A 230,285-nucleotide genomic window follows, 5' to 3' on the forward strand; every position below is an offset into this window, starting at 1 on the left:
CGAAAAATATCATGAAATAAATCAAAATAATTTCCCCGTCATAATTTCTATACCTTGAAAAATAAGTATTCATTTACGAGAAACTTGATATTGTTCCACTATATAGAAAACAAGATCCCGGCCTTGAACCGTGCGCGAGACGATCAGTTTGCTTTCATGTTTCATGTGCATGAATCATTAATTTACATGTATTTAAAAAAAGTCTCTTTGTAGTTTTTTTGATAACCGTCACCTAATTTAAACAATGCATGTCAAATCGAGGCAGCTTTTGTAACGTAACTATTTCTGGTTTTTCTAATACCCTCTACCGGTGAGATGCAATCTCGTCCTTGGGTAACAGTCATTCACAAGGGAGATAACGCATCATTAGCGTGGGTTTGATTTCTAATCGTTCTCATCACTTCCAACATCTTACGCTTAATTTTCGCTAATCTACATACCTTACAGACTATTGTTTTTCATTATAATTCACCAGACTTCGACAACATCAAAACAACATAATCTTGAATATTAAGTCCTGTTATAAATAAACTTTGTACCTGGGTAAAGGCCTTTCTTCACTTGGGCTTCAAAGAGAGGGCAGAAAATTGAGAAAGTAATTCAAGAAGCGAGGGGATCTCTAAGAACTTTCAAGATGATTTTCATGATGGAATGGAAAAACATGACTATATTTGTTTTGACCATTTTCACATTAATGATAGGGAATCTTCTTGGATTAGAGAATAACATTGACGATGTATCGGGAAAGAAAGAAACCAAACAGATGAAAAGATCTCTGAATGTAAGTATTCTTTTACAACTTAGGAGACAATGGGATTTCACATCAACAACTCAATGAAGTCCAGGGCATTCAGTCTAGATTTCAGCGCAATTTAAAAAAAAACAACCTTAAAATGTCGGAGAAAATTTTTAAAATCTGAAAATTTCTGGGTAAAATTAAAACAAAATCTTAAAATATATTTTGCTTGAGGATATGTAGATACATATGATCTACATTTATTATTATGAATTAAAAATACTTTTCATTGTTTATATTTTTTATTGCAACTTTTACTTAGATTAAACTTAAATATTTTCTAGAACTTAATATTTCTCAAACTGTTTCAATTGATTCTTCACAAGAAAAACCTAGTGAATTTAACTAGTGTGTTTCGCGTTGGTCGTGATTAGTAAACTTTCAGTTTACTGGTTAAGATAGTGAGTTGTGGAGCGGGGGTCGTATAGATACTTAGATACCTAGTGAAAGTTACTCATCAACTCTAAATTTACTAATCTTATCTAGTAAATATACCAATATCTGGTAAAACTACTATTAAGGTAGTGATTGTATGGACAGTGAATCTACTAGTTTTCTTCGTGACATTAAATAGTTATTTTTTTTTTACAGTGTTTGTTTTATTTTAGATGTCGTTTATAAAGTTCCACTATAAAGATATTAATATTAAAAAACTTTCTTGCCTAGAAAAAATATTTACTCTTTAAATTTACATTTAGTCTAAGATATTGAATATAAAATCAAATCGTTTATAATTTTCAATTATTGAGTTTCAAATTGATTAATATTTTTAAGCATTGTTTAGAAATTCAACTCAGTGGGAAAAGCATCAGATTGCAAGAATTCACAAAAACTCAACTTAATAATAGAAACATTTAGAGTATTTTCAAAGTACTGTATGCTTTGAGTGACCATAAATTTTATTTCAGAAAATAAGATTTAAATAGATGAAAAAATGTATCATTTAAAAAATTAGTAATGAAAAACATTAGCGTAACAAAAATGGTTAACCAAGAGATCTGTCAAGTACATGTACATGTATAGTTCATTAAGGAAAAATAATTCAAAAAAATATTTAGAAATCAGGAATATACGAGTATATCTAAAAGATTTATATTCACGTATATAAAACATATTATAATATTCAACCACCATGCAAAGAATTGCCAAGTTTCTTTATGTTTTAGGAATCTATTTTTATATCATTTCTTCTTAAACTTTAAACGGTGCACACATTGCTGTAAAAAATCTTCCATAATTCCGACTGGACCTTATTTCTATCCAACCTCTTTAAAGTCACTGGAAAATAAAATAGACATGCCCAATCACAATTCATCAGGTATGTATTATCAGGGGAACAGCATCCCTAACTGTTTTCCAAACAAAAGACAATTTTTTTACTATAATGTAGTATAAAATATATGGATAGGCATTATTTTCTTGTGAAAAAATTGAAAACTTAACCCCCCTCCTTTCGCTTGTCAAAGATTTTTCAGGCAAAGTCAATAATTAGAGTGTTTCCCAGGGTCTCCTCTCCCCATCCTCTTTCAAAATTAATATGCAACATACCCGAACCATAGAAAAGCCTTTATGTATTCATCCTTTTTTAAAAAAAATGTTTTCTTTTTCATATACAGGACTTGGCGGGATTTGATATGAATGCTTTTGCCCGGTACTTTCCTCGGGCGTATATTCCAAGCACACCGGCTCCCGAGGACGTTAATTGTTACATGGAGGTGGAAACAGTATGTATTCTTACATCAAACTTCCTCATAAAAACTTTTTTTTCTTAGTATCAGCATCTTCAAATAATGTATGATAAGTTGTCAAACCCATGTTAAAATTTGTTCATTTGCTTGAAAACTAGAAAAAAAGTTGCAGGTGGAGAAAGAAAAAGGTCAAGAGGCCTTTACTATTTTAAAGAAATTCAAGACTACAAGCTTTATTGCAAAACTTAGAGAAAAACTAAAAAAAAATTCAGGAATATACATAAGCAATTTATACTTTTGACCTTGACCTTTGAGTGTTTAATGCTAGGGGGAGTTTGAAATATCGCACGAAAACGAAAGTGTTACGCATAGGCAGACTTTTTGACTTTAACCCTCAAATCATTAACCTTTGCACCTCAAAATCAACAGTAGCTATTTGGAGTGGTGCTTAAACATTTCATTGAAAAAAAGTTCTATGGCTTCGTGAAATCACCCAGAGACGAAAGTTTTTCACGCACAGACAATGAGACTTTAGAGATAATGAATTTATGACCTTGACCTTTGACCTCAACAATTAGGCAATACCATTGCAAAAGCTCAAAGGCTTCTCGAGACATCACCCCGAAAACAAAACTTCCACACAGACAGTTATACAGACTGACGAACTGATGGACCCAAATTAATTAATATCCCCATCTTTTAGTGACAGCAGAGGACACAAAAGTCTTGCTTTGTATTTTGTTTTACTAACAAAGAAGGACTAACATATGATGTGATTTTATTTTCAGACAAAAGTTGTCGGTGGAAGATGTGTTAATATGGGACGATCCCCTATCAGAGCCTGCCAATCAGGGATTCACTCAGAAATTTACCACCCAGATTGTATGGGAACCACTACACAGGAGTCTAGGAGCTCGAGCCCGACACAAAGCACATAAGGGCTCACACGAAAAAAATGAATGATATTTTTAAAACAATTTTCCTTTACCATTGAATTCAAGCACAGTGTATAGTATTTCTTTGTACTTCGTTGTATCTCTTTTCTTAGCGCATTGTATATCAATTTGTATGTAAAAAAAACAAAAAAACCATTTACTAAGATACAAATTCCAATATCACCTGAAAACATATTTTACGTACCATAAGACATTCTGCTGGTATCGAATTATGTTGCATTATAAATGGTACTTGCACTTACAATTTAAGTCAGCAGGAAATTCTAAAGATGTTATTTAGAGTACATGTAATAAAAAGAAAAACACCAAAAAGATAAGAGAGAAGATTTTTTATTTCGTGAGTTTGAACTTGAAATCAGCAAGTTCCTGTTAGACCCAGAGCCACCGGTTTGTGACTGGTTAATGTCTTTCCATATGCACAGAACGTGTACCTGAAAGGATTTTTATGATGCTCTCCATTAAAAACACATCAAATATTAATGGCTTCACCATAGATTCAATGATGAAATGAATGCGCATGAAATACTATATTTACAAGTCTTTGAAAATAGAGACTGTGCATTCATGCTACTTACACTTTCTGTTCTTCTGCACTTAAAATTGACATGCCCATCAACTGCCAGTCGTTAGGATATGCCCAGCCCGTGAGTAAATTGGAGGTTTTGTCGTACTCAAGGGCAATGTTTGTCAAGGAGCCGATATCCTTGGGAACTTTTATAAACTTTGAGATGATATGTCCCTTTGTGTGTACCTCATTGTCCCTGAATTTTTGATTTTGGAACGGTAACATTTAAGATCATACAGTAACAATATAAAATTTGTTTTCAGTGTAACATTCTTAGTCCATTTAGTACATTGTACTTCATTGGAAGATTCTATATGCTTACGTCATCAGCGGGATGTTTGCACTTCTGCCTTTGGTTCCTTGCAATACAATGGTTATTACACCATCCATGTTGTTTCGTCCAGTAATGTTAATTTGATAATGGAACTCTAAAAACAATACTTTTTGCAATACATTTGTACTACCTTATTCATTATAAATTTTCATGCTAATTTTCTTCCCTTCTCAAAAGTTACTAGTAATCTACCTACCGCAGAATGGGCTTGCAGCTGTGGTATCCAGATAAAAAGATCCCCTAGCGGAGAAGTTCTTTGAGTTATATCCCATCTCAGAACATCCGGTTCCGGTACAAGTTAAGCAGTGGCCAGCTGCGTACTCAGAGCCGCTGGTACACGGGTATGCGGTGTAGGGACACTGACTGGTGACCGAGTCTGTATACAGGACGTATGATCTCTCGTGGCTACAGGCAACAGCTCCTTCTGCCGCTAAAACAGTTTTTAACGGTTTTTCATTTTTTAACGAAATAATGGAATTTGACCAGTTTACCTCTTTTAAGACAAAAACAAATCAAAGAGATTTGCTTGGTGCCTAACTTATTTTGTTCCAGGCAAATAAAAGAATAGTTAGGAATGATTATAGATTTAAAAAAGAAGATAATGTTAAAGAGGCATTCTTTTTATTCCTTCTTATCCATTTTTCAGACTCTCTTACTGCTTTCGCCATCTTCTTCAAAGGGAAGATTTGTCATTCATGATCAATACAAATTAGATATTTTCTTGATACCTAAAGTATCTAACTGCGTGACTGCCGTCCATACAGTGTGTGATAGTTTTCCTATGAAATCTGAATCACACCCGGGCTGGTTAGAGCCTCCGTTTGGATAGAAATCTACGTGACCCATTTGTTGCATAACGCCGAATCCTAATTGCAAAATACTGGAGCCATCGGTATGAATGACGTCAACAAATGCCGCGTCACTCGGGTCAAGTCTCACTCGTACATCGGTACCTTGGAAGTATGGGTCGGCTGGGTCTAAACCTGTATATAAATAATGCTAAAAATGATGACAAATTAAAAATGCATTAAATGTATATGTTAACTTAATTCAAATGTCCCATTTTGTGCTGATGAGCAAACATGACGTTACCAAATATACAAGTACCAAGTATTCTATGATCAAAAGTGACAAAACAAAATCGCATTCGATCAGCATGTATTGTGTTGATAAAATTGACGGAGTTGCGATAAGATTGAAGTTTGAACGCCGTACAAACGAAAATCAAAATTGAAACAAGCATCATGGAATACACTTAAAACGATATTTTATAATTTTACCTTGAAAACAATAAATGTGACTATAATTCACTTATTAATTTTGGACTTTCATAGTGTACTAACACGGAAGGTTGTACAAACACGCGTTGTACAATTTTTCAGCACAACCGTCCGTGTTATAACACGATGAACGACCAAAGTTTACAGTTCAAATGCTTAATGGAAATGTTTTCCTTCATGTTGTAAAAGGTACCATTCCATAATCGTTATTTTAAAAACTTTTTTTTTCGCAATTTTAATAGCTAAAGGATGCACTGAATTGTCCCTTGAACAAGCTCATTTTCCGAATTTTAGGTCAAATGAAAGTGACAGAAATTGAGGTTTTCCTTTCTTTTTTGAAAATAATCGTGGTTCTTACATATACGATTTCTTAAAGATAAAAAATATTGATCCATTTGGACCATGAACAAACATAATAATCGAGTTATCCACCTTAACATATAATGAAAAAAAAATGCACAACTATAAAACATAAAAGTAAGCATTTATTAGTATTTGCTTTAAAATGCAGTACAATCAATGCAAAATATAATTTTATATGCATTACTCTGCCCTCTTTGGAGTATACGGATCTCTCTGCCTAGAGATCTCGTAGCTCCCCAAAACGTCCGCTTTGTGGATAGAATTTTTAACTCTTCCTGTGACAAGTCTTCGTTCTGGCCTCTAAACAGTGGATTGAGACAATTCAATAATGTGTAAGGTATCTTTTAGGGTCAGAATTTGTTCAAATTCTCACCGGATTTTAAGTAAAAAATCACTCAATCTGGTGATTGCAAAAAAAAAAATTCAATTTATTTATTACAATTTCAGCTACGCTGCTTTGCTCAAGCGCCCTCTTTGCTCAATGGCCCTTACGTCCCCTTCGAGAATTTTTTCACTCATATAGAGACGTCACCAAAAACTAGTGAAGGGCTTCAATTTGAAATTAGACTTTTCCACGGCACCCAAGGCCATTGAATATCGAGGGTCTTTATTGTTACAACACCAACCGTGTAAAGGGGCCTCAGATTTAAAGGACCCGCAACTGTCACTTCACAAGTGTCGAGCGCTTGGCGGACATCTTTCCAAGCCAAGGGGTTTCGGTCCGCTTCACATTCCTCTTTGTGGAGAGCAAAGCGGACCGAAACATGGCTTGCGAAGATGTTGACGAAAGAACACTTGCTAATGCTACCTATTTTTATCGACTTATATGGAGGTCAGTGCTTCGAACACACGACCTTCCAATCAGAGATTCGAACACACGACCTTCCAATCACATAATATTTTAGCTTTTACTAAATTTTCTTGTCCGCAAAATTATAAAAATAATCGCCTAATATTCTTATCTGAAAAAAAAAATAAATGCATATGTATTTACACTGTGAGTTGTAAACATTTGCATAATGTTTCATAACCAAATTAGGGCCCGTGAAATCAATTGGAAGAGCACAGAAATCTTCATTAAAATTCAAACGGATATCAATGTAATCACTATTTAAATTCAATGTTAAAACGCAAAACGTAAAATACGCGAATAAAACATTTTGCGTTGTTTCGTTTTGCGTTACATAACAATTTGCGTTATCAATTTAAAAGAGCGCGAACATAAAATTTTCAGCAGTTTTAATATTTTGTATTGTAAATCTTTTACACCTCTCTTTTGAGACCAAATAATTTTTAATCAAATTAAAAATATATTAGAAATTCTAATTTACATGTTTATAAAATGATGCCATTGGCCTTGAACTGACCATGTTCACAATCCAGTCACGTGTTTAACATTGTTTAATGTCTCGATAAATAATTGATATTTTTGATATGGATATAAGCTAAACATAGAATAAACATGTTTGTTTTCGTTACTTGAAGAGAAATAGATTTTAATTGGTATTCTAGACCCTGCCAATTAATTTCAATACAGACAGTACTCAACCGTAAATATAGGAATGCGGCTACGAAATGATTAACTTCAGATTAAGTAAATAGAGGGTATAGGCTTCTGAGAAGGGTGGTTTGTTTATTTCTAAGTGACCGTGGGTACACCTTATCCCGAGTCTCAAATATTGACATGAACTCGGAAAGACCTATGCTTGTTTAGCAGTTGCTCCATCTTTTACTTCGTGGGCGCATTGTATTATGCTAGGAGAATGGAATCTCCAGGGACGCTTGGTGTCACGAGCTGTCATTTCAAATAGCGGATTCTTACAAAGTTTGTTTATTTTACATGAACGTGAGATTTCTTCAGGAAAAAACCCCCGGTAATTTCACGTTTCTCAAATTTCTTGGCCATTACCCTGAAAATGACAATAACATGCATTGATCTAAAAATATACTTGGCAAAATTTTAATGTTTGCTAAAACTTTTTTAACTATAACGTCCCGAATATTATTATCCGTATATTTTAAAATACTAAATTGCTGTAATGTGGTACTTATGATTATAAACGCAATTGTTACTATGTCTTGCTAAAAAAAAAAGAGGCTCGTCAACTAAGTTCTTCTCTTGACAAATTTGCTTTTACAAATCAAAAGCACCGTGCCAGTTTGCACTATGTCTGTATCTTAATCTATAAAATAGAGTAAAACATAAAAGAACACTATCCTCTAAAGAAAATGAGACCTTGATACAGATTAATATAAGTTGGTGATTTTCAGCTGGATTAAACAGACGACACTGTCACGATTCTGATCTCATTTATTTCTCCCTCTGAGTTCATTTTCTTTCGTTTTAATCGAAGTTTTGTGTATTTCATCAAAGGGTTAAAAGAGACTTCAAACGCATTATACAACATGACGTGTAGACCCGATTCCACAGAAATCATGATTAATGCTCTTCATTTCCTGCTACCCCACTTCCTTTTTCAAAAATGTTCTTTATATACGGCAAATGTACCGAAAAGTACAGCGTTTTTGAAATATTTTTGAGCAATTTGCGTTTGTTTTATGTCTTTGGTTTCTGTCTCATGTTATTGAGAATTTCCTACAAAAAATTCAATTCTTTCCCGGGGTATGTTCTGAAAATCGGCCCTAGGACACGTTTCTTTTGTTTTAATGATGTCTCTAAATGCCTTTATTACGGAGGAATCTTTTGTTGCAGCAATTGTTATTGATGTTTGATGATTTACGTTGGTCGACAACAAATAACGACCAAGTGTGTAGAAGCCACTGCAAATTAAAGAGGGCGAGCAGATAAGCTTTTATTTCAATTAAAGGCACTTCAAACTAGGTACCTGTGAATTTAAAATTTCTAATTTTGTTACAAAATTTAGAAAGCTAGCTGACAATGTAATTGTCAAGGTTGTATGTACAAGATTCATGTAACTTGTTTGTGTGAACAAATTTCATGTATATAAAGGTTGACAGTGTGTCTCTTTGTCTGTGTGACACAAAATTGGAGCAACCTAAGGTTGTCTGTATGTTTCTTCATTTTATAGAGTTAAGTAGAAAGAATCCAGTGTTTGAATAAGATGGACTGTGGATTAAGGTAATTCAAAATGTTTAGGTTATATCTCGAGAATTTCATTATTTTGATGTTATATTTTAAGGATGACATTTACTGAGCAATGAAAAATTGAAATGACTTCTTGGTCTAAATGTCGTGAATATATATTTAATGTCTAGCTGAGGAGCACAATACGTATTTTCTTCTCATATTTTTATATACATATATTCATATTACATAAGTTCTGCTTCATAAGAATGGAAAACGGGTCTGCTAATTCAGGAGCACAATTACTGCCCATCCACATTCCAACTTTTTTTTGGAAAGAAAACATAAAGTTGTCATTACGAACTCTATACATGTAGCATCCCGTCAGAGAACTTGTGTGTAGAACCATGATAGGGATTTTTAAAGTAATTTTGTTGATGATTAAATTTGATATAGAATCAAGGTCATATCTCAAAATTAAGTAGAAGTCAAATTGCAAGTTGCAAATTACAAAATGCCCAAATGTAAAATTAAAATCTTAAATAGATGGGAGATAAATCTTTATCATTATGGTACATTAAAAAAATGAAACTATGGTTTTTGAATCTTTGGCTAGAAACAATTTCTGCTCGAATGGTATACACGAAACTTTCAGTATTACTCTATGTTAGAGAAAAATAGCTCGGAAGAAAATGTGGCATTGCGATATCAAGGAATGCCTGATTTTTTTAAATTTGTAATGGACATCTAATTTAATACATTATCATTCATATTTGTTTCAAAGTTTGAGTAAAACCAAACGCAATGATAATTCCCTCTCTTTTGGTCTGTCACTTGAAAAAAGATTCTATAAGTAGGCAGAGCAATTTTTTTTAATTAAAATGTAGAGTAGCAAACCGATGGTGTAATTCGTGCTTAGAATTATTTTCTGCCAGACAAATATTTTATACCATATATTTTTTCCAACCCACTACATGTACTTTACTGCTGGATTCGAAAACCTAAAAAGGAGGCGCATTAGATAAGCTTTTCTTTGACGATAATAAATAAGCAGAGGTAAGCAATATAGATGTGTACTTCAAATCCAAGATTATTCTAATTTAGGAACGGTATAACGCTGCAATTGTCATTATTACAATGTATTATACGTCTAATTTATACTAGTAATTTACCACTGACACTCTTGATTACCGTCTCTTGTCTCTATGTTTAGGTGGATACTAATAATTCTCTACAAATTATTAAGATTGACTTATCTTCGTCACTTTAGAAAGTGAGCTTTTCCCTGATTCGAAATTGGCATCGGTAAATTAAAACAGTTAAAAAGTTTATATTCAGGGTTTAAGAATGATTCCTGTTTTCCTCTATCAGGACTTTTTTCCCCAGCCTTCGCCTTGTGAAAAAGTCCTAGGGAACTGAAATCCTGCAAAAACAGTCAATGGTTTACTTTAACTGTATACATGTATTATTATCCTGAAGTAGTGCAACATTCAGCAGTTAATGTACTTTAACCCAACAAAAATTTAAGATTCGGAATGAAGTGGTCGACTTCTTAGAATGAACACAATGCAATTAAGAAACTGTTAACATCAGTTCTCTGTTTCTCGCCAATTCCCCGTCGTTTGTTATGTTTGAACATATGCTTGAATGTACTGTTACATTCATGTATAGGGAATCCATACTATTGCCCGGAACAGGAAATGTCTAGCCTGTCATCTTCACTGTATATAATAATGTAAATTAGGATAATTAATAATATTTCATGGACGAAACTGTTGCAAATGCCACGTCAAAGGCATCATTAAGCAATATACGTTTCCCAATTACTTTAACATCAATGAATTCAAGTCAATTACAATTTATATTTTTCGTAATCGTTTATGAGGGAAAACATAATTTTATTAATTTAGTCATCTTTTATTTTTTTATGTCACAACGGAATAGAAATGTGTCAGATCACCCTATTTCATGAATTTTTTCAATCTTAAGGACATACACAAGGTACCTTACCTACTGATATTTTTTTTCAAGATATTCTAAGTTTAAACTTACAATATCATTAGATGTTCTTAGACAAAAAATCAGCATGTGTTACCAGGTGTCTTGAAAAGATATCAAATCATGAAATTTTTTTGCATTATTTAAAGAACAAGAGGCCCATGGGCCTTATAGGTCAACAAAAACTTTAGTGATTGAATTTCCATGTTTTAAGCCAGATGCTATAGCATTTACAATTTTGATCATTTATACACTTAGCAGTTGCTTAGTTTGGTTACTTAAACACAGAGTAGGGGAACAAAAAAAGCATTTCAACAAATCAGTAATATTCAGCAATAATCAGTAGTGCCGCTACCACACATGAACCCTTGACGCTTAGGCCTAGATCCACACTTTGCACAATTTTTGAAAAGGCATCCTTGTTTTTCAAAAATATTTGATTAATACCAAGGAGCAGATTTCAAACAATTCATTCATTTTCAGAATGTACAACTACCCTGGGGCCTTGAAATTCACAATTCTTGAAGATTAGGGCCCTTGTTCATAACCATATAGGTAGTTCATCTGCTTAATACCCAGAAGCAGAGAAGAAAATATTCAAAGATTTAATGTTTTTTCACTATACATGTATAATCAAAAGAGCGCCGCCCTAACACAAGAACCCCTGACCCTGGGCCCATAAAATTCACAATTTTGGTAGAGGCACTCTTGCTCATCATAACTATGTACTTAGTTAGTTTATATAAAACCTATGAGCAGAGAAGAAGATTTTCAAAGAATTCATGTATTTTCAGTATATAATCAATAGAGCCCTGTCCTAACACCAGAACCCCTGACCCTGGGGCCATAAAATTCACAATTTTGGTAGAGGCACTCTTGCTCATTATAACTGTATACTTAGTTAGTTTATTTAATACCTAGAAGCAGAGAAGAAGATTGTCAAAGAATCTTTGTATATATATAAGCCCCGCCCTAACACCAGTTTCCCATAAAATTCACAATTTTTAACATCAATGAATTCAAGTTTATTCAATTACAATTTATATTTTTCAGTATATAATCGTTTATGACCCTGGGGCCATAAAAACAATAATTTTATTAATTTAGTTTATTTAATACCTAGAAGCAGAGAAGAAGATCTTTTATTTTTATTTATGTCACAACTGGGGCCATAAAATTCACAATTTTGGTAGAGGCATGTGCTCATCATAACTATGTACTTAGTTAGTTTATTTAATCATCAAAGAATTCATGTATTTTCACTATATAATCTAGAGCCCCGCCCTAACAAGGACATACACAAGGTACCATCATAACTATGTACTTAGTTAGTTTTTTTACCCAGGAGCAGAGAAGAAGATTTTTAAAGAAATAATGCATTTTCACTATATACTTATTTAGCCCCGCCCTAACACCAAATGACCCCAGGGCCATGAATTTCACAATTTTGGTAGAGGACTCTATGCTGATTACAATCATACCAATAGTTTGATGCTTGATGTCCAGGAGTAAAAAAAGATTTTTAAAGAGCACATGTGTTACCAGGTGTCAATTTTTGTTCCCCTTTACCTATAAATGCTATATGCCAAATTTGGTTGATATCAAATTATGAAAATTTTTTGCATTATTTAAAGAAAAATGTACAAATATTACAAAACATAAATTCCAGATATTTTTTTATCAAAATTTGTTTCAGAAGAGGTGTACAAATCCATATATAGACATTAAAAGTATTGCACACAGGTCCTTCTTTTAGTGGAACTCTTCAACTCCAGGGAAGAGCCCAATAAAGTTCAAACTACGTTGCGTATGACCTTAAGTGAGTTGATGAATTGTTTGATTGTGTTCGAAGACGTATGCTTGAAGGTGTAAGATAATTATGTACAGCTAAAAAATAATGGTGTTAAAGCCCCTTGATTTCCAACCGAAAAGACAAATTTTGAAGTACCTGTAATTTGTCCCAGTGTTTTTAAACGTTCCCCTGTGTATCCTGCGATATGGGCACCCAAACTATGTCCTATGATGTGAAAGTCAGCGAGCGACGGACCCACGGCCGACAACTCCTGAATCAGTTTAGCTGTGTAGGCACCAACCACTCGGGTGTTAGCTGTGGCTTGTGCGTATGGGATGCCTGCGCCATGGCCCCAGTCCACGATAATAACATTCAGATCTTCCTGAAAATAAATATTTTTGTACTTTATAATTGCTTGGAAATAAATTCAGATGAGCCAGATTTATCTATTTAAAATAAAAAGTAATGCAAAAACGATGTAATCATACTCAGTTAACAAAGAAAATCATGTGCAATTTCATGTGCCAAGGAATTCATTTGCTGTTGCTGTGAACATTACTCTGTAATTATTTTCTTAAAGGTTCGTCATGATGACTTAGTGCAGATTAATGCCGATGACTCAGCGTATTTCCATACATGTATACTGAAATACACGCACAGGTATTGCGTTAAGCACAAGCATTGTGTTTAATGAAACTCTACATGAGTAATCATTTTGCAGCTTTAATTATGACACCATCCACAATAATGTTTTTAAAAAAATGGCATCACTGCATATTTTGGTGTTTCAAGGTAGAGTTCTAAATAGTGCTCTTAAAGCAATATAAGTGCATTTGAAACTGTTCAGCTCAAAAGTTAAGTAAAGAACAACAATATCAACCTTCTTTAATAAAGCTGTTGCCAAATTGAGGAGCCATTGTCGATGGCCATGGTGAGTGAATCCGTGGATGAGGATTTTAGTTTTCCGGGATCCGGAATAATGAGTGCTTTCCAGACCACCTCCTACTTGTAGTTGTTCCTCGTTGGAAGTGGAGGGATTTTCTCTGAAAATTGTTAATATCCGCACATTTGCATATTTGCAAATTTTATCAAGTATATTGAATCATCAATGGTATTCGAGAGATATGTACATGAATTACTACAAATGATACAATACATAAAAAAATTTCAAACGTTGAAAGAAAATGAACATAAAGAAGGGGGACGAGATTAATTCTTTACGACTTTTTACCTTGTATGAAGGTAAAACTTAATCTGTTGTTCCGTTGGACTTTTAGGTAGTAAATCAACTGGTCGCTCTACACTTCTGAATGGGGGCGCGGTGCTAAAACACCCCAAATCTCCAAAGCATACCTGTTTGTCCAAACTGTTCAGACTGTCTAATATGAAACCTAAAGAAAAAAAAGATTGATGTATATTGAAATTGCTTTATTTATTCAATACATTGAAATTAAAGAGAGGGTCGATGAAAATGGTTTCCTTTTTTTCCACAGTGACCATTGATATGTTTTGTTTTACTGATTTTCTACAAGTACATGTAGTATGTTTTAGAGGTTGTAACATTGAGTTTTCTAAATGATACATCAGACTAGTTTTTCTGGATTAATTTAAATGTGGGTTTTCTAAATCATACATCAGGGTGGTTTTCTGGATGATATGTAACAGTGGGTTTTCTGAATGATACATCAGAGTAGGTTTTCTGAATGATACATCAGAGTAGGTTTTCTAAATTATACATCAGAGCGAGTTTTCTGGATGTTACTCAGTATGTAACAGTGGGTTTTCTAGAAGAAAAATATGAGTGGATTTTCTGGAGTGGGTTTTCTGAATGATACATCAGAGTGGGTTTTCTGAATGATACATCAGAGTGGGTTTTCTGGAGTGGGTTTTCTGAATGATACATCAGAGTGGGTTTTCTAATTAACATGACAGAATGGGTTTTCTGGGTGATATACACTGTATGAGTGGATTTTCTAAATAATACACCAAAGTGCGTTTTCTGAATGATACGTCAGAATTAGGATTTTTTTATGGATGATATATGAGTGGGTTTTCAGAATGATGCATCAAAGATTAGATTTTTAGATTACATAAAAGAATGGGTTTTCTGAATTTCTGAATGCTTTCTGGATTATCCTAAGAGTGGTTTTTCTCAGTGATACATTAGAATGGGTTTTCTGAATGACACGTCAATGTAAATTTTCTGGATGATACAGCGCAGTGTGTTTTTTTTTTTGAATGATACATCATAGTGGATTTACTGAATGATATAGACATAGGCGTCGGAAGCAAATTAAAAGTGGTCTGGCTAATTGAAAGTGAGTGTGGGGCTAAACTAACGAAAAAAAGTGAGCCCCATTCTTCAATGCTTATATTATGTCTATTTTTTTTTTAAAGTGGGGGAGGCTAAGCCCCCCCCCCACCCCCCCACCCCCGATTCCGATACCTATGACAGAGTTGATTTTCTGAGTCATACGTATATTTTTCAGTAATGTCAGAGCATTTGCTTCATCAACAACAACCTTGTTTCTTACTTAAAGTTTTTTTTAATTGTTCGTATCAATAATTTATTGAATATAAACATTGCATAGTGTTATTTCTCATGTAATTTTCTCAAAGCAATCAATAACACAGTGATCTGAAATATTAACTCATTCATTAATACTCCTCCATGATAGCCTGTTATTAGGCAAATCACGATTTTAACAGCTATTGGACGATTAAGTCTTCTCTGCTTGATGATGAACGGAAAATAATATTTACATAAGATACAACTGAACAGATGTTAAAAGCCTTTTTGTCAGGATTTTTATCAGAATAACGTAATATCTACGACGTTTTTGTATTATTATTAAAACCGCATCAAATTCACAACACAGCGCATTGATAATTGAAAATTCCTAAGACTTGCTAATGCATTGTGTTCAGTAGAAAATCGAAGCAGGATAATTGTTTTTAATTAAGCCAATCCATAGAATACATTATGATCTAATAGACCAGATTTTCCCTTTTTGTCAATGAAATTTTTTTTATCATTTTGAATTTGAAACAGAAGAAAATTTTATGTAAAATGTCAAAATAATGTATGCAAAAACAGCTGTGTACAAAATGCATACGTACATGTACCAACTGTGCATTTTGGGGGGATGGGTGGGTGGGGGTGGTGAGTGAAAGGATGGGGTTAGGGATGTCATAAGTTCAAATGATGGACGTGGTTGCCGAGGAAAAGGCATGCAATATTTTTTTTTTCTATGGAGACATAGTTTTATTTTGTTAAAGGGTTTTTGCTGTTACTGTTAATTTTCTGCTTCAATAAAAAAACGACAGTGGTACATGTACCATATTTTACATTACTTTCTAATTTGGTTTTATTAACCATTGATTAAAATTACAAAACCAAGATATAAATCGATGCATTTTATCACCAGCGTGCCAATAAATTTCACTCATAAAGATGATCGAAAAAATCATTTTGGCTAACTGAGCTGTTTCCAAAGAGGATAACAAACATATGTATGAAACAATGGTCAGCGCATTAACAGTGCATATACAATCTATCAAATGTTAGAGACAGAAACGTGATAGGTTTTTATTGATCCTTTTATTTAATCACGTATACACGTAGGTATAGGCGAAGGTCGCACAGTATTCAATTTCATACATTTGTTACATATATATCATAGGCGCTCCCCATGTAATTCTGTAAATGACGTATGATAAGTATATATAGGTCTACCCCTCTATACTATAAAATATTGCAAATTGTATTTGTAGCATTGAAATAAAATACAAACTTTTATCCAGCACCAGTTGCTTTCTCTTGCATTACATCACATTTTTCGAGGGTCGGAAATATTTAGTGGGGAAAGTACATAGGCGCTTGGTTTCAGGATGGTGTATGTTGTGTATTATGTGTTTTTTGGTTCGTCTGAATACCCTCATTAAATAAAAATGAAAACTCGCTGAAATTAGCACGTTTTAAAAATGTCATATTCCTCGGAGTTTTTTTTTTCTCTCTGGGGTACATTTTTTTGTTTCTGTACACAAGCCCCTGTGATACTCTTTGAGAAAATAAAAAAATATTAAAAGATACTGATTTTTCTAACTGATTTATTTTCTCTACACAAGTCCGTATGAGCTAGACAGGCACGTAGCAACAAGGGGGGGGGGGTTGCCCGCCCCAACATTTTTACCCACCGTACCTTTACTGTTGAAAATGTGCATTGAAAGGTAGGTTGCCCCCCCACACACACACACACTTATTACCATAGTATTGCGATATGAAGGAAAATGTACTATTTTATGGGAAAAAAATGAAAGTGAAAGGAAGTTGGCTTTGAAAAAAATTGGCCACTACCCCCCCCCCCCCCCCCCCCCCCCCCCCCCCCGAAATAGGATTTTCGTGTTTGAGCGTTTTTTTTTTCGGCTCGTCAACTTTTACAGGTAAGTGAAAAAAAAATGTAGCAGCCCCCCCCCCCCTCACTTTCAAAAACGATGCTACATGTACGTGCCTATGAGAGTATATATACTGTACAACATTTTTAAAACGTGCTAATTTCAGCGAGTTTTCAGGGTATTCAGACAAACCAAAAAACACATAATACACAACATACACCATCCTGAAACCAAGCGCCTATGTACTTTCCCCACTAAATATTGTCAAACTTCCGAAAGTTATTTTCGTACGAGTTGTTGAAAATGAAAATTCCGGCCGAGATCAGCTAAGTGTGACGGTGTAATAGAGAAATGTTTGAAAACAAGAGAAAGCAACGGAATGGTGCTGGATAAAAGTTTGCAAATATTTTATTTCAATAAATTACAGTACCCGATGCTGATAACCAAGTATACCCCAGAAACCCTTAAAGTCAGTCAGAGGTCCCAGGCGAAATCCACAATGGCGCCCAGTTGCAGGCCTTGGATATTTTATAGTTATAGAGGGGTAGACCTATATATACTTATCATACGTCATTTACAGAATTACATGGGGAGCGCCTATGATATATATCAGGTGCTTGCAAAGTATGTGTAATTGAATACAAATTGCAGGCGCATTAATGAATTTTTGAGGGTAATTTTTTATAATGCTTTATTTTTGTGACTTATGACCACGCAAAAAATGTATTCAATTAGTTTGACTATCATCGCCACAAACTACATATTAAATTTTGTTTGTCGTCATTTGATGATAAGTAATGAGTTATTTACGTGAAAATAATTAAAATAAAACTTTTTATTACATTTCTTTCTACGTCTTTTTAAGGTAGTAATTTGAATTTCCAAATTTTAAAGATTAATTTGCTTCCTAATTCCATTGCATTCAGCTTCCTTAAATTAGGTAAAATATTTGTATTATAGACTCGTAAAATTTTATTTATTTTGGGGAGGTCGACAAAGCAATCCGTGCATTCTTGGATTATTTTTTGATGATATAATGTAGGGACTTGATAACATGCACTCTGATATTGTTTTTTTTTTCATTCAAAATCACGTTAGAAATTAGTAACAACCACTTACATTCCTAGCAAATCCGATTTCAGCACACGTGCAAAATTTCAAAGTTTTTAAAGAAAAGAAGTTAAATTGAAATTTCTGTTTCAACCAATCAAAGCGAAGAACACGAACATGGAGATATGTTTTTGCTATTTTTACCAGCCATTTTGACTAGTCTATTTCCATATCTTTATACTCTAAATCCAATGTATTTCATCAAAAAATTAAAAGTTACGGCTATATCAAGTATATCAGTCATTTCACTCGTTGCACAAGCAAACACGTGCACGTTTGTACTCGCAAAATGATCTACATAGCATCCATATTAACCTTTAAAAGGGTTTACATGTATAACACCCTGTTCAGTACTAGTAGTTTTCGTGAATACTCGCGGGCAAAAAGGTATCGAAGTAGAAATGAATAAAACAAAGTAAAATCAGCGTTCCTAAACACCGTTTGGAGAACATTTAAAAAAAAAATCAGATGGACGCACTGAACCGCAATTCGCTAATTGGTAAATGCGGTACAGAAAATATTTTCATTCTTTACTAAAAATCGATGCACCCGTAGAGATTTACATTTATCTACCAAAAATATAAATGTAAATGTTGCCCAACATTTACCAGATAATCAAACAATAAAAAAGATGTACACGACTTTTTGCTAAATATTAATGACCACTAACTCTCGATCAAAATATTTGCAAAAGATCATCGAGTTCAATTCATGCATAATTGACAACCACTTTCATCAACTTCGAATAAAAAATGCAGATATCTTCTGAGAGGAAATGAAATAACCATTGTCATCTTTGTCCACGAAAACAGAGGAGAAATTAATTAGTATAAAACAAAAGGGTGAGATGTTGTATGCACCACTAAAGAAAAAAAGATTAATTAAATCTGACAACCAAAAAAATCTAAAAATCAGAGAAAAAAAACGAAGAAAGAATATAAAGTTGTTTAAAGAGTGACGTCATTGCAAAAAATGCACATCTTGATGTTCATTTCAGTCTTCGGAGGTGAAGATTTGATAAATCATCCCGTCTGGCTTGTGCAGTTCCTGTCAATTGTCACACAACTCTAGTGACGTCAGCCATGTCAACAATTTCCACAGTATTAGTACATTTAATGGCTCCGAATCGTGCCTCATTCGATAAACCATTGTTACATCGTAATTTACTGCATCTTGCAAAGGAAGTTGTCTAAACACAAACAGCTTTGCTATGGATTTGATAGTGTCCGCAATTATCTCGACGCCTTTTCATGCCACTTGAAGTTTTAACCTGAAAAATGGTTAACCCAGCTTTCTTTCGGCTAAAAATTGAATAAAACTGCCTCGTAATGTGTTTTTTTTTTAATTTTCATCATCAAGACTGAAATTTTTGAGCATTCCCATAAGACTTACATCTTGGCTTAAAGAAACATTTTTTTATAAAATTATACAAACTTTTAAAATGCATGATTAATTTAGAAACATAAACCAATCCCATGATCAGTAAATAAATATATGCCATAGAATAAGAAGTGAATTTGCTTGAGCACATAATATACATAGTACGATTTAGATTTTTAAAAACAACTTTTAAAAAATTGAATGTATAATGAAGGGCACAGCCTTATCCAACCCTATCCCACTCAAAAGTGATAAGTATATACACGTAATGAATAGTTTCCAAGCTCATAATATAATATAAGTCCATTCAGACAATGCATTTCCGGAACAGGGCACATATGACCCATAAAACATCAGAGTTTGGATCAGGTGCTTTGAAGGAGTAAGCCTCCCTGCCGACCGGTCACACCCACTGTGTGCTTCTTGTGAAGACATTCAGTGTGTAAATACTGGCCTAGCAATTAGTATGAAAAAAACATGTTGTCACTATGTAGATTATTTGCAGATGACAATTCCCTACAGAATTCTTCGTCAAATGTTGCCAGTATAGAATATAACATTAACCACGATCTAAATATTTTAGACGAATGGTCCACTCTTAAAAAAGTTTTACTTAGTAGTCATTTTTTACTTGAAATAACAAAGGTAAGTAATAGATAATTACTAAGCATTTACTTAAAATTTTAAATCAATTACTGAAATATATGTCAATTACTAAATTCAAATGTTTTACTTGATTTTTGTATTTTAAAGAATTGTTTTACTTACACACTAAAAAGTTTTACTTAGTAATTTATATTTACTTAAATTTGTGTATGTAAGTAATAACATTACTTGGTCTTTACTTACATTTTACCACTATTTACTATATAGCTTATATTTTTTTGCCCCCGTAAACGAAGTTTCGGGGGTATATAGTTTTTGTAGTGTCCGTCTGTCTGTCTCTCTGTTTGTCCGCACAAACTTTAACCTTGCCCATATCTTTTGATTTAGCGGAGCTATGACTTGCATATTTCACATGTCTATTCCTTTTGACAAGACCTTTCTTTGAGTATCACCAATTTGACCTTTTGACCTTGACGTTGGAGTTTGACCCACTTTTACAAATTCCAAACTTTATCTTTAACAGTAAATACCAGGACATTAATACGTCACATATATATTCTTTGTTGAAAGACCTTTCATGGGATACCAACAACCATGACCATTTGACATTGACTTTGGAGATTTCAATCTATGTGAAAAAACTTTAACCTTAGCCATTACTTTTGAACGATAAGGGATAGGGCTTTCACACTTACAAATATGTAATTCCTGTGAGAAGACCATTAATTGGATACCAAGAACTTTGACCCTTTGACATCGACCTTGGAGTTTGACCCACTTTTAAAAAGCAAACCTTGACTTTAACTTTAAAAGGGTTAGGGTTAGTGCATTCATACTTTACATATTTCATTCTTGTGACAAGACCTTTCTTTGGGTACCACCAAATCTGACCCTTTGTGAATTGTCCTTGACCTTGGAGTTTGATCTACATTTCAAAATTGGTAACCTTGACATAACTTCTGAAGGGTTGGGGCTAGTGCTTTCATATTTCAGATATGTATTTTTTTTTGTGGCAGGACCTTTCATTAGATACCACTAACATTGACCATTTGACCTTGACCTTTGAGATATCAAGAAATACCAATATATTGAATTTGCATATAAGAAAAGTTTAACCTTTGCTATGTTGCCATAAGGGGGGGGGGATCAGTGTTTCACAAACACATCTTGTTTAAATTGTATTTAATTGATTTACTTAAAACAATAATTTATTTACTGAATCAAGGAGAATTTAAAGCAGTTGTAATACAAATAATTACTTAAAAATGGTAGTCTAATAACTATCAGGATTGAATTCTTGAAATGTAATATATAATTTTGGCTTCCATTTTAATTGTCTGTGAGAAGGAGTTATCTTTCTTCTAAATATTCCTTCATATGAAAAAAAAGTCATACTAATTAAAGTGTTGTATTAAGTATTTGAAACTTTGAACCATTTCTAAAATGGTCCTTAAAAAGATACAACTTTTTCAATTTATAAGGCTTTTAATACTGGGATTAAATGTTTTATTGTTAAATATAATAAAACAATTACAAAGAAATTGGCAAAACAAATAGAAAGTATTGTTACCATTCCATGTAGATCTCATCTAATTGATTACTCAGAAAGCTCAGTTAGGAAACTGTGATTAGTCTTACATTTTATACTTTCATAGTTACATGTATCTCCTTCATCAGAGGGTTGATACCTTGCAGTTTTTCTAGTAAATAATGCCGATTTTAGTAAATATGATAAGTATTTCATTTACTTAGTATTCTCTTAAGTAATAATATTCTAGATTTTAATTAATTTCAGAATTACATTTACTTAGTAATAATTCATAAAATCTAGTAAATAGAAAGCATATTATCTCTAAATTAAGTAATAATAATTTACTAAAAATGAGTAGTTCATTTACTAAGTAATATAATTCCTATTACGTATTGATACTTAGTAAATCGTTTTATAAGTAAATGAATTCATCCTTATTACTAATTATGTTTACAATTACTAACCATGATAGTCATTTACTTGCTATTCTGACTAAATGGATTACTAATAATTACTAGTTTTTCTTAATCTAATATCTTATTTTAAAAACAACAAGTAAAACTTTTTTTAGAGTGTCTAAAAAATGGTTACTCAAATTCAACCCTTTAAAAACTAAAGCTGTTTTCTTTACACTAAAAAAGATTTTGACCTTCCTAAAATTTAATTTCAACAATGTCAGAATTTGAATATTCACATAAGTATCTTGGTTTACTTTTTTCTTTAAGATTTAAGCTGGTCTGTATACATAGATAACGTTGAAAGTACTGTCTATAAAAAGCTTGGTCTTTTGAAAAAGCTCAAATTCACTCTTGGACGAAACACTCTTTTAAAAATTTATACAACTTTTGTCAGGCCCCATCTCGAATATGCCTATGTTGTCTGGGACGGCTGTACAGTTTACGATATAGAAAAACTAGAGAAAGTCCAGCTAGCTGCAGCAAGAACCATCACTGGTCTCCCGATTTTTATTTCTAGAGAAATTCTCTATTCAGAGACAGGATTGGAACCCCTAATTACAAGAAGAAGAACAGCTAAATTAACCACTATGTTTAAAGTACACAACAATGTTGTACCCGATTATCTTAAACAAATATTTCCAAAAACTCGCGGAATTGAATCTACATATAATACAAGAAACACAGAAGATTACTCTATTCCCAAATGTAGACTTGAAACTTTTAAAAAATCTTTTGTACCCTCTGCAATTAATTCCTGGAATTCCCTTTCTAAAGACGTGAGAGACACAACCTCTATTAGTAAATTTAAAACAAGAATATGTTCACATCCCTCAAAGCCACCTTCGTATTTTTCATATGGGAAACGCTATTTAAATATAATTCACACAAAATTAAGGCACAGTAGTGTACTTAATAATGATCTTTATCGAAGAAATATAATTGACTCTCCTAACTGTTCATGTGGACAAATTGAAGATGTATACCATTTCTTTTTTGTATGTAAAAAATATGAGCGGCCAAGAAATTGCCTCTTAAACAATATTTTACAATATAATCACTTGGCAATAGTCAACTCCCATCTCTTATTATTTGGTAATGATTCATTGTCAGTTGATGTGAATAACAAAATATTTCACTGTGTCCAAAGGTTCATTCGTGATTCAGGTAGATTTTGATCCGTTTTTCTTCTTCTGTTTCTTTGTCATTTAATCATATCTATACAACTTTCTTTGTTTATGATGCGATAATTTTACTTGTGACCATGTTTATTATTTATTATCATTATTGTCATATATATATTTTTTTTCCCAAATAACTGTTATAATTGTAATCATTTACATGTATCATTATAGATCTACTTATTGTAAGAACTCTGAATCTTTAGTAAGTGTCTTAACTTGAAATATTTTGTATTAACTTGAAATATTTTGTATTTATCTTGTATATGTATAACTTTACACCTTAAATTGTTATTTTGGCAATCACTAATTTAATTATTGTATATATTACAGGGAGAGGTTTTTTAAGTTGCAAGAACTTGTTACCAATCCCATTGTATAAATTATACAATAAAATATGTTCAAAACAATGAAAAAAAAACGTTCACCAGCATTTGACTTAATGATATTGTATTTGCTGATAAGGTCATCGACCATACAACTTGCAAAATGATTACTTTAAACCGCACTGTTCATACTCGTGTTTCATCAATTTGTTCGTCAAAAATGTTGTCTTTTTATGTTCCAGGTTAGAAATCCCATGTCAGACCTCAGGGTTCTCAAGTTATTTAGATGTAAAAGATTGACATTGACAGGTTCTGCAAATCTGGTGGCATGCACCCAACCTCTTCACAATCTCTCCATGATCAAAATTTATGTCAAAAGGTTCTCAAGTTCTGGTCTAGGCGTGTTTTTCATTATTTGAGCTTGAACAAAGAAATAGGTTGTCAAATATTCTCATGGATCTTGTATTCATGACATCCTTCTATGTTTCAAGTTTTAATGTCAAAGGGTCCGCAGATTATGGACTAGAGTCTACTTTAGATCTCAAAATTTGATCTTCAAATTATCAGTAGGTTAAGATCAAACCTTATGAAGGCAAGCACCTCTCCATCATACCACATCTCTATTTTTCATTTTTTTGGTCTTTTTGGTCAAGGGATTCTTGTTCTTTGTTTGTCTTGGTCTATTTTTCCTAACTTGGAATTAAACCAAGAAAAAAGTTTTTAAAAGGTGTTCTGCGTCTTGTCTAAATGCACATCAAAATTATGATTTATGATATACTCTCTCTAATTTCTAAGATTCAAATAATATTATCAAAAGATTCTCAGGCTATAACATGAACTAATTGCTGTTAATGATTGACCATGACTTTATAAGTCAAGATTTAAAAAAAAAAAATGAAGGGTGTAGAAAAATGACTCAAAAATATGTCTTTCATTTGAAGGGGAAAAAATGTTAATCAACAAATCGAATGCCGAACTGAAGGTTTTTGTATTAGAAAGTAAATCCCTCTTCATAAGAAAAATAACAGCTCAGCCAACAAGGGTAACACGGATCTTTCCCATTGGAATTTCAACAGTTTTTGAAGACCTGGTCTCTAAAGAATGCATAGATATGTTTAAAGCCATATATGGCGTAACTGGTCAAAAAATATATTTTTGAAAAATACAAAATATAGAAATATAGTTGATACATTTAAATTAAAGCTTTTCATACAATTGTGAACACGGAGAACACCTCGTTTTATCTAATAATACGATTTTATCTTCTCTGTAATGTGTTATTTAAATCTTTTGTTCCAAATTAAATTGCGATATCTTTATAACGCAATTGATTTAGATTTTGTAATTTACGGAAAAGTTCTATCTTTATATAAAGTAATGATACAAATAATAAGTTCTTATAATTTTAGTCCAATAATTTTCATTGTAAATACGCCATATATGGCTTTAATGAGGAACTCAAGCATTGTTTTAATATAAATATCAGAGTACCTGTCTTCAGTATCAGTATTGTTATTAAAAGCAACTTTGTAAAACACCAAGCAGAAGGTGTTTCTAAAAAAAAGTTCCATTACCCGGTATCTTTGAAAAAAAAAGAGTTACAAAACCTAAGCATCCAATATAGGGAAATACCCTTTTTACCTATTAAGGTCATTGTTTATCAAGGTTGTCGAGTAAAATGATCAGACAATGTGACAAATAATCACCTTGTGCAAAAAGAATTAATAATAACATCAAAGTAGGTTTATTGCTTCTCTGAGAGATACTATATGTATCAGGATGTAACAGACAGAAACAGTGGGAATAAAGCATGAACGGTCTAGTGAAGTACGATTATAACTGATCAGCACCAGACGAATAAAAGTGCAACCATCGGAAATCAATTTGTTACAATAATGTTCATGTCAACAATAAAATGTATCCCGTTGATGTTGTGCAGTCTCTCCTGTGACATTTTAACCAGGAAGCGGATAGAGAATCATTAGTATTCATGTCACCAGATTTCCGGAATTTTTAATTATCTAGGTTTCCCTCAGTAGTTTGTGATGCAAGAAGATTCCCACAAAAATTAAGGAAAGAGATTTTATGAAATTTAGTAATTGCATGTATGAAGAGGCTCAAGAGACGATCATTCAACGATTTATTGCAGTATCTGCTTATTTCAATTGAGAATAATCACGGAAGTAATTGTCGGTATGCGTGCATGTATGGTTGATAGATTCAACTTAAAATACCAAGACAATTCCTCAAGAACATGGTTCATTAGGGCAAAGTGATGATCAAATTAATTTATGTTACTGTTATTGTCTTTATTGTCACGATAAAATTCGTTATTAACTATTCGAGTGATGGGAAATCTTGCTTAAAAGTATAAGGCACTCTTTAGTTGACCATACAGGTAAGAGACCTTAAAAGGTTGTTCAACCTTACATGTTGTTCAAGGAGAAACTTTCACGGAATCACTTTTATTAATTTGTTGAAGAGTCACAAGATATGTATTAATATGAAAAATCAATGAAAGGTTATGAAAAAATAAGCAACCAACCTGTTGCCAAATGAACGAGAAGGAGAAAAAGCAATGTCCTCATAATGCACGGATCTTCCCTACACAACGACGTGATCTGTAAAGACTTATAAGATAAGAAGTTCTCTGTAAGTAACCAAGTTAAGGTGAAAGATCTTCTTATCATTTTTGTTGGAAAATACCAGAAAATTCATCGAGTGCATGCAAGAAAATTTTACATGAGACTTGTCTCTGAAAATTTGATTTTTCTTTTCGGTTAAATTTGTAAAATATATGATTTTCGCTACCGCTTGCATAGAACTAACCCAACCAATAGGTTTTCCTGGAAAGCGAAGACCAACTTTTCTGATTAAAAGAGAAAAAGTTCTCCCTTTTTTCTCTGGTTATTTTACGACAGTTTTCTCAAGTGACAGTTAAAGAATATCTATTTGGTAAATACTAATTTATCGAATGGCATTTGCAATTTTTAACTTCTGTCAATGTTCCCATTCAAGACCTTGTACGTCTGTCATTTCTTATCCGCAATCTTCTAAAAAAGGAAATCGATATCCATATTTGATAACTCTTTTGTCAGATTCTTAAAGTGTGGAAGCCAGGTTTTTGACAAATAGCAAAACGGTAATTACCTTCTTCGCGGAGATTAGTAGAACTTCAGCCGATCTGAATCGTGTCTTGAAGAAATCAATGGATTAATATAGAGTAAAGTAAGCTTTTGTTTAAAAAAAATGTTCTTTTATGAGGATAAATTTGCTGAGTTCAGACTTTTTGATTTCATTTTCTTGTACGAAGACAAGCATCCAAAATATCAGGATTTATAACTACTTGACACTAAACATTTAGTTTCTGGTGTTTTTTTTTCATAATAAAAAGGCAGTTGTTGAATAAAATCGCTTACATAACTTTGATTGCGTCAGACAAATTAACGATTTTATAAGTAGCCCAGACCGCTCCTCTCTTTTCATTGTTGTAGCTGTAAGTCACATAGGACATTCCTATCTAAATCATTTGAATATCCCAGTTACAAAATACATTATTAGTCTCTGTTTGCAGAGCAAACATTGATAATGATCTGCAGTCCTTGAACATCTTCAATAATCTAAATATTCTGTCTCATTGTCACAGGAAACATGCCGGAAATATATTTTTTTTAGAAATCTTTCATCAGAAACAAATCTTACATTGAATCGATTCAGTAAATACATGTACTTCTCAGTTGGCCTAGGAGTTCTTCGATATAATATTGACTTCTCTGCCATCGACTGAAGCTGGAATAGAAGGACTTGGAAAAACAAATATGTAACAGATGTTTTATCCACAACACGTGAAGTAATTAACAGGAATATAACTTAATAAGTACCATCCAAACTGCTGAGTCCTTGGGCAGATAACATTTTGGAGAGGGGATTTTCGCAAAAATACACTCAAACATGAAAAATGTAAACGAACTCAAAATCAGGCATTTAACAGTTTATTATAACGATCATGACTAGTTGTAGTGATTTTAATGTCTTCATGACTTCTTGCTAAACTTTCTACTATTGGCAGCCAAACGCAACATATAAAACAGCGTGTAGTGACATGACAAGGCTATCACTTAATCATGCTGATTCATATTTTGCAGATAATTGGAGAATTCAAAATTATTCACATTCATAGGAATAATGCTTTATTATCTCTCCAAGCATTTATACGAAAGGACGGCACAGATAAAAGGTCTACTTGTCATTTCGTATTTCTATTCTTTGAGTCCTTATGGGCATCCATTGTATTTTTCCACCTATGCTCTAAGTTACAATTATGATACAAAAACTCATGTATTCATAGGCTTTCCAGGCGTTTAATAGTCAATATCTTACAAAAAGGTTACAGTTTTGTTACAAAAATGTCTGTTTTTAATGAAAAAAATGACTTCTTAATACCAAGAGTTGAACTTCAAGAATAGGTGTTAATCTTGGCATCTTGGCATAATTTACTGGCATTTGTACATTTGATTCCATTTCGTACTGGTCTTTGGCAAAACAATTGTAATTTACAAAAGAAAAAAAAGCGAAATCCAGCAAAATAGATATTCAACCCAACGTGACTGTATGAGACGGATTTTTCTTGCTGACTGGAGAACTTTTTTGATGGGAACAATATTGAAAAAAAAATCTATTCCAATGATCCCACTCTACTAAGGTTAAGTACTTTTATAGTCATCACAAAGTAAACGTATGACCATGCTTATGAATTTTATGTCTATGTACTGATTGTACTGATACCTGATGCGTGGTGGTTATGCAGACTCTTCAATTATTGGTAAATGAAAGAAACCTTTGATGATATGTTGTCAATTAGTTTTTACCAAACATAGAATACCAAGATATTTTTATTAGGTAGAAAATAGGAAAAACTGATGTTCACCGGAATGCTCACGTAGTTAATAATGTGATTTAATATAGTTTGTGTAGAATAGTACACGTTGGCTGATACGTGTAAGTCTAGTTTTTTCTTGGTTTCTTATACAATTCCTGTTTGAGAGAATTGGGTGCATTTCTTGTCTTCGCCACTACAAATTGATTTTTACCACAATCATTACTATGAGTAACTCATGAAGAACATTTTGAAAACGATAATATCCTTACAGAAAAAAATCTTGTTTGTCAATGAATATACAAGACAGGTTAACCAAGTCGAGTTCACCAAAATATTATTGGTGAAAAATATTCATTTGAAAAACACTTCCATGTTACCAAAAATAAAGAAATATTTTGATATAAGCTAAATGTACTATAGAAGACCAAATGCTGTAATGTTCTATGAACTTGAATCAAATTCAAATGTACAATCTTTTCATTCATCTGTAAAATATCTCCTGGAGGGCCAAAAAGAATAAAATTTAAAAAGAGTTTAATTTAAATTACATAATTGTGACGCATACAAACAATTTTCTTCTGGAAAGAAACTTTTTTTTATATTTTATTTTGCAACTTAAAAAAATCTTTACAAAATATTTTGATATTTAAATTAAGGAATCATTGGATGAACTTTGCTTGATTGCCATATTCTTATTGCAAAGACAAACTGGTTCTATCGAAAGGTGTTTCTGAGAAAGTGAAAATGACAATGCAACTTTCTCATCGAAACCTTTAAAAAAACTGAAAGTGAGACTATTGCTAGTCTGTATTAAGGTCTGATAGCACATTTCTTAAATATCTAGTATGTATCTCTTCGTATGATATATTTTTTAAAAATCATAATTGTCATTCTCTTGTGAATTCTAAACTGGTTTTTCAAAGTCTTTAAAAATAAGTACACCAAAAACTGTGGTATTGGCAATTCTCGTGATTTTTGATAAGTTTATACAGGAAACTCTAACCGCTGATGTACAAGAAACTTGTGAAAAAATTGAAATCAAAACTTTAAAAAACACAGCAACAACAAAACTTACGACTTTTCAACTCTATTTACATCAATTAAAGTCCAAGGTTTTTGAAATCATTGACAGCTACTTTTTCAATAAAAATGGAACTCGTAATTTTACTTAATTGTCATGGGTCAAAATTATTTTTTTAAAAACTGTCTGATTGTACTCACAAATACTCTGAAGTTGATATAAAAAAGACTCGTAAATTTACTTACTTTGTTAGTGCTCATTTGCTAAAGTATTTTATTAAAAAGCATATTCTACAGAGAAGTGCTCTGAAGTTGATATTAAAATGATGCTCTAGTTTCTTATTGACAATAACAATGTGTTTATGGTCTTTCAACAATCTGTTGCATCGGTACCAATTGCGCCTCGTTATTCATAGACCTATTTTAATTTGCATTCATATGAAGTAGAATTTATTCAAAATTTTATACACGAGAAGAAAACACTTAATGCAGCCTTCAACTCTACATTTAGATATATCAACGACGTATTATCAATAATAATTACTTAGGGTAGTTACTTCCATTCGCATGTCGGTTCGATATATCCAAGTGAGCTTGAAATAAATGATACAACGGAATATAAAACAATTTTTTTTCCATATTTGAATAATTTAACAGAAAAAGAAGTCAACGGTACCCACACAACTAAAATTTAATATAAACGTGATGACTTCAACTTTTCAGTCATCAACTTTCCTTATAAAGCAGCATACTGTTATCACCTGCATATGGGGTTATGTCTCTCAGTTGATTCGATGTGCAGGAGAATGCTCTACGAACGAACAATTTCTAAAAGGAAATTTGTTATTTAAAAAAGCAAGTTTTTGAAACAAGAATATAAACAGACTTGTTTAAAGTCATCATTTCGCAAGTTCTATGGTAGATACAATGACCTTACCAGAAAATACAGTTGCATGTATAATCATAAAGTCAAATTCTGATAGACGTTTTTCGTACTTATTGCTGTTAATACAAGGAACACATAACGGATGTTGACAGTTGGTAAGGGATGCTCATATTCCATGACACTTAATCTCAGTTTTGGTGCTCCTAATTTGTATAGTTTGAATGGACAGTTTTAACTTAACTACTGTTCGTCATCTCCATATTTAATACCGTATAAGCAGAATTTTTAGCGAGGATTTAATTTTGGCATTATTAGCGAGGGTGCCAAGATCGCTAAAATTGAATATCGCTTAAAATTAATTGCGCTTTATTTGTAATAGCTTTTAAAATCGCTAAAATTAGATCTCGCTAAAAATAAAATACCAATATTTAAGGGCAAATCGCTAAATTTGCGTCTCGCTAAAATTTCCACTAAACGGTATTTCACAAATGGCTAGTAAGGTACCTCAATTTTTTGCAAAGAAAAATAATTAAAAGTAGTTCAGTGACAAATAATAGGTGAAAAATGGATATTATTTAAAAAAACACACTTTACTTGATTGCTATATCACATGCCATATTGCCATATTCTTTTTGCAAAGAAAAACTGGTTCTGTCTAAAAGTTTTTCTGATACATTAAAAGAAACAATACAACTTCCCATTCAAAACCTTCCAAAACAAATTAGTGATACGATTGCTAGTCTTTTTTAAAATCTGATGACACATTTCTAAAATGTTTGGTTTATATCTCTTCGTAGAAGTTATTTTGAAAATAATAATTGTCATTCTCTTGTGAATTCTACACTGTTTTTAAAATGTCTTGAAAAATGAATTCTCCAAAAAACTGTGATACTGGCAATTCTCGAGATTTCTAACAAGTTTAAATAGGAAACACTAACTGATGTCCATGGAACTTTACGGAAAATTTGCAATTATAATTTTAACCAAAATCAGTAATATCAGAACTTACGACTTTTCAGCTCTATTTACAACGGTCAAAGTCCAGGCTTATTGAAATCATTGACAGCTATACTTTTTCAATAAAAATGGAACCTGTAGTTTTACTTCTCTTATATGTCTCTGCCTTGTCATGGGTCATTTGCAAAATTATTTTGTTAAAATTCCTGATTGTACTCTCAAATACTCTGAAGTTTATATTTAAAAAAAACCTCATAAATTTACTAACCTTGTCATTGTCTATTTGCTAAATTATTTTGATAAAAAGCATACTCTACAGAGAAGTGTTCTGAAGTTGATATTAAAATGATGTTCGGGTTTCCTATTGACAATAACAATGTGTTTATGGTTTTTCAACAATCTGTGGTATCGGTATCAAATGCGCCTCGTTATTCGCAGAAATATTTTTGTATTCACACAAATTAGAATTTATTCAAAATTTTATACATGAGAAGAAAACACTTACTGCAACCTTACTCGACATTCAGATATATCAACGACGTACATTGTATTATCAATAATAATTATTTACGATAGTTACTTCCATTCGCATGTCGGCTCGATATCTCCTAAATGAGCTTGAAATAAAAGATACAACGGAATATGTTACATTTTTTCATATTTGAATATTTTAACAGAAAAAGAAGTCAATGGTACCCTAACAACTAAAGTTTAACATGATGACTTCAACTTTTCAAACGTCATTTTTCCTTACTAATGTAACAGCATACCTTTCTCACCTGCATATGGGGGTAATGTCTCTCAGCTGATTCGAGACGCACAAACATGCTCTACGAACGAACAACTTTTAAAAAGAAAACAAGTTGATGAAACAAGAATATCGATAGACTCGTTTATAGTCATCATTTCGCAAGTTCTATGTCTATATAATGGCCTTATCAGAAAATAATTAATCGAATTCTGATAGACATTGATCATACTTATTGCTGTCATGACAAGGAGCACATAAGGAATGTGGACAGTTGGTAAGGGGTACTCATATTCCATGACACTTAATCTCAGTTTTGGTGCTCCTAATTTGTATAGTTTGAATAGGCATTTTTAACTTAACTACTGTTCGTCATATCCATATTTAATATTGTACAAATGGCTAGTAAGGTACTTCAATTTTTTGTGAGGAAACGTGAAGTACATGTAGTTCAGTGACAAATTATCGGGGAAAATTGGACATTATTAAAAACATCTTGTCTGACCTTGATTATTTTTATCTTTTGCAACGACCTTTAACCACAGCAATGATAAAAGCTGCACATTGAATTTGCTTTCTAATGCCATTTTTAACATCCTGTTGGCTTAAGGAAGAAAACCGCAGATGGCTTTGATTTATCACATCCTGTTACACAAGAATTGTTTGCAGACGATCAAGGTATCATCGAATGAAACTGGAAAGTTATTGTTTGAACAAAGATGACGAGGGTATTATTCACTGAAGCAGTATGTTAACATATCATAAAAGTTATTGTCATTCACTGTAGAAAAAATACAACAGAGGGACCAATCACTGTAAATGCAATATATACACGTATTCTTAGGAAAAGAAAGTAAAAATACGTTAAATGTATCAGAAATATAATGTGGAGGAGTCTGATATTGACAAACAAATTGATAAAACAAGAATATAAGCCGTCTGTTTAAACTCATCATTTCGTAAGTTCTTTGGTCGATGCATTGACATTGTCAGCAAATACAATCTATCATTAAGTCAAATGCTGAATGACGTTTTCATACTCATTTTAGGCCATTATTCACACACTGAATTTTCGACGGATTTTCTGTTTTTCCCAATCATGACAAGGAGCACACGGCGGGTGTGACCGGTCGACAGGGGATTCTCATTCTTCCATGGCACCTTATCCCACCTCTGATGTTTTATAGGTCTGTGATTGCTCTGAACCAAAATTTGGATTATTTAATGGACTTGGGATTGAATACTGTTTCTTATCTCCATAAATTTCATTCCGTCTAAATCAATGTTATTATATAAAACGTTTATAACTGTTCTTTTTTTCTCGCTAAAGTTCAATTACAGTTCTGCATTGAACCATCGAGTACAGGTAAATGTCAAACTCTTTAGATATCATATCCATTTCTTATTAATTATAAAGCATATGGGAAAGTCAGAGAAATTCATTTAGAATCAAATAACAGGTGCATTGGATAATCTACCGCTGGTAAATGCCAAAAGCTCTAAATAATAACTAAAACTAATTATTTATAAAGCATAATTACGAAAATCCAAGAAATGCAATCAGAAACTAACAAGTTGCTCATCGGGAATTGAACCCAGATATCGATGATGACGTCATTACTTGTTTCGTCTGTAGATATAATCACCAAAGCTAATCTATTTCTTGTTCGGTGAGCATTTTACTCTCAGTAAATTGTTTACATTGGTTAAATTTTCATAAAATTTTGAGATTGTCCCTGTGCCATTATTTGGACTCATTGTATAAATTGTACATTTTATATTCTTAAAAGCTTCAAATTCCTCTAGGGGCTGGACCATACTAGTCTATTGTACATGTAGAGAGAATTCAAATTTCTCTACGAAACATTTTACAAGCAGCTCAATATTGAGGAAAACATCAACCAAACGCTTTGATTGTAAAAAAAAAACTGTTATCTGCCACCTGAGAGGTTTGATATCAAAATGGTTTTTAGATTAACAGATAAAAAAAACCAGTGGTTTCTGGTGTAAACTTTTAACACCCAGATTTTGGCTTTAGGAAAAACCCGTTCTTTGATTTATTTAAAAAACAATTTTGTAGACGATCAAGGTATCATGAGACCGGAAATACAATGTTTGTTCAGTTGACGAGGATGAGCACCTTAAGCAAAGATACTGTGACATTAATTCACGGTTTGTAAACACAACAAAACCAACGCGAAATCGGGTTTGGAAGATCCGGTAATGATTTTTTTCTCTGCTTACTGCATATATTAATTCCAACAATTATTTTATTTGAGTAACGTCAATGTTACAAAAAAATGAATTAATAACCAAATTTTACAAATGGGGCTAATTAAGGTCTGTCAATACTTCAAAACACGTCACGGGGAAGCAATGAACCTTCTCCCACACAGAGTTTGGATTTTCTCATATGTGTATTTTTCTTCACTAGATATTGTATGTCATTGATCTTAACTTAATGTCAACACTGATGAAACAATGAGGCATTAATTACTTCAATTGTATAATCCTGGACTCGGATTATCGAGTGAATTAGTGCGCATGTGTAGCCCACGGCTTTCTTTTGTGCGAACACGATCACACTGTGTGCACTTTCATTTTGCCTTGATTTTCAGTACTAAACCTTTTTAAAGAGTAAATTCTATATCACAAAAATATCTTCAAGCATTTTAATAATGAGTATTCTGAATATCGATACATTGATACATTGTTGTAAACTTGTTTTGGTTTAGGACGGACAGGGAAAAAGCAGCATCTATTGCAGAGTAGAAAATAAGAATATGGTAAAGAGACTATAGAGTTAAAGATCACTTTCTAGCAATAAATAGAAATTGGTAACTCTTATTCTATTTGATCAATTTAAAAAATCAACTATAGAGATAAAAATAAATCATATTCATAAATCACATTGATTATTTTTAGCTTTGTATATAAAAAATAATGGATTGAGTTCACAGGAATGGATCGGTTGCCTCTTTTGCTAATTAATAGACTTTTAGCGGGGGAGTAGTTCAATGGACGCTAAAACCGCAATTGATTCATTCATCCTAATTGGCTATACTTTTTAACTTCGTTTTGTTATTTGAATGTTGCTTCTGTTCATCAAATATATTTTTTTAGAAATAATTTTCGCGGCATTTACTGAAGTTTCACGATGTGGGAGGATGCTGATAAAAGGAATTACAGGGCATATACCCCGGGTACATGATACCATAAAACATTTATACATAATTATACGTAAAAACAAAATTCCAATAGTCAATTGCAAGACCTCGATATTCGCTCTTTTCCATTTGTCTTGTATAATTTTCCTTTTTTTTTTTTTAATTGTATAAATTTTATTCATATTCTATAATTTTCCATTTGTAATTTAAAATTTTTCATTTGTGTTGGTATATTTTTCTATTTAGATGTGTATTTTTCTATTTGTATTCTATACTGTATTTTTCCATTTGTATTGAATACATTTATTTGCATTCTATATTTTCAATTTGGATTGTAAAAATAGTCATTTGTATTGTATAATTTCTGATTAGTATTCTATAATTTCTTATTTGTTTTCTATAATTTCTTATATGTTTTCTATAATTCTTATTTATATTCAATAATTTTGCATTTGTATTGTATCCCTGGGATTGTTTTTTTTCCGTTACGAACATTATTTTGGAACAAATCGTTTCAAATTACACTAGTAATCTGTGATATGGAAAGAAAAACCATAAACCATTTCTATAATGTCCATAACTTGAATAAAAACATTTCATATGAATCTTACTGAACAGGTTGTATGAATCTGTCCACAAAAAATATTGTATAATTATGTATGGTATATGTATGTACAGAATCTCTTCCCATTATGCACAACTTGCCAACCTTTGGCTGCAACTGTTTCAGGTTTAACGACAAACCAAATAAACAACCAACCAAATTAAATAGTTTTCCCAATGTTAGCTCTGGGATTATGTAACGACAACCAAAAATCCAGCCAACAAAAATACAACTGAACATTAAATAAATATTTTGTCCTTAAAATTCATGTGAACAATTCTAAAGTCTACCATTCAGTTGAATATACATGTAGGTATATCCACTTCTGTATATACTCAAGGCGAAAGTAAACTTTCATTTATATTGTTTTGTTTCTAGTTCGGTACTCACGAACTAGAATATATTTTAAAATAGACCCACCATGTTTACTTTCTTTCTGTAATAAAAGTTTGTTTATTTTAACAAAGTTCGACCCGATATGCGTTTGGAGCAACATTGCAAATTGACTGTAACGTTTCAAAGAAGTGAGGAACATAGAAATTTGACAGACAGACGAACAGACAGATACCACCTGACAATAGACATGCTAATGATGAAGTAAAACGAATTGAATTCAGCTAAAAATCATATAAACAATAATTCCTTTATTGACAGGTCAATAAACTTCCATTGTGTAATTAATGATTAGTGGTTCTTTAAAGGGAAAAATATGTACTGGTGTGTCTTCATCCACTGTAAACATATTGAAAAAGAATTCTGAATCAATAGTATTAAGTACGGCATGTTTTACAGATTTCATTTCAGACCATAGAGTGTATTTGAATTTTCAAGGCAGGTTTTTTCCTTGCAACGTGTTGGCCATCGTTTAATGCCTTAGGAAAGTGTGAACTCATATCCATGGAAATCCGCCTGAAAAGTGAATCTGTTTAGTGATATTTTCAATAAGCTTTGAATATTAGCGTCGATTTGATACTAGCAATGTAACAGAGATATAAAATCATCTCATGAATTGCAAATCCCGCAGCTATTTCTCTCGCATTACAGTCGTGGTCTACTGTATAATGTTGAATTTGAATGTTTTACGCCGTAAGATGAAAAAGGTTTTTCAGAAATATTACTGGCTTGGATGTTGTCATGTTGAGTTTTATTGCAATTTTATTTTTCATTCTTTTGTACATTTAGTCAAAGATGTAGCTATTTCGCAGTCTCCGTGTAAGATTATTTTGATAAAATAAATACCGATTCTTCAAACTTTTAAAGTTTTTGTTGTATTTCAAAATTGGTACATTTATACATAATTGTATGCAAAAGCAAAATTTTCTAATGGTCAATTGCAAGACCTTAAGACCTCAATACATGTAACAGAAATTATCACTGCCGTGTAATAATGTGATAATGGAGTCTCAGATTGGTAGAAAATAAAACAATTTGCAAAAAGAAAAGGGATGCTTTAAAGAGTCTGTGCGTTCAGCTTTCTCTAAAAATAAAATGATTTGAGGCTCATGTGCATGTTAATGGTCTAGACATTTTACAAAGTGTTACCAACAATTAAACAATTAGTTATCATCTTTATAACTTTTATTTCTATGAAGTGTCTTTTCCTTTTATAAAAAATATAAAAAGTCAAGAAAACATGTAAACTATAAACCTTAAAATAAATTCAGAGGAAAAATACTGAATGAAATTATACTAAATTGGGAAGAAATGCAAAACCCAACTGGATGGAAACAGTTGTAATGTAAATAAATTGTGAAGATAAAGGAGCAGTGAACATGCATGTAAACAATGCAAAATATGACCAGTCCCAATATAGACCTCCAAAATACAGAGGTTAGAACAGGTGCCATAGAGGAGTAAGCTTCCCTGTTGACCTGTCACACCAACGTTATACTCCTTGTCATAATAAGGTAAACGGAAAAATCCATTTCAGTTATGAAAAACTCAAATCTTTTATAAGAATGGTAAAATATTGTGTAATGCGTGAAATTCTGCATCAAAAGGAATGCAAGATGACGTATTTGTTGACATTTAAGTACTTTATTATTTGTAGTATTTATATAATATAGGTATATAATCGTTTTTAATAACAACCACTGACTGTTATACATAATGTGAAATAATTCAGTTTTTGGAATCAAAATGACATCAATTGCAAGCAGCTACTAGTATGTTAGTTTTGTTCAGAAGACTTTGCTGCAATAAGTTTACGTTAGCTGTTACAATTGTCGCATTAAACAAGCTAATATATGTTTCAAATGGCAGTCGTGGAATTCATTTAAGTAGGAGCCAATCATAGTTCAAGGGAATGGCAAAAGAACTGAGGATTGGTTAGTAGTACATATCCTGCGAGGTGGCAGCTAATTTGAGAATAACTCACAGCAGCCGACGTGCATAAAACTATATGAATACGAGAAATTCAGCTGTAAGACCATGTATGGTTAAACAATATACAGTTTTCATAAAAATGAATACTTGATTTGATATGGATTTATCAAATGCCTATAATAGCCATTTTTAAAATAACTGACATTTTCTTCGTTGAAAAAGGATGTAACAATATGTTTACCAGGCAATGATTTTAAAAGTTGCTGAGGTAAATACTCGTACATTTATTCTTTCAATACAAAGGAGAAACAAATATCTTTTTTGTCTTTTATTTTGTAGAAATATAATCAAAACATCACAACAGTATCTTAAAACAATATAAAATACAAAATACTGAACAGTTTTCGTCGTCCTGAAAAAATAAACACATCAAAATTTATCCAAAAATCCGATACATTCACTCTAACATTTTGGTACACAGATACGACATGAGATTCATGTACCACATGTTTACCGTAACAAAAAAGTTATGTCTATGAATGGACTCAGTTGAGCACAATGAGTGAACTCGTTCCAACAGACGAGTACATAGCACCTCCTGTTTATGAACGGGGTGATTGTAAGATATGAGCTTACCCCTCTTTTTTCACAGCCGTCCCAAAGGCACTGTCATAAGACTTGCTTTTTTTAGTCTTTATCTGAATCTTGTATCTGTTTCCTTTGAATTCAATTTTGTCTAAACTTCTTGCCACTTTTATAGTTTTCTTGTTATCGTTTGTAGAAGGGACGCACCTGCAATCACTACGATCTGGAATGCACTCATCGTCAGAAAGGGTGTAACATTTGGCTCTTCCTGAAGGAATCTCGGCTTTAGTTGAAACCTCTTGCTTGCAGTCAAAAGAATCATAGTCACACATGTGATTGTTCGGTATAAAATCATCATCGTGGGGAACATTTGTCGTTAAAAAGGTGGACATTTCGTCACCATGAATCCCCCTGGCTGCCATTTTAACACAAGAAGCTGGATCATCATCCTCAAAAGAATGTCCACGAATGTTGAACACACTTCGAAACATTGCTTCAGTGTTACTTAGTTTTTCACTCAGTGAACTACTGATTTGTTCAGTATTTATTCCAGTTTCATTGTTCTCGACCCAGGATACTCTGTTAGACTGAAAGGAGCTGATGGATATCTGGGTATATATATACTACATGTCCACATCAATATTAAATGGAGAGCGGCAAAGCTGCTTTACAGGTAGAAATATCGTCTGCTGCTGAAAGCAGTGGGGCTTAAACTACTCAAGCATTGATTTCTGTTCTCGTATCACTGCAATAACTAATTGTCATTGGCCTTGTTTCCTTCAGACAAGGTTTCATTTAATACCATCTGAAATCCGTGATTTGTTGTAAAATTTTCTGTTTGGAAATGGTTAAATTTAGATATTCTTGAAAGCTTTCAAGTCGATAAATTGGAAGAAGTAGCAGTCAGGCGCATTGATACCCAATCTTAACACCTAGCCTGAACTAACAATGGCATCCGAAATTGTCAGACTTCTGAAGAAAAGTGGTTGACTAATAATAACATGGGCTAATCATCGCAAAATTCAAGAGGTTCTTTTTTTAGTTTCCTCATCTTGACATAGTTTTTAAGACAGTATTGATCTGTCTCAAAAAGTCTACAAACAATACAGGTCTGTGACCAGGGATAAATCACGAACTCCAAAAACACCAGGGGTGGGATTAGATGCCTACGAGGAGTAAGCGTAAATAATTAAATATTGATAAGTTGGACTGATTTTTCGTTTTCAAATTCAGTATAAAAACAAATTTTAACATTTGGTATGAAAAAAATCAATCAAAATACGATCCAGTTTTATGTTTTATGTGCTAAACCTTTTTAGTTCAGTAACAGTTCGTTAATGTTTAATACAGTACTAATTCAAATATACTGCAGGTTAAGGATACTTAACACAAACAAAAATTTGATGCACGGATTCATGAATATGTATATTTTTGGAATGATTTTGATTATATAAAACAAATTTTTTTTTTAAATCCTTAATTTTGGAGTTGAGGACATTTAAAAATCATTGTTTCTTTGAACCAATAAACGTCACAATTTGGCAAGATTACATTTATTTAGCTGTCAAAAATTAACTTATTTTAATCTTTTAAAAATCATGAATAAGTTTTAAGTACCCCGTTAATTCTCCTAAGAATGCTGAACACTTATTTACACATACTAAACTTTTTTTATTTTTAACCAGTAAAAAGACAACTATCTTCTTACTGATTTTATTGCATCTTCGCTAGCCAAGGGGTTCTGATACCCTACTCTCCAAGGGCGTATAAGGAGAGTAGCGTATCAGAAACCCTTGTCTAGCGAAGATGATTTTTGAATATGATATGTTATGAGTTTTTTTAAATGTATACATTATAAAGCAATTAACTTACTCGATTACAAGCCTACATTTTAATAACATTTCTTTACATTTAAGTCAGAACCATTATTGCCGCCTTGTATTTTTATCCTGATGCTGATTAAACAGCCGCCAACTTAAGTTCACATGTGAACAAATAGTGCGTGTTAACGAGCACTACTGAGACAACTCAAACGTTAAATCAAACATAAGAAAGTAATTTAAATCTTCCGGTGTCAAAGTCGAAGTCACGTTATTCGGAAAATTATGTTTTATATAAAATGTTAAATTTTAATATTTCTTTGATTAAAAAAAAACATGTCTATGTCTTAATTAAAATCAGTAATTTAATTTTTTTTCTCCGAACCAGGCTAAAAGAACTATGAATTTGTAGTTTGATTAATCTTCATTTTATGACATGGGTCTAATGATAACATTCATTATCAGCCATTTTTGAATGAAAGATCAATTTTCAATGCACCAACCATTCTAAATGATGGTTTTAATACATTTCTGTGGACCATAAAACTGAAGTTAGATCTAATCTTACGACATGGCTTGATCCAATCGTCCAACATCCTGCAAAAAAATCATTGACTGTCAGCCCGCACGAGACAATCTTTCACACACCATGGTTACAGGGGAGATAAGCGACCGAAAGGAAGTTCCCACCCGTAATCTACCATTAACGGAAGTGTCGTGATGGTAAAATACGAGCAATACGAGAAAGACGATAAAATCCGGGATAAAAGAAACTAATTTGAATCTATAACCATTTCATTTCGAGGATTTGATATCAACAGATGATATTGTTTTGCAAATATTTTTTTACGATTAATTGACTGTTTTATCTCAAACAAGATGAAATCGATAAAATTAAAAAAAGATAAGAAAAAGAATACGCAATTTTGAACGCATATTTATGATTCATAAAAAAACTAAGAATTTTCTGATGCCTCACCATTCACTAAGTAATAACAATCTCTCTGTGAGATGATTTTGTATTTTGTATGTACTAATTAAAACACTGAAGAAAATGATTAGTCATTTTAATAAGTTTTAAATAGTAATTACTTCTTCCAATAAGTAGACAACAAATTGGTTTTGGTATTTACATGAAAGAAGATGTAAACAAGAGATAATGTAATCCTGATAAACAAATTTTGCAGCCAACTTAAGTTAAATCACAGCTCATAAACAGAGAAGATTCATCCGAGAAAATCAATACAGATTGTCTATGCATGTCAGTGTCTTCATTATTCAAGGACCGTTGTACTAAGCCTTGTTGTTAAGGGGGCGCCACCTATCATCCGTGTGTGCTCTGGGTATCTGGTAACCTTGCAAGGGCAACGATGATGGTGTGCCAAGCTGTAACATGAAACCCAATGTTAATTATAAAATTGCAATTCAAGAACAGCATTTACCCCGCAAGGTTTCATTGTATAAAACTTATTTTGGTCTCGTATTTGTTAATATCTATTTTAAAAATTGCTGTAACATCCTTACTCTAAAAAATAATCCAATGTGTAGTAAGGTCCTAAGGTCATATATTTTAAGAACTGCATGAAATTTGAAGTTATTATTCAGTCATTACATATCTCTCATTCTACAGCAATGAATTTGGTTGATATAAATTTAAATAGAATTCTAAAATACTCCTGAGTTCGTGTAAAATAACGTAAAGAAAAAATCAAATCATTTCCTTGACTGCATCAGCATTTCATAAAAATATTCACAACATTTTTAATGAAGATGATAATTCTACATCAGTCTTTGTAAAATAATAACGACTTCCGTTACCTCTCTAATTAGTTGTTCTAAAAAGCGTTGTTCTTGTAGAATTAGGTCTAACTGAGACATTACCCTTTTCTCTTCCACATGTTCATTGAATCCTCTTAGTACATAACGACCCTGGAAATAAATATTTAGTTTATTATATAAATATTTACGAATAAAGTTAAATATTCAGAATAAATAATCTTTGTATATTTTAGAATTCCTTGAAATGTGGCAATTGTTCTGCAATCATGTATTGCTAAAACGGTTTATGTAGATTTTTTTTTATACAAAATGTCTTAAAATGGACAACAACAAAATCAATTATACCTTGAATATTATTGAAAGTTTCACCAAGATCGAAGTAATTCTACATTTAGTTGCCCTATTACTAAGCAAACTTGACTGTTTTGTTGCGTTTTCATTGAACTATTATGAAGGAAAGGTATTATAACCAACTCTATTTTTACTATAAGGCAAAAGGACTACGTGGTCTTTAATAAAGCTTTTAATCTTGAAGCCAATAGATGTTTTTTTTTCTTCAGACAGGTATCTTATTCTAGATGTATCTAGATCATTAAAACACTTTTTCCCCTTCCGGAAATATCCATCAAGGTTTCTTTCAAGTATAGCAGTTCCATTAAGACATCTACCTTGAATGGTTTTCTAATCACGGCTTGTGCTAAGGAACCGCGTATCCGGTTATTGCAAGAATAATAAAGAATAAGAACCCTCTCTGGAATATCTAGATATTAAACCAAAATACCAGTAGAAAATTTTTTTACAAACTAGCACTAATTACTGATTACAACAGCTCTGGTTTAAACCAGATGATGTAGGCCAATACGGACTATAATGAAACATGCAAAGAACATGGTAATCGTATCAGCTCTGGTTCTAGCTGAAACCGCCCATAATCTATTTTAAATATAAAATCTTTATTCAGATCATTAATGATCTTGTCGGTCTGCCTGTGTCTGTTAATTGTTATTATTATTAATTAATATTTTTCTTAAAATACTGATAAATATTGAACAATATTCAAGTTAGAATAAATCTTTTTGTAAGTCAAATCTGGGTGTTTCATTACGTGGATTCTATTATCAAAACTTTGATTTATATTTCTAAAAAAAAATCTTTGTAAAGAATTCTTTTCATTTTAAGGACAATCCAAAGATTGCATCTTCTGGAAATACCCAGTGACATTAAGAAAACCTTATCCTATGATAAGGTATACCCCTGACATAAACATAACAAAAATACTCTAGTGAGCTTAAGTTTCTGCACATGATAAGGATATATTGCTGCATAAGTAAGAGAAGTAGACGATTGAAAAGTTGAAGTCATCACGTTTATCATAAATCTTTATTGTTAGGTTACCATTAACATCTTTTTCTAATAACAGATCCAAATATAAAACATATGTGTCAGATGATGTCTATGGTTCACTCAGGTACTTTTCTACTATAATTCAAGGTAATTTAGTGAAAGCAGATTATAAGTATTCTAAATCTAAAATCTGCTGATTCAGAATCTACAACAGTTATCAAGTTGAACACGTTGAAGGCACTTCATTCCGAATTATGATAATTCTCCATGATAAAGGGGAACTTTACAGTAATTTATGCGGTGATTGACTTCCTATGCATGGAGCATTGATTGCTTCCATATTTGTAAGCTACTTAAATTTCCCTGGGGAAAATTTAACTTTATTGTAAACTTAATGGAGGAAAATCTGCGTTGCCGAAGGTTAAGTATAGGACACTGATATATACCAATATCAGAGGATATAAAACGAGTCCAAATTTACTGAAGTTTACTGTATTTAACTTTAGAATAAAAAAAAACTTTCATTTTTCAATTTACTATAAAACTTTACTTTCGAAAATTTTTGAAATACATGTATTAAATTAAAGTATAAAATCTTTGAAAATTCTATACCAATAATTCTTATTATTGAATAATATGTAAATATTCAACATAAAACATATACATCTCCGTAGTAAAAATAATGTAATTCAAAGTGAAAACCTTGATTCTGTAACGTGAAACCTTTAATACTATAGTTAACTATAGTACATTTGTGTTTTTCATAGTTCCTAAAAATTAAGATGTGAAAATAATGAAAAAGTGATCACCATTTATTAACCAAAACAAAAAAAAGCAAAAAACAGAGGGAGATCAGATACCTTAGAGCAGTAAACAACCTCTCTCGAGGGGTCCCACCCACTGTGTATTTGTCTTGATCGGGTTAATAGAAAATCCATAAAGAGAATTCAGTGTGAAAAAATGGCCAAACAATTTGGATGAAATATGTCAGTCATCATTTGAATCAACGTCAGATTTCATTAACAAACAAGGTCAATGTTTCGCTCGAACTGCTGACTTCAAATTGATATCCTCGTAACATTTAATTATTTGTTAAAAGCCTTTTTTTCAAAATTGTTCTTACATAGAACATGCTCTTGCAGGTGATAATAGTAATTTATAAATTAGCCAAATCATATTTTGAAATATGGATATTAATTTTCAAATTTGTTCTTACGTAGAACATGCTCTTGCAGATGATAATAGTATTTTATAAATCAGCCAAATTATTATTTGAAATAAAGATATTAATTTTCAAAATTGTTCTTACGTAGAACATGCTCTTGCAGGTGATAATAGTATTTTATAAATTAGCCAAATTATATTTTGAAATATGGATGTAAATGTTCTTTAAATGTTCAATATTATGGTTTTCGAATTTTCAGTTCACCTTGGGTGTTGATTGAGGCTCGAAAAACGTTTTCTCTAAAAATGAATCTATGTTCCAAGAACTCCATTACATTGTATGCAGACGCCAATCAACTCTTAGAACATGTTTGATGTTGTCCTGCAGACATGCAATAGTGTTACAAAATTTTCCTTTATTTCCAGGAGGAGGAAAGGGGTCGAATATTAATTTTTTTTCAGCAGAAAACTTTCTTCCAAAATATCTTTTTAATATAATGCTAGAATATATATATCATTTATACAAATTCTTTAATTTAAGAGAGGTTATGAATTAATTTTTTGACATACATAATACAAAACAGAGACCACTTGCTCACCTGAATATTTTGTATTCCATTTAAAACATAAACATTTATGTTTGTTCTGGAATAACAATTACTGCTTCTTCAATAGTTACTCAAGGACAGAGGTGAATAGTTTTATAAACAAACAGCTTCATGTGTGTTTAACTGTCTATGACTAACATCATCTTGTTTTATCAGCTTGAGGGACATTTATGATTATTTTACAAATATAAACACAAATACAAATAAATGGCAATGGTTTTATCACCAAGAAAAAAATGAAACAATACATTTAATGTCCTTATGGAACAGAGCTGTAAAACTCTGTTATTGAAACCTTTTTTATCTTAAATGTGTTTCTTTTATCTTGCAAAATTTAAACAAAACCAGTTTAGAACTGGATTGGAATACACGTCCTCTTGTGAACAAGCTTTGTGGCAACGCACTTTGAGAAAATTACGCACTTTTTAAAAAAAATTGTTCAAAGTGTGTTAAAATTGGTTAAAATTGCTGAGTATTAGTGGTCTATTTCTCTTAAAAAAAATGTTGGAATAATAACTATAGTGTGTATTTCATGTTTTGTTAAAAGGCATCTCTTAAAACCACAAACACACACTCCTCCCAGGTCACCTCTGAAGTTTTCGGGAGAGATGGGGGGGGGGGGGGGTCCGCGATTGCTGTTTTCAATTATTTTCGATTATTTGCTCTTTAGGTAGTACTTCGTCATTTTCATATTTCACAAACAAAAAAGTTAAGTTTATGTCGGAAAGATATTAGAAATTGATATGAATTAAAAGAAATTCTCAGAGTTCAAATTTTAAAAAAATATTTCTGAGGCAAATCTTTCAAAGCAAGGATAGTTGCAACTCGTTTCATTGAAGGAAAATTGCAGTATGAGAAGAGGCTTCATTATGACTTCAAGCTATGTGTATATGTCATATAGCCCATTGCAAAAATTAGTTTTCCAAACTTAATAATGAAGAATTGGTAGGATGCAATAGACAGTATAGAATGGTATCTCCCAGTCCTTAGCAAAAAGGGGGGATTTAGAAGGGGAATTTATTTATTTAAATATTTATTATTTTTGATATTCAATATTAGAGTAGTCTTGTATTTTATTTTTCGTTTGAAATCATTCTACTCCGTAAGGACATTTTTAAAAATCCAGTACTTCGAATTTATACTTTTCAGGCATTTATGAATATAGTTTTGAAGTCATTCAGTATTATGCATCCTGCCACAGAAATTCTATAACAGAGGTTACATGTAATCACACTAATTTTATTTTATTCTTACAGAAATTATGTTTTCAATATTAAATTGTTGAAAGTAAAATGAAGATCCTTTTTAATGTATTATAGTTACCAAATAAACTGCCATGAATGACCCACTGGCGAATCCTGCAGCCACGTCTGTCCAATGGCTGGAACCGATTCCTAACTTCACCAGACCACACAGCAAAGAAAGCATGCAGAACATCACCGTGAGAAATGGTCGGAGAACTCGAACTGATCGACTCCGTAAAGCACCATGAACGTACGTCTATCAAAATATGAATAAGAGAATATATTATTTGAGATTACAATTATTATTAATTTTAAATATCAAAAATTATTCATATTTGACATTCTCTTCTGATATCTACATTGTTTTCAAAATGTTTTTAAATATAAGTAAACCAAAAATTTTAAAAGCCATTCAGAATATTTTTAAGAAATATGATGTGGTATCTTGTCCAAATGCCTGGTAAGGTACCTTAATTTTTTGTAAGGAAACTTCTTTTAATACCTATTCTTCAATGACGAATTCTTAGAAAAAATTATATATATTTGAGGAACGTGTCGTCTGACCTTAATTTTAAATATCAGTAGAATAACCTCTTATAAGAAATTTTAAAAGTGCAAATATTTTTAAGTAATTTATGTCTAGCTGAATTATTTAAGGTGTGTATAATTCCTTTGTGGACAAGTTATTAGCAATTTGACAATAACTTGAAAAAAAAAAGTAAATGTAAAGGACTACACATGCAAATATTTTGCTATGATCATTGCCGTTTTAACATTGTGGGACTGAACAATATTTAATTTTACTGTAAACCATAACTTTCTTAACATCTTTTACGTTGAAACTATATATTCATTTAACTTAAATGAAAGATGCAGACATATATTTTTATCACTTACATTTGGCGTTCATGCCTCCAAGTTGGTTACATACGTAAAGGTGAATCTAAATTTGGGTAGGCAATGAAAAAAGTTGCTGATACAAGAATATCAACAATCTCGTTTAAAAATCAATACTTAGCAAAGGACAAGATAGGGTAACGACCAAATCTGGCCCCTTATTCGATATAAAAATCAAAACACTCGTAAAATTGTGATAGTTTGTAGTTAAGAACTTAAAATGATGCTTGCTTTAAAACCAACACTAATTTGGTTTCAATGTTTACATTCAAGTTACTACAGGGTGCAGAAGTAGGACATTTTCCCGAATGTTCTCAATTCTGCTGGAATTTCATCATATTTGAAATACTTTTCTCTTCGGAAAACATATATAGAGCATACGCTTGCCTATCTAAGATTTTTACACATAACTTCATTTGATACTAGTGTAAAAGAAGTGTAATAGGCAAGTTTGTGCTCTATGTTTTCCAAAACAAATGTGGTGTAAAATCGGTGAAAAATTGCATAAAAATGAGAAAAATCGAAAATTGACCTATTTTCTGACCTCTTTGTGATCTCTCTGTATTTCAAAACTTAGAACCAAAGCTCATTCTGTGGCAGGGGTGACAACAGCTTTTTATGGATAAACTGCTGCATCATTCTGAAAGACACCCAAAATCAGGGACCAAAAAGGGGGCTTGTCCTTTATGGCGATACAATAACCGTGTTTGCAATTGCAATGTGTCGTGAAGTCAAATTTCGACTGAAGTCTTTGTTAGGTCATTATATTCACGCAGAATTTTCTACATAAATTGGCGTTCAACCAAACCTGATGTGAAGCATACGAAGGATGTGACCGGGGGATGTTTACTTCTCAATTTAACCTGGACCCCCCCCCCCCCCCCCCATGTCTCCAGTAGTTCGTTTTGATTTTTTATTATTTGTATCATGTAAAATAATAATAAACTTAGAAGAAAAAAAACAGTAATCAAACTCAAAAGTCCATTCAAACAATAAAAATCAGGAGCAGAGCAAACAAAAAGATGTCTAAACAATAGGGAATGAATCTAGTACCATCTCCTGCCGATCTGTCACATCTGCCGTGTGCTTCTTGTCATAATCAGAAATAACGGCACAATTCGTCGACAATTCAGTGTGTAAATAATGGTCTAATAAATACATGTACTAATGAAAAACCTCAGCCAGCATGTCACTTAATGAAAGATTGTATTTGCAGACAAGGTCATTGTATTGACCAAAGAAACTAATGACTTTTCTTAAATCCTTTACAAATACAGGTACATCGCAAAATTCATAGCTATGTCTGAAGGTCATACGCAACGCAGTTTGAACTTTATTGGGTTCTTCCATGGAGTTGAAGAGTTCCACTAAAAGAAGGACCTATGTGCAATACTTTTAATGTCTATATATGGATTTGTACACCTCTTATAAATCAATTTTTGCTGAAAAAAATCAGGAATTTATTTTTGTAATTTTTGTACAGCTTTCTTTGAATAATGCAAATTTTTTCACAATTTGATATCTTTTCAAAATCCCTGGTAACGCATGCAGATTTTTTGTCAAAGAACATGTAATGGTATTATAAGTTTAAATTCAGAATATCTTGAAAAATTATCAGTAGGTAAGGTATCTTGCGTAAGTCCTTAAATTACTTTATTCTCTCTGGTCTTTATTGAGTTTCATCAATGGTAACGAAGTAAAAAAAAACTTTCAATTATTATAAATATTTTTATGTATGTTATATATTGAAAGTTTCTTTATTTAAATACAATAACAAAGGAGAAACTTGAAATATCAACAGATATCTCAAAGATAACATTTAATCATTGACTTCTTTATTTGGCTAGATTGCTTTTAGTAATTATTAATGTTTAGTTTTGAAAAATTACAATAACAAATCAATATATCGTTCAATTTAAATTAGTTCAACTCAGATCCATATACAAAAGAAATAAAATCCAATACGCTTGCACTTTCATATTATATGCGAATCCTGGCAATTTTTGTCTCTGGTTTCATGTAATTTTTTTAAAAGGCACTGATGTTTATAATATGACCAATAATTGTAATATAAGTTCAGTGATTTTGATATTTTTGTGAAAAAAAATCTGTTAACTATTCAACTCCTACTCACAAACTATCGTGACAGGATGATTTTTACCCCTTTGTTGCTTACCGAAATAAACATAGCAGCATAAGACGATAACGCAGCATCCATGGAGGGAAACGAAGACCTAAAAAGGCAACAGAGTATTACGAGATAACTCCTATATGCCAACATTAGCTACAATTAATCAGTTTCTCTCTGCGGACAAAACTATGACAAGACAATAAAACGGCAGGGAATCGATTAGGCTTTCAATGCATTAAAAATGAGTTTGCCTTTTCATTGATAGCATACAATGGAATTAATGAATGCCATCAACAAATGGGACTCTTTCTGATTATGAAATGTTATTTAAAGGAAAACAAAGTGGATAAAAATAACAAAAAATAAAATCAGATGGTTTAAATTCATCAATATTTGGTTAATGTGTGACAAATCCTAAGGGCTTTAATTGCTCAGATCTTTTCCACTCAAAAATCAAACCTAAATACATGTAACTAAATAGCAAAACAATATTCGTTTTTGATAGACTTGTCTTTGGCTTAGGAGACCAACACTTCAAACTCGGTGTTATAGACAGAAAAGTTTGTGAACTGAATTTAAGTTTAGCTAGTGAGTTAACAGGAGGTTACTGGACATGAAGCTTAAGGGACAATGACCATTTCTTGCCTTAGATCTTATACAATCTTAAGTCATATGCACGATTTTGCTATTAACTTTTATTGAATAATTTATTTCTGCAATTCATTCCAAAAGGTCCTTTTACATATGAGAAAACGTTGATAAAGGAAGATCAGTCAAGATGAAAATATTCCTATTAACATGTCTTGATAATTTTATTTTTGGGAGGAAACGTAAGAATAATGTTTTTCTAAAGAATAAAGATATACAAGTATATATATATATATATATATATATATATATATATATATATATATATATATATATATATATATATATATATATATATATATATATATATATATTTTCTGTTTTTGCACAAGCATATGCAACCTTTTACAGAAATAAGTAAAAAAAAAAATATTAATAAAAACGGCATTATTTACATTTTTCAACTTTTAATCGATGATTTGCTTACGAAACACAATAATATTATTCCCTTTCTATATAAAAAGTCATTTGGCAAGCGAATATGAGTGTGTAACAAAAGCAGATAATGAACGGAATCTGATGCACGTATCCAGACTTCCGATTGACGTCAATATCTTGGGGATACATGTTGTTTAATATACACAAAGAAGACACTGTAAATACACCAATTATCACAATATAAAACATAAAAGAGTTTTTAAAAGTCCATCTCACAAGATGAACAAACTTTTTAAAGTGCATCAAGAAAAATCTATTTCGCCCTTATTGGGAAAATGTTAGAATATAGTATCATTATCTGTGATAATTTCTCGCAAGAACATTCTAATCTTTCAGAAAACATTCAAGTAGAAGCAGCTACAATAATTGTAGCATCCAAAAAATTCAGTCAGAAATGTTTTGTATTTATGCTTAGGTTGAAATCTGTTAAATAAATAAAGGAAAGGGCAAAAACATTTTTTTTTATTCTACAAGATAGTGTAGCTCCTCTTTATTTGAAGAAATTCTCCTACCTTTTGAGAATCAAAAGAACTCTAGAATTCTCATTTGAGAGGGGAAAAGGGAGAGAGAGAAAAAGAAAGAAAACTTTATTCTAAATCCAAAGAAAATTCATAAGAAACTGGTTTTACCGAACTTTGTCAAAACCATTATAGCTTCTTGCATATGATGTCTAAATATAGAATATTCAATAAAATTCATTCATTTCATGGAAAAATATATTATTTCAGATTATATATATAGTTTAAAGCATCAAATCATACCAATTTCTCTATGTACTATAAACTTTAATACTAGTATAGACCGTGTCGCAGGTGGATATAACTTTAATATATACCGTGTCGTAGGTGGATATACCTCGCATGTTTCAACGCCATCTCATCTTTTTCAAGACACATACTTTCATCTCCATGATTTTCGTTAAGTTTACATGCCGTCTGGTTTATTCTACAAACTTCTAAGAAGTTTGGTCGTAAACGCCCGGTCATAAGCTTTGTGACGTCAACAAAAACCATAAGAGTGAATGCTCCAAATATAAAAACACCTGTAAATACAAAGAAAGGTATTTTAAAATAATTATATAATGTTTATTAAGTGCAGGTAAATTATAATTAAGAATTTATTATTGATACAGATAGTTACTATAACTAATAGTGATTAAATCATAAATATTAGAAATGTTTGATCATGAGCCAGCTGTAAGCTGAAGGTTATAGGAAAGGGTACAGAAAGACGAACAAAAACAATACTCCCCTGATATTTCATCTCGGGTTCGTAAATATATACAAGTACACTGTATGCACTTTAGTTAATAGTTAATATCCTAGTCCCCCAGACATAGGATGATTTTAATAGGTTAATCTTCACAGGATAGTCGACTAAACAATAAATAATTAAAGGGATGAATTCTGTTGATAATGCGATAATCCTTTGATCTGTTCCAAGCATAATCATGTTAACTAGAGATGATGACAGATAAGAAAGCCTTAGAATTTAACCTTCAACATCCGAAACAAAATGAATCTGCATGAGAACAGTCACGAAGAAACATTGTCGTGAATGATGAAGGGGATTTTTATGATTTTCCAATAAACAAGAAATCGTGTTTGCTTAGTTTTTAACCTTTTTTAACCAAATTAGAGTCGATTCAAAATTATTTTACAATTAAGGGTAGAAATGTTGTGGGTTCCCGTTCAGTGCTCAAAGTATATTTACAGGAAGGGAAGTTTGATGTTATGCTGATCAGCACTATATGAGTTGGCGTTATCGTTTTAAGCATAAGCCACTGAAATCATCGTGATAGAAACACATTTTACAACACTTCCCCCTTTTAGAGCAATTCCATTCACTTAACATTTTGTTAACGGGCCATAAAACAGAAGCTCGAGAGATTCTGTTTTGGTATTTGTTATTAAGAAAGTGTGTCACGAAACAAGATGTCGATTATGTCTAAATCCGATCGTTGTAACGACCATCGATTGTCACGTAATTATGTCGCCAACCCATTGACAGTTCATTAAACATGCAAAGTGTTCAGTGGGTGAAGATTGGATTCAAATCATACAGGACGGGTAGTTCTAAATACCTATATTAATTTTTAAAGGGTGGCATATATGATATATTTGATCATGCAGGGGAAGCGAGTTTCATCAGAGGTAGATTGGAAATGCTTTCGCTAGAGGGGAGCAAAATGATGTTTAAATGACATACAGCATATCTTCATCTCTTTTAATTGACCTAACCAAAAAGTAACCCAAATTCAAGTCTTACAGCCAGTAATTGTTGGATATTCTAAAAGATGTTTATGTTAACAAAACTTTACATGATAAACGTGATGACTTTAACTTTTCTATCGTTGACTTCCCCTATCTTTAAATTAGCAATATACCCTCATCACCTGTTCACCTGCCCATAGGGTTTATGTTTCTCAGTTGATTAAATATTGAGAGCATATGCTCTACCTACGAACAATTTCTAAAGCGAAGCAAGCCATTGACAAACAAAAAAAATATCAACAGTCTCCTTTAAAATCCTCATTTCTCAAGTTCCATTGTCAATGCAATGACATTGACAGCAAAGACAATCTCTGATTTAAAAGTAGCGAATGTTGACTGACGATTTGAATTAAAACTAATTGTTGGGGCATTATTCACACAATGAACTGTCGTTTTATATTTTTTCATTTCCCTCATCAAGACAAGGATCACACGGCGGATGTGACCGGTAGACAGGGGATGCTTACCCCTCCATAGCACCTGATCCTACCCCTAATGTTTTTAGAAGTCGGCGTTTTGCTCTGTTCCTGATTTGTATTGCTTCAATGGACTTTTGAACATGATTACCGTTCGTTGTGTTCATATTTCATTCTACTGTTTGTCGTGAATCATTTATGTACTTCCACTTTTTCAAGGATCAGGGACAAGTAAGGATAAATAATTCAACAATCATTATACATGTAAACCGCGCTGTTAAAGTGTCAGAGACTTTCATCCATCATAACAATGAAGAACCTTCTATGGGTTGATATAAGAAAGATAACTCAGAACTCGAGTTTTGAGATACCGAGTACATAGGAATACTGCATGAATACAGTTGGTGCTATTTTGAGACTTTTATAGGATTTGGAAAAGGTATGGTAAACTTTTACTGCTGTGAGTCGAAAACCTTCATTAATTTTTCAAAAGCATTTATTTTCAAACAATTTGTTCCCTACTTCTGACTTACCTACAAACCTAACGAGTCTGCGTGTGACTTGTGGTACCCTGCAGTTGCGACAAAGAACTCGGATTGTTCTCTGGCGATCTTCAGCAAAAGCCCATAGTCCTACTTCTCCCACTAAAATCTGAAAATACATAACACATCTCTGAAATATGATGTCAACATATTATTTATGGAGATGATGAACTGATTTAATATATGTAAATTATTATCAGATGTATAAATTTCAAAAAATTATCAGTGAGTCTCAACCTTGATGAACATGTATTGACACTTTAAATGGCTGCATCATTTGATGTTTTTAAGTTGTTTGTTTACAGTTAAATTTTATGTTATTAATGTATTTTGGCTTATTTAATTTTTTATCCCTTCTCTTGTTTCTACACGACAAAGTATTTTTATGTTTCATAATCGAACGAGACAGAAATAAAGAAGAAAGTTTCAATGAAAGTTATGCAAGAAAATGGCAATTGTATGACGCATCGAAAGTAGAGAGGATGCAATAAAAGTACCTAGTACATCTTCTTTTATAAAAATCAAAAGTTCTGTAATAAAAAAAAAAAGGAAAAAATTTGCTTGTTTCAATAAAAGTTCTGCTTAGGAATAAAAAATACATGCAAATCCAATGCTAAAGTAAGTGCAAAATGTATATACATGCATGTGAAAAGTTTTTCACCAACAGTAATACTCAACTATAAATAGGGGAAGGCAAAAACTGAGAGAATACACGATGGAATCTGGCAGGTCCGAGTTGAAGGCGAAACCAATGAATTGTGAGCGTTTTGTCTGTCGACTGATGGACTCGTCCACACAGGAAAATGGCTGACGTCGGAGAGGAAATATTGTTGTAAATCTAGAAATGAAAACATTCACAAAAAATAACAGAGATTACATTCAATAGAACTCTTTACATGCTAATCAGATCAATCTAAAAAAAATTATATCATGTCGGAAGGGGATACTTATTCCTCCATGGCACCTAATTCCATCTCTGATGTTTTAGAGGCCAATGTTTGCTTTGTTTCAAGATGTGTATTGTTTAACGGACTTTTGAGCTTGAATGCTGTTCGCAATCTCCGTATATTTCATTCAACACAGAAAATTTAGGATTTGAAATGAACTTTTCTGAACGATATTGTTTTCGTTATTGGGTTTATTCACTAATCAAGCAAATTCTACTTCTAAACTTATTCTAAGTATTTCCTCACAACTCAGCCTAACCTTAAAGTTAATCCTAAAAATTAATTTCCTAAATTACTCATCATTAAAAACCCCTAAAATATGCAAAACATGCTTTTTTTTTAATTTTCCCCTTTTCAAATCTGTTCATTTTGATAAATTTTAACTGAAATCATCTTTACCTAAGTAAGAGTTCGACCAATACAATGAAGGCTAGGACTATAAGTTCCAGGAATGTGGTTATACAGACTAGAGAATGGGGCTCCTTCTGCTTGTTTGCAACACTTTCTTCTGCGCTACGTCTCTCTGTCCCGGACATGTTGGGTGGATTTCTTCTGTAGGAAAAAATAATATTTATTATAACATTTGTTGAAATAGGAATATTCTTTGGTTAAAGTCCCATTTTCTCAACATTGTTCGGAAATATTGTTTTCTTGGCCTGTCAGTCAATTAAATTATATTCTTCTTTATATTCCCCGTACATTTCAAGCACTGCTGGAATAATTTTTATAAAAGATATGTGCTATCTTGTAGATAGTGAATAAGGTTTCGGGCTCTAATCTTCACCCATTAAGTAAAATGGAGTCGGAATTTTACTTTCTACAAACACCTGTGCCACAGAACTTCTCTGAAATTTTGTAGAAGCTAATTCCTAATCTATACTAATAGGAATTTGATTTGTGATATGCTGTTATTGTTTAAACGGTCTAGGATTTCTGAATTTTGCATTTTCAGACAGGTGGGCAATTTTGTTCTATAAAGATGTTTTTCTATCAAAGTCAATTTTGGGGATTGAACAGCTTTTCCTTCTATTTTTTAAGAAAAAAAAAGTGTTTCAAGGCAGAAGGCAGAGAATGTTGAACATCCACCCACGTATCGAATGAACTGGTAGACATAAACTCTATATGCAGGTGATAATTGTATATTGATACATATATTGTTACAGCTGAAATAGAAAAGTTGAAATCACGATTCTCGTGGTTTGTTATTGATTTGAAATTAATATTGTTTTGTAGTAAAATATCCAGATATGGAATTACTAGTATACTTATGAAACAGGTGTGTCAGACTCCTGTGGCGTCTTTATTTATAGTTCAGAGGGATGTATTGAAACAAAGTAGAAAAAAAAATGAATATTCATTTGTTAATTGTTAAAACATCGTCAATTTATCTAAATGTTGAGTTGAAGACCAAAAAGAATTTTTTTTTCAAGTTTTTGAATAAGTGAGTCTGCTTCTAATGAATGCAAAAATAGGTCTGCGTTGTTACAACGCACTTTGAAAAAAATTTTCAAAGTGCGTTAAATTTGGGACCAAATTAACGCACTTTGAAAAAATAAAAAAAAGTGCGTTGATATCGACCATATTAACGCACTTTGAAAAAAAATGTGTATGGCTTGGTCAATATTCTTGAAAATTTAGGTATGATACAGTGTGAATAATTGAACCTTTTGGATAACTTTTCGGTGATAAGGTCATTTCAGGATGTGAAAGTGAGCGATTTGGATTTTTCCATACTTAGAAAATTCTTTCTCTCTTAATTGTTTACTGTACTTATTTTTTTCGAGTTTGCTTTCATTTAATGCAAACTGAAATTTATTGAAAGTTTTCAACGTCACACAAGTTATGCAAATACAGTTACTATAGTATGCAAATACATATATTTTGGTGTAGCACGGGCCTCAGTACCGGGGGGGATAGCCACAATTGTTTCGCAAAGATATACATAATATAGAAATTAAAATTTGGGGCTTACCTTAGGGTGGGGTGGGTGGGTGGGTAATTTTTTCAAAGTGCGTTGCCACACTGCGCGTATACCCGTAAAAATTCCAACAGATTGTAGGAAGACTTGTTCTCCAAGAACTAACTTGATATTGTCAATCAGAAACTAATGCATCTTCTTCAAAATCAAGTTAAGAATACTTGTATGTTCAACCAAAATGTTTTTTCAACAAAATAATTTTGCAGATGAATTAAAAAGTAGTTCCATTTTTTTTAAAGAAGTTGTCATTGATGCATAAAAAACTGGATTTTAATTTAACTTGGTGAATTGTTGCAAAAATTGTTGAAATTTCGTATGCTTTCATAATTTTTTTTGTAAAATTTAGTGATTTCAAATTCTGATGCTTATCCTTGGGCCAATTTTTGGACGAAAAACGACACTTTCTACAATTGCCTGGGTCCTTAACTCCTCTTTAAGTGGTTGCCAAATTATCGATATCTTCTGTAATATGAATAATGAGTCCTGTTGATGTGCTATAAGGTTTCAAAATTTTCATTTTTTTTTCAGAAAAATCTAATTTGGGATTGAAAACAACGTTTCCTAGCATACTCTTTTTAAATAGTTCATTCAAGAAATGAGTATAAGAACAACTACTAGTACATACTGCCTTTAGTTAGAAATACACGTGTTTGCCTCTAAATGACCTTTTCTTCGTTCTTTACTATATGAAAGAGCTGTAAAATTGTTCTGGAATTTATATTAATATGAATGCATCATACATAAAATAAATAAATCTACATGTATCATGATCATGTAAATTGCTCAGGTGAAATTGAGGCGCATGGGCTTCTCATTTCAGTATTTAATGAAAAGATTCATTACCATTCAAAAATTAAGGAAATGGAGCACAGATTCTGCTTATTTTTGTACACGATATTGATTATCAAACATATCCTAAAATACAATTTTGCTACGACATAAAATATGAAAGTAGTTTTGGAAATATTGTTTTGTGCAAAAATGAGTTCTGTGAATAAGGTGTTGAGCAGAGATTTTATTTTCTTCCCTGAAAAAATGAATTCTGTTCAAAGCCTTATTTATACATCTGCAGGATACAACCAACTGTAATCCAAAAGGTGATCTAACTACTAAAAAACTTTTGAAAAAATGTCGGACACGATCGGCATTTAGGAATAGAAAGAAAATTCCATCTAATGGAATTGCAATTCCTCAGAAAACCAATTTTACTTTTTTTTTTTAATCAAAGTTTTAAAGTTTTTTTTTTTGATTGTTTAGCAATTATGTATGTTTATTTGTATTATTTTGTATTATTATTATTATTATCATTTAACTGTTTAAGGTGGTTATATGGGTTGGTTGGGGCTGGGTTTTCTGTACATTTTGATTTAAATATACAAAGTACATTAATTAATTCAAGCAATATTTACAACAACAAAAAATTATGAACATGTTGACTGAAGTTGATGAAGCAAATATTTTGATTCCAAATGACACAAATTTTATTTTATAGTATTTTTTTCTCCATAAATAAACTTACATTACATTTGCATGAAAATAAGATTAAATAGATTTAAATAAATATTGATTATTTATCGAAGCAAGAGACAAACTTTACATTAAAATTCATTTCTCGTATATCATTCTTTTGGGGGACGGGTGGGTTTTTAAAAAATTCTCTAAAGCTTTAATTAATCTTAAGCTTGAAAACATAATTTCAAAGGTTTTATAGTACTTAATCAAAGTTCAAGAGTGTTCACTATAGTAAATCAAAGTTCCAAGTTCAGAATATACATGTAGTTTATGAAAGTTCCCAAGTTTTCACTAATAGTAAATCAAAGTTCCAAAGTTTTTACTACAGTTAATCAAAGTTCCAAAGTTTTCAAGATATTAAATCCAAAAGTTCCAAAGTTTTCACGATAGTAAATCAAAGTTCCAAAGTTTTCACTATAATAGTAAATCAAAGTTCCAAGTTCAGAACTCAATGAGACAATTAAGGAATGAAATGTGAAAGTTTTCAAGATATTACATCCAAAAGTTCCAAAGTTTTCACGATAGTAAATCAAAGTTCCAAAGTTTTCACTATAATAGTAAATCAAAGTTCCAAGTTCAGAACTCAATGAGACAATTAAGGAATGAAATGTGTACATGGAGGTTGAACAAATTTCCAAAGTTTTTTTACAATTAATCAAAGTTCCAAAGTTTTCAAGATATTAAATCCAAAAGTTCCAAAGTTTTCACGATAGTAAATCAAAGTTCCAAAGTTCTCACTATAATAGTAAATCAAAGTTCCAAGTTCAGAACTCAATGAGACAATTAAGGAATAAAATGTGAAAAATATATTACATCCAAAAGTTCCAAAGTTTTCACGATAGTAAATCAAAGTTCCAAAGTTTTCACTATAATAGTAAATCAAAGTTCCAAGTTCAGAACTCAATGAGACAATTAAGGAATGAAATGTGTACATGGAGGTAACGAACAAATTTCCAAAGTTTTTACTACAATTAATCAAAGTTCCAAAGTTTTCAAGATATTACATCCAAAAGTTCCAAAGTTTTCACGATAGTAAATCAAAGTTCCAAAGTTTTCACTATAATAGTAAATCAAAGTTCCAAGTTCAGAACTCAATGAGACAATTAAGGAATGAAATGTGTAAGTTTTCAAGATATTACATCCAAAAGTTCCAAAGTTTTCACGATAGTAAATCAAAGTTCCAAAGTTTTCACTATAATAGTAAATCAAAGTTCCAAGTTCAGAACTCAATGAGACAATTAAGGAATGAAATGTGTACATGGAGGTAACGAACAAATTTTGAGCTCAAAAGTCCATTAAACATTACAAAATAGGAGCGGAGCAAACACGGACCTATAAAACTGAGAGATATAAACTCTGTTTGCAGATGACAAAGATATATTGCTGCATAAGTAAGGGAAGTTTATCATAAAGCTTTGTTTTAGGTAACCATTAAAGTCTTTTTTCTAATAAAAGATCCACATGAGACAAATTAATTCAGTCAAAATTTGATCAACTATATACAGCAAAGTTAATTCAATTAAAGCAGCCATAGTGACTGTAACAAAAATAATAATAACTAACTAAAAAATCTTATCAATGAGTAATATTACTAAATCTTTGTTTTTTAACGTTTCATATAAAATTGTTTGATACTAATAAAAATACTATTACATGGTCCACATTGCCATAAAACAGCTAGGTGTTCAGCTATTGCAAATTCAAACAATAGTTTACGCATGTAACAAAAAAAGATTGTGCTGATATAAGTATTTTACTTGTGTCTTGAAAAACAACTTTAAAGGCTGGCATGGAAAATTCTTTAGATATTTTAACGATCGAAAGCATTCCATAATTTAAATCATTTTTACGTTTATAATTTGATTGTTCCGTGTGATATCTTACAAAAGCAATTTTGTACCACTAAAAATTAAAGTGTATCAAAGTATGGATCGATTTAAGGAACAACTTAAATTGTAGATCAAGCACAAAACAATAAAATATTTTTACCAGTGAAAAAAAAAATATCCGTCAACGTATACTTAGTCTTAGATTTTGACTATATATTGGTTACAACAACAGCTTTTTTAATTAAAGAGTTTAAATTTTGGGTCTTACATAATAACAAAAACATAGACTACTTTTAAAAAACTCTAAATGCAATACACTTCGACAAGATTGTTTTCTGAGTTATCAAATGTATGAGCTAACGAGTAGAAATTGTTTGCAGAATTCAAATACATTTAAATTCAATCAAAGTGTTATTAGAACTGAACATTTATTTAAACAAAAGAGGAGAGAGAAGGGAGAGGCCAGTCTGACATTCTTTTTTTTTTTTTTTTTTTTGAATATTCATAAGTCTTGTGCCAACTTCATTTCTACCTGAATAAAATTGTATTCACTAATTGACAATGACTATATTGTTTTTTTTTTAACATTACCAGTCTATGTGTATGTTGAGTAGTTATTACACCAATCCTTTGTCAAAATTGAATAAATGTTTAATTTGCTTAAAATTTCAATCACTGTGGATTCAATTATTTTTTTTCTTTGTATCACGTAAAGATCAAGGAGAAACTTCTAAGTTGAACTTTATTTTCCCTTGTGCATATAAACTGTGTATTGATTCAAGATATTAATTGCAAATAACTGTGAAAACGTCAATAATGGCGATGTAAATAATGACGAACCACTATCAAATGAGATTAGAAATACATATACTAATGAAGAACTAGACTCAGTGATAACTGAAGATGAGATAAAACACGCAATTGAAAATATTAAAAATAACAAAAGTTCTGGAAGTGATGAAATTTATAATGAATATATAAAATCCTCTGCTAGTATTATGTTACCGGTATATGTTATGTTATTTAATATTGTTTTTAACTCAGCAATTTTACCTGAAGCTTGGATTGTAGGTGATATATTGCCTATTTATAAAAATAAGGGGAACGACAATGACCCTGAAAACTATAGACCTATAACTTTATTAAGTTGCATGGGTAAATTATTCACATCCATCTTAGCTAAACGATTAAATAATTATGCTGAGCAATATGATATACTAAATGAAAATCAAGGGGGTTTCAGATCAAATTATTCTACAATAGATAACATTTTTACTTTACAATCGCTAATCGAATTATCCTTTTTATTGAAAAAGAAACTATATTGTGCATTTATAGATTTTAAGGCTGCTTTTGACAATGTATGGAGAATAGGACTATGGCAAAAACTCATTCAAAATAATATTACCGGAAAATGTTTTGAAGTTTTAGTGAAAATGTACTCTGAAAGTAAATCCAGAATAGCTGTTAATGATATGGTTACTGAATATTTTCCATGCAAAATAGGGGTACGACAAGGGGAAAACTTATCGCCCTTTTATTTGCTTTATTCCTGAATGATGTAGAATCTTTTTTAACTGCACATAACAATATTGGTGTCTCAACAATATCAAATGAGATTGAAAAAGAACTTGGTGTCTTGTTAAAAATGCTGATTATTTTGTATGCAGATGATACAGTTTTACTATCGGAATCACCCGAAGATTTACAGAATCAGTTGCACAATTTTTTATTGTATTGTGAAAAATGGAAGCTAGAAGTTAATATAGAAAAAACAAAAATAATGATTTTTTCAAAGGGACGTATACCGCATAAAGTTTTTTATTACAATAACAAAGAAATTGAAATTGTTAAACATTTCAAATATCTAGGAATTATATTCTCAACAACAGGCTCATTTATTAAGACAAAACAATATTCTACTGAAAGAGCAACGAAAGCTATGTATGGTATTTTGAAAAAGGGTACCCAATTACATCTTTTTCTTTATGACCAATTGTATCTGTTCGACAAGATTGTAATTCCAATTTTATTGTATGGTTGTGAAGTGTGGGGTTATGGTAATGTTGAAATGATAGAAAGAGTACATTTAAAATTTTGTAAAATGCTTTTTCATTTAAAACCAAGTACTCCAAATTTTATGATCTATGGTGAATTAGGTAGAGTACCTTTAAGTATACATATCAAAACAAGAATTATTGCATATTGGTCAAAAATTTTATATGGAAAACAATCAAAATATTGTTTTTTAATGTATAAATTACTTCGTGCAAAATTTGATAATGGACATGAATCTAAATGGTTAAAGAATTTGAAATCAATTTTAGACAATTGTGGATATAGTAATATTTGGAACCAGAATCAATTATTTAATAGAAATTGGCTTATTAAAAGTTTGAAACAAAAATTACTAGATCAGTTTAAACAAAATTGGAATTCAACCTGTAAAGATTCTTCAAAAGGTGTGACATATAATCTATTTACAAATTTACACTTTGGATGTCAATTTTATGTAGATAGCAGGTTAAATAATTATAAGAAACAAATTTTAGCTAGATTTAGAACAGCAAACCATAAATTACCCATTGAAACAGGAAGATGGGAAGGTATTGAAAGAATTAATAGAATATGTCTTTTATGTAAAAATGATCTTGGTGATGAATTCCACTATATTTTATGTTGTGAAAAATTAAAAGATGAAAGAAAATTGTACATTCCGAAATATTATTTTACAAGACCAAACATTATCAAATTTAATGAATTGTTTTCTTCAAAAAATGTTGGACTATTGAGTAAACTCTGTTCTTTTATTAAAATTTTAAACGAGAGAGTCAAACCTCCAGGTTAACATCAATGTAAACATATATGGAAATACTTGATTATAAGCACACTTTGTATATATGTTACATGTTATGCTCACGCATGTATGTATATATGTTATGATAATATGTATTGATCTCTGTGTTGTTAAATAACAACCAAAGAGATGTTAATAAACTGGTGGAATAAGAATTTAATTACGCTTAATTGTCAAGAAAATTTTAGCAAATTAATTTTAAAAGAATGTGATAAAGTAATATACATGTAATGGGAATATTGACATGAAATATAATGTCAATGAACGGTAGAGCTAAATGTTTCAAGGAATTTGCATTTTTTTTTTATGAGTAGATGTTCGCATTATGTTCAACATTCTCATTTAAAGTTTACTTTCTTGCAAATTCTATGGTCGATATAAAGAACTTATTAGCAAATACGATCTATCAATAATCTTGACTAACGATTTTTTATATCAATTTGTTAGACCATTTTTGTAACATTCAATTTTCTCGTTTGACCAATCAGGACGAGAACACGGTTGGTGTAACCAGAGGACAGGGGATGCTTATTCCTCCATGGTATCTAATCCCATCTCTGATATTTTAAAGGTCCATGTTTACTCTAAACCTGTATTTTTTCAGTGGAGTTTTGAACATAATAACTGTTCGTTATCTTCATATTTCATTCTGGTGGTATGATTTTGGGAAAACAGATTTTCACCCAGAATTGGCCTGTAAGATAAATAAGAACAAGCTTTTTTAAGTCTCACTAATCTATACAGGACTCAAGAGTAGTGTATTTGCAAAGTTTTTATGCTATCAAATCCACAATTCTTGGTTGTTATGAAACTCTGTTATCCCTTGTTCAGGTATTCAATATTTTCTATTCATTTTACTATATGTACATATATTTGCTTCACTGTTTTGTCAGTAACTGTTATTATGAGAATAAAGTTCATTCAGATTTTCATACAAAAAGTAGAACTCAATGAGACAATTAAGGAATGAAATGTGTGGAGGTAAAGAAAGTATTTGAGCTCAAGTCCATTAAACAATACAAAATAGGAGCGGAGCAAACAATGACCTCCAAAACATCAGAGATGGGACCAGGTGCCATGGAGGAATGAGCATCCCCTGCCGACCGGTCACACCCGCTCTGTGCTCATTGTTATGGTCGGAAAATAACGAGAAAAAATCCGTGGATAACTCAGTGTATAAATAATGGCCTTACAATCAGTATGAAAAAAGTCTGTTAGCATTTGACTCATCGCCGTGTGCTCCTTGTCATGATCGGGAAATAACGGAAAAATCCGTCAATTCAGTGTAAAAATAATGAAATAACAATTTGTATGAAAAACGTCAGTCAGCATTTGACTCAATGATAAACTGTATTTGCTGCTAAGGTTATTGTATCGATCGACCATAGAACTTACGAAATGATGACTTTAAACGAGACTGCTGATATTCTTGTTTCATCATCTTGTTTGTCATTAACTTACCTCGTTTTAGAAATTGTTCATACGTAGAGAATGTTCTTCAGTATCGATTCTACTGAGAGATATAAACTCCGTATGCAGATGACAAAGGTATAATGCTGCATAAGTAAGGGAAATTTATCATAAAACTTTGTTGTAAGTTAAACATTAAAGTATTTTTCTAAATAAATGATCCAAATGAGACAAATTAATTAAGTCAAAATTTTATCAACTATATACTGCAAAGTAAATTTTATTAAAGCAGCCATGGTGATTGCAACACGAGTAAATAATATCTAACTGAAAAATCTTATCAATAAGCAACTTTAGCAAATTTTTTTTTCCCGACGTTCCACATATAATCAACAACTTTAAAAAAGAAGAAATAATGTTGATACTAATAAAAAATACTTTATGCCTACTTTGTCATGAAAAAGGCGCTCAGTTGTTGCAAATATTCAAACAATAGTTTATGCATGTAATAGAAAAAGATAATGCTGATATACTAGTACCTACTTTACTTGTGCCACTAAACAACTTTAAAGGAAAGCATGGAAAATTCTTTAGATATTTTAACGATTGAAAAGCATTTCATAATGTATAAACTATTTTTACGTTGATAAAAATTGATTGATCCGTGTGATGTCTTACAGAAGCAATTTTGTAACACTAAAAAATAAAGTGTATCGAAGTATGGATCGATTGATGAAACAACACCTTTTAAAAATTGTTAGATCAAGCAAACAGCAAATTATTTCTTCTAGTGAGGAAAAATCCGTCTTACATATACTTAGTCCTAATTTTTGATCATATGTTGGTTACATCAACAGCTTTTCGGTGAGAATTAAAGTTTATTTAACTTAATTTTCCCTTTTGGATGTTACCTGTGTATTGATTCGAGGTAGAAATTGCAAATAGCTGTGGAATAAGAATATCATAACTACGCTTAATTGTCAAGAAAATTTAGCAAATTAATAAAAACAAATAATGTAATAAAGTAATATACATGTAATGGGGACATTAACATGAAATATAATGTCAATGAACGGTAATGCTAAAATATTTCAAGGATTTTGTATTTTTTTAATGAGTAAATGATCACATTATGATTTAAGAAGAAAATCTAACGTTATTAGCACTACATATACTACAGAATGAAAAATTCTGGAAATTAAGGACAGTTCTACAAATTATGAGCTGATCTAAAGGTAGAATTCTTCTCTGGTTTCTGACTCTAGATGAAATATTCAAAGTACATTTGCTTATATGTCTTATATACTTAGGTGTAAGAGATTTAAAAGATCATTTTTTTAATTTCCTCATCACAAATGTACAACTTTAAATAGAAATGGTAAACCGTGTTTGAAAACTAGCAGGGACTATATTTTTGGCGGAAAGGTGGCGTATGAAAATATCTTCTTTTTTTGCCTCTCAAAATTATTATAGAACAATGAATTTAGTTATAATTTTTACACAATCAAAGACTTTAAGAACTTTTCAAATGTAAGTTTAATTAATAATAATTAAGGGACTAAAGTTCTATATTCAAATAAATATGATTTTTCAAGCAAAATAGAACTATGTTAACATTATAACTTCCAATATAAGTACAAATTTGAGCCAAAAATCTGTCAAAAGTAGTTTTTTCTCTCTTAGTATACGGTCAAAACTTTGTTTTTGTATCAATTTACAAATATCTTTATGTGACAACTTTACCATTTATGAAAATGAGAAAAATTTAAATATATGAAGCATATAAAAAGAACTAATTTATCCTAAAAATTTAAGAAAAGTAGAGAAAATTCAGATTAGCCAATATCCATTTTAGTCAAATTATTTATGTCAATTTGGTAATATCATCTTATAAGGCCTTTATGGTAGAATCTTTTTACGCAAAAGAAAAATATTCAATCTTTTGAAATACAAGCAGGGATCGCATAACTGGTAACAGTAACTTTTTATTATTAATGTCCAGGAAAAGGGTAATGACCTTGACCTGATCTTGTCTCTAATACAAAATGGTCAAATTTAATTTCACTGATACTATCATTTTGTGATATTGTCTTCTTGATTCTGTGAAAATTTCATTACTTTTTAAATACATGAAATATGAGAAGAATCCTACCTTAAGGACAGATCTACAAATTATGAGCAGTTATAAAAATGATTATAGGCTTGTTCTACAAATTAAGGTCAGACGAGACGTTCCTCAAAATCTGTTTTTTATATCTTCGTAATGTATGAAAAATATTCAAAATTTAAATAACATTTTGATTTCTAAACCAGGTTCTAAACGTTTTTAAAAAATCCAAACTCTCAAACATTCGAAACTGGAAAATTATTTTTCTTCCCCAAAGGATTATATAAGAAAAACTACCCCTGGTATCTTTCAGAAATGCCTGGTAAGGTACCTCAATTTTTTGTGAGTAAACATGTTTAAGTATCAATACTTCAATGACTCCTAGAAAAATTTATCTATTATTAAGGAACGTCTCATCTGTCCTTAAGGGTAGTTCTACAAATTAAGAGCAGATCTACAAAATTAAGGTCAGTTCTGAAAAATAAGGGCAGATCTGCAAATTAATGTCAGTTCTGAAAAAAAGGGCAGATCTGCAAATTAAGGGCAATATGTATTAAATGTGATAGATTTTATATATATCCAATCCCTTTCTTATTAGAAATTACAATAAAATTCATGTATGTTCAAACTATCCGATACTACTACTTACAAGTATCACTGAAAGAGTTTTTTTAAGAATTATATCATGACCCAACAATTTACTTTTTGCTAACAACAAGATAAATCTTATTGATTTTTTATTATATGCTTTGTATATATTTCTTTAAATTTCTGTGGCAAATAAAGAACAAGTCACCATTTTCTTCACGATAACAACAACAAATTTTAGACGGAAGTTACGGTTTAACTCTGTAAACTTTAAAGCGAACCAGTATGGTGATATAATTTTTTAGGACTTGTTTATTTCAAGAATAATTACACAATAAAAGAATATTTCACGTTTTATCTGATAAAATATATCAAATATTTCTCTATTCATTTTTGTGGGAAAGTTTCAAAAACCGAGATTCTGAAAAAACTAAATTTCCTGGCATATTCTCGCTTGATTGCATTTATTTAGCAGGTCAGCACAAATGCTTTCAACTTACTTTAATCTTTTTTTTGTGACGATATTCCTTCCTAGAAACAGATGCTTTACGAAATGGAGCCTTTAATATCCTGCATTGGTCCCAAACTGAAAAGTCCCTTCTTTCCTATAAAATCAGTATTGAACTCCTTTCACAAACAAATACTAGTACCTTCGTGTGAGATCAAAATATAAATCAAGACAATAAAGCAAATGATGACGATCACTGTGAACAAAAATTTACATAAATATGAATTAATTAACCTCACCTTACGAATTCTTTGTTCTTTAGACAGCTTTTTGGGGTTTACAGAGGCATATTTTACTAGTTTAACCCTTATAATACCTTTAAGTGTAATGAAACACGGAGACCGACTTGTAATATGACAGATGAGAAATGAAAGGATGAAAAATGTTGTGTTTGGACATTAAAACAAAAATTGCATGAAATGTCTAAATGAGACAACATGAACAGCCATAAAGTGAACACATTTCAGCTCAAATCCATTTATTTAAGTACATGTGTACAAATATGAGCTTCAACTATAATGCTACATTTTTCGGCCTTCGAATTGCCTGACATTGGTCATTTCCAATAGATATTCCATAAAGATGTGCTGTCCACATGCGCCTTGTCAATTGGATGCTCGGGAATAATGTATTACCCCTCAAAAGATCTAGAAAACCTTTAAGAAGTTTCTTTTAATAGATATAATCTTTGAGGATATTGGTACATGATACATTAAACAATGTATGGCTTCAGACAGAGTAAAAGAAGAGAAGACGTAGTATTATATATTTATTGACTGAGTTCGAGGGCAACATGCATTTTGTCGGACCCAAGAACCAAACTGTTTGCATGAGGCTGTCGAAGGCAGACAGTTTGGTTCGGGGGTCGACAAAACGCATTTTGCCCGAGAACACAGTCAATAAATGTTTTGTTTTGTTATACCTTTCATTTTCATAACTTTTCTTTTTTTTTTAGCATGTATCTTGTTCTTCTTTTCGTATTGTGACCTCAGGTTTGTCACTCTTGAACACCAACGAATGCAAATGAAATTAAGCTCCGCCCACTGTGTGATGTAAGCCGTCCAACATCTCATCGACAGGCCCAACATCTCACTCAGCGGTCAAACGTCGAATCGACGATTTTTTTTTTTATGCTCGCTCAGTCAAACATTAGAAATGTTAGACTTTTTCCGTATAGATTTTTATGGGAAAAATTGTTTAAAGGTATAACAATCTACTTTATTAACAGTATGCAGTATATCTGCAAGGCCACATATATACACAGCGTGTACAAGTATATGACCTATGCATAGTTTCATACACCAGGGACTGCCTAATTTGCTGGATAGCTTACAATTAATTCAGATACTATGTCTAAATGTATATCTTCGACATTCCTAAAAATTTTGATACTTTTACATACGAGTAAATTCTGTAGTATCCTATATATTGAATTATATTCTGTCTAAAACAAACCATGCTGCAAATTTATGTACAAAAAAAACATTGAATAACTTCACATTTGTCAGTTATGATACACAGTCCAAAGAATGGCGGTCAAGAGGGTGCAGATTAATAGATTGTTTGGATGAAGAATTCTCCCTGTGCTTCCCTGAGGGGATGGTCGCGAGGTTGCTGAGGTGCGGTACTTGCTGCGCATGGGACACTGAGGATGCCCGGGGGTGACGGGTTTGTCCTTGTGTCGGATGGTATGACTCACAATGCCTGTCCAGAACTCATTTTTCCCTGAGACAATTGTTGCTCTGTCAATGGAATGCAAAATAGCTTACTAGAAAATGAGGCAATCTCCTATTTTAAGACTTGAGTATTACATTTTGAAGCATTACAAATTTTAATGCTAATTTCTTAGGAGAATATAATCAGTTACTAAAAAAATTAATTCTAAAAAATTGCATATTTTACAGTATTTTTTTTTAATAACGAGTATGTGGATAGACAAAAATCGTGCAAAAAGGTTAGATTTTACTTGCATCTTTGCGATATACATATAGATAACTTGTAAAGATTCGCTTACACAAAATACACCTCTGCTTTGAAATTTTCAGGTGGAAACCAGTTGATGACAATGGAATCTGTATTAATTGGATATTTTTTATGAGTAACAGTTTTCTGCAAAAGAAAGAAAAAAGAAAAGTGGCAATCTCACGATCTCTGCGTGAGTCTATTTTCTTAAAATTCAAAATACACTTTAAACATAATATTTTGGTATTGAATGTTTGCATTGTCCATTTGCGAGAATGGGAAACAACGCTATCCTGGAGAGATGTTCTGCTTTTAAAGACTAAAAATAAAATGTGTACGTCTTTAGACGGTGATTTTTTTTTAATCTTCTAGAGGCCTTGAAACTACCCTCCCCATAAAGTCAAATTCCCTCTTTTATTTGTAATTTTTTCTTATCGCGAATTTCAACACATTACTTAATTAAGTATTTAGCAGTATTTTTTCATCAGTCATTAAATGCAAGATTTATGAATACATGGTACAAACTGCAAAAATAGTCGCCATTTTTCCTTTTTTTTTAACATTTACAGTACATATAAATAGTTTGTTCTTCCCATATACTTCTATGCTTTTTAAAATAATACCCTGGACTTGTTATCCCCTCCCAACGGAGTTGTTCAAAGAGATCATAAAACGCACTTGTGTGTGTTAGTGTGTGTCAAATTGTCCTTGTGAATAACGGAAATGACGTAATTTGCATCGGGATTGATGTCGAATGCTATCTTGATCTATTGATACCCCCCCCCACCCCTCTTGTTTTCTCAGTGATTTTTTTTTTTTGCAATGGAGAAGCTGTTTTGGCAATGATAAATGTATAATAATTTTTATACAGGAAATGTCCTTCTATCTGGGATCCCTCATTCTTTATTTCTTTCAATGTCCGTTGGTACGTTGGGCTTGTAATAGGTAGCCTCGCTACTCACAACATTCATATAATTGTTTTCCTTTTACCTTCCAAGGCCCGAAATTAATTATGGTGGACAGGCAAGGATAAACTATGCCATTCATTTCAAAAGACAAACATTCCATTTGTTCACATTTAAATTGCTAATAGACAGAAACAGTCACCTGCTTCAGAGATCACAACGAAGTTAATGTTAATTCCTATAAAATGTTGTTTAACATTATAAGAAGTTGTAGTGTTTGTGCCTGGGTCCCTTGGGGTGTTTAATCTACTTTGACAAAGCACCTTGTTATAATTAGTATCTCAATGTTCCGCTTATCATAATGTGGTGACATACAAATGACTCGCCTGTCTCGGGGGGCGCGCGTTTTCATCTTGCCATATATATACTTACAAATTGATCGCCTGAGCAGTTCGCTGCCCGCAGGAATTGGTGGTTTTCAGGGACCTCAAAATGTCCAACCGGATGTTTCTGCTGCGGGTCTTTGCAGTTTCCGATAACCCTTGCCTGCATTATGATTCCTTGGATTCGCCATTTACTGTTGGCCTTTATTAAAACTGAAAATAAAACGCTCATGGTGATCATGAATGTAAAATTAAAATGCTGTGCAATATTTCAGATGACAATTTACAACATTAAAAACTATATCTTGCATTTCAAATCTTTTCTTTCTGTATTTAATTCCACAAAGGATCGATTCTTCTTTCATATTTTGGTAAAAATAGACTTTTTCATATATATTTATCATCTGGTTTCAACGTGCAATGGAGTTCGACAAAATGAAATAAAATAAAACTATTTTTAAAAATAAAAAGTAGAACTTTTAAGTCGGTGATCAATTAATTCTATCGGAGAGAAATTATCAGACCTTGAGTGCTTCCGAAGTTAAATCCATGTATGGTTTCAGATGGTTCAATCGTAAAAATCTCTTCACTGTGAGCGTTTCCAACATTTAATGAATCTTTTCCGATCCTTTCCGGGAACAGATCTCTGCATTCCCGCTCTGAAAAGTCGAAAGGATAAGCTGACCAAACGGACCCTTGAATGGACAAAAGAACAGTGACCGCTAAACTCCACATTATAAATATAAAGATAATATCAGTGTTTCCGCTGTGTCTGAAATGCTGCAGTTTAACATCTCACTTTTTTTCTCCCTGTTCGCTGCCTCCTTTACCCCCGGGCATCGCGGTGTAATAAATTACTTGACTTCTTCTCGTGAACTTTGAACTTGTCCCCGAAATATAAATGTAACAACTCACAGAAAGTGAAATAAAACACATCTAGAGTCTCTCATTCATAAACAAAAACACTCTTGTATGTTTTCTAAGCCGAAAGAGTTGTAAACAATATTTTAAACTTTTTTCATATCTAATCTTTCTCGAGGAATGGGGAAGGGGTGGGGTGTCTATGCTTGAAGAATTTTTAGTGGAAGCTGTAGTTATGTGCAAATATTAAAAAAAACACACTGTATCCCGTGAAATCGTTAAAATGCATACACTTATATTTGAAAATATCAAAGAAAATCATGCATTCCATTCAGGTTGTCTCAAACAAATCTTCCATCTTATGACTAAGTTTATCGAATAATGTATGATATCTCTAAATGTGCAATTATAAGATATATGTCCTATGCAATAAAATGACAAAGTCGTGGAACAAGAATCGAACTAGATCAATCTATTGATTTTCTTTTCAGGATAGTTTTATGCATATATACATACGCATACATGTATATGCACCATACAAAGGTATGGTAGAAAGATAGAGCCTTTTTACTTATCTTTTTATGTTCTTGAGGATTCGGGGGTATATAGTTTTTGCCCTTTCCACTCCGTCTGTCTGTCTGTCCGCAAAAACTTTAACCTAGTCCATGACTTTTGAGTGAGTACGGCTATGATTTTCATATTCCACACAAATGCATTCCTTTTGACAAGACTTTTCTTTGTGTACCACCAAATTTGACCTAGCTCTTGGCCTTGGAATTTGACCCATTTTTACAAAAAATTACCATACTCAAACTTTGGCTATAACTTTTGATAAGTTTGTGCTAGGGCTTCCATACTTCACATGTGTATTTATTGGGAAAAGACCTTTCAATGGGTATAAATAATTTTGACCTTGATCTTAGAGTTTGGTCCACTTTTTAAAAAAACTTTAACCTTTAGTCCTAAATAAACATTGAATTCCGGAGTACAATGGCTTTCATATATTTATTCCTTTTGACAATACTTTTCTTTGGATATCAATAATTTTGAACTTTCGACCTTGGGGTTTGACTTATATGTGAGAAACTTCAACCGTTCAGGCTTGCCATATATAAAGCTGCCACACCAGGGTATCATCTTTTCACTAACACTTCTGTTTTTTGTTTTATGGATAACAGACAAACTTTCAAGTCTTCTCTTTCAAAGTTTATTGTATCATTAGATTTTGAATTGTTCATTTTGCCAAACTAGGCCTAGATACATGAACGTGAAAGAAAGTACACTTTAAAGCTTTATACTAAATTACTTTGACGAATTTTTTTTCCTAGACCCCCCCCCCATGTTCTTCATTCAGTGTTTATTGTTAGGAAGAGGGTCTAAATCGTAAAAATATCAATGTTACTCAATTAGATTATGATAATTAATTATGGATCCACCTTATATATTGAATCCGCCACACTCAACTATGACGTCAGATTTCAAAACCACCCACTTCCGGTACTTGAGTTATTTCCCTTTGCAAGTTTTTTCTCAAGAAATTATTATCAAATGGCTAAACAGAGAAAGATATAGAGTTGTTAGACAGAAAATGACGTATTAATACTTATCTACATATGTGCTTTTAAGAACTTTTTTCAATCTATTAAAAGATTTTTTTCCGGTTAAAAAATGAATTATGAGTTATCTTCCTTTGTTGACTTCCTGTTTGTTGTCATCAATATTTTTTGAGTGAAAAATAGTTTTGTGTGGTGGAGAATGTCGACTCGGTTAGAGAAAGAGAAAGCCAAGGCCCAACAAGAAAAGTTTCAGGCTGTGTTATCAAATCTTTTAAAAGACGAAGATAACAAATACTGTGTGGATTGTGACGCTAAAGGTTGTTTTTATACCATTCGGCTTACCATTATTGAGTCATCTTGCCCTTGTGTTGTGGTCTTTGTGTGGTGTTCTACACAATATTAGTGGAATATTATTTTAAACCTTAATATTTCAATGACTTGGTTTTTAAAATACCATTTTAACTGTTTAACATCTTGAATTTTTAGTGAATATTTGAAAGAAAGAAACGAAAGTTGGTCTAGATTACAGGGGTTAAATTATAAATATCTGGGTGCGTCGATTTACCCAATTGGACCCAAATGTAACCCAAATGGACCCAAATGGAAACTCAAATGGACCCAAATGGAAATCAAATGGAATATAAAATATATATATTATAAAAGTTTTTACTTATTTAAAAGATAGAAAATAATGAAATTAAAACAAAAAGAGAATATTTTAATATCATTAATTTCTTTAATTGTATTTTTAAAAATGCAATTTAATTCTATTTGTAATAACTATTGAACATAATCGAATACAAAAATGAAGTATTTGATAGTTTCTATGGCAGTAGGAACGGATGGAGGGGGGTGGAGGAGGGGATGTCCCCCCGCCCCTACCCCCAGATAATTTTGCCGGTATATAGGATACTATGAAAATTTAATGTTTCAAAATACAATATTAGAGATTAATAATAAAAAAATTCATTTGTAACTGTAAGTTCATTTATTTTCATCATTTTGAATAAGTATTAAAATACGATAATACATATTTAATATTCTATTTGGGTCCACGTGGGTCCATTTGTGTTTCCATTTGGGTTCCATTTGGGTCCATTTGGGTAAATCGACGCGCCGTAAATATCTTTCTGTCATCATTGTCCCATTGTATATGATATTTTACATAGATATTTGATCAAAGTTTTTTTTATTATTTTTTTTTTCTATTATTGATAATTTTTTACATTGAATTGGGTCTGGTTATATTTTTGGAATGTAGAAACCATTAATATATTTAAATATTTATATTCCCTGTGTTTTTCTACTAAGCCAACTGTGAAATTGCTTTGAATACCATTTTCGTGTATACTCACACCTAGAAATGTACACGGAGAAACATGCGTTAACGTAACATCACAATGAGGCTGCAGCTATGTAGTAAAAATGCGATGATAGAGGGCAGCGAGAAAATCAAATATTGAGTATATTTTAGTTGCTTCCACACATGTAAAATGTAAATATAAGGAATGTTTTTCAGTTTTGTGTGAATTATTGGTGTGTTCACACAAATCATATTTTTCATGAAGCACTAGCGCGCTTCATGAAATTGTTGTGTGTTAACTCACACAAAATAAAAATTTATAACAGAAAGATTTGTTTGTTTTTGGGAAAATTTCTAAATTGGCAAAGATTTTAGTTAAAAGAAATTTTTTATCACTTCATTTCGACAACAGAGATTCATAACACCACATAATGATGTTTATTTACTAAACATGAAGACCCCCATATTATCATAAAAATTACTCGGTATTTGTTGTGTGTGTCAATAAAAATTGATTTTTAAAATTTTAAATTTCATTTTATGTACATATAGATGTCAACATCGTTTTTTTTTTTTTTATTTTATTATAAAGAATCTTTAGCACTGAGAATCAATATTTTATTGACAACTGTCACCAAATGATAGACTACATACAATATACTTGATAGATGTGTATTAACTGGCACTGAAGAATATGACTCTTGATTTCTTTTTTCAGGACCAAGATGGGCTTCATGGAATTTAGGAATTTTCTTATGTATACGATGTGCTGGAATACACAGAAATCTGGGAGTTCATGTTTCAAAAGTAAAATCGGTGAATCTAGACACATGGACTGCAGAACAAGTGTCTGTAAGTTACAATGCACAAATTAATACTGAGGAAGATATATAAATTCATATGGTAAACTCACTATTAAATTTGTAAGCATTGAATTTAAAAAATGGAGTTTGCTTATTTTTAATCCAAAAAATTATCATACTTCTATAATCAAAAATAATTTAAATTCAATAAAAATTTTTAGCAAGGATTTAAATTATGATTAAAATTGAATATCACTAAAAATTTATTGCGCTTTAAAAAGTTAATTAGCTTTTTAAATATATATTTTTGTGAAAAAAATTCAAACCATCATATTTTTGTGTCTTATCAGATGATGATGGAAATAGGTAACAGCAGAGGAAGAGCCGTCTATGAAGCTAATATTCCGGACGGTTTCCGTCGTCCTCAGACAGACTCGTATCCTTTTTGTACTTTGATTTCAAGAAGATTCCTTTGACGAATTTAAATCCACAAAATTAATTTTTGGTGAAAATAGTTAAAATCATCAAAATTGTTATGTTAATTTTCTGCATGAGAGTTGCTCTCATTTGAAAAATTAGTTCTTTGAGTTCAATGATTATTTAAACAAATTAGCATCATAGTTTTTAAGAAAAAAAAATCATTAAAAAACATTATTGTTATGCCATAACTAAAGCAAAAGCTCTCTGGAAGCCTTTATTAGATCAAAATATGAACAGAAGAAGTACATCGCGAGGGAATGGGTTCCACCTAAATTTTCTGTTCCCAAACAGGTATGTCTCCATGTTGTACTTTCTTCAAAATGCAGTGCATTCAGTTTTCTTGCAAAAATTTTAAATCACATAGGTGTTTAGAATGATCATTATTGTTGTGTGTGTGTTGTTTGCATTTATCCTGATTTTACTGTAGTTAAAAGCAGATGGGGTAAGTCTTAGTGTAGATTGGCTTGATTCTCTCTAGCTCAGACCTTGGTTGTGGAACTAACAATTTCAGTTTATTCTGGTGGTGGTTCATAAAATTTGTCATCTGTTTTAATCTAATTTAAAAAAAATGGAAGGTAAATATATGGGATTTGAATTTTTTTAATTTAGTTAATGAGCAGAAATAGATATTTATTGGAAATTTTTATATACTTAGCTAGCAGTAAAAAGGTTTATAAATTAACAAACAAAAATCTTTTTACATTTGAACTTCTCTATAAAAGCAATTACATGAAGCCAATATTTTAATGCATCTTTGCTAGCCAATGGTTTTTGATTTGTTTTGCTCCACATAGCTAAGGTGGGGTTAATACGAGGGTCACAGTTTTACATAGTAACAGTTCTAGCAATTTTAAAGTCTGATAAAGAACAGAAGGGTGACAATGTAGATGCTTTGATATTCAGCAATCCTCATATACATCTAGAATGTATTCAAACTTGTTAAAGTCTATTTAATTTTTGATTTAAGATGTGTTTTTAAAGGTTTGTATTTCTAGTCTAACTTGGTAGCAAGGGTAGACAAAAAAGGGGAACAATTAAAGTTTAACTTGGGAAGTTAAAAGTAAAAATCTTCATATACCTCTTGAGCTCAATATGACCAAGTTGTGACACAAGCGAGCTTTATATCCCTTTGCTCTCTAACTTAATAATGTTCACATTTAGAATAGTATTGTAATGTTACTAAAAAATTCACATGTAGAAATTTTATATTTACTAGTCACAGATCTAGAATTTGCTTTTAATCATAATCTATATTACTACAAGTTCATACTCAAAATTTACAATTTTGGTATATGTATGTTTGTATTTTAAGATAATGAAGAAATTATTGAATTTCAGCTTTTAGAGGATGATAAGGTGGAGAAGAAGAAAAAGAAACAGTCAGTGGTTCAGCTCTCCTCGGTAATATATCCTCCTATATACTACACTGAGAATATTTTTGGTTTAACATTTTATCTTTAATACATGTACATGAAGAATAAAAAATTATACATGAAATTCACTGAACCAGTACACATTGATTTCTTCTGAGCAGGTTCCAAAAGCAAAACCCTCAGAAAGTTCAGCCACTTCTTCACCTAAAAAGGAACCAGCACCAGTCACCAGTCAAGTAACATCCAGCAACTCAGCCGACCTCCTGGGGTTAGGTCAGTCTGATCTCTTGAATACACGAATCTTTAATTGTACAGCCAATGCACTCTGTAACTACAGCTTAGGTTTGCATAGCTTGTATATTTAATTCTTTTGATTTTACAGACATGCCTGTTGTATGTAGTACTCAACAGAATACCTCCAGTGGTTCTGGGGATTTACTAGGGGAGTTAGGAGATTTTATGGGGGCACCTGTCTCCTCACAGAACAATGTACCTACACAGTCTAGTCAGCCTCTACAATCAACACAGCAGGTACGTAGTACAGTGAATTTGGTCCAAAAATATTTTCATATTGCTTACTTATTTCAGCATTTGAATATGAAAATTTGAAGAAAAAAATCAAGAATTTAAAATCTCATACATTCAGATCTCATTATCATGAACTCATGAAATCATAACATGAATGTAGCCAAGTAAAATCTTCTTCGAGATATCCAAGCATTTGAGGTATTGAAGGTTTAAATACTTTAAAGGTACTTGGACACTAGATTTGAAGTCAACATTTTCTCTATAATATTACGACTTATATATTTTAATAGCATTTCACACAAAAATTAATTAAAAATCTTATTTCGTTTAAAAGTTATTAAAACTTCAAATTTTTTGGTGGGTTTGATTGACACATGTTTGCACTTTCACAAATTTTAACCTTATTCTTAATCCTTAGGAAAAGTGGCAATCTTGTTGTGTATTAATGAGAAAAAGTTTTATATTAAAACTTTTATCCAGAAAAATAATTTTATTCAGGGTAGAAATGTTATAAAGCAAAACTCCTTCATATCGTCATTCTGAACTAAGAGTTGCGTACAGGGTTAAGCAAATCGAGCACACTTGTGTTATGTACACAGTTTTTGTAAACAGGACACGAGTTCTGTTTTTGTTGATGTTTACAATTCACCGGGTGCATTCAATCTGCTTACCACAACTGCACGGACTGACATTATATTGTGTGTTTGTTTTGCTTTCGAACATGTCTAATCTGAATTTTCTGAATTATAGTATTAATATTTTTCATTTATACACAATGAGATTGCCATTTTTTCCAAGGATTAAGAATAAAATTAATTTGTAAAAGTGCAAGGATGTGTCAATCAAACCCGCCAAAAAATTTGAAATTTTAATATCTTTTATTTGGAATAAGATTTTTAATTAAGGCCAAGCTAAAAAATTTCTTTGTTTGCAGTTGCCGAACTATAATTTTTAGACTGGGTAGGCATTCTTTTTTTTTTTTTTTTTTTTTTTTTGGAAAAAAATTGTTTTCAGATTTTTGTCAGATAACATAAAATAAAGTTTTTCATAGGCCTACTGTACATGAATAAGCTCCACTCTTGGTATAAACTACTGATTGATAAAGACAAAAATTGACAATGAAACACTTTCAATATCATGTAAAAATTTGTAAAAAATAATATTACAAAATGGCTAAAAATAGGTTTGGGTCGGGTGCATTTTTATATCTTTAGGCAACTGCAAACAAATAATATTTTAATTTAGGCCTAATTTTTGTGTGAAATGCTATTAAAATATATAAGTCATAATATAAAAGAGAATATAATAACTTCAAATCTGTGTCCAAGTACCTTTAAGAGTAATTGAACAGGACTCCAAATTCAATTTGACATATCAATACAATTCAAGGTATCAGTGTTCCAGATATCTAGGTTAAACTGTACATGTAGACAATATAGTTGCATAAGTTTATAGAAAACTTAAGCCTGAATATAATTTTTGACCACTAAATCTTTTAAAGAATGGAGAGACAGATGTGAATCTGTTCCAAGACTCGACAACAGAGAAACCTCAGGACAAATCTACAAAAGACTCCATCATGGCTCTGTTTGGTAGTTCCTCATCTCAGCAGCCTCAGCAACAACAGTTTGGAGTGCCAGGTACATACACACATTATAAGGAAGCTAACCTACAAAGAATCTTCACAGCATTGATATAAACTTAAAATTTATATGTTTATATGTGCAGTTGGACATTTGCACCAGTTGTATTCAGTATAATTAAGAAAATAGACTAAACTTTATCTGCACTCTAACATGTGTGATTGTCTACTTATATGAATAACACTTGATTATTGCAGTAAGGGGTGAGTGTTGTTTATTAAAATATCAGCTTAATGCAAGGGAAATTAAACAATTAATTATATTGCTAATTTCACAGATAGAAAGCCAGCAATCATAATTAACACAGCATGTTGTATGGCTGATAATATTGCTAGGAATTAAGGTTATTTCATGGTCAAAGTTCTGGTATACTAAAATAAAATATCAAATGTCTAGATTTGTAATATCATTCATTTGAGACTTTGTTTGAACTGCTTTTCTCCTCAAAACTAAAAACTAAATATTTTTGCTTCTAAATGCCCCATGGCATTGGATACCAGTGATTGGGAAGGCCAAAATGCCAATGGGACTATGGCGCAACTGTCAACATTTTTGATGGGCCATTTCGAAAATAAATGGGCCATCAATATAATCTGAAGGGCCATTTTAAAAAATAACAAAGTGACAAACAAATATAAAATACGAGAGAAAACACGTTTTTAATTAACCAAATCTGATTTTTAACATGCAATGCATCAAATTTAAAGGAACTTGCTTAGAATATAACTAACCCGTATTTTGTGTTAAAATTACGACAGTTTTGGAAAGGGAACAGCCCTACAATACTAATAAATGAAGTATTGTACATAATGTAAGTGCTTCGTTTAAGCGGAAGTACTTTTTGACGAGGTTCAACCAATGAGATTTGTTGTTTTAAATTGACTGCATTTAAAACGAAAGTAAAACAAGAAAGAAAGTCGTACGCAAAATATTTCCAAATAACATCGCTAAGAAATGAATGCGCACCTTGGCGCCATGATTGATTGATTTAATGCGCCATTTTTCACTTCAATGCGACTATGGCGCGTGGCGCAAGCCCTTCCCAATCACTGGGATACATTAAATTAACTGTCTTTTTACTTTTTGGAAATAGCTCAATGAAATGAAAATAAATTTTTGTAATGAAAAATCACTATACAAAAATGTATTACATGCTGTATAATACACATGTTCAAATGTAAGAGGATGAGGTGCTATTTTTGCTGTTAAACCAACATTACTGTACATATATGTCATTTCCACACACACTGAATTTCACGTACCAGGGGGTCTGTGTGCCCAGTCTATGTCTAAAATCATTTCCTTGACTGTGTATCTCAGATAATCAGGTACATAAGCAATTTCAGTTTGAAAAGGGTGTGGGAGCCTGGCATACCAAACATTTTCAATTTGAATGGGCATTACCAAATAAAAATCATTTGATAGGCAAATAAGAAAAAAAAAATTGGATGGCATTAAATGTAATTATTGAGGGGATATGTCCATAAAGCAGCCTTGTTTTCTATAGTATACTAAAAATAGCAGCAAAATTATGGAAGCCCCCCCCCCCCCACCACCACCACAATTCGTAGAGCCATGTGTATAGTGCTTTTTGTGTCCATCAAAAGTGTATTTAGCACTGAGTACTTGTATAGATATAACCATTGTGTGCCACTTACAGGTAGCTATGCCCCTCCCTATGATGTGTACCAGTATGAAGCAGGTACAGGAAAACAAGCATGCTTATGGCTTCTCTTTTATCTCAAGTAGTTGAACTTTCATGGCTTTTTGTGCATTTATTATTACACAGATATGATACATTTGCTTTGTTTTCTTTTCTTTTTTTTTTTTTTTATTTCTTACTCAGTGGATGTAGGATATGAATGCATGTTAAATTTTGGTATGATAATTATTTGGCTTTTGAAGTATCAATTTTGGACTCTGTAAATACTTTTTAAATTTATATTTTGATGCCCCCCTTTGATTTTGATTATAAATTGTATAAAAGAGCAGGTGTGTTTGATCTGAAAAAGTATTCAAAAGTTGAAAGTTGGCTGTTAAATATTAGAAGAAAAAAATCCCCACACGTGCACTTTATTTTAAATCATGAACATTCATATAAGAGGTATTAAGTACATGTGTTTTAGAAAGTGATGTATTTTTCAAGAATGTAGAAAGGTTTGTAAACTAAATTAAAAGAAATGACTGATTTTAAGCCTCTTACACCTTCATTCTATGTAAAGCATTTGAGAAAAGTATTATTAGGGCCCCGCAAGGATTTGCGGGTGCCCTATAGTAATCACTCTGTCTGTCCGTCTGTCCGTCTGTCCTTCTTCCGTCCACAAATTTTCTGTTTTTTCCTAATAACTTTTTTTATGGTTGCCCAATTAAGTTCAAATTTGGTATGGTAGTTCAGTAGGCAAAAAGACATATTTTGATGCGAAGTTTGTTTCTCTATGTCCTCTGGTTTGGAGCTGGGGTGGTGGGGTAGATTCCATAACTTTATATAAGAATGAATTGGCAAAGAGAGATAACTTCTGAAAATGTTCCCATTGTAAACTGAATACTGCAATGAATGAGTCTCTTAGGATTAATTAGCTTTCCTCCTGAAGAAAATCCAAAGCATTATCTTTATCTGTCGCATTGAGATTAATTACCACCTCTGTCTGCAAATGAAGTTTGTTTTGAAGTTAAGTCCATTTGGAATGCTATGGACACTCTGAAATGTGGATTGAAGTATAAATGTTTTTACTTTATTTTTGTTGAAATCAAAAATGAGTTCTGATTTCATTGAATTCTAAAAACAAGAAATAGATTATAGAAGATATGTATATTTTTTATTTTTATTTATTTTTTTTTTGGCTTCATGAAAATTCAAGAATATTATTATTAATTTTTAAGGTAGTAGGATAAAAACCTCATTCTATCGTTACTGAAAAAGTTCTTATTATAAATTAAGAAGAAAATGATGAGAGAGAAGTACAATTAATCGCTTGGGATTAATTATCTAGTCTGCTGCAGAAAATTTAGAAGGCTTATCTTTATCTGTCACTTTAAGATTAATGAAAACCTTTGTTTGCAACTGCTGTTTGTTTTGAAGTTAAGGTCAAGCCTTCATGAATATATGTATTTGCATTCATTGAAGGCTGGCATTTTATATAACACAAGCTTCATTATTGTTTAGATATACATTCAGTGTTGAGTTGTTCTTTACTGCATTATGTAAATACAAGGATATTATTTACAGGTTTTTAGATATTCAGGAATTATCTTGAAATTTTAAGAATACAGTTGCTGTTTCTTATTCGTCATATATTTTTGAATCATTCCATAAGCTGCACCCTTATAATTCTACCCCATGGCGGGGCCCTTGCTGACTGGTCAGTTTTCTAGTTTTCTCTCATTATTTTTAGACTATTATACTCAACAATATTTTTTGGCTATATCAAACATAATCCAACATAACAGTTCATAAACACATAAACAGGAAATAACCTCTTTAAGTTGCCTTGTTTTGCTTATGTCATTCTTAATTGTTATTCAACATACCATTTTTAGCTGAAAATCTTATTCATTATGTTTTCATAAAAAGTATACACAAATATTCATTTTTGCTAATCATTCATTTCAATCCATTTAATTAATATGCTTTTAAAGACCTCTTCAATAAGTTACTTAATTGCTTTTTATTTGTTGTTTCAGGAGGTGTGTACATGCCACAGCAGAACATGGGGATGTATGGGATGCCACCAAACAGTATGATGGCACCAAACATGCAGTACCAACAACAACAGATGGGCATGATGAATATGCCACAACAGGTATGTCTAATGGTCATATCACTGTAAAGAGTTAGATTCTTTACGTACCTGTATCATTCATTTAGAAAATGTTGCCACAATAACATATATAATTTAGATGATAGACATGTAGCGATGTACAAGAATTGTGTAATAGATATCAGATTTTTTATGTATTTTAAGTGGAAATAGAGGTAATTCTTTTAATATATTTGCAGCAACAAGGAATGTATAACATGATGGGCATGCCACCAGTTAGCCAGGCAGGGTATGGGAACCAGCAACAGATGCAGCAAATGCAATATCAACAGGTAAAGGATATTCTTTGTATTTTTTCTAATAATTTGACATAATTGCCATAATTTTAGGACATTGATTAAGTGAAGATGTCACGTGCAATCTGTTAGGCTTTAGTCATCCCTTACCATTTGAACTTTTTCAGGTTTTTCTCTTAATCCCTTGACCAATTTCAACAAATTTTGGTATACTAGTATAGTATCTATGGGCTGAAGGGAACAAGAAGTGTTAATTTTATGTTTCAGCATTCCTTTTGATCTAAGGAATTGGGCATAATCCATCAAAACTAAGACAATCATCAAAGATCTTCTTTACTCCAAACATCAAGCAGTTGAACTGTTTTTAGCATGATTATAATGAGCATAGAACCCTCGTACAAAATTTTGGAATTCATGACCCCTGAGTCAGGCTGTTGTGACACAATATATATTGCAATGAGAAGATGAAAAAAATTAACTTGATGATTATCAATGAGTTAGATCATTCAACAAAAAATTTTATAATAATAAAAACCTACCAACTTACTCATCTTGAAATGGGTGAACTGGAGTACATCAAACATTTTTTAAAACCTAAAATATGCATGTATTTGAATACTTTCAGTAATTAGTTTAATAGTACTTTTTTTTCTACTATGTTTTTTAATGATGAAATGTTGTGTATTTTCAGATGCAGCAACAAATGGCACAGATGCGTTTGGGAAGTGGAAACACAGGAATGATGGGGGTCCCAATGGGGAACCAGGGGGCTATGAATTGGGGTGCACCTGCCAACAGTGGACAGACTCTCTCTACAAACTTATGGAAATGATGATACTGAAATATTAGTGTGATAAATTAACATTCCATGCATAAAGCTGGATAATGTGTAGGCATTTTCGTCTCAATTTAATCTCGTTAGTTAACTAACGAGGGAGTAGGGAACAGACAGGGTCTTGTTCTACTTTTAATAAAACAAAGTTAAAAACAATTTTTAATTAATTTTAACTAGCTCAAATATTTTAATAATTAGCTATGAAAGGAATATTTAAGAAATATTTCAAAATAAAATCACTTTATTTAAATTCGAGACAACTAAGACTACTAAACAGAATTTATTTTTGAAAAAAGATTATCATTTTTTTAAATGCCTTTTTTTTTTTATATCATTATAATATCTTTTGATCATTGTTATGTTTTAACACTTGTGCAATCGACAAAACTATCATCTGACATGTGTATCAATTTTATATTTGAAAGTTCAGGGATATTTGCACACAACATTTAAAGACGGCCATTTAAACTTTATAACATCTAACCTTTTGATTTAGCATACATATGTTTACTAGCCTCATATGTTGTGGACTCCTAGAAGTATTGTTGATGCAGTAAAAATGTAGCCTCCTTAGAAAATATTAAAATCATTATTACATACATGTACCAGTACTCATGACATAGGTGAAGAGTAGGTTGGGAAAAGCTTAGATGGGGATATACTGAAAATTAAGCTTAAAATTGGAGCAAAACTAAGTAGTGAAGTGTGAATCTATCTTTTAACAAATTGCTTTAAATTTGAGGAGTATTTAAATCGCACAAGCTTTTGTACAAATGTGAGTGAATGTAAAGGTGTGACATTATTCATTTTCTGTGTAGACAATTAAACAATTGACTTGAATGTTGTGGTTATAAGAATATACCTTATTGGTCCTGTATCATAATTAACAGTATTTCATATAAAATGAAATTGTATTACAGTGTAAGATTTTTTTTTTTGGTTTTGGCATATGATGTCAGTATTACATTCTTTGAAAAAGGATAAATTTGTGGGATTTAAAAAAAAAAATGTTAATTTTCTGCTCTTTTTCAACAAGGTACTCTCTGAAAGAAGGGGTTTAGTCTATAGGGGAGGGGTTCAATCTGTTATTGGACATTTTTCATTGCCAAATTGTTGATGTAGATATAATTATTATTTTATTTGTTTTTATTTTTTGTGCATCAATAAATTTCATTATAATAATTCTTCAGCGTTGATTTTTTTATTACATATCTTACATACAGTCCAACCTTAGTCATTATCTCATCAGTTGGACTGAGAAATAATTTTGAAATATCCAAGGATTTCAGATATTGAGGGTAAAATACTTAAAGAATAAGTTGTTCGGACCTTCAAATCATTTTTCCATACAAATGGTTTATAACATTTCAGTGTTGGAGATATTACCATCATAAAAATCAAGTACCGGTATAACATTACTGAAAAGCTTTCTATGACAGATCATTCTGCTAAAAAATGCTGTTTAAGGATAACATCCATGTCAATATAATGCCAACAAGCACCTACAGTCACTTTTGCTATTTACTACAAATTGGTATACATGTATATGAACTATTTAACAGAAAAGAATAGGGAATCTAGCTTGTATGTAGTTCAAAGATTTATGTGAGAATAGTAATAAAAAAAATCAAAATCAAATAATTAAGGAAAGGAAGGTGAAAATAAACTTCACTAATATGCTGGCATTCTTAGGTTTGTGAACATTTGCATTTGGGTATACGACGTGTTGAGCTAAAATCCTGAATCACATTTCATTTTAATTTACAAGCGTGTACGTGTTATTGTAAAAGGGAACAAATTATATAATCAAGTTTTCTTAGTCATGTCACCTTACTGTTAAGGCTGAGTAGTAGAACGGCACAATATTTTTTAAGTAGATGGGGTACGTAACAATCCAGTGAAAATCTTCATTTCTGAAGAAGGTGTAGTGTGACTCAGGTGATTGCTGTTGCCCATGGGCCACATGTTTTAAAAATAATATGTAATTTATTTACCACATTTTTAAACTTTGATATCACTAATAAAAATTCGTGAATCATTTGCATACAAATAACAGGTGAGCATGACAGTCCTTTATTCACAATAATCGACTAAAATAAGAACGACTTAATGATGATATTACGAATATGTCTTAATCTTTTCTACGCTTTAATTGAAGAATGAAATCACTTCAATGTAGAAAATGGATATGAAGTCGATTTATTCTAGCACATGTGAATAATCAAAATACTGAAGTTTTATTTAAGAAAATTGCTCTTGACAGTCATTTGACGGTACGTGTTATCTCTTTCTTCAGATCGTATCTATTTTTCAAAAGCTTCCAAATCTTGAAATCCAATGTATATTTCGATTTTAACAAGTGTTTACTCTAACTTGAAATATTGTTTTTCACTTGACAATATGATAAAGCAATTTAAGCTAATTAATCGCCTTGTATGCAAACTTTTTGAGAATTACATCGAAGAATTCTCTGGCGGATAAACAGTCTGTTTAACTATTTGGTGTACAGTAAATGGGACACTGAGAAATGAAGAAGGGAAAGGTAATGAACAGCGAATATGTGAACAGGGCCTGTGGAAATTCAGGGGGCATATTAATTTGATGTGTAGTGGGTAGGTCACATGGAGGAGTCCAGGAGGTGCATTTACAATGTTATGTAGCTGCAGATCTGTAGCGTTATGGTTTTATATATTTGTCTTTGACCATAACGCTACAGATTCCGTAGTGCAAAAAAGATGCAATTTACGGCGCAATATTTTCTGCGCTCTTTTGGGGAGAATTTCTCCACTTTCCAGCATCGGTCAATTAACTACCTTTCATTCCCTAATTCTAGACACATTCTGTACCCAATATGTACAGTTTATCCACCTCCCAACCATTTATAGTTGTCTCTACAGGCAATAAACTTGCTTGAAGTGAATTTTCAGTAATATAACAAATAATTTTAATCAAGCAAGTTTATCACTTGTAGAGACGACCATAAAGGGTTGGGAGATCGATAAAATATACAGATTAGTTAAATAATGTGTCAAGAATTAGGGGTTGAAAGGTAGTTGATTGACCACTGCTAGAAAGTGGAGAAATTCTCCCCAAAAGAGCGCAAAAAATATTGTGCCGTAAATTGCACCTTTTTTGCACTATGGGATCTGTAGCGTTATGATCAAAGACAAATATATAAAACCATAACGCTACAGATCTGCAGCTAAATGTTATGTAGGTAGGCAGCATTAGATGATTTTAATACAGTATCCATCTTGACCATGTTGACCATTGAAATTTCCATATGTTTACTAAAGGCAGGATAAGCACCTTTAGTGGCCCTTCACACATGTAGCAAGCCCTACGTTCTGATCAGATAGACGAAATAAGTCTAAAACCTGAGTATTTTTACCCAATATAGTCAGGTGATCAAAATATTGATGTAGATTAGCTGTGTAACAGGAAAAGAGAAAATGTATGAATGGACTTGAAATCGAACCCGGGACCCCTGCATCTCTAGCCAGGTGCTCTACCAACTATTTAAAGCTTTCAAGGCTGATATCTGTGGCCCAAACTGTTACAGCTGTAACAACATAATCAACTGAAATTGTGTAGTGTAGATTAGTCATTTTAATCGCCAGCAACTTTTGAACATCAATAGCTTTATAAGTTTAAAGATTTATATGTCTGTAAATAGATAGTTTTCTAAAGGCCTGAATTAGCGAAAGTTACCTCCCGTTGGTCGCCATATTGGAGGTTGACTCATTGATTTTCCCTTGTTGTCTTACCAAGTTTAAGAAAATATAGCAGAAATATTTGGTGGAAAATTTTTATCAAATAATTTTTTTTTAAATAAAGGGGGCTTCCTAAGATTTATATACTTCAGAAAAATAATGATTTCTAATTCAAAATAGCAAATTTAAAAATTTTAAATTGGTTGAACAATGAAGGAATATGAGCATTTGGACCTCCAGTATGGCGGCCAAGGGGAAATAACTCTTGCTGAAATCTGGCCTATCGAAAACTATCTATAGTTGGCTGGTCATTTTGAATTGAGCTAAAGTTTATTTTTTTACTGTCAGACGCTATTAAGGAAAACTCAGATGTGTGACTTAACAAATGGTCAGACTAAAATTTAGGGTTGTTTGACTGCTTCAATAGAAGAAGTCAGCCATCACATTAGGAGCAGAGTTGTGGCTGCCTGGTTGAAAATAATCAGACAGACAAACCAGAGAGCTACAGATCCAAGCATTGTAAAAACCTTTGATTTACAGCCACACTTGTACTTATAGTATTCTGCTCACTTTGGATGTCATTTTTTGCATGATATGCATTCCCTTGTTTAATTATATGGTATCTGTTTATTAGATATTAACTCCATATAATCATTATTGATGATGAAGATATTTGTATCAATAAAAAGCAATTTTGGTATAAATCTGATATACTGATCAAGCTTTGTCCCACCTGAACATGATCAGATAAAGAAAACCAAATGTACTTATAAGTAGTACATTCCATTGTAGATGTAGTAGAAATGGAAGCAAATGTACCAAGGCATGTCTTGAAAGGTGTTAGCTTTAATTCCTACAACTCAAGTGATATTTTGGAACTGAGTGTTAAGGAAATCACTAATCCTCAGACATTTGACAGCCTTCTTCATCCAACTTCTGGAGGCTTGTATGATCCAAAGCTAGGTAAGTTCTTGATTAGAGAAATGTTAATTTATATATTCCTAAGCAATTATAGCTTTTTTTTTCCTAAGTTGCATATTCAGTTTGGATCCTTTTTTTGTTTAAAACAACTGCCATTCATAATAATTTCTGACTTTGTGATTTAAATATCCAATATACAAACATTTTTTTAAAATAATATAATTTTATTAATAATAAAGAAGTGCTTCTTGTACTTGTTGTATTTTGATGAGGTATATATGGGAGATACTTGATTATACAGGTCCTACTGATCGAGATGAACGATGTCAGACATGTGGTCTGGGACAGGCCAAATGTCCGGGACACATGGGTCACATCACTCTACCTCTACCCATGTACAATCCAGTCTTCTTCAATGTCTTGTATCAGGTAAGGGGGGATACTGTAAAGGTGGGATTTTTTTTACATCAAGTGGAAACATTGACGAATCAACTTTTCCAGAATTTCCACTTTTTAACTTTCACAGTCTTGTTATAAAAGTCACTGTTCATTGCTACACTATACAGTAAAACTTCTCTAAACCGGCCAGCTGCCGGACTGAATAAAATGGCCGGACTGGAGGGGTGGCCGGTTTCCCGAGAATCTAACATACTGAAGAAATGCAGAACTATGACAGATGCTAGGAAAAATGGTGTCTGTTATAATTATCTGTCAACATATTATTAATTATCGGCAGACACGTAATATATATTAAGGTCTAAAAAAAGGAAATTATTATTAGTGATGATAAATTCGACATACATGTTGATTTTCATGAAAAGAAATAAGAAAAAAAAAGAACAGAAAAAAACATGGAAAGTTACTTTATTAATCATATGCGAAGAAATAAACCAGACTCTTTACCTTAACTGAAGTCTATTCAGAATACTGCATGTGTATCTGTGTATCGCTTACGTCATTAAACAAATGTTTGTACTTCAGTTACAAGTAATAATTAAAGCCTTTCTGAGCAAAACTTCTCTTATTTTAATCATGAAATGTATATTTTGGTAAACATTTTAATTAATTTTTTTTTCTTAACATTATTTAACAGTACCCAATTTTAAGGCCGCTTATGTGTATTTAAAAGGATGATGCAATATGGCGTGCGATAATTTGTTGATTCTTTTTGTGATTTAATTTCATTAGTTGCTTGATATCTAATTAATTCAAGTTTAATTAATGTTAATCATATGTGCACAGCTTGGACTGGCCATTTACGTAGTCTGGCACGATGACTACCCCATCAAGACGGCTAAACAATAGAAAACCTTATGAGGCCATATTCAATTTTTCACACCTCTGACTTCTCGTGGGTAGGCTATTTTCACACCTCCGGTCGGTCATTATTACCCCTCTGGCCAATGACAATTAAATTTCTTGCAATAAAAAAGTGGCCGGTATGATGAGGGGAAATTTCCTATGTTTTTTAACTTTTGTTCTTGGAAAAGTGGCCGGTGTCCGGTTTTCAGGGGTGGCCGGTTTTATGAGAGTTTGTGTGTAAAGAAATGTTAAGAATTTTGCCGGGACTTATAAATTTGGCCGATGTTCAGGGAGAACCGGTTTCCAGGGGGGCCGGTTTGGAGAAGTTTCACTGTAGTAGGTTGTCAAATTTTCCATTTTTATGATATACTGAAGTTGCCAAACTTTCAATCCTTCTATGTGACTTATTTACATTGAATAAAATTTTTTAACATGTATAATATTTTTTATTTCATCCTGTACATTTGACTATTATTGATCGACATACATTGAATTTCCTCAGGTTTTGAAAGGAACATGCTTTGAGTGCCACCGACTAGCAGTCCATTCCTTGAAGTCCTCTGTGCTGGTTCAGAAGTTTCGTCTTTTGGAGCATGGACTTCTGTCGGAAGTGGCAGACGTTGATGAATACTTAACACATCTGATCTCAGAATACGACGTTTCTGCCGAGGAGAAGATACTGGAGCTACTGAATGAAATGGTGCTAAACAAACTCAACAGTAAGTTTTCTTCAAGGGATGTAGGAAAATTTTATACAGTCAAATTTTGTTATCTCAAACTCGGAAAAGAAAAAACTTCGAGATAGCCAAAGGTTTGAGATATCTGGGTAAAATGCCTAAAGAATTAGGGATTGGAACTTCCGAATCACTTCCAGATATCCATTGTATTTGAGATATTGGTGTTCAAGATACCAAAATTCAACAGTGGATACAGCAGTGATTTTTTCATACATCATCCACATAGAATACTTCACTCTATAGTGTATTTGAACAGGTACAGCAAAGCAAGACAACAATGTGAAGAATGTAGAGGCTTGTAAGAATGCTGCAAGAAAGGATTTTCTCAGTGAACATTTTACAGTGAAAGGTAAATGTGTTCACTGTAAAGCCAAAAGACTGCCGCTGAGGAAAACACAGAATGCCAAGATAATGCTGTCTACTATCATCCCAAATAAGACAAAGTGAGTGTTGTTCATGGACATATTATATAATAACCATAACAATTTATGGCTGTCAGTTTTATGTTCTTTAATTGGAACATTTTTGTATGCCCCAAGATCAATGATCAGGGAGCATGTTGTTTTGGTCTTGTTTAAAAATCTGGAATTCTGTAATTTTTTGAAAACTTTTGTCTTTCCTCATAACTTCTGAATCAGGAAACATTACAATGAGCTAGGTACATTCATATACACTGTATTAAATGTAAGGCACATTGGCATGTTTCTCCCTTAATATAATGGAAACTGTCCAACCACATATGCAGTAGGCCTATCCATTTATGATGTTTGCGAACCTGAAAGTACATATCATCACTGTTACCTTTCAGAACACCTTCAGGGCCCAAAAAAGTCACCCAGACAGAGGAAGATGACTATGGGGAGGAGGAGGGTGATGAGGAGGATCAGGTGACAGGTAAACAGGTGTATGTGACCTCAGCTGATGTCAGGGATCACCTCAGACAGGTGTGGCAGAAGGACGGCCAGGTCCTAAAGTGTCTATTTCACTTCCTGTCCAATTTAGGGGCAGATTATCCAACAGATGCTTTCTTCATTGAAATTATACCAGTGCCACCTTCCAGATTTAGACCAGTAAGAACTTTTGTTTTGTGGGTGTAATATGTGTATATTTTTTAAATCTTTGTTCGTGAATCAGGGAAAACTTTTCAATTTTAATTGCATATAAATACAATTTTGAAAAAAATTCCTTTCCTCCAGGTATCTTCACTGAGAGACAAGAAATTTGAGAATCCCCAGACCATGAACTTGTGCAATGTTTTGAAAGGTTCAGCTTTGATTCGTAAAATTTTGTCCTTGAAATCAGTTGAAGAGGATGGAAAGGAAATGACAGAAATTGAACCAGTAAGTTTAGAGATAGTACAGTACTTGCACAAAAATAATTTGGGCTTATATACATATGAATGAAACTGTTTCTTTTTCATTCTTTATTTGTTCTTAAAATCGAGATCTGTATTGGACAAAGGCGAGTTGTTGTATGTGTGGTTACCTGGTAATTTTTTTTTCATGGTTTTATTTGTATTTATCCATGCAAGATCCATATACAAAAAAGAAGAGTAGTTTTACATGGAGAATTCACTTCAACAACATATCTTTAAGAAATACTTTTAGCTGCAAAAAAGAATTGGTGAACTAGTGGGAGAAACTGTGCTTAGTTATTGAGAAAAATATCTTTATCATTACAACTGTGTTCTAATTGACTGGGTGAGCACAATTCAATAAGATTTTATTTTTGACAGACACTTGTAACAGAGATTCCAGGAGCCACTTTGAATGAGAAGCTACAGAATGCCTGGGTAAAACTACAGACAGTGGTCAATTGTATTCTAGATGGAGACGCAGACAAATTGGCTCAGGACAAACTTATAGGAGTCAAACAGGTCAGTATTGAATAATGCTAGCATGTTGCAGAATTTTCAACTGGAAAGATCATTGAAAGCTGCATTGCTTCCAAGATGAACTTAAAACTACAGTTGTGAACCAATAAAAATTTGGCATTTGGTTATAAGCATTGATGTAAAATATATGTGAGTTGGTTTGATAACTGTAATTTCCCATTTCACAGATACTAGAGAAGAAAGAAGGGTTGTTTAGGAAGAACATGATGGGGAAGAGAGTGAACTTTGCCGCCCGTTCCGTTATATCACCAGATCCCTGTATCAGTACAAATGAAATCGGAGTCCCTGAAGTGTTTGCCAAGAAGCTGACATTTCCACAACCAGTCACACCATGGAACGTCCACGAGTTACGACAAGCTGTCATTAATGGCCCCAACAGCTATCCAGGGTATGAAGTTTAGATACTGTTTCACATACTGTGGATCCTTATAGAAATCATGATAGTTTGAATTCAGGCAAAGGTTAAGGATGTCTTGAAGGACCTTAAGATATAAATTATTCATTGTTTCTAAAATTCATAGCTATTTATGTAGAAAATGAAAATAAAGGGATTTGAATTTCCACAAGTTACGAGGGCTGTTCAAAAATTATTGAAACATTGGGTTATTTTGCTTTCTAATGAACATCTCTCCGTGAAAATTTACATATACCTTTGACATACTCTAAGAATTAATAAAAGCAAGAAATATTTTACAAATATAAAATACTTTCTCTACAATGGTATATAAATGCGTCAATAGAATGAATACCCGGAGCAGTCACGAAATCAGATATTGAAAATATTTAACACCAGCGTTCTACTCTTCGTGTACCCATAATAAGAGAGAAAATAATTCAGTTTAAGTGTATAATTTTTTACCTTTCTTTCAAATTCATGTTCTGAAACTTTGATAGAATTTTGATCAGAAATACGGAAATCATAAAAGAATAAGTGCGGTAGAGAAATCTGCTAACAATGACAAAATGGATTTGGACATCAAGGGTGGAGCAGCCAGCATACCTAAAATTTTGTGTAGCGCAATGTAGAACTCTTTTTCAGACTGAAAAACCTGCTTAAACAATAACAATGAGAGAAAAAATAATGTGTTAGGGTTTGTTATTTCATTGGTATACATTTTTTTTACAATTAATTTAACCAGAGTAAAATTAAAAGCTCTGGACGACCATGATATATAACGTACAGAATTGATATCGTTACGGTATTAAACCCGCGTTGCATAAAATTGGCACTGCGTGATTCTAAGTCATCCTTTCCCATAATTGAACATTTTCACTGGGTAGCAACAGCATACATTTTAAAAGAATATTTTAAGAAAAGAGACTGTTTGATTTTTGTAATGTTATATGTAATAACAAACACGAAGGAAGAGTATTAAACGCTTCCCGATCGTTTCACATTCGAAACCATCTGCGGCTAACGTAACGTTAAATGACGTAGCGATGCTGCTTCAGGTCGATTGACATATGCATGTTTATTATTTCACCGAAACTAATCTAATTATCATAGGAATTTAAAAATTTTGCCTAAGTGCTTTATTCTTTCTTTATAAAATGTTGATGAAATTTCATGAAATTATCTTCGTCCTGTATGGAGTAAACGTAATTGTCTCAATGATTTCCGAACAGCCCTCGTATTTCCCCTCTGAACAGTATCATTCCTATTAGATGCAGAAAAAATACCTCACAATTCCATTTTTAGCTATTCTACATTTTGTGTAACAGGGCCTCATTGATAGAAATGCCTGATGGAAGCAAAATGATTTTAAATCATAAAGAGAAAGTTCAAAGAGAGGCTATTGCTAAGCAACTGTTGACCCCATTAACTGATCCTCAGCAGCAAAATGGCTGCAAAGTGGTAAGTAAAAAAACTGAATAATTCTTGCAATTCTTGGTGTGTTAAACTTGCAGTTAAATACTAGCTTTTATTTTTAAGGTTCACCGCCATTTAAAGAATGGAGATGTATTGCTGATAAACAGACAACCTACTCTTCATAGACCCAGTATACAGGCCCATAAAGTAAGAGACTGCCTAGAGACCATTAAATGCTACTTATAATGATTATAATGTGCAAAACAGAGAAGCAACGTAACAGTGAATTTCTTTAAAAATGAACCCTTCTACTCTCTTATTATAGGCAAGAGTTCTACCAGGGGAGAAAACTCTGCGTTTACACTATGCCAACTGTAAGGCTTACAATGCAGACTTTGATGGAGATGAGATGAATGCCCACTTTCCACAAACTCAACTGGGCAGGGCAGAGGCTTATACCATTGGTAAATAATTTCCACATTTGCAGAGCTGCTGTGGTAATTGTCCAAGTACATATAGATTTTTGAAAAAAAAAGGTCAGATTTTTCTGTAGGTCATGTATGGGAAAATAAAATTATTATTAAGACAAACAGGGGAAGTGGAGTTCCTAGACATGCTAAGGATGATGTGTTTATATAAAACATCTGGTTTCTAATTGAAATTTGATTTTTTTTTTTCAGCCTGCACAGACTATCAGTATCTGGTCCCTAAGGATGGCACTCCTCTGGCTGGATTAATCCAGGATCACATGGTCTCAGGTGTGTCTCTGACCATTAGGGGGAGGTTCTTCAACAGGTGAGTTAAAATATTCTACATAATATATTTACCTGTAAATTGTACCGGGTATATTAAGTTTATTACTGTATGTCAGGAAATTTATTGTGCTTTTCCAGACTCAAAATAAATTGGGGAAATCTTTTTCATTATGTACGCTGTAAATCGCTTTTTATTCATGAGAACTTTATTTTCACTTAATTACACGAGACGGTGTGCTCACAAAAATATCATTCTTGCGTATGTAAGTATTCCTTTAGAATATATAGAACAATTACCATAATTCGTGAAAATTTTGTCTCACTTATAAAGAGGCAATGAATATCTCGCTAAAATAAGGTGTCATGAAAATTAAGTGATCTACAGTATTCATAAATTTAAAAAAAGTACTCTAAATTTAGAAATGAATACTGTCAGCTTGTGTATATGGCACTGGTAGACAAGCGAGGGTCGATCAAATTGTTGCCCCCAGCCATGATCAAACCATGTCCTCTCTGGTCAGGAAAACAGGTTAGTGGTCAGGGAAATTCTTCTAAGTTCTCAAGATGAATTGGTGTTATGAATAAATTGTGATCAGAAAGAAACTCCTGTATCAGTATTGAGAGTTGTATGTAGAAATGGACAAGTATTATTTTCTCTTATATGATAGGTTTTATCCACTCTGCTTCACAACATTATCCCCAAACAGAGAGAAAAGCTTAATCTGACTGGGAAATCTAAAATTCCTGAAAAGGTAACTTTTTTTTACCTCACCTTTTCTTAGGTAGAATGCTCTTTTATACAAAATAAATGCTGTAAAACGAAAAAAATTGGTGCATACGTATTTTAGCGCAAACGCAAGTGGGAATGCATTTGCGCAAATAAATTTTAGCACTTGTACTTGTCAGTAAAATATATAAATGTGATATTTTGTTGTTTTTTTTATCCACACATGTATTTTACTTTTTGGTTAGTCAAGCACGGAAACACATTAGTACTCCCGTATATCAGTAAACATTCGTTAAGTTTACTGTGGTACGTGTTGCTATCACGTGTGGCACAATGTTAAAATTTATTTTATTTCTATTTTCAATTAAAAGAAATGGAGTATTTACTCATTTAAATCATATTAAATCAATGCATGCATCAACAGAAAATTACTTAGATAAAACGGTAATCCTAATCACAGGTATTGTCTGCAAGCTCAATCACCATGCTTGATTGCATTGTTTACCTCGAGGCGATAGATGATTGACACGCCGAGAGGCCAAACTTTGAAGGTGTTAATGTCTTCCGAACATGTGTAGTACTAGTGTGTATATAAAATCTAATGACCCTTCGACATTACGTAATCGCGCGTTCCGGTTTACATGTACTTATGTAAAAGCTTTGAACACACACAAAAAATAATATTTAGAAATCCTATAGCGCACAATAAATTTTAGCACTCAGGGGCTCTTGCGCCAAAAGCGCTAAAATTAGTAGTGCGCCAAATACTCTCGTTTTACAGTATGAATTTAAAACTGTTGTCTTTAATCGTTTTGGAAACAGTCATTTAACTTAATTGCCAGTTTACAAATGCAAATTTTACAATACTCAGTGTTAGCAATGGCAAATATGATTGTTTTAAATTTCTAAGGAAAATAATTTTCAAAAGATATTTAGTCAGTTTGACAATAAACTGTTATATGTAAGTTTTGTATTTTGTAACATTACTTTTTTTTTGTAGAGTTGGATACACCATCGACAGCGACACGAGAGTATAGACAAAATGGGAGAGAGTCATGTGATCATCAGGGGCTCGGAGCTTCTCTGTGGTGTCCTAGACAAGGGTCACTATGGCAACACTCCTTATGGACTGGTCCATTGTTGTTATGAGGTCTGTATTTTACTGTAATAAAAGACTCAGAAAAATTCCAGCATGAAATTTCTCTTATACATGTAGTCATTTTGTTCAGTTTTGATCTTTTTATCTGTTGATTGTAGCTTTATGGAGGAGAGGTGGCCGGGAGCCTGCTTTCCTGTCTGGGAAGACTCTTCATGAACTTCTTGCAGCAACACAGGAGTTTTTCATTGGGAGTAGAAGATATCCTGGTCACACATAAAGTGAGTTCTATTTACTTTCTACAATTAATATTGAAATTAAATGGTGAAGTAGAAGAACAAGACTAACAGCTTATTTTTTTTTAAAAGGAGGGAGTGGATGTCAAATTTTGCATTGCAGCTAAAAAAACACAGCATAAAAATTAACTCATGAATTTCATGTATACAGGCAGACCAAAAAAGAAGGAAAGCAATACAGAAGTCTGGGAAATGTGGGCCAGAAGTCGCAACCCAGGCCCTGGGACTGGATGATTGGCAGGAGGAGGAGACGATCAGGGAGGCCATGATGGACGCTCAGTTTGACAAGAACGACAGGAGACTGAGGGAGCTGGACCTCTGTATGAAAGGCAAAACAGACAACACACAGAACGCTATAGTGGGGTAAGTTAACACACAGAACGCTATAGTGGGGAAAGTTACTGACAACACACAGAATGCTATAGTGGGGTAAGTTAACACACAGAACACTATAGTGGGGAAAGTTACTGACAACACACAGAACGCTATAGTGGGGTAAGTGTACAGACCACATACAGAATGCTGTTGTGAGATAAGGCTTTTCTCAGATTCTTAACATAATATTTGTTACCTAGCTGTGTTGAAGTGCAATGTTTTCATCAAAGTTAGTTTTAGATGCTGTCATATTAGATTGTTTTTTACTTATATTGTACCATGTTAAAAATGATTATGTAATAATTTTGTTTTGATTACTTAACAGTGCCTGCATGCCAAAAGGCCTAGAGAAGCTTTTCCCTGCAAACAATCTTCAGTTGATGGTACAGTCTGGTGCTAAAGGGTCATCCGTAAGTATAACAAACATTTGTTCATTTCATTCTAATTTAAGAGATCTTGCTTTTACGATGAACCCATATATTATAACCATTGATTTGTGGATTTATTTTGCAACAAAATTTTGCAACTCATTCAAATTTAGGGGGTATTAAAGAATACAATGAACAGTTTTCTTAAAGTTTCAAAAACAAATGGCTAAGCAGTCACTGAGATAAATGAATCTTAGAAAAAAAGCATGTTTCTTTAATTTCCATCAAAACATTTATTATTTCGAAAATTTCTTATGTAAATGACTTATTTGGAATCGGCGACTATGATTTCTATTAAGTTTCAAGATCAAATTTGAGGTCAAGCAATTATGATATGTACCCCAACTTTGATCAGGGCAAATTAAATTAGGCAAATAATTAATTACTATTTGCCACCAAAGTTCTTGTCAAGATGTAGCTCTGAAAAAGGCTACCAGTTTTCCAAAGTCTTCCAGTTTATTGTTCATGCAGTATGATATTTAGCAGTCATATTAATAGCTCACCTGAGCCGAAGGCTCAAATGAGCTTTTCTGATCACATTTTGTCCGTCGTCCGTCCGTCTGTTAACTTTTCACATTTTTGACTTCTTTTCAAGAACCAGTGGGCCAATTTTAACCAAACTTGGTACAAAGCATCCTTGGGTGAAGGGGAGTGTAAATTGATAAAACGAAGGACCAAGACCCCTCACAAGGGGAGATAATCAAGAAAAGACAAAAATAGGTTGGGGTCATTAAAAAATCTTCTTCTCAAGAACCATTGGGCCAGAAAAGCTGAAACTTTTGTGGAAGCATCTTTGGGTATGTAGATTCTAAATTATTAAAATCATGATCCCCGGGGGTCGGGCGGGGCCACAATAGGGAATCAAAGTTTTACATAGAAATATATGGGAAAAAAATTTAAAAATCTTCTTCTCAAGAACCACTGGGCCAGAAAAGCTGAAACCTATGTGGTAGCATCCTTGGATAGTGTAGATTCTAAATTGTTAAAATCATGATCCCTGGGGGTCGGGCGGGGCCACAAAAGGGGATCAAAGTTTTACATAGAATTATATAGGAGAAAACTTTAAAAATCTTCTTCTCAAGAACCACTGGGCCAGGAAAGCTGAAACTTTTGTGGAAACATCTTTGGGTACGTAGATTCTAAATTGTTCAAGTCATGACCCTCGGGGATTGGGCAGGGCCACAACAGGGAATCAAAGTTTTACATAGAAATATATAGGAAAAAACTTTAAAAATCTTCTTCTCAAGAACCACTGGGCCAGAAAAGCTGAAACCTATGTGGAAGCATCCTTGGGTAGTGTAGATTCTAAATTGTTAAAATCATGATCCCCAGGGGGTCGGGCGGGGCCACAATAGGGAATCAAAGTTTTACATAGAAATATATGGGAAAAAACTTTAAAAATCTTCTTCTCAAGAACCACTGGGCCAGAAAAGCTGATACTTATGTGGAAGCATCCTTGGGTAGTGTAGATTCTAAATTGTTAAAATCATGATCCCCAAAGTTTTACATAGGGAAAAAACTTTAAAAATCTTCTTCTCAAGAACCACTGGGCCAGAAAAGCTGAAACCTATGGGGCATCCTTGGATAGTGTAGATTCTAAATTGTTAAAATCATGATCCCCAGGGGGTCGGGCGGGGCCACAAAAGGGGATCAAAGTTTTACATAGAATTATATAGGAGAAAACTTTAAAAATCTTCTTCTCAAGAACCACTGGGCCAGGAAAGCTGAAACTTTTGTGGAAACATCTTTGGGTACGTAGATTCTAAATTGTTCAAGTCATGACCCTCGGGGATTGGGCAGGGCCACAACAGGGAATCAAAGTTTTACATAGAAATATATGGGAAAAAACTTTAAAAATCTTCTTCTCAAGAACCACTGGGCCAGAAAAGCTGAAACCTATGTGGAAGCATCCTTGGGTAGTGTAGATTCTAAATTGTTCAAATCATGACCCCCAGGGGTTCGGCGGGGCCACAATAGGGAATCAAAGTTTTACATAGAAATATATAGGAAAAAAATTTAAAAATCTTCTTCTCAAGAACCACTGGGCCAGAAAAGCTGAAACTTATGTGGATACATCCTAGGGTAGTGTAGATTCTAAATTGTTAAAAAATTAGGGAATCAAAGTTTTACATAGGGGAAAAAACTTTAAAAATCTTCTTCTCAAGAACCACTGGGCCAGAAAAGCTGATACTTATGTGGAAGCACCCTTGGGTAGTGTAGATTCTAAATTGTTAAAATTGTGACATGGGGGAGGGGGGTTTGGTACGACTAGGCCACAATAGGAATTACGAAGGAGGAAATCGGTTTAAAGAACGGCAACACCAAAGTTACTCAGGTGAGCGATGTGGCCCATGGGCCTCTTGTTTTAAGAATAGTAAGATCACATCTACAACATATTTTACTTATTTACACAATATTTAAAAATAGAATTTCCAGTTATGCTTAAGATTTTATCCAGCATTGTTTTAAAATTTTCAGTTGCCTTCATAAATGTAGTGTCAAAAGCACTGAAAAAACATGACCTCATTTTCATTTATTAATTGTCCCTTTCTGTCTGAATCACATCTTACAATTTTGCCTTATGAAATGAAAAAGCATTACATTATATACATTTGATTTAATGAGTGACTGGATATATAGAACAAACTTTAGAAGAGATAAGATCTTAGATATACAAGATTTTGATCTGACTGTCAAATTATCAGTTTCTGGTACATGTATTTTCAATACATTAAAAGGCATTACGTAACACAAGGTATTCCAAACTTCTCGAGTATACAAAAGTTCTTTTGTCCACTTTGTGGTATATTATGAAACAGAGATATAAATATAGAAAAGTGTTGTAATATGATCACAAAAACATTGTAATATGATCACAAAAACAATCTTCCTGGTTCACAAATCAGGTCAGGTCTGTTACTGAATATACTTTGTGTATTGAATGACTTTAATGTCACCATTGTTCTGAGAACCCACCCAGAGGCGCCCTCTAGTGTCCAGACTGAGTCCAGTAGGTTTGGTCAGACCGGGAATCGTAAGGCACTTCAGGAATTGACCGTTCTGGTTGATGATGTGAAGGCAGTCATTGCCTTCGTCTGCCAGAATGATGTGACCCATGGAGTCGGTGACTATGTCGTTGGTGTTGAGAGGCTTTGGAAGCTTTGCCGCTTTCCCGTCGTACCTGAATCGGAGTTTGCCTTTTTGGCTCACTGCCGTAACTGTATAGCTGTTGTGGTCAACGACACAGACATCTCCGTTGATGTTCTCCCTCGGAAAAAGCATGTACTCTCCATTTTGGTAGAGTTTCTTGCCATTTTCATCAAACTGGAACTCCTTGCTCATCGTTTTGTCCTTGTACACTACGACCTTGTGTTCTTTTTGTTCATTTCTCAGACAGACAAATAGATTCCCTGTTTTGGAACAAAACACACCCATGCCCTCCCATCCTTCAGGCATTTCAAGTAAAGTATTGACCTCCCCATTTTGAAAGACCATTACATTGTTGAACTCGGAGTAGAGTAATCTTCCATGGGGGTCCATGGTAAGACCATTACAAAATGAACCAACAGTCACAGACTCAAGCTTATCACCACAAATGTCCAACAGTGATACTTCTGTATCTTCATAGTCGCCCATGGGGTTCACCCATACTTTGTTGAACCCTGCACAGGCTAAATCTCTGATAGTGTGGTAAGGGGTTTTCACAGTGGCAATCACGACAACTTGGTCAACCAATACTTTATTAGATATTGGGGAAAGTTGGAGGGAGGTGAGATATGTAGGTGGTACAAGGAATGAATGAAGGTCATCCAGCTGAACTTGCCAGACATTTTCTTTTGCAGAACTGGAAAGGAATGTTGGGAGACTGGGCTCTAAATCCAGATGAGGCAGCTCTTTGAATTTGTCTATATTCGATGTGTAGCCCATTATCTTGGACACTTTACCCATCTTCAGAATTCCTCGGTTCTTTTCCAGGTCCTTGCGCATTTCTTGGATCCCTGTTTTGATTTTGTCTTCATGGCAGTACAGGGGTGCCATGTCTTCCTCTTTAAAACTGTGCATTTCTTTGGCAAGTCTGGTGAAGACTCTGGTGGCTTCCTCCACCCATTTCCTCTTGAAAATTTCTACTTGTTTTTCAATAGCTGTGTAGCTGTAGGTAAGATTGGCTGTTTTAGATTTTGTGATTATTTCTTCTTGATTGTATTGTGGAAGAAGAGATTCCTCAAGAGCATGGGTATCTTCCAGAATTTGTGTTTTCTTGGAATGAAAGGACTCTGGGAGCTCCTCTGTTGCATGCTTTTCATGAACCCCGGTTTGACATTCGGAGCAGATGGGGATATCACAGTCTTTGCAGAAAACATCACAGTGGCTCTTGGAGTGGGCCAAACAGAATGGATGAGGAGTGTGTGCATGTCTTTCAGCATATTTCACGATTTTATGGGCATGCGGTGATTCAATCATAGAATGGCTTCCCACACACTCTTTGCATAATTTATGTTCACAGCTTATGCAGTGGAGCTGTACCTCCTTCTTTGTGCAGTGGTCACAAACTTTTGACGCCATCGGATAATCTGTCATTCAACCTGAAAAATATAATTGTCACCTGATGAAGATATTGAATAATTTGTAAATTTACCTGAAAAAAAAATAAACATCTGTTTTCACTCCAAAAGAACTGGTAAAATTATAAACTACACCGTCTGTTGTTGTTGTTTTTTAAAAAAATACCTGTCAGTGCAGCAAGCTCTCAAAGCAGGTAATGAAGTAATTCAGTCGGCCCCCTTTTATCTATTTCATTTTTTGTGTGAGAACTTATCACCACTCTGATTTAAATGGTCTGAATGATTTATTATCAAGACATGCTTGAGTGTCCCTTTGGAATCTGATAGCTTTACCTATATTTTTTCATTGACTATCACTGTCAGTAAACAGACAAGCAGAAACCTGTTGTTAAGTGCTCAGTGAGACAGTTTACTTCTTTATCTGTAATCACTAACTAGGTCATACAGAATCTTTCAGGTGTCCTTAAAATTGGGGTCAATACAAATACTTGTAAATAACTTCCTTTATTTGTGCTTCTGTGCCTCAAATTGCAGCCTGATATGAGCCATACATTGTTTGTACTTTGTCAATAACTATTCAAATCTCATGTAATTTGAAAATTGAAATATAAAAAAAAAATGTTAAAATAAATTAGTTTTTTCATGTTAAGTGAAGTTTTTTTTTAATGCCAGATATTTAAGACAGGAGGGATGGATTTTTTTGCCTATCTTTATTGTTATAACCATGGTCATTATTTTAAAACTGTTGCAGACTATGACCCATTTTTAATCGGGATAAAGACCGAGACCTCATTGTATATCAAGGTACAGTGGACCCTCATTTATCCGGACGCTTTGGTTCCCAATCCATTTGTCCGGATAAGTGAAGCATCCGGATATCTGAATCACCAGTTAAACAAGACAAAATAGCATTTAAAAATATCAAGGTACATACCCTGTATACAAGATTAAAGGTCATTGACCAACTAAAGTATGCCCCTGTATGAAAGTTCAGATGAAAGAGGGAGTACAGATATAAAGAATCACAGACACATCATTCAAATTTTTACAGCTTGTCAAGAAAACTAGCAACAGTTACCTAAATAACATATAATAATGAACACTTTTACAAATGAGTTTATAAAAACTCATTACAAATATGTTTGAAGTGGTTAGCATACCTGCTTTTGATAAATCGCAAATGTTTACTATCTGTCAATTCTGTTTTCTTCACATCTGAGGTGTTAAATAACAATTACCTGACTTTATATGACAAAAATTAGTATCATACCTTGTTCCTTTGAGAAATGGGAGAATCCCTGTCTCTGATGATGTATATACATGTATTTAGTTACAGGTAATGCACAATAGATAAAACATTTCACATTGGACAGATCCTTATACCCAGTGGACCTCCAAATTGTCTCTCTTTTTTATTTACTCCTTTTAAAGCCTTTCATTGCTTTAAATGTTCAGTTGCAATTCATGAGTAGTCAGGAGTTGTGAAATCAATAATTGTATGCATTAATATTAGAACAGTTTGGAAAAACATTTTCATTTTGTACACTTGCACTTAGAGTTAATTTATTTCTGCATGTTCATATGACTTGTTGATTCCATTGATTTTTGTAAAATGAATATTTCCTCTATATAGAATCAGGTTGTTTTAGTGTAAAGGATGTCTAAATGAGACTATTTCATTACTGGGTAATTGATTATTTGATGGTATTAAACAGCTAATCAATGATTTTTTTGTGGTCTATTTATGCAATTATATTAGATGTTTTCAAGGTAAACTTCAAATACAGCAGCTAGCTAGTCTAAGTAATATTCAAGATGTAAACTACAGGTGAATGAATGGATGGATAACTGTAAGTTCTTTAGAAATGAAACTATAGGGGACTATAGATTTTCTCTCCTTCTATTTTTCCATCCATGTGTTGGCTAGTTTCAGTGTCTGTCCCACTTTGAATAGTTCTATGAACTTTCATGTTTACTTCAAGCTTGCAGAAACTGAGCTCAGTTTTAGTATGAGAATATACTAGTACCTTGGCCAGTTGCAGATCTAGTTTGCAAGGTATGGAGGGACCCACAAATTAATGTCCACCAGGAATTGTAAATTTTCTAATTGATTACTACTCATTCTCCAACAAACCAATATTTTTTCCTCAAACTTCTTAAATTTGACCCCAAGAAAATATGTGGTTTTACAGTAAAAATACTGTAAAATCAGTATCAAAGATTTTTAAGGAATTATTTCCTTGTTCTTTTTTAGTGATTTAGACTATACATCTTGGTAAGGGACTAGAATAACTTATGCAACACTCTCAGAATGCTTAATTGTTACAAACACTTGTACATTAAGTGAAGAGTTGACTTTAGCAAAATAGGATATTCAAGTTTCAGTGTTAAGTTGTCCCAACAGACAATCACCTATTTACAGAGTATCAGATTCTGTTTATGTAACCGGTTTTATTGAAGATTTTTAATAGATTACATAAGAATGCATATTCTTAAGCATTTTTTGCAGCAAGTTTGCCTCTCTCATTTATGTACATTGATAATAGATTTAGCCTTGTCAAGGTTTAAACTTTGAATTGGCTGTCACGCTCATACCCGAGTTGGATTGTTGAAATACAAGAACCTTTAAACAAAAGTTATTCTATATTGGAAGTCTGTGTTAAATAAACTTGTCATGTCTTTTAGAAATTGTAAGCTGCAGTGAAAACTTTATTGACCCCAATTTACAAGAAGTTTGGGGGGAAAAATATTCAAAAACTTTGGCTTAAAACAATTAAAAAAAACTATAGTCAGAGTAAAAATATTGCACAGGTTTTATAAAATGACTTTTTGGACTTTAAGCCAGCTAGGCCCTAGGATCATGAATCAAGAATTATATTAAAGTTTAAACCACTTGTAAGATGTTTATTCATTTTCAACTTAATCTCTAAATTTGCAGGTAACAGCATTTTGGGATACAATATTAATAAATATATTTTTCTCTACCATTTGACTTGTACAAAATTTCAGCACAACATTAAGATTTTTATTTTAAAAGCTTTAAAAAGTTTCATAATCCCAGGGCTGGTTTCAGAAATAGACATTAAATGTTAAGTCAACGTACAACATACTTTCATATCTATGTAAGTAAAAATCAAGTCAGTAATAAAATACATACCAAAGAATTTTATGACATCAGGTATGAAAAATTTCTATCTGTTTCTCTCAGTGTCGAACTGCTATTTCTGAAATGTCGATAACTGCATGGTGTTTTAAAGTAAACAATGCACAAGTAGCTAGTTGTATGTCCCTTTTTAAATGATATAACAGGTAGAGATTTAAAGAATTCCTTCTTGAATACAATTAAGCATTTGTTTCGGTAAATATGAAGTTAGATTTGCAATTTTAATTTCTTACGTTTTTGAGGCAGACACATTTTACCTTAAAATGGTTTTTGGAAACGAGTGAGAATCTCTACACAATTTTACATGGATTCAGAGAAGCAAATATATCACTGAATAGAAATTTCAAATGTTTTTTTTTTCTAGGCCCAAAGATATCTTAAGACTTGAGAAGTGTTATTACATTGAACAAAAAATCATGTCATTGGGATTGAAAGTTATAAAAGTTTTGTCATGTTCATATCTTACAGCTAAGAAATATCAGATAAAAAGCATATTATTTTTTATTAGAAGATATGCCATGACTCGGTCCTCAGTTAATTTTTTGAAAATGTCAAGGTGAAATTTAACTTATTTTTGATCCATTGTATATGATTTACTGAAACACATATTTCAGTCTAAACCTTAATTATATCTTTGATTCATTTGATGAAAGATAGTTAGAGAAAAGCTCCCTAAACTTAAAAGTCAATTGATCAAAGGTCAAGGTCAGAGATAATTTTCTTAAAATTATCCCATAGCATGCTCTAACTTAAATTACAGATGTAATAAGTTTAAATCATGTATAACTTTGTCATTACAGGTCAACTGCATGCAGATCTCAGGTTTACTGGGGCAGATTGAGTTGGAAGGGAGACGACCCCCTCTGATGCTTAGTGGAAAGACTCTCCCCTCTTTCTTGTCCTATGATACTTCTCCTAGGGCTGGGGGGTTTGTGGCTGGTAGATTTCTGACTGGAATCAGGCCTCAGGAATACTTTTTCCATTGTATGGCAGGGAGAGAGGTAAAAAAAAATTTGTTTGCTTTTAATCTACATCAAATTGGTATTAGTAATTCCTCATTGTTAGTAATGATTTTTTGATATTATAAAAAATAATTAATTTCAAAACAATTTTTTGGTAACGATAAATTTTTAAGAACTGTTTTGTTTTTGTAGACAAATTAGATTTCTTCTTGGCATTTTTGCTTCCTTCTTAGGGATTGATAGACACTGCTGTAAAGACCAGTAGAAGTGGTTATCTTCAGAGATGCCTCATTAAACACTTGGAGGGGGTAATGGTGAACTACGACATGACAGTGAGGGACAGTGATGGGAGTGTTATACAGGTAGGGAGAGGGGGAGAATAGTAAGATAGGGAAGGGAAAGAGGTACAGGCAAGAAGGTGGAGAGGTGCAGGAAGATAGGGGGAGAGAGAAATAGATAGGAAATGGAGAAAGATAAGGGTAGAGAGTTGGGAGAGAAACAGGTAGTGAGGGGGAGAGGTATTTGTAGGGAGGGGAGAGGAACATGTAGGGAGGGGAGAGTTATACATTGTACATATAGACTTCATGGTGGGAGAGAAGTATAGTTAGAGAAGGGGAGAGAGGAACAGGTAGGAGGGGAGAGACAGTATATATTTGTACTAACAAGTCTTTAAAAGGAAATTCTAGTATCATCTTAACACAGATTTGATATTTTACTTACCTGTTGATATTCTTTAGTTTTACTATGGTGAGGATGGGTTGGATGTGTCCAAGTGTGGATTTTTGTCTCCAAAACAGTTTCCTTTCCTTCTCGACAACAGTAAAGTCGGCAGCAGTGATCAGGCATGTGATAAGAAGATCACCAAGAGGATGAAAAAGGTAACTTTCTCCCAGAAGGATTAAAAGAGAGTGGAACAATTTTTTGGTTGTCTGGAATTTTGAGTGCTACATCTCAATGGATAAAATTGTAAATGTTACAAAACATACACATTTGTTTTTTCTGCAAGTTTACTCTTTGTTTCTGTATTTGTTTCAAAAACTGGAAATTTTAGGCAAAATGAGTCATGTTTTTGACCATTGTTTGTCCCCCATAAAAGTTTGAATATTCTCTACCTCTCTCAACAGTTGCTGATCATTTTCAAATTCATTTGCCAAGAGCTTGTGTCATTTTTATTTGTAAATGACATGCAAAGAGAAAAAAATAGAAATACAGAGAGGTGATGTTTAAAATGTTCTCTAGAACCATTTACCAAGCCATAAATTACAAATTTACTTTAACAGTGTTTCTTTATATAGTAAAATTCAAGCTTGTGCAAACAATGACCTCCCTAAATCACTGAAAAAAAGGTTGAAAACTGAGTTTAAAATGTTCTGGAAATTTCTTTTTTTAATTTCTTCTGTGTGAGCTAGATATCTAGGCTGCAGATTAGTCCCAGAAATAGGGTAATAATAAACTTGTCAAAGGGTTCAAGGCTTTAGAGAGCTACTGATTTATTACACTGAGTGTAGTAGGATGTTTATTACATAAAAAACATTTTTTCAATATACCCAAGTAATCATAAAGATTCTTGGCCAGTTTCACCCCATGTTTATGTCAAAGTTCGAAGCTAGATCAAAGGCACAGTACAAGATTTGATGTTTTTTTAGTATCAATATTTCAGATACAGAAATTAATTGTTTTTGTTGATGCAAACCAGATAAAGAAGTGGAAGAAATCAAACAGTAAGAGAAGCAGAAGACATTCAGCCTTTCTGGAATTTTCTAAAGACATTGTTGCTGAAGAGGACCTGGATCACATGACTCTGGACAAGAATGGGAGGAGTATAGGGGCCTTGGAGGTCATCACCAGATGGCGCTCTCTGGAGGAGGCAGAGAAAGAGAGGTAACGGAGGGAAGATCTGTTCCCCTCCTGCAAAGGGTAGAAAAATGGCACTGTTCTCTCAATTTATCAAATACCCAAGCCAAAGTTTCAAGTGAACTATCTGATATCATCTTTTGTAAACTCTCTATTTTATCTCTATCTACAGAATCAAGCATGTCATTGTAGGTGCTTTCATATATGGCACAAAGTAATGTGTAATTTGTCAAGACTCTTGGTTCCTTTTGAGTGGACATGATTAAGAAAAATTGAAAGCCAAGATTGTCATTATAGATCTTCTTTGAAAAAAAACTGCATGCAGTAAGAGTATACAAATTGATAAACACTATGAATTGCCTCCCCTAGTACATTCAGTGAGATGAAGTTAAAGTATTACACATGTTGCAGATACATGAAATATGATGAGAAAGCCCCTGAACCAGTCACAAGTATGTACAGACCTTTCCAGTATAATGGTGTTCTTCCAGAGAGCTTCCTTCAGAAAATTCAGGACTACGGCAAAAATGAACTCCCAAATGTAAGAATGAGTTAATGCATCTATATATTAAATCTATGTATTATTTAATTGGTATTTAATGAAACAGAAAAGATTCTCTGTTGAACTTGCTTGGAAAATTGCTTATATGCACTGTAATGATATAAAAGATTTCCCCTTATTCTGCAGCTAACCAGTACAGTAACAGAGAAGAACTTTATGAGGTTGTTGTGTGATAAAGCTAAGAAATCTTTCTGTCAGCCTGGGGAAGCAGTTGGACTTCTGTGTGCTCAGGTAAAGGGTAATGTACACGGAGATGTACATTAACAGGTTCATAGGTTGTGTCTGATTTGTTAAACACCAGATGTCCTTAAACAGATTTTATATCTGATAAGTGTAAATCTTTTTGCCATTGATGTGCCATAGGCTTTCTGAATCTATCCATCTGCTTGTCTGTTTAGAAATGTACTTTTAAACAAAACAATGTTCTTATTTACCTTCTGTTTTTATAACTTAGATTTTCTTCTCTTGACCTTAACTTAAGAAATATGCAATATGAACATTTATATCAATTTGAGCTACTGCATGTTTTACAGTCTATTGGAGAGCCCTCCACTCAGATGACCTTGAACACGTTTCACTTTGCGGGTCGAGGTGAAATGAACGTAACCCTGGGTATTCCCCGGTTAGTGGAGATATTAATGGTGGCTTCAGAGAAAATCAAAACCCCCTCCATGGAGGTGCCAATCCTTGCCCAGTGTCAGGATAAAGCCAAAAGTCTGCAGACAAAGTTCAATAAGGTCGTCTTGTCAGAGGTAAGGAGGGGGGGACTCATAGCTTCAAGTATCATTCAGAATAGTTTGGATTAGTTGTAAAAGTCAAGAAAGAAAAATTAATATAAAATACTTTTCTGCAAACTAGGAGCAATCAAGGCTAGAAATACCAGAGTTACTTCCCTGTAAACACATTTTGAAGTATTTTGACACAAAGGTTGAGAAATGATGGTGTATTTAATGAAGATGAGACAAATTTAAAATTTTACATGTTATTGATATATTTAAAGAGACCAAGAGAAGACAAAAAACAGCAAAATCTGAATTCATGAAATACAAGATTTCGATACACTTGAACTATGATATCCCAAAACTGACAATTATTGATTCTATTTCTCAAGGTTTTGGAAAAAGTAACAGTGAATGAGTACCTTGCTATCTGTGAATTAAATAAAAGGTAATATATCGATGTACCATTATTGAAGAAATTGATTCACAAAACATATATCTATTCAAATAGAAAATTTATCAATAAAATCTTTAAACTATTTTTAAATTTATATGAAAGGAGCAGAATAAAAGTTGAGCAATTGCTGACTGTTTAGTTTTCATTTTCCGAAGATTTACACAGTTATATCTTCTTGTTAATATCTTTTTTTGTATTTCAGTCAGAGATCTAGAGTTTTCAAGGTCCGATTTAATTTCCTTCAGCCCGAGTTTTATAAACAGAGACTTCATGTTACCCCTTCATCCATTCTACATTTTATGGAGAATACCTATATTAGGAACTTGCTGAACAAAATAAAAAAGAAAATAAGTGATTTACAGAAAGCAAGGCAAGTGAAAGAAGCAATGTGATAACTCAGCTTGTTATGATAATCCATGCTAGAACAATCTTGTATTTACAGTATTTCACAAAAAAGAAGTTGTAAACTATGTGATATAAATGCAGGTGTTACTACAATTTAGTGTTGCACACAATTCTTACTGTTTGTTTGTAAAATACATTGAAAAATTATGTGATTATTTGGAAAACGAAGCTCTCTAGATTACCGCGTATCTCTTTTCTAGTTTCTTATTACAGCCTCAGCAAATTTTTCAATAGAGTTGTATTTCTGTCTTATTATTCATATACATGTAAAACCCTTCTTTCTCAGGATGGTGAGTAGTGGGCACATCAGAACTCATCACCATCCTCATACTCGACCTCCGGCCTCGGATGATGAGGATGTGTCAGATGTGGAGGAGAACGACAACACGGCCTCTGACGTCAAAGAAAGGCAGAAAAAACAGGAGGAACAGGAATACGAGGAGGAGGAAAAGGAGGCGGAGGAAAATGAGGAAGGTAAATCAAATTTTATGTTGAGTTTGTTTTGCAAAGAGTACTCAGAGAATACAGCTCGTTTGCGGGCAGCTGCTGTATGACTCCATGTGGGCTGTTCCCAGTCACCGGTTGTCACTGCTGCGGTCTAGCTTGTCCGACGTGCACTTTTTGCGGGCGGAGAACCACGACCAGTTTCCATAGGGTTAGGGTTAGGCTTCAAGGGGGTAAGGGCCAGAGTAAGGGTTGGGCTGCTCGTGTTAGGGTAAGCATTAGGGTTAAAGTTAGAGTTAGGGTTAAAATGGAAGGATGAGGGTTATGTTAGGCTGCAAGGGTTAGGATTAGTATTACATGGGCGAATTGCAAGGGTTAGGGTTAGAATAAGAGTTAGGAATAATTTGTAAGGAATAGGGTTAGAGCTATTGTTAGGGCTGGGATAAGAGCTAGAGCAAGGGTTAGCATTATCATTAGGGTTAGCTTAGGTTTAGAGTAAGAATAAGAGTTAGGGATAAGCTGCAAGGGTAAATGTAAGGCTTAGGCTTAGGCTTAGGGTTAGAGCTAGGATTAGCATTATTAGGCTTAGCATAGGGTAAGACTAGAATAAGAGTTGGGGATAAGCTGCAAGGGTTTGGGTTAAAGTTAAGGTTAGGTGTTAGAGTTTCTGCAAGGATTAGTGTTGTAGCTAGGGTTATTATTACAGCTAGGTTAGAGTTATAGCTAGGGTTAGAGTTATAGCTAGGGTTAGAGTTGTAACTAGGGTTAGTGTTGTAGCTAGTATTAGTGTTGTAGCTAGGGTTAGAGTTATAATTAGGGCAAGATTTATAGATAGGGTTAGAGATATAGCTAGGGATAGAATTATAGCTAGAGTTAGTGTTATAGCTAAGGTAAGAGTTATAGCTAGGGTAAGAGTTATAGCTAGGGTTAGTGTTATAGCTAGGGTTAGTTATAGCTAAAGTTAGAGTCATAGCTAGGGTTTGTGTTATAGCTTTGGTTAGAGTTATTGCTAGGGCAAAAGTTATAGCTAGGGTTAGAGTTATCACTTGGTTTAGAGTTATAGCTAGGGTTAGTGTTAGAGTTAGGGTTAGAGTTATAGCTAGGGTTGGAGGTATAGCATTAGAGTTATAGCTAGTGTTAGGGTTATAAATAGGCATAGAGATATAGCTAGTCATACAGTTATAGCTAGGGATAGAGTTATACCTAGGGTAAGAGTTATACCTAGGGTTAGAGTCATAGCAAAGGTTAGAGTTATACCTAGGGTTAGAGTTATAGCTAGGGTAAGTGAAATAGCCAGGGTTAGTGTTAAAGCTAGGGTTAGAGTTATAGCTAGGCTTTGTATTGTAGCTAGGGATAGTGTTATAGTTAGGGTTAGAGTTATAACTAGGGATAGTGTTTTAGCTGTGGTTAGAGTTATAGCTAGGGTTAGTGTTATAGCTAGGGTTAGAGTTATAGGTAGGGTAAGAAGTAAACCATTAGAGTTATAGCTAAGGTTAGTGTTATAGCTAGGGTTAGAGTTATAGCTAGGGTAAGATTTATTGCTAGGTTTTGTATTATAGCTAGGGTTAATGATATAGCTAGGGTTAGAGTTATAACTAGGGATATTGATATAGGTAGGGTTAGAGTTATAGCTAGGATTAGTGTTATAGCTAGGGTTAGAGTTACAGCTAGGGTAAGAAGTATACCACTAGAGTTATAGCTAGGGTTAGAGTTATAACTAGGGTTAGTGTTATAGCAAGTGGTAGTATTATAGCTAGGATTAGTTGTAGCTAGGGTTAGAGTTATAGCTAAGGTTAGAGGTACAGTGCTACAGCTATAGCTAGGTTTAGAATTATAGCTAGGGTTAGTTTATAGCAAGGGTTAGTGTTAAAGCTAGGGTTAGTGTTATAGCTAAGGTTAGAGTTATAACTAAGGATAGTGTTTTAGTATGATTAGAGTTATAGTTAGGTTTAGTGTTATAGCTAGGGCTAGAGTTATAGGTAGGGTAAGAAATAAACCATTAGAATTATAGCTAGGGTTAGTGTTATATCTAGGGTTAGAGTCATAACTAGGGATAGTGTTATAGGTAGGGTTTGAGTTATAGCTAGGATAAGTGTTATAGCAGTATCTAGGGTTAGAGTTATAGCTAGGGTAAGAAGTATACCATTAGAGTTATAGCTAGGGTTAGTGTTATAGCTAGGGTAAGTATTGTAGCTAGGGTTAGAGTTATAGCTAGGGTTAGAGTTATAACTAGGGTTAGTGTTATAGCTAGGGTTAGAATTAAAGTGAGGCCTAGAGTTATAGCTAGCGTTAGTGTTATAGGTAGGGGTAGTATTATAGCTAGGGTTAGTTGTTAGATTTATATCTAGGGTTAGTGATATAGCTAGGGTTAGAGTTATAGCTTTGGTTAGTGTTATAGCTAGGTTTAGAGTTATAGCTAGAATTCAAGTTAATACTAGGGTTAGAATTATGGCTAGGGTTAATGTTATGGCTGGGGTTAGTGTTGTAGCTAGGGTCAGTGTTATAGCTAGGTAAGTGTTATAGCTAGGGTTAGAGATATAGCTAGTTTAGTGTTATAGCTAAGGTTGCAGTTGTAGCTAGGGTTAGAGTAATAGCTAGGGTTAGAGTTATTGCTAGGGTTAGAGTTATAATTAAGGTTATAGTAATAGCTAGGGTTAGAGTTATAGCTAGGGTTAGTGTTATAGTGAGAGTTAGTGTTATAGCTAGGGTTAGAGTTATAGCTAGGGCTAGAGCTAGGGAGAGAATTATAGCTAGGGTTAATGTTATAGCTAGGGTAAGTGTTATAGCTAGGGTTAGTATTAAAGTTAGGGTTAGAGTTATAGCTAGTGATAGAGTTATAGCTAGGGTTAGTGTTATAACTAGGAGAAGAGTTATAGCTAGGGTAAGTGTTATAGCTAGGGTTGGTGTTATAGTTAGGGTTAGAGTTATAGCTAGGGTTAGTGTTATAGCTAGGGTTAGTGTTAAAGCTGTTGTTACAGTTAGAGCTAGGGCAACAGTTATAGCTAGGGTTAGTATTGTAGCTAGGGATAGTGTTATAGCTAGGGTTAGTACCATACCTAGGGTTTGAGTTATAGCTTGGCTGAGTGTTATATAGCTAGAGTTAGATTTATAGGAAGGGTTTGTGTTATAGTTAGGGTTATAGTTATAGCTATGGATAAAGTTATAACTAGGGTTAGTATTATAGCTAGGGTTAGAGTTATAGCTAGTGATAGAGTTATAGCTAGGGTTAGTGTTATAACTAGGAGAAGAGTTATGGCTTGGGTTAGAATTATAGCAAGGGTTCGAGTTATAGTTAGGGTCAGGGTTATAGCTAGGGTAAGTGTTATAGCTAGGGTTAGTGCTAAAGCTAGGGCTAGAGGTATAGCTAGGGAAAGAGTTATAGCTAAGTTTTTTATTGTAGCTAGGGTTAGTGTTATAGCTAGGGTTATAGTTAAAACTAGGGTTAGTGTCTTAGCTAGGGTTAGAGTTATAGCTAGGGTTAGTGTTATAGCTAGGGTTAGAGTTATAAATAGGGTTAGTGTTATAGCTAGGGTAAGAAATATACCATTTGAGTTATAGCTAGGGTTAGTGTTGTAGCTAGGGTTAGAGTTATAGGTAGGTTTATTGTTAAAGCTAGGACAAGAGTAATAGCTAGGGTTAGAGTTCTAGCTAGGACAAGAGTAATAGCTAGGGTTAGAGTTATATCTTTGGTTAGAGTTATAGCTAGGGTTTGAGTTATAGTTAGGGTTAGAGTTATAGCTAGGGTAAGAGTAATAGCTAAGGTTAGAGTTATTGCTAGGGTTAGAGTTATAGCTAGGGTTAGAGTAATAGCTAGGGTAAGAGTTATAGTTAGGGTGAGGCTTAGGCTTAGGGTAAGGCTGCGAGGGTGAGGGTTTGGGTTAGGCTGCTAGGTTTAAGGTTAGCATTTGGGTTAGGGTTAGAATAAGAGTAAGAGTTAGGCTTCTAGGATTAGGTTAGAATTAGGGTTAGGAACTGGGTTAGGGTTAAGGTTAAGCTGATAGGGTTAGAGTTAGGGTTAGGAACTGCTAATTAGAGGCAAACATAAAAAGTTCCCAACACCGGCGGACAGGTAACAGAGGCATCAAGTTGTACAAATAAAATTATAAGAAAAAAGCCTTATTCGAGGAACAACTTCAGCATAATTTATTTGATTATTATACCCCCACAAACAAAGTTTGGGGGGGTATATAGGAATCACCTTGTCCGTCTGTCTGTCCGTCTGTCTGTCTGTGCAAACGTGTCCGGTCCATATCTTTCTTACGGAGGGACATTACAATTTACTACTCCACACAAAGATTGCCCATAACCTAAGGGTGTGTCGTGACCTTGACCCAAGGTCATTTGGGGAACTTCAAGGCCACAGGAAGAAAAATTTCATAATTCGTGTCAGGTCCATATCTTTCTTATGTATAAACTTGGTAGGTTCTCATTTCACATAAAGATTGCCCATGACCTAAGGGTGTGTCGTGATCTTGACCCAAGGTCATTTGGGGAAATTCAAGGTCACTGGAAGAAAAATCTCATAATTCATGTTTGATACATATCTTTATTATGGAAAGACTTACTTTTGAAAAACCCAGCGGGGGGTATTTTGTCCCGTTTGGACAGTTCTAGTAACTTCATAAACTCGTGAGAAACAACAGAAAGATGGGAAATTTTCTGATATATTTGAATAAAGTCCATTTTAAGTCTTTGAAAAATCTATCTAAATTTTTAGATTAAAATCCATGCATAACATGAAGGAAAATTCATAACTTCGGAAAATTATAAATGATCCATTATAAGAAAAAATATTTTTGATGATTATTTGCAGAAGAGGAGGATGTAGAGATGGATGATAGTAAAAATGATGAAGAGGAAGAAGATGTGGGAGAGGATGACAGTTTTATGTCGTCTGTAAAGAAAGAGTCCAAAGAAAATAGGATACAAGTACGTTATCTATCGTGTGTAGGCCTAAATGTAAATCTGTATATAATGTAATAATGTGTAAATCAGTATAACATGCTTTTAATGAACTGATGCATAGAACAAGAAGATTTCCATTTCCTATGGTTTTAAAATATATTGTGAACTTAAAGGTAAAATGAAATACATTTGTAATGGGAGAAGAGAAAAAAATGCAGACCCGAATTCGAACTCAGGCCCCCTGAATTCCTGGTTGTGTGCTCTACCAACTTAGCTATCCGGCCAGTGGCGATCAAACCTGGCTGACCCCCACACATTTATAATAAAACAAAATTTTCTGCCCCTTGCACTTTATTGAAAGCATATGCATGATTTCTTTAAAGCTGTAATATAATTTTTTGTAGTGAATATAACACACATATTAAATGAAATCTTTACACTGGATCTGTTTTTCACTTTAGTTTGTGCTACAATCCAGCTCCAACATATCTGATTACAAATATGATGTGAAGAAAGAGCTTTGGTGTGAATTTACTCTTGAGGTTGGGACAATCTTCAATTCATTCTAGCACATTGTAGAAATAATCTCATGAAATAAATACAGTTTTTGAGATTCTTTCTAATTTTACAGTTTGGCTTGCTGAACAGTAAGATAGATCTCACATCCTTAATTGAAGAACATGCAAAGGAAACAGTTATCCACTGTGTCCCAGGAATAAACAGGTGTCTGCTGAAAGAGGTTAAAGGTCAAGATCATCCAGAACTCCACATCTGTACAGAGGGAATTAACATCCGGGTAAATTCTGAAAAATCTTGTTCTCTAGAGTATAGCAAAGCCATGATTGGTCATACTTACTGGTACCGAGATGTACCGAAGCAACTCAAGTGGTGTAGACTCAATTTTTTTCAAACCATGACCCCACCCCTTTCCACGGACCATTTTAACTTATACTTTAACTTTTGCAAAATGATTTTTGCTTTTTCCTCGTCAAAGTGCTTAGGGCAGCAAGACTCATGTTTTGTTTTTTATGAAAAATCTGATCAAGTTGTATGCTACCAGAATTTGTTGTCAATTATTTAAAAAATGATAATATTCATGTACAAGTTTATTTTTTTTCTGTAAAAGTTCCTGAAAACTTTCATTTTATTTGCAGGAAATGTATACGTATACAAACATCCTGGATTTAAATCACTTGTACTCCAATGACATCCATGCTATAGCAGGGACATACGGAATAGAGGCTGCAAATAAAGTTATTATAAAGGTGAGTGTTTCAAGAACAGAGTCTCTAGAATTATTAGAAATATTGAAGTAGAACTGTTCTTTAAAGTAGAAAGTATGAGAAAACTATGGTAAACATAGTTATTTTAGCATCATCATATTTTATTCAATAGATGTCACAGATTTGATTGAATAATATGCATAGAATGGGTCATTTAAAAATTTCATCTATCTTATCTTTTACAGGAAATTAAGAATGTGTTTGCAGCTTATGGTATTGAAGTGGATTACCGACACCTCTCACTGCTAGCTGATTACATGACATTTGAGGGGACATATAAGGCTTTTAATAGAAGAGCTTTAGAGACTTGTGCTTCATGCTTACAGCAAATGAGTTTTGAGACTACCTTGAGTTTCTTGGTGAAAGCGAGTATGCAGGGTGCTAATGACAGTTTAAAGTCACCGTCTGCTCAGATTGTGACTGGTAAACCTGTGTCCTGCGGTTCTGGTACTTTTGATCTTCTCTACAGACTTATGTAGCCAGGGAAAAATTTCACAGAGTAAAATTTATGTAAAAAGTCATTATTGGCTTTACTTTTTATTGAGCGTTTTCTTAAATGTGAACTGAGAGGGCTGATGGATTTAGCTTTGAATGATACAAAGGAATTTTGAAAGGGGGCAATAATTAAAAATGCAAGAAAGAATGACTAAACATGCAATGGATCAGGCATGTTATGTTTAGAAAGCAAAACGTACTAATTTTGCATTCTTGCCTCAGAAATCATGCACTCACCATTGCAATCTTGCTCCCTTACATTTATGATTTATATGACACCCTCCTTCCCGTGTTTTTACTCTTGAGACTGCATCTCCATTTGTTGAATTGTTGTTGGGAAAATGTTCAAAGTGAACATGCTTATAGTAAATTCATGTTTGCAGTGAAATTACTTTCAATCTCTGAAGTTTTGAAACATATATAAATGAACTTTTTAAAAAATGAATCAAAATTGCTCATCCCATACACTTCATTATTGAAAGTGTGTTTTACTGTACAATTTGATACTTTCCACATTCGCATGTGTTATAATGGAAAAGGGGAGGGGTGTTGCACAACTTATGGTAATATAGAATCTACAGTAAAAGACCAATGTACAGTTACAGTCAGATTCCACATCATCCTATCCCCAAAAACTAAAAGCCTCATGAAATTGGCGAATTCTCACTTCATTTTCTAACATGAGGTAATTAATTATAATTATGGATTAATAATAACCTGAATGTAAGGCCATGCAAAGTTAATTCCTTGGTTCTCGGACCTTTTTTTAGGTCACCTGAGTAACTCAGGTGACCTATTGCTATCCGTTTTCGTCCGTCGTCATGTGTCATGCGTTGTGTGATAACATTTGAACATTTTCAGCTTCTTCTCTGAAACCACCTAACCAATTTCAACCAAATTTGGTATACAGCATCTATGGGTTAAGGGGAACAAAATTTATGAATTTTATGGTCCCCGCCCCCCTGGGGCCTGAGGGGTGGGGCCAAAACCACTAAAATTATTGCAATCTTTAAAAATCTTCTTCTTTACTCCTGGACATCAAGCAGGCAAACTGTTGGCATGAATGTAATGAGCATTGAGTCCTCTACCAAAATTGTGAAATTCATGGCCCCAGGGTCAGGGGTTCTAGTGCTATGGCGGGGCTATATAGATTATATAGTGAAAATGCATAATTTATTTGAAAATCTTCTTCTTTACTCCTGGACATCAAGCAGGCAAACTGTTGGCATGAATGTAATGAGCATTGAGTCCTCTACCAAAATTGTGAAATTCATGGCCCCAGGGTCAGGGGTTCTAGTGCAAGGGCGGGGCTATATAGATTATATAGTGAAAATGCATAATTTCTTTGAAAATCTTCTTCTCTCCTCCTGGGTATTAAATAAACTAACCAAGCACATAGTTATGATGAGCAAGAGTGCCTCTTCCAAAATTGTGAATTTTATGACCCCAGGGTCAGGGGTTCTAGTGTTAGGGTGGGGCTCTGTTGGTTATATAGTGAAAATGCATTTATTCTTTGAAAATCTTCTCTACTTATGGGTATTAAATAAACTAACTAAGTACATAGTTATGAAGAGCAAGAGTGCCTCTTCCAAAATTGTGAATTTCATGGCCCTAGGGTCAGGGGTTCTGGTGTTAGGTTGGGGCCCTATTGATTATATAGTGAAAATGCATTAATTCTTTGAAAATCTACTTCTCTGTTCCTGGGTATTAAATAAACTAACAAAGCACATAGTTATGATGAGCAAGAGTGCCTCTTCCAAAATTATGAATTTTATGACCCCAGGGTCAGGGGTTCTGGTGCTAGGGCGGGGCTCTATTGATCATATAGTGAAAATGCATTAATTCATTGAAAATCTTTTTCTTTGCTTCTGGGTATTAAATAAACTATGTAAGTAAATAGTTATGTTGATCAAGAGTGCCTCTTCCAAAATTGTGAATTTTATGGCCCTAGGGTCATGGGTTCTGGACGGGGCTCTATTGATTATATAGTGAAAATACATTAATTCTTTGAAAATCTATTAAGTAAATAGAGTAAGTGAAAATACATTAATTCTTTGAAAATCTATTAAGTAAAAGAGTAAGCATGCTAAGTCTATAATTATGATAAGCAATGGTGCCTCTTTCAAAATTGTGAACTGCGAATTTCATGGCCTCTGGTTTTAAAACACAAACCAAATTTAATTGTTTGAAAGTTGTTGCACAATATTCAGGTGACCATGGGCCTCTTGTCAAGAAATATGATGAGAGACGGAGGCATTTATTTTTCTTTTTTATTGCCCCCAAAACATGATGAGGCAGCTTTTTACATCATATAAAACCTCAAAAAATGATGAGGAAGGTGATTTGTTGATTTTATTCTATTGATTTAGCAATAAAAAAGGGTCAATTGAGGCACCCTTGGAAGACATGAGGGAGGGCCTGAGAACAAAGAAAATTAAAATTTTATGGTCTCAAGTTTTTTTCGGGAGAGGATAAACTGGCCAGGTCTATCAATAGACCAAGAGCTATCTTGGTCAATATGCAGGATTATAAGGAACATCAGCAATAAAGCTTTGATGCAAGGACATATCTTATTTTGTTTTACAGACTCAAGGTCTACATAGAAGCAGCTTAATCCAAGGATTTATGATATTGAACAAGAGATGAAACATTTTAATTAATGAGAAAGTGCATGGGATTTTGTGCAGCAATTTTCAGACTAAGTAATTTTTATAATATCCTTCTAAATATTACACAGTAATTATTTAAAATTAAATAGGATATGCCCTTGTGCCAATCGAGGCTTTTTTATTGCATTTTTTTAACCTTGAGTGGTAAAGCACAGTGAAGTCATTATATGCACTGGCTTGTAATATGTTGTGGGTACTAAGTATGTAAAATATCAAGTATGTAATAAAATGTAGCAATCTCTGTATAAAAGATATATATCTGATGCATTTTTATCAGCTCATTTGCATAGAAACACCTATACCTAGCCTCAAGTCAATTGCATTTAATTATGTGTAGACTCAAAGATGATTTTTTTTATAGATGAAATCACAAAATCATGTTATATCTAATTTTTCTAGAATAGATGTTTGTATACCTTAATTTATAAATATAATTCAGTCTCACCCTAATATAACAATAATTACAGTTTGTGAGGTCTGGTTACTGCAGTGGAAATGAATCGAAAACATTTGGAATAGGACCAACTTTTCAATTTGATTATCAAGCAAACATTTTGCCTGTTACATGTACTAGATGACCCTAAGTTAATTAGAGATTGCATTGAATCATGAGTTTTCAACTCTCTCCATTCAATGTCATTTTGACAAAGATGACACATATCTAAATTGGCTCAACCATTTCAGAGAAATTCATGGCTTCTATGAATCAAAAGATAAAAATGCAATAACAAAGTGTGTTTTCAAAATTTTATTTCTCATATTTGATTTAGTCAAAACTTAACCGAAACCAACACGTCAAGAAAACAAAAACTTTTATAAACTATAAAGACATCATATAAATCTACACACATGTACACATACATCTTAAGTCAATCAAAAAAAAAATCCTGATTACTAATGCGACTAACACTGACATGTGATGACAAATGAATTTACAACCAGATCTTTTGAAGGAGGAAAAAATGTTATAATACTTAGCACTAATAATCTATCAGTTGGCTTTAAAAATACAATACGGTACATTATGCATAATATCATACTGGTTCAGGACAATTTCAAATATGTAAAGATGTATCATGTTAGATGACTAATTAAAGGTCAACTTGATAAAGTGTGTGATGTCCGCTGTACAGTGAAATCAGATGCTGATTCATCAAAGTGTAAAGGACTTTTCCTGTGACTGGATAATCTCGAGATATATAAATAACAATCTTCTCTTCTATGAGTTTTGATTTCATTTTAAATGAAAGGATAGATATTATGAGAATTTTGAGTCTACTAAGAATAGGATATGTTATCTATTTCAAGATTTTAAAGCAGAATTTGACAATAAATGAGTATTTGCAGTAGGAGTCAAAAAAGAAGTAAAAAAAAAATGCATAGAAAATTGGGATAATCCAGAAAATACATGTAGTTGCATGGATATTTCTACCAAATCTTACTGAAACCAAGACAAATACATGTATGTATAAATTTAAACATTTGAGATTCTCTATCCCTCAAATCAAATCTCATGACATTTTATGGAAAAGGGTATTCAGACAATATGGACAAATGACAAATATACTCATTATATAGGAATGTCAGATGTTAATATACAGAATGTTTTATTTGAGCTTATACAGCAAGAATTAGTCTACTGGAAATCTTCCAAATCTGTCCTTAAACAAACTGGGTCAAGTTTTAAATTGCCTCATAAAGAAAAAGAAATGTGCATATTGTAATGTCTGAATGTAAATAATCTGACAGGATCAACAACTGAAACAAAATTTTTGCGTGTGTGTCCTTGATATGCATTGTATTAATAATAATCAGATTTAAACCATCAAAAATAAAAAATAAATCATTGCAATATTTTGATTTGTGGTGTTGAGAAAAAGTTTTTTATTTATTTACAGCTTTAAAAAAGTGATGATTTAATTTGTTGTACTTTGCCAACCTTACAAAAGAATTCAAAGACAGTTGAAAGCAGCACGTTGAAAGCCACGTGCAAAACTAAAAGCCTGAATTTAGTTTTACAATGATGGTGAGATCAAAGTTTTAAAAAGGTCATTATTTTCACTGTACCTTGCTAAATACATATCATAGACACAAACCACCCATACTGATATGAAAAAAAAGAACACTTATACTCTGTCTTATAGTCATGGACAATGAACATTAAAGAAAAGACAAAAAAACTGTGAAAAATGAGACAATGATAAACAAAATACAGAAGACAGATGCCCTATATTACTATGTATCAAACACTTAAAAAATCATTTTGTTAAATAAATAACATTTCAGAAAGTATTTTTAAAATTCAAAATTAGGAATGTTGAGAAATTTTCCTTTTACATTGATGTGTATAACTATAAATATCTTATATTTACAGGCCTTTTGACGAATGTTGAATAGCCCGAAAAAAATGTTCTCTTTTACATGTACAACTTTTGTCAGCAGCTATTTAGGGTTATCTGTTGACTAAAAGTACTTTAACATGCTGCAAACCATGAGATAAAAATAGAGGTGCACAAATGTATCACTTTGAAAGTTATTGCATCCAGCATACCTTTCACATGTATATTTCATGCTTCTCTACAGTGCACGCTGTATATATTTTGAGCACTCCCACAAGGTTTCATAACAAATTTTAACCTTGACCTACTCATCCTGCTGTGTGACTAGAAACGTTTACATAATAAAATTTCAGAAACTGAGCAGTCATTTACATTAAAGACACTTTGATATGTTACCATAATTGACGTGGTATATTCACTCATTCTAACATCAAAACACAGGACAAAAAAGTTTAAAAGCATTTTTTGTTGTGAAAGCAAGTTTTTGTGCGAAGAAATGATTAGCATTAAAGTTTTTTAAAACTCTTGCTATTTTAAGCATCTAGGTAATAGGTATGTAGTACGTTTTTTAGTTTAAACATGAATTTTAATACATCATTTCATGTATGTATATGTACTGTCAAAATGAAAGCAAGATTATACTACAAGTATTTGGAAGTAGTATTTATATAAAAAAAAATTAAATTTGCACTTTCTTTTCTAGGTACATGAATTTCTCAAACAATAAATAAATTGTGATTGGTAGATATAATGCCAGAATAGAAATTTTCATATGAAGGGAAATTCAGATCTTAAATGATATACATGTAGCTGAACACATTGGTAACAAACATGCTATGCCGTCTCTTAGAGAGTGTGCATGCTAAACTAATTCCAGGTGTACATTTCTCCCTGAGACCGCCCCTCCAAACACTTCTCTGTGGCCTGCACAGATTTCTGGGTCAGCCCCTCCTGCTCTTTATACTTCACCCCATGAATGACCACTAAATAGGCATAATTACATAGAGTCCAGCCATCGCTCATCAAAACAAATCTCCCCGAGTTAGAAGGAATGATATTTTTAGCCTCTGCTAGGATCCCCACATAGGCATCCTCAACAGGAATAGGTTTGATATATGGACTGACAGATACAAGTTTTTTAACAGTGTCCCAAGACATTAGATACCCAGCTCCACTTGCATAAGGTGGATAGTAATCTCCTTTGTAATCAGACTCGGAAACATGCCACCTATTTTCAACATTACGAATCACCTTTCTCTTCTCTAGGTCATTTGTCACTTTTCCTATATAGAGACTGCTTACATCCTGATGGTGTAAAACTAAATCATACAGTAACTGAGTATTCACAAAGCAATCATCATCAGTCTTTAAAACAAAATTCGAATGACAATGAGCATCTGCCCATGCAAATCCATGCATCACTTTATATGTAAGATTTCTGTAGGTATCTGTATAGCTGCCCTGCAAAATGTCCCCATACTTTTCTTTTTCCTTCTTTAATTTTTGTGTCAGTTCTAAGTAATTGCCACTTTCTTCTGGCTCTCCAAGAAGGAATACACAATGCCATGAATATTTCTTGTTTGAGTTTGTTTTACACCAAGAGTTCCTTATCGCATTTCTCTGTTGAAAATTTTGCACTGAGGAACAAATAAAAATTAATATCACAAGTTTGCTCTCACATCTAGGTTTTGGTAAATGTATATTAACCGAGTTGGACACATTCCACATCGCTGACTTGGAAATTTGGTCATTTTGTCTCTGGCTTCCATTACCAGATTTTATCTTGGCAATCAATTTCAATCGATGACGTCCCCTCCATTCATTGTAGTCCATTGGCACACTTGGGGTGAAGAATATGAGAACTATGGTGTAAAAGGTCAGGAATAATAAACATATCAGGAGGACGGTTGTAACACTGGTCTTAAGTAAAACTCTTGAAGACAACTGACGCTTACGCATCACGGTCTCAACTTCAAGTTTCACTAAATATCTGGACCATTTCACACCTTCTTGTGAATTGTTCAAGAGGATATTTTCCTCGGATTCCTTTGGGTTGTGTTGACCTTTTGACAGGAGTTGATGAAAGCGAGACAAACTCATGTTTAACCACGTCTTCAATCAACAGCAAGCCATTCATGTTTTCCAGGAAAGATTTCTAAAGTAAATAAATGAAAAATGTTCGTTGTTTACATTTCCTCATCAAACATTACACTTACATTTTTTTCTAACATAGACAAATATTATTCATATCCGCAAATAACTTATTCAAATCAAAAGCTTAGTTATCTATACAGGGTTAGGATATACTAAAATACATATGCTGGCTGAACAAAGCATCAGCCTCAGGTTATCGACTTATGGTGAATGGAAAAACCTTATTTTACTCATTTTCTTCTAAAATTACAAAATACCTAATTCATGTTGAAGCCAACTCCTTGAGCTGAGGGATTATTTCATCTTCGAGTTATTCCCCAACTTCATATGTAGTGGATATGGGTCATTTGCAAGACCACCTCGCCATTTTGAGATATGTGTCCCTAGTAAAGGTCAAGGATGACTCGCCTTCATCATTGAACGTTTTTCATTGGCTCAGAAAGTTCTCGGATAACTTCCATACTCTAGGTAAGGCAGACAGGCGAGGAGCTCCGATTGTAAAAGTCTTTTTTGATAGGTCTTTCTCAAAATATTCTTAATTGAAAATAGCTCACCTGTTCGGGAGGGTAGACTGGCCTGCCTGTCTGATATCCGATATACTGCGTACGGTAAAGACAGGCAATACCAGTCTATTCGGGAGGGTCGGGAGTTGATTATTGTCTGACGCCAGATTTACTAGGGTGCGTCTCTCTTATTTGATTAACCAATGTATTCATTCAAGCAAATTGAAAGGGGGCTAATCGAAAGTGTGCATGTGTGTGTGTGGTGGTGGTGGGGGGTGGGGGTGGGGGGGGCTTAACCAACAAAAAAAGTAAATACCAATTTTCAATGCCTATATAATAATGTCTATTTTTGCAAAAAATAGCCCTGGCCCCCCACCCCCGGTTCCGACGTTTATGCAGAGGGTCTTGTCCCCTCCTGTTTCCCCAAATATTACTTTTTACCATTGATAAGTGACATTGAAAAGCTGGATGCCCCCTTTTTGTTACAATGTCAAGGAAATTTATGAGGAGAATTCTGTTCTGAAAGAAATTGTAGCCCTACAAATAGTATTTTCGAGTTTTCAAAAATAAAAATTGGCTTGGGCATATTTCTTCCTATCTCAACCAATCATGTGGTATTATGTTTTTTAGTCTTCAGGAATATCAATTGAGCTTCATTTTCACAAATTTTCTGCAATTTATAGTTCGTGTGCGCTATTTTCCACCAGCCTCGGTGCAATATTTTCCACCCTTCTTTCAACTGAACTAGTGACACTGATATTTACAATTTACAATACTATAGATGCGATTTTTCTGTTGATTTACATTTATCATATTATAAATTTTGAATTTATTGGGACTAATGTGGACGTACATGCAGAATTCACGACAAGAAAGTTTTTCATGTTGAAAACTTATGCATTTACCTCCACCCAGTAAATTCAAAAATTACAGCATGATAATAGAACTGCAATTTTTCAATGTATTTTTTTTTATTATTATTATACAATCGAAGATTCGGGGATATTTAGTTTTTGCCCTGTCCGTCCTTCTTTCTGCCCTGGCTGTACGTTTGTCTTTTTGTTCGCAAAAACTTGAACCTTGACCATAACTTCTGCATGAGTGGCTGGTGCTATGGCTTTCATATTCCACAGGTATATCCCTTGTCACAAGACCTTTCTTTCGGTAGGCTTACCACAAACTTGATTCTTGACCTTGGAGTTTGACTCTCTTTTACCCCCCAAAAATAATAAATTCCACACTTTAATCTTGACAGTAACCAACCAAGGCTTTCATTATTTCATTTCAATTTCATATTATTATTGTTTCCCTTTGACCTTGACATTAGAGTTTGACCCACTTAAAAAATCTTTAGCCTTTGTCAAAACTTTTGATCAGTTAGCACTGCGGCTTTTGTATTTCAATGGTATATATTCCTAGTGACAAAACCCTTCTTTGGATACAAATAATGTTGACCTTGACCTTTGGAGTTTGGTTTGTAATTGAGAAACTTCAACCCAAGCCATGAGCTGCCATACGGAGGCATGATCAGTGTGTGTGTTTTTATGCATCCGGAACGATAGATCGGTGTCGTATATTGTTTTTGTCATGTCTTTCTGTTTGTCTGTTTATCTGTCTGTCTGTTGTCAATTTCAACATTCACCATAACTTTTGAACCATGAGAGATAGAGACTTCATGTTTGGTACGCTTGCTCCACAAATTAAGCTCTTTCAAAATACACCAAGGCCAATGACCTTGTGACATTGACTGTAACCTATATGCTAAAAATGGCTTTTTTCGGACTTTCGCCATAACTTTTGAATCATAGGAGATAGAGACTTCATATATTTGGTATGCATGCACTAATTAAGTTTTTTTCAAATGGAACCAAGGTCGATGACTTTGTGACCTTGACTGTGACCTATATGCTAAAAATAGCCTTTTTGAATTTTCGCCGTAACTTTTGAACCATAAGAGACAGAGACTTCATATTTGGTATGCGTACTCCGCTAATTAAGTTCTTTCAAATAACTCCAAGGCCAATGACATTGTGACATAGACCGTGACCTATATGCTAAAAATATTTTTTTCGAACAAATGAATAATTTGTTTTAACAAATTATCAATTTGATATAGCAGATTAGTAATTTGTTATAACAAATTACTAATTTGTTATAACAGATTAATAATTTGTTATAACAAATTATCAATTTATTATTTATAACAAATTACTATTTTTGGACATTTGACATGTACACAGAACTATGGAATCTATATCAGATTAGAAATCATTAAAACATTGAATTTGTGAAACAATAATCACACGCTCTGCAGAGCTTTTCACATCTATGTTTCTAAAAGCAGCTCAGAGTTTTCACTTCAAACATCAATGCCATGATAAATTGCATCAAAGTCCTTGATTCTATTCCTTATACACTGTAGCTTATTCTTGGAAGCTTTAATGAAAATTTGTCCGATGAACAATAAAAGTGTAATTGATGCCCCCCCTCTTTACGGGGGGACTGTTTTCAGCTTTCTTAGTTAAAGAAATAAACTTGATAGCACCCATTTCGTATGCTATGAAAAAATTATCTTATTTAAGGCATGCAACAAAATGTTACATGTTTTCTTTTGTTTTTGTTCATTTTATAACCTCTCTCTCTCACTCTGGATTCATTCTTAACATGTGACATGATCTACATTGAATCCTGCTTTTCGACAGGCATTTATGCCTACTGTTCAACCCAATTTATGTATAAGGAATAAAATCTTTAAACTAAATCCCAAAATCCTGGAAAAAAAATTACTGCTCCTAAAAAATTGTGAACATTCCATGGTTTACTATAATTAATAAGCTTCTTTTTCTTTAACTTACTTTTTTTTTTACAGTATTTGAACATAGGCACCATTGACCTAAATAAAATGAATTTGCAGATAAATTATTAAGGAAAAAATCTACATTCACAGATTAACAACCTTCCCCGGAAAAGGTTTTCTTGGCATGGTGAAAAAAACCCCCACAATATTCTTGCATCAAATTCTTTTGGGTAGCGCTTGGTAATAAAATTTAATATTAAATACCTAATATATCATTCAATTTTTTGTATGCAAAAATAATCAAATTTAAATATTTAAAAAAATCCTTCAACGAGCAAAAAAAAGAGCCAAAACTCTTTTACGTGCTCTCAACATAAGTCCCACTAAAGCCTTTTTTATTGGAATAAAATCTTTAACAGTTACAAATGACTTTGTGAACATCCAGAAATCCGTAAAAAGCTGTGAGAAACATAAGCAACATTGACCAAAATTTTTTGATAAATTAACCTGGCTTTCGTAACAACTTTCGGAAAACGAAAGGAAAAAAAATTTCAAATTTTGTCTTGGTAAAAAATAGTAATTTATTTTATCAATTCTTTTGTATGCGTGAAATTTTTATAATAAAAAAAGAGCCTGCTTAAAAAGCTCTCAATAGTCCCACTAAAGTCTTTTTATTGGCCGAAAATTTTAACAGTTACAAATTATTTTCAGAAATCCGACTTAAACTAAGATTTGTTTATTTAACCTGGCTTTCGTAGATCTGTATACATTTCAAATTTTGTCAAAAATAGTAATTTATTTTATCAAATTACTAATTTGTTTTAACAAATTATTAAGTTGTTATAACAAATTATTAATCTGTTATAACAAATTACTAATTTGTTATGACAAATTTTTAATTTGTTATGACAAATTTTTAATTTGTTATATCAAATTATTAATCTGTTATATCAAATTATTAATCTGCTATATCAAATTAATAATCTGTTATATGAAATTAGTTATTTGTTATAACAAATTAGTAATCTGTTATATCAAATTAGTAATTTGTTATAACAAATTTTTAATCTGTTATAACAAATTATTAATCTGTTATAACAAATTACTAATTTCTTATAACAAATTACTAATTTCTTATAACAAATTACTAATTTGTTATAACAAATTATTAATTTGTTTAAACAAATTGAAACTTGTGCTGAGAAGCTTGAATTTACACACCTTCATTTCACTTTATGGATTTCACCCAGTATCTCTTTCAAGACATATAATTTCATCAAGTGTATGTACATTTAACGTTAAATTTTTCAGAGAATAACCAAAAAATTGCTTTGTTCGTATTAGGCTCCCAACCCTTCTAACAATATGCATAACTGCAGCATAAGGTTAAAATTGAACAGTTTTTTTTTTTTTTTTTTTTTGGCTGGATACATCCTCACAATGTCAAGGGTTTGTGATTTCTCACAAACCCTTGACATTGTGAGGATGGGCTAGATATTGCATGGTCAAAGTCTCAAAGACTTATTTATAAAACCATAGCGCAACAGCTGTAGGCATTCATTTAGATCGGGTTCGTTATTCATTCATACATCTACCGGCGTGATCAGCGGCACTATACTTATTTATCCGTCTAACTAAAGAATCTCAGGCACAGAACTAAAGTAAAGGTAAACTGTTTCTTTTGCAAGTTAAATCTTAAGTAATCTTATGTTAATTTACTGTCTTTAGCTGTAGGAAGACAAATTTGACCCAGTGCATAGTAACGCAAAGCCAAGGGCAATAATTCTGTTACACAACACTATCTGATCAAAATAATGGGAATGTTTCATCAGAGACTTTAACTTAAAAATCTGGTTTCATTTGGGGTTTTTTATGGTAGAAAAAGTTAAAGGATAAATATATAATGAAATTTTACGGTATAGAGATTTATATACTGAAGGAAACCTATTTCAATATTTTGGGGAAAACATGATTTCATAAGGCAATTAAATCAAATGATGTCTTAACAGTACACTATGCACAACTTTGAGCAGGTTGTATAAATTCAAAACAAAATTCTTAGAGTTTTTCTTTTTCAGATCTCTATATACAACTGAGTATATACATAGTAAGTTTGTCATCTTACAAAGCACCTACTTTAATATTGACTTTTTGTTCCTGTAGGGGTCAAACAGGTGGTTAAAAATCAAGTGATCACTCTCTCCCACTTCAAATAAAACATCAGAATTCAGCATGACCTAAATTTTAATAAATCTGGTAAAATTGGGAACTTTTGATTTTTTTTTTTTTTTGAAATCTTGATATAAGATGTCTGGGTAGCACAGTGGTACTCACAGTGCACTTGCTTAGTTCTCAACTTCTCACCACTGCAGTCCAAGTTTAATCCAGGGCTGTGAACTGCTTATGTGTATTAGAGTAAGCAGAGTAAGCTGCCCAAAGCAGAAAAGGCTTTAGGGGGGGGGGGGGCTCCAGGAACTTTTTTGCCTTTACCATAAAATAATTGAATTAATGTTAAGTTAAATACACATGAGAAATGAAATTATTAAACATGAATTAAGATCAATAATCATAAAATTAATGCAGTATTTTAAACTGATACAAAAATTCAAATATAGCTGAAATGAAACAAATAATATATCTGAATTAAACTCATGATATTGAAGCTAAAAAATTACATGAACTGAATTAAAATCTGTGAAAATCAGTCATATTCATGATATAAGAATCACTCTGTAGATTTTGATATTTAGGTGTTTCACAACTAGTCCAATACCTATGAAGGAAGTTTAATCAGTATATATACATTTATATTCAAACTGAGTGTATTAGTGCAAATTGCACTTGGCTGCTATTTATTTCCTGTACTGGTTTTGGAAGTATATATATATCTTTTGTATTTTGCTCTACTAGTATGAGGATCATACTACTCAAAGTGGAATCCCTTTTACCAATTATCTGCATAGTTTTGGAATTATAGCACTTTCACCATAACTGATATTGATAAATGAATAACATTGGGCAATTTTTTTTTTAACAGATAATTACTGGTATACAATATCTATTGGACAATTGTTGTTACATTATATTTCACCAATATTTTATCAATTTGCCCTAGCTGCAAAAGAACATTATTGTGAAGAAGTCTTTTTGAATTAGCTTTCTTGTCTTAATTATCTTTAAAATACAAATGCTATTATATGATGGTAAGAATAAAGTTTAAAAAAAAAAAGTGTAGTAAAAACAATTGTAAGTATGTGTATATGAAGTACTAAGCTATTCAATTCAAAATACATATTGAATGTATCAATTTGCAAATTAAATAAAGAGAATAAGATTGCTTGAATTTCCATACTAAATATAGTATTAGAATTGTACTGCAGGGATAATTCTGAATAGATTCTTCATCTCTGATCTGTTATTAATGGATAAGGACCCTTCATTATCATTACATGTATTAGTATTATGATGTAATACATGTACTGTATATCACACATCCATGGCATCCACATACACTTATATTTATTTTATAATGAAATAAAAAGGTAATGGTCAATGGTGATGTCATTCATTTATTTAAATCTTAAGTAGCAGTGATGTCTATGTGAAAGAATGAAAAATATTAAAGGGATTTTGTCAATAAAAGATTTCTTCACAGATACTCAGTTTTTGACTTTCCTTATAATTGTTTGTTAGTCTGTAAACTACTTTTTCTAAAACTACAATGCCATCAGTTTTGATTTGATTTCAATAAGACTTGGAACATGAATAGGTAAGATGATAATATTGGTTATTGATTGAAAACATGTTGCCATGGTTATTACACATAGAAAGTTCTTTGAAATTCTTTCAAAATGCTTGACTGTCATTATTTCTTGGCATTTTGATTGTACATTTTTAGCATGCAAAAAAATGACATCATAACATTTGTTCATTCACAGCTTGGAATTTCATAAAAATGATTGAGTTGGGTAGTGATGGATTAAACCAATAAGGAGTTTAGGAAATAAATCTATGAAATCTCTCAAAATGCTATAGTTTTATTTTAATTTATTGAAACTTTGTTTTATGTTCATAAAAAGAAAAATGATTGAATCTATAGATATAAAAAAAAATTGTAAAAGTTAAATATATTTCTAGTCCAGATGCCCTTCTTTACATTTAGTCCAAGTACAAACAGTAGAGCTGCAGTCTCTTTTAAGACTTTGTTTGAAATTTCATTTGATTCATGAAATGACTTAAATTGAAAATGTGAAGGCTACTTGGTATATGTGTATAAAGCAAATTAGCGAATACAGATGAATAATTTTTTCTTTGTTTGTAGAAAATATTTTGAACCTAGACGCTTAATGATGAATGCACTACTAGTAACTAATAATTTAAAAATGATTAATGTGCATAAATTACTAAGGTCGCAGGAAAATCGGTATTGTTCAAAAATTTATTCAGGAATCAGGTCGTTTTAATTAACAATGAATTGTGTTATCTCTATTGAAATTATTATATTTTTATAATATCAACACTGTATTTATTATCACCATTATTAATAATTGATATTATTTCCTTATTCATAAAACAATTGTCTTTGTTCTTCTATGTAAATGGATATATTATTGTAAAATTTTGTTAATGTTGTATGGCTATTGAGATATTATGTATGGGAGAGGACTATCTAAGTTTCTAGAACTTGTGTCCGATCCCTTTGACATATTGTCAATAAAATATGTTCAAAACAAGGTTCAGCATGCAGATTCAGTAACGATTATTTTCCAATCTCATTAAACAATGCCGTTCTCATTTGCATCTGGGTATAAATTGCAATAAACAAGGATGAAGCTTCTTAATGCCATGGAAACTCAATGTGTCACCATTAGAGACTTTACATTGACATTTATGTAAGATGTACCGAGCTTTCAGACAGAGACAAGAACAAGCTGTACACCAGGTAGACACCAAACAGGTAAAGTCAAAATACCCCTAGGTGTTTATGTGAAGCTGGATGATATTTAATTAAAGTGAATCATTTATGGTTGAAGTGATCTTGTTGAATTATGACTATTTTGTGGAGAGTGCCTACATTAGTGTAAATGTTTTTTTTAATTTGCCACAGTTTTATCAGTGATGCCTTCTTCTGTTGGTTCTAGAATCTTTCGAGGAGTTGGAGAAAATAGGAATGTATGTTCTCAGTTATTGAGTAATTTTCAGAATTGTTTAGATTAGTTACAAAATTAAGAACTGATAGATTGAAGTATATTTTAGTAAGGGTTTTGTTTAACATGGATCTATAACTAAGAGCCAGAGGCAAAGCCTTATTCGAGACTGAGTTTATAAGACATTAAACAGGTGTTTCAGTGTATACACAGTATTACCGGAGTCACTTCCCAGTTTAGCTATTGATTTGTTTAAGTTTTCTGGAGCAATCAATACATCAAATGTTAATTAGCAGGTTTTCCTTTTAACAGATTCCAAGCAATAACATGGCAGAACTGAAATTGACAAAGCCAGCACCAGAGTTCAAAGGTCAGGCAGTAGTGGATGGAGAATTTCAGGATATAGCGCTGTCAAACTACAAGGGAAAATACCTAGTATTATTCTTCTACCCTCTAGATTTGTAAGTTGTTCATAAGGTGTTTAATATATATACTGTAATTAACACTTAAGAATGACAATTTCTCATTACTTTTTTCATTATCTTAATTAGTAGTATTGATGGAGTATTGATTCTGTCCCTAAGAACAAATGATTAAGAGTATATTCTTCAGCTTATCACATTATGTTCTTCAGTTTCTTTATCATTGAGAGTGTGCTGGATGAAAACTATTTAGGGATCTGCAAAACACATTGAACTTGCCATTTTTTTTGCATTTGCTTTCTTTGTCAGGAGCTTTTTAATATACAATTTTTTCTATTGCATGTAATTGTATCATAATATAATATGTAATGATTATAAACCTGACAATGAATGATTTACGAAGAAATTAATAAATTGAGCTTGTATTTTTTTAGCACATTTGTATGCCCTACAGAAATCATTGCCTTCAGCGATAGGGTAGAAGAATTCCGATCCATCAACTGTGAAGTAGTCGCCTGCTCTACAGATAGTGTATTCTCCCACTTAGCATGGTGAGTTCATTTCTGCCAGACTTTGGAAAATAGTTCTGGGTAATTAGTCATGTGGGTTCTTAAAATTGCCATGTATTCCCATACTAATGACCCCCTTTGCCTCACACTTGTTTTAAGGCCAGGGTACAAGATTAATAATGCTGGGGTCTTGTACAACTGAACATGTACATGTAAAGCTGTGTCAAGTGTCAAGAAAATTAAATTCATTATTGTAATTGAACTATAACTAAATACTCAATGTAAATATATTATCTTATTGTAGATATATTATCTATTTTTGACAATGCAGAATTATAAGAAAAATTAGGTACTAGTATCATTTTTAAATATGTGTATCATCACTTTCTCTTTATTTAATGCTTTATTCAAGTGTAACTGAGAGTCTTTTATATCTATAGTGTTATTGCTGTGTACTAGTATGATTTTCCCCTAGCTGTTATTGCTACTATTCTTTTATATAAATCATATACTCACTATCTGCTGTGTTCTATTTGAGATGAAATATTGTCTAAAACCAGGAAATTAGCACAAAAAATTGGATAGGATCAGTTATAAAACTAGTTGATAATGAACTCTCAAATATAAATTTTTACAACTTTTATTGCAAGTTGGACAAATTCAGATGAATTATTTATTAATATGTTGATACTTCATAATCTAAAATAAGTTAACAGTTTATTAGTTGCATTTAATGTTGCATAAATGTATATATTTTAAAGCTTGTACCGGTATATAAGTGTGCAGCTCACCTCAACTGTGTGTAAACAGTACCAGTGTTATTAGTTGTACTCTATTTGTTGCATACAATTTATTAAAGTTTTGAATTTGTTAAGAATTCATTAATTATTATTTTGTAGGATCAATACTCCAAGGAAGCAGGGTGGATTAGGAGAGATGAAGATTCCATTACTAGCTGACAAAAATATGGAGATTAGTAAAGCTTATGGTGTGCTCAAGGAAGATGATGGAATTGCATTTAGGTCTGCTAACATTGCAACACCTGTATAATTGTAGGATTTTTCTGAAGGCTAACTAAAATGTAACCAAACTTGCAAGGATTACTTGCTTCTACCGGGCTTGAGATGCCCTTTATGATGGATTATAATGACACAATTTGAAATATTTTACAGTGTTCTTAACATTTTATTAGACAAGAATGAAATAATTCATAAAACAACTGGAGAACTAGAACCAGTTCTAGAGTATTAGCACTTGCAAATGTAATAAGGAGTTAAATTCATTAACTTTGAAATAAATTAACTGACATTTTTTTCAGGGGGTTATTTATTATTGATGGTAAAGGAAATTTACGTCAGTACACGATGAATGATTTACCTGTTGGAAGGTCTGTTGATGAGACATTGAGACTCGTACAAGCCTTCCAGTTCACTGATAAACATGGAGAAGGTATACAGGCTCAAAATATCTATTGATGAGAAAACTTAATGTTCATTTTATGAAACTGTGTAAGTTCTGTGAAAAGCATTTGAAAAATGAAAATTCCAAAGTAAAATATGCATATTAAGGTTCATAAACCCTCTGCTCACTCAAGTAAAATGTTTCTTAACTTTTATAATTTTCCAAAGGAAATATAAATGCTAAGTAAAATTCAAACAATTATAGCAGTGCTTGCAGCACAAAATTTGACCAAAAAGACACTTCAACTTGACAAAGACATTTCTGTCATTAAGAGTTACCTCTCTTATCAGAATATCGACATACCTTAAATTTTGAACCATGCATGTAAATAAAGTTTATCAATATTTACTTCTTTGTCTTTAACTCTGAGTAAGTTGAATACAAAAAAATAATAAGATAAAATTAACAGACAAATGATAGATCTGAGGAATGGAGATACATTTATCAGTGTTTGAGATACCAAAATTTAACTGATCCTTGAACTGTGAAAACTTGACTTAAGCTTTGTGTGAAATGCTAAGCTTATAGACACTGTAAATGCTATTTTTATGATTTTCAGTGTGCCCTGCTGGTTGGAAGCCTGGGGCTGATACAATAAAGCCCAATGTCAAGGACAGCCAAAAATTCTTCCAAAAAAATAAATAAATTTGACACACTGACTGAGCATTGATCCTAGTCAAGTCAGTTCTCTTCCCAGGAAAAGTTTCTGCTACACAAGACAGTTAACATTTACATTTATGTCCATTTTTTATTTTATCCTAATGCTGCCATCAGGTCTAGAATTAACAGTGAAGTTAATACTTTTTATGAGATTTTTTTTGTATTTACATTTGTTTTAGTGGCATATAAATGTAGTACTTTTGTTTCTGAGTGTTTTTGTTTTTTAATAGAATAAAAGCCAAGTTGAAAACTTTGTAAAATGTTTTTGATACATAACCGTTTCTTTGCAATAAATTAGTTCTGAGCAACATGCTAGTGTTTCTTTTTCTCTTTGAAAAAGGACAGCCTCCTAAAAGAGGCCCACTCTATGCATATTGTATGTTTTTCAACAAATGGGAATTTTCCTACATGACCATGATTGTGTAATTGAAGGTCTTCTCTTACCATGATTTCTTCAACCGCCCTTCATGCAAGGTCACTGATCCTTCAAACAAGGTCACTGATCCTTCAATAAAAGGCCACTAATCCTTCAAACAAGGTCACTGATCCTTCAAACAAGGTCACTGATCCTTCAAAAAAAGGCCACTAATCCTTGAAACAAGGTCACTGATCCTTCAGTTAGTAGGTTATAGACAAATATGAATCCAATCAAAAAATACTTCCATATAAGACTCTGGGTTGTTGATATTACTCCTGATGATGTTCCATACGATGGGGTCGGAATCCTGGACTTTTGATGTGGTTCTGGATGGTGTTCTGTGGGATGGGGATGGCATTCTCTGCATTAAATCTGTCAATTGAGGGTCAAAAGGTCAAAGCCTAATGCAGTTAACATTAAATAGTACCAAAAAGTAGGAAATGGTCACGATTGATCCTTACCTTGTATTCGGTTGTTGGTTGCAGTTGAATGGGAGACAGACTCCTGTGGGTGAGCTTTGGGATGCTGCTCCTGTTAATTCTCTAACTAACAAAGGAAATCAAAAAGAGTCATAAAAAGCAGTTTGTTACTTACCCCATTGGTTAACGTTGGCTCCTGTACATAGATGGGCAATGACATCCTTTCCTTCTGTTGGACTGCCTTGGTCCTCCTGTGTCCTTCCTCGGTCCTTCTGTGTCCTCCCTTGACAGAGTTCCTGAAAATAAACAACTGACAGAAGATTATTAGGAATTCAAAACAAATCTTAGAAATTCAAGAAAGCATAATCAATACCTCATAATTAGTTGAGAAAAAAGTAGTAAAAAAGGCTGTTAGGATAGGAAATGGCATAAGCAGGTAAAGGATATGGGGGTGGTTAATGATGTTAAAGTAAGAAGGGGATAGGAGATAGAAAAAGAATCCAAACGAAAACACTTCTATATAAGACTCTGGAGTGTTGGTGTGGCTCCTGATGGTATTCTTTCAGAGAGAGAGAGAGAGAGAGAGCAAGAGAGTGTATGTAATTAATTAAAATTTACCAAAACATCACATTTATAAGTTTTGTACGAAAGCCCATTGAGCTCATTTTCCTAGTTTAAAAAATAAAATTTTCGCATTATAACGCGAAATCTTCGCGAATAAAGGCGTACCTTTCGCGTTATAACACGAAACTTTCGCGATATAACGCGTAACTTTCGCATTATAACGCGAAACTTTTGCGAAAAAAGGCTTAACTTTATTCGCGAAACTTTCGCGAATAAAGGCGTTACTTTTGCGTTATTGTATCCCTTTCATAGGCGTCGGAACCTATACATATTGTATGTTTAGCCCCCCCCCCCCACTTTTTTTCCAAATATATACTTTTTATTTTTTTAGCCCCCCCCCCCCACTTTTTCTCCAAAAATTAGACATTGAACATTGCTTCGTAGGTTTAGCCCCCCCCCCCCACTTTCCACAGACACATGGCAGTATAGGCAAAAAAAATGGGAAAAAGGTAGTGTATAGAAAAAATATTAGGTATTGAAGTTCGAATTCCCCCCCCCCCCCCCCCCCCCCCCCCCCCCCCACGAAGTAGGATTTTCGTGTTTTGGAAATTGATATTTTCCTTTTTTTTTTTTTTTTTTTTTTTTTTATAAAAAAAATTTTTCTTACACCTAGCCCCCCCACTTTGAATTTGCTTCCGACGCCAATGCCTTTTCAGGATCTTCTAAGACGTAGAGTACGATGCTAACTCCGATATTTAAGAATTTTTTAGCTAGACGAAATAGAAATGTAGAATAAGATCTTTAAATAAAATCTAATGGACCTGTGCGTTTGGACATGCCGAGGGGTATCGCATGGAGTCTTTGCAATGGAGAAACCCCACTTGCATTGAGTCTGGGGTCATGTTACGAAAATAGAACCTGCTCAGCTCTGCAAAGCGACTTGTGTCCTCTTCCAAGAAAGTCTATAAAGCTTTTAGATTGATCAGGTACAGATACTCTATTAATTATTCGAAGATTTCACTGGGATTCTTCGATAAAAGTTGGGTTTAACCGAGTCCTAGGTCGATCGAGAAAATAGTTTGCTAGAGTGCGACTGAGATTCCTAGCTACTTCTACAAAATTGACCCGAAGGCAGATGAACATCATTTCCGCTGTCAGATTCCTATTTAAACTAAAAATCAAGATAATTTTTAGAAGCAATCTTTGTAAAATTTTAAAAAAATGTTTAAATGAATAAAAATTTTAAATTGTAAACTTTTTTTGAAATATTTCTAAATTATACACTGTAACGTGCTTTTACCCCCAAAAGGACAGAAGTGAATTCTTAGAATTTTCATTCAGTACTCTTTTGAAAATTTTAATATAACATTTTTTATCATATACAATTATGATTTTTCCCTTAATAAAATTGACTATTATCCTTTATTTAGGTTTAAAGATATACATGTATTACGGGTATTTATGTTAGAACTGAATTGCGAAAAGGTATTCACTAAAAGAAAAACCAAGTGAATTTAACTAGTGAACATCGTAAATCCTTTTTCGTGAAATGAAAGCTTTCAGTTAAGAAAGTGAGTTGTGGAGCTAGGGTCGTATTGATACTTCGATACCGGCCTAGTGAAAGTTGCTTATAAAATTGTAGACTTAGATATTAAGAATGTAGACTAATCGATTTAAATTACACGAGGACTTCCATGCCAATTTCAATTGTCCTCGCAGACTGACGTCAAACACAAAGGCAGCCGCACGAGATTTACATGCATATTTGGCCTCCTTAGCGTCAGACACAGAGACAGATGCGCATGAGATTTGCATGCGTATTAGGCCTCCTTAGCTGCTGACCTATCGACCTGCCTAATTTACATTCCGGCAGAATTATCAGGAAATCAACTCTGCTTACTTTCAAAGGGTTATTATAGAGAAAAAATTTAGAAATGGAAATATATACTGGTAAATATAAATGGATATTGTTAATTACAAAATATTTCCATTTCTGAAAGCTTTCATTTCACGAAAAAGGATTTACGATGTTCACTAGTTAAATTCACTTGGTTTTTCTTTTAGTGAATACCTTTTCGCAATTCAGTTCTAACATAAATACCCGTAATACATGTATATCTTTAAACCTAAATAAAGGATAATAGTCAATTTTATTAAGGGAAAAATCATAATTGTATATGATAAAAAATGTTATATTAAAATTTTCAAAAGAGTACTGAATGAAAATTCTAAGAATTCCTTCTGTCCTTTTGGGGGTAAAAGCACGTTACAGTGTATAATTTAGAAATATTTCAAAAAAAGTTTACAATTTAAAATTTTTATTCATTTAAACATTTTTTTAAAATTTTACAAAGATTGCTTCTAAAAATTATCTTGATTTTTAGTTTAAATAGGAATCTGACAGCGGAAATGATGTTCATCTGCCTTCGGGTCAATTTTGTAGAAGTAGCTAGGAATCTCAGTCGCACTCTAGCAAACCATTTTCTCGATCGACCTAGGACTCTGATAAACCCAACTTTTATCGAAGAATCCCAGTCAAATCTTCGAATAATTAATAGAGTATCTGTACCTGATCAATCTAAAAGCTTTATAGACTTTCTTGGAAGAGGACACAAGTCGCTTTGCAGAGCTGAGCAGGTTCTATTTTCGTAACATGACCCCAGACTCAATGCAAGTGGGGTTTCTCCATTTAGAAATTTAGAAATGGAAATATATACTGGTAAATATAAATGGATATTGTTAATTACAAAATGTTTCCATTTCTATTTTTTTTCTCTATAATAACCCTTTGAAAGTAAGCAGAGTTGATTTCCTGATAATTCTGCCGGAATGTAAATTAGGCAGGTCGATAGGTCAGCAGCTAAGGAGGCCTAATACGCATGCAAATCTCATGCGCATCTGTCTCTGTGTCTGACGCTAAGGAGGCCAAATATGCATGTAAATCTCGTGCGGCTGCCTTTGTGTTTGACGTCGGTTGTCAAGGACAATTGAAATTGGCATGGAAGTCCTCGTGTAATTTAAATCGATTAGTCTACATTCTTAATATCTAGTCTACAATTTTATTTCACAATGAAATGGAAATAAATCATACTGTAGAAAGTTTTGAGAGTAAGTGACATCAACAATGTGGGAAACATGGGATAATTTGAGCATAACGGGCTTCGCCCGTTATGCAAATTATCCCATGCTTTTTATTGTTGATGCCCTGGCATAAATATAAATGGATATTGTTAATTACAAATTTATCGAGGAGTAAAGATTTACTGTTCTTAATTTTTCTCCAATATTTATATATTTGACGGGTTATAGAGAAGTTCGTGGACTAGCGCCATAAATCAAAACTGTTAAGGTTTGCAGAAGAGTTTGTACATTTTGAATTTTAAAATTGTCAATATTTTCGTAAGCAATGGAATGACCACGTGGCGCAATCTCAAAATACGATATCGTATTTCTACAGTGAATCCAACAGAGACAAATGAAAATCTGCTATCCAATTTACACAAATGTAGTGGGACACAAAAGACACATTTATCTCATGTTGTCAATTATCTGAGATCTTGATCTTTATTAAATAATTTTATATGTGTATAAAAAGACACCGAAAAGGGTGATCTTTCTAGAAATTCATAATCTTGAAGTTTAACTTTTGAGAAAGACAAAATATGACGGTAAAATGGATTCAATAGCAAAAAAAAGTTAAAAGTTAAATAAACTTGATCACTAAATCAAAAGAAAGTTACGCGTTTATTCGCGAAAAAGTCGCGTTATATCGCGAAACTTTCGTGTTTATTCGCGAAAGTTACGCGTTTATTCGCGAAAGTTTTGCGTTATAACGTGAAAGTTACGCGTTTATTCGCGAAATTTCGCGTTATAACACTAAAAATTATTTTTTTTTTTAAATCTACGAAAATCAGCTCAATGGGCTTTCGTAGGTTTGCTCAGTATAACTATATGGGAAAATCTGTGAACTTTGTTTTAAAAATGCCGTCTCAATATTTTATTCTAATATGAAATGATAACTGTAACTTTTTCCAAATTGTAAGTAGTCAATCTAAGAAAAAAACGTTATTCATTCACAGGCTAATGAAATCAAATTAAAATTAGATGTTAGATCCGCTCGCATACTCGCTACACTATGCGAGCGGATCTAACATCTAACTTTAATTAGATTGAGGCTAATGGAGCATGAACTATCAGACACGTAGCAACAGGAGGAAGGGGGGGGGCTACCCTCTTTTTTCCCCAACAACATTACTTATACTATAGGAAATGTTCATTGAAGGGCTGGTTGCCCCCCCCTCCCCCCCCCCCAGCTTTTTGTGATAAAGGGAAATGTAGTATTGTAGGTTAAAGAAAGAAGACATTGAAAAAAGTTGGCCTCTAACACCCCCCCCCCTCCCCCGGAAATAGGATTTTCGACTTGGGACAATTGTTCCTTTTATTTTTTGCTTGTCAACTTTTTCAGGTAAGTATTTTTTTTTTTTGCTGGCTGGCCCCCCACTTTCAAGCACCTGACGTTACTTATTTTTCTTTTAATAAAAAAAAAATACCCATACCTAATAGGTATGGAGATTTTTTTTATTAAAAGAAAAATAAGTAACGTCGGGTGCCTGTGATTACTGATTATGAATGGATTTGCTAACAGGTAAGAGAAAAAAGTCCCAAATTTTTTGTTGTAGTTTTTACTAAATAGAAAATGTTTAGTGAAAGATCAAAGAAAATGTTCAGTTAAAGGACAATGCCGTAATTTATGAAGGAATTCGGTTTAAAAATAAAATGGACCCCCCCTTTTTTTTTTTTACGAAATAGGATGATTTTACATCTATATATAAAACTTTCAATTTTCATATTTTTTCCCCAGGCTGAACCCCCTTTCATGCTTAAAAATGACAAAACACCACTGTATTCTATGAAGTTATATGTAAACTTTCTTTATAACAATTCTTCAACCCCCACCTACCCCTTAGAGAAAAAAAGTCCAGATCCGTGCTTGGCAGTGAATGAACTAATTTTGATTGTAAAAACGCGAGACATATTGGTAAAAAGGAATCACAATGAATGCAATCCAACTCGAGGACAAAAGTCTAAGGTGAGAAAAAATGGAATCATGCCAGACAAGCGGAAAACTGACGAGAAAAAAAACTTAGATCCCCAGGAAGGTGGACTGAGATTTAATACGAGTTTATTAGCATATTTTTTTTTTTATATAATTTTTAAACTCATAGGCCCATTAACCAGTATCAATATGCAGGCCAAACCTTTTTGGGGGCGTTTGACATTTCACTTGAAATCACTCCCGCGCCATGAAATATTTGATCCGCACATATGCTATAGTCAGTAAAATTACAAATTTATAATAAAGACAGAAAAAATCTAAGAAGATTTTTTTTTGGTTAAAAATCATTGATGCAACGTATATAAAGGAGTGGACCTGTGGAAAGTTATGATTGTATATGAACATGCATTCAACTTTCAATTTTGACGACAAAGTGAAAGTACAATGTTGATAAATATTAGATGCTAACAGCTGTTTCCATGAGTCGGTAATATTATCAGTATCACAGTGATAAGGTTTTGCATTGTATGATAAGCCATAATCATGTAGTATTTTCGATAACACCATACTTTTCATAAACACCATGCAGTTAGGTAAATATAGTTTTTTTTACAGGTATACTTTATTTGATAATTAAGCTTTCAGCAGGGGCATTCTGTTGTGGTTCCAAAGCTCTCTGTTGCTTTTAATTTTTTCGCTGATTTCTTATTGGAATAAATAACCTTTTTGTGTTCAGTGCAGATGGGAAGGGTATTAACAAACAGCTATAGGTAGGAAAATATGTTAAATTCCCCATGCATGTGCACCTATGATGGCAGGCTGTAAAAAGAACCTGAATATACAATTGTAAATTAACTTCTATCAAACAAGGTGAGGGTGGTGTAACAACATTTTTGTATATCTTCTTTGAATGAAGACTTCATTTAATTAAATTAGATCCAAGCATCTTTGAGCAGACTGTTGAATTTTTTTGTTATGGATATATAATTTCTGTATAGTTTAAAAACTGTTAAAATAATATTTCACAATATATATATATATATATATATATATATATATATATATATATATATATATATATATATTAAAATCTTTAATTGATATATTGTATTAACAATTTCTGCAGAAATGGGACCTCAGGAATCTGTCCAGAAGTCAAGTGGAGGATGGAAAGTGTGGAGGATCATTAATCTAGTGCTGGGGGTGTTCTTCACTTTAGCAGCTCTTGTAAATGTAAGAAGTTTGCTTGCTTTTAAAGAGAGAGCAAGAAAGAGAGCAGAGAGAGGGGGGAGGAGGAGAAAGAGTAATAGAGAGGGGGAGGGAGAGATAAAAGATAATTGGATTGGATAAATCAATGGAAAATTTAACATGATTGTGGTGCACGTTATTCAAACTTATGATAATTGGACAACCATTTAGTAAAATTGAATTTCCACCAATACATATTAATTTAAATATTATACTTTTTTTAGCTGAATGATAATGACTGGTACCTGTGGGTGGTGAGTACAAATTTTGATTGTTATAACTGTGAATAATGTGTGAAATGAAATGAAGTAAATCACCTGAAATAATGGAACGCATGACACAAAAACATAACTTAATATTCTAAATTGCTGTATACACATTTATTGAAGAGATGTAAGAACTAGTTTTCAGCTAGGCTTTGTAGATTTATGATTGCCAGTATTTTTTTTATTTTTCAGCCAATTTATGGAGTTTCTGCCCTGTTGTGTTTGCCATTAGTAATTAAACCACAGTGGTCAGGTATGTAAAACCAAACAGATGAGAGAGGGAGTGGGGATATAACACTTTTCTATGCAAATTAGTACAATGTATTTTGTTCATGATTTTTTTTTTATATGTGTTCTTTTTTATTCCTCATAATCAAAGATTCAGTTAGTGTTAGGACTTTTGAATTTCTTGTACCAACATTGTCAATCTCATGACCTTGACCGGAAAATTTTACCTACTTTCAAAGAAACTTTATCCAACCTTTACCCCTGCCTATAATTTTTGTACATTTGGTCTTAAGGCTTGCATATTTCGCAAGTATTAGTACATTAATTCTTTGGGTATCAACATTTTTTACTCATGGCCTTGGCATTTATACCCTTGAAAAGCTTTAAAACTAAAGCCATGATTTCTGAACTGTTGATGCTAGCTGGCCAAGAGGTTTCATATTTCATTGGTGAACAAGACCTTTCTTTGAAAAGCAACAGTTTTGACCATATAACCATTTAATCTACTTTTGGCAGACATAAACCTTTGTCATGAGCTAGCTGCCATACATGGCAACAGTGTTTCACAGATGACTTTTTTTAAAATTCAGTTAGTAAGGTTTGGAACACAGTGGTGACAATTCACTTCACTTTGTGTGTGGCTTATGCTGTGTATCAGGTTGTACTGTTGTTTGAGGCCATCAAAGGGGAAAGGCACAACCCTCTGGAGCATGAGGAGGGCAGGTAAGGGAGAACTGAAAGTCATTAAAATGCAATCAAACCGAACCTGACCTACTACAGCAAAACAGGCTTATAATGAGGTGCCAGGGATGGACAATTTGGCTTTCTTATTAATGAAATTTGTTATATCCATTAGCTTCACAACATGTTAAAAGTCCATTGTGAATAAATATCTGCTAAAAGCATGAATTCATTATAAGTGTGTTGGCTATAAAGCGTGTTTCACTGTATATTTAATGTAAATTTCTAAGAGATTTTGTTTAATTTTTTTTATAACAATGTTAGTAAATTTTAGTTTGATTGAAACTACATTAAGATTTTGTTTTATTCTAATTAATTGATGATGTTTTAATTGATAATTAAAAGTAAAATATATTAATTTTTCAGAGAAACTGGTGGATTGCTGATCATAATTGCATGGACATCTATTGCCAGATTCACTACTATAGGAAGGTTGTCAATAATTCTAATGAAATAAAACTTAATGTTCACATGATGTCACGCTTACACATATTACATGTATCTTATGCTAAAAAAAACTTCATGCTTACACATATTATTTTATGTCATAATGATGATATACATATACATTTGTACTTATTAATGATGAACATGAAAGAACATGAACAAACCTGAATTTTTTTTAATATGAAAGTATTAAAATGAACATCAAGGTCACTGCATTTTCAAATTACATTTCTCTTCATGCATGTAATGTCACCAATAGCTTTTGTTTTCATGTATTCATAGTCAATCTCATATGAAAGAATAATGATCCTTAAAAGAAAGAAATAATGGATTTTTAATGCCTTTTCATCTGATTTCAGACCAGTTCATGCCAGTAACAAACAAATGATGAATGCTCTGCTGCTGATAACAGTGACCTTGACCTTTATTCCCCTCTTGACCTGGTCTCTCTGTTACGTGGGAGATTGGCACACCAAGCTGGGACACTGTAAAGGAATGTTTTGAGAGAAATATTTTTTGGACTAAGAGGTGAAATATGTGCAATGCTGATGTGCAGTGCATTTTTCTTGATCTCATTTTTCACACATTCCATAATTTTCAACAATGTGCCATTTAAAGCTGTCGATCATTATCTCCTGATGAATGTCAACTTCTCTAAGTAAATTACCTTTATGTTAACTATTTTTATTAAAATTTCCTTTGTGTAGTGTAGCTTGACTAAACATGTAATACGTAATCTTGTATACATGTATTTAATTCTCATCTTATTATAGAGTAAAAGAATTTCTTATAACTTATTTAAATACCGTCTGAAATCCCTACTTTTTCTGAAATCCTTATTTTATTTTCTGAAATCCCTAAATATCTACCTCTTCAAGGATTAAGTATAAAAACAGAAATGTACATATAGACCTTCTTAATTGCTTTGTACTTGAAATGTATATGTGAAGAACCCATTTTGAAAACTCGATTAAGCTTTATATTACACATGATGTTTATATAGTTAGAGGATATTTTTGCTTATTTGATGTTCAGCAATTTATTTATTTTTTCTTTTTAAGTAAATAAAATAGAATTGCAATTTAAAAAGAATTATGTTTTACTCTTCGTTGGGTCATTGACTCATTGCTATTGTAATGGGTTGAGCCATGGATATCAACCTGGGTAGCTCAGTCGGTAGAACACCTGACTGGTGATAAAGGGGTCACAGGTTCGATTTCTGGTCCAGCCGTACATCTCCTTTCCTTTTACATTTTCTCAGTCTTAAGGTGGGAAATGTTGGTCTCAAAGCTCGGTTCTATTATACCTCATTATAATAGAAGTGCATTTAGTTAACAAATCTCTTACAATTACACAAAGCATTCAACCTACTTCTCAAACTGAAAAATCCTGAAAAAACTGCCCCCTGGGCCCTGATATCCTGTGCTAGAGTAAAGCTAAGCAAGTAGGAAATTTTTTTTTTTGTACATCTAGAATGAAACTTTTTTTTTTTTTTGCATCATGCATACAGTACCTGGCAAATTGCAATGAGCCCTCTTTTTCACAACTGAGGCAAAAATAACCCGTATACAGTACTCAGAAGCAACTTTTATGGCAAATCAGTTGCCTCTTCATTTGTTCCAAGATGAAAAAAATCACAAAATGGAAAGAAATTCAAAATCTGGCTATATATATACAACAAAGACTTTATGGATACAGTGTACACATTTTTAATCAGATTTTTATATTCATTGAAATAAAATGAAATACATTGTTAATTTCATGTTTACTCTTTGAATGAAATGTTTGAAGAAATGTAGCACCAAAAATAAGCATGAGTGATAGATGAATACCATTCACAATGCACTGTGTACCCTCTAAAGTGGGAAAAAAAGTTTTACATTTACAAGTTTTACACACCAAACATCTTTCATTGCTTCTTTCACTTCAGCACAGAGATTATAGGAATTTTTCTCTGCCAACACTTGCAGAAAATATTGCACTCGTCTTTCAAATTGACAATAAGCGTCACCCATCACCTTTCAAACAAGCTTTCCTATATAACGGGTTCTGGGAAATTTGTTCTGCAGAGAAGGCCACTGAACTAACATTTCATCCACCAAGTAATAAAGCATCCAGGCCGACAAAGAAAGAGTCTCAACTCGACATATACTTTCCACATAAACTATACGAGGTTTACCCAACCTAGCTATCTGTAAAATACAACAACAAAAACAAAATCACAACAATTAATGATTTCATACAGCATGAAGTTAAGATAAAAATTTAAAAATCTTTAAAAGAAAGGAAAATATTACTGGTACCTTTAATATCAGTCCTGCAAGACATATCGGTACACATGTACCTGGACCATTACACAGTATCTGGAAAAACAGTATACTGTATAAGCAGAATTTTTTGAGAAGATTTAACTTTGGCATTATTAGCGAGGGTGCTGAGATCACTAAAATTAAATATCGATAAAATTAACTTCATTTTATATGTAATAGCTTCTTTAGTGAGCATATTAAAATCGCTAAAATTACTTCTCGCTAAAAATAAAATACTGTATAATCCCTATTAACCGCCCCTGCCCCTATAAGCACCCCCTAAGGTCTTTTTCAATTGTCAGGAAGTAAGGGCCCCCTGTACATTGATTAAAATCAACAAGAATCGTATCAAAAAATTGAAGAAAGTGAAAATGAAACTTGTCTTTTATCCAATTTCTCAGTGGAAAATGAATAATTTAGCATATTTTGGGTGGATTATCTTCACTTTAAGTAAAGTTAGGCATTATTTTAGTGGTTCCTTATTTTTATTTTCAAAAGATTTCTTGAAGTTAAAATATGACATTAAATATCATAAAGAGAATACCAAAATAACTGCCCCCTTTTTGCAATTTTCTAAGCGCCCGGGGCGGTTAATAGGGATTATACGGTACCAGTTTGTAAGGAAAAATCGCTAAATTTGTATGGTATGAGGAGAGGAATGTGCTTTAGATTGAATGAAATTGAGAAATTGATATAAATCATGTTTACTTAAAAAACAGCACTTTACATGTAACTTCAAAAGCAAAAATTTTGAATTTGTACAAATACTTACAAGGTCAGGGTTACTTTTGAAGACTACAGGAAATGACTTCCACAATGCTATTAATGTTGACAAGACAGAGCTTGTCCAAGACTGTGCAACTTCTCTGCTTCTGGGAATCAGGACTATTGAATACTGTGCAGAATAAAGAAAATAATTTTTGGGAGAAAAGTCCAGTGCAATTTTATTCTTATAGTAACAAACTTGCCCCACCCCATCCCTTATATCAGTTAAGTGCATATTATGAATTACAAGACTACTTAAAATATCCAATAAATAAAGCTATACGTTCTAAATTAACAAAACTGAGAATTTCTGCACATCCTTTAGAAATTGAAATAGGCAGATATTCAAAGCCTTGTATCCCAAAAGAATCGCGTTTTTGTCACTATTGTAAAACTGTTGTAGAAAGTGAAATACATTTCATATATGACTGTCCCTTATATACAGATTTACGAAAAAAGTACAGTCCTTTGAACATCTGTAATTTAAACGATAACATATTGAAAGAAAATCATTGTAAAGTATTTTGTAACCCTGACAATGCAGTTCATTCTAGAAGGCTATGTGAATTTTTATATGAATGTTTTGAATTGTGTTCCAAAAATAAAGCGCAATTATATAATTTATATATTTAATGCATTTACTAGCTCATCACTGTCCATACTATACTGCTTGCATAATGATTATGTTTAATCTACAAGTTGTAATATTTACTCTGCATGGTTGACTTCACTGATCCATACACTTGCATGTATGCATGTATTTTATTATTTGTCTTTTATATGTAACATGGTTGTATGCCAACATGTTTGGTGAATCAATAAAGAAATTGAATTGAATTAAATGTTTTTGAATTAATGTATTTCCCGAACAATGCTTCTGGTGCTGTGGTACATGTAAGCGTGGTATTTGTCACATTATAACTACAATATTCATGTAAAAACCTCTTGCATAAGTGACATGCTTGCAACAGGTACAAGTAATTGGCTCTACATTTATCTAATATATAATATCTTGTACTCATTTAGATTTTGACTTTTTAGACCAAGTAATACCAAATGAATGGAGCAAGAATCCATTGTAATCTGGTCAGAGGAATACTCACTTCTGACTTGTTTTTCTCTGTGGAAGTCCTTTGTTTTTCAAACTGTTCCACTTTCTGTTGACTCATGGTGTCAGTATTGGCAATGACGTAATATCTGGGATGGTAATGAGGACCCAAACCTGACAGTAGACTCAGCATTTCTTTTGTATGTCCTCCTTTAATTGTACAATGAAATATATTAAATATATATGTTGTTATTTATCATATGATATAGACTAGTCTTCTAGGTGAGAGAGTTACACTTTTTCATACAATCTGTTAAAAGTGACATATAGGTCCGATGGGCCGGGTGTTTGGATATTAATTGTATTAAATGTTTTTCATTGTACTGTATAACACATGACACTATAATAAACAATTTACTTACTTACTTACTTACACTTCTTTAAACAAAAAAAATCATTATTATGTTGTAACATGTGTAACTTAACATCTTGTCTTTCTAAAGAATCTTATTAATAATACAAATTAAAATAACTTTACAAATCGAACAACTTTATCCACCAGTGTTTCACAAAATATCTTTTCCATACTATCACTAATTTTACACTAGTTTGTATTTTATACATTAGACTAACTTCCAGTGCCAGAGAGTGAGAGAATCAGGGGTTCATTTTTGGTTTTATATTGTCAGCAAACTAATAATTAAATCAATAACCTGAACCCATTACAGCCAGTACTGAAACCGTGGATTTCCTTCTTTGGTAAATAGCTCTTGTGACAATAACAGCAAAACATACAGCAAGGAAAATTACACATGCTGCAACTATCAGAATCAGCATGTTTACCAATTTTGTTTTATGACTGTCGTAAATATCTCGAGGACTCTAATCCGATTAATCTAAAAACAACAAAATTGTCGAAGCATTTAAGGGATATTGGCTGGTATTGTTTAAAATTTCTTTCATACAAACATGTAGCTCTGGAATAAGAATGAACGTAAAAAAATCATTTTTACGACATTAGTAACCAGTTTGTGGTGTTATTTACAAGAATCGGGATTACGTGTCTTCATATGGTTATTTAAGGTAAATGTACACATAAAGTTATGTTAATTCATATCAAATTTCAATGAATAATGCTTATCGATCATTTTTGCATTCATTCCTTAGCTTGTAGGTCTTTGCAAATTCACATGCTTTTGAAAAGCTTAGTTCGAATTTCCTCTTTTATTGTGGATTCCAAGTGTTGCTTGCACCTTCCAAATATTTGTAGCACACAGTATAAGTATTTGATACGTTCCATTTTCGTATGTTAAAGGAATGTGAGCTTCCCTAATATGAAATTCATTTACAGTGTAAGTCAATTCTCCAAAACAATAAAAACACATGTGCCTTGGTTTTATATACAGAAATGTGTATATGTCAATATGATATGAAATATATGGTCATTATATATATCTCATAATCTCAGCAGTATTTCTTTGACCTCTTTTGTGTGAGGCAGTTTTCAAGTTGATGTCACCTCAAACTTCAGTCAGAGTTTGTTTGTACCAGTGGGTATATCACTATATGCAGAGGCACTCAGAAGACTAAGAAGTAGATTACATGAGACTGTAGAGCGGTCCTACTAAACAGAGTACGATAGTATGATAGAGTACTTTAGAGTACGCTAGTAAAATTTTATAACTTAATGCAATTAAATTGCTTTTTGTATGTTTTTCTACATAAGTTTAACATAATAAACATATATCTTAAATAAAATATTTATATGTGTTCCTTATTTTTTAAGTTATTTTAATTTTTGATTTCAGGTTACGGTTTATCGTTTTATCCCGATATAATTTAACTTCAAACGTTTCATTGTTAATGTGAAAAATATTTAATTTTACGTGATATAATTAATTAAATTTTTGATAAATAAAATTTAGTTAAAGTTAATGAGTCTGAAACAAAATAGTAACCGAGATCGGGGTGTTGATAACCTTTAAAGCATTGAAATATGAATGTTGCTTTCTTGTCAAACTATCGCTAAAATTACAAATATTTGGGACAAATGTTGCAATATTATTTTATAATACTGTTTAATCAAGTTGTATATACATGAATAAACCAATCTAATTATATTAAAATACACAATTTTTCTAGCATACTCTAAAGTACTCCATCATACTCTAGCGTACTCTGTTTAGTAGTACCCACTGTAAAGGGCATGTCATTTATAGGACTCAAGGAAGAATAAGGGATTAGAACAGTTCTCTTTAGGAATAGGATGCCTGCAGAAACTGGTATAGTTTACCATGTTCATTGTTGACTGATGCACTCTGACCCAAATAGTACTATAGTTCATTTGTTTTGTAAGCTTCACAGCCACTTTGTCCTGTGGCATTTGTGACTATGTGTTGAACATACTGTTTGTAATTCTCCTTCCTTTCCTGAATGTAAACATTATTCTTAAGCTTTTTGAAGATAATATAGTGTTCTGTTGTGTGTGACTGTCTGTGTTTGTACGTCAAGAAGGTGTGCTTCTTCCTCTTATATATAGATGTTTTATGTTTCTGTGTAATCCAAGGTTGGTAAAAGTGCCTTGAAGTTATCTTTGAGGTCTTTCCATCACATTAAGAAATTTATCGTTGAATTTCTGCCATATGTCATATATTGATGGAAGTCTGTTGCAGATAGTACTAGTAGGCATTGCTGATTGAGCATGTTGAGGAAGAAATGCATTCCAGTAAGCTTTTATAACCAGCTTTAATTTGGTATAGAGGTAGATCTTTTGACTAGTAGCTAGACCTCTACAGTCTGATCTATAGAATTATGTTTATTTACCAATCAAGAAGCCTCAGGGGCATAAACAATTGTTACAATATGATTACAATACGATAATTGGTGGTTTAGGAGACCTTCCTTTTTTGGGGTGTCATTGTACACAATAATGCCATCCTGAATCTAACCCCACCTTTAATTTCATACAAAACACATTGTTTCTATTTGTTTGATTGGACATCTCAATAGGAAAATTAAATTGAATGATTCTCTACATGGTTTAGGGAAAAACCTATTAGCCATTCCACAGAAACACCACTTATTGCATCCCATGATGACATTGAGTTAAGAGTCTGGAAAATTGATAGGTGACTGATAACCACAATGATAGTTAACTGTGTATTTTGAAGCTTTTTTAAAAAAAAAAAAAAAAAAAACTTGATCATTACTGACTGAATTAAATATTTCAATTTGCAGTGAAAGTGTCTCATCCCTTTCCTTTAAAAGTATTTGTTACAAAAGTGGCTTCTTGTAAACACTGGCTTATAAAATATTCTTCTACAAAATAGTTTAATTTGTCAAAGACTAAAGTACATACTTGTGATACACAGAGAACATGAAGGTTGTGCATGTACACGTAAAAATGGCATTTTGGCTCAATGGATTCAAGAGGGAACAAATTGAAATATGCAGCATAATTAAAGATTGTAACACTGTAATATGAGATACAAAAAATATGGTTTAATGTTTCCTCAATACATCAGTAATGTTAATTATACTGATTTATGTTAATGTCTAGACAAATTTTAATGACAATTTGGGCATTTACAAGCTGTTGTTGTTTTTTTTTCAGTTCAAATTAAATGATTTTGCTTGAACATGCATGAACATTGCATATTTTTTTTTTTAAATGTGATATGAATGTAAAATTACAATTTAATGATCAATACTTCTCTAAACAAGCAAGAGTGAAGAGATAATTATCTTGTTTAACATGTTTGATACCGGGAAACACAATAATTCTCAGATCATCAGAGGCTAACTTGAGGAAATATTCCGATTTATGTAAATTTAAAAATCTTTTAAAAATTTAAATGCTAGTAAATAAGATATGTTAGGTTTCTGGAAGAACATGAACTTCAGACATATCACACACTAGTCAGGTATATTGTTCCTGCCAGGGAAGAGCCTGGGTTGGTGTCTTCAGGAGCAAAGGTAAGGGGGAAAATATGGTAATCAGACGTGTTTGTTTACCTGTAGTGTCAATATAGCATAGAACATTTGTCAGTATAGTGGGGGCTAGTGGGGACATGGGTTTAGATCCTGGTCTGGCCTGTTACTTGCATTTCCTCTTTGTATGCCATTTAATGCAAGGCAAATAGAGTTGATATTACTTTCTACTAGTGTCATCACTTATGCTTTGAAAAAATAACCAAGGTACTCCCATAAGTTTCATTCTTTTTTTTTTTGAGGACTAAATCAAAATGCTACTAAGTTTTGTTCTCACATGCATAATCATCCATTTTAAAAATCACTCTCACTCTATTGCTTTTCTAGATGCACTTCTTATATATTTCCCTATCATTTAAAAAAGCTGCAAAATCAGCGATTTTTTAAGTCCCTATCTTATATGCTATATCATGTATATAGCATGGACATTTTAAGGGTTTGGAGGGGATTTACTTCCTCATAACGCTGTACCATATATTGACCAAAGCTGCACAAACTGTGCATCATTAATGTTTCATTATACCAGTCGATCAGGATATAGGTAATAAAACATAATTATTTTGGTAGTGTACATTGTGTTTCATCCTGTAATGGATACAATTGAATTTTGCAGTAGCCAAATCAATACTAAGTGTCTGGTTATAAATTATAATACATACATCAATAAGCAGTTCAGCTGCTTCATGTGGTATTTTTACTAATTTTATTATTTACCACATCAAGTAATTCACAAAATGATAATAAACAGATGAAAATGAAGCCATATCTTACTAAATTGTTAAACCTCCCAGAAATGAAGTTTGGGGGTGTATAGGATCACCTTGTCTGTGTGCAGGGGAATAACTTTGTATAAAAGGAGAAATATTAGAATTTAATTTTTGGTACAATGAATTCTTATGACCGTGATATGGCATGACCTTCACCCAATTCCTCCAGAAATTTCAAGATAGATGAAGTATAAAATTTTTGTTTGGTATATATTGAAATAGGAAAAATGAAATATTCATGTCAATTAGTCCACATCTTGTAACTGTCGTGAGAAATATTGGAAGCCTAATCTTAACACAAAGATGGCTTATGACCAAGAATATAATATAAGCTTAACCTTGCAATTTCCTTCAGCTGGAGAGAAGTGAAAATCTTTGTTGAGAGTTTTAAAAGACCAAAACTTTGATATGGAGAAACATGTGAACTTTATTCATTTTTTTCATACAAAAGTTGCTTATGACCTGAAGATGTGTCATGAGCTTGTCTCAAGGTCATTCCAGCAAGCTCAATGTCACTGGCAGAAATTCATGTCAAGTCTATAACTCTCTAATGCAGAAACATTAGATGTTTATTCAAAGATGATTTAAAAGAGCCGTGCTCTTGAACCAGGCTTGTACTTTAGACTTAATGTTATCTTGGCAAGTTCGTGATAACTGCAAAGAAAAGTGACAAGATTTGTCTAGTAGTCTATAGCTTTTTAATGTGAAAACATTGGAAGTACATTTTCCCCCCAAAAAATGGCCATGTGTCATTGTCCTTGACCTAAAGTCATTTTGGCAAGTCTCGGGTCACTTTCAGACAAAAGTCTAAAATTCCTATCAGGTCCACAACTTTAAAATGGAAAAATGCTTACATGTATGACCAGCATATGTGCTGTATTCTTGAATTAAGGTCATTTTTTTAAATTAAAGATTTTTTTTTTTTGGTAAAACACATAAAATTTCTGAGCTTGCTCACAGTATATAAGTACTTTTAGTTATCATTCAAGATGGTCCCTAATAGTTGGTTATTTGGTGAGGACATAAACTATATGTGGATGTGAACTTGAAAGCTAACAATACATTATTTAATGATGTAGTGTCATAACAGAAAGCTTTTAGATCCTCAGATAAATAAAAAGAGAATAATTCAACTCATTGACCTTTAGATTTAATCTCTGTCCCCTCTCATGTAGATTGTACTTAGGTTGCTGACTGATTCATTATCACATGATAACCAAATTGTAAGAACATTGACTTGTTATCATATGATAATTTACTCCATGTAAAACACACTTATCAATCAAAGGTTCATTATAATTATTTATGTTTTTCCTCTATTTTAGGCCCGGGTTGTAATGTTAGTCAGTGTTCACCATGCCCAGCATCCAGTCTATGGAATTTGACAGTAAATATCTGCCAGCAGCATGTATAAGTTTTTTCTTCTTTCTGTTCCTGTTCAAGTTTGTCAACCCAAACTTGTCCAAGAAAATGTTCAGCAAGTACAACACCTTACCTGTTGCCAACAAGATAGACTGGGACACCAGGTATGATTATTGCTTGAGCACAAATTTTGTACAGAGGGTAAGGTGCCATTAGCATTTTTATGTATACCTACCAGTTATAGTAATAACAATTGTATATATTTACTTGTACAGATTGTAGAATTACCAGAATTGGAGATCAGTTGGTATATTTGAATATAATATAGTTACAAGTAGATGTTGTGAGGTTATGGAGATGCAAAATTGAAAACTAGTAGATTCACTCGAATTAGAACTGAAAAGCACTTGGTATCATTGAATATTTCTTAATGACAACAGTGGTTATGGGAATTCAAAGTTTCTAGTGTGGGACTAACAAAAATTATGCACAGATGTTGATGAAAAGAAGAGATTGGACTGCTTTACAAATTTATTGTTTGTGACATACATTTAATGCATTTTGATACATATAAATGTTATATCCTTTGTATAATGATTTCTTTTTTTCAGAATCAATTCAAGTGTTCATGCTGTGATTGTTAGCTCAATTTGTCTTTATGCATTTTTGTATGATGAAGAACTCAGCTCGGATCCTATCTGGTAATTTTTTGAATACAATGTACATGTATCTACTTTTGCATTTTGCATAATTCATGTTTAATGTACAAGGATTGACTTTTGATGAGGTGTATTCGATACTATACAGACCTAACCAGGTCCACATAGTCACAAGTAGAACAAATTCAAAGAGAATATATATCAATTTTATTAAATAATCAGGAATTTTACAAAATTTTGACACTTAATTCTTGTCTGAAACAAATATAAACACTCATAATATAATGTGCAGTGTAATAACAAAGATTTTATTTTCTTAAAAAATTATATATTTATGTACAGAACAGTTTAAATATGAATTAAATTTCAAGCGTTTCTAGTGTTTTAATGATAGTTTTCAGAACCAGGGTTAGGATAAGGATATGTGACTCAGATGAGCAATGTAGCCAACAGGCCTCTTGTTTAAGCATTGTCATTATATTACCGGTAATCAATCCTAGTATTATAAGATAACAATTTTACTTATATGTTATAGGCATGACAGTCCAATTGTAAGAACAGGATGTGCCATTGTAATAGGATATATGTTGTCTGGTAAGTAGCATTAATATATCATATTGAAGACTTCTAATTAATTTTATTCATTATCAAAATCATACTGTTTACAGACCAAAATCATATGAAAATGAAAACAGCATAATTCAATGCAATAATTTTGAATATTTAAAGGCATTAGTTTATAATACATGTTAAGTGCATAATTCATTTTTGTTTGAAAATTTCAAGCAAAAAAAATCCAAAACATTTATTTGAAAGAAATCAAAGGCTAATTTGCAGCTCTGGAAAAACTTTAACAATATATGAAATAAATAAACAAAATGTTTTGTAGATGTAGTAGTCATGGCCATTTACTACAAGCACATTGGAGAACTCTTCTTCTTATTTCACCATGCAGCTTCAATTTATGCATACTATTATGTGATGGTAAGATTGTTTTAATACTATATTAATAGCCATCTTTTAACATTGCTAGACATGTTACTAATTATCTTGCAGAAGATTTTCGCTAATGCCATCCTTTGATATTCTAGGTTTTCGGAGTCATGCCATATTTTGCAAATTACCGACTGCTGGCTGAAATTTCTACCCCGTTTGTAAACAACAGGTATGACTGCCTTCAGAACTGATTGATTGTCATTGATCGATATTGTTTAATGTTGAGTTGGAAATATTTCAGCCATATTTTGGCGGTGAAAAGTTATAGGTTTGATAGAATTTTTGGGTTTCTCTGGCGGCCCCTAGTGAGCTTTAACTTATGTGGAAAACCAGAAAAACATCTTTTACTTGCAAAGGGGGTTGGAAGGTAAAAGATCACTTTTCTGGTTTTTGAAAAAAGAGCAGGCTCACTAGGGGCCAGGGGGACACCAGAGAAACTCAATCTTTCAAACCTAAACAAAACTTTTAGAAACTCAAACTTTTTCTCTGGAAAATTATTCCAGAGAGCTACAACCCCCCATTGAAACAGTCTCTTTTGATGATGATGGGACCACTTGTATATTTAAACTTTTTATTTCTGAACTTATCTGAATTTTCTCTTATCAAATTGTTCAGTTGGGCAATGTGGCTTACTGGGCCCTTTGTTCTTTTAAACTTTTAATATATCAAATCTTGTATATCTCAAAGTTATTTCAGTCCCATGTTGTTTGAGATTATTAAGTTTGACTTTATGTATCATTCCTTTGTTTTGATATTTATCTGCCTTTCAGCAATTCTAAATGCCCTAAGTTAGTAGCTTTGGAATAACTAACAATTGTTCTATTTTGTTATGGTAAAAGTTGTGTGCTACTCTAACTGGCCTTTCAGTTGTGGACTTTGTGATGGTGAACTCTGATGGACATTAATCATAGGCACTCATCATCTTAATTTGTTAAAAAAAATTACATCTACTAAACTGTAGTGCATGTAGTAGATGTAAATTTTTTTTAACAATTAAGATGGGGAGTGCCTTTGGACAATATTAATGTTATAATCATTATCTGCTGTTAACTGATCCACTTTATGCTATATTTCAGGTACTTTTTTGACATGCTTGGAATAAAGAAAACAGACCCACTGGGATTTACTAATGGCATCCTAATGACTCTATCTTTTTTTGCTGTTCGTATTGTTGTAATGCCATTTTATTGGATGAGAGTGTATGAGGTGTATGGAACAGAAGCATTTACGAGATCGGGTCACATTCAAAATGTCCTGTTATATTCCTGTCTTGTTCTTGATGTCATCAATTTATTTTGGTTTTACAGAATGTTAAAAGGTGTTCATAAAGTGTTAAAAGTTAATTTTGATAAGAACTCCAATGAAGCTTCTAAGAAAATCCAGTAGATTACAGATATATATTTTTGTTTGTTAGATGTATAACATTTCCATGTTGAAGTTTATGTATGAAAAGTTTAATAGCTGAAGGTTGGTTGTTTTGCTTTTGTTTTGTGTGTTTGATTATTTTTTTTTTCTTGTCCTTTGTTTTGTTTGTGGCTTTTTTTTCTTTAATTGTTGTCAAGATAGGATTCTGAGTGGTGAAGACTTGTTTGCACTTTTTTTTCTTTTTGTCTTATTTTTAAGAAGTACAGTTGAACCCTCTTATCTCAAAGTGATGGGACCAGGAAAAAAAGAGATATCTTAAGTTGTGGGATACTAATGGTAAAATACTTGAAAAAAAGGCTTCAGATTTCGAAATCACTCCAATATATTCCATGGTACAATGTATTCATGCTCGATTATTGAAATACCAAAGTTCAACTGTATTATTTTTTCCTTCAAAAATCACATATAGAATTATTTGTCTGAGATAATGCACAGCAAAATTATTTGAATACATGTATATTCATTGCAGTCTCCTGTCAGAATAACAGTTAAACTTTCTTCACAAATTTTGGAACTGAGAAAAAAAGTATTAAAGTACTTTTTCTATTTTATGATTTAATAATTTAACTCTCCCATCTATAAAATTTCTCAAAGTTATTTTGGCAACAGCTGATGATACAATCATCTTAGTTAGCAAAGGGTGACAATCCACTCCTCATATCTTTTCAAGGAAACAGAAGACGAGCTGATCATCATCCTTGGCTAGCAAAGAGGATGTTAATGTATATTTTTTTACTTCTTTGAAAATAAGTGTAAGTGAAAAAAATAAGAGAGAGAGAGATTCAAACAGAGAGTGTTGTGTTATGAAGATATTGTTTGTTGTATAGAGTTTTACATGTGGATATATTAGAAGTTAAAACAAGGGCATTTGGGAGCAGTATTGAAGTTTGTGTTTTTTGTGCAACAGAAAATACTGAAAATAGAATTGTGAGAGATGGTGTTGTGTTTGCTGTGTTTTATTTTGAAACAAGTTACATATGTTCATCATTATTGTTGAATGTACTAACTTGGTTTAAATCAAGATATTGAATGTTGTTATATGTTATATTGTTTGGAAAGGGTATGTACAAGTCCATATTATTGGTGATATTTTCAGGAATTCCAGTATATTTCGTTTATACATATAAACTGTGCTCTGTCTACAAATACTTTCTTGTCAAATTGTGGCATGTATATTTTATGTCAATACTGCCGATATTTTTTAAAGATGGTCAGAGTCATGATGGGAAATATTTCTGTATAACAACATTCTACCTGAAGTTGAAAGAAAATGTCTCAGATGTTGCCGTTTTGTTTTTTATTTGTGTTCCTTGTTAGTGTATTTGTTAGATTTGCAAGATCATTCAATGTTAGTGAGTTTGTTATAGAATTACAACAGAGAGGTACTGTTATTGCTGAAGAATGCATATTATTGCATTTAAAAATATAAAAAGTTTGAATTTATATTTCTTGAATATACATAATTGTTACTTAATTTTTTTTATTCTACACAATAAAACGTGAAAATTATATCTTGTTCTTTTTTTCACTTAAATGGTTCGATGTTAGAAATAAATGTTTTGGTGTATTAGGTTGATTTCTAAAAGTGCTGTACATATAACAATTGACTCATAGGAGATACAGTTTGAACATGGGGGATCATAAAAGATACAAACTAACTTTTAAATTATTTCATACGGGAAGGATTGATGAAAAAAAAAATCAGAGAAGTCTAAGGATGCACAAAATTGAGGTTAAAATGCACATTAAATAAAAGTGGTTGAGACACTGTACTGATTTGACATTTTCTGCAGTATTCAAGATACATATGTTTGAGATATCCAAGTTCAACTATACCTTGAGGTACCTAAATATTAAAAATTCCAATTCATCATAAATTCACTAGTCAACTAATCATTGTTAAGGATGCTGGAGATCAAATATAAAGGGTGCCTACATTTTAGCTAGAAGAAACTGAGCTCTCTTTAAAGTAGAGATAACTTTTCCATGTAGTCTAGCTAAAATAAATGACTCGAGGCACCCAAGTAGTCGGGGGGGCTTTTAATTTATATAATATCTCTAATTTGGGTCTAATTCATAAAATGGATAAATTTTTTTTTTATAAGATCTAAATACATGTATAAAGCAAATTTAATTTACCAAGCACTGAGAGAAAAGGCTGTTTAAAAAATAAAAAAAATTATTAAATAGATGAAAACCTGCACGAATAATTACAAGTTCAACTTACCCTTCTATTGGTTTACCCATAATCCTATGCGCGAAATTCCATTGCGTTTCCTGTCAACAGACAACATCGAGAATCATGTAAATATGATTATTTTTCTTATCTCAGGGGGGATTTATTGTTTTCAAGCCTTCTAGAATAATTGTTGCTTGTAGTATCAAGTACGCTAAATGACTCCGTAACAAATGAATGGGACAAGAAAAGAAAAACTCGGAATTCTCTGTTTGGCTGGCATGTACATAATCAATGAATGAATGTTCTAACTTAACTGTCAAGGAGTTATATTCGTTTGCCTTTCATCGATGCCGTATTTCTGATATACGTCACAAAATCATTTTAAATTTTACCCAACGTAAATGAATGAGAAATAAATGTTTATTTTGTCCTGTTAAAATCAGCAATGTTAAGGAATAAGGATGATAAAAAAGACATTGATATCTTGTAGCATGTTAAATTTTAAGCAAATTTTGTAGTGAATCGCAAGTGGCATTAATTAAGTAGACACGTTTATAATTTAGTCATGTTCCTTGAACCTAGCCATGGCTGGTAATATTTGCGACTCACAGTCTAGGAGAAAAAAAATGCATATTTTATTATTTGTTGCATATAAATATGACAGATAAACAAGTAATACATTTTTTTACTTTCTGAAGGAGTGGAAGAGTACCAACAGCAAGTGGCAGTCGACCACGGACTGGGGCCAGGCTGGGTACAGCAGGTATCCTTACATTTGTAAACTAATTTTTGTGAATTTTACAACAAATTACCATGATTACAGACTCAAGACTCTATATGCTGTATATGATTTTTAAATCTGTGTTAACATATTTTAGATATGTTCATATACTTTTTTCTCTTTTTAGCTCCAGGACTGCAGCCAGGCACTGCCACACGATTAACAACAGCTATGGTACATTTTTATAAATATATATTTTTATGAACTGAAAACTGTTTTTTTTTCCTTAATATTTGAATATTATCAATTTGTTCTTGATTGAAGAATATATTGTCACAATGATTTATAACCGATGTACAAGTACATGTATGCTTTACATTTACAGAATCCTGGGACAGCGCGACCTGGAACTAGAGGGGGACAGACTGGGGGAGGTGTTGGTATGTGATTGTCTTCTTTTTTTTATTTTACCTCTTGCAGAGAAATCCACCTTAGGCTATGTAGAAATTATACATCCTGAGTAATTCTTATTACAAAGTAAATAAAATTTAAAGATTTTCTTTTTTCACATTTTAGTTAAACATGCATCCTTTTTAAAATTCATTGTTTGACTTTAAAATTTATTTTTAAAAATCTTGTGTTGTAGCACTGTCATCTCAAGTTACAGTGGTTGACAGACCCATGACACAACAAGGATTGGGAGGAATGAAAACAGGAATAAAAGGAGGTCTGAACATTTTCAATAAAAGAGAAAAAAACTTTTGTGTTGGATTTTATGAATGAATGTGTCTCACTTTAATCTTATTTATCATGTTTATGACTGTAATGTCTTGCTTTAAATATTGTTTTAAATATTCGTTCATACAGGCTCACAAAGAATGGTCCAAGATAAAACATATTTCCTAGGGCTTATTAGGTAAGATATATCGTGAGTATATTAATTTAAACTCAGTTATTTGCAGCTTTTATTTAGTACTTTGATCTAATTATTTTATATCCACAGAGGGAAGTTAAATGAATTAAATGCAGAGAATGGAAGATTGAAACAGGAGATTGAGAACTCCTCAGAAGAAAATTCATCATTTCTCACTTATGAAAAGAGGTAGGATTTCTTTTAAGAAATGATTTTAAATGGACATTGTAATATGATTCAAAAATGACAAAGCCTCCCTAATGGTCATTATGATTTAATTTTTTTCAGGGCTGAATCACTTGCTAGTGAAATTAGAGATCTACAAGGAGAGTTGGGGGATTACAACACAGTAAGTTTTTGAGAAATTATATGTAAGTAATGAAAATATTTGTTTTGTATGAGATAAATTCCAGTTGTTCTTGATTGGTATACAGTGTAATAGTAAGTTATTAGGGGAAAAAGGCATTTTCACCAATCTTGAGAAATAACAAGTTTCTGTATATGATGTTGGTCCTCATATTCTAGGAATAGATCTTGTTTTAAAATATTAATAACTTATTTCAGCTTGTTGACAAATTAACTACAGATGAAGATATTCAAGATGTGGAATTTGACTTAAACGATGTGAGTGAACTTTTAAACAGAATATTCTTATTTCTACATATGCTGTTATTTTCTGCATCTTTTAAAATATGTATAGAAACACAATACAGAAAAGCATAAACAATGGGAACTTTTAAAATGTATTTATTTATTCTATGGTCATAAATATTGCAGCTGAGAGCAAACAATGAAAGAGAAGCAAAGAAAATTGAAGATTTATTTGAAGTTAAAAAAGAGTAAGTTAGAAGTACCATAGAAAGTATTACTTTTAAATAGTTTTAGGTATTTTCATATTTACTGTGCTTAAAACTCCTTTTAATAAATAAGGCATTGTTTTAAATATTTGGAGTTGGTGTATAATGCATTTAAATTGAATTCAATATTTTTATACCAATTATTTTTTGTACTCTACTTTTCCTTTATCATGGTAGAAAAGAGGAGAGGATTAGACAGCTAGAAACAGAACTTGACCAAGAAAAACGCATGGCTGATAATTTGGTTAATGATATGGTAAGGATTATTTGCACTGGATTGTTCATTTATATGTTTAACAGTATTGCTGTAATGAACAATTTACTGAGCTTCGGGAAAACCAAAACTAATATTCTTTCTTTTTTTTAGGAGCCAGACATGAAACAGAGATACTTCTCCCTCAAAGACATGAATGAACACATGTTAAGACAGCTAGAGAAATCACAGCAAGAGTTAGATGTACTCAACTCTAAAACAGCAAACCTTCAAGAGGTATGATCTTCATTCAATCAGCATATACATTGTCATTAGCAATTCATGTTCTGAAGTATTTTGCTGTGTGGTCACAAAGAAATGAGAATGAAAGTTTTACTTAATTAATAAGTAAATTTAATGAACTTTACAAGTAAATTGGAATTTTATCAATTAAACCAAGAAAATAAGAAAGGAAAAATTAACCATACTACATGTAGGTGCATTAATATCAATGTGTGATTATCTTTCCAGGAATTATCAATGTCTCAAGTCAAACAGGAGGCAGGTATGTATATAGTTTGAAATAAAAAAGAATGAAACTAAATACAGAATTTTATTTATTGTGTTCATGAGCCTAAGTTTTAAAATTTTTGAAATTAATTATTTTCAGTGAGGCTTTATGACCAGATTAATGAATTGGAGATCCAGAGGGATAACTATTTGGAGGAAACTCGGAATAAACAGTCCCCTGCCGAGGAGAGGGAGAGACTGCTGAAACAGGTCAAGGACGACAACCAGGAGATTGCCAGCTTAGAGAGACAGTCAGTCATTACCCTTACTGAGATTGTGCACTTAATATGAAGATTATATCATTGAGTATTATGCAAAACATCAATTAGTATTTAATTCAAAATTTATTTTTTTTATTGCCTCACCAGGTGACCTGAAGTGTTTTATATATCATGATTATTTTTTTATGCTCTTGTAGGACTAATGAGCTGAGGGAGAAAATTGAAAATATTGAAGAAGAGATCCGACAACTTGACCTTGATATAGAGGAGAATCAGGGTAGGTAGAATAGAATCAAGAATGCAAAAGAAAAAAATAAAGAGAAAATAATCAAGGAGAAAAATAATTTGTGGAGTTTAAATGTTTACACTTAAATATTCTTTTTTTTTTTTACAGGAGAGAGAAATCAGAAATATAAAGAATTAAAGAAAAGAGAAGAAACTATAGATGGTGAGAAATCAAATGGACATAGCCAGCTTCATTTCATGTTTTATTTTGAGAACTTGTATGTATGAATATTAATTTGAAGATATTGTTTTCAAATGATGAAAAATGTATTATTATTGTATTGTTTAGAATTCCTGAATAACTTTGAAGAATCAAAAGCACAAGAACTGGTAAGCAAAACAGTAGTGGATCGGAGCACAAATGAATTGATAAGTAAAAGTGATGAAACAGAAAAAAGCAATTGTCAACCTTGAAATCTTGATACATGTACTTTGAAAGTGTGTTTAAAACATATGAGTCATTGATACCACTTGATATTTCTGTTTCCAGGAAAAATTAAAACAGACCGAGCAGAACATTGTGTCTCTCCTTGAACACACAAGTCGGGTAGGTGGAATAATCTTCTCAGAATACTTGAACATATACTGGAAATCTCTGAAAATAAGTAATATTTCACAAAATTCAAATGCATAAATCAGGTTTGTTTTAAGGATAAGATTTATGTTTATTAGCTCTGTATCAAATGCATCATCCAGAAATTGTCGAAATACTTCAAACTATTAAAATTATGTGAAAACCACTGAAGAAGAAATGTCCAGAGTCTGAAGGAGATTGCTACTCTTTCTGTAATCTAGATTGTTTTTGTTCTGGAAATTTTGCTAATATTTCAGACTATATTGTTGATGTGCAAAAAAAAAAAGAGTGTATAAACTACTGAATGTTATGATGCTTTATTGATTTGTAGAATATGAGTCGCTTCACTGCATTGCCCACTCCACAAGAGCTAGGAACAATGAAGGAAGATCTAGAGTTTAAGACTGGTGAAATGAAGAAATCGGAACAAACAACAGTAGGACTGGCTGCAGGTAGGATTTATTTGTAGGCTAGGATAAATGTGTACATAACATTCCTACATTGTCGCTGTCTGAAATGAACATAAATGGAGGTCACTGATGATGTGGAAGATACACATGTACTAGCTTCTAGATATTTGTAATTCACATGATGCTAAGAAGTTAAGATACAAATGTACAATTTATTTCATTCCAGAGAGTGACAAACTACAGTCTGATCTACAGAAGGTAGAACAATTAGAGGAGAAAATCAACACAGAACTGGTCATGTTACGGGAGAAGATCTCCACCATGGAAAAAGAACTGGAGGTTTACTCAGATCTCAGCACTCTGAAAGAAGAGGCAGAGAAAAAGAGAAGGGTTAGTCATCAATGTTTATTATAGGCATGAATGAATATATTGAGTCAGATTGCCAGATTTGTAATTCAGCTGCAATATGCTACAGCATAGCTGAAATATGAGTGTGAATTTGCTTAGAGTGCAAATACTGATCAGTTTACAAAAAAGTTCATAGATTCTGACATACTACATGTACATGTATTTTTCTTTTTAGCTAATAATTTCAAAAGAATTAACCTGTCCATATATTTTGTAGAAATTGATGGATGACAGAGTGATCTTGCAAAGGAGGAGGGATACATTTAAGAAGACCATGCAACAGCTGACCAGCCAGTATGAGGGCATGAAGGCCCAACTGAATGAGAATGAGACGTTCGTTCAGGTAAGACATACTATGAATATGTTCAGACGTAAAACTCATCAGAAAAATGTTTCTCAAATGGTTATTAACTTCACCAGGAATTGGGATATAGTTTCTATATTTTGCTGTTAAAGTGAGATGTATCTGATATTCTTTTTTTCTTTTTAAATCAACAGCTGGGTAACTTAGAGAAGAAGTGGCAACACCATGAACAGAACAACTTTGTCATGAAAGAATGTATCCTTTTCTGTTGCTCAAATATATTTAATTTTAGTAATGATAACACAATAAGTAATAATTGATTTTTTTTTTGTACCAAAAAAACCTCCAACTCTGAAGTCCCGAAATTCAAACAGTAACCTAGGGTTTAACTTTTCCTTAACCACAACACAGTTATCAGCACCAAGACAATGGAATGTGATTACAGGGCCATATCCAAACGGGTTTCTTCTTCCATTGATGAGTTTAACTTAGTTCTACAAAGACAGATGGCGGGAAAGACCAGCATGTAGAGACATTAGAAAAAGATCTTTCAATGACATTTTGTTTATTTATATGTAATGAGTAAATCCGTCCATAAATAAAATATTTTTCAATAATTTATTGTTGGTTGTGAGGAAAATTGAAGAGTTGTCACTCTTGCTAAAGTTATCTTTCTTTACTTGAACTCTTCAGTGGCACATGGAAGTTTGTTTACATCTGGAGTGTGCATTGACACTATAGTTTACAGTTAGGTCTTTTGGAGTTTTATTCATTAATATGCTTTAGGAATATATTTCATTGTGAAAAGTATCATTGACCAGAAATTTAAACCCCAATGGACAGTTTGGGTATGTACGTAATTATAGGTCTAGGTGTAATATGTAATTCAAATACAATGTATATACTATCTTAGAATCTATCAGGATGGCAGTTGTAATAGAAACTTCAGATGGTGCATTTATTGATCATGCTAAAGCACTTGAGAAAGTCTACAACAAAGTCCAAATCAATACGCAGACTGTTGGCTCGTGCAGTTTGATTTCAGACCTGTTTGACATTCATGAACCTTACAAAATGGACTCCCAGGTTTTGGCAGAACAAACCTCAAAAGAAAAGGGTGTACCACAGCGCAAGAGAAAGGTATTGGAGGCCCAGCTGAAACTTTAATAAAGATTGTTGAAATATTCAAATAATATCAGAGGCAAATATATAGAGAATACTTTAACATATACCCTTTTCCAAATCACATCCTGTATCAGCCCGAGACACCAATATCAGCCAGAGTGCCTAAGGCCCGAGGGCTGATATTGGTCGAGGACTGATACAGGATGGGATGTGGAAAAGGATATGTTTTATTATGTTTATTACATATTTAGTAATAAAATACAGTACACATTTAGATGAGAAAATAAGTAAAAAATCATGCACGGAGTTCTTACATGTACATGATCTATTATTTCCTATGTAGCTTGTAACACGAGCTTTGATTGGTTACAAAGTCGGTTGTAAATTTCCGTACACCCGACTTGAGCCGGGTGTAAATAAAACATGACGTCACAATGCATAGTTTTTTTAATTTTTCACGATGCATTGTAGTACGTAGTAAATCTTATCGATAGGTTGGACAAAGTAGATTGGATTTATGTTTACAAAGAATTTTTATGGATACATAGGAAATAAATTTGTTATCCAGGTCCAATGAAGGGTGTACGGGGATTTACCCCGGGTTGTATTCCATACACCCTTCGGCCTCAGGGTGTATGGAATAAAACCCGGGGTAAATCCTGTCCAGGTCCAATCAAGGGTGTATGGGAATTTACCCCGGGTTGTATTCCATACACCCTTCTGCCTTCAGCCTTCGGCCTCAGGGTTTATAGTCTATTAGAATAAAACCTGGGGTAAATCCCCGTACACCCTTGATTGAACCTGAATAACTAATATTGTCTCATGCGGTTTGGGTTTACTTCTATTTCAAATGTGCCCGATCCATAATTTGAAATTTTTATTTTTTTGTCATTTAGATTATCCTTATATTCAAAAAGTTAAAAATAAAGAATATGTACCCCCCAAAATATTTGTATGATCACAATTAGTGTTTTTTTTAGGCTTAATTTACTAAGGGTGTGATATTAATCCGTATTAGCCCCACAAATCCATATCATACTGCAGGGTTGATATGGCTATTGTGATGTCAGGCATATCGCATATGCAAAAATCCTGTATTTATTACTAAGTATGTAATAAAACAATATTTGAATGTGATGTGTGTTAGGTAGAGTCCTATGTTGAATTGTCTTTTCTAAAGCATTACACAACTGTCACATTTATTAGTTATTTGACTTTATAGCTTAAAAGAAATCTTGCTATTTACATATAATAGTAAACTCCCATCCCCATTTCTTTAACTGGATTTTCTTTTATGATGAACATTTTAAAAAACAAATTCTTCAAATTTTTCAATCCATTATGGTAAAAAATGTTCCAAACTAACTAATTCAGTGTTAATCATACAACTTTGTTTCTCAATGACATATACAACTCGGTCAAGATTTATTGTTATTTATTTTATTAGAGAAAAAGAAAGTCAGAGCTTAACATAGGAGAGATTGAGGCCAAGAAGTACCATTCACAAATTGTCCAGAGGGTGACAGATGTCCACAGGAAACTAACTGACAAAGCTAGAGCAATGGGAATCATTCGGGATAAAAGTGAATTTGTCAGTTCTCTTGCAAGGAAAGACGTGCAGGATAAAGAGGATTCAGAGACAGGCAATGAAGTATCAGGGCCTGAAGTGTTGGACAATAACATAGCAGCAAGAGGTGCGGCTAGTATAAGGGGAGGAGACACTTCTCTAATTGATGTCTGTCAAACAGAGGCTCCGCTCACTGACTGCCAGCCGCCAGTCATGGAAATGACTGAACAAAGTAAGTGATCAAAGATTGAGATTAGGAGCATATTACATAAAAATCTAAAATTTCATTTTGAATTACACTGTAAATAATGATTAAAACAGCTTTTAGTTTATAATGATTTTGGACAAATAAAGTTGAATGTTTTTTCCCTGTATCCTAAAAAACCCAAACAGTTTTGCATTCAATTTAACATTGAGGTATTGTATTTTTGTTTCTAGTGAAGTTGTCAGATTGTGTGAACAGAGTTATCAGGAATAACTGGAGCATCCCCAGGCTTTGTCATTTTGACTCAGAGACTTACATTGTACCCCACAAGTCTACTTTCCTCCTGTCTGATTTCAACCACCTCCAAAACATTTACCCCACATCTGGTAGGTAAATACAAAGAAAAATTGGCCACATGAATTCAAATGTTTTTATAAGTGGAGATTTTGATAATGGAAATCTTTATTTACAGATGAAGAGAAATATGATCTGATTGTGCTAGACCCACCATGGCAGAACAAGTCAGTGAAGAGGAAAAAAATGTATGTTTTGAAGAGAAAGAAGCACCCTTACCCAAGGGAAAAAAGTGCCACATGTTTTCAGCACACTTTTCACTTGCAACACATTGTGTCAGTGATTTGAAGAGTTTGCTGCAAATTTGCCTCAAACTGTGTGTCAGAATTCAATTGCATACATGTTCAAGAATTGCATTTCAGCATCTTTGCTCCAAACATTTTTAATTACTGAAAACTTAGAGCAGTTAAGACAAGAGATGGCTTATATTTGGTAATGATAGGAATGTAAAGAAAATTCTGTTTCTTTTTTCACAAGTAATACAGTACTTGATGTGAATATATCTTTATTGAATCTTGACTAGGTATGGCAGTCTGAGAGATGAGGACCTACTGAGTATTTGTATGAAGAAGCTGGCAGCTCCAGGTTGTTTGGTGGTTGTCTGGGTAACCAACAGAATGAAGCACCTCGAGTTTGTCAAGGAAACTCTCTTCCCAAAGTGGTCAGTCACACATGTGGCAGAATGGCATTGGTTAAAGGTCAGTTTAAAATGAGTTTGTCCAAAATGATCCACTTACAGTAAGCAAGATAGTTTAATAATATACTGTAAACGTATTACATTTAGCGATGTATTCTATTTAGCAATTTTGGTGGAAAGCAGAGTCCGCTCAATCAAGTACATCGCTAAATGTTTTGCATATTAACTTTTATAACTAGCAAATTCAGACAGCGTTAAATCAAATTTACGCAAACTTGTTGAAAATTGAATTTCCGCTAAATATCGTACACACCAAATATAATACATTTACAGTATCTTCTAAGTTGTGTAACAATCATTTGTAGTTTATGCATGAATCACAGATCAGTAGTATCATATAAATACATACAGTTTTCAGAAAAGTGCATTTTTCCCATAGGTTACCAAGTATGGTGAGATGATTTATGACATAAACTCTGATCACAAGAAGCCGTACGAAATAATACTACTTGGAAGATACAATGAACCACAACAGCCCAAGCTTTGCATGGGGCAAAGGAATTCAAGTGAAAAACCAACCAAGGAAAATAAAGAGGAAAATACCAGCAGAAGTGATTCTGCCAGTGTTAAAATTTCATGTGTAAAAACTGATACAGAGGAAAAAGAAATAGTGACTGAGAGTGGTGGATCCTTGGTGGTGGGGATTCCTCAAGATAGTGGATCAAAGGAACTCTCCAGTGTTTACAAAAAGAAAGGGGAAGATTTGGAGGCGTTTCCTGATAGTCGAGTCATAATCAGTGTTCCCTGTGCTCTACACTCTGTTAAACCTCCACTATTTGGTGAGTAAAACACAAGATGTTTAAAGAGTAATCAGTTCAAAGACAGTAATACATAGCAAATGGAAACTGAACATTATGTAAATAAATATTAATAATGTAAAATCTGTATGCAGGGGAATTTTTGCTCCCTTATTTTCACTCATTTTGCTGCTGTGGTCATCAGTGGGTGAATTCATGAACAGCCAATTTAAAAGAGACATAGTTATAAATCTCTCTTTGAACATAAATTTATCGGTATTACCCTGAATACAGTAACAGGTAGCTCTCTCCCCCCCCTCTAATATTATAAAGGGGAAGGATTACTTTATCTTTGAAGATATCCAGTTGTTATTTATTATAAAATTTTTCATGAAAATAAAATGTCCCTGTACATGAAATAAACAATGAAAAAGCATATATCAATTATTTTGATTTCAGAGGTTCTCAAGAAGTACTTAAAAGAAAACCCAAGATGCTTGGAGTTGTTTGCAAGGAATTTATGGCCACATTGGACAAGCTGGGGAAATGAGGTGAGTATGTATTCAAAGGTATACATGCATTTCATATACTAAATGATCATTGAAAAATTCGTTTCCGTGGGTTGCCAAATTTATATTTAATTAGAACATCAAAGATTTGTCTTTTTTTTTTTTTAAATCAAAAGCAGAGAAATGGACACATCACTGTATTTTATCTTTCTTTCTGTTAAAGGTACTCCTTCATCAACACATGGACTTTTATGAATTCAAATAAAGGTATGTAAGACACAAACAGATCATTTAATTAATTGAATATTTTTAATTCAATGGATGATGAAACTGTTTCTTTAGTTTGAAAATAAATTGCTACATAGCTATCAAACTGAAGTTTAAATATTAGTTACAATCACACATATTTTAATTAAAATTGAATTCATCAAAATGGATTGTATTGCTCAAATCCTCAGAACTTAATCTCAGTTCCTGTTGAATTAAGATAACAAGAATTGACTAACTAGTCAAATTGGAAAATTTGAATGTTTTTAAACAAAATTAAAAAAATTTTCATCAGATTCATACATGTCACTAACACTCTATGAGTATGAATGTATTATTCTGTGTATATACTCACTGCATACATAAAAACACTTCTATGTTTTAATTGTATTTATCTGTAAGATGCAGATTTAAGTAACAGTAGCTGTCAATGCTACAAACAAAATATAAATCATAATGTGTCAAAAATATTCTATACTTTATTAACAATAAACAATAAATAATGTCACAAATATATACAGGATTTTTATTTGAAATTTGTTTATCATTGAACTTCATCATAAAAATAACAAATGATTCACAGGAATGTATTGTAGGAGGTAATGGTTAATGAGTACTGTTGTCATGGTGATGAGTGAAAACATTTGCATTGTTCATTGCAAAAATCACAGTAAAGTCATTGTTTTATTGGTAAACATCATCACATTTATGCTGTTAGGACTGCCCATCCTTTCTTGGCATTCAGGAACTCCTATAAAAGAAAAAAAATCTTAATTAGAATTCTTGTAAAATGCAAAAGTGCAGAGTGCTCCTTATCATTGGTAGTATTTTAATGTAACTGGTATTATGGGACTTTTTAAAATATTTTACCTGAAATTGTTTGTTAATCTCTTGTTCGAGTGTCATTGGATGTCTAAGTTGGCTCCACCAAAGACTAAGGTACTATAACAAGGAAAATTACAAAAAGGTTTGAACAGTAAATCATTGTAGATGCAAATCACATAGCTACACACCTACATCATTAAAAATTGCATTATGAATATGTTAAATAAATCCTACTCACATCTTTCATTTCTGAGTAACAACTTCTGCAGACTGATCGGGGGGCACCTGTCTCATCAGTCTCGCACTGACAAACCTGGCACTGGGTGGGGATAGAAGACTTGGCCACACGATTACTGATAGTGTCAATGGCCATCTTCTGGTGGCGGACCTTCTTCATAAGCATGGAGCTGGAATCAAAGATGGAACCATTGGAGAGGAGGGCTAGATGGGAGCAGGTGTCCACTGGGGTATCCATGTTTTCCAGACTCTGGTCGTTTGAGTTATGAAGGACGTATTTCCTGTCTCTGTCAACACCTGTGAAGAGGTTTTGTCATCATAAAATCTGCATTTATGTGATTAATGAATTTTAAAAATCTTAATGTAAATAATGGAAATATATGTGTATACTTGACTTTATCTTGGAAAACATTAAGTTAAAAAAAGAGGGCATACCTAAGATTTTCTGTTTTGGAATTCTGTTTCCAAGCATAAATTCTTGGTCTCTCAGAATGTGGAATCTGATATTTCTAGACTGCAGAATGTGTCTAATTTGGTGGTATTGCATGGTTTTCATATCGGAACAGACTCCACATTGCAGAAGGATGATGTTCTTGACTGCACCAGCACGGAATGGATAATTGGCAGCCTCAAGGATTGCTCTTAGGGTGTCTGTCTTATGACTAGTGAAAGTGAGGCTTTCTACACCCATGACAAACTTGGTAGCGTCGTTGAGTAATTGGCCTTCCATTGTGTGAACATGAGAGCCCTTCTTGTTGAATCCTAGCAGTCCATATTTGTTGTTTGAGATACCTGCAAAAGGAATGAATATTGCATTGTTTTTGGTATACTTACAGAGCTATTATTTGAAAGAAATGTTGAAAGTCAAGAAAAGAAGAGATCATACTGGAATTTTGGAGAAGAAATAAACATACCAGTTTTGGTGAGTTCTTGCTCAATTTCGTAGACCAGAGATCCAAGATGTTTGGTTGTTTCTCTGTTGCATGGTTTCTCCTCCACAATGAAAATTGTGTCAGCAGACGAAACAGGCTTGTAATCATCAGTGATTGAGGAAATCCTGATGGTCTCACCAGCCACGAAACTCTCCTCATTAGGAGCAACACACTGAACTGTTGGTTATGAACATTATAACACATAAATAGGACTAAACAGTTGCGTCTATATGATGTTAATCATAAGCTGAATTGCTAGAGCTTTTAGATTTTCATACATACCACATTCCTTTGGAGGAGAGAGATGGACACCTTCTTGTTGACACTGATGGAGATAGAATCTGGCAGCAGCACAGGCATCTTCCTGGTTCAAGCACATCTCAAAGGCTTTGTCTGGACTCACCTTCAAAGGAAATATGGTTGTAAATATAGAACATACTGAACAATATTTTTCTAATTTTGATTTTATTTTTTTTTGTAATCCAAAACAATTGTCATAACATACTTGTCTGAAGCAAGGCCTAAGGACAGAATCTGAGGACTTGAGGACTTTGGAGCATTTGATGTACTTGGCATCATTAGAATCCTGGATGATGTCCACAGCATTGTTTCCATTGGGTCTGCATTTTTTGCTGACCTCCCAGCTATTGTAGAAGGAATCCTCATTCTTGACAATCTGGTTGTCAGAGGTGGTCAGTTCATCATACTGTTCATTGTTATAGGTGCCCAGCAATCCTGCCAGTTTGCCGAAGTACCAGCCGCTGACCTCTAGTGTGAACACATTGCTAGGAAGATCTCCTGTGATGACCAGTCCTCGTCCAGTATCCAATTCTATCCAGTTTCCTACTCGTTCAAGACTCAATTTATGGGAAATATATGGGAACTCATGGGGCTTGTTGTCTATCTTTACCTGTAAAAAGAATGAACAGATGAAAAATTATCTAATCATCAATTACCTGTAAAACTACAGACAATAGGCTATTTTTTGTTAAAAACTTAATATAAAGGAAGAAAACAACGGCAGCTTACAGTGAAGTCGGGGAAGATTTCAATTGTCTTTCCTTCAGCCAGAACCAGGAGAGATTCCATGGTGTTCTTGTTTGGCTTGTAGTTCATGATGACAGTGAAATTTTGGTTAACCAGGTCACGAGTCAAGATGAAACTGCAGTCACCAGTGAAGTCAAATTTCTTCCCATCAAAAGTGATGTAATGCCTGTTACCAGCCACATAGGCATAGCCCTTGAAGGGAGGGATCCAGTCAATGGGGTTGAGGCTTGCAGGTCTAAATCTATAGTAGACGTCCCAGAAGCAGAAATCGGTATCAGGTATGATGGTCTGAACTTTTCCTGCAACATCCTTCATTACATTTCTGAATTTGGTAACTGGGATCTTGGGCAGGCGGTCAAGGGTTTCCATCTTGGTGGGGAGATAGATATCTACCTCAATTTTGCCATTTTCAGGGTCAAAGGAAATGACTCTGGATTTGTCCAAACCTAAGATTTTCATTTCAATTATGTCTTCCACAATGAATTTCTTGATATCACCATGCATCTGAGTGGCAATATCCATAAGTTGTTTTCTGATGGACAAAAATTCAAATTCCTTGGACAACTGAAATAAAGAGAAAAATCTAAATGTTATTTTGGTTTAATAAGTAGTATTTGAGCACATTTATAAGCAAATAATATTTTAATTGAAGAATCAAGTGATAAAGTTAACTACAATTTTTTTTTACAAATAAAACGTTTTATATACCTGCTCATAGATCTCCTTCATGAGTTTATTGGAACTTGACGAAGTCTTGGTCCTTCTGGAGCTCATTGTACTTATCGTTCACAACAGCTGTTACCTTGGTAACCACATCATTGTATGGCTTCTTAATGTCGATGCCTTTGATGGCAGATTTGACCTTTTTGACGTAGACATTGTAGTTTGGCATATCAGGCATGTCTGGGAGTCTTTGGGAGAGAGCAGACACTTCTTTTTGTATCCTTTGGACATTTGGATGCTGCAGAATCAAGTCCAGTTTTTCTGTAAAGAGAGAAGAAGCTCATCATATATATCTTTCAAATATTTCTGCTAAATCAATATGTCATTGTTTCTAAGAAATGTGTCTGTATTATACAGTTTGGTAGGGAAACATACGTGATGCAATAGTCTGTGTCTTCTTAAGAAGTTCTTGGATCTTTTGCTGAAGGAGACGGATGTTTTCTTTAATATTAGATGTCATGCTCTTTATCTCCGTCATCATCCAACTATGAGCTTCTTTTTTGTATTCCTAAAGAAGAAAATTGATACATCACAGGAATATCACATCAATGTCATAATATTGTTTTAGTATACTTGTAGATATTTACTGCAAGTTTAATTCTTACCTCAAATTTGGATGACATATCATTAACCATCTTGGTGTATTTCTCTGCAAATGGATAGGTTCTGACTTCATTTGATAGTTCAGTGATTTTGGTCTTCATTTCATTGTATGAAGTCTGCATCTGTCGTAGACCTCTGCCATAGGCAACACTGCAAGGAATCAAAGTCATAATGCATTTAAACATTCATATTGTTTAGCCATCATCCTAAAAATCTAGAGAGGGCTGAAGTATTCTTACATGAATTCCTGGATGGAGTTGTTAAAGAATTGGTTGAGGTCACCCAAGTAAAGGTCATTATTTTTCTTCATGTTCTTAATTGTCTGTTTGAGGGCATTAAGTTCTTCCTGGAAGTTCTCTACTTGTTTGGCAAGAGCCTCGGTGAAAGGCTTGATTTCTTCCATCAGTTCCTTGCTGAGGGTGGAATCTTTACCGGCCAGCTCATTAGCAATGTCAGTTCCCACCTCCAAAAATGCAGCATTAGCCTCTGTGGCATCTTTCATCATTCTCTGTGTGGCAAACTCCTATCAACATACAAGGGTTTAAAATTTAGATTCTATCAGGTATGTTTGTACTTTAGAACTTGCAGTATAGGTGTTTGCAAGGCTTAGTTTAACTTACTATCACTGCCATATACTGCATACATGTTAAACAAGAAGTAAAAATTGGGGTGCTTGTAATTAATTATATTTTAAATTATCGAAGAATAACCCAAAACTTAAAAGTACATTAATTAATTTAAAATAAGCTGAAAAAAAAGAAATACACAGAAATTTTGCTGAACTAGAAATATGTGTTACCATGGCGTCTGCGAACATTTCTGGCCTCCAGTTGATCTTTGAGTGAAGGAATCTGGAGTCCTGAAGCTGAACGTTGACGAGGGAGTCGGTAACCTGATCAAAGTCTCCGGTTCTGTAGATCTCAACCTGAAGGTCTTTCTTGGTTGGTAACTCTGCCTTCATGTGCAGGGCTGATCTTGGATTAGCTAATGATTTTAAAGAGTGAATTGTATTAAAATCTGTGGCAAAAGAATACTGTACATGAAGGTACATTAACATATTCAAAATTTATGTGATCTCTGATAAGGAGTGGTTTATGTAATTGTGAATTAGTGCTACAAATGTCCACTCCTGTATTGTATACATTAACAGTATAAACAGTATTCATGAATTAGATCAGTATTTTCAAAGCTGCTAAAACACAAAGCCCACTTTTTCAAGTGCACATACAGCATCCGCTTAATTTCACTCTGACTAAAGAGATTTGTATCTAATGTAATATTTTCATGCAAATTTATTGCCCCCCCCCCAAAAAAATAAGCATGCTAATGAAAAATAACATTCTGGTTATTTGGAGATGTTTTACTTTAGAAGATTACCTGTATCATACTTGGCCTTGAGCTCAACACTTCGTTTATTCTGATCAACTTTGACTCTAAGTTTTTCAGATTGTCTGCCATTATCCAAACTGTCTACAGTAACTAATAGAGGAGATGTGGATTCAACACGACCAATGACTCCTAAAGATTTGCCACTTGGCACATCCATCTGAAATATTGATCACTTGATGTAATGATTGTAATGGTACATGTAATATTCAAATCAGAGAGAAGTCAGAAGGCAAGACAGTATATATCTAAATTTAGTTAAAAAAGTCCACTGCAAAACTCACATAAAGGGCAATCTCTTTCTGCATTTTTTTAATCTCCATCAGCATCTTCATATTCTTCCTCTGTCTTTGGTTTGTAAGGTATTGCACACCAATTCCAAAAGTATCACTCATGTCTGACTGTCCAGAATGTCCACTCAGGGTAATGTCAAGTTTACTGAATCGCTGGGACATTCCTACGGACCAGGTGTAGTTGGAAGACTGAGATCCTGTAGAAATATCATCTACTCGGACAGACATCACAATGTTCTTTCTCTTTTGAGGAGAATAAGAAAACTCAACAGTGCTTTCAAAAAGCTTCTTGTTTTGCTGAGTAACAGCGTTGATTGAATACTCCTACAATGAAAGAATATATGTTGATAAGATACCATGGCATAAAGGATAATTTTAAGCAAAATACATGTAATTGTAAATTAAATATTTTACCACAGATACATACCTTGTTGAAAGTAGGCAGCTTGATGTCAATTTGATGAACAGTGCTGCGTTTACCAGATTTGGTCAAACGGATGCCAGCCTTTTGGTCTCTGTCAGAATCAGCATCCCAGAACAAAGTGTTCTCACTCCAGACAACAGGATTTGTATCGTCATACTCATTGACCATTTCGATAGATCTTGATGGAATGACCACCTTTGTGGAATACTTCTTGTTATCTTGGTGAAGGTCAAATCCAGCTTTTTTGTTATTATCTTTGTCCCATGTCACCACCATCTTTGCTCTCTGCATATTGGTTGTTCTGTGCAGAATTGCATCCAGGCCAACAGTTCTTGTTGCATGAACAGCCTCGATTTGTATTTGATTGTGAAGGTCATTGTTATTGGCAATGGATGCTTGACCACTGAATTGGACATTGCTGTTAGTTTCCTCTTTGTTCCAATTAATGGTGGACTTTCCTGTGAAAAGATTGGCCTCCTTCTTTAGATTGACAGAATATTCCATCTGTCTAGGATGCCTGAAGATAATTTGATAATCGTATAACCAATCATCTTCAATCAAAAATTCAAATTCCTCATCTGCTTCCAAATATGTCTTTCCATTGTACTGTATGAGGATAGCTCTAGTGTTTCTCATGTGTTCCTCACGCTGCTTAGAAGTTGTTTGGTCTTCCTTATATTTAAAGCTCTTAAGGACTTCAAATGGTGTTTCAATTGCAAGATGAAGCTTAGACTTGCCAGTTTGTCCCCTCAGGATAACTGAAGCATCAGCACTGATCTTTCTTATTGGGTCCATGTAAGTTTCCACCATCATGATGTACTCTTCACCCTGTTTTTGGCTAGTGAGACTAAACTGCCACAGTTTGGCAATTTCAAAATCACTTGTGATCTTGCTAAAGTAGTCAATATCAAAAATTCCTTGTATTTTTTGCCTAATGTCCCAGGTTATTGTGGAAATTTTGTCAGAGGTGATGAGTAGTTTACTTAAATAGGTCTCCTGATTTTTAGTTAGAGCATATGAAACCTCTGAGTATTTGAATCCTTCATGTGGTGTCATCACTTTAACATGGAATTGAAGATTAGAAGGAATTGGTGTGAGGGTCATCTCTCCACTGTATCTCATTGCATTTCCATAGGAAGCAGACACTGAAGATGAGATCAGATCATCAGTGACAGTGTTGACCACAGTGACCTGAATGACTTCATGGTAAGTTGATTGTAGGTTGATGGAGCAATCAATATCTGGGAAGTTCACTTGGCACCTTGAAGATGTCGCCATGTTATGTTTTGGCCCAAAGTTCCATGAGGCATCCAAAGTGCGTTCCCACTTGCCCTGAGATTGGTGAGAAATGGAGATTACTCTTCCTTCAGGGAGGGTAATGGTGATATCTCCCAAAATGTCATCAGAGTTAATGCTGGATTTTAATCTTGCCTTCTCAATATCATCAACAGTCAAGTACACATCTGTAGTTTTGATAGCTGTTTCGGCCATATTTTTTAGAACAAGTGTCAAGTCTGATGGGAATTCAGTATCATAGTACTCTTTAAGTGGGTTGTTCTTGATATTTACTTCCATATTCACTGATGGAAGATCCACTGAGACTGTTGATTTGGCAGAACTTTTCTTTCCATTAATGTTGGTTGAGATGGTAGTTGTGTATCTATTACCCACTTTCTTGTTATTAAATTCTGCTGACACAGTGTTCATTGGTGTTGTTACAGCCCAGTTTACATTCATGGTTGGGAAGTTTATACTTTGAGACATAGAGCTGGTAATCTTCTTGTTGTCTCCATACCGGATTTCAAGGTCAGAAGTAGATTTGGTGGATTTTACAGTAGCTCCAAAGCTTTCAAAATCTTTGTAAGGAGTGGTTACATCAACATTTGCATCAATTTTAGGGAAGTCAGCCTTTAATCGTCCATCAGCTGTGATCTTCTTTCCATCAGGATAAGTAATTGAAATTTCCCCAGTGTATTTGTCAGATGGTTTATCAGTTTTGAGAGCAAAGGAGGCTGATTCGTAATCCTTGAATGATGTCTTTACATCAACATTAATATCCATTTTTGGAAGTTCTGCAGTAACTGTGCTAGCTACAGATACTGTGTGTTTCTTTTCCATGCTGGCTTTTACTTCAGATTTATATTCATTGTTATTTTTCTTGTGTGTTGCAACAAGAACCATTTCAGTGTATCCTTTGAAAGAGGAGTCAATCTTCACTGAGGCATGTATGTCATCTACAGACTGTCCATTAAAATCAACAGATGTTCCAATGCTGTGATTTTGGTATTTACCAGAAACTTTAGTGGAGAATGCAAGAGGAACTCCAGCATGATCTAACTGGAAGTTTCCAGTATACTTCTCACCTGCCATGATAACAGTTTCATCAACAGTAAGAATGAGTTCATTGTTGCGGAGCCTGTAGTTTGTAGAAGACTCCCATTTATTGTCAGAGCCCATGGAGAATTCTACACTGGTTGTAAATCCTCTCTTTTTCTGGTTTTGGTCAAGCTTAAATAAGATGTCTTCAGTATATGGTGATTTCAGTGTGGCTGTGGTTGCTACATCACCTTTCTGTATGATGTGATTATAGCTGGCTGAAATCTTTTCATCTTGGAATTGAACTTCTGCGACTGATTTGAAGTTAGTGTGAGGTCCATCTTTGTTAAATGTTATCACTGTATTTTCCCATCCTTGAATAGGTGTCTTGAAAGTTTGAGTTAATGCTGTCAAAACAGTGGAATGGCTGAAAACAGTGTCAGATTCATATTTCCTCTGGTTATGCGTGGTTTCCACGTGTGTTTGGAAGTTATCAGATGATCCCTCGTGATTAAATGCCAGTTCTGCAAATTTAACAGCAGGGAAGGTAGTGGATAAGTTGATTTTTCCTCCAGTTAGTTTCATTGAGTGGGATGTTTCCAGATTGCTTTCGATGCTTGTGTGATTGAAAATTCCTCTGATGTTGGTTCTGAGGTTAGGGAAGGTGCCACCATGAGAAAAGCTAGCCTCAGCAATTTTCAAAATTGGGAAAGGAGTCTTGATCATGGCTTTGGCTTCAATATCTCCAATAATGTCAAAAATGGTCTCAATTTCAATTTTGTCTTTATTGGTGCCATAGAGGAATTGTGTTCTTATGTCTTTCCATGTTTTGCCTTCATGGTTAAATTGGAAGTCCACTGTTTTGTATCCTCTCATTGGACTTTCCATATGGAAAGTTCCATATACCTTAGGTTCCAGACCAAATGTAGTGTCTACAAGCATTGTCTTTCCTCCATCATATTTGATTTCAGCATGATTATCAAAAGCATTGACATCTCCATTTTGTCTATAGCTAATTGTTGCTGGTTGGTATCCTGGGGCTTTGACAGTGAAGGTTCCTTGAAGGTTTTTAGGCTTAGCTACATATGATCCACTGACTTCTATTTTCTGGGTAGGAAGGTATTCCAACATGAAGCTAGATTGCCGTGCTACTACGCTGTACTGGCTCAGGAGCTCAGCTCTCATGTAAGGGTATTGTGGGAAAGGTGTGTCCAATCTGAGTGATCCCTTGGTGTAAAGTTTGTCATAACTCCAATCAGAAGAGGCTGAGATTTTCTTTACCAGGGGGTTGATTTCAAAATCAAAGTTGGTTGTGAACTTTTTCAAATCTCCTTTAAAGAAGATTCCTGTTTCAAGCCTTTGGAAGGTTGGGAATGGAGAAGTCAGATATACACGGGCTTTCTTTTCTGTTACCAAGTTATAGATGCCTCCAACTGTGATCTTTTGCATGGGAGCATATGCAACGCTACCTTTTGCTTCCCAGTCAATACCATTTAATTTATGACTTGCATCTACTTCAATGTTCTGGGCACGTGGGAAGGGAGTAGTCAGAGTAAATTTGCTTTCTAGGTTGTTCAAAATATCAGAATGAGTGAAAGCAGCAACAATCTTCTGAGTGGGCTTCCACTGGATCTCCAAGCCAGATTTTATTGGCATGGTGGCACTGTTTGCAAAGGACTTTAATTTAAAGTCATCCATGTATCTACTGCTCACTGTTAAGTCCACTTTAGCTTCCCCTACCTGTCTTCCATATTTCAAATCAACTGTACCAATGTTTTCTCTGTCGGCTGTAATTCTTCCATATGTCTTGATAAATCCAATCTTATTTTCATGCTCAAAATCAGCTTCCACTCTTCTCAGTGTGCTGGATGGGACATTCATTTGGAATCTGCCAGTGATCTTATGATTTGGGATAGTTTGGATATTTCCGGTAAGTTCTGCATTGAACGTCTGACTCTTACCCCATTTGATATCAGCTGTGCTTCTGATATCACGGTCAGTGTTTCTGTGTGTCCATTGGAGAAACATGGTATCATAAGGTCCCTTGATATCATAGCTTCCTCGGCTCTCTAGCTGCCAACCAGTCAGTTTGTTATCCATATCTATCTTGTACAAGTATTTATCATTGTTATGAGTGACAACAGCATGAGAGCTCACTTTCTCAAAATTGTCTTGATGGGTGATGTTGAAAATGATTTTCTCATAATTAAGGATGCTGGATGAGAAGCCAATGTTTCTTGTAAATGCTCTTCTGGAAAGATCAAAAGCAGTGGTTTCTCCATTGGTTTCAATGTTAACAAACTGACTGTTTCCCCAGGAAACTTTTAAGCTGCCAGTCTGTGATATCTGGGAAGAGGAGATCTGGTTGAGTAGGATAACACGAGGATTACCTAGACCTTTGAATGGGGTGCTCACCTTGACATCCAGGTTTAGATCATGAGGCAGAACAGGATACTTTGTTGTGGCAGTAGCTGAAACTGTTTTGCCTTTTGCCCAGGTTATGCCAGCAATGACTTTATACTCGTTTTTGGAGTAGCTGTTTCCAACTCTTAGTTTATATTCCTCAAAATTTTTAAAGGATGATTGAATTGATACTGTTGCCTCTGTAACTCCTCTGTATTTCTTACGATTGTCAAGAAGCTCTACTTCTGCAAAAACTCTATGACGTGGACTCCAGGAGACAGAAGCAGACGTCTTATAATTGTAATCAGCTTTAATGAGGTTCTTTAGCTCACCAGCAATTTTCTGACCTGGATACTCTAAGTTGGTAAAAACATCAAAGTCCTTCAAGCTGTTGTATCTGGAGATACATTGAACCAAAACTCTCTTGTCTGCATCCCTGATAGCATCCCAGCTCACATCCACCTTACCAATGCATTGACCTTCTTTCTTTCCTCCTTCAAGCTCCATAGTTACTTTACGAGAAGGATACTGAATGTGGGACATGAGTTTTCCATACTTATGTGGATCATACTCTCCAGAGGCCATAACTGCATACTGATCATTACCATGGACGACTGTTAGATCAATTTTGGGGGTAATGTAGCTGACATCTGTAGAAGCACTTATGGAGACTGGCTTCTGCTTGTAGATCTGGAAGTTTGATTGAACATCGATTGAGGTATTGGATTTCTGAGTGTACTCGCCTGCAATGATTGATTTGGCACCCTTTTGGTGTTGTACAATCATTTTTATTTTGCCCTCCTTGTCTGTTTTCCGTGAACCAGAAGCCTCTACTTCAATGTCTCTTCCAGGGTAGGTTAAAGTTGCTCTTCCACTATATTTTGGAAATTTCTTAGTTGCATCTTCCAGTTTCAGTGATGCAGTAACTGTGTTTTTGTCCTCATAACGGATGGCAAAATTTGATTTGATTGTCTTTTTGGTGTGTGAGTGAGAGCCTGAAATAGCAGCATCTAGATCCTACAACAAAAATATTTATTGTGAAGTAAATGTGCAAAGGGTGTATTTTTAAAAAATATTTACCCTGAGGTTGGGTGTTTCAACATTTGCAATATATTTTCAACTTCTTTTTAGTTGCTTGGTATGATTTTGAAGCATGGATAAATTTTTAAGAAATCTATGATGCTCACTTTGTGTTTCATAGAGTAAACAAGCTCAAACATTAAATATGACTTACTGCAGGTTTATGTGAGAGGGAGACATTGTAGGTGATAGAAACACCATTCTTTTTAATGCTGTATTTGCTGATGCCATTTAAAGTCACCCTCTGCTTGTTAACTTTGCTAGTGTAAGTTCGGCCATAGTCAAAAGATGACTTCAGATCTGCAACCTTGTTGAAGCGATGGGTAAATTTCAATGCCAAGAGGTTGTTATATTCAGAGAATTTTGATGATTTGAAATTTCTGTAAATAAAAAGAAGTGTTTCATCATAATGTCCAAGGAGAGAAAATGCTATTGCAGAAATTTGTTTTCCCAATTTTCAGGGAATTTATCTTAGAACTGTAGAGTAATAAAAATCATCGATGCTTTAATAGAAAGGTTATTTCACTGTTTTATTTCACCAAAGTGGTTTTGTTTACTCACGAATTAATAACGATATTTTTCAGTGCCTTGGTGCTCTTGTTCACAATCTTGCTGTTATATGTGAAGCTGTCCTTTGCCCCTTTGAAAATTTTGAGAAAGTTGTAGTCAGCTTTGACTCGTGTGGTCATTGCCACTGGCTTCTTATCAATATTCACTCTCACTCTCAGGCTGGATTTCTTGGGTCCTTTGTAGTTGGCTTTTGCTTTGTAGAAAACTCGTTTTCCTTTTGCAATTTTCTTTACATCACCTTAAAAAAAGAAATAAAAGTAATTGTACTTCTATGTGATTTTTGTTTTGAAAGTAATAGCTGTCTATGCAAAGGTTTTATCTTCTTTTTGGCATACATTTTTGAAGTCCTCCCTTTTCCTGACACTTTGTTATAAATGTGTTTTATAGTATTTGGTTTTTATTCAAAATCCATTGAAAACCCCCTTTTTAATAAAGAATATGTTGTAAATTACCTTCAAGAATAACAGCAGAGCTGAACACTCTGTCCAAGGTCAGGTCGACTTTCCCAAAGGTTCCTGGTTCTCCAATAAGAGAGCCGCGCACACTGATAAGTTCTTTGGTGGGGGTCTTGATGAGGATTTTGGGATAAACTACTGTCTTTTTCGTTTGTGCATTAATCTTGGCCATGATTTCTGCCGAATACTCCTTCTTCTTCTCATGGTTAAACTTAACAGAGATTCCTCTTGCTTTTGGTGTATTCTTAATGTCAGCTGCATAAGATAAAAATAAATTAATTAGGGTTTATTTTAGAATGAGGCAAACAAGGCAAAGTATGGTTAAAGAACATTTTTGGATGAGAAAAATCCTTGCATATTTCTAGCAGTATTTCAATGATATACATTTTTCCAATTAAATACTATATTTTTTTGTTTTAAATTAAAAAAAATTTAAGTTCTTCAAAATTAAAGCATAAATAATTTTCTACTAGCAACTTCCTTCTGGAACCAATCATTGAAAGGTGAAACCTACCTTCAATGGTGATTGGATCATCCTGGACCCCCTTTAGGACAATGGTAGAATCTAATGTCTGTTTTTGTTTTGAGTATTCTACATTCACACTTCCGTCAAGATTGATGGGTTTGGCTTTAGGGTAGGAGATGGTCATTTTAGGCTTATACTTTTTTACATTGCCTTTGGCATTGATTTCAACAGAAGATTCAAATCTATATTCCTGGGATCCATCAACAGTGGCCAGACCATTCAACTGCTTCTCTTTCTTTCCATCAACTAAACTTCCTGTGGATGATTAAAAAATAAAATCAAAAACCTTTACAATTCAGCACACCATACAGCCATTATAATGAACATTAAGTAATATGTAAAAAAAAAATGCATATCTTTGTAATCAGAGGTTTTTGTAAGGGAATAATTGCACAAAAATATGTTGAACAGAAGATAAAGTAGAAAAAGTGGCTCTCCAAAGATGAGGCTTGTCTTTACGTATGTAACACATGTAACCCAATGTTTGCAAGTAATATTTGAAATGAAAAACTAAAATAGAGAGAAAGAAGATGGATCTTTGAAAAATTAAAAAAACAAAACTGACCTGTGAATGTGGCCTTCTTCCATGGAGAGGTCAGACTCATTTCCAGAATTTTGGAATCTTTCTTCACTTCGAGTTCAAATCCCGTGGCTCTCTCTGTCTTTGATCCGGGTGTGTCATAAAATACTTTAAAGTTCAGCAGTTTCTTGTTCTATAAAGAAAGTAAGTTCAAAAATTAGCCTTACACTGTTTTCAAAGGCATGAAAATTTAATATGATTTTACATAAGATAAAATCTCATTTCTGAATGCAATTTTATGTTATACAAGGGACAAGCATTCGCAATTTAATTATATTTTTTAAAAATATTTTATTTTCTAAATAGTGCTAATAAAATCATCACTTATAATAATGTCTTTTGAAATAATCAGCTGATGCAAAGAATAATTTAATGTGTATTTACATTGATCTTTTTGATTTCCAACTGATATCCTTTGTGTGTGTCTCTCTTGTGAAGAATGAGCACACCATGTGCTGGGCCATTCAGTGGGAAGGGGGGAGAGTCATCCTTAGCACTCGGGTGAGCTATGTCTCCACAGACCTCTAAACCAGTCAGTTGGACAATTGTGTGTCCAGAGCAGAACTTCTTGGTGACAATGTCCTCTGTAGCAGGCACCTGTTTCTTTTCCTGATCTTTGAAAACCATGAACAGGGCAGACCTGAAAGTAATATATAGAATTGATTAATTCAATTTTCTTTACTAGTATTTCAACAATGCTTTAAAATAAAAAAGACACAATGAGTCTTTTTTTTTAATTAAGTTTAGGTTTTTTTTTTCATACCATACTGTCAAACATGCTTATAGCAAAGTGTAAGAGACAAAAAAATTTGATAAGATATAAAGTAAATTTGTTATACCCATTCAGTTTATGTTTCAAACCATTAGGAATGAAAATCGCTTCACTCATTATCTGCGTGTTTGATATACATGTAACTAGGTTTTATTGTACATATACTTGATTCTTACTTGACAGTGATGATTTCTGACTTGGTCTTTGGAACATCCACATTGAAGATGTATTCCTCTTTGTTCTTGATCTCAATCTTGGTGCTGACCCCTGTGCTGGAGTGGAGGGTGGAGGTCATCTTGATTCCACTCTTGGTGAAGTAGGCATCCACACTCATCATGGAGGCAAACTCAACTGCTCCACTGCAGGAAAAAAATTACAATTTATAATCCTGTTCCATATAAATGAAGCAAGTTTTTTTCAAATTCAAAGAATTTTTTTGTTGATAGGGGAGGGAGAGTTTCATTGTCTTCTATTTTTAATACCTTGGTTCAATAATTCCATCAATAAGAATGGTTTTGTGTGGCTTGGTCATGTCAATGGTGGCTCTTCCTTTAAGATCCACACTGGCAGTTCCATTCACTGTTAGATTGAGGGGAAGACCAATAATGGTGGGTACAATGATGCTGCTGTCCAAAAACATGTTACTTTTGGTGTAAGAGATTTCATTTCCTTTGGCCAGTTCCTGGAACATTTCCAGGAAGTTGAAACTTGATCCAGTAGCTTTTGGTGCAGACTGTCCCAGCTGGTTGTAAAAAACTTCATTTCCAAATACCCTTGCATACATGGCTCCTTTCAGTTCTTGAACTTTCTTATCAAACTGGAAGTTGTAAATGAAATAAATTGTTAAGAAGATAGGAGTGTAATGGAGTTTGAAGAGTGTAATCAATGCAAATTTTCAAAAATATTTTTTTAGACATACGTTTTTGTCAATCTTTTGCAGTTTCTTCATCTTGATTTCCTTGTGATCTTTCTCATCAGGAGTGATTGTTCCATCCTTAAAGTATCCAGAAGGTCCGAAATAGGATTCCAGAAGATAATCCAGGCCCTCAGCACGTCCTCCGATCTCGAGTAGATTAACGGAATGTCCAAACATCTCAACAGATAAATTAGCAGACACTGACCTAGGGATGAAGGATTCGGGTGACCAGATGAGGTTGCTGTCTAACATTCCTCCCATGTTCAGGTCTTGTGAGTAGTGAGACCATTCATAGTTTCTGGAGAACTTGCGTTTATCGAGATCGAATTTCTTAGGGAGGTCATCACTCTCCAGCATGGATTTAACTGTTTCCTTGTAGGGGCTTGAGGATTCTCTCAAGTTCATCAAGTGTGTCCAGACAAAGCTGCCAACCTTTTTTTAAAATATTATTTTACATTGTCATGTCTTTCTCATATAATCATTAACGTATCAAATAAACTTGCAACTATTCAGTCATATTGTTTGTCAATATACATGTAACAGTACAAAACTTACTTGGTTAACCTCTTCTGAAAGGAGTGTTTGTTTGATTTGTTGGAGGACAAAGTCATTAGGACATTTCATAACCTGAAGATAAGCAGCTAATCGCAACTCAGAATCCTCATCAGTATTTCGGTACAAGGCAATCAAGTTATTTCTCTGTGTTAAAAAAGAATGTGGGTTAGGAAATATTGTAAATGTAAAGATTCTAATAAAGCTCAGAAAAACATCATGGGAGATTATTTCTATGCCTACATCAGCAGCACAGGACATCCTCCTGTAGGCTTCTACTGCGGCTACCCTAATGCCCATGGAGTTCTGTTTTCTGGAGAAGCACTGCTCCAGGACTGGGACAAAGGTCTGGGTCTGCTCAATGTTACCAATGGCTCTCAGAGTCATCAGAATCTGCCACACAAAAAATTGTAATGTGAGCCTTATGTACAAAGATACTCTTATGTTCATCTGTAATTTTGTAAAAGACATATTTTTATTCAATTGGGGTGATCTACCTTCTCCTCATTAGAGCTGCTGCAGTCTCTTCCAAGGTTAGCGCTAAGTTTTGTGAGGATATCTTCAATGTCTTTGTCCTGCTCACATGACTGTTTTTGGCAGTATTTATTCAAAAGGGTGGACAGAGGAAGCAGTATTTTGGTGCCATGGACTGTGTTCATCATTTTCTGAACATCATAAAAAAGAAATTAGTTTTAGGAAATAGAAATAAAGTGTAGATCTATATTTTGAAATGAGTGCTCAATTTTTTTTGGTTGATGCATAGTCTATTTTTGAAATGATATGCAGGTATTAGACTTACAGAAATTTCAGTGAGCATGTCTTTGGTGGGATGCTGAATAAAGGAGAGGGAGACCAGCCAGGATTCAGTGAGGGCACCAGTTACATCATTGTTCATTATAAGCTGTGTGATCTGTCTGACTGCAGCTCCTGTTCCAACCATAGGGATGGCATCCATGTAGAATTTCCTGGAAGAATTAATCCATTGGTTGAAACAGTTGTTAACAATTCAGAAACCTTTCTTATCTCAAAAAACTTTCTTACATTGAAAAGTTTTTAAGGTTTTCAACAAATTTCATTTTCTCTTTCTTTGCAATAACGTCTAGATTTAAGAAGACATGCCAAAAAGAAGCAAAAGATCTATCCCCTTCAATTGACATCCCTTCCTCCCCCAAAAGAGAAACTGCGGTGCTTACTTGGTTCTCTTCATGTTGTTTGGACAGAAAGAGGTAGCTTTGATCTCTTCAAAGATTTCAGCCATTGATTTGGAATCTAGTCTTTTCATGAGCATGACAAGTTGAGCAAACAGATCTGGGGTCTCTGGTCTGATTCCATTCTCTGTAGACAGACACAGCTCCTTCAGTTTGTCCTGCACCTGCTTCTTGGTGGAGATAATGGACTTTTCTCCATGGATCTGACTGAACAAGAGAGTGTCTCGTCTGCTAACCTCAGCTGAAGAGAAAAAATTACCAGATTTAAAAAATTTGTTCTTATGAAGCCTTCTCTGATGGTACTGTAGATTCCTTATTTTTCGTGAGTACTTATTATAGCAATATGGCTCTTTAACATCAAATCGCGAGGATATTTATTCACGAATGGGCAGTTGATAAAGAGAATTTACATGGATTTCAGCACCATAAAAATAAAAGCGAGAAATTTTATTTCACAAGTGATGCTTCTCGCAGAATTACACAATAATAAATTCCTAGCATTTAATTAGGAATTTACAGTAATTTCTCTCATATTTTTAAAAAACTTTGCACCAACTTTTCTTCAAGGGCTTTTGTTAATTTTCAGATCTGTGACTTTCAATATAGAGTTCAATGCTCTCACCCATTCTAGATGTGGTTCCTGTTGTCCTGGAGACAAATTTGAGTGACTGTGTGACTTCTGTCATGGCTCCACTGTCTCCTTTGGAGAAAGGTCTAAACATGTGAATTTCATGACAAAGAACACTTTCCATGTGACCATCTGTTGAGATCTTCTGCTCACATTCATGGGTGCTGTTCATGATGGGAAGTGACTGAAGGCTCTGTAAGAAAGAAAAGTACCAAGTTTGTATATTGTCTGTATAATTACATCTTCAATTTTGTCATCAATGTCTTCCTTTTAATGATTCAATGTTGAAAAGAGGTGCAATCTGAGATTGTATGTGAAAAAAAGACTGGCATCTCTGATTGTTTGTTGAAGAGATGATGACATCCGTCAATGTATGTGGAAGAGAGGATGATATCTAGTCTGTTAATGTATGTGGAAGAGAGACTGACATCGGTTAATGTATGTGGAAGAGATTATGACATCTGTGATTGTATGTGGAAGAGAGGACAGCACCTTGGTTGTGTGTGGAAGAAAAGATCAGTTTGGTACTTACAGAAGGGACCTCATACAGGATAGATCCCATTGAGGTATCAAATCCATGACGTTCTAGACAGGTACTGATGTCTTTGGACTTAACAATGGACACAGCCTTCCAGCCTTCCTGTTTTAGTTTGTACTGAGTTCTGCACTTCCCAGCAACATCAGTCTGTTGATAAACAAGTTGTTTCATTAGAAAACATGAGAACCTTTAAAATTTTGCATAAAACAAGTAACAAGAGAACAGTCATGTTAGTAAGGACTCTACTACAAGATGGAGTTATCAAGGACTCACCTCAACGAGATCTTGTTCAGATTTGAAGGAGTCCATGGTGTTCTGTAGTGAGGATAAGATACCCTTTTTGATGTTAAGGACCCATGCACTTTCTTCTGGAAGAGGGCATAGCTCTTCCATGATGCCATCTTGGAAGGAGAAGCGTAGAGGATGCTCTTCCAGTGCCTTTTTGAAATCCCTAGATTGTGTGTCAGTCAACAGTCTCTGTGGGTAGTTAGGGTCAGATCCAGACAGAACAACGTCTTCCAGCTACAGTGTGAAACATTTCAAACTGAATGTTTGCGGAAAAAAGCTTTTATTTCGTAACATAAAGATTGATCATCCCTATTTTGCTCATCTTCCCAAGTCAAGAGTTTCTGATCCGCTCCGCTCCACATAGATTATGTGGAGCGGAGCGGATCAGAAACTATTGACTCAGGAAGATGTATTTTGCTTAAATGAATGCCCTCCACCCTCTACCACGAATTGAGTAAACAATGAATATCCTTAGGTTGTACGAAAAATGAAATCCGTTAAAAAAGTAGGGGGGATGTTGAATGATAATAAATCACTATGGAAAAATATAATGAAAAAAGATAATGGGTACTTTATATTTTTTATAACATACTGTTAACGTTATGCATTTTGGCTGTGTGTTTTATTTAGCGCCTTTCGCGAAAGCCATCGCCGCTATTTGAAGTAAATGTACATCGCTAAATGTATTTCCTATATCAATAAATCACACTTAAAGGCACTAAATTAAATCTCATCTAAGTTGTATAAAAACCAGTTTCTAGTGATATGGTACATGTTTTATAGATACAGTTGATTAGAGTTTGTAACCCCCCCCCCCCCCCCCCAATATTCTATTTCTCTTGGAAAAACACCGTAGTCCAGTCTGCGACTTTTGTGTTGCAGAATAAAACATACACGCTAAACATAAGGAAACAACTGACACAAATGTATGTCCATTCCTTGAATTTCAAAATACACCAAGTAAGAATAGGAAATGACACATTACCTTGAGTGAAAGTTCACATTTGGAGAGAACTTCGACTAGAACTGTAGCTGTAAACTTGAGTCCGGCCTGTTCCTTACTACCGCTGTGTATACTCGTCTTTGTTTCTCCTTCATAAGTAAATCTATAGGTCTCTCCTGTTACATATCCAAACTTACTCTTATCTGAAAAATAACATTAATATATAATGCAGTAATGTACTGTTCAACTTTTTTAAACTAATGTACACGTAAATGATTTTAAAATTTGAAGGAAAAAACATGAATTTATTATCAATTTAATAATATATTGGGGTCTTTTGTTATCCATATTACTAGCCTCTTAGTTCCGCGTAGTTTCTTATGTACTTTAGTGTAGATTTGAAGTGAAATCAAATGATTATTTCATGTCCATTCATCTTAAAATATACTATATATTACATAATTTTTTTTTATTTTATGTTTAAATTTTATTTTTGGAAGTTAAGAACTTTTAAAAGTAATTAAAAGTCTGTAAATGTTCAGCCAATTATACCGACTAAATTGTTGCTAAAACATATTCTTTGTAAAATTTCCCAACCATTAAAACCAGCCTTGGTATTATATTTTCCGATTCTCTCCAAAATCTGTATTTTTAATTTTATTCTGCAATTCGCTGTAGAGAACACCCCCAACCCCAATTAAATATAAAATATAAAAATATAAAAAGAGCTTGCAGAGTATTTTTAGTTTCAAATGTATAAAAACAAATTAAATCCGTTATCCTCATAAGCAAGGTTATAATTATTGAAAATTTAACTTATAAAACTTCTCTTGCCCCCCCCCCCCATCATGGTAAAAAGTTAAGGATTTCTTGGGATTTAAGCATTAAATATCTTGCATGTTAAAGAATAAATTAGGTAGGAAAAATGTTAGTCCGAAATACTTGACGTTTTCCAGTCTTTTTTTCACGATTTTGATAAACTGACGTGAAATGTCAAAATCGGAAAAAAAAAGCCTGGAAAATAACTAGAAAAATGTGAGCAATGTCTCAATAAGGTTTTGATTTTGCTTTTATATGTAATGTTGTATGGGGCCAATTTAGAAAACAAAATCATTCTAAAAGTTATATCAGTTTATTGAGTATCGAAGGTACATTTATAAGTGCATCATATCGTATGTGATACCAGGATTATTCGAAACATTTACAACATCTCAAGTTAATTAAATTTGTATGAATTTGTTATTAAATTCATAATGTCAGAGGTTTTTGTATAGATTTTTAAAATAAAATGTATTATTAAATTAACAGCATTTTAAATTTTACAAAATTACTAAATAGCCATCCCTTCTGATTCTTTAAACTAAGAACTTTGTGACACAAAATATCAACATCATCCTTATGAATCAACAGAAAATCATGTACACAACACACAGTATATTTTTTATTCCAAAAAATACTTATTCATGTATCAAAACATCTCCGCTAGCCAAGGGTTTTTGATACGCTACTCTCCGTTCATGAGGAGAGTAGCGTATCAGAAACCCTTGGCTAGCGAAGATGATATCAAAAGGATTTATATCGAGATGCACGTATTTTTCAAGATCTGATTTATCTTATATTACATGTTATTTCATAGGGAATAAGTATGACACTAGTGAGATAATGAGATATTGTTACACATTAATGTTAATTGAAACATCAAATTATTACAATCGATATAATATACTGAGTGGTAATTTTTTCACTCTCCGGTTTACTGGCATTTCCATGCCTTGTTTGCCCATCTCCGTTACTCTCAAAATATTAAATATTCACCTTCTCTGGGTATCTTTTGACCTTAAATTCACAGTCTAAAATACGGTGATCATGTGACCTTTTCCTCCAATCGAATTTCAGTTAGGTCGGTTAATTTGCATATTTGTTAGAACTAGTCATTTGTTATCAGTATTATCACTAATATTTTAATCAACATGTCACCTTTTCTTAAAGGTGAATAATTATTTTTTTAAATGGAAAATTAAAATTGTGATTAAAATCCTTTTTTTTTTTTCCTTTTTGCTATTTATATTATTTAGAAAAAAGTATGGCATATTACAATTGGTTTAGTTAAACTATTGATAGTACACTTTAATTAAATACATTTATATTTTATTTGAACATTCAAAGTTTGTTTTTTCGTAATAAGAAACCTTACCTGTACATTGTTTGGCACACGACGTTTGTCCTAATAAATTAGATCTGAGATTCTGCACTGGTCCTGTTCGAAAACAAAGAAAACCTCCTTAACATGAAGAATATAATTCAAGGGTTCATTTTGCACTTCTCTTGTAAACTATGCGTTTTCTTTTTTCTTCCTTAATTCACAATTTAATTGCACTCCACTCATCGCAAATCATTTAATTAAGTAGGTTTTTTTCAAATTAGTTCGTATTCAGATTTAAGAAAATCGCTTTTAAATTCATCCATGATAGCAGAATCGCACTACCTTTTGAAGTTTTTGTAATGCAATGTTAGGAAAATGTTTATCTCCCTTAAAAAATGTGTTTAAAAAGAATTTTGAACAAAAATGAAAATATCAGCGGCAAAAAGGGGGATATCTACAAAATACTTACCCGCTTGCGACCCCGCAACGAGGGACAAAAGTAGAATTAAACGATAATCCATGTTGTCGCTTCAGGCGACATCAAGCTATATGTTTGATACAACAGAATCTACCGTGTTTATAAGTATATCAGCTGATTGATGTGTCAGGGTCCAAACTCCAGCATCTGCGCATACAACCAATATGGTACTGAAACACGACTATAGCTAAGCACTCAGCACTATTCTTGGATGTTTATTAAAATTGTTTGTCAGCATCGCAATAGAGGAAAACTCGTTTACGTAAACATGATTATGTAGAAAAACAGTTGATAAATTTCGACCCTTTTTTTTTTAAATTTTAATGGGATTGAATTCGAACATGATAGGATATAGGTGCATGTGCTATTGTACACGTGACCATCATGTTGACCTTATCCGATTGACATACTTTTTGCAGCAACTCAAATGAAATCAAATGCATGTTAAATATATAAAAGTTCTTTTATTATTTCAGACAAACAAAAAATCGTTTTTTTTCCCGTCAAAAGTATATTTTGAAAAACAGAAGGAATTTCGATTAATTTATTTTCTTAAAATGATAAAACATAAGTATAGATTGTATGCAGTTTATTCGAGTAGAAATATATGTACAATGTGCGTATATTTGATTGAAGTGATCATTATGCCCGGCATCCATCAACAACAGTCTTATATGTGAAGGAGTTAATTTAGATTTGTCAAATACATATCATTGTGTACTTGTATGAAGAGCCCAATTTTGCTGATTCTACGACGTTTAGACCCCTCTTTCAAAGATTTTCAATGTTAATAATTTTCGGACAACTTTTGGATTGGCTATGATTTTTTTTTACGTATTTGTACAGTCCATTGAACACCATCCCCAATTGACAAAGTCCTAAATTACTTGTTTTAAGTACCAGTAACGGCCAGTAGCTAGATATAGGACAAAGAAAGCAGAATTTTCAATCAGGTTTTGACCAAAATATATTTAAAATTCTATTGTGTACAGCCAGATTAATTGTAAGCGTGACAAAAGAAAATGACAGCATATGCAACTTTTTTTGATCGGTAAATTTTAAATCTGATAAATCTGGTGATAAGATAAGTTGTTTTTGTTTGTATTTAATCAGCCTTCAGTATTTGACAACACGATAACACTATATAAACTGATCAAGATAAGTAAACACGATAAACCTTATGAGGATGGGGTACATTCCATTGTATGAATTTGTGAAAGATGAACAACTTTTGCATCCTGGAGATGTATTATTTAAAATGATTATTATAACTGTTAAAGACCTCTCTGGGCAGTCAATATATATATTTGGTTTGATTTAAAAAAACGTGTACGTAAATCATTATTTTAAATAATCTGTTACTGGGTTTAGTACATAATACAGTTGGTTATCTATGTGCGGATAAATTCATTGTCCGAAATACTAGTATCTCAACTGATTTTAAAAATAAAAAGGTCTATAGTTTTGAAGTGCTTTATTTTTTTTTTTATTTTTAAGGATGTTTAAAACCGTTACATATTTTCAGTGATCGCGCTTCTTTATTACTTTTGTTTACGTTTGTCATTGGACAAGTTTCACTGATAATCTGTACTACTACTAATTTGTCAAAATATACAGAAATACAGAATACACAGGTACTTGTGGACAGGACAACCCCCAATCACACCCCACACCCCTGCAATATTCGGGCTTGTTGGGTTTTTCTTTTCTTTTTTCTTATGGTATTAATGATAAGTAGGTGTAATAAGTATAAAATTTAAAAAGAATAATAATTTTTTTTTATATAAAATTCCAACAAGCCCGGGGTCATATAACGGGGTGGGGTTCCTGTCCACATGTACCTGTAAGTACACTGAAGCACATTAATTCTGTGCTTTTTTTTTGATTTGTAAAACCTAATTTTATTATCATTCTTTTTTTTTACACTTTTTGTCTCTGAAAAGCAAAAGGATATTTCTTTTTATTTATCTGCTATATACACTAGACAAAATTGCTAACGCACTACTTACTATTTTTTTGTTCGTTTTAAATTTGAACGCAACAAAATCTTATTAGTATATTATTTTAATAGTTTATTATAATACAGAAAATAAAACATGATTTGTTGCAAAGTTATTGAACAGTTGCGCTGAGCACAGTTTATGAAACATTGGTACCCCCAATTATGAGATTCACACTTCAATATCTGGTATGGCCTCCATTTGCTCGGATAACAGCTAGGCATCTTTGCCTCATTGAATTAATGTAATTATGTAAAAATCTTTGTGGCACATTGTTCCACTCATTCAAAATGTCCCTTTGTAGTTCTGATTTGTTGAGCACAACGAATTCGCCTATCCACCTCGTCCCACAAATTCTCAATGGGGTTAAGATCGCGGCCATTTAAAACCCTGATGTTGTGCATTTCTCTTGTCGTCCTTGCAGTATGACACGGAGCATTGTCCTGCATAAAGATCATCCCGCGATTTGCTCTCACATGTGGTATTAGGCAAGGACGGATGATGAGATCCTGATATCTCTGAGCATTCAAATTTTGATTCACGATTATGGCCTGAGTCTTTGTGTGTAACGAAATGCCCGCCCAGATCATTACAGACTCTCCTCCAAACTGTCCCTTCTCTTTCACACAAGGTGCACTGTACCTTTCGCCTCTCCTCCGATAGACTCTCAATCTTCCATCTGAACGTCGTAAATTGAACCTTGTCTCGTCGGTAAATAAGACATTTGCCCAATCAGCACGAGTAAATCTCAAATGTCGTCTTGCCCACTGCAGTCGGATCCGTCGATGTCTTTGAGTCAATACAACACCAACAAATGGCCGTCTTGCCCGCAAACCAAAAGCCGATTTCGCACTGTTTGCGCACTGATGTTGCGTTGATGGTTACCAATGATCACCGTTGATGTTGCAACAGCTGTGGTGCCTCTGTCTCTCAGGTGAGATAATGCGATGTGTCTGTCTTGTCTAGTAGTTACCCGGCGAAATCACACTTCCGGTTTGCACGAATTTCCGGTACAACCTTGCAATTGATGTGTGGTGCCTATTTAACACTGTGGCTACCTAGAAAGATATTTTTGTCATTAAATAAGCTTGCTGCATCATGTTTTAGCAAATATCATCGACAATCGGTAAATTATTTAGGTTTTAACTTACCTCTCTAAAGGAACACCCTGCAGAGACCATCCCAACTGCCCTGCCACGCTCTTCTGTGGTCAAACGCCGCATACCCCGTCCGTTTTTTTGTGAGTTTTTATGAACACATGCAACAATAATAAGAACACAAAAAAGAAAGTAAGATTTATTCTTCCAAAAAGCGTGAGTACGATTTTTAAGCATTTCTAAAGACCAGCTATGCTTCAGTTAACATTGGATCCATTTATCTGTTTGGGCATCTAATGTCTATTTTATAACTAAGGCCACCTATGTAAACATTAAATACATCTAAAACAAGTTTTTAGGGTATAAATTTTAATTTTTTTAGGTGGTGCGTTAGCAATTTTGTCCAGTGTAAATATCAGGTGCTGATAGTTTTCGCTGAAATAGCGATCGTTTTCAGATCTTTTCTGAACTCCAGTTTTATTCAAAAAATGTTACGACAAAATGCATTTATGATTTTTTTTTTGGTCTGAATTTGAGAAAAAGTGTATAGAATACGGAAGATTTGCTTAGTCTATATTAAATTTATAATTGATTTGATGTGCACAACAGTTCGTGTTTATGAGGCAGAGCGCGTGAATTAGATTTGATGTGTGCATCATTCAAATAGAGGAAACGAATATTGTGAAATTATTGCTCGAAGAAAAGAATTTAAACTTAAGAATAACTGTATTGTTGAACCTTACAATATTCAATTGAAGATATTTCTGATCAATTTACAATGATTATTTTAGTCAGAGGAATTATTGCACGTGCGCATAAATTATACTTTTGAAGAAAGTAACAACTCTATTAAATACGTGCAAATTATTATAAGAATTATGGATACGCTAAGTTTAAAAAAAACCTCTCGCTCTGTAAGAAATACCGGTATACTGCACAATGTATACATTATATTATTGACTTTTCCCAGGAGAGATCCAGTGCACATCATAGTTGAAATACAATACATGTACTTTTATATTGGTTAGATCTAATGTAAATGTAGAAGTTCAGGCTTTACGGACCGTGGATATCGGCCTGGATAGCTCAGTGGTTAGAGCACCTGACTAGTAATACAGGGGTCCCGGGTTCGATTCCCGGTCCAGCCATATGTTTTCTTCGTGCATTTCTCCTTTCCTGCTACATTTGGTGGCCAGTGTGGGGGGCTTTGTTCAGGTTACAGTGTACGTGTAAATTAGTAATTCCTGGCAGGGCCCTAGAACTTGTGTCTTCGAGGTCGAAGACTGTTTAAGGAGGGAGGAATGTAGAAGTTCAGGCTTTACGGACCGTGGATATCGGCCTGGATAGCTCAGTGGTTAGAGCACCTGACTAGTAATACAGGGGTCCCGGGTTCGATTCCCGGTCTAGCCATATGTTTTCTTCGTGCATTTCTCCTTTCCGACTACATAAACTTAACACTCCAAACTTTGGCATTCAAACACACATCTGGTTTTAAAAGTAACATAATTGTTTTAGAGAATTTTAATAGATATGAATCATTCTCCAGTGGCTATAAGCGCATAAAACATGAGACAAAACGAATAATGTGTCGAATGACTTATCGAGCACCTGTCGAAATTGACCAACTTCCTGTTTTGTAGACGATCAACGACCTTACGAACTTTTCTAAAAATATTAATGACTTTTGTGTTTTAAAAATTTATTGCATATATAAGCGTAAGCAATGTAACCTCCTATATTTAAGAAAGTGATCAGTACTATTTATATCCGTATGCACAGTTTGTAAACTAGTGAACAAGTCGCACGTGGTCAGAAATTTCAATGTTGCGTTAGATAAAGGCTATCGGTATGTATAAAGTAATGCAATGGCTATTATTGGATTTTTAAAAACGTGTGTTTTATCATGTTTACTTATAGTTTACTCTAATAATCAAAATGCTGAGAATGTTAAATACATTTTTAGGTATTCTAGAGGTTGACTCTTAAATAATATAATATTTTTCGTGTTACGTAAAAATATTTATCATTGCTTGTGTAACAGGAAGGGTGAAAATGTATGGGTGGACCGGGAATCGAACCCTGGACCCCTGCATCTCTAGTCAGGTGCTCTAACCACTGAGCTATCCAGGCCGATATCCATTACATTCCTCCCTCCTTAAATGGTCTTCGCCCTCAAAGACACAACCCAAGTTCTTCTTACCCTCTGGCAGGACTTTCACCTGCAATTCCAGGGGTGGTCAACGGCACCAAATCTGTAACAGGAAAGGAGAAAATGTATGTGTGGACCCCTGCATCTCTAGTCAGGTGCTCTAACCACTGAGCTATCCAGGCCGATATCCACGGCCCATACCATTACACATGAAAAGGAGAATTTCTATTCAAAGATATTTTTAAATTTCACAGAACATCATGAGAGAAAATTTATTGCATGTGAACTGATGTGAATAAATTTATTCTGGTATAAAGTACATTTAATGAGTGTTTCGTCACTTCGTGCAATGGTTACCAGGGGCATGAGTAGCTCTGTTGGTAGATAAAATCTTAACCTTTTTTTCAATAAATATACAAGAATTTGGTGCTCTAGTGATTATTGAAAAAAATACAGCATTTTTATTTTGATAAATCTTCTTCACGGAGCATGCTACATTTTGGCGCGTTTACAGTATAAAATTAAAAATTGCACAATTGTAGCGCAAAGAAATTTATGATATTTAACCTGTTACAGGAAACAACATAGAAATTTTGAATTAAATTGTGTATATGACTGTTTTATAGCCGTTTATAAGTGATAAGTGCCAAAAAGAACTGCATTGAGCGTCATGGAGCACTGCACTACGTAATAATTAAGTGTGCAGACAGGAAAATGTCTAAAAAGAGAATAAAATGTTCAAGATGCTGCCGGAAATTTCCTACACATACAAAGATCAAGTTTTAAAATGGTCATAGCTTCATAAGGAGGAAGGATTAACATTTTGGTGGTACCGATACTTCAATATCCCCTTGTCGATGGACGTTGCGCCTATATGGTTTTGCATAGCTATATCTGATCGATTAACTGCATAGGATCTCATAATATGGCAGTACAAAAGACATTATAGTAGAAAGTAACATGTCTTGATATAGATATTCAATTTTAAAGTAGAAAAAAGATAAGAAAAATCAAAGAAACCAGATATATAGAACAAAGCATAAGTTGTGGTGTGGTCCACGTCAACATTTTGAATCCCTCTCTCAAGATTTTATTATATGGACATGATTTTTTATATACCAATTAACAAAATGTAGGAAATTCAACTGAATTCACAGTACACAATAGATTTTCTGTAATTCAATGTGTCCGCGAACTTTTCTAACAACCCTCGTAGTCTTTACAGTCTTCCATTCATTAAATATTATATAAACTTTCCCCTTAGTGTTAATGTTAGAGTAATACAGCTCAGTTTTTACTTACTTTCTCTACTTATTTATGCCTGCTTCCCCTTTTGGGGCATAGCAGACAAGATTCCTGCCCAGTTTTAAAAAATTACTGCAGCTGAGTATGAAGATTTGGCCAATGTTTCCCATTGAACCCAAGGGTTATTCTGTAACCAGTATGGATTCTTAGGAAAACTATCAACATTGTTTCAAATCATTTAAAATCTGATGATGTATCAATATTGAATGCTTCAACAACAATTCAACAAGCATACTTTAAGTTCATTTATTTAGCTAACTTCAAGGAAGATTAGAAAGTATCAGTAAAATGTCAACCAAATTTTTTGATATCAAAATATATTGACCTCACACATGCATATTTTTAAATAACATATTATACTTTTAGATCCAGCACCATGCCTGGTACAGTCCCACAGGAGCCATGGCCAACAGATGTAGGGATCATTGCCGTGGAAGTCTATTTCCCATCACAATATGTAGACCAGGCTGAACTTGAAGTTTTTGATAATGTATCTACAGGAAAATACACCATTGGTTTAGGACAGTCAAAAATGGGATTTTGTTCTGACAGAGAAGATATTAATTCACTTTGTTTAACTGTTGTACAAAAACTGGTAGAGAAAAATCAGCTCTCATATAATGACATAGGACGTTTGGAGGTGGGAACAGAAACCATTATTGATAAATCAAAGAGCACTAAGACTGTCTTGATGCAGCTGTTCGAGAGCAGTGGGAATCACAGTGTGGAAGGGTTAGACACAACAAATGCCTGTTTTGGTGGAACTTCTGCACTCTTTAATGCAATAAATTGGATTGAATCCAGTTCTTGGGATGGTAAAATGCTCTTTTTTTTCCGAAAAAACTCTCTTTAATTAGAATATATACCTCAAGATCCAAAGCGGCTTGGTTGAAAAAAATAAAAACTTATTATATGAATAATTTTTGATTCCTTTCCAGGGAGGTATGCTATGGTTGTAGCTGGTGATATTGCGGTGTATGCGACTGGTAATGCCCGCTGTACAGGTGGTGCTGGGGCGGTAGCCATGCTGATCGGGAAGGATGCACCACTTGTCTTTGACAGAGGTTTGTACAATCACTGCAGTCAATCTGGAAGATTTTTAGAAGTAAAGAAATTAGCTCTGCACTTTCACAACTTGAATGGTGCTTTAAGGCACCAAAATTTATGTACATGAAGTAGAGAATATCAGTAACTTTATATTAAAAATAGATATTTTGAATTTTTACAAGTTTAGTTGAATTGCTAATATACTTGAAATGTCCTGTTTTACATGCAGGGAATAGTTAAAACCATAGGCCTTTAGATCGCTTAGAAAAAAAATTGAGATGTAAAAAAAAAATATATACACACACAAATTTTGTTATGCGATCCAAAGGCCTGTGGTTAAAACAGACTATTAAAAATGTTTTGGTATTTGAAATGTATTCATGAATGCATAGAAATCACTTCTGAATCTATCCACATAATCATATTAATCATCTGTTTTCCAAACATGAACATGTTTAACCTACTTATTTACATATCAAACAAAGGGGATTTATTTATCAAGTGGGATTGGTACAAGGACACTGGGCTCAAAGTCCAGATTTTCACCTCCCAGTGTAGTAGGCATAAGAGGGATGATTTCTCCCTCCTCTGCAGCTTTGATCACTCTATCTATATAATTAGAAAACTATGTCAATCCTCTTAGTCCTTTGCAACCTAAATTTGAAAAAGGTGTCATCTATTAAACTTTAATGTATGGATTCAGTAAGCATTCATAATTCAAATTTATGTCATCTCATTTCAACCAACTAGGATTAGTTTATTAATTAACAGCTTAATTCAAATTGACTTCACCATTATAAAATTGGGAAAAAAATCATTATTTAGGATTTTTGAATAATTTTACTTTATGAATTTTATCAATTAATGAAAAAAAAATTGAATTATATCTATACCTTATATTTAAGAAATAAGGGATATTTCTAAAAAATAGTAAAATGTTACATCATGAAATGGTCTCGGCAAATATATGTAAAAGGGGCGAATTGGATCAAGGAATATGCATACCAATAATTGGTACTCAATACCATTCAGAAAGTGATGGAAGGATCTTGAGCAGATAAAATTGTTTTATGAATCACATCAAAGACGATCATGGTCCTGAACAAAATTAGGATTCTTATTTGTTAGCAAAGATATTTTTAAAAGAAGGCAATGGCAGGCAAAAAAAATTAATCTAAAAAAATACTTCTTTCATGAAATGTGAAAAATCCGCTATAAGTTTGCAAAGAAATGTTAAAAACCTTGCTGTTTTATTTTTTCTGTCTCTCCCTAAACAATTTACTATAAGTTAATGTGTTAGTCCCAAATTTAGGTTGTAGGAAGATGATATCTTGTTTACTTGGACATTTATTATTACGGTCAAGATGTCACATAACCATGGTAGAGGTCACTCTAGTTCATACTCACAACATGTAGTATTGTTTACTTGCTTTCATGGGCAGATGAAAGTACTTTGAAATACTAGTAATAAGTGAACACTTCAGTGTACATACTAGATTAAACTTAAAAGTTTATGTCAGTTGGCAGTTCACTTGAAGATTTCCATGTCTGCTTAATACAGTGTAAGTGTGAGTTAGTAGTTTAGTAAGACCTTCTTAACAGGTACCAATCATGCATATTGTATGCCTTATGCTATTGCAGCAGTTCCCATCCTCATATTTAAACTGACCATATAATATAATCTCACTTCGAAATACATTTTGGGGTTATCAAATCATTGACACTGTCTGCATTTTTTGTTGATAGATGGACAATGTTAGATCAGAGATTTATATAGAGAATAAAAATGTATAATTGCTAAATGATAAACCCTTTTAAGGTCATTAGATGTTAATATCATAAAGAGATTATAAAGATCAAAGGTAAATGGGACATTAAGTAATATGCATGTAATGTAACTCTGAAGGAGAGGAGTGTGCAAAATTAATTTGTTTTAAATTATTTGTTTGCATTTTGATGATAATTTTTTTTAACTCTGAAGGAGAGGAGTGTGCACTGTTTTATCTTGTGCATTGATGATCTTGTAAAAAAAAAAAAAAAAAATTATTAGGGCATTAGTATTACTTCTTGATTTTACACAAATATGGTAAGCTAAATACTTCTTAAGGAGTAAAAAACAATTTTCTATGGATGTGAGAACAATTATCATGCAAATAAAATTTCACATCTGCCTCACCTGAGCTGACAAGGTAGATAAGTATGTTTACTCTCCATCTGGCTTTGTAGATACACAGTGTGTTTGACCTGAAATATCACTCAGTTCATGGTACTTTATTGTACTTTCTCATGAGCATCATAATTTTCTTACAGTTTTATATATGTAAGGTGTAAAACTAGGTTATTTAAAATACAAAATAATAAGTTATGGTGCTTGTTAGTTTGGTTTTAATCCCATCAAGAAATTTTCATTCATACTGAGAAGCCACCACTTGTCAGTGAAGGGCTGCAAATTTAGACTTGTACATTGTGCAAGGCATTTATGCCCATTAAGCATTGATGGATCTTTTTTGTGTCACCACCTACTGCAACACAGGACCTCAGTTTATATGGTCTCTTCTGAAGGACCAGCCTCCATGTAACACAGTGGATTTGAACCTGCAATGTAAGGATACCGGGTAAACTCTTTACCCCACAACTCTAGAGAAAATCTTGTAACCACTGCACCATATAGGCAGCATAATGGTATTTTGTAAATAGAAATTAAGTTTTCCTAACATCAGCATAATTAACCAAAGTTATACATGTATACATGAAGTATTAATGATTGGTTGGACCTTTTATAAGTTACTGGTACATATTTTTACTTGACGCAGGTCTAAATCAAGTTGACTGAAATCATAATTGTACTGGCCAAAACTTTCTTTAGAGAAAATGTCAAAAACTTTTTAAGTTAATCTCACTGAAAAAGTATCACTTGTTTCTAATCTGTTTGAAGGTCCTGATGAGTTTGAGAAGGATTGCCAATTTTCTTAATTAATATCATTACTGCCCCCTTCATAGGTATGCTTACAAACAGGATATTTGGAGTATCAAAAAATGAAAGTAAAATGCACATACATGTATAACAAATATCTAAGGTTATGGAGGATCTTTGTTTTACAGGAGTGAGAAGCATTTATATGCAGCATGCCTACGATTTTTACAAACCCAACATGGACTCAGAATATCCATTGGTGGACGGCAAGTTATCTGTGAAGTGCTATCTACATGCCTTGGACAAGTGTTACGAGGCTTACACTCAAAGAGCAACACAGACCGGAATTATTGGTATTACTGCAGTTATGTGTAGTTGTCTCAAAGCTAAGGGTTTTCCACTTCTGTTAAAGACTTTTATGTAATTGTAAGATGTAGATACTTGAAAGGATTTTATGCCCTTTGATACATGCACTTGGACTTTGGTCATTGAAATGATTTTTCTTTGTACTCCTTTGTCATATGATATTTTTGAGTATGACATTGAAGCAGATATCAATGTTTGTCATCAACTACAGTATAGTTTATTATAGTTCATTTTTCCTGATTTTCATGAAGAAAAAAATTAATTGCAAATATTCTGAGTTGCTTAGACTTATCTCCAATCCAAAAGTAGTTGAAGACTTGCTGGTATAAGCTCTCTTCAAAGTTATAAGTGCTTGCTTAAAAAAAAGTGGTGATTGAATGAAATGTTTTCCAGTACATTTAAACATTCAACAAAGACTAATCATCTATCAAAATTTCTTTTGTAGGGGAAAATGCTAGTCTTATAGATTCTGCTGATGCCTTTGTCTTTCATTCACCATACTGTAAACTGGTACAGAAGTCATTTGCAAGAGTTTTCCTCAATGACTTCCTTAAAGAACCTTCTCCAGATTTCTCTGGAAGATATGCAGGGTTAGAGTCTTTCAGGTAAAGAAAAAAATAATATTGTGTGTATTTGCCCATGCTTTAAGATAAGACATTTATTAAGTTTATAAAATGATGCTTGGTATGAAAAGATCACTTTTCAAAAGGGGGATAGCAATTTCTTGGTTGTACCTCTTTGAAAGACTTTAAAACTAATGTACACTGTACTGCAAAATCATATATTTTCATGGGGTCAAATTTTTGTGGTTTGAGGAAAAAACATGGGTTTGTGACAGTAAGAATCTACAGTTATTTTATGTATGAGGAATTGTTTAGTAGTAATATCGGTGAAAAATTACATTTCATGGTGGAAATAAATTTGTGGATCATTTCATACCTTGAAAACTAAGAAAATTAAAACCCCACAAAAATAAGTGATTTCACAGTATATTTTGATATTAATCATTTATATTTCTCTTTTTTTTTCAAAAGAAACTTAAAGTTAGAGAACAGTTACTTTGATCGTGATGCTGAGAAAGCCTTGATGACAGCCAGTAACTCATTATTTACAACTAAAACCAAACCTTCCTTACTCCTAGCTAATCAAGTGGGCAACATGTACACACCCTCCCTATATGGGGGGCTAGTTTCCTACCTATTAAGGTAACTTTTTCTTTCTGTTAGATTTATTTCCCTTTGTTTAAATGTAAGTGATAAATTTAAAATTCTAAATAAATGATATTTATTTCCCTTCACTTGCAAAACTATTCAGTTCTTTTTATATTGTTATATATGTTTTTTATTCATCGCTATCTTATATTCACTTCATGTTTTTTTTCTTTTAGTGTTTCACCTGCAGATTTAATTGGACACAGAGTTGTGTTATTTTCTTATGGCTCAGGATTGGCATCAGCCATGTTCTCTTTAAGAATAACCAAAGACTTGGGACCAAAATTTCATAAACTCTTAGAAAATCTCTCTAATGTTAAAAAGGATTTACATGACAGGGTAAAAGTAGCTCCAGAAGAGTTTGATAAAACCATGAAACTTAGAGAAGAAACCCATAACAAAGGTGTGTGTAGTGGTGTTTAAGTTTCGTATGTTTTACTTTATATCTTACCTCTTGTTTGTTTGTATTCTCAGGGATAAATCTAGGGCATATTTACTACCGATATTCGGTATTTTTTCCCTAGAGAAAATTTCCCCTGAAGATCTCATTTTCCTCTTTTGATGAGTAAAATATTCCCCATACAATAATGAAAAATTTTTTCCCTTCATAAAAACTGAAAAATCAAAGTAAAATGTTTCAGTATATGAGAAATATGGTTTTACTTTGTAACTTTATGCACTTTAAATGGTCATAAAAATGCTGAAATTCAATTGGCCCTCAAGTAGGGCTTGCCTTGCACTCACTCGAGTGGTTCCCAGACCCTGGATGAATTTCCCAATTTCTCCAGAAAGGGTAGTTTCCCCCAAAACCTAGATTAATCCCTGATTCTTAAGGATGGTAAGTAGGGTGATGTTTACATACTGACCTAAATATAACTAGTATCTAATAATCACTTGATATGTAGAAGTTTAGTAGGGCATGATTTTTTTTGTTGTTTTTGACAAGTTGATTTTATGAGAATGCAGAAAGTATGAATAGTTTAAAAATAATTATAAAAAAAAAAAAATTCATGAAAAAAAATCTGGCATTGAGCTTTGAATTAAAGATTTGTTGCACCTTTAAAAACTTCAACTTGAGTGCATTGTTTTTGAAATTTTGATATACTATTCTGTCGGGAGTAAACTTTCGTTAGAATTAAGATGTTTATTTCCTTGAAGCAACCTCACATGATGATTAGATAAAGTTATACAGAAGATAACTTTATTATAACAGTCCGTAACTCATTGTAGCTCCCTACGCTCCTGTTGGATCCACCAAAGAGTTGTTCCCTGGGACGTGGTACCTAACAGAGGTTGACAGTATGTACAGGAGAATGTATGATAGAGTGCCTTTAGTCCAGATACCCAATGGAAATGTCAAAAACTGAGGTATTTATTTAGTAGAAACTCCATTAAGATCCATATAGGGGAATGGGATATGTAGCAAGAATGCTTATGATGATGTCATCCTTATAAAAACTGATTTTCATTTCCTGTAGATTGTAAAACAAATTATGAATTGAAATGAAAAAAAATATGAATAGATGTTCATTGCTTTCATATTTCATTATCAAAATTTTCTTTTTGGCACTTTGTTTTACTATATATCCTCTATGATTTCCATGGACAAATTACTACAGCTTTATATTTTTAATTAATTTTTGAGAAAGGTGATCGAAAATCTTTTGAAATGATCTGAGATAAACATGTTTAGAAAATGAAGAAGTTAATTGGGGGAGTGGGTTATTAAACTATTGTATATCTTTGATAATTAATATATCAGAAATTATTTGGAATAAAATGTTGTGTACAGAGTGAGTGGTCCATTAAATATCCTGTTTTCTTTTTATTTCAGCTGATGTGAAGTGTTCTATGATATATGCGATTAAATTAGATTTATCTATTACATAAGAATGCATGAATATACTAGTGAATTTTTCTATTCCTATTTTGCTTAATTTTCTTTTACACGAATTTTTTATGCATATTTATATTATGTCTTATAAATGAAGGAATTGACACTGAATCATCAAATGATATGCTTTTGTAAACCCATGTTATGTTTTGTGAAAAAAAAGATAAAAATTTTGTTATTATACAATAAATATTGTCCTGCATATACTGATATCATGGTTTTACTCTAAAAATTAATATTATACAATTACTGTACAATATTCATGGTTTTACTAAATCATCATATTGACCTAAAAAAACAGCAATAACTGTTTTATTATATGATTGAAATAATGATAGCAAACTAAAGTTTTAACAAGAAATTTCAAGAAGAACACATTGTAACTGTTAAATACATATTGTGCACGTGCCAAGTGAATTTTTCTAACATAGTTGGATCTCAGCCAATCAGAGAGAAGGAAATTATTCGATCATATAATAAAATGAGTTCTTAGTACTGTTAATACATATTTGCAAGCCAAGTGAATATAGACTTTCGAATGATCCTCAAGTCACGCGTGATGTAGTGGTAGGAGTACCAGGGTATCTGTTGTAGAGTCACAGAGTAAGGAGGTGATCCTTACCTGGTGGGTTCAAATCCCAGTGGGGAACCTGGAGACCTGTCCCTCAGATGAGACCCTATAAACCCAGGTCTGTGTTGCAATAGGTACTGGCACGAAAACGATCCCTCACAGCTCAATGGCTGTGAGTGCCAATCATAGATAAAAAAAATTGCAGCTATCCAGCAGCAAGTGGTGGTTTCTCCAAATGAGTAAATTCTTAAGAGGGACAATAAAAAGGTGTTTGGACACAGATTTGAAGTTGGTATTTTCTCAAATTTACAGTAAAATATGACATATATGTTGCTCTAGCATTTCACAGGGAAATATGAAAAAAAAAACTTACTAAATCTGGAAATTATTGAAACTACAAATTTCTGGGTGCATTATATTGGTACATCCTTGCACTTTCATAAAGTAAACTTTATCCACAATACTTAAGAAAAGCAAAAAGAAATTGTGGTGTATGAAATATATATTCAAACTATAATTCAGAAAATTTAGAGTAAGAGATGTGAGAAAACAAAACCAACCCACCAGTATTGTCAGTCCGTGCTCAGTGATGTGTGCCGAGTTTAACAATCTGTCCAATCCGGCATATTAGCCATTGAAGTGTAAAAAACATTAACTTTTGAAAACTATGTTTGTTAAACTACCTTTCATTCACAATTTTCACATTGTGAGCATCTTTTATCCTTATGCAAAAGGATTCGCCGTTGGTATGCACTTTGTTTATGCATCTTTCTTCGTTATCACTCTATATGCGCGTCAAATAAATTTTTGCTCAAAACTCGTTAAGTCCACGGGGTTAATGAAATTAATGATAGTGTAGACTGTCAATGCTTTTGTATATTAATTAATTTACGAAAAAAATTCAGATGAACCTTTACCCTGTACATGTACATGCTTCTGTTTTAAAATCCGTATTCTAGCGAGTAAAGGTGTCATTAATTTTTATGTCCTTCAAAATCAGACGCAGTACTGTATTAAACCTTTTGAAACCTTTTTATCGAAACGAAACAGACCTTATCATTATTGTTTCACTGTCAAACGGGATTTCATATTGTTCATTTCAAATTTTATTAAACATGTTCAACGTCAGAGCTGGTAAGGTCTTCGAAAAATGTTGAGGGGTGTATTAAAAAAAACTTTCCATTACTTTCCGCACATTAGCATAAAAACTATGAAATAAGGCATGTTTATGGCACGCCAAATTCACAAAAATGAGATAAACCTAGTTTCACAATTGATAAACTAGGTTTATCGACTGTAAACTATAGTTTACAAACCGTAAACTATAGTTAACGATTCGTTAAGTATAGTTTTCATCTGTAAAACTATATTTAACGGTCGTTAAGTATAGTTTACGAATGTTAATCTAAGTTTATCTGTCTGAATAAAGCGTTAACAATAGATTTTGTTGATAAACATAGATTCACGTTTGTAAACTATAGTTTACAATCGTAAACTATAGTTAAGAGTTGTTAATCATAGTTTCACAAATCGTGAAACTATATTTATCAGATCGTTAACTATAGTGAACTGTTTGTAAACTATAGTTTACAAATCGTGAAACTGTATTTATCAGATAAGCTATGTTTTGCAATCACAAATGATCGTTTTCGGTGTTAATTATAGTTTACGGTTGTGAAACATAGATTATCGCGTTAACTATAGTTTACAGATGTAAAATATAGATTAACATTGCTAACTATAGTTTACAGTCCGTAAACTATAGTTTACAACCGATAAACCTAGTTTATCGACTTTGAAACTATGATTAGCTCATTTTTAGCCGGGCTCATTTCTCGTAGAGAAATGCCCGGCTATTGCGACGGTGAGCAACAGAAAATGCTGCTTCTTCACCGCCAAATTAAATTTACGAGTTAGAATATAGTACGTCTGCGCAATCACCTTTGAGGCAATACAAACACTGAATTAAACTTTCATAGTTATCTAAAATTGTCAAAAAATAATTATAATAAAATACTTTATATCGTTTTCGATGATTAATCATTTGGTTAAAATATGCGAAAGGTTTTCATCAGGTATCCCTGTCTGCGTCATATTCTATAAATAAAGGGTGTACTAATACAAATGCGGGGAACACCATTAATGACTTGATGTACGCTTTGATGCAAAACTCCCCGCTGAAGACCCATCTGTGCATAATTGATTGACCTTAAATAATCTTGCTGCATCAGTGTTCATTTACTTCTGTTGGTATGTGAAACCCCGAAATGATACATGTGACACATATTTTACGCTGTTAAATTATAGCTACTTTTTAATTAATTTTAAAGCTTTTTAATGCTATATATGACATATATAGATATATATAATCATCTTTCAATGTCTGAATCAGCTTGTTTTTAAACTGTCATTGCGGTCTTTGTTCATTACCCTGTAAATGAGCCCGGCTTTCAGTACTTCTGAGTACTTTGATTGTGAATTTGGCGTGCCATACATGTTTGATGATAGTTTATCCTTGTCATCAACTAAATTTTTTTCCTTAATATTTAAGAAAAATTGGAAATCTTTGGTGTATAAATAAGAGATAGACCGTATGTTGTTTAACGTTGTTTAACGTGACATTCTAGAATGCTCATACGAAGACGTCATTGTATGCCGGTGAAAGGTTTCATTAGACGTTACGCGGGTTCCAACTCCATTGCGGAACGTGGAAATGGTCCTGCTTATAAACCGAAGTCACGTGTCGCAGGGCTCGAGCTGTGATTCGCCATTGTCGCCAATTGCGAATTTTTTTCAAAAGTGGCGAAAAGAAATTCATAAGTGGCGAAAATTATTTTTTTAGATGTACCATGTACAAAATTTGTGTAGTCCCGGTTAGCTCCTTTGTTTAAATGTAACATTAAGTCCCTTTGTTTACTTAATTAATGCAGCAGAGGTGTGAAAACTGAAACCTACATGTAGGAAATTACGTCTCGCTTGAACGAACAAAGCTGACTAGGTAACTAGCCTGGGGCAATAAAGGGATACAAAATTGCTTGAAATGATATAATTTGGATTAAACAAGGGGGGATAAAGTGTTAATGGGAGATGAGTGAAAAAAGATTTTTAACCTATGTAGATCGTTTTTTTAAAAACCGAAAGTAGGAAAACATGATGAAAATTGTAAAGAATGTTCAAATTTTACTGAAAATTGAAAAATGTGTACATTAATATACCGTTAACTGACAAAGAGTTAAACAGAAATTGGTTTGGAAACAGAATTAACTTTAGTTAGTAAATTACACTGAATTATTTACAATAACATGAAATTAAACCCTGGAGTCTCCAAGTTGTTAAAATAAAGTCAAGTTTCAAACCTAATTTTTATTACTTTTTAATTTACTTCTCTTCACAATTTAATTAATGAAATGATGAACATTTCTATTTTTAAAAAATGTCATATTTTTACTAGGTCTGTAGCCCCCCCCCCCCCTTCCCAGGCGAAAAAAAAATGTAAACAAGAGGACATTTTCCAAGAGTTGGCTGATATCAATACAATATCAAATTAATTGTGTAATTCCAACATTATTATTTTTTTCTTTTTTTAAATGGATACTACCATAAGCTTTAAACATTACAATTTTAAAACAATGTCTGTGTCAGATAAACATAATAAAAAATATTGAATAAAAAAAAGTACATTGCATTGTCGAGAAATCAGATGTACGTATGCCTTTCCTTAAAGATTGTGTCACGAAAAGTGGCGAAAAATATTTTCGGTCCAGTGGGAGCCCTGACGTGTCGCAATAGTTGCTGACAACTAAAAGATCTCTGACATAATAAAAACATTAAGTGCCAAATGGAGGTCAAAATGCAGTCATCCACCAGCAAGTGGTGCCGTCTCAATGAGTGAAAAAAATCCTCGAACGGATGTTAAACAGCAAACAAACAGACGTATACTCTGCATTCAGGACTGCTGAAAAGTAAGGTTTTTATTGTGGCAACGCTTACCATGACATCGGTTTCCAAGGTCTCATTTGCTAGACCCAGAGTCGCTACTTTTTTTTATCAGTTTTTACGCGGAGAAGAGAAAACCAGCTCTGCTGATCAAAAGCCTTACCACTATATATAGATAATTGTCACTGATCGATTAATATAAGATGTGAAAACCATTATCAAAAGTTTAAATAGAAATATAAAATAATTAAAGAAAGACTTCAAATATGTAATTTCGTATTCATTATTATATGTGTGCAGTTGTACAGTAAAATCGAACACGTTCGTTGTAATTAACAAAAAAAACTCGAACACGCGTTCGGGGGTTACGAATTAAGAAAGTCTAGAAAATTAAATGTCAACAAAAATCACTCGTTAAACTGCAATGAACTTGAAAAACAAGATGTTCATAAACAACATGTTTGCCAATTTCCCTTTGAATTTTGTTTTTGCTGTATTGTGACAACTTGCTGTGAATCGATCAGGTGAGCTAAAAACAACATAGCGCTGCGAGCAGGGTTCGAACCTGCGCGGGGAGACCCCATTGGATTTCAAGTCCAACGCCTTAACCACTCGGCCATCACAGCTGATGAAAATATTACACTGAAGGTAACCTATATAGGTAAATTAGTCGGTAGGTAATCTATAACTAACATGTGTCACCTTCAGAGTCTTAAAAGATTTTATATCTGGTTTCTTGCCAAGTTTTAAAATTATTTCCCCCCTTAGTATAATTGTTTGCTGCATATTGTTTATTCTCCTTGAGGTTCTTTTATAATTGTGTTAAATGAATTACAAAAAACACCAAAAAAACAAAGTATCATAAAAAGACAATACATTATTTATTTTACACCTTTTATTAAAAAGAAGAAAAAGACATTTTTGTTCTTATTTGCATAATGACTCCCATTCGTTGCACTTTTAACAAGGCACTTTAAATTTCATTCAACAGATCTGTCGTATTATCGAGCCAATGCCAATATTGGACATTATGTGTAGAAGGAGCATAATGACATTTTGATACGTAGAGATTAATTTAAGAACCATTGATCAAACCTGCCGTAATATCAACGAGGCTGATGTCATTGCAATAATTTACAATTAATTACTTCACTCATCAGCCGTCACTCAATTGTCACAGATCACGTGGCAGAGCTCATGAATAATGACAGTTTACAAAGATTGTGTACTTAAAGTTTAGGAAGAACAAAAATGTATTCAAATATTTGACTGTTATGATATGCATTAGAATAATGACTCTCAAATATAACTATTGTCATATCCACCCTAACCCACCCGCCTCGTGAAATTCTTTTATCAATGAAGTCATAGCAAATCATCTTTTTTTTCTCCTAGTTGTGAAACCATCAAATGTATGTAAAGTATCAACAAATATTCGATGAATCAGTTATAAGTCAGTGTAATATTTATGCTATGATTACACGATTGTTTGTTCTGTGGATACTGGTGGTAATCATTGTGATAATATGATGGTTCATTGATGACATTGCTGCATCCGGTCTGTGGTCGAAAATAACCTGTCGAACACCCTTCACTGGTGACGTCATGGATGTTTCGATGCTGAAATATCTGTGGTGACGTCGAAATGGCGAGCGAATGCATTTCTTGCTTTGATTTCTTTATAGGTTTAAGTTCTATGTATTTCGGACCGGTATTTGTTTGAGTCAAAGATGACTGAATAAAAGACCCCTCATCTTGTTGATCCGAGGGCATTCGAGAGAAAAATGTTTGAATAATATCCGAGTCTGTGACGTCACTCATACTGTAAAGGGGATTTGACTCCATTTCTTGCAGCTGAGCAAAATCCTGACCGTTATCATTCCGAGACATCCGATTCGGTTCGGTTTCTGCTCGGTCAGATAAAGCACATTGGTTGGAAAGAGAAGAAATGTTACAAAAATCCGAATCTTGATTTTCCGTCTTTATCCTAACAGAATGTGAATCGGAGTAAGATTTAGGTCTCTCCAAAAACGTGCTGCTGTAAATCTCTCGAGCGTCGTGACTGCTTTTCGACGTTCGATGGTAACGTTCGGTTGTGTTAGCAAAACGTTGGTTTGGTGTGTCCGTATATGGAAAACCTCTTTCACAGCCTCGATACATCTCAAATCTTGGAAAAGATGTGTCGATATGCCGCTGAGTGTTGCTGAAAGCGGAACTGTAAGAAGACAAGGAAGGTAACTCGTCGTTCAAAATTCCTGGAAAAGTCGGTTCCTCGCAGTGAGAACGGTGGACAGCAGTTTGCATGTAATTACAGTCAACGGACGGTCTCTGCCAAGGTGACGGGGATGCTTCGTAGATCTGTGGAGTGTACGAGGAAGGACACACGGGAAAATTCGCTCGTTCGTTGTCAGCTCTGGTTTCTTTATACTGCATTCGGACATGAGAGCATGTACATTCAAAGGGTGGACAGGAACAAAGTATATCAAATCCTTTGAAAACAAAACAAAGAAAAAACATTTTATCTTTTTTTCTGTTGAGATTTTCACTTCACTTTCTGAGCTTATAGAATCAAAAATTGTACTCACCAGGGCAAGATTTCGTTGAGCGTTCTTTATTTGGTGGCCATTGAATGTCTCTCTTCCGTTTCTTGTTCGATGTTTCTGACTAAAGAGACATATTTTTTTAATAAAGTAAGCAATAAAGTAAAAAAAAAATGATATGTAGTTTATAGCCATAATAATTTTTCACTCTGCTAAACTCACCAAAGACGATTTGTGTTTTAGTTTGTGATGCCGCCTAGCCTCTGCGGAGGACTTGATTTCCGGTCTTGGGTGATCGTGGACGCCTTTTGCTTGGAAGAAGATGGCGTTGTTGATGTGACGCCAAAAATGCGTCACTGGGTAACCGCAATGTCCCTTGCAGGTCATCAACTCAAGACGACCTCTACAGTTGGGACCAGGGCAAGGTTTACCTGAAATGAAAGTGAAAGGTATATTTAGGTAAGACAATAGGTGATCTGTCATCGTGTAAAATGAAGCATGGCTAGTGTTAACATTGTTTTTAAAGTCAATCAAGGCATTCTTCTCATTTGTTTTATTTACTGAATGATAAAATTTTAGATAATTTTTTTATTTTGCATCGACAGGAAAAGTAATTCTTATCACTTAATTTTGTTGGACTGTATTAATATTGTACTTTTAATAGGGTTTGGATATGAAAATTATGCCATGGCCACATGGTTACGACACTGACATAATACTCAGTATTAAAACTACTAAAGATATTTAAAGTAAGTTCAAACCTATTTGTTTTCGCCTCGCTTTGTCACAAATGGCGGGTCGTAGATGAACTTTTTCTCCACTGGGTAGTGTACAATCATAAGAACACACGAACACCCCTAGACAAGACTTTTTCAGTATGTGGGCGTTGTGATTGTTAGTATTCCGCATGGCCCATCCACTGATGTGTCGCCGGGCGTCCTCGCAATTACTGCTGTACACGAATCGGTTGTTCCCGTCCGGCCATTCCTGGAAATCGTCTACCTGGCAAACCTAAAGAATGGAAAAGGTTTCGTTTCATATCATTTGCTAGGCATTTGTTGTTATGTTTGACAACCTTTGTCATAACTTTTGATCCATGAATGAAAGAGACTTCATCTTCTGTATGCATACTCTACTAATTTAACTCTTTCGTGACACCAAGGTCAGACCTTGTGTGACTGTGACCTATATGCTAAAAAATATGCAAACTTTAACCTCGCCATAACCAAGGCTTAATATTTGATCCCACTTAAGCCCTTTGAATTTCCAAGGTCAATGTCCTTGTGACCTTGACTGTATCCTATATTCTAGAAATAGCTTTTTTGAATATTCACCATAACACATGTGAGATAGAGACATATTTAAAATAGTTCTTTAGTTGTACTGTGACCTATATGCTAAAAATTTACTTTGTTGCCGCCGGGCGCAGTTTCAACATTTTTAATCACGGTTACTCATCTTTTACTTTTTGGATTTACATGTACATTTTATTTAGTTTATACAAGTAGTAGTAGTAGTTTACTCTGATAACTTTAGCAGCCTATTAGCTCATTAATGCACACAATGTAGCAACCCAATCCCAAACCTATTTCCATTGTTGTTTTTATTGGGGGGGGGGGTTACTATTTTCTGCTTAGGCATGATGCAATTAATAATGATCAAATGATACCTGATTTTATTATTTTTTTTTTACCAATTTGAATTTTTATAATTTGAATTAGCATTATTTATTAATCTTGTTAACTCTCTGCAATTTTTTTAAGGGGAATAAACATAACAAAACACACGTGAAGCGCTACTCTTAATTTTTCATTGTCATTCGGGAAAAACGAGACATGTATCTTTGTTGTATAAGTCCACTAAAGAGGTAAAAACCCGTCTTTTTATCTCTAAAATCTAGAACGTTTTAGTTAATCATACTTTGGTTCAGTTTAATAAATACATTTACCAAAATCTCACTAGTTTAGGAGAGTAACTATCGGTTTAGATTTATAAAAAATGTTGCTATTTTATTCATGAAATTAATTAAAATTTGGATTTATTTGAAATTTTTAAAACAACCGTTACAAATACATACATTATGGGCTTGGGAATTTGTAAATACAGTGAAATATTACGTTGAACAATTCGTATATGAATTGAGCCTTTATACAATTTTTTAAAAAGAGTTAACTGATTTATTTTTGTAATGATTGAATTTTAAGTTTCCTTATATGAGTAAGATAAAACATAATTCTTTACCACGTGAGTAAAGTAAAAAATTAAAATAGTAATAATAATATTACTAAGCACTCAAGAAATGCATAGAAAATGTACTTCATAATTTCATGTCAGTACTTAGTATTTTATTTATAAGATATCTTATTTGAAAAAAATAATGATATTCACAAGAAAATTAGTCATATTTAAAAAAAATTCATTTTATTTTTATTGAATAAAGCAATATGTTTTTTGAGCATTAAAAAAGAAAAGCAAGTACATAACATAAATTGTACTAGTATACCCCCCCCCCCCAATTGCATGATACTCACCATAGGTAGCGTGTTGTCGTTGATGTCCCACTTGTGAGTTTTCTCGGGGCCGCTGTCGTGGAGCGGGGTCTGGTAGCTGGGTTCCTCTGTCAGTGTCATCCTACAGACACAGAGAAAAACTGAATCAGCGCCTACCATAAAACCGCCATTAAACATTTATACATCGCCACATTATAATTCAAATTACGCTCTCTGTAATTTCAGGTTACCTCATCGCCTCCCCGTCATTAAAAATTCCGACGCTGAATGATTTTATATAAATTTATGATATTGATAAATTTAATATGTCGGGAGACGGGGGAAATTGTTTACACGGTGACAAATTTATTTTTCTTTTTTATGACATGGATACACGCTTTCACACCCTAAGATTACGTCCAGGAAACAATACACAATTATATGATTTCATATTTTCTTTTCTCTTGTACACGTGCATGCGTAACTTTGACGAGGCCATTAGTGGGCGCCAGCTTTCGGGGGGTCCATCTCGCATAGAGTCCATCATCACTAAGGTGTTATTTGTAGAACAAATAATCTGATGAAACTTTTTTGTTGCTGTAACATTTCCCTGCCGGTCGCGCGACCCCCAAAAATGAGTTTACCTCAATTAAACGATCACTTCTAATCCCCATTGTCCATAAACGTGACAGACTGGGTCCTAAGTGATCACAAAATTTTACGGCCGGATATTTCATTACTTTCTTCACAACTTTTAAATTTTTTAAAGCATTAAATTGACAACAATTGAATATACACTCGTCCAGCGACAAAGTCTGAAGGGAATCGTTTGAATTTATTATCTGAAACGCGCTCTTTTTCATGACCATTTCACAAATTCACTAAATAAATTCTTTACAAGCATGAGATTTTGAGTAAAAAAGAACCTTGTAAATAAAGAACAAATTTTGTTAAAATTTTGCCAATTTAACTGATGGGTAATTTTCATTAAAGATAAAATACGGGTAATAGAATAAAAAAGGGTACCAACACATCCTAAAAGTACAATTTTAATTTAAATTTTAACTTTCCGCCTGATTTTTGAAGTTTAAAATCAAGTAATGTTGAAAAATTATTCACAAATGCATTTCCTGGTACTTTGTTTTTACTTATATTAAGAGGTATAGAAATAAACTACTATTGATGGTATAAACTAACCTTGCGCGCGCCTTCGCGTGTCTCCTGTCAGTATCGTGTTAACTGGTACCCTATTAACCCCCGAAATCAAAATAATGAGATACCGACTGAATATTTCGTCTCGTATATTTCATAATTTCTAGATAATGAAGAAACCCTCTGAATTAGACATTTGCATAAACTCAATCAGAATGTTAAAAGATTTCGGTAAAATGATAGCAGGTTTGGTTTCGAGTGTAACCTTTAAAGTGACAGAAAGATGGAGCGAGAGGAACATCTTCCTATTGTCCCGAGGATTTCCGAATCCCAGCTGGCCAGCTTACATCAATTTCAATACTTTGTTTTCCATGTTTATTTACATGTCCATCAATACATAATAGTGAACGAGAAAAACGAAATTTAACCGAAAATTTATGCGAAATCTTTTGTTCATATTATCCAATAAATTCTTGGAAAACCTCGGGGATTTTGACTTTGTTGTGAAAGTTCATTATAATAAAAAATAACTTACCGACCGGGTATGCTTTAACCAAATATAAATATATCTTTTTAACTACCATTTTGTCAAAACGTGAAATATTCTTATAATCGGTGCTATCGATCAGTTTGAGAAATGTCGTCCAATCGCTGACGGCGAATTTCTGTAGTCCATCCCACGATAAAACGAACGCACCTGTGCTCCCTACACCGCAAGTATCATTAGGTCAAGCTCTGTACCAAAAGAGGAGGATCACAGTATCTGCAAATATTTCATTATCCTTGCATCTGTCAACATGAATTTTATTTCACAACTTTTACATGCCATGTTCACAATTCTTAAATGGTTATTAATAAAGGTACATGAAGTGGGTCATTGACGGTTCTATTTTTCTCTCGGGTCTCCGTGGCCGAAACTTCGAGTGGACAACGTCGAAGAAATATTGACGCCTATTGTGGTTTTTAATTCCTCTCAACATTATCTTTTTCAACGTGGGTGTCTTTTTCAGTTTTCTGTATCCAAAATTTTATTTTCCCAAATTTAAACAAAAAAGTCTTAAAGACGTGTACTTTCTTTACTTGTCTGATTGGGTTTGAAATCTTAAATTGAATACTTAAAAAATTTCGTCTGTTCATTCTGTTTTCTCAAGTGCTTTTTTCTTAAATTCATGTTCATTTTTAGCTAAATTGATGTTTCATTTCAAATATGCAGTTTTCCACAATTTCCTTTTTACAAATTATATACTATGAATTATATACTATGAATAAAACACTGATTTTATTGTGTGGTACAGATTTTTTTTTTTATTGAATTGACATTTTAAATTGAAAAAGTATTAAACTATATATAGCAACTATATATATTATTCCTAAATTTCCTGTTCTTCTTGACAATATAGTCCATCATTAAATTACCAGAACGATCAACATTTTCGATAAAGCATTATGGTTTGTTCAATGCCTACTCATTATTTCCATATTACCAAACGTAAATAGATTACATTCGTGGTAATTCCCGTTGCTCAGTTGACACTTATTTTTCTGGAAACCCAGTGACACGCTCCGATCCCCTTGGAAAATCGCCACATGATTTTCCGCGAGTGAAGAGCTACGACCACCGAATAGGTCTTCTGGACAGATTTGGACAGCAATCTGAAAAAGAACAATGCAAACAAGAGGTCAATCATCAGCGAAGAAATTGGATTTAGATACAACATAATGTGATTTGAGTGGCCCGCGGGTTAAGGTGGTGTTCGGTTATTCGCAGATGCTTAGGAAACAACATATAGAGGGATGGTCTATCACACACAAACATGATTTAGTTTGAACGACTCATTTAAAATACTACATGTGTATCTGTATGTCTACATATATGTAGACTGCAATTCCGTGTGGGAAAAAAGTCATGAGAAAGTCACGTGACATCATGTACATTTTTACGTGTGTTCGAATTAACTTTAAAACGCGTGAGAAAATGAAAACAGGCACCTGGGTATACATGGTATATCTGAAACTAAATACAAACATTTAAATACAAACAAAATTATTTAAAAATACAACGTTTTTGGAAGTACTAGAAAATTTTTTTTTTATTCAAAATTATTTGTAAATTTACTTAGTTATGAAACAAACTTCTTTGAATTATGTTGTATTTTTAGGGTGGGGTGGGTATATTAATGAAAGTTTATATACATTGGAGTACGTGATAATAGAGAAAACGGTATATGCATATACATTAATTATCATGTATTCCAGCTTCCCCCCTTAAAACTTTCTTTTAAATGTATTTAAAAGATCTTTTATTAAAATTTTTCTTGATTTAGGGAGGAAGCATTTTTTTTTATTGGAAATGTTGTTTTTACTGTGTGTTTGTTTGTGTTTGGGTTTGCTTTATATGTTTGTTGATGTTGTTTAATTTGTTTTTTTTTAAATCCCAGTGAATTATGCTTTGTGTCTATTTTCGGTGATATATTCCCCCTTTTCAATTGTGATATCTCTGCTGCACATAAATAGCACCTGATTATCAAACACGTGCCGTGAATTTATTGCCGACAGGAACAAGGACTAGCGCATATTAAACGAATCAATTAGGGCTGTCTGATTTCTATTGTTTTATAACTATTATCGAGGACATCTGATCCTCATAGAATTTATCTATAAATTGCTGCGCAGACAGCTCCGGGGCTTCGAGCATTTCTGCTTTTTTTGGCCGGAGTATTCTATTCATCACGGCCTTTGGTCACCAGCAACCTGTAATTTTCTTGTACCCAGCACGTGAGAAAACCTGCTTGGGTCGAGTGCCTTCAATTCCAATATATTTACTTAACTTAGGTTAGTTAGGGTGAAGGGTCAGCATAAGAGGAGAATCTCCCCCCTCATACAACCCAGCACACGCCAAGGGTATCAATCTTATCTGTACAGATGTTATTTTAAGTTTTGTGACAATGGGATTAAAAATCTCAAAAAGCCTCTATACGCATTTATCATAATTTCTCAGTATTGCTGGTGATACTTTATTGGGATGATCAAATAAGTCTTCGTCCAGAATATGCGTTTTAACATCAAGTTGCGGGTAGGCGATCCCGCGCCTGTTCGCGTGGCTTTTTATCCTCCCATCCTATGGGTTTTACTTTTTTGACTGACTTTAAAAAAAATTGTAGAATTCTAATTATACGGGCATTTTGTTAAACACTCGCAAGTTTGATATTGTGAGCACCGAGTACATTTACCGTTTTTGGTGACATTTCATTCGATACACCATATGGCTACATGCGGGAGGATGATTTGCTGTCTATAGTCTTTTTAACTACCGTTTTATATCCTCTTGTGCAATGCTACTGAAGACTTCAGTCCTCTCTAATTACAATGGAACGAGTCTTAAATAGGAGTTATGCTCAGACACGAAAACTTCACTTAATAGTTTGCACCTTAAGGAAATTCAATTCTGTAACTAATTCTCTCTACGAATTAATGGAGATTTTCGTGTTTTTCCCCCTTATCTTCCACTTTAAGTAATCAAAATTCTATATTATAAAGACACTGTAATTAGGGTAATATTTATTTAAACAAAGATTACAAGCATCTCGTTTTACAAAAACACAAAATTTGAATTATAAAAATATTTTTTTAATTGCAAAATTAATAGAAAGAAATTAAAAAGCAAAAACCAAAACCAAAAATAAGGCAAATGGAACTGGATACAATAACCAGCCAATAATCTATCAAAGTTGTTTGATTTCCGTGAAAATGCATTTTCTTAAGTCCTCGGGTTTTTTTCTAGAAATCATTAAAGATATGATGATACAAATGTTTAGTAGATATGCGATGGGTAACAAATTAATTTACTCAATTTTTCTATTTCGCAAAAGAATGGTAAAACAGGGCATTTACTGTATATGAAGAGAAAGGGAATTTGAAATCTTTGGGCTCATTCCTTCATACGCCTATAAGATTTTAAAAAAAAATACCAGAAAACTTTAAAATTTCATAGACGCACTTGTCATTGTATGCAAACAACAAAGAACTGCGCTTTAACAATACTAAAACATATGCAAACGAGGTTAAAACACGTGTAAAATTCACATAAGTGCTTGTCCAGCAAATATTGCAATACTGAAGCACCGCTTAAGTCTATTTAATGCATTTTTGGTATAAAAATCCGCCAAATATTACCAAGTCATGCACGATAACTCTTTAATATTGAAATAAATAAACATATTGCGATTGTTCATATGCAATGTTGAATTGACTTGGCCATCCCTGCAAACAAAGTCATTTAGTGTTGTGCATCAGGAAGCCCCGATTTACGAGGGAGGGCACAATAAAGAGTCCCCCTCAGCATTTAAACCTCTGTATGCTAATACGCTTTTGAATGACCAAGAATGGAGACGAACACACAGGTGACGGAATAAATTGACCACCTGGTATTACAACTATAATGTGGATGAAATCTTAACAAAGTTGTTTGAAAAATCGTCATTTCTTATTTTTGTAATTAATTTAATTACAGGTATATACTCTTGGGGAGAAAAAAGGGTCTTGTTACTTGGCAAACCAATTTGTCTTTCTTATTATTATTATTTTTTTTTTTAGAAATATCTCGAAATAAGGTCAGTCTTGAAGTTCATATGTGAGTATATTGATAGCCACCAATGCAATAGAAAACGATTAAAGTTGAAAACAATCGTTGACAAGACAAAAAGTCTTTTTACTTGAGAAACCATTTTTCTTTTATTTTTCTAGCTTTTTTTTAAATATTAGAAAAAAGGTCAGTCTTGAAGTTCATATGAGAGCATTGATAGCCGACAATGCAATAGAACTCGGTAAAAGTTGACAACTCAATCGTTGACATCAGAATAAATTATTTACGATTGCTTTGAAAACAGTTCATCTTTCTCTCCTTGATGACTTCATCAGAATTAAGTTTTAAAAAGACCAGTATTGGTTAATTTGTGCCTTTTTCATTGGACATCTGGACAGAAGATGATTTTAAAGGACACCATTCCCATTTGTTCAAAAGCATGTACCCTTGATATTCATTTCTGTAGATAATATTTTCATTTAAACTAATCCTTCAATCTTTATAAATTCAAACAGTTGTATATTTTACGCAACACCAGCGAACTATATGAAAATCATTGCTCAAGTTGAAAAAGAAGCTTTATTAGACATAATTTCATTGAATTTCTAAAATGAATATGAAATAGGATCGCGGCGGGCAAATTTTTATACAAGCGATTCACAATGTCAAAATGAATGTTTAATTATGAATTTATAATGTGTATCAAATTGTGCAGTGAAAGAAAACCACATTTTTGAATCCTTTCTCTGTTTTCACAGCGCGTGGTCAATTCTTTTGCTCGAGCTGACCTCGATGGCTTGAACAGTTGAACGGCAGCAATAACGGAAGCAAGGCACGTGCATATGGTTTGATGATATTTCTTTTGAAATCAGCATGTTTCGAGACATTTAATTCGTTTGAATTAAATGTTTGTGGTAATATTGGTTAAAACCTAGTAAGATCTGATGTCGGATTTACAGATTTCATATTGTGGGTTTTGCCTCTCTCTTTCTCTCTCTCTAAAATATATTTTTTGTTATTGATTATAATAAACTCTTCATTTTTATAAAAACGTTCTTAAAAGAGGGGGAGGCTTTTCCTAAAAAGAAAAAAAAAATGATAGATGATTCTCTCATTCATAATAAGAACTTAAAAAAAAATTAAAAATAATAAATTTAAAATCAAGCATGCCCAGAAACAAAAGGAAATATATATATTGAACTCTCTCATTTTTTAATGTCTTGCCTCAAGGGATCAGAAAAGGGATTTTTGAACGGATTCTTTGGTTTTGTCAATTTTCGACGTGCTTGGTGTTCTAAGAAATATTTGTATGGAGAATTTTGATTAATAACATAAAATAAATTTCAAATAGAATTCATTGTAAAACTTAAATATGTAATGTGTGCAGTAGATTCTCTTTCTTTTCGGGGGGTGGGGGGGGGGTTTACAGAGCATCATCCAAGAAAGGGTCGCTAGTTACTGAAATTCTGAATGTCTGAAATTCAAAATGATTTTTATGTCGCTAAATTTGTGTTGAAATTTAGCTATCAAGTATTTTGTTAAAAATATCGCATGTGATCACAATATTTCTCGTATTTTTAAACACGGTCTAAAAACTTGCCTTTTATTAATTTTCAATCTGAAGTTGAAAATGGTTACATTAAACTTCAGATTGAAAATTAATAAGATAATAGCTATAGCAGGAAATTATTTTTTTAATTCACATATAAAAAAAACTCAACAAAAAAATTATAGGATGTGCTCACATATACTAATTACTTTAGTAAATTTAGACAACTAGAAATGGGTTAGTCCTTAAAATTCATGATTAAATTATAAAATTTATCCCGATTCAAAAGTGATGCTTAACAGCGCAAATCGCTAATGAATGATTTTATCAAAGTGTGCAATATTTTGAATATTATGCCAAGAAATATGTGAGATGCTAAAAATAAAAAAAAAATGAATAGAAAAGAATTATTGTGGGGTCTGTTTACAGAGAAAACTGACCACCAAAAAATTGAGTTGATTGTAAAATTTTTCAAAATTCAATAATCTTTTTCGCGAATATTAATCGCCGCGAACCATTTATTTTGCTTTGTAGTTGTAGAGCATGTTTCTGACTCGTGAACATTTATCGTTGTGGATGTCAAACTGATGAATCGCAAATAAAAGATGACGCGAATAACAGTTTGTTTATAGTATTTCAGTTGTTTGAACGTTATCAGCATAAAATATCTTATTAAAATTCTTTTTAAAAAATTAAAACCATTTCCAAATCAATATGAAATAGAAAGTTACAAGTAGAATTTAAAAAGTCAGTCGTAAATTAAAAATTTCTAAACCATTCTGACCCCTAAAGAGAAGGAAGGATTTTAAAATTCGTTGACACCTCCTCCCCCCCCCCCCATTTTTAATTCATTTCAAACTATAACCCTACAAAATACATGACAATATGTCATTGTTTTGTTTTGTTTTGTTCAATATATTACATTCCCCTCTGATTACACTAGTTATATTTTCGTGTAACATATATTTTTTGAATCGACAATACTCTTATCATTATTGCGTTAACAAAGCATGTGAATAGATTTCACCAGACCACCAATTTTAGACTCTAGGAGGCAGGGACATCCAGACTGAACATAGATATTAAAATACAAATTAGCCTTATGGTAATACTTTTGACATCTAGCACGTGTAAACCAGCAGATATTTAATGAATTTTACTCTTCACATTGCAGCACGCGACAAGGCACATTTCTATTACACGAACCCATACGGGTCCCGCACAAATTGTTACTGCAAAACTGGCCAAGTATACGTCAAGCCAACAGTGGAAACCCTCACATACATTCTCCTTATTTAAAGAAGGACTCGTGTCTTGGGGCATGAAGAAAAGATTAGCTGTAAAGGAAGGTTATTATGAAAATCTCAGCCTGAAAAGACTTGAAGGATTGGGTAACCTTTACGGCGCAGTTGCGTAACTCATTAGTCAGTGAGCTGTTAGGCGGCGCGTGGCGCTCGCTGCGATAACGGTAAAGCCCCCAACGAGTCATTAGAATGAGTAGCAGGTACCCGAACCGTCTTCCAAGGGGATCACATTTCTGCACGTGTAATTATTTAATATACATGCACACCAAAACACTTTTTTGCCATTAAACTTGAAATAAAGATGTCAAAGTTTTAAATGGTAAACTACGGTCGTGCAAGAGAAGGACAAAAATTAGCTACCTTCCGCATGTTTTTTATCTTAATGAAAATAAAATTTAATAGATTTTTTTGTTTCATTTTGGGTGGGTTAAGTTTTCCATATGTTTTTTCCTTGATATGAACAATAAGATAAAACCAACTGATACTGTTCTAATCGCTTGCAATATAATATGAAACCACCAAGTGCTATCCAACGCAACATTAAACCTATAAACAAGACGTATTAATGGAGCAATAAAAGTTACCGTAATGCAAATATGGGCTTCTCTCGATCGAGAAGAAAATGAATACAATTCTTTGAGATAAAATAAACATAAAAATTTAAAGATGTTTGATTTTTAGTAACAATTTTTTAAAAACCATCCATGATTCTTGAAGTAATTGACTTCATAAATGTTCTTCTATCTCCGATTACATGTAATTTTTGAGCGACTTATGTGAGAGCCAATTGGCCGTGTTTACCTTTACGCCCCTCTAAACAGGTATAATTTAATGCCTGCAGAAACCACTTGTTCCCCCCAACAAGTATCATATGTGACGATTGTGGACCGTTATTCGGGTTTCTGTTTCATCCTTTGTCGCAAAAAATTTTATGAAGCCTTGTTGCATCTTTCAGTTGGATGAAACCATATTTTGGACAGTTTTAACCCAGCTGTTGTTATGGTAGCTTTAAAAACGGTTGGGGTTTTTTATTGGGGGATCACTTTCTATGTAAGGAAGTTAATTCTTTTACGAGTGAAGAATACAGTAGTTTGATCTTAAGAAATATGACATACCTTAATTATATTCCTTTACAAGACAGCCAATTTTGTAGTTATGATTGTAAATTGTTGAATTAACAAAGTATTTGCAACCCTCGTTTTCTTTTATATTACATGTACATATATGAAACAATTTAGTAATGCTCCTTGATTTTTCGTGATTTTACAATGAATTAATTTTAAAAATAAAAAAATAGAATAAATTTATTCAAAAATTTTAAGTCCTTTCTGATATATTTTTCTTTTCAAATATGAAAGGGGGGTGTTATTTTAATTGACAAATTAAATGTTGCTGTTTTGTTGATTAAAGGGTCAAAACGATTATTTCTAGGTTGATTTGATTTGAACTGACGTATTTTATCGTTTTGAATAACAAAAAAGGTCAAATCAACTTTCCCCCTTAAATTACTTATTCTTCATTTTCTTCACATTCGAATTTGAATATACCTGAGCGAGCTAAGCACCTTTGATATGATCAGCATGTCTACAAAACTTGAACTGATAATTATTGATTAACCTTTTTTTAACCCGCCAGTAAAACACATTTACCATGTTTCACTAACAAATACACTGTAGGATGTTTAAGTCCTTGTCTGTATGCACTTTGCAAGCCCCCTCCTTCCAGAAGGTCCGTCAACTACATCAACATTCTTTGATCTTGACCTTTTCTTAAATTAGTGTTTAGCTCAGTTTTAAAGAAATCATTCAAGATGTTTTTATCAAACTTCATTTGCTTATCTATACTGATGTAAGCTCTCAACTGATTAACATTTTTTATCTTTTCTTTGGCCTTTACCTCACTTTTTTAAAGTAGTGTTTTCCTCAGTTTAAAAAAAAGCATTCTAGATAGTGTAATCAAACTTACTTTGCTGATACACCCTAATGAGAGCTATCAACCCCCGGGGTCACAGTTTGAGTCTACACTACCCCAGTTTGCTTCCGAATAAGTTTCAGCATTTCTGACCTAGTAGATCTTGATAAGAAGATTTTTAAAGATATGACCTATATATTTCAATGTAAAAATTTGATTCCAGTTTGTAACACCACCATACCCCTGGGGGCCATGAATTGAAAAAAGAAGAATCTTCACTATCCCAGGATGTATTCAAATAAATTTCAGCTTTTCTTACCAAGGGGTTCTTGGGAAGATTTTAATGAATTTTTCCTACATATTTCATGTAAAA

General features: G+C 33.1%; 16 protein-coding genes and 2 non-coding genes across 28 annotated transcripts; 9 read left to right on the forward strand and 9 right to left on the reverse strand.

Moving 5' to 3' along the window:
- Window positions 1-541: 541 nt before the first annotated feature.
- On the forward strand, window positions 542-3,761 carry LOC134274073 (uncharacterized). Its single transcript, XM_062756315.1, has 3 exons — window positions 542-781; window positions 2,413-2,520; window positions 3,273-3,761. The coding sequence occupies exons 1-3, from the start codon at window positions 635-637 to the stop codon at window positions 3,420-3,422; spliced, it is 405 nt and encodes a 134-aa protein (XP_062612299.1). The 5' UTR covers window positions 542-634; the 3' UTR covers window positions 3,423-3,761.
- Window positions 3,755-26,451, reverse strand: LOC134274072 (pancreatic triacylglycerol lipase-like). The gene is made up of 9 exons (XM_062756314.1): window positions 26,348-26,451; window positions 14,050-14,209; window positions 13,699-13,861; window positions 12,975-13,200; window positions 5,068-5,322; window positions 4,536-4,769; window positions 4,328-4,433; window positions 4,016-4,201; window positions 3,755-3,871 (listed from the first exon to the last, which is right to left on the reverse strand). Exons 1-9 carry the CDS (start codon window positions 26,388-26,390, stop codon window positions 3,796-3,798), a joined length of 1,449 nt encoding a protein of 482 aa, XP_062612298.1. The 5' UTR covers window positions 26,391-26,451; the 3' UTR covers window positions 3,755-3,795.
- Window positions 26,452-41,844: 15,393 nt separating this feature from the next.
- On the reverse strand, window positions 41,845-68,108 carry LOC134274066 (phospholipid phosphatase-related protein type 5-like). Its single transcript, XM_062756304.1, has 9 exons — window positions 68,002-68,108; window positions 55,624-55,773; window positions 54,956-55,115; window positions 54,269-54,386; window positions 51,902-52,088; window positions 50,006-50,063; window positions 47,012-47,188; window positions 42,612-42,722; window positions 41,845-42,179 (listed from the first exon to the last, which is right to left on the reverse strand). Exons 2-9 carry the CDS (start codon window positions 55,758-55,760, stop codon window positions 42,087-42,089), a joined length of 1,041 nt encoding a protein of 346 aa, XP_062612288.1. The 5' UTR covers window positions 55,761-55,773; window positions 68,002-68,108; the 3' UTR covers window positions 41,845-42,086.
- A 366-nt stretch (window positions 68,109-68,474) lies between these two features.
- On the reverse strand, window positions 68,475-72,163 carry LOC134274067 (putative defense protein Hdd11). Its single transcript, XM_062756305.1, has 4 exons — window positions 71,788-72,163; window positions 71,313-71,476; window positions 70,028-70,122; window positions 68,475-69,755 (listed from the first exon to the last, which is right to left on the reverse strand). The coding sequence occupies exons 1-4, from the start codon at window positions 71,996-71,998 to the stop codon at window positions 69,518-69,520; spliced, it is 708 nt and encodes a 235-aa protein (XP_062612289.1). The 5' UTR covers window positions 71,999-72,163; the 3' UTR covers window positions 68,475-69,517.
- A 1,644-nt stretch (window positions 72,164-73,807) lies between these two features.
- LOC134274074 (stromal membrane-associated protein 1-like) lies at window positions 73,808-85,883 on the forward strand. Of its 6 annotated transcripts, none has more exons than XM_062756316.1 (13): window positions 73,808-73,997; window positions 75,702-75,835; window positions 76,137-76,222; window positions 76,461-76,557; window positions 76,694-76,708; window positions 77,605-77,667; window positions 77,801-77,912; window positions 78,022-78,170; window positions 79,669-79,807; window positions 81,471-81,512; window positions 83,492-83,610; window positions 83,808-83,900; window positions 84,556-85,883. In XM_062756316.1, exons 1-13 carry the CDS (start codon window positions 73,880-73,882, stop codon window positions 84,694-84,696), a joined length of 1,308 nt encoding a protein of 435 aa, XP_062612300.1. In that variant the 5' UTR covers window positions 73,808-73,879; the 3' UTR covers window positions 84,697-85,883. The 6 variants fall into 6 exon arrangements, with proteins under 6 accessions (XP_062612300.1, XP_062612301.1, XP_062612304.1 ...); XM_062756317.1 differs by having other exon boundaries at window positions 73,809-73,997; window positions 76,467-76,557; XM_062756320.1 differs by lacking the exon at window positions 81,471-81,512 and having other exon boundaries at window positions 73,809-73,997.
- A 975-nt stretch (window positions 85,884-86,858) lies between these two features.
- LOC134274082 (DNA-directed RNA polymerase I subunit RPA1-like) lies at window positions 86,859-118,590 on the forward strand. The gene is made up of 34 exons (XM_062756329.1): window positions 86,859-86,972; window positions 89,205-89,375; window positions 89,635-89,762; window positions 91,138-91,354; window positions 91,629-91,815; window positions 92,181-92,442; window positions 92,569-92,712; window positions 93,108-93,248; window positions 93,434-93,654; window positions 94,989-95,121; window positions 95,200-95,283; window positions 95,402-95,540; window positions 95,757-95,871; window positions 96,252-96,360; window positions 96,500-96,583; window positions 97,559-97,708; window positions 97,816-97,935; window positions 98,102-98,313; window positions 98,651-98,735; window positions 107,279-107,479; window positions 107,674-107,802; window positions 108,178-108,318; window positions 109,137-109,321; window positions 109,706-109,835; window positions 109,983-110,087; window positions 110,390-110,608; window positions 110,968-111,023; window positions 111,235-111,402; window positions 111,724-111,911; window positions 116,695-116,810; window positions 117,248-117,328; window positions 117,418-117,582; window positions 117,941-118,051; window positions 118,255-118,590. The coding sequence occupies exons 2-34, from the start codon at window positions 89,216-89,218 to the stop codon at window positions 118,546-118,548; spliced, it is 4,980 nt and encodes a 1,659-aa protein (XP_062612313.1). The 5' UTR covers window positions 86,859-86,972; window positions 89,205-89,215; the 3' UTR covers window positions 118,549-118,590.
- Window positions 101,277-106,564, reverse strand: LOC134274077 (B-box type zinc finger protein ncl-1-like). Of its 2 annotated transcripts, none has more exons than XM_062756323.1 (2): window positions 106,473-106,564; window positions 101,277-103,336 (listed from the first exon to the last, which is right to left on the reverse strand). In XM_062756323.1, the coding sequence occupies exon 2, from the start codon at window positions 103,329-103,331 to the stop codon at window positions 101,670-101,672; it is 1,662 nt and encodes a 553-aa protein (XP_062612307.1). In that variant the 5' UTR covers window positions 103,332-103,336; window positions 106,473-106,564; the 3' UTR covers window positions 101,277-101,669. The 2 variants fall into 2 exon arrangements, with proteins under 2 accessions (XP_062612307.1, XP_062612306.1); XM_062756322.1 differs by lacking the exon at window positions 106,473-106,564 and adding an exon at window positions 103,482-103,588.
- Window positions 118,591-121,966: 3,376 nt separating the features above from the next.
- LOC134274078 (beta-1,3-galactosyltransferase 5-like) lies at window positions 121,967-126,119 on the reverse strand. The gene is made up of 2 exons (XM_062756324.1): window positions 125,984-126,119; window positions 121,967-125,727 (listed from the first exon to the last, which is right to left on the reverse strand). The coding sequence occupies exon 2, from the start codon at window positions 125,670-125,672 to the stop codon at window positions 124,440-124,442; it is 1,233 nt and encodes a 410-aa protein (XP_062612308.1). The 5' UTR covers window positions 125,673-125,727; window positions 125,984-126,119; the 3' UTR covers window positions 121,967-124,439.
- A 4,471-nt stretch (window positions 126,120-130,590) lies between these two features.
- LOC134274079 (peroxiredoxin prdx-2-like) lies at window positions 130,591-137,533 on the forward strand. Its single transcript, XM_062756326.1, has 6 exons — window positions 130,591-130,693; window positions 134,486-134,634; window positions 135,030-135,146; window positions 136,004-136,126; window positions 136,423-136,553; window positions 137,125-137,533. Exons 2-6 carry the CDS (start codon window positions 134,501-134,503, stop codon window positions 137,208-137,210), a joined length of 591 nt encoding a protein of 196 aa, XP_062612310.1. The 5' UTR covers window positions 130,591-130,693; window positions 134,486-134,500; the 3' UTR covers window positions 137,211-137,533.
- Window positions 137,534-144,085: 6,552 nt separating this feature from the next.
- LOC134274068 (transmembrane protein 220-like) lies at window positions 144,086-147,692 on the forward strand. 3 transcript variants are annotated; one of them, XM_062756307.1, is made up of 7 exons: window positions 144,086-144,169; window positions 144,809-144,915; window positions 145,155-145,184; window positions 145,389-145,449; window positions 146,015-146,147; window positions 146,532-146,597; window positions 146,972-147,692. In XM_062756307.1, the coding sequence occupies exons 2-7, from the start codon at window positions 144,811-144,813 to the stop codon at window positions 147,114-147,116; spliced, it is 540 nt and encodes a 179-aa protein (XP_062612291.1). In that variant the 5' UTR covers window positions 144,086-144,169; window positions 144,809-144,810; the 3' UTR covers window positions 147,117-147,692. The 3 variants fall into 3 exon arrangements, with proteins under 3 accessions (XP_062612291.1, XP_062612290.1, XP_062612292.1); XM_062756306.1 differs by having other exon boundaries at window positions 144,124-144,275; XM_062756308.1 differs by lacking the exon at window positions 144,086-144,169 and adding an exon at window positions 144,333-144,452.
- Window positions 147,693-148,611: 919 nt separating this feature from the next.
- Window positions 148,612-151,593, reverse strand: LOC134274070 (UDP-N-acetylglucosamine transferase subunit ALG14 homolog). Its single transcript, XM_062756309.1, has 5 exons — window positions 151,448-151,593; window positions 150,790-150,944; window positions 149,694-149,816; window positions 148,916-148,975; window positions 148,612-148,804 (listed from the first exon to the last, which is right to left on the reverse strand). The coding sequence occupies exons 1-5, from the start codon at window positions 151,569-151,571 to the stop codon at window positions 148,634-148,636; spliced, it is 633 nt and encodes a 210-aa protein (XP_062612293.1). The 5' UTR covers window positions 151,572-151,593; the 3' UTR covers window positions 148,612-148,633.
- Window positions 151,594-151,752: 159 nt separating this feature from the next.
- On the forward strand, window positions 151,753-168,182 carry LOC134274064 (intraflagellar transport protein 74 homolog). Its single transcript, XM_062756302.1, has 31 exons — window positions 151,753-151,817; window positions 154,658-154,709; window positions 156,817-157,017; window positions 157,465-157,554; window positions 158,048-158,106; window positions 158,402-158,496; window positions 158,604-158,677; window positions 159,585-159,893; window positions 162,151-162,237; window positions 162,811-162,875; window positions 163,021-163,067; window positions 163,219-163,273; window positions 163,480-163,560; window positions 163,701-163,749; window positions 163,837-163,935; window positions 164,035-164,095; window positions 164,311-164,370; window positions 164,524-164,585; window positions 164,781-164,859; window positions 164,971-165,093; window positions 165,328-165,361; window positions 165,467-165,617; window positions 165,785-165,864; window positions 165,982-166,035; window positions 166,162-166,202; window positions 166,363-166,419; window positions 166,778-166,898; window positions 167,083-167,246; window positions 167,482-167,607; window positions 167,763-167,823; window positions 167,980-168,182. Exons 3-31 carry the CDS (start codon window positions 156,848-156,850, stop codon window positions 168,096-168,098), a joined length of 2,673 nt encoding a protein of 890 aa, XP_062612286.1. The 5' UTR covers window positions 151,753-151,817; window positions 154,658-154,709; window positions 156,817-156,847; the 3' UTR covers window positions 168,099-168,182.
- Window positions 168,183-168,291: 109 nt separating this feature from the next.
- LOC134274080 (N(6)-adenine-specific methyltransferase METTL4-like) lies at window positions 168,292-173,041 on the forward strand. Its single transcript, XM_062756327.1, has 8 exons — window positions 168,292-168,708; window positions 170,141-170,492; window positions 170,699-170,851; window positions 170,938-171,007; window positions 171,343-171,517; window positions 171,896-172,295; window positions 172,713-172,804; window positions 172,986-173,041. Exons 1-8 carry the CDS (start codon window positions 168,493-168,495, stop codon window positions 173,025-173,027), a joined length of 1,500 nt encoding a protein of 499 aa, XP_062612311.1. The 5' UTR covers window positions 168,292-168,492; the 3' UTR covers window positions 173,028-173,041.
- A 454-nt stretch (window positions 173,042-173,495) lies between these two features.
- Window positions 173,496-196,032, reverse strand: LOC134274081 (uncharacterized). The gene is given in 37 exon segments (XM_062756328.1): window positions 173,496-173,780; window positions 173,900-173,971; window positions 174,093-174,388; window positions 174,527-174,883; window positions 175,006-175,200; window positions 175,306-175,426; window positions 175,529-175,933; window positions 176,053-176,634; window positions 176,779-176,805; window positions 176,807-177,054; window positions 177,169-177,301; window positions 177,399-177,546; window positions 177,636-177,919; window positions 178,196-178,380; window positions 178,774-178,942; window positions 179,067-179,399; window positions 179,503-185,235; window positions 185,453-185,678; window positions 185,860-186,106; window positions 186,321-186,578; window positions 186,838-187,104; window positions 187,415-187,562; window positions 187,814-188,069; window positions 188,378-188,560; window positions 188,684-189,018; window positions 189,121-189,549; window positions 189,673-189,816; window positions 189,913-190,062; window positions 190,167-190,334; window positions 190,469-190,634; window positions 190,863-191,118; window positions 191,500-191,698; window positions 192,038-192,190; window positions 192,317-192,565; window positions 193,317-193,477; window positions 195,469-195,531; window positions 195,887-196,032. Coding segments are annotated over 37 exon segments (13,443 nt in total). The 5' UTR covers window positions 195,939-196,032; the 3' UTR covers window positions 173,496-173,735.
- A 4,034-nt stretch (window positions 196,033-200,066) lies between these two features.
- Window positions 200,067-200,140, forward strand: Trnat-agu (transfer RNA threonine (anticodon AGU)). The gene has a single exon. It is a non-coding gene; the product is annotated as a tRNA-Thr (tRNA).
- Window positions 200,141-200,601: 461 nt separating this feature from the next.
- LOC134274083 (hydroxymethylglutaryl-CoA synthase 1-like) lies at window positions 200,602-210,081 on the forward strand. The gene is made up of 9 exons (XM_062756330.1): window positions 200,602-200,838; window positions 202,813-203,261; window positions 203,385-203,510; window positions 206,596-206,760; window positions 207,219-207,378; window positions 207,808-207,978; window positions 208,161-208,387; window positions 209,215-209,352; window positions 209,819-210,081. The coding sequence occupies exons 2-8, from the start codon at window positions 202,823-202,825 to the stop codon at window positions 209,349-209,351; spliced, it is 1,425 nt and encodes a 474-aa protein (XP_062612314.1). The 5' UTR covers window positions 200,602-200,838; window positions 202,813-202,822; the 3' UTR covers window position 209,352; window positions 209,819-210,081.
- Window positions 210,082-214,929: 4,848 nt separating this feature from the next.
- Trnas-uga (transfer RNA serine (anticodon UGA)) lies at window positions 214,930-215,011 on the reverse strand. Its single transcript has one exon. It is a non-coding gene; the product is annotated as a tRNA-Ser (tRNA).
- Window positions 215,012-215,752: 741 nt separating this feature from the next.
- LOC134274071 (chorion-specific transcription factor GCMb-like) lies at window positions 215,753-221,180 on the reverse strand. Of its 3 annotated transcripts, none has more exons than XM_062756312.1 (6): window positions 221,102-221,180; window positions 219,457-219,556; window positions 217,687-217,936; window positions 217,148-217,356; window positions 216,971-217,049; window positions 215,753-216,874 (listed from the first exon to the last, which is right to left on the reverse strand). In XM_062756312.1, exons 2-6 carry the CDS (start codon window positions 219,553-219,555, stop codon window positions 215,829-215,831), a joined length of 1,683 nt encoding a protein of 560 aa, XP_062612296.1. In that variant the 5' UTR covers window position 219,556; window positions 221,102-221,180; the 3' UTR covers window positions 215,753-215,828. The 3 variants fall into 3 exon arrangements, with proteins under 3 accessions (XP_062612296.1, XP_062612297.1, XP_062612294.1); XM_062756313.1 differs by lacking the exon at window positions 221,102-221,180 and adding an exon at window positions 220,612-220,662; XM_062756310.1 differs by lacking the exon at window positions 221,102-221,180 and having other exon boundaries at window positions 219,457-220,294.
- Window positions 221,181-230,285: the final 9,105 nt, after the last annotated feature.

Source organism: Saccostrea cucullata, unplaced genomic scaffold, assembly GCF_032062105.1.
Source record: "Saccostrea cucullata isolate Sc308-1 unplaced genomic scaffold, CSIRO_AGI_Scuc_v1 ctg497, whole genome shotgun sequence".
In the NCBI taxonomy this organism is placed as follows: Eukaryota; Metazoa; Mollusca; class Bivalvia; order Ostreida; family Ostreidae; genus Saccostrea; species Saccostrea cuccullata.

Excerpts from the sequence above, each read along its gene's own strand:
- LOC134274072 (XM_062756314.1), bottom strand. The coding sequence starts at position 26,390 with ATGAGGACATTGCTTTTTCTCCTTCTCGTTCATTTGGCAACAG. Across the intron at positions 13,862-14,049 it reads AAGTTTTACCTTCATACAAG|AGAAAATCCCTCCACTTCCA; the intron begins GTAAAAAGTCGT and ends AACAATTTTCAG. Across the intron at positions 4,434-4,535 it reads AGCTGCAAGCCCATTCTGCG|AGTTCCATTATCAAATTAAC; the intron begins GTAGGTAGATTA and ends TATTGTTTTTAG.
- LOC134274070 (XM_062756309.1), bottom strand. The coding sequence starts at position 151,571 with ATGCTGATTCTGATAGTTGCAGCATGTGTAATTTTCCTTGCTGTATGT. Across the intron at positions 150,945-151,447 it reads ACTGGCTGTAATGGGTTCAG|GAGGACATACAAAAGAAATG; the intron begins GTTATTGATTTA and ends GTACAATTAAAG. Across the intron at positions 148,805-148,915 it reads TTGCAGGACTGATATTAAAG|ATAGCTAGGTTGGGTAAACC; the intron begins GTACCAGTAATA and ends TGTATTTTACAG.
- LOC134274068 (XM_062756306.1), top strand. Across the intron at positions 145,185-145,388 it reads ATGACTGGTACCTGTGGGTG|CCAATTTATGGAGTTTCTGC; the intron begins GTGAGTACAAAT and ends TTTATTTTTCAG. Across the intron at positions 146,148-146,531 it reads CTGGAGCATGAGGAGGGCAG|AGAAACTGGTGGATTGCTGA; the intron begins GTAAGGGAGAAC and ends TTAATTTTTCAG.
- LOC134274073 (XM_062756315.1), top strand. The coding sequence starts at position 635 with ATGATTTTCATGATGGAATGGAAAAACATGACTATATTTGTTTTGACC. Across the intron at positions 782-2,412 it reads AGATGAAAAGATCTCTGAAT|GACTTGGCGGGATTTGATAT; the intron begins GTAAGTATTCTT and ends TTTCATATACAG. Across the intron at positions 2,521-3,272 it reads GTTACATGGAGGTGGAAACA|ACAAAAGTTGTCGGTGGAAG; the intron begins GTATGTATTCTT and ends TTTTATTTTCAG.
- LOC134274066 (XM_062756304.1), bottom strand. The coding sequence starts at position 55,760 with ATGTCCGGGACAGAGAGACGTAGCGCAGAAGAAAGTGTTGCAAACAAG. Across the intron at positions 55,116-55,623 it reads TTGGTCGAACTCTTACTTAG|ATTTACAACAATATTTCCTC; the intron begins GTAAAGATGATT and ends TTTCATTTCTAG. Across the intron at positions 54,387-54,955 it reads TTTGCCTTCCCCTATTTATA|ATTTTAGTGGGAGAAGTAGG; the intron begins GTTGAGTATTAC and ends ATGTATTTTCAG.
- LOC134274083 (XM_062756330.1), top strand. The coding sequence starts at position 202,823 with ATGCCTGGTACAGTCCCACAGGAGCCATGGCCAACAGATGTAGGGATC. Across the intron at positions 203,262-203,384 it reads TGAATCCAGTTCTTGGGATG|GGAGGTATGCTATGGTTGTA; the intron begins GTAAAATGCTCT and ends ATTCCTTTCCAG. Across the intron at positions 207,979-208,160 it reads CTAGTTTCCTACCTATTAAG|TGTTTCACCTGCAGATTTAA; the intron begins GTAACTTTTTCT and ends TTTTTCTTTTAG.
- LOC134274067 (XM_062756305.1), bottom strand. The coding sequence starts at position 71,998 with ATGTGGAGTTTAGCGGTCACTGTTCTTTTGTCCATTCAAGGGTCCGTT. Across the intron at positions 71,477-71,787 it reads TAACTTCGGAAGCACTCAAG|TTTTAATAAAGGCCAACAGT; the intron begins GTCTGATAATTT and ends TTTTATTTTCAG. Across the intron at positions 70,123-71,312 it reads ACTGCTCAGGCGATCAATTT|AAAACTGTTACTCATAAAAA; the intron begins GTAAGTATATAT and ends TTTCTTTTGCAG.
- LOC134274079 (XM_062756326.1), top strand. The coding sequence starts at position 134,501 with ATGGCAGAACTGAAATTGACAAAGCCAGCACCAGAGTTCAAAGGTCAG. Across the intron at positions 134,635-135,029 it reads TTCTTCTACCCTCTAGATTT|CACATTTGTATGCCCTACAG; the intron begins GTAAGTTGTTCA and ends GTATTTTTTTAG. Across the intron at positions 135,147-136,003 it reads GTATTCTCCCACTTAGCATG|GATCAATACTCCAAGGAAGC; the intron begins GTGAGTTCATTT and ends ATTATTTTGTAG.
- LOC134274082 (XM_062756329.1), top strand. The coding sequence starts at position 89,216 with ATGGAAGCAAATGTACCAAGGCATGTCTTGAAAGGTGTTAGCTTTAAT. Across the intron at positions 96,361-96,499 it reads CTCTCTGGTCAGGAAAACAG|GTTTTATCCACTCTGCTTCA; the intron begins GTTAGTGGTCAG and ends CTTATATGATAG. Across the intron at positions 118,052-118,254 it reads CAAATAAAGTTATTATAAAG|GAAATTAAGAATGTGTTTGC; the intron begins GTGAGTGTTTCA and ends TATCTTTTACAG.
- LOC134274071 (XM_062756310.1), bottom strand. The coding sequence starts at position 219,612 with ATGTTTAATGGCGGTTTTATGGTAGGCGCTGATTCAGTTTTTCTCTGT. Across the intron at positions 217,357-217,686 it reads AGCGAGGCGAAAACAAATAG|GTAAACCTTGCCCTGGTCCC; the intron begins GTTTGAACTTAC and ends CTTTCATTTCAG. Across the intron at positions 217,050-217,147 it reads TAAAACACAAATCGTCTTTG|TCAGAAACATCGAACAAGAA; the intron begins GTGAGTTTAGCA and ends ATGTCTCTTTAG.
- LOC134274074 (XM_062756316.1), top strand. The coding sequence starts at position 73,880 with ATGTCGACTCGGTTAGAGAAAGAGAAAGCCAAGGCCCAACAAGAAAAG. Across the intron at positions 77,913-78,021 it reads AGCCGACCTCCTGGGGTTAG|ACATGCCTGTTGTATGTAGT; the intron begins GTCAGTCTGATC and ends TTGATTTTACAG. Across the intron at positions 78,171-79,668 it reads CTCTACAATCAACACAGCAG|AATGGAGAGACAGATGTGAA; the intron begins GTACGTAGTACA and ends AATCTTTTAAAG.
- LOC134274064 (XM_062756302.1), top strand. The coding sequence starts at position 156,848 with ATGCCCAGCATCCAGTCTATGGAATTTGACAGTAAATATCTGCCAGCA. Across the intron at positions 158,497-158,603 it reads ATGCATACTATTATGTGATG|GTTTTCGGAGTCATGCCATA; the intron begins GTAAGATTGTTT and ends TTGATATTCTAG. Across the intron at positions 164,371-164,523 it reads TGGAATTTGACTTAAACGAT|CTGAGAGCAAACAATGAAAG; the intron begins GTGAGTGAACTT and ends TAAATATTGCAG.
- LOC134274078 (XM_062756324.1), bottom strand. The coding sequence starts at position 125,672 with ATGAGTTTGTCTCGCTTTCATCAACTCCTGTCAAAAGGTCAACACAAC.
- LOC134274077 (XM_062756323.1), bottom strand. The coding sequence starts at position 103,331 with ATGACAGATTATCCGATGGCGTCAAAAGTTTGTGACCACTGCACAAAG.
- LOC134274080 (XM_062756327.1), top strand. The coding sequence starts at position 168,493 with ATGGCAGTTGTAATAGAAACTTCAGATGGTGCATTTATTGATCATGCT. Across the intron at positions 171,008-171,342 it reads TCAGTGAAGAGGAAAAAAAT|GTATGGCAGTCTGAGAGATG; the intron begins GTATGTTTTGAA and ends AATCTTGACTAG. Across the intron at positions 172,805-172,985 it reads GGACAAGCTGGGGAAATGAG|GTACTCCTTCATCAACACAT; the intron begins GTGAGTATGTAT and ends TTTCTGTTAAAG.